The following is a 288,358-nucleotide window of genomic DNA, read 5'->3' on the forward strand; positions in this document are numbered from 1 at the left end:
CTCTAAATTTTTTAGGCTTGACCAATGAGCACCAGTTGCCACAATGCACAGTTCTCACTTCAAGCCACTGACAGTTTGCTTTTTTCCCTCTTTCTCTGCTCCTTGCAGATTTTTATTCTATGATATTCTCTCTTTCTCTCTCTCAATTCAAAATGAATAATTTGATTGTCTTTCAAGGGCAAAAAAAAAAACAGAATAAATACCTTAATGATAAAAATATAGGCAGACCATGAAAATATAAATTTAAGTGACGTTCTAAGCCAGGTCAAAGTCAAGTGGATAAATAATGCTCTAGGTCTAGCTTTCTCCACCTGGAAGTCAATTTAAAATAATGTAGGAAAGATATCGGCCAATAAACCCCTAATAGTATATTAATTGTATAGTGACTGAAATAACAAATGATATGAGGGTGTACCTCCGTAAGGACTAGGCAAAAAGACCCCAAATAGCCAGGTCAAAGATTCTTTTTGCCTGGAATACAAACCTCCAACAGGATACAAAGGATAGGAGAGAGGAAGGTAAGGTATTTGTCTCAAGTTACCCCTCATCTGCCTCCAAAGTGCTGGTTTGAAACAACAGGCAATAGAAACCACCTCTTAGTTCTACTTTTCTGATAAATCTTAACAATTTTGACTGCTCAATATATGATATGTTCTGTATTTACTCCTATTCTTCATGAGAGGAAGAGAGAGCTATTATGAAAAAGGAATTGCATATTGGTCTCTTGTTGGGATGAGATCAATTAAAGAGAATATTCATAGAAAAGTGTAAGAAATCACATTGGAAAACAAAACTCTGCAAAGTGCTCCGTGTCTCTCCACATTGCGACCAGGTGGAGGCAGCTGTCACAGTGCAAGGGGGTCTGTGGGCCTTGGTCCTGACACATGATGGATCTCAGATGAGTATTTGAAAACTCCATGGGGGCCGAGGGGCTCTATGGTCAGAAATACTGAAAGCCTTCTCCTTGAAGGAGTCTGTGTCGGAAAGTACAAGCATAGACCTTCCCTGATCTCTTCCTCGGCACCTACTTAGTGAATTCATTGGAACAGTTAGATTCTATTGGCCAAGGACACCAAGCACGATCACAACCAGTTTTAGAGTTCTTAAAAATGTATACGTGTGCCAGGAGGACCTGGGAAAACACCTTCTTCTTGGATTATAGTCTGCACTGTGGTCAGGAAGCTTCCCTGTCTGTCACAGGAGTTATATGTATAATCAAGTGGACGGTCCTAACTTTAATTTTGGCAGGGTAGGCTTTGAGAGTCTGTAGGGGAAATTTTTCACACTCATTGCAATTATGTACTTTAAAAAATACATATATTTTCTTCACTCATTGGATGTTTATTGAGAGCTTTCTAGTATACTACATGCTACAGATACAAAATTGAGAAAGTGAGGTTTCTCTCGAAAGTCATTTAAACAAGAGGAGAGTCAGAGTGGCAAAGAAGCAGTTATTGTGAGATTTACTAAATCGAAGGATCAACAAAGTTAAGTGGCAGATTAAGATAAAATATTTAAATCTGTCCTGGAAAACTTCCCAGAGGAATAAGAAACATGAATAGGTATTTTCCAGGCAGACAAAAGATTTTAAATTTTGTATGCTGTGAGTCACAAGATGTCAATGATCAACTGTGAGCAAGCGAGTGACATAATCAGACTTTCATGTTTGTATTATGAAAGGGGGATTGGAAACAGGAACTGGAGGCTAGGCAAATGTCAAGGACTGGATTGCAGTAGTTAAAGGATTTGATGGACCTAATCAAGTGGAACTGTGGCCCGATTAGACATGAGAGATCTGCAAGGAGAAGAATATATTGGATATGTTGTTAGGAATGTGAGAAAGGAGTCAAAGGCTTCCAGATTACTGGCTTGGGAAACTGGGCAAAGGATCTAAACATTCACCAATACAAAGAATATAGGAAGGAGAGCGGTAATGTATGCACGTGAGAGCGGAGATGAGTATGTTCAATTCTGCACACCCTCAGTTGGCAGTGCCAGTAGGATATGCAGATGAGACTACTTGGAAAAAAGTGGGAGATTTGGGACTAGAGCTCAGGATGTAGATTCCAGTGTAAAGCATTGGTCAGAATGAGATCTCCAAAAGTGAATCAACTGGAAGGGTGAATCGTCTGTAATTTAAGGAAAGGGCAGAGAAACAGAAACCCATCAAGGCACCAGAGTATGAACAACTGAGGCAGAAAAAAACCAGGAGAGAGAGAGACAAATGTCACAGAAGGCAAAGCCAGAACTCCAAGGATGGGAGAGTGGTCAGCCAGACAACATGTAAGATGAGAACTCATGTGCCTATTCCATTGGGCTAGTACAATAAATGCAGTGGGGCAGTGTTGGTACAGTGATATGGGTAGAGCCTGTTTAATGTGGACCAAAAAGTGAGCAAGTGATATGGAGTCACAGAAGCTAAATCTAGGTTGCACTTTGTAAAAGAGTAGGTATCCAAGAAAGATGTATGAGGATGCTAAAAAAAATAGTCGTTAAATGTGTTTTTGTTTTTTAAAGTGAGACAGATGAACATATTTTTATACTGAAGGGAATAACCAACAGAACATTGAAGGTAAGAAAAGGACATTATTTATGAAGCAAATTTCCTAAGGAGTCAAGGTGGAATAATGTTCATTGCACCAGTGGATGGAGTTACCTTTGATAGAAAAATTGTCTTTTGCTAGAATGAGAGCAAGGAAAGAGTGGGTGCAGAAGCAGGTGGCCTCATGGGCTCGTGGGTGGGAAAATGAAGGAAGCCACTCTTGTTAGCTGCTAAGCTGTGAGTTAGAAACCAAAAGGTCATCTCCAAAAGAGAAGATTGAAAGCTGTGAAGAGTGGTAAAGGTTTGGAATAGCAGCTGAGGGAAATGGGAGAAGCACTTGTAATAGGACTGCCGAATAACACTGAAGGCACAGCTGAGATTAGTTTCACTCCAGATTTATGGTCTCCACTCTATATGGTTGTGATTTTTCTTTTTCCTCCAGCAGAGCAGTGCTCAAGGAATGTTTACTGCTGAGGAGGCTCCATGGAGGATTGCTTGAAGGACACGAAGTCCATCCATCTCTCCAGGTAGTTTAGATTATATCTCAAGATTAAGTCAAGCCATCCACACTAGATACCTGAACCTATTGTTTTGGCTTCTTTTACTTTTACTCACTTTGACTGAATTGCATGTTGGCATTGGGCCTCAGCTTGTATGGAGGGACTCGGTGGAAACACCCGTAGGCATGTCAGCATCGTCCGCATCATGGGGGACGTTGCAAAAGGCACCAGCCTCAGAACCATTCATGCCCCATTCATGAGGGCACAAAGAGCCATTTCCCTTAGACCCGAATGCCAGAAAACAGTTGGCGTTTCATGAGTAATGACAATGTGTTTATGTGTCTACCTGGTGTAAAGGTAAGGATGGCCAGGTATGTGATCTTGAAATTAGAATGCTGGGGTTCAAATCCAGCATTTACCACTTGTAATTATCTGTTGACCATAAGGACCTTAACTTTTTGGGGCTTCAGCGTTTTCATCTGTAATATAATGAAAATAATTGTACCTACATCATAAGTCTGCAGTATAAACTAAGTGAGACAGATAGTGTTAAAATGTTTAGCATCGCATCTGGCAAATCAAGTTTTTAATAAACAAGAGGTCTTATTGTTATTATTATTATCTTACAACTGCTCTGTTTGGGTTTTGTTTGTATGTTTTACCTTCATCTTTAGTGTGGCATGTCACTTACCTCTGGTTTCCACTCATTGTTTGCTTTTGTTCTTTGCCTGTACTTCACTTATTTGTTATCTGATATTTACCTGACATCACTTTAGAATGAGGCAGAATATAAGAAAATGTGCTAAAGGAGTTCTTACACAGATCAATAATTATAAAAATGATCTTGTCTATTTTCGTGCCTGTTTTAGGGAAAGTTTCAAAGATTATGTGAAGGACTTGGTACATTCTTATCCCACATTTGTATCCAGAAATGCAAGTTTCCTTGAAGTTCATTTCACCTGGTACTTTTTCTTACAATCGTCCTTGATCAGCCTCTACAGAGACTTCACCCTTACTCAATCTTTCTCCAATCTTCTTTTTTTCAGTCTTCTCACTGTAAATAAACCACATATTACTTTATTTGCAGGGAGGGATGGATTGTTGCAGCTTGACAAAGTAGTTATCCTTTTGTGATAGGATGGGGGCTGGATTTGGGTCTGGATGCCAGCTCTGTCACTTTCTAGTTACTTGACATTGGAACCCTCTGACCTAGTTCCTTTCATCTGCTAAGTAGGGTTAACAATATTGATCTCACCGTGTGGTTTTGACAAATAAAGAAAGCACTCAGCAAAAAATGGGTTGAATCTGTGTCTAGTATAAGAGATAGCATTCAAATAGCCATTGAAATTTGTACTTGAAATATCGGACCCAATAAGTCAGTCTTAAATATGTTTAAAAGCAACCTGAATGTATTTTCTTTATTGAACTGGATTATTTTAAATAACATATACTAGCCATTTAGTAATATTTAGTGAAAAGTCAAAACCAAAAGTGTTATTTACCTTTTATGAATATTCAAGAAATTTTCATCTTGATCTCAGAGAATATTGACTTGGCCTATAATGTCATCATAAAAACATGAAAATTACCTCAAGTAGTAGTTTTTATTTTCAACTAAAGAAATAATCTGTGACTTCTGATACACAAATAAGTCTTCCTCATCTCCTGGTGAGTAACAGCTTTGTTTTTATTTATGTTTCTTATTGTTATTGTTGCTGCCTAGGCCAGTAAGTACCTGCAGATGAAAGGCAGCTTTTGTTTAACTTTAGTTCAAGGTGTGTGGCTGGGATGGTTTATCCCAGGTGATATCCCTTTATACCAAAAAGATAGCGAAAGGGTTTCGGCCAGTTCTTTAACAAAATACAAGGACTTGTTTCCCTGCCCCCCCTTTTCTCTTTCAGGCCTCAAGTTGAAGCCAGAGGCCATGTGTTGGTGGGCCACTCCCACTGGCACAGAACATCCCAGAGAAATCAGCTCAGACAGCACAGAAAGAGCCCAGCTACAATGGCTGGTCTTCAAAGGGGCTCATTTATTATATTGCTCAGAGCCCCACAGAGTTGCTGCAAGCTCATAACCACCACCAATTTGAAAGAGAGCTCTGAACTTGCATACGCTCTGCAAGGCACGGGCAGGATGAGAAATAGGCTGAGTGGCTTGAAGCCATGTTCAGACATTTTTTTAATGTTCGTGCATGTCTTTGGCACCATCACTTTCACATAGAAACTCACTTACAAAGTGTGAAATAAAGCCGTTTTCAAGCCTGGGTAGAGGATGGTCTAGAAATTGGGCTAAAACTCGCAACTTCATGGAGACTGAAAATAAGATTCAGCTCTCACTACACCACTTCTAAGATCAGGTTATCATGACGCTCTACCCTGTTAAATAGTGTCAGTGGCATGTTTAAAGGCTCATCTCAGTGGCTCCCACAGGAGCCTAGGGTTAAACTGAAGGGCCGAGCTTCAAGGCACCCCAAGAGACGTGCTCTGTGGGGAAGGAGAGAAGCACTGTCTCCATTGGGGCTTCATTGAGACCCAGTTGGCACATTCCTAGGCAACCTCAAGTTGGGGACTGGCATTTCCTGCCACACTTCTCTGCCTCAAGAGGTGCCATAGGTCCCTCCTTGGTCGAGAAGGTTTGTGTGAGACAGCAGAATCCATCAAAGACTTTCTCCTGTGGAAAAAACAGACTCCCGAGTTACCAAGACAAGGAGAAAAAGATCCCTTAGGGACTCAGAAGCCACTTTAAATACTCCACAAACTCTCAATTAGATGATTCTCCAGAGTGCCTTCATGAGCACCTTGCTTGTGAAAAAATGCAAAAAAAAAAAAGGTGTCCTGTTCATATTCATTGTTTAATAAACATGCACTAATCTTGAGCAAGGTATTATATTTAGGAACAGCTTTTGTAGGAAACAGGAAGTTATTTATTTGGGAGAAAAGCAATTAAATAATGAGTCATTAGATGTGATTTCCAGAAATGCAGAGGTGCCATCTAAAAGTTTGAAACTACACACTCTGTTCTTTAAAATTCTCCAAGAAAATGTGGCTAAAATGTATCTACTATAAATTCCCAGTACTTATTTATTTCTTCAGCCAATGCTCACTGAGCACCTGCTATGTGCAGACACAGTGGACAGAAGTCCCCAGCCTCAGTGAGCTTGGGTCTGACTGGCGAAGCCATGTGATAACAAAATAAGGAAGCGAACCCTTGAATGTCTGAGCTGCTGGTGAGAGCTATGGGGAAAAGGAGCAGCAATGAGGACCGGGACTGACAGGGTGGGATGGGGGTGCCCTGTGAGGCGGAGTGGTGCTGTGGTCGTTTGACTAACCAATTTTGGAGGAGCTTTACCTCTAAACACGCCTTTTTAGTTGTTCTTGTCGTTAGTCCGAATATCATTAGAAAGTAACTCAGAATTGCTCTGAAGTCTTTCTAAAACTTAAGTGGTAAAGGCAGCTTGCTGAAACAATGAGAAAGCAAAGCAGCCCTGCTCTAGGGCCCAGGAGGCGAGCTCCCCGGAAATGGGCGTTGCCTTTGGGTGTTCTGTACACAGTGTGTGCTCATTAAATGCTGTTCACTTCTACTTAAGGCCCATGGCCTTACATCAGATCTGAAAGTGTTTTCTGTTTTGTTTTGTTTTTTGTCAAAAAGAACTTGCCCATGTTTTTGCCTCCCTTCCAGGGGCCTGTGAATGGATATAGCCGGGTAGCCATATGAGGCATCACAAGTACTTCCTGGAAATCTATCAAGCTGCATTTATTTCTGTAAACACCTCTGACTAATCCAACTTCACTTAGTGTGAAACACTCAATGCAAAATGCCAGCGGGCTGCCTCCCTTTCATCTCTTACATCTCCTTGTCTCTAAGAGGAGACAGACACCCTGGACCCCTAAAAGAATATATTTCTATACTTCCTCCCTTCCTTCTTTTTTCATCTCTCCTTTTCTTCCTTCAGTGATTATGTTGTGTCAGGCACGTTGCAGTCCCACAGGCCCCATCTTAACTACACTAAAAAAACTAAATGTTAATATAAGCACTGTTAGAAGCACAGAAAAGGACAGTGTAGAAGGGAAAGACATGAAACTCAGTAGCAGCGTTTCTCAGAGAACATTTCTCAGTAGAATATATGAACGCTGCCGCTACTAATAGCACTACTTTATACCTGTCTGAGTTTACAAGTCCTTTTACATGTGTAGTGTCTCATACAACCTTCTAAATTCTCGCTTCTCAAAGTGTAGTCCATGACCAGCAGCACTCACATGGTCTGGAAGTCACTAGAAATGCAGAGTCCCAGGCTCCACCTCAAACCTACTGAACCAGACTCTTCATTTTAACAAGACCTTCAGGGGCTTTGTACAGACATTGGGATTTGAGAAGCTCTAGTCTAAATAGTCCTGTGAGTAAATCAGAAATCCCCTGGACTGTTTTACAGACTAAAAAAGCAGAAAAACTGGGGTTCACAAATGTTTACTTAATTAAGAGGTAACAAGACTTGAAGTAGTCAAAAATTAATATTCTCTCCACTACACTGTGCCTCCTCTTTGGATGCTCTAGGAAGAAACTGTTTCATATCTCTCCTGGGGTCTGACATCACCCAGCCCAATATTTTAATGGAGCATCTGCACAGTAATTATAGCCTGATATTGTCCTCTGGTGGTAGGTAGGCAAATGCTAATCTCCAGCTTGATTATGTATTCCTTATGTAGGATGGCCTTCCTTTCAGCTTCTTGTCTAAAACGTCTAAGGTTAATTACATGAAAGAAGTCTCATGTTTAGAAACTTCTCTAATTTTCTCCAATTCCTTACCAAAGAAGGACATGTTCACTGGCTGACAATTTTTGAAGTTTCTATTGCAAATATTCTTTCCGAAGCGGCTCTATGTATTTCATCTGGCCATCCTGAGGGGAAAGAAAGGCAACCAGCACATGGCGAGTGCTGCTTTGGGCCCGGCGGTCAGTGTTCTGGGTGGTTATCTTGTGATTCCCAGAGAGAACTAAGGATTGGCTTTGTTACTCTGTTTTATTATTTTTTAAAATTTATTGTTGTTCAGTCACAGTTGCCCTGCCTTTTTCCTCCTTGCTTACTCCAGCCCCGCCCCCCACTCCCACAGTCAATCCCCACCCCCCGTCGTCCATGCCCATGAGTCCTCTGTTCGTGTTCTGTTGCTTGCCCCTTCCCCTCTTTTCCTCCGTTATCCCCCTCCCACCACCTGTCTCGTCACTGCCAGTCTGTTCTTTATTTCCATGTCTCTGGTTCTATTTTGCTCACTTGTTTGTTTTGTTGATTAGATTCCACTTATAGGTGAGGTCATATAGTATTTGTTTTTTACCACCTGTCTTATTTCACTTAGCATAATGCTCTCCACTTCTATCCATGCTGTCGTGAGGGTAGAAGTTCCTTCTTTCTTTCTGATGCATAGTATTCCATTGTGTAAATGCCCCACCGTTTTTTGATCCACTCATTTACTGATGGGCATTTAGGATGTTTCCAGCACTTGGCTGTTGTAAATTGTGCTGCTTGCTATGAACATTGGGGTACATAGGTTCTTTTGAATTGGTGGTTCAGGATTCTTAGGGTACAATCCCAGCAGTGGGAGCACGGGGTCAGAGGGCATTCCCATCACTCTATTTTATAGATGTGGAGGCTGAGGTCAAAGGTGATATGTGGCGATGTTGGGCATCAAGTCAGATTCCGTCCTGCCATGCTAGCGTCTTCATCGAGGCAAGTCTTTCCTGAAATAACATGAATGGTGACCTAAGGTAGAAAGGACAGAACATCATTGCCTTCTGTCTTCTATCACCACTGAGGACGCAGAAGGTACCACCCATGGTATTTTCTAAAAGAGAAAAGTGGTTATCAGATTTCTCCAGGTGTTAAGGGTGAAGTTAGGTAAGTGGAGTTAAATCAAAACAGAGAGGAGACAGCTAGAGGGCTACAAGCTAAATATGCAGAACCTCCCAAAAAAGGACTAAAAAAATCTGCATGACAGCATTGCTGGGTAATAAACTTTGAAACATTTATATGAACACCATACAAATTGGCTAAAGTCCAGTCAGATAATCTAAGCAAGGCTCTCTAAACTGGTTAGTTTTAAATTCTTCATGATTAACATGGAGAAGCAGGGAATCTCACCTTAGTATTTTCAAAAGGGGAAGGATGAGTAGATTTCCCAAGCTGGTAAAGCTGAGAAAGGCATCTGCCAAGCTCTCTTGTATGCAGGTTCTCAACACTGCGGCTTTCTCAGCTCAGCCCCAGCTGACACACTCTGACACGTTGGACCGGAAGGTCCTACTGTGTGACTCTCCGGAAATGCATGGGCAGTCCATGTGGAAGTCTCTCTAGCAGTTTTATAGAATTAAATAGAATATTATAACTACTCAGATTTTAATATATGCTACAACTGTTGTGCTGGCTTGGCATTTAAGATGCACACTTTCCAAGCTCTTCTAGAAACATGACACTATAAAAGGGGACTACTGTAATTAGGGATAAAACTCTGCAGTCCTCATTAACCAGAAAAGCACTTTCAAAACCCAGGGAGGCTCCACTTTTATTCCAAGAAAAGCCAGGAAAATGGTGCCGCAAGAGCCCAATAAAGATTTTGGGTCAACCTGTGCTCACTAGAATCGACTGGGTTGATATGCAATGACTTCAAAAGGCAGAGAACAACAAATACTTCTAGCAGAAGAGATCTAAGCAGGGGAAAGGCTGCAGAATCATAATATTTAAAGTTTTGTTATTATTTAAGTCTTGATTGCCCAAATTTATTCAGCTTTAATGCGCAGTGATAGAGCCTGCCCTTATTAGCCAGGGATGTTCTGGTTGCTGGTTGTAGGACCACAGATCTCCTGGTTACAACATGTGACCAGAAGACTGCTTTCTGAATTGACACTGGGAGTGATAAGTCCCTGGTAACTCAAAATAGCTATGCAGTGTTTATAAAATCAGGCACAAACTAGTCTCAAGAGATGATTGTGGGCTTTACTTTAGTTCTTTAATCTCCACATCCATTTCTATCTTGCCAGCCCTGTCTACACTGGGGCCAAACTGTGGCATCAGTCACAGCAAGAGGCGAATTAGCTGTAAGCCTGTGCCTTCTTTGTGCTTGTCTAAGGTGATTTGGTTCCTCAAATCACAAATGGACCATGTTATAAGGGGCCCAACTGTGAGGCAGTCCCACACATAGGAGGAACACGAGAATATTCCAAAGGAATTTGGTTTATTTACGTTTTCTGCATAGATACTTGTGATGTGTCTGCTTCCTGGAAAAGCCACAGCGATAGATTGTAGATCCATAGCGGATAATGGGGTATCTAGCTGTTGTTCTCTCCTTTAGCTGAAATTCTTATCGCCCTTATTTCAGAACCTAATTAAGCTGTGGTGCATTTGTAACAAAAGGATGACAGGCAGGATCTGGGCTCCAGTCTCTGCTTTGCCGCTAACCCACCCTGTGGGTCCAGGCACATCGGCTTTCCATTGTGAGTCCTGTTGCTTTGTCTTATAATAAGAACTGCTGTATTGATCACACACTTTCTGCAAAGTGGGTGTTATGCCAAGCACTTTAACCAGATTACCTCACTGAAACCTCACAAAAGTTCCATGGGTAGGTTCAAGTACAGCTCCATTTTACAGATGAGGGCACTGAGATATGGAAAAGTCTGACACAAAGTGCCACCAGCATAATTTGGATGTGAAAAAGCCAGGATTTGACCAGATTTTCTGAGCCTGAGCTCTAACCTTCTAGGGTACATGTTTCTCTAATTGCCCCACTACAACAGCTGAAGGGTTTCTTGCTCCAGAAATTCTGAGTTGTAATTAGAGATGATTTGGCTTAACTCACACAGAACAGCTCTGCTGCTATGGGTCGTTTGGTTTTTTAATTATTAACTTTTTAAAATTTTTTAATCTTGTTTCCTTGACCAAATAAAATGTCTGAATGAGTCCATGAAGAGACCACTTTCTCTAGGATTATGATTTCCTGCCCTTTATAAATTTTTTCCTTTATAAATGGAGATAATAATGCCTGGCTTATAACATCGTTGTGAAACCCCAAGCAAAATGGCTGTAAGGTGAAAAGCAATGTAGGAACTGAATTTATTATTATTTTAAAATATCAGCTCTTTCAGGGAAGACCTTTTATATGCTGTTCTGTTTACAGCAAGCAGCACTGTGCTCTGAGCACTGCGGGACACCAAAGGGAGTGTGTTGGTCACTACTTTGCCATTTACTTTTTTTTTTTTTTTTGCTGCACAAAGTTTTGTTGTTTCCATGTGGTCCAATACATGGAAGAGGGACCAGGGTTGTTAAAAGGATGCCTCATGGTTTGAGGGAGAGAGGCTCAGGCAGAAGCCAGATACTGGGGCAATGCAGACGGGCACCTCAAAGTCTCTGGGCTCCAAATGCTCCTACTAATGCTTGAGGGTGAGCCTTTCAAGAGACACTCACCCAGCCCAGCTCCCTCCGGCCAGCCTGCGGATGTTAGTTAGTCAGGTGGTCCCTCATCTTCCTGATGAGTTTCACCTCCTCAGCCAGGAAGCAGTTCTTCAGGAAGTCACAACGATGAGAGTCCGTGCGGACAGAGCCCAGGGCATGCAGATCCAAAAGGGCCTGGTTCAGGTTCTGCTCAAAAGACCACAGCAGCTTCCATGGCGTCCTGAGTGTCACCCCACTCACCTGTGGAGGCTTCTGCACATCCGGGACTAGAATGCGGCCACTGGGCTGGTCCTGCAGCTTTAAGAGATGCTTGGCAACCTCCAGCTTCTTCTGGGCCAACTGTCCAAAAAAGTGGCCCACGCTCTCCAGAGCCACATCTTCACAGTCATAATAGCAGCCCAGAAATAGGTAGGTGTAGGAGGCCTGCAGATGCAGGTTGGCCAGGCGGTTGACGGCAGCCTCCACCTCGGTGGGGTAATTCTGAGGAATGTAGGAGCTCGGGGTTAGATGGCAATAGAGAATTAAGGTAAAAAACAAAACAAAAACAGTGCTGGCTGGTCTCGGAGGCTGAGGATAGCTGAGGTAATTCCAAAGGTGGTGACTGGAAAAGAATTTGGAGGGTTGTTGGAGGCTGGAGCGGGAGTCCCTGGGTGTGTTTGGTCCAAACCCTGCTGAAGCAAGAGACAGATCCCAGAACCACCTAGAGCACTGTCATGATTTACAATAAAAAAAATTATTTTTATATTGAGGTATAAGTAACATAACATTATGTTAGTTTCAGGTGTAGTACAGATATTTGTATACACTTCAAAATGATCCTCACAGTAAGTCTAGTTACCATCCATCACCATATACAGCTACAAAATATTTTTTCTCATGATGAGAACTTTTAGGATGTATGCTCTTAGCAACTTCCAAATGTGCAACAGATTATTACTAACTATAGTCACCATGCTGTACATTTCATCCCCATGACATTTATTTTCTAACTGGAAGTTTGTACCTTTTGACCCCTTTCACAGATCTTACCCCTTCCCTGTACCACCAATTCATTCTCTGTGTCTATGAGCACGGTTTGTTTGCTTCAGATTCCACATTTAAGTGAAATCCTTGGATATCTGACTTATTTCACATAGAATAATGTTCTCAAGGAGGCCCATCCATGTTGTCCCCAACAGAAATATTTCATTCTTTTTTATGGCTGAGTAATATTCTTACACACACATACACACATTAATATACACCATATCATCTTTACTTATCCATCCACCAATGGACCCTTAGGTTGTTTCCATATTTTTTATGTATTTTTTTGTTTTTGTTCTTTTGGATAAATATCCAGAAATGAAAATCCTAAATCATATGGTGGTTTTATTTTTTATTTTTTTAATGGATGTCTATCCTGTTTCCCGTAGTTTATACACTATGTAAATTGGTGCAAGTGGCTGCATCAATCCACATTCCCACCAACAGTATATGAGGATTCACTTTTTTCCACGTGTTTGCAACACTTGTTATTGCTTGTCTTTTTGATGATTGCCATTCTAACAGGTGTGAGTTGATCTCATTGTGGTTTGCATTTCCCCAATTAGTGATGTTGAGCATCTTCTCGTGTAGCTGTTGGCCTTCTGTATGTCTTCTTTGGAGAAATGTCTACTTGGGTTGTCTGCTGATTTTTAAGAATTTTTTTGTTGCTGTTGAGTTGCAAGAACTTTTTATATACTTTGGATTATTAGTCCTTTATCAGATATATAACTTGCAAATATTTTCTCCTATTCAGTAGGTTGCCTTTTTGTTTTGTTGGTGGTTTCTTTTGCTGTGTGGAAGCTGTCCAATTTGGTATAAGTCCTACTTTTTACATTTTGTTCCCTTTGTTTCTGGAGTCAGCTGAAAAGTAATTGCCAAGACCTATGTTGAGGATCTTACTGCCTTTTTTTTTTTCTAGAAAGTTTGTGGTTTCAAATCTTACATTTAAGTCTTAACCCATTTTCAGTTAATTTTTGTGTACTGTGTAAGAGTCTAGTGTCATACTTTTGTGTGTGGCTATTCAGTTTTCTCAGCACCATTTATTGAAGAGTCTGTCTTTACCCCATTGTATATTCTTGCCTTCTTTATCATAGGTTAATTGACATATAGGCATGGATTTATTTCTGGGTTCTCTATCCTGTTTCCATTGATCTATGTGTTTGTTTTTATGTCAACATTATACTCTTTTAATTACCGTAACTTTGTAATATAGTCACAAATCAGGGCGTGTGATGTCTCCAACTTTGTTTTTGTTTTTTCCAAGATTGCTTGGGCAATTTAGGGTCTTTTTTGGTTTCATAAAAATTTTTAAATTGTTCTATTTCTGTGAAAAATGCCCTTGAATGTTGGTAAAGATTGTATTGAATCTGTAAAATGCTTTGAACAATGTAGACATTTTAACATTGTTAATTCTTCCAGTCCATGATCATAAACTATGTTTTTATTTACTTGTGTCTTATCAATTTCTTTCATTAACGTCCTATAGTTTTTAATATATACCTTTCATCACCTTGGTTAATTCTATTTTTAGGTGTTTTATTCTTTTTGATGCAATTGTAAATGGGATTGTTTTCTTTATTTCTCTTTATGATAGTTCATTGTTGGTGTGTAAATATGCAACAGATTTTTGTATATTGGTTCTGTGTCCTGCAACTTTTACTAAATTCATTTATTTCTTACAGTTTCTGGTGGAATCTTTAGGATTCCCTTTTTTTTTTTTCCCACAAAATTTTAAAAATATTTAATTTTTTATTTTTAGAGGATGGGAAGAGAAGGAGAAAGAGAGAGACAAAAACATTAATGTCTGGTGATCTCTTGAGTTTCCCCCCTGGGATCCTGGCTCACAAACCAGGAATGTACCCTGACTAGGGAATTGAACTGGCAACCCTTTGATTCACAGGCCCCTGCTCAATCCATTGAGCTACACCAGCTAGGGTACATTTTCTATATATAACATCATTTTAGCTGCAAATAGTGACAGTTTTACTTCTTCCTTGCCTATTTGGATGCTTTTATTTATTTTTATTTTTTCTTGCCTATTGCTCCCATTAGGACTTCTAGTGCTATATTGAATACAAGGGGTGAGAGTAAGCATCCTTGTGTTGTTCCTGATCTCAGAGAAAGGGCTTTCATCTTTTTATTGGTAAGTATGATGTTAGCTGTTAACTTAAAAAATACAATTCTTAAATGCATTTTTATTTAGCCTGGCACAGTATTTTGACATAGCAGGAAGAACATTTTAGTGATAATGGTAAATCAAAGAGAACTAACATTTATTGGGAAACTTAATTTGTCCTAAGTGTTACCTCACTGAATTCTCCCTCTCTCTTAATGAGAAAGACTTAAGAAAACTGAGATACAGAGATGTTAGGTAACTTCAACAAGACTCAAAGCCTTTTATTGAGAGTTAAGATTAAAACAGATGTTTACCTGTGTCCAGAGACCAGGGATTCTACCATGTTATGCTAAAGATAAATTTTCTTTAAGATTTTTGTGCTTAAAAGTCTGTGTGTGGTGAATACCTAAGGCTCTGCCCCTTACAACATAATAGATGCACTGAGACAAAGAAATATGGCCCAAATTAAAGAACAGATCAAAACTCCAGAAAAAGAACTAAGCAAAATGGAGATAACCCACCTATCAGATGCAGAGTTCAAAACACTGGTAATCAGTATGCTCACAGAAATTATTGTGTATGGTCACAAAGTAAAGGCTATAAAAGTGAAATAAAGAAAAATATACAGGAAACCAACAGGGGAGGGAAGGAAACTGAGACTCAAATCAACATTTTGGAACAAAAGGAAGACATTAACATCCAACTGGAATAGAATGAAGAAACAAGAATTCAAAAAAAAAAAATGAAGAGAGGCTTAGGAACCTTTGGGACAACTTTAAACATTCCAACATCCAAATCATAGGGTGCCAAAAGGAGAAGAGGAAGAGAAAGAAATCAAAAACTTATTTTTAAAAACAATAAAGGAAAACTTCCCCATTCTGATAAAAGAAATAGACATGCAAGCTCAGGAAGCTCAAAGAGTCCCAAAGAAGTTGGATCCAAAAAGAAACACACCAAGATACATTATAATTAAGTTATCCAATATTAAAGATAAGGAGATAATCTTCAAAGATTAAGATAGCAAGAGAAAAGGAGAGAGTTACCTAAAAAGGAGTTTCCATAAGACTATCAGCTGATTTCTCAAAAGAAACCTTGCAGGCAAGAAGGGGCTGGAAAGAAGTATTCAAAGTCATGAAAAGCAAGAACCTAAAACCTATATTACTTTGTCCAGCAAAGCTATCATTTAGAATGCAAAGGTACATAAAGTGCTTCTCAGATAAGGTCAAGTTAAAGGAGTTCACCATCACCAAGCCCTTATTATATGAAATGTTAAAGGAACTTACCTAAGGAAAAAAAGAAGATCAAAACTGTGAGCAGTAAAATGACAACAAACTCACAACTATCAACAACTGAACCTAAAAAGCAAAACAAACTAAGCTAACAACTAAAATAGGAACAGAATCACAAAAATGAGGCTCACATGGAGGGTTATTAGTGGGGAGAGGGATGGGGAGAATGGGGGAAAAGGTACAGGGAATAAGAAGCATAATTGGTGGGCACAAAATAGACAGGGGGGAGGTTAAGAATAGTATAGGAAATGGAGAAGCCAAAGAACTTACACGTATAGCTCATTCACATGAACTTGGAGCAGAATGCTGGAGGGAGGGGAGTGCGGGGCAGAGAGGGATAAAGGGGAGGAAAAAAATGGGACAACTATAATAGCATAATCAATAAAATATATTTAAAAATAAAATGACTAAAATTCCAACTTAAAAAAAAGTTTGTATGTATATTGTTTGTGTACTATCTATTACATCAAAATATCTAACTTAATTGTCAACATATTCACAATAAATATTATAGTAGTAGACCATTGTAACATAGAGCAAAGAATCATAAAAGTACACATTGGAAAAGACCTTAAAATCAACAAGTTCCACAACCAATCCATTGCTATTTCAGCTTCTACTTGAACACCTCCTACAATGTGGAACTCACTGTCTCCAGTAGCAAACAATTTCTATCTCTGAGCACTTAGAAAGTATTATTACTAGTTTCTCCCTCAGGCATCTCAAACTTAAGATGCTCAAAACTTAATTCATAAAGTAGTTTCGTAATTTTGTTTATAGTTAATTAGGGATCCGGGCTTGCCAGAGGAGAGTGAACACTAAGGAAAAGAACATTATGCCATCAATAATTAACTACAGATTATGTTTTAAACAGCCATTCACTTTCTTATTACTAAGGCCAAATAAAATGTCATTAAAAATTGTGACCTATCTCCTTGGGATTTCCCAAGATCATGGGAAACTCTTGTCAGAGTTTAGTGCTGCATTTGTGTTAGAGGACAATTAAATCATCAGTCAAGGATCCCGGCAAGAAGCCAATGGTACATTCAAATGGAACTTGAACTTCTGGTCAAGAGAGCAGCATAGGTACATGCAGTACTCAAATGCTGTCTGAACTGTCTGAAATGAATGGAATGGAAGTCCTACAACTAGGGATTTAAAAAAGAAGCCACACTGAGATTGGTAGGAGAAGTGAAGCCTCGGAATGGCCTGGTCCCACACCCACATGTAGCAGATAAAAAAAAAGGAGGGATATCTCAGCTGTGAAGATCCCCCACTGAGGAGAGAGGAGTCTCAACCCCACATTAGGCCTCCCAGCCCAGGGTTTCAGTGCCAGGAAGAAAAGTCCCCATAACTTATTGCTGTAAAAACTGATAGGGCTTGTGGCCGAGTGAGACAGTGAGCTTTTGAAGTCTCAGGAAGTTCCTCTTAAAAGTCCCACACATGAATTTACTTAGACTCACTCCCTCTGAGCTACAGCACATTGGGCTAGTAGCTTGAAAGAAACCAGGGATGTACATGGGGGAATTGAATTGTCTGACATCAGGGTGAGACCTGGGGAAGACAGCTTTATGCCAAACAAAAGTGCCAGAAGAGGCCATTGTTCCTTCACTCAGACATCTTCACCACTCCCACAGAGCTGACAGGCAGGTGCCATATCTGAGTTTTAATCAACCTGGCTCACACTATTTACCCTACCATGGTGGTTCCCTGAGACCCCACCCCAACCAACTTACAGGTCCACCCAAGCTGTTTCCAGTGGCCTTTCCATACAAATAGCCACTCTACCAATCCAGGAGACATAGCAACTCTACATAGAAACAAACATAGGGAAGCAGCCAAAATGTGGAAACAAAGAAACAGATCTCAAATGAAAGAACAGGAGAAATCTTCAGAAAAAGAACTAAATGAAATGTAGGCAAGCAAACTACCAGGTACAGAGTTCAAAACAATAGTTGTAAAGATGCTCAAGGAACTTAGTAAAAATTTCAAGGAACTTTAGTGAGAGTATTAGAAACAGGAAAAGGGACATAGAAACCATAAATAAGAACTAGTCAAAAGTGAATAATACACTAACTGAAATGAAGAATAATTTACAACGAATAAAAAAAAAGAGTAGATGAACACAAGAATCAAATCAGTAATTTGGAAAATAAAAGCAAAAAAATCAGAACAACAAAAAGAAAACAGAATCTAAAAAATGAAGATACTGGAAGGAGCCTCAGGGACAACTTCAAGTGTAACAACATTCACGTCACAGGGGGTGCTGGAAGCAGAAGGGAGAAAGCAAGAAATTGAAAAACTATTTGAAAAAACACCAGAAAACTTCCCTAACCTGGTAAAGGAAATAGACATACACATCCAGATAGCACAGAGAGTGCCAAACAAGATGAACCCAAAGAGGCCCACACTAAGACATAATTAAAATGCAAAAGTTTAAATAAAATCTTTAAAACAGCAAGAAAAACATTTGGTTACTTACAAAGGAACTCCCATAAGACTGTTAGCTGATTTCTTAACAGAAACTTTGCAGGCTGGAAGGGAGTGGCAAGAAATATTTAAAGTGATGAAAAGTAAGGATCTGCAACCAAGATTACTCCACCCAGCAAAGCTATCTTTTAGAATGGAAGGGCAGATAAAGAGCTTCCCAGATAAGGAAAAGTTAAAGGAGTTTATCACCACCAAACTAACATTACATGAAATGTTAAAGGGTCTTCTTTAAGATAAAGAAGAAAAATATAAACAATAAAATGAAAATAAATACATATATATCAACAATTAAATCTATAAAGTGAAACAAATAAATCAGCAGAACAGAAACAGACTCAGAGATACAAAGAACATTTTAATGGTTGCCTGATGGGAGGGGGTTGGGAATGGGTAAAAAAGGTGAAGGAATTAAGAAGTACAAATAGTTGTTTCAGAATAATCATGAGAATGTAAAGTACAACATGGGGAATATGATCAATAATATTCTAATAACTCTATGTTGTCAGATGGGTGTGAGATTTTTTGGGACATTCATTTGTGAGTTATGTAATTCACTGGGGTGTACACCGGAAGCAAATGTAATATTGTATGTCAACTATAACTGAAAAATTTTAAAAAATGATTTTCAGAAATGGAATTTGAGGGATGTTAATGAAGGGACATTTATGAAGGTATGGGTAGGATTCAGGGAAATCTCCAGAGTATAGGTAAGAATCCCAAGGCTGGCAATAGTCGAGAACTATTAGTTCCCATGGACCTTACAGAGTAAGAGAAAGGAGCAGGTCCCAGAACCTAGGAAAGTAGCCATAGAAAATTAACCCCTCCCCAGAGAGGAACTGTAGCCTGAGATTGAGACATGCAACCAATTGGAAGTTCAACCGGGGAATAGGCACCCCGACTTCACTGTTCCCCCACTCCCAGAGCTCCTGCTGATGGGTCAGAGTTCCAGCTGCTAGAGAGAAGAAAACTTGGAAGAGAAGAGGGATTACTAATGCAGTTCAGGAACAAATGTCCACCACCCTTGGGACACAGAGCAAGGCACAGAAAAGTAGAGAGTAGATTGGAGAGGCAGATGGAGAATTCTAGCATTATACTATTCCAGTCAACACTGTGTGTTCCCTGAGCCTTGTTCTTCCTTCTTAATCCTCTCTTGCTGATTTTCCCCACCATTTTCCCCCATTTCTTTCTAGTTTTACTAAATTAGCAATGAGGAAAGTCAGCTAGCTTCAAAGTAGCCTTAGGTCATTGAAGAAAATGATAATCTTATTGTTTTACTAGATTCCACTTATATGTGGAATCTAATGAACAAAGTAAACAAAAAAATAGAAACAGACTCTTAGATACAGAAAACTGACAGCTGTCAGAGAGGAGGAGACTGGGTGAAATAGATGAAAAGATTAAGCAAAAAACAAAAACCTCATGAACACAAACAGCAGTGTGGTGATTATAAGAGGGAGAGGGGGATGGCAGCAAGTAGAGGAGGGTAAATGGGAGTAAATAGTGATGGAAGGATACTAGATACTGGATGGTGAACACACAATGCAGTGTGCAGATGTCGTATTGTAGAATGGTACACCTGAAACGTAGATGATTTTATTGACCAATGTAAGCCCAATAAATTCAATCTTAAAAGGTTAACATTTGTCTCTTAGATTGTACAAATTAATTCTAAATTAAATTGTGTGACCTTTCTTCTATATTTTATGTAATAGACCAATTATTGTATTGTATATATATGTGTGTGTGAGATATATATATATATATATATATATATATATAGAGAGAGAGAGAGAGAGAGAGAGAGAGAGAGACTTAGAGGCTGTTTAGTATTTACATATCAAAGTTTTTCTTTTTCTCTAATTTCTTTCTAAGACTTTATCTAATTGTTCTTTAGCAAAGCCTTTATTAAGCTTTAAACACTGGTAATGTAGGGCCTAAGCTCTGCTACTTTAGAATTACTCGTTTAATTGCTTTCTCCTCATTCCCAATATGTTCAAAGCTTCAATTTTGGGTATTATGTTTTAACTGAAGTTTTATGAGATGAAAGTTTTCTGAGTAAGGGTTCTCAGAACCAGATTTTCCAATGGGATCTGCTATGTCCTTGAATATAAGAGGTCTGATGAATAGAATTCATTTCAGACAAGCCAGATCCTTTGGGAGAAAAAAAGAAAATCTTCATTTTGTTGAGGAACCCCTTGAGAAGGAGTTAACACAATTTGAACAAGTTCAAGGAAATTTTTGCATTCATATTATTTGGCTGCTGTTGTAGTCTTTTCATAGCTGTTTCGAGTCTGAGAGTTTTGTCTGGATGCATGTAAATCACATGCTAGCCTACCCTACCATGCACATACTACATACTTGACAGTGGAACACCCAGTCAGGACCAATACACCTCGGTGATCACCAGGACAGATTTTTATGCACAGGACATATCATAAGGACAACATTTTGTCTAAAAATGTAGTTGAGACATCAGTTAGGTTCACCATGAGGGCTTCAGAATTCCATCATTCTTTGAAGTGTTTGTATTTTCCTCTTAATGTTAGTAGTGTGGCAGATACACTGATAAATAAGCCTTTTAAATTTATGCACTCATTTATTCAAGTATTTATTAAGCCCCTTCTTTGAAACAAGTATGGCAATAGTTTATGTGGGTCACACATCACATTAAAATGAGGGGAACTCTGAAAGCAAAATGCTGTCAGAGACTGTTTCAGTGGCATCTTTGTTTTGCACCACTGCCTTACACTAGGAAGGATCCGTGCTAGTTTTTGAGAGAAGATGTTGGGGTTGTACATGTGCTACAGCTCAACAAATCATGACTACTGCAATTACCAATTGATCCTGTCTCAGAAATAGTCTGACACCCATCCTATTTTGCCAATCTCACAACACAGTGTGGTTCAGGCAGTTCCTAATGCTCATGTTGAGCAGCTGGAAGAGCCTCCTAATCACTTTCCTTGCATCTCACCTTTACTCCCCTTAAATCCAGTCTCTAGTGCTCCTGTAATGACCTTTGCAAAACGTAAATCTGGTAGTCACATTTCTCAGTTTTAATGCTTCCCAGTTTCCATGTCCACCAAGATAAGGTCCAGACTTGCCAATGAATGCCACAATGATCTGATTTCTATAGACTTCTCCAACACCTTCCCCTGCATCTATATCTTTCTATCAGTTCTGCATAGTGACCTACCCTGGTATGCCTCCCCAGTGTCTGCTTCATGTTTTCATACCTTCCTGCCTTTGTGCATGATGTCAGTCTGCCTCAGCTATCTTCTTTCCCTGACTAACTCCACCTTGCTCTATGGGTCCAGCTCTATTTTTCTCCATCTCTCTACTTCAGAAGTTGTCCCTGGATAACTGCAATAACTTTCTAACTAGTCTCCACATTCACTTGTCCCTGTCTCCAATCCATTTTTTTTTCTTCTTTTAAAATTCTCATCAAAGGATAGCTTACTGATCTTTCAGAGAGAGGAAGGGAGAGAGAGAAACATTGATGTGACAAATATTTATCAGTTGCCTCCCATATGGGCCCCAACTGGGGATCAAACCCACAACCCAGATATGTACCTTGACCAGGGATTGAACCAGTAACCTTTTGATTTACATTACAATGCTCCAAACAGCCGAGCCAGGGCTCTAATTCATTCTTGACTGTCAAGATGAAGGTAACCATCTCCTATCCTTTCTCTACCCAGTTATTATTACCCTTAGGGTAAGGAACAAAACCTTTACAAGGGCTAGGCCCTGCTTGTCTCTCCAGCCTCATCTCCCCCTTATGTAGCATGTATCAACCACAATGACCTTTTTCATGTTTTTGAATGTCACATTTCCTCCTGCCATCGGTTTTACACATACTGGTCCCTCTTGTTAGCTTGCTCACCTCTGCTATCCATCGCACAGAGCTCAGTTTAAGAATTACTCTCCGAAGGAATCCTTCCCTGACCTCTGATGTAGGTTAACTTTCTTTATTTTGCATTCTCATAGAAAAGTGTTTATTTCTTCATACCTCAGTCTGCAGGTGGTTATAATTAATGTGGCCTCTGCCCTGAAAGCTAGTTTCATGTGAGATGGATAGCATCTGTTTTTGCCTTTCACTGAATTCCTCACCCAGCACAGTCTCAGATACAAAAAGGGGCACTCAAAAAATTGTAATGAATTAATCAATCAAGACTCTGTTGGAAAGTTCTGCTATCATTGCCATTATCATCACAAGAACTGCTGGTCCCCAGTAGCTTGTGTGTATGTTAGAGCACATACCTTCATTCTGGTATAATTTTATTTGTCAATCCCTTTAGGACCTCAGAGTCCAGAGAGAACAGCAATATCTTAACACTACATCTGCTGTGTGACTACCCCGTGGATAGTGAATAATGCATTCCTCCATAAGTTTTTAATTGAGGTAAAATTGATATAACCTAAAATGCACCATTTTAAAGCATGAGATTAAGTTGTATTTATTATATTCACCATGTTGTACAATAATCATCATTATCACATTTCAGAATATTTTTATTATCCCAAGGGAGACCCATACCTATTATGTAGTCATGCTCCTGGCAACCATTAATCTGCTTTCCATCTCTATAGGTTTTATGATACTGGGCATTTAATATAAATAAAATGAAACAATATGTGGCTTTTTGTGTTTGGCTTCTTTTACTTAGTATAATGTTTTCAAGGTTTACCCATGTGATATATAGACACATACTTCATTTTTATGGCTGGATAATATTCTATTGTATAGATGTATCACATTTTGTTATCTGGTCAACTGTTCATAGCCATTTGGGTTGCCTTCACCTTTTGACCATTGCGAACAGTGCTCTTATGAACTTCCATGTGCCAGTTCTTATTTGAATACCTGCTTTTAATTCTTTTGGGTATATACCATGGAAATTGATGGGTCATATACTAATTATATATAGAGGTGATTGAGAAACCACCAAACTGTTTTCTGCAGATGTTGCTCCATTTTACAATCCCACCAGCAAAGTCTGAGGGTTCCAATTATTTCTTCACACCCTCACCAATACTTTTTACTTTATGTTGTTTTTTAAAATTTATTATTATTATAGCCAACCTCATCAGTGTGAAGTGGTACATCATTGCAGTTTTGATTTACATTTCCCTAATGGCTAATGATATTGAACTTTTTTTGTGTGCTTGTTGGTCATTTCTCTATATTCTTTGGGGAAGTGTTTATTCATTTCCTTTGCCCATTTTTTAATTGGGTTATTTGTCTTTTTGTTGTTGAATTATAAGTGTTCTTTATATATTCTGGGTACTAGACCCTATTGGACATATAATATGCAAATAGTTTCTCCCATTCTGTGGCCTGTCTTTTTACTTTCTTGATAATGTCCTTTACAGTAAAAAGTTCTGAAATTTGATTAAGTTCAATTTATGTATTTGTTTCTTTAGTTGCTTGTACTTCTGCCGCACATTTAAGAAACCACTGAAAAATCCAAGGTCATAAACATGTACCGCCATGTTTTCTTTCTATGTGGCTCTTTTGAGTTTTAAAATTCTACAATTCCAAGTACTTTCAAACATCCCATTAGAGTCAGAGAACTAGAGTTCAAAGAGAAGTGGCCTACTAACAACAGAGATGCTTACCAAACCTAGATGCTCCTATAAGTTGGCTTCAATGTGATAAAAGTGGAGAGAAATACCTTTTAACAAGCATGTAACAGAATTTAAGTAGACTGCAGTCACTGGTCTGGTCCTGGGAACCAAGCCTTGTATCTTACCCCAGAAATAAGAGAAATGGCAACAACCAAAATTCAAGGGAGTTTGAAAACTATGAACATGGCATTGGGTGGTATGTGATTAAAATTCGATATTCTTAGCTTTTTGTTACGTGCTTTTAATGATGATAAGTAATAAAAAATGCAAAACTCAGAAAATAGCAAATGTAGGCTAGTATGTGGGAAAATTGTAATTCTTGTGCACTGTTGGTAGCAACATAAAATGGTACACAAAGGAAAACATATCATTATGGAAAATGGTATGGTTGTTCCCCCAAAATGACAAAATAGGATTACTGTACCTTCCAGCAATTTCACTTATGGGTACATACCCAAAAGAATTGAAAGCAGGGACTGAAACAGATATTTGCACATCCATATTCATAGCAGAATTATTTGCAATAGCCCAAAAGTGGAAGCAATGCAAGTGTCCACCAATGGATAAACAGATGAACATAGTGTAATATGTACATACAATGGAATATTATTCCATTTTAAAAAGGAAGAAAATCACTCAGCAGCACCTGAAGGTGTGGTTTCTACCAGGAACCAAATTGGGGCCCCCAAATAGAAAACTTTCTCCACTGACCCTCATTGTGGCCTGGCACGGACAGATACTTCCAGTCAAGATGGAGGCATAGGTAAAACATGCCTTGCTTCCTTGTGCAGCCACAAGAAGAATTACAACTAAGTCTCAAAACAACTACCACCCAGAACTGTCAGAAATTGAACTGTATGGAAGTTCGACAACCAAGGATTTAAAGAAGCCACAACCATCCAGACAGGTAAGAGAGGCAGAGATGCAGAGACAGAGCAAAGAAGTGAGGAGACTTGGTGTGGTACAGAGAGAAGGTGGCCCAAATGAAAGAACAAAACAAACCCCCAGAAAAAGAAATAAATGAAACAGAGATCGCCAACCTATCAGATGCAGAGTTCAAAACACTGGTGATCAGGATGCTCAAAGAACTCATTAAGTACAGCAAATACATAAAGAAAGAAATGAAGGCTGCACTAAGTGAAATAAGGAAAAATCCACAAGGAACCAAAAATGAAGGGAAGGAAGCCAGGATTCAAATCAACGATTTGGAACATAAGGAAGAAATAAGCATTCGATCAGAACAAAAATGAAGAAACAAGAATTCAAAAAAAAATTAGGAGAGTTTTAAGAAGCCTCTAGGACATCTCCAAAAGGTCCAACATCCAAATTATAGGGATGCCAGAAGGAGAAGAGGGAGAGCAAGAAATGGAAAAGTTGTTTGAAAACATAATGAAAGAAAACTTCCCCAATTTGGCGAAGGAAATAGACACGCAAGTCTAGGAAGTACAAAGAGTCCCAAATAAGATGGACACAAAGAGGACCAAACCAAGACACATCATAATTAAAATTCTAAAGGTTAAAGAGATAATCTTAAAGGCAGCAAGAGAAAAGCAGAGCATTACCTACAAAGTTCCCATAAGACTATCAGTGATTTCTCAAAAGAACCTTTGTAGGCAAGAAGGGACTGGCAAGAAATATTCAAAGTGATAAAAAGCAAGGACCTACAACCAAGATTACTCCACCGAGCAAAGCTGTCATTTTAGAATGGAAGGACAGATAAAGTGCTTCCCAGACAAGGTAAAGCTAAAGGAGTTCATCATCACCAAGCCATTATCAGATGAAATGTAAAAGGGACTTATAAGAAAAAGGAGATCAAAACTATGAATATTAAAAAGCCAACATTCATAACTATCAATAACTGCATCTAAAAAACAAACAAATAAAACTAAGCAAATAACTAGAACAGGAACAGAATCATAGGTATGGAGATCATTTGGAGGGTTATCAGGTGGGAGGGGGGAGGGGGAGAATGGGAGAAAAGGTACAGGGATTAAAAAGCATACTTAGTAGGCACAAAATAGACAGGCGTAGGTTAAGAAGAGTATAGGAAATGGAGAAGCCAAAGAACTTATATGCATGATCTATGGGCATGAACTAAGCAGGGTGGGGATTGCTGGAGGGAAGGTGGAATTAGAGTGAGGCAAAGGGGAAAAACCTGGGACAACTGTAATAGCACAATCAATAACATAGACTTCAAAAATTAAAATCCAAAGACAAGAAGAAAAGAAAAGGAAGGAAATCCTGTTGAATGTTATTACATGGATGAAGCTCGAGGACATTATTTTAAGCAAATAAGCCATTCCCCAAATGACAAATACTGTATGAGTCCACCTATGTGGCACCTAGATTAGTCAAACTTACATAGAGAGGAAGTAGAAGGGTAGATCCCCGGTACCGCGGGAGAGGGAGACATGGTAGGCAAAGGATTGGAAGAGACATCTGTTTTCTCAGTTTCACAGTCTCCCGTGTTGGAAAGGGGGCTCTTCATAATGTGAAGATTGCCCAACAGTTGAAGATGACTTTAGGCATAGCATTCAGAGAAGAAATAACAACAAGAGGAGAGGAACAATGGAGAAAGTGACTGAGAAAGGAATAAAACTCGCCAAAGTAAAATTTAAAACCATTCCCTGGGATGGAAAAGCAAATGCAAATTCAGATGTTATAAAGAGAGGAGCGACAAAATAGATGAACCAGAATGAAGGCATTCTAGAGGAAAACGCTGGGGCCTGGGGCTTCCAGCTGATGAACAGAGCTATTGGCTGGTCAACTGCTGGTTTAAAGGTTGAAACTGGTGTGTTTTCTGGAGGTAGCAAATATTTATTGCCTGAGTGTTAATTCTGATGAAATAGCCAGCAAATTACTATATTCACAAGCAGATACTTTACAAGTGGAAGTCACAGATATATTCATAGAAGTCAAAAAGCAGAAAATCACACTGTTCAGTTATGTATTTTTGGTTTTTTTAAATATAAATTCCTATTTTGTGTCAGGAAGAATATCAGGGAATAAAATTTTGATGGAGTACAATTCATATCTCCCCCATAAATGGACAATAAGTTATTTCATCCAAATAAATTTTCATATTTAGTTGTAAGTACTTAAGCCTTTCTAGATGATTATTCAGAAAAAGTTTTCAGTTGGGATTATCCTTACTTCTTATAACCTCTTTTCTGGTACATTGCTTTTAGCTAGTCCTCTGATTCTTAGAATGCTCCCCCCAAAAAAGATGAATTAAGGAAAAGGAAAGGAAACTTTAAAACCTCAATGGGGATGCTTGGCAGTAGTGAAAATAAAACATGTAATTAGGAAGGGATTGAAATGAACTAAAGTCAAGGAAAGTGCTTCTTCACGGAAGACAAACTAAAATGATATACTAAAACTAGTTAATATTCATCAAACCAAGCATATGCTGTTCCAGTATCAGTTCTAAGTGTTTTGCATGTATTATATTAACTTATTTAATCTTCACAACAACCCTAGAAGGAAGGTATTCTGTAAGAATTTATTATTAAATTGCCAGGAATTTTATGAGCTTGCTGGTAGCTTGAAATTAGCCATTGTGGGAGTATTTACACCATGGAAATTAACATATGCTACAAATCAGGGTTTGGGAGAGGAAAGCCGATTGTTAAACCTTTTCCAAGATATCACCTGAATATATATCCAGGATATATTTCTTGTCCTTCTTTCATAGATTGGGGAAACTTGGACACAGAAAGCTTTGGTAAGTTTTTCATGATCATGCAACTAGTGGTTGGTAGAGTTAAAATTATACGATAGGCAGCACCATGTGAGAGCCCAAACTTTTAACCATCATACCATATTGCTTATGGTATAACTAAAATAATTGACTTGACTTGCAAAGCTTAAGGTTCTCATTTAGACTGTTCTCCTGTCCCCTAAGCTGAGTCTCAAGACATTTTATAATAGAGATGTTACAGTCTAATAATGTTTCACATTTATCTCTGCTATATCATAAATAAGATTAGGTGAAATGCAAAATGATCCATTTTCCTTCCTTCCTTCCTTAATTCCTTCCTCCCTCCCTTCCTTCCTTCCTTCCTTCCTTCCTTCCTTCCTTCCTTCCTTCCTTCCTTCCTTCCTTCCTTCCTTCCTTCCTTCCTTCCTTCCTTCCTTCCTTCCAAACTTTGATTATGCCTTTGTTATTGGAGTAGAATATATGTAAATCTCTTAGGACTTTTGGCAGCATCTGAGGAGGGCTATAGTGAATTTCCCCCCTAATGCTCCTATACCACTATCCTCATTATTATAGAAAGCAGAACACCTGTGCTTCTGACAGTGGGCATCATAATCATCATTAATAAATATTTATTGATCATGCTCTCCTGATGAGCAATGAGGACACAGAGGTACACGATGTGGTACTAGAACTTGTCCAACAGGTGGCTTGGGTAACAAATAGAAATTGTTCAAAAGAGAAAAGAGAGTAATCATAGTGGCTGGGAAAGCTGGGGAAGATTTTCTGGGGAAGGAAATAACTCCTGAGCTAAAGAGTCAAAGAGAAAGTGAGCATTCTAGGGAGGCAGAATGGCTTGAGGGAAGACACTGGGGCTGTTCTCATTTTTGTGCATGAAAAAATAAGTAATACAGTTTGGCCAAAGAAAAGGTTCTTTAACAGGACATAAGACAGGAAAGGATAGACTCCTGTTTGAGGGGGCATTTGGCCTTGACTATGGGGCCTGGGCTTCATTTTTTGAACAATAAGAAATCACCCAAGGTTCTTTAGCACATGAGAGATGTGGAAAGCTGTGATGTGAATAAGATTAAAGTTAGCCAGGTGTGTAGAATGAAGTGGAGGAGAGAGTTACTGGAAATGGAGATAACAGTAAAACAATAATCTATGATGAAAGCTCTTTCAACACGGCAAATTGTTATGGAATAATTAGAATTGTAAGCAAGATACAATTATAATTGCAAACTGTGATCACAATGGCACAAAACATACGCAATGGAAAGACTAGGAAGAGCTATAACTAAATTATTAGTAATTGGGTTGGGCTGGTAGAATCATGGGTGATAGTTTTTGTTCCCATCCTCCCAACCCCACCCCCTTTGGCAACCATCAACTGTATATCTATGGGTCTGTTTCTGTTTTGTCTTGTTTATTTATTGTTTGTTTTGGTTTGGTTACATTTCATGTATCAGTGAAGTCACGTGGCATTTGTCTTTCTCTGTCTGCCTTATTTCCCTTAGGATAATGTCCTCTAGGTCCATCCATGTTGTTGCAAATGGCAGGCTTTCATTTTTTTTTACTGCTGAAGGATATTTTGTTGTATATATAATTTTTTTCTTTAATCAAATTTTCGATAATGTGGTCATAGTTTGTCATCACAAGAAACGTGTGTAAATAAAAAATTATTGACAGGAAAGAGATGCTTGAAGGGGATGCTAACTTTATATACAATAGCAAATTATGCTTTAGCCACAGTAAGATACAAAGAAAGAACTCAACTGTGGATGGCTTTGGGGTAGCTAGAGTTATGGGACTAAAATTTTGGAAAGTGCTGAAGATTTGACACCCTGTTTTATGAGCCATGAAAGTGACCGAGAACTCAGGTAGGGAATTCAAAGCAGGAAGGCCTGAAGCAGAAGACCTGGGCCTTGAGGATTTGTCTGAGAAGGTGCAGAAGGGGAAGAGGAAGGGAAGGGCTGACCCTCATGTACCTAAGAGGAGGAGGAGTGTTAAGACTTGTTAGGACAAAGAGATCAATGCACATTAGCAGTTTATAAAGTAGTTGACGCCTGAAAATGAGGAAAAACTAAAGACTGAGAACAGCCACGAACTGATAGAGCTGAAAAAAGTAATACTATCTTCATTCTTTTTTGGCCATTTTCTCTATATTAGCACCATGATATGTGCATTATATCTATTGTATTTTATAATTCTCATAACAATGCCTTGCTTTGGGTGCCATTATGATATTATCCCCACTTTAAAAATGAGGAAACTGAGACAGCATTTAAGATGGAAGGAAACTTAGAGATTATTGTGCACAAACCTTTCCATTTTATCAGTGAAGTTAAAGGGCTCATAAGTAAAGGGCACATGACTTGTCCAGAACAGAAATGACTCGACAAAAAGGAGCTCACATTGGAGGGAGATTATACAACCAGATTTTCCCTCGATGATGACCAATCCACCTCCTAGTGTTACTGAGCCCTGTAGTGGTATTTCCTCATGCTTACTTTCTACATTTTCTCAATACTATATCAACTGTCTAAATGTACAGATTTTGATGCAAATCTCATTCAGTATTATTTGGCTGCTCCAGGTAGCTTTCCTATTTCATTATCAGCTGCAATTGTATAAGATGTCCTATATGGCAATGCTGTTTAAGTCTCATAATGAGTCTATCACTGAAGTGGGGATTTTCTTCCTCGATTGGGGGTGGGGTGGTTGTTATTCAGGAGAGAGCAAAAGTTGTGATCATTCAGTAGAACACTGATTAAAAGTGTGATTAATGTTATACATTGACAATCCAATGCTACAAAAGGAGTTTAGGTTATAAGCGGCCTAAGTGATCTTTACTTTCAATGTTTATGTTAATAGGTAAAGTATTAAATGGAGAGAGTATCTAGACAGTTTTACCCATCTTTCAAAAATACTCCAAATATGCTAATTAGCAGAGGCCAGACACTGTTCCCCTGTTGGTGGCTAGTGACCAACAAATCCATTGTGAGTCCACTGATACTTTGCACCCTGGAAATGTCACTAACAAATTTTATAGTCTAAACTCTCTCCAAGGTAGGCAATTTTCATAGATTTTGCTGTTAGCATAATATGTGACCTGATATGCAAAAATATAACCATGAACTAAGATTTTTTATTATTAATTTGAATTAGGAAGCTGTGTCTTTTTTACAAAATTTCCAAAAGTCTAAAAGTATGACATGTGCAATTTTAGATCTATTTACACATTAATATATTATTATATCTATTATTAAAAAGATGGTCCAAGTATGGAACCCAAGTAGTGGTATTTCCATTACCCCAATAAACATTTTTATTTTACTAAGATTTATATAATCCATGAACTGCTCATCTTGAGACCCATGTTTCAGTAACCTGACCCGAAAGCAGAACATTTAGGTGAGGGCAAAAGTTCCTGAAGTGTGTGTCTCCTATTGGTCCAAAGAGTGTCGTTTTCCAACTCGCTATGAATTATGAGTCATAGCAGGGTGTGTGCAACATAAAAAAAGAAAAGAAGTAGAATAGGAAATATTAACTAAAGATGGCATTGCACTTAGTAAGAGTTTGAGTTACTGTGTTTGTTGGCCCTCAGATCCACTCCCCCCTCTTCCGCTCAGCCCTGTGAGGCAAGTGGGGGCTGACCCTTCTGGGCTTCCATTCCCAGGCTCTTGTAAATCAGCTGCAGGCAGCCCATGAGAGGCACTGGCAGGAGACAGGACAGCTGAAGGGCAGAAAGGAGGAAGAAAACAAGTTGTTTCACCACTTCTCTCTTTGCCTCTAGGTTCATCTCTAGCAACAGCCGTATGCCCACCTTGGCTCTAACGGTGAGAACCATCATGGCTTCAGATTCACTAGAAGACCTTGGCCTCTAGACTTTCCTAATTCTGCCTCATCCCTTGGTTCCCTCCAGCTCAGAGGTAAGAGCGACTTCTTACTGTTGTTACTCTCAGTTCTTTGTTTGACTTCTCAGCTCTTCCACCACCTGCATGAGCAATTCCCTAAATTAAATTCCTTCTGTTTTCCTGGTTAGACCCTGACTGATAAAATTCACTATGTACCTAAGTATGCGTGTACTGGGTCATGATATAGAATACATTTCATACTGAGAGTAGTTGTTAGAACAGTTTGAAAGCCACAGTCTATAAAAATAAATTTGATAATAAACAACGAATAGTACTGGGCCCATTTCTTTAGCTGGGCATTGATGGATGTAGCTGGAGAACATGAACTTGGAGACATTTTTCTTCCAAGGGACACAGTGTGGTAGAGTAGGTGGTGTACTGTCCCGAAGTAAGGAGACCAAGATTCTAACCTTGGTGGGTGGCAATGGGCAGTCCATTCAGCCAAGTTCATTCCACCATGTGTCCTGGCATATTATGCTTACTTAAGTGCATGGAACCAGAGTTTCTGAGATTGGTGTGTATTTTTTAAACTGGTGACTATTGTAAGAAGTTACAGTGTTACCATTCTGAAGAAGGCATTGATGTAGAGCCTGTGACAGCTCAAACACCAGTGTTATCAGTATTTAAAAGCTATTTGAAAGAATTAGTCACTTAACTAGATCATTAAATTTTACTTTTACTATTTAATTATATTCCTCACTTGATAAGTAGTCATTTATTATATTAGCATTAGAAATAATAGCTCGCCACTCTGGTCTTAAGTTCTTAGAAAATGATAAACATTGATATCGGCCATAGCACTTGCAGAATATCAGGTAATGGTGGTTACAGTCATTAATGTCAGTAAGTTAATCACACTATAAAATTGAGGTGTCATATAAAGACAAGTGCCCCTGATTGGTGGGTATACTTTTAAAGTCGTTCAATAAAATGTAGCTAAAGTGTGAAGTGTAAACCTATTTAAGATTCAGACATACTTCCAAACCCTATGTCCTAAGGATTAAACAAACACACAAACAAAAAAAAATTGTACATTATGATCTTTTACCTTATCAGCAAAACCCCTTATTTTCTCTCATATTTAAGGAAAACCTATTACCAAAAGACCTCAGATAGTCTTTATAAAAGTAAAATTCCAACAGAATCACAATGTCTCTGTTAAGGTACGCAGTTGAGTATGCACCATTCCAGATTTCTCCTTTATGCCCAGTGCTCATTGAAGTCAGTGACTGTTCAGCTAAGTTTGTCTGAAAGGGAGATAAAAGCTGCCTGCCCAGCATTAAACCTTGCACCATGCAGAATCCAGACACTTGAAAACTTCTTATTCTCGTTTTATATATTCATCACTTTCTGTAACGAAACCTAAAGTGAAGCCATATTGTTGTGGAAGGTGTGTAATCCCTACCTGTGGAGAGACTGACGCTCCTTTCCTCTCCAAAAGCAGATTATATATCTCAACTTCTTTAAGGAGTCATCAATGCAATTTTAGTAGTTATTTCTGGTTTTATAAGTTCCTGGCTTATTTTCTACCCTTGTCTTGAATTTGCATAAAATGTCAAGCATAGACAAATGACTAAAATAAGGCAACAGCAGATTGAACTTCTGTGCATTGAACTTGAAATAAGAATCCTGTGGGTGACAAGATGCAAGTCGAGCTGGGGAAAGGGTGGCACACAAATCAAAGACAATAAATAGTAACTGAAAAGATAAGTCCAGTAACAGCTGAGGGTGGTCTAAAACTAAAATGCTGCAATAAAATCCAATAAAACAGCATGAGAGATAGATGCAGTGTATTCTGCCAGTGTGGCATTTAGCTGTGGGACTGAGAGATGAGCTACAGGGTCACTCTGGTACAGAAGCATATTATCCATCTGAGGAGCACAGTGCGAGTCAAAGGGCAGCAGCTACAATGACCTTGCAAACAAAAGTTAAAATATCTGAACAATTTATGACAAAAAATTTTCAGACATCAAATTTATGTGCTGATTCCTAGTGTACAATTGCCCAAAGATGTGTCAAAGCCTCAAAGACATGTTGATGACATTTCTAAAATTCTTTTGTGTCTAGACAACATACGTATAATAGAGTATTATTGATAAGATCTTTCAAAGGAAAATCATCCTCAGAAAGCTGAACTCCAGAGACAAATGAAGGCTTCCTTTGGGCAGTTAGAAAACATTTAAATTATCTAGAAATGTATTGAGTTCTACAGGGTTTTTCTTAAAAGGGTAGACATGTTTGGACATATAAAATATATAGTTAGTTTTATAAAGGCTAAGGAAAGATTTATTTCCTATCAGAAGAGTACCCTGCATCACCTGTGCTCCGGTACCTCTGTATCAAAGATTCTCACCACCTCGGAGAATGATCTCACTGAAAGTCTGGTGAAATGTATGGACTCTGTGTGCAGAAGCACACATTAACACAATCGTGGAATTTCTAACAGTTGCAAGGAATTCTCCAGTGCTCCAAAGATCATTTATATTCCACCCTCCCCTGTCTCATAATGGCTGAAAATCCCTGTATTTGATGACAAATTATTGGGCAATTTTTACATGAGCAGCATAGATCACTCTAAGCCTGGAGATTTATCAAGCTGGGGTAAAAATTCTGACTTCATCATTTAGTCTTCTCCACCTTGATTGATCATATTCCCCTTGCAGTTGAAAAGAAAAAAACAGATATGATATAATTTATATAGTTATTCATTATACATGTATTCAGTATTAATAGTAATGTGAAACATACACAAAATAAGAGCTATGAAAGAATGAGATGAAAATGATAGAGTGAAACATTTTTTCCTAGGTGTTTTATTAAATATTTTAATTTGTATTGAATGTATTGGGGTCACGTTGGTTAATTAAATGATATAGGTTTCAAGTGTACAATTCTATAATATATCACCTGTATATTGTATCGTGTGTTCACCACCCAAAATCGAGTCTCCTTCCATCACCATTTGTCCCCCTTTACCCTCTTCTACCTCCTCTCACCTCCCTTTCCTGTGGTAATCACCATACCGTTGTCTAGGTGTATGGTTTGTGTTTTTCTTTTGCTAGATACTTTCACCTTTTTTCACTCAGCCCCCAACCTTTTTTCCCCTCTGCCTGTTCTCAGTCTGTTCTCTGTATCTATGAGTCTGTGTCTGTGTTGTTAATTTATTTAGTTCATTGGGTTCCACATATAAGTGAAATCCTGTGGTATTTGTCTTTCTCTGACTGGGTTATTTCACTTCACCTGATACTTTTTAGGTCCATCAATGCAGTAGAAAAAGGTAAAATTTCCTTATTTTTTACAGCCGACTAGGATTCCATTGTGTAGATGTACCATAGCTTTTTTATCCACTCATCTACTAATGGACACTTGGGCTGCTTCCAAATCTTGGCTATTGTAAACAATGCTGCAATGAACATAGGGGTATATATATTCTTTCAAATTAGTGTTTCAGGTTTATTCATATTTATTCCCAGAAGTGGAATCACTGGATCATACGGCAGTTCATTTTTAATTCTTTGAGGCCTCTCCACACTGTTTTCTGTAGTGGCCGCACCAGTCTGCATTCCCACCAACAGTGCTCTAGGGTTCCCTTTCTCCACATCCTCACCAGCACCTGTTGTTTGTTGACTTATTGATGATGGGTTCTGACCAGTGTGACATGATACCTCATTATAGTTTTAATTTGCATTATTTTGATGATTAGTGACTTTGAGCATCTTTTTAATCTCTATGTCCTCTGTGAAGAAGTGTCTATTCAAGTCCTTTGCACATGATTTAATTGGATTGTTTGTTTTTTTGATGTTGAGTTACATAAATTCTTTATCAATTTTGGATGTGAATGCCTTATTAGATGTATCATTGGCAAAACGTTCCCCATTCAGTGGGTTGTCTTTTCATTTTGTTGATGGTTTCTTTTGCTGTGCAAAAATTTTCTAGTTTGATATAGTCCTATTTTCTTTCTTGTTTTCCTTGTCTGAAGAGATATATCAGAAAAAAACACTGCCACGGGAAATTTCTGAGATTTTATTACCTGTTTTTTTCTAGAATTTTTATGGTTTCAAGTCATATTTAAGTCTTTAATCTATTTTTAGTTCATTTTTGTATATGGTATAAGTTGGTGGTCTAGTTTCTCTTTTCTTGTATGTATCTGTCTAATATTCTCAACACCATTTATTAAACAGACTGTTTTTACCTCACTGTATATTCTTGTCTCCTTTATCAAATATTAATTGACTACAAAAGTGTGATTTTATTTTTGGGCTGTCTATTCTGTTCCATTGATCTGTATGTCTATTCTTATGCTCATAAAATGTTGCTTTGATTACTGTGGCTTTATAGTATAGTTTGATTTCAGGTAGTGCAATACTTCCAACTTTGTTCTCCTTTCTGAAGATTGCTGAGGCTATTCAAGGTCTTTTGTGGTTCCACATACATTTTTGTAATATTTGCTCTAGTTCAGTGACATATGCCATTGGTATCTTGATTAGAAATTACATTGAATCTATAGATTGCTTTGGGTAATATGGACATTTTAATGATGCTAATTTTTCCTATCCCTGAGCATGATATATTCTTCTACTTATTTATATCTCCTTCAGTTTCTTTCTATAGTATCTTATAATTTTCCAAGTACTGGTCTTTTACATCCTTGGTCAAGGTATTATTCCTTGGTATTATATGTCCGTGTTCCTAGGTATTATATATATTTTTATGCAATTGTAAATGGGATGGTTTTCTTAGTACCCCTGAGAGTTCATTGTTCATGTATATAAATGCAACTGATTTATTGTGCATCTTGCTACTTTACTGAATTACTAGCTTTTTAGTGGACTCTTTGGGGTTCTCTAGCTACACTACCAGGTCATCTTCACACAGGCATGCCTGCCTGTTGAAACCACATGCATGTGATCTCAGAGGTGGGATTCCGGATGGACATGGTTGTTCCACACGTCTCACTCTGCACCCACTTTAGCAGCTACTCAGCTTCCCTCGTCCGTGTGGACCGTGATGAGAGAATCACATCCCTTCTCCATGGACATCTGTGCCTTTTCCAATTCCTGGCTATTTTATCAGTGCTCTGATGGGTAGTTTTGAAAATACATCTTCAAAAAAATGTGCGAGAAGTGCTGTGAGGTTACCCCTAGGATGGGCACTTCCCAGTGCAGGCTTGCACCTGTGGGACTCTGAGGGTCGCGCACACTGTTCTCCAGGGGAGGGGCCTTTGCCCTTTCTTTCCACCAGGACTGCTGGGGCCTCTGCTCCCTCACTTTGTCCGCAGGGCTGGTAGCCACCAGACCAGAAGTGTGCCAGTCTGATGGTGACAGTGCTGTCTCCCCAGTGTTGACAGTGTGTGTCACCATCGGGGAGGTCAGACATGTCTGACATGTAGTGAACATGTACATCACATGTCATTGGAAGTGCATGTATTTGCTCTTTGTTTCATTGGAAAACAATACCTTTTGAGAGTTTGCTATACCACAGGGATGTTAAAATTTTCTCTGGCCTTGGGTTGTGAGGAATGCTTTCCAGCTTGTGGTTTGTCTTTCCAGACAATTTCTGCATTTTTCTCATTTTTGTTTTGGGCACAGGAAGAGCCAGCTGTTGCCTGACCGGCTTCTGGCCCTGTGGTCACACTTATCACAGTGGTCTCTACCCCGAGATGATGTGCACACTTACTAAAAGGGCTGCTTTTTTTCATCTGGTCTCTGATCCATTTGAGATTTCCCTTTTGAATATCAAAAATGCTATTTCAGATAAAAACAAATGAAAATATGTGAGCTGACACACAAAGGCACCAATTTAAGATTTCATTTATTGGAAACATCCAGAAAGGCGAAGGAGCAGAGACAGGAAGCACAGTCTGGCTGCGGGGCTGGGAGGGGGAGTGCCTCTGGGGCAGCGTTTCCTCTCGGGGAGGCAGAGTCTCCTGCTACTAACTACAGGGCTTATGTGCACAGTGTTGTGGACGTACTTCGTATTCAGGAGTGACACAATTCACAGTATAAATAATACTTTCTTACTTAAACTGAATCACACAGTGGAAAAATGAAGGATAAAAAGAGAAAAAAGAAAAGAAGAAAAAATAATACCCCCAAAACTCTCAAATAATAAAAATTAAAAGATGAAATACTGAATCACGCTGTGGAGAAAAGCATAACAATAAAAGAAAAGGAAAAGGTCAAAGGCTGAGGGTAAAACAAATTCTTCTGTTGGAAGACATAGAGCAGGTTCAACCAGCAGCTCAGGAGCTGGCCCTGACGCATCTTCCTGAGGCGGCGGCTCCTCTGTGGCAGGAGCCAGGGCAGGTTCAGGGAAGGCTCCTCAGGCCACGGTGGAGGGGCTCCAGTCAGTCAGGAGAGGCTGCCCTGGCTGCAGAGCTGCAGATGGAGTGGCTGCTGGAGGTGGCACGACTGCTGGAGGGGGACACCGCTCCAGGTCTGGAGCAGCCTCCTGATCTGCCCCTGCGTGAGGCTTCTCAGGATATATGACAGGTGTTGAAGCAGGAGCCAGCTTTGCTTCCTGGGCTCATGCTAGAGTTGTGAGAAGATAAAAGATCACCCACATGCATTTCCACATACCCCCAAAGACAGAACACAGCCAGGGGCTTCCAAAGAGGCTGCAGCCCAGGACCCACCCCAGGACATCCTCCCCATGGCCAGTCTAGTACATGGGTGCTCTGAGGCCAGTCTTTGCTGCTGGCCACCATCTCTGGGTGCTCCCTGTGTGTCTGGCACCAACCCCTTCCCATAAGTTCGTATATACCTCCACCCCCCAACCCACCCCTACCTCCCCTAACTTCTCACCCTTGGGCTCTACCTCCTCGGGCTCCAGGCCCTCCAGCCCAATTCTTTTAACATGAGTACCGTACTCCATGTTGATGTTGGAAATTTTGAGCTGTCTGGGAAGCCTGGGAGGCTTTGGTTTTGGGGGTTATGTCCTTCTCCACCATCCATGGACCCTGGTTTGCCAGATCCCCAAGTGCCCACAGTCACCTCTGGCTGCTCTGGTCCTTGGTGATGTGGCGCACCTGCTCCTTGATGGTGGTGGCAGGGTGGGGGTCTTTGTCAGCCAGCTGCTGTTCCTCCATGACCTGGGGCGAGTTCTGCAATGACAGTGACTGGCAGCCGGTTCGGAGGCCCCAAGTCCTTCCTGGCCTTAGGCACTGCTGTTTCTGCTCACTGGACCTTCTGCTCCTGGGTCAGGCTGAGCCCTGTGTCTACACAGACCTCCACCCAGGGAAAATGAGGTTCATCTCTGGGGCTTGGGGTAAACCTCGGGTAGAGGGTGCCACGCACACTCCACATCCACCCAGCCAGCCTTGACCCGGGGTGTGAACATGAGGAGCCCACCAGGCTCCTGAGCCCCTCTCAGGAACTCCTGTTCCTGCTCATGCAGGCCCTCCCCACATGAACCCCCTTACATACACACACACATACACATACATACACAGGGAGGGGACATGGGGCTGCTCAGGCAGAATCAATGTGGTGGCCTGGCCTGAACAAAGCTGCCCTTTGGGACCTGCTGTGAAAAGGACCACAGGTCTCTGACTGAGGATGGACCCGTGGCGGCCCCTGTGGAACATACTATCACCACTGCCTATTTTGAGGCCATGGCCTTGGGGCCTGGACAGACAGCAGGAGTACATCCTGTCTTTGTCAACATCTTTAGCCAAGTGAGCTGGGTAGAGGAAGTTTTAGAATGTGGCTGCCTGGTTACCAGGGTTCTAAGTTCTGCTGGGCTCTTTGGTCAGGCAGTGAGGTCACTGCTCAGTGTAGTGAGGTCACTGCTCTCGTCGGAGGTGAAGTCACTACTGTTGGCTGAGGAGACACTTGGGGTAGGGGACCCAGGCAGTGAGATGATACCACACTGCCTAGAGCTAATATTTCAAGACTATATGCTAAGGTCAGAATTCATTATTAATGATAGTTAACAGAAATCCAAATTTCAAGTAGCCCTGAATGATTATGAATGGTTTTGACCTGTTTCTTGTCAGGTCTAATTAGACTGTGTGCTTTCACTTCTCAAATTGGCTTGCAAAGAAACCTTAGAGATTAAAACAGCAGACTTGATTTTGGTTTTCACCTGTGTTTTGCATTATTGGATTTATGTCTATCTTCTATTTCTTTGAAGGAATCTTTAAAATCATTTGTTTTCCAAATAAGAGGGTTGATTGTCTAAAACCAGGTAATATAATCTGTGGAAGCAGTAAACTTCAGGCAATGCCTGGACAGTGAAATCTGCAGAGGGGGTGGGGCAGCCACTCTGTGCCGGGAACTTTACTCAGACACATTTTTAGGTACATGGCCAGTCTGTGTGGGACCAAGATAGGTGATAGGATAAATAAGTATAATAAACAGTTCTAAGTGTCTTTTTTTTGGTCATCATTACATTTTTTAATCATTAAAGGAAAAAAAAATAGAATTTGTAACATTCTTCCCGCATCACAATGAGTTATCTTGCCCACTCCACTTTGGAGACCCCTGCCTTAGGGGAATTGCCTCCTGCCCCTTAGCCGCCTCCTCTGTAAAGTGGGGAGAGCATCACATATCTCATAGCACTGAGTTAAATAACATACGTAAAGGTCTCTGCAGGAATGCTGGCAGATGATATAAAAAATAAATAAACAGAAGCTGCTATTATAATTACTGCTCTATTACACAATTGCCATAGAAGCACTCATGTTACTCTGAGACAAATTCAAAATCCAAACAAACAGAACCTCCTCTCAATGCTTTTTATATGACGGCAAGACATGTTACTTCTCACCTCCCACCTTCTCCACGCCCCATCCAAGCAAAACAGAACAAAACCAAACAAAATAAAAACAAAAAACATATCAGCCTTTTCAGCTGGGAAAATAATACAACAACTCAGAACACATCATCTTGTTCATATACGTGATCATTACTAATAGTGAAGACCTGCAGATTTTGTCAGATAGTTTTAATGTATTTCTCTCATCCTTTCAATGTACCAAAGTTGTTTTTCCTTAACAGTATATAGTGGTTCCCCCTTACCCCTGGGGATACATTCCAAGACCCCTAGCAGGTGCCTGAGACCACAGACAGCACTGAATCCTATGCACGTTTTTTCTCTACATACATGCTTTGTCCCTTATAGGAAACTGTTTAAGGCTTCTCTTTGGCATGTTCAAATTGCCAGATTACTATACTTGTGTTTTGGGGCCATCATTAAGTAAAATAAGGGTTATTTGAACACAAGCACTGAATTACAAAGACAGTCCATCTGATAATCTAGAAAGCTACTAAGTGACTATTAAGCAGTGCATACAACATGGAAACAATACACAAAGGGATGATTCATGTCCAGGTGGGACACAGCAGGCCTTTTTGAGGTTTCATTGCACTACTCAGAATGGTGTACAATTTTAAAGTTATGAACTGTTTATTTCTGGAATTTTTTATTTAATATTTTTGGACAGGGGACCACAGATAACTGAAACCACAGGGAGCAAAACCGTGGGTAAGGGGGAAACTGCTGTACAATGTGCTAGGCATCCAGTGAGCTGCTGAGGGTTCAGAGATGAATTGAACTTGCTCTACACCCTCCAGGCACCAACCATCTCGTTGAGGATGCCAAGTAAACACATCAAAGTGATGAGTGCTATAATGGCCATATACACCGGTTGCTATGGGAGCAGAGTAGGATAAGTGGCTTCCTCTGCTTGGGGAGGGCAAAGAGGGCTACTGGAAGGTTGCTGGGCCATGGCTGAGTCTTGGAGGGGGCACTGGGGGCTGGCATTTCAGTCAGGAGAAGGTATGTCCAATATGGCGTCTTTGGAACCAGCATGTGAACCAGGATTTTGGAGCGCAGGCACTTGAAGAATCTCAACAATGCTGGAAGAGAGGTTGGACACCACTGTTAAGGAATGTTAACATTCTCACATAAGGGTTGGGAATAGACAAAGGCTTTTAAGCTAGAGAGTGATAGGATCACAAAGAGAATTGGGGAGGTATTTTGGAAGAATGTGGAGAAACAAAATCTGCTGAGACTGTTGATTGGAAAAAGGAAAGAGAGGAATGTTTATTTCTGCAATAAATTTACTTGCTAATTCTAAACTTTACTGAACTAAATGTCGGCCAATCCAGTTTGTCAAAGTTGAGTTTCCATTACTGCAGATGAAATTACTCATCCCATAAATGGTCTTAGCTGCTCCTGTTTGAGGCTAGGCGGCATCTCAGTCAGCGTTGACTGTTTGCCTGGTGGGACTAGAGGCTTCCTCACTTTGCGCACGGTCATTTTCTTTATGAGGGAGGTGTAACTCAATGTCAGTTTTCAAACCCAGTACCCACTCAGTACAGAACGTCAGCGGTGGCACACCAGTGAACATGGCCATGCAAACATGAAAAGGTGTCTTCTATCCCTTGATGCCAAACTGAAAAAATAAAAGCAAGTTCAGAGAACATATTATGACTCGTCAAAGTCCTAAAGGAAAACCTTCATGCGAGTGCAATATTCTGTGCAGCCTTCCAGAGTACTTTTCGCCCCCGATTACATTTGCTTTTACGTGATTTTCTGCAAAACAAAAGAACCCCATCATTTTTCTCTTTAACATCAATTGTTAAATTTTGCTTTACCTCAGAGATGAAGCTCATGCTACATGTACTACAGTCTTCTTTTTGTACCAAGTGAATGGTGCTGCCTTTTCATTTCTCCTGAGTGTAGGTCTTTTTTTTTTTTTATAAAATTCATACTTGCTGCAGTACAAGCTACAAACAAGACAATTCTTCAGAGGAAAGACCCGAAGTGAGAAGGTGCTGTTTTCTTAGACCAATGTGAAGGGAGAAGGAGATGGAATATCTATATTTAATCTCTGCTCCCAATGATAGATTTTATTTTTCAGTTCCCATAGTTGTGCATATAATGCATGGATACTCATCCCTCCAGGTACTGCATCAAAATTTTATATGAGCTGAAGAAGATATACATGTAACAAAGGGAGTGTGTTCTTTTTTACTTTCCTTCTGACAAAATGCCATAAAAAATGGCCAGTCTCTCCCTCCAGTGTCTTACTAAGATGATTGTTTTCCTTTTGAAATTTGGCATGGCTAGCGGAGTAGAATCTTAAAGGGATAAAGGGCACTTATTCACAAGGAACTAATGGTAAAGTCATCAGTTTCTAAAAAACGACATGCAGGGTTGACATGACAGGGAAACAAATTAGGCCCTCAAATTAAAACCTAACATTACCTGGTGTAATAGGCATTGCCATTATCGTAAAGCCTTTTTATAGACAACTAGGCTATCTGGCCATATTTTTTGTTGAAATTTATTAGGCAGTTAGAAGTTATACTGTAACTACATTGCTAATTCTATTTAAGATTTCTGGCTGTATTTCTCCCAGTTAGCAATTATACTGGCATATCCTCAGGCAGGAAAAAAAGAAGTTCTTACAAAAGAGTCTTCAGGGCATACTGTATTCTCTTTCCCTCAGATGTGTTACCTTTTCTTGTCCTGAGATCCACTTTGGGGCAGACAGAAAGTTATGAAGGCAAAGCAGACAAGCAAGCAAGGGAGCCTTCGGAAAGGACCGGGTGGGTGGCCACCGAAGCTCCCGGCCTCCCTGCGCAGGCTCTGCTTCTGCCAGCAACGGCTCGGTGATGTCAACAAGTCTTGCCATTTAATGACCACATGCAAGGTTTGGTATCCTTTCCATTGTCTGGTGTCTTCAAGGAATCCAGTGCATAGTTATAAGCATCCTAGAGAATTGCATTTCAGACCCGATTGCTCAAATAGAGTCAATTTTACAACAGTGAAATGGTCTTAAAATAGGATTTTACTCTAGGTGGGGGGAAAAAAAAAACCCTCAACCAAGTAGTCACAGTGCACTTTGAATGACTGATTTAAGCCATTATACTGTTACAAAATAAGGGATAAATCATACTTTTCATAACACTATTATATAGGAACAGTCAAGCACCTAAATTAATCTGAGTCTCTAAAATAATAGGCCCCTGATTTAAATATAACATTCTCTTACACTTTATAAAACTAAAAATAAAATTGTCCCAGCAAAAACTGACCTATTCCTCCCACCAAAATACTGTATTGCAAAGGGAATTGGAACACGAGGTCTCTGAACCTCACAGTGCCAGTGGTCTGCTGTGTGCAGCCTTAACTGGTGCTAACTGGGGGGTGGGAGAGAGGATTCTATGGTTCGCAGAGAAAAAGATTTATTCTCCTTCCTAAATCAAAAGCAGATTCCATGCATCAGCTTCCCCCTCACCCGCCCGCCCCACCCCCAACGAGGTAGTTTTTCCAAATTTTTGTGTGTATTCTACTGAAGACGACAGGTGAGGGAAGGTCAAAGTGCTGTGTGTGGGTCAGAAAGTAAACAGAAGAGTTAGGGCGGTTTTATTTATTTATAAGGCATTCATCCTCTCAGCCGCCCCCCCCCCCACTGGCATTTGGAAGCTTGCAGTCTTTCAGAAAAGAGGCAGATTTGGCGAGAATGTTCTTTGTGCCCGCCTCCCGTTTTGCGGGGGAGAAAGGGGACAGATTTATAATTACAGCGTTGGGTGGGGAGCGGTTGCGGGGGGCGGGGGGAACGGAGGATCGGTAAAAAGTTTCAGCCAGCACTACGATGCCTGTTTCTGCCTGCATATTGGTTTGTTTCCACGGCCAACACTGTGCCACAAACGGCGTTGGTGCCCCTCAGAGTCCTTCTCCTGTCCCCTCCCTTTCCCTCTGCCGGCTCGTCCTGGCAGGCGCAGGCACAGTTAAATTCCAGCACCTTCTCTGCAGAACCCCAAACTACTACACGCGATTACTACGGCCGTCCTCCCCTTCGCTCTGCCTCCTCCGCTTCCCCAGCCTCCCGCAGGGGTGCCGGGCAGCGCCGGGGCAAGAGCACTGCCCGGAGGCGTCTCGCGGGCCGGGCCCCATCGAGGCTCCGGGCTTTCCGCGTCCTGCGCAGTTTCTCTGCCCCAGGCACAAACACGGCGGAGAGCCGGCGCCTTGCAGACACACACGGATCCACGCATACAGTAGAGCTGTCTCCGTCCACATTCTTGCACACCTCCCCCTCCTCCCCCCTCGCCCCCCCCCCAGCCCCGGGAGTCGCGGAGCGGGCCGAGTGGCAGGAGCTCCCCGCCAACCCGCGCCGGGGCCGGCAGGGCGGGGCGGCGCGCGGGGCCAACCGCGGAGCTTCTTCCGGCGCCGCGGAGGCAGCGGGGGTGGGACGCGGGGCGGAGCTCGAGTTTAGGAAGAGGAGGGGACGGCTGTCATCAATGAAGTCATATTCATAATCTAGTCCTCTCTCCCTGTGTTTCTGTACTCCGGGTGACTCAGAGGAGGAAGAGATTCAGCCAGCACACTCTTCTCGAGCAAGGTAAATATAACTTACAACTCCTTTCTCCTCCTTCCCCTCCCTCGGGCCTCCCGATCGCAGCCGCAGCACAAACCCCTCCGGCACCGCGCCGCCTTCGCCAGGGATTATTCATTATTATCCTAATTATTATTTATTGTGCATGCACGGAGACCAAAACAAACAGGCGGGCCAACCGCCACAACAACAACAACAAAAAAGCCCGCCTCCTCCCCGTGGGCCTCAGGTGGAATGCTCTAACGACAGAACCCGGGCGGCGGTGGAAGAAACGGGAAAGTTTCAACTGAACCTTGCTGTTCTAATAATAACAGTAATAATTACTATTTAAAGGAGGCAAGGAGGGGAAATCCCAGCAAACCACAGCCCTTGACCCTGGATAGACAGTCATCGGTGCACTGCCAACCGAAGGTTGCAAACGCACACACTTGGCGAGGTTGCAATACCCCCTCCCCATTCCCTTAAAAGCTTGGAGGGGGGTGGAAAAGGGAGGGTGGAGGCTGGAGGATTGGGAAGGAGGATGGAAACACGACAGTTCATCCCGAGCAGCCCTCCCCAGAAGAGTTGGAAGTGGAGCTGGGGAGGAAGGCAAGGAGCCTGGGCTGGCGGCGAGACGCCAAGGAACGCGGCTGCCACTGGCTTCCAGGGGACTGGCTTAAAACGCTTCTGCTGCGGAGAACCCAGCGGATTGCGGCCAGAGAAGCCTGAGCTGGCGCGCCGAGGAGGCGGCTGCCACCGCCTCGGGGCGGGGGTGTGCGGGATCGGAGGTGTTACCTCCACTGTGAGTGTTCCCCAGGGCAAGGATGGAAATGCTGACCCGTGGGCAGGCCTTTAGGGAAAAGGGTTGCTAGGGGTTGTGCCTGGCTCTGGCGGTGTCCCTGCCCCCTGTACCTGGCGACCGCGCGAGATCGGGTGAAGTTAAGGGTGTCTGGCCGGCCCGGGCTGCACTGCTGGGAGGGAGGAAGGAGGCACCGCGGAAGGAGGTCGGAGGTTCAGTTACCCCGCTCTCCCCCTCTCTGGGTTTGTCTCTTTTGCTTTGTATCTTTCCCTAGCCGGAGCCACGGGAACTGTGGGCGTGGGTCACCGTTGGCCGTCTGTGTGCTTGGGGAGCTTTGGGGCAAGGGAGAGCGTTCGTGGCTGCGGGCTGGGAGGCCATGATCCGGATAATCCTCTCTGCCTGTCACAAACAGGACCCGCGCGCACCGGGCAGCAGCGGTAGCGTTTGCTGGAGAAGGAGAAGAGCTGGGAGGGGTGGTGGTGGAGAGGGAATTGGGGGACAGCAAGGGAAGGAGGCGGGGAGGTACGGTGGAAGCCTTCTCCCAACGATAACATGCGCCCCATCTTTCTCGTTCTCTGCTTTCGAGTTGTTTTATTCCCATCCCAACCTGGTTTACTCCTTCTGCCTCTCCCCCTCCATCCGCCCGTGTCCCTCCTCCCGGCTGCGTTACAAAACACGGCCATGCCATCTGCAAAGGTGTCGCGATGCACTTCCCCAAATAACTGGTCCGGCGCGACGGCCCCTCGCCGCCCTCCGGCTGCAGGGCACACTCTGAGTCTGGTGCCCTGGGTGCCCGATACCAGGCCTCTCAGCCTAGGCGCAGTTGCACCATGCCAGGTCGGACACAGTAGTGTGAGGTTGAGGAGACACCCGCGCCCAGGTCTGGGCACTCTGGTCGGTTTCCGGTACACGCGGGAAAATAGCCTCCTGCCAGTGTCTGTGCGCTCGTCCCCGCCCCCGCTGCCTGGATTGCATTATTATTTTTATCCGGGTTGCCGTTTGCGGCCGATCTTAGTGAGCTCCAGGCTGGCCGGACTGCTATGGGGGAAGGGGGGGGGAGGATTGGGGTGGAGGGAAGTTGGACTCGGATCAGGCGAGGAAAAAAAAAAGTTTGGCAGGGCGGCTAAGTAGGGTGGGGGAGAAGAAGAAGGTGGCGAGCTCCGGTGGCTCGCGTCTCTGCACCCTGAGGCCGGTGCAAGTGTGTCTTCGCGTGAGTGTGTGCTGTGCGCACAGGGGCTAGTGCGTCCTCGGGAACAGCGGCGCCGGCAGACGCTCCTGCCAGCACCCTCCCCCCGGGGCTCTGGAAGACGAGCAAGGTTTGGCAGCGGGGGTTGGTTGGGGTGGCTTGCGCGTGTGGCTGTGAGTGTGAGTGTGTGCGCGAGCGCAGAGAATCAGGAAGTCACAGCAGCAGAGCGCACACAGACATGTTTGATCGCAGTGACATGACGCGCGCGAGGGAGGAAGCGGCCGCGGGGGCCGGGCCGCGAGCTCCGGCGCGGGCCTAGGGCTCCAGCGCAGAGACCCGCTCCTGGCCGCACTGCCCCCACAGGCTCGGCCAGGCCAGCCCAGCTCCGCTGTTTGTTCTCTGTTCCCCCAGGTAAGAAAGCTTCGTCCCCTCTGCTGCCCGCTGTTTGTGGATCTTCACAGCACTTTTCCTGCCCACTCCCTTTGGTCTCCCAGCCCGCTTTTCCTGCAAAGTCAGGCAGGCTGGGAGAAATGGGCTCCTTGCCCTCCGATTGATCCTGTGGAAAACTTTCCAGCGGGAGGCATCGTGAAGGGGAAGGAGAAGGCCTCTCTGGCTGTTGTCGATTGTCAGTTCTTTCTGCAGCGGGTCCAGAGAGTAGGAGTCCTGCACCCTGGGGCTTTGCACATTCAAACTTCGGGCCTTAGCGTGCCTCCAACTCTGGTAGGATTTATGACAACAATAAAATAAATATTCAGAGTCGTCCACTGGGTCTTGCCAGGCATTTGGATTTTTAAAAAGAAGGAGACAGGCTCAGGAGTCGAGGGAAGTGGGGGTGTTAGAATCCATTCCTTCGGTCGTGTCTGCATCGGTTGTTACATAATTTTATTAGCACATGGGTGCAAAGCCCAGGGGCTTCTCCCCTTTTTTGTTTATATAACTTTTGGGAGAGTTTTGCGAGGTTGTTGCCTTTTTTCCTTCTTCTCTAACCTGATGGAGGTTGCTGCTTTGCTTGAAAAAGCAAAGCAAGTAGTATTTGATAGAGAGATGTCATCATTGTCATTATTTGGGCCGTATTCCTAAGTATGGGTAATGTCAGAGGATGAAGAAGACCTTAAGGATACTCATTTGTCTACTACATTGACTGATTATTTTTCACACGTAGTTACATTACCGATAGCGGAGTTAAATTTTAGCTTCCATTTCAAAGGACCTATTTACTTACATTTGGTTATACCATGCTTGTAGTAACAGAGAGCTGTGTGAACAGAAAGATTGTTGCTTGCATGTTGAGAAGAGAATTCCTGTTCAAACAGTAAGGCTCAGAAGCCACTGGGAGTTGTACTAAAATAAAAGCCATGCCCAGTGTTGTGTGTGTGTGTGTACTTACATATGCACATTCAGATGTTTTCAGTAATATTTTCTACCAGTGATTTGGGGGACTACCCAAGGCTTGTTTGCCCACACTGGACTTGGTAGGCTTCCAACATACTGCTGGCACTCTGGGAAAGTGTTAAGAGGTGTGTCGGGATTGAATTCCAGTTGGTGTATTGTTATGCAAATTGAGACACACTTTTAGGAATCTAATTGCCCTTTTATTCTGGAATTTTTTTTTAAGCTTGCTGACAACTCAAATGTTTGCTACTGGAAAGAAGGGATTTGCAGAGATACCCACTAGGTACAAATAATACTTATTGAAACAGACTGAGGGAAAAAACTGAGACCTTTAGATAGAGGTCCATCTCTCTTGGTGGAGAGTGTTAAAAGAGATATGCTTTATTGGTAAAGAATATTGTAAAATAAATTAGGAGTTTGGGGTATCAGAACCCTTGAAGAACCGGCAGAGGTGAGAGAGAGTGCTGTCTTCAGTACAGCCTTTCTCTTATGAGTTACATCAGTCACATCCCAGCCCCAGGACGAGCTGCACGGTGGCATTTCACAGAAAATATTCACCGCAAGAGTGTGTTCAAAGCAGCCTTAGATCTTTTCTTTTGTTCGTTTTTAAAGTGGTTTCTGAGCATTTCTCGTCAAGTTTCTTGAAAAGTGCTTTGACCAACACCTGAGGCTTGAAATTGACAAAAAAGTGCCTCTGCTTGCATTATACTGTTAATGTTTGAATTCTTGTTCAAATATTTCTGACAGTGTAACTGGAAGGTAAGACTTTGGCAAATAGCTGTTTAAAACTTTCCTTTAATTAAGTTTAAATGAAGTAAGTCATTTTACTGACCAGTATATGAAAGCACATCCCATTGTTTTCTAGGAGATAATTGGGATATCCCGTTTATTACTGTACTATTTTGACAGTTCATTTTGAAAGCTGATTATGTACTTGAGCAAGACCATAAAAGAGAAAACTTTCATAAATTATAAAATTGGTGCTGTCCTCCAGTGTTTCATGCCTTTTTTGCCTTTAGAAGTCCTCCTTTGTAAACAAGGCCTTTGTTTGTCAAACTCTCCTAGGTCAGCAGCTTTTAGATACTCGAGAGAAATAATAAATCACTAGTTATGACATCTTGACATGGTGCCATGAGAACAACTGAATTATCACAAACATAATGCTTAAAGGGTATTGCTCAGCACTAGCGCATTGAAGGTGTGTATTGGTAGGACCTGATTTAACCACCCGAAGTTTTGATTCTCACTGTTTCTGATCCAGATGATTTTAAGGGAAGTCATGGACAGTTAGTTGCTTAACATGGTTGGTCTTAGAAAGCTCTCTACACATGAGTCACTTTTCTCCGGTTCTTCCAATGAACAAATGAGAAAATTTCCCTTAATGTAAAAAGCCACATTTGGAACCTACTTTTGATTTTTCTTGTCATTTTCTTTTTAATGTAAAAGAATTATCTTCTGAAATTGCTCCATTTTCTTAAATGTGTTCTATAGATTGCATTTGACCAAGAGAAGGTGCCAAATTTTCGGTCATCTTTGCAAGAGTTTGTATTATGGAAATTTAATCTCTAGCCAGTTAGTAAAGTCGTGGATCATTTCACAAGTAGTTGGGAATAGAAAATACAGATAGATGGTAGTTAGTTACTTACTAGAGTATTTAAAAAGGGCTGTGCGCTTGTTTATTATTTTTTTGCATAGAAAATTGTGACTTTATGAGAAACATAGGAGTCTAAGACTTAGTCCTGCCAGTTTCATTATGAAAGATAACATATTTATTTGCCTAAGATATTCATCATCAAGTCGAATGAGACCTCACAGTCTGGGTTTGGAAAACTTTACAACTTTATTACTGCTTCTAATGACTTAACTTTTCTCGTGTTAATATGGCACTTTTCCTTGTATGCGTTCAGGATATATTAGATAGAGCCTGTAAGTAGTACCAGTTTTAAAGATAAGTCAAAGATACTTGAATAATTATAATTTAGCAAAACATGTAATAGAGATGACAAAATTTAGGAGCTAAATATAGCTGGGTCTTTTGAATGTTGCATATAAATAACATTTAATTTTAATTATGAGTTAATTACTCATTAATTCACTCATTTGGAATGATGTTTTACATATGGAAAACAGGATTTTTGAAATGTTGACATAAGTAGTGCCCTTCCAAACATCTGGATTTATAGTACATTATTATATAATTGAAGCCTACTATGAATTACAATGTTTTGTTTTATATATATATATATATATATATATACACATATATATGTATATATATACATATATGTGTGTGTATATATAAAACTTTCAGAACATATGGACAGTTATAATCAGGCCATATGCTTCTATGATTTTTAAATCTCTATGGTAGTTTTCGGTATGTAAGCTCCAACTTAAGCATCAATTGCTTATTGGTATAAGCAACTTATCCCATTATATCATCTACCTCTATGCAAGCACTAATGCTTTCGAAACATTTCAGAAACTAACCTAATTTAAATATGGGCTGACCCTTTTGTAAATTGAAGAATGGAATGCACGGAAGTTGAAAGAAATTTAAATTTGTTAAATATAATTATCACCTACCCCCTTCCTATTTTTTAACTGAACTCAGAATTTTGTAGTTAAAAATACTTAAATAGAAAAAAATCGCTGATCAAAGAGTTGGATATGTTGCTTTATACGTCATCAGACTTGGAAATCGAATGCTCGTGAGGACAGCCCTTCCCCATCTCCCCACTATGCTTTCAACCAGGCACAAAATGATTCTGAATATATTTGCACCTCTTTTGTAGCTTGCTGTTGTGCTGTATTCCTACATGTTCTAAAATGCTATTAAGCAAAGTCCATAATTCTGTAAAAAAGGAATGATTTACAGTTGAAGATTTATGTGTTTTGAAGAATGTACCTAAATCTGTATACATGAAGTGCAAACTGCAAACTGCGCAGCTGTGCGGTGCAGGGCGAGCAGGGCGAGCTCTGGGCCAGGGGTAGGGTGGCTGCTGGAAAGGGGCGGGGGCGTGGGTTGTGATCATCTGTGATCCAAAGGAAGCCCTGATATCACAGGGACGCAGCCTAAAGAGTCTGTGAGAAGACTAATACATGGCTTTTGACCTTGCCCAGGACAAAAGGTTCCAGTTGGGGAGAATTTTCAGAAGATAAAGTTGGAGTTGGTAGGAAGACTTGACTTCTGGGGTGAAGTGGGAATATTTTATCCAGTGCATAGTGGAGGCTTGTCTCCCTTTTGAGCAAGGGAATTTATGAACAAAAAAACATTTTAGGTTAATCTGGCAGGTTGTGGATTCAAGACCAGGGTAGGAATTGAGGCCTTTAAAAGGATCTTAGGGATAATGTACATTTTTATATGATAGTTCAGCAGATGTCATCATATGTCATATTTTATTCAGTTTCTATCAAAATTGAGGTTGTGGTCACTATTGTTATGCTTATTTGTAGATGAGGAACTTGAAACTCAAAGAAGTCAAATGAACTACATGGTGCTTTTCTTAGTGGTATATAAACATCATAAATGACCATTTTTCGTTTTAATTGCAAAGAATTGAAGAGTTTCTTTTTGAATTTTTGTTGCTACTACAAAAGTCAGGGCATCTCAAAGCGCATCTGTCACTTAACCAGGGGTTCATTTAGTATACAATGTTGGAGTTTTAGTCTTACCTCGCAGTGTGCTGTCTCGACCAGAAAAGCTTCAAAGTATGCATTTCAGACTCTTTTATACGCTTAATTTGTAAATAGTATCTTGGCAGGCAGAGAAGGACCTGGCTAGCACTGATTCTTATCAGTGTCCAAAATGAGGTTGCCTCACAAGGGGCCTAGCAGAACATGGGAAGGACAGACCTGGGAAGGACAGACCTGGGAAGGTCGGTGGCCATGTAAATACACAGCACAGTACGTTGCTGGGTGTCATGCTTTGCAACTAGCATTTGTTGGTACAGTTGGTTTGGTTTGGTTTTGACTCACTGCCCAGCAGTTTGGGTTCAAGTGAATTTTAGACACACTAGGTACCTGTGGTGACCTTTGTAACTACCAAAGGAAGTGAGTCCTAGGTTAGAGGGGTGTTTGTAACTACCAATGGAAGTGAGTCCTAGCTGAGGTGCTTTATTGGTGAGGGATTTTCCAGTACTTTGGGTTTTCTTGAGAGCACCCATTTTAAAAGATTTGTTTCCTTTGTGGATACATTGGCTGTCCTCACTGAGGAGGTCATGGAACTGCATCACAGGTAGATTCTTGGGAGAAGGTGTCTCCAGGGTGATAATGTTAACAGCAAAGTTCCTGCGAGGCTGTGCCTGAGAATCGCGGGGCACTAATTAGCCACTGCAGGGTTTGTTGTAATCTTCCGTCTTGCACAGAGCTGCCTCAGAGCCTTCGCCAGGTCTGACTCTGGGCAAGAATGGTCCCAAGGCAGTTTATTTAAAGTGAAGGCAGGAGCTTGCAGCTTAATATGTTCCCTTGATTCAAAGATGAAGAGTTCACAGAAGCCCAACCAACACGGCAAACTTTCAACCTAACCACTTTTTAAAAACACGTTCAGCTTCAAGTGATAAACTTCCAGGAATAATCACAGGAAAAAAAGCCTTGCGTGCTCTTGTAGAGTTTTGGTTCAGCAATGTGTGACGTTGTCTTTAAGGCCAGTGCGGTGTTTATCCGTGTCACAAACCAAATTGTCCTCTGTTTAAAGCTTCGTGTCGCACGCAGACCAGGAAGCACGAGGGCTTTGGTAGTGCTTCCCCACGGATGCCGGCAACCTTGGCCTGAAAAAAGAAACTTCTGGTAGATTTATTTCCTTCATCTTCCTTGCTGTTCTCCTTACCCAACTGTCTGTTCCCCCATTAGGATTACAGAGCCGTGTCCTAGTTCTAGAGATGTTGCTACTTCTTGTCAGGGAATTATCAACTCATTTACAGAGAAAGCTACACAGAAGACAAGAAGCCCTTCAGGTCTGAATCAGCAAACAGGCATAAAAAGGAATTTTTTTTACTCTTATCTTTACTGTCTCCTGAGCCTCACTGTTCTACAGCCAGGAAACTTGAAAAAGACTGAGTTATTCTTAGGGACGTGAACTGGACCTGAGTTTTAATTCTGCGTTGTGATATTCCACCTTTGACCTGTACCCCAAAGTCTTTCTGTAGATCTTGCAGATAAACATCTGCTGGAGATCTGAGATTTTCCATCTTCCTTATTCTGTATGGTGAAAAGAGGTATCGAATATTTAAGAGATTTTGCCTAGTCAAGATGGTGGTGCTTCCTCAAACTCCTTCTGTGACTAGAAAACAAAAGTTTCTAGGAAAGGTTTGTTAATTCTGTGTCTAGGTGGAGTTGAAACGTCGCCTTCTCCACGAAGCCTTGCCTAACTCCCTTTTCCTTCTTCCATACTTCAAGCTGCAGGACACCTCTCCTGCCCTGTGGCTGTGTTAGGACCCTTTCGTTTTACCCCTTCTTGTGTTGCAGGAGATTCCTTTCTTTTTCCCTCTCACTGCTGTTTATGAATAATTCCCATTTCCCCATCAGAATTGCAGAGTCTTGTGGTAAGCGCTCTGGCCATTTTTGTAAGTCCTGCATGCTTTGCACCTAGTGTGGAGTGGTGCAGTTGGGAGTGGGTGAGTCAGAGGGGCCCCGGGTGGTGGGCTCAACACCTCTGACCTCCTCAGTTCTGGACAGTGTCTCCACCTCCCATTCCCTGTGGGGCTTCTCTTTACGTCCTTGTCCCTTTTTTAAATTAATGTGATCACAGCCAAATTCTAATTCTTGCAAACTGCCTCTCCCTTGTTTCCATCTTCGTTTCTCTGTCCTCTGCTCCCCACTCCTGTACTCCGTTGCATGCTCTCCACACTGGTGCGGGGCTGTGCCTGGTGGTGCGGGGCCCGGTGTTAACTGGGAGTGGGGAGATAGAAGGGTCTGCTTACCTGGTCAAGCTACGTGGTCCCTTTTTGCTTTTCTGTCCTCATCATTTTAAGTGGGGATGTGACAGAATGCCTCCTCAACTGAAGTCACCGAAATTATTATGAAGCACATGTGGGTGTGTTTGAAATGTACTACAAGCGTGGGGGTCTTTGGGATTTCCATGCATCGCAGTAAGACAGTAAGGTATACGTCGTATCACGGTGGCCGTGGTTGGACTGGTGACCCTTAAAATTCCACGAAACTGAACTTTTTAAATATGCAAAGGGTATACGGTGGCTTTCAGCCAGGGGAGAGGAAGGAGGTTGGGGCTGAGGAGAGATGTCTGTGATGGTTGGAGTTGTGGGAAGCTCTGGACTTTTATTTCTAAAAACACACTCCCTAGTTGTAAAGGCAGGAACGACAGGACGAAAAAAGACATGGTGGTACTGCTGGGAAATTCTTGGCTAAGAACCCAGCCGCCTGGCCCTCAGGCAGTGCCGGTGGAGGCAGAGAGGAGCATGAGGGTGAGGTTAAAGGACCAGCAATGCCTCCGTGGGGAGGTCACTGTGCCTTACCTTACCCCCAACACACGCATGTTTTCTTCATTGTCTTAACCACATAACTGTGGAACTGGTTGTTCTTTTCTGTGACAATGTAAAACTCCCCCCCCAAACACAAAATAAAAATAAGATTTGAGTATTATCTTGTGGACCGACCTACCACTGCTCTGCCAAGGCTCTCTGAGCCCTCCCCTCGCCCTCACCACCCCATCTGCATCATTTCATCGTGCTCTGAAGAAGAAAGAAAGGGCTTTGGATTCCTAGGGATACCAGCACGGTTGACGAGGGAGAAGCTGAGTTGGCCAGTAATGGGGCTTTGTTTTTATTGAATTTACTGGGGCAACATTAGTTCACAAAACCATACAGGTTTCAAGTGTACAACTCAATGAAATACCATCTGCACACTGCATTGTGCACCCATCGCCCCAAGCAAAGTCTTTTTCTGTCCCCATTTTCTTCCCCCTTGTCCACCTCCACCTCCCCTAACCCTCCTTTCTCTCTGGCTATCACCATACTGTTGTCTGTGTCTATGTGTTTTACATATACACATATGTGTGTGTGCGTGTGTGTGTGTTTGCTTAATCCCTTGACCTTCTTTCATCCAGCCCCAACACCCCTGCCCTCTAACAGCTGTCAGTCTGTTCCACGTGTCCATACTTTTGTTTCTATTCTGTCTGTCAGTTTATTTTGTTCATTAGATTCCACATGAAAGCGAGAGCATACAGTAGTTGTCTTTTTCTGACTGGTTTATTTCACTGTAGCGTAATAATCTCCAGGTCCATCCATGCTGTTGCAAAAGGGCCCCCACCCCCACTTTTAAAAAAATTTATAGTCAGGTAAGTATTCCATTGTGTAAATGTACCACAGCTTTTTTATCCACTCATCTACTGATGGGCACCTGGACTATTTCTAGATCTTGGCGATTGTAAATAGTGCTGCAATGAACATATAAGGCTGTTAGACTTTAAAACTTAATCTTAATAACTTAGTAATCATGTGCACCTCTGCCTGAGACTGGTATCTCGTTGTGACTTGTACCCCCCAGGTGCTGTACTCTGTGGGGAAGTTTAATTAGGCACAGGGGCTGTACTGTCAAGTTGCTGCCAGAAATGACGAGGAAGGAGTAAGAGGCCAGGACTAAGGCTGTGTCTTTGGGAGGTGCTCCTGTTCAGTACAACTGGTGGTGGTAGCAGGAGGCGAATCATGGTTCAGCCCGGATTCTGCCATGGTGCCTCGCCAGTGAACACCGCCACACACAGGACTGGAGGAAGTTTGTGAGATGCTTCTCACTGTGGAGAGGTAGAGAGAGGGAGCCTTGAGATACTCTTACTCCAAGCCCGGAGGAAGCCCAAAACCCTGAGGGAAAAGAAAAGCTTTTTGCCCAGGGCCCCAGAGTTGAGGGTGGCCCTGCAGTGAGAACACAAGAACCCAGGTCTCTGGCCTCCCAGTCAGAAGCCAGAGAGTATCACATTGCAGTTGTGTGTGGTAGTCTCGGCTCCTGCCAGCCATGAGCTATGTTTTTTTGTTTGCCGGACTATGCTATTTCCCTGAGCTCCTGCCTGGTTTGTGTGTCTGCTATTTAATGGACACATTCACTACATTTATGCTTCTGAAGCTTCTCTTATTAGAAAGTTCCCTGTATAATATTAATATCCCACTCGTATGTCCATACTTTTTCATTTCCCTTCTCATGTGTTTTTTACTTTAAGAAGTTTTTAGTAGTTTCCTTTAACAGAAAATGAGGAGCATATTTATGGAACAATATGTAAGTGATTACAGCATTCTACAAGATTCCCAGATGAAGATGAGCCTATTTGCAGAAAGTAATATTATAGGATAATATAAATTAAAATATAAACATGAAAAGTAGGACTACCAGGCAAAGTTTTTGTATTGCCATTGTTCAGATTTGTGGCATATTACTGTAATAGTTATTGAAGCTCATTTCAAGGTAATTTATAACAGGAAGTAAGCAATTTCCTTTCATTCACTAAAAAATAAAGGGGTGCATTACTTTTCTGACATACATAAAAGAACATTATAACTTGGAGTAACCCCCAATTGACGTCAGCTCCCTAAATTTAAAATCCTGAGTGAACGTGTGTGTCTGTTATGTAGGGGGTGGAACGCCAATGTAGTGTTACTTCCGCCTGCTTTGTTAGTCACACAGAATAAATAATAAAATTTGTCCCTCTAAAGAATTCAAGGCCATTAATTCATCCACGAGGCTTCCCTGTTGTTTTAGAAACCACTGGGACGGCATTCTCTTAGTCCCATCTTGTACTGGCAAAACAGTTTGAGAGCTCCTTTCTTATAATCACTCCCAAGTCGCCTTTCGTCGCTTCCCATTTTATCCCTAACTCATCAGAATGGCCTAAATTATTACTTTTTAATTTTCCATTAAAGTATAGGTGGCATATAGTATTGTTTTAGTTTCAGGTGTACAACATGATGATTTGACATTTACATACCTTGTAATGCAATCACCACAATAAGTCTTAATATTTATCATTGTGCGAAGTTATTACGTTAGTGACTTATTCCCTGCGTCGTACACTGCATCTCTGTGGCTTCTTTATTTAACAGCCAGGAAGTTTGTGCCTTTGACTCCCCTTCCCCTTTCTCACCCACCCCCCACACCCTTCCACTCTGGTAAACGCCAGTGTGTTCTCTGCATCTGTGAGTCTGTTGCTCTTGTGTTTTGCTTATTTGTTTTAAGTTCTACATATAAATGAAATCATATGGTGTTAGTCTGACTTCTGCCCTAAGTTCTTGCCTATACTTTTTAAGATTTCTTTTTCTTCAGTTACAATTCACATTCAATACTATCTTCTGTTAGTTTCAGGTGGACAGTATAGTGGTTGGGCAATCATATACTTTACAAACTAGTTCCCGTGAACACACTTCAGACACTGATTACTCTCTAATTTTTACTTATAAAGTAATTGAGTCTATTAATATTTTGCCCTTGAAATTGTGTTTGCGGTTCACTGAGATCTCTTTGTGCAGTTCCTGCGTGCTGCTTGCAGGTGCTGGGGCTGCAGGAGTGAAGAGCCAGACCCTGCCTCCTCAGCCTTTACATTCTAGAGATTCACCAGAGGTGACAGTAGGGAGCTCAGAATGGAACTACTGTGGTTTTTTAAAACCTCTACTTTTACTGGGGAAAGAGCCCTGCTCTGGTTCACTGGGCCCCTATGGTCTAATGCCAGTCCTGCCACTAAGCAATAGGTGATCAAATCTCTCAAGGTGTCTCATTGTGCACTTTGCAAGAGTGACAGCAGAACATTTGCACGTGCACAACTGTGTGCCCCCAGATAACATACTATGGAATAATTACCATCACTAGTAGCATTCAGCTATCTTACTGGGATCTCCATCAGAATTTGGAAAACAGCTTATTCACTCATTTTGGCTCATGTGCAAGATGCAGTTTTACCCACCCCACGAGGCAGCTCCCCAGTGGGGGTGCCAGGAAATTCTGGAGTATGGGCGATGGAATATTGTTTTGCTGAAACCAGAGAACCAGAGTTTGCACATCCAGCCCGTGGTGGGCCCCAGTCCAGTAGTCATGGATGTCTTCTTTTGGAATGTTGGAGCACGGAGAGGCCTAAGACAAGTTCTCAAGTGTCCAAGTGGTCTTCAGTTAATTAGCTGGCAGGAGGACCAAGTGTTGAACTGATTTTTCTGATCATTTCTGGTGTAGTGGAGGTTGTGGGGAAAATAATGCTAAGTAAGACTAGCTGAAGAAGAAAACACTGGTTTGAAAAGATATATGCACCTTTATATCCATTGCAGCATTTATAATAGCTAAGACATGGAAATAACTTAAGTACCCATAATGGAAGATGTGATATTTATACACATACACACACACACACACATACATACAGATACACACACACACACACACCATGGAGCTTACCCAGCCATTAAAAAGGAAGGATATCTTTCTGTTTGTGACAACGTGGATGACCTTGAGGGTAGTATTGTGCTAAGTGAAGTAAGTCAGGCAGAGAGAGACAAATAGCATATGATTTCACTTATATGTGGAATCTCAAAAGACAAACAAACAATAAACAAAGAAAACAACAAAAACAAAATCATCAAGAGAACAGATTGGTGGTTACCAGAAAAGGAGGAAGTTGAGGGGAGTGCAAAATGGGTAGAGGGGATAAAGTGTGTGGTCATGGACGATAGCCAGATTGACAGTGGTGAGCGCTGTGCACCGTGTACACATATGTGTAATGTTGAACACACGAAATACATGTAATCTGTATACCCACTTTAATAATAATAATAATAAGGCTGCTTGTTGTCCCAGGCAAAGAACTACATTTCTCTATGTACCACTGGGTTTCACACTCCACTAGTAACCATATCACACAGGTGCTTGAACCCGAGTTTCTCTCTCACAGCTTCTGCTTCTCCTCTCACTGGGAATTCTCCTCCATTCTCAACCTACGGAATTGTACTTTTTCTCCATTTTTACTTTTGAATGTCCACTTGCTTTTGAAAATGGATCGAGGTTGGATGTTTTTTAAGGGGGTTATGTTTTAATGGCTTTGGGAGGTTAATGACTTGAAGTTGGCGCAGCCAATAAGTAGTGGAGAGCATCTGTTGCCTTCAGTAATAAATTTCAAACTTGCTTAGGATTCTGCTTATGTGTTAAGTTTGAGTTTCTCCAGTGAGTCTTTTTATATCTTACATGATTTATATCTTTTTGGGGAATTATTTAGAGTATTTTTTTTTAAACAAGTGGTCTTCATAAAGACAAGGGCAGATGGATGTATATCACACTCAGACATCTGGATCAGACAGGGCATTTCTGTTTGATGTTTGCTACAGAAATGGCACCATCAAATACTAACAACTGTTTTATTGTGATCTTAACATCATGTTGAAAACATTCCTTTCTTTTTTGTTCTTTTCAACTCAGTATCACTGTGCTGACTGGCGGAGACAGGAGAAGTAGATGTCCACGCCCACAGACCCTGGTGCGATGCCCCACCCAGGGCCTTCGCCAGGGCCCGGACCCTCTCCTGGACCAATTCTCGGGCCTAGTCCAGGACCTGGACCATCCCCAGGTTCTGTCCATAGTATGATGGGGCCAAGTCCCGGCCCTCCCAGTGTCTCACACACGATGCCCACAATGGGGTCCACTGACTTCCCGCAGGAAGGCATGCATCAGATGCATAAGGTAAGACTCCACTCTCCTGTCCAGTCTCATCTTCCACGGGGCACGTAGTGAATACCCCTGACAAGCCCTGTCCCTCTGTTTCTACTATTTTTATGAGAGAAGCTAGGTCTTTGTCTTATCTTGAATATTATTAAAAACATACATTCTGAAGCTTTTTTATTGTTACAGATGTTGCACTAGTCAGGAATATCGGATACTGGCTTTTCAAAAACGTGAGATAGGATATACAGCTCTGATAGTGAAGTTCTGTGATTTATGGGTTGCAGCTATTTTGGCCTGCTGAATTAAGTTTATAAGTGAAGGTATTGATTCTTTTTAACTGTATGTGTTAAGTAACTTACATTATCCACAAATGAACACATTGAAAATTATTCTTTCTTTAAAATGTTGGTATTTATTTTAAAAATTAGATCCCAAAGAGTAAAAGGAAAAAGAGTCCCTCCTTAAAGATTTTAAATAGGTTCTAGGGAATCCCTAAAATGCACTTTGCTGCCTCTCTGTGATGCAGCTTCAGTCTGGGAGAGGGATCTGGTTCCGCAGTGCCCAGGTCCCATTGTTTGTTTCTGGACTGATGCTGCAGTGACCGTCTGTTCAGGGGACTTGGGTATTGCTCCAAGGATGGCCATGTTGGTACAATTTAGGCTGTCCCAGAAGGTGCAAAGAAGAGAGGACAGCCTTTTGAGAAAGTACACAAGAGCCTCAGAGACAATTTGCTTTGAAAGTTAGCAAAAGCCAAAGAGACTGAGTGAGGCCATTGTGTGTTACCTGAAGGTCATGCCTGATGAGACAGGTGGAGGTTTGATATCCCTTTGGGATGACATTACAGGTGGACGGGGTGGTGGGGTGCCTCTCGATGTTAAATAGACAAGCCATGGAAGATACTGGTTTAACAGTGAAATATGACTGCAAAAATAAATACATAAATAAAGCAAGTCTGTCCTCTAATTGTGGAGGATTGTGGGTCAATTTTAAGGTAAGGCCCAGAAGAGAGGATCACTTTTCGACGAATTTGTTATTTGCTGATTTCCATATCAGGAAAGTAATATTGCTTATTTTGGAAAGTGAAACCATACTGAGATAAATAAAGGAAATGGTTAATCCTGCATCCACCCCCAGGTAACACATTATTGCATGTGCTTTTCACACCTGACTTTTCTCCATGTTCAATAAAAATCATATACAGATGTGATTTTCTAATAATTTTTCTTTTACCCTAATAGAATCATATTGTTAACTATTAATTGCTCTGCAACTTCCCTGTTTACACCTAAAAATATATTGTGGATGTCCCTATAATGTCCCCAAATTCTCTCACTCCTTCAAAAATTTTTTTTAGCTTGTCATGTATCTGAGGAAATAAAGCTATTTGTTTTTTTTTATATCATACTTTTTAGCAGATGTATTGAACATATAGACATATTGAAGTCATTAAATTGTCTTGTGCTCATATTAAATGAATTTGGGAGCTATATTATAGATCTGCTCCTTGTAAACCTTAGTCCAGGTGGATTAAATAATTTCAGAATGGGTTAAGAATGTTCCACCTACACAACAATAGATAAAAGTTCAAGGAAGTATTTACCTGACCTGTGTTATTATTTAAGTATTTAAATGTTAGCTGTACAAATGAGCATCGGGTCAGAGTTACGTTTTTGCCCAGGGTTGTTTTTATTGGTAGTTATTTCTTCTGGTCCCTTGTGTTTGTTACTTAGCATCTTTGTCACATTTTCTCATATCCTCTGCCCCCATTTATGCTCTTGTTTCATTTTGTTTTGCTCTCATTCTGCAAATTGTGCATTTTTTTGCTATTCTGGTTTTCCTTAGCCCCCAGCCCCTCAGATGATTCCCTGCGTGAGGACATGTTAAGTGCCTCAGTTCACACCTGCCGGCCAGATGCCTTCCCTTTCTTAGATTCTTTTTATGGGCAGCTTTATTCCTTGTCTTTCTCCTCCTCCCTCTGAGCTTCAGCTTTTTGCTTTTTAACATTGCTGGAAATAAATAAACAAGTAGCCTAAATACATCTGCTGTGTTGCTTTGATTTCCTCTCTATTATTACTATTTAACACACTCAGAGACAGTCTTTATACCAAATTCTTCCCATTTTTCTTCTGAACATCCTCTTTATGGTAAATTTTTCTTCTTTTCAAACGCATGCTTTAGACTCTGCAGAAATTAACTTTCCTTTCTCCAAAACTGCAAACATTCATACTTTCTTGCTTGAAGTTATTTGATTTCTATAAACTCCTGGAAATATGCCTTTCAGGCTGTTTCGAAAATTGCTATTCCAGTTTGCGGAGGCATAGACTTTTCCTTTTTCAAACATATGTTCTGTTGCCCAATTCTGGATTGGATTAATGTCAATTCAATAGCTATTTATTGTGTGTCTCTTCTGTACTGGGCCCCAAGTCCTGTTTCCAGACCTCGTGTTCTTAATTTTTTCCCAAACTGTGCCTTTAACCTTTCCAGTCTTCTTCCGCCCGCTGCCCAGCCTCACCCCTGCCCCACAGCTCCCTTCCAGCATTCACGCACCGAGGTGCTGCCCTGTCTGGCTCTCTTTTCCCAGCTGCCGTGGAACTTCCTGGTTTCAACTTTTAAACTTTCCATAGTTCCTTCCCCTCTGATGACAAAAAAAATTACCAAAAAATAGGTTATCACAGACATTTCAAAGAGTCTTCCTTCAGACTTTCTTTGGACTAACTTCAACATACAGCAGGTTTCAGGACTTACTTAAAGTGTATGGAAGAATAGCTTAGATTTGTAGATCTTGTGAGCAGGATTTTATTTTTATTTTCGGGTTCTGACGTGACATAAAAATTCAGCCGACTTACAGAGAATTTTGATGATCCTATTAGTGTAGTCTTTTTTTATTTTTTTTGTCCCCAGCTATAAAATATGTGTAATATATAGTAATGATGTGCGTAATGTAGGTGTAAAAATAGGTGACTATCAAATGGGTAATAGATGATCGAGCTCCGATTTTGAAGACTTTTCAGAGAGGGGTCTTAAAGCTCCAAATAGAAATTTACATAATGTATCTTAAAGAGGCATCTAACCAATGTGCTTTACCTGTTTCAGCCCATGGATGGCATGCACGACAAGGGGATTGTGGAAGATATCCATTGTGGGTCCATGAAGGGCACCGGTATGCGGCCGCCGCCCCCAGGAATGGGCCCTCCCCAGAGCCCAATGGATCAGCACAGCCAAGGTCTGTAATGCCACATACCTGACGTTGGCTTCATAGTGTACTCTTTTGTCTTTTGACTGGTTTTTCGAACTATAACTTCCAAAGAACATATCTAAGGCAAATTGAATCCAGCAGGTTTCTTTTCCCTATAGAAATCCCCCCCAGCCCCACCAACACAACTATATGATTTACATGGTCAGCTTTATCCACAAAATCCTAGTAATCGCATTAGCCTCCACAAGTTAAGGCTCTCGACAAAGTGTTTTATGTACTTTATTCAGAATCTTTATCATGGGCTTATAGGGTAAATAATGTGATCTCAGTTTCATAGATGGGGAAGCTAAAGCTCAGAGAATTTCCTTTGCTTTCCTAAGTTTGCACGACCTGGAGGGTGGTCAGCCCCGAAGGAGAGCGCTGGTCTGCCTCCCAACAACAGTGCAGAGGTGAAGGTGAGCTGAGGCGCTCGGGCCCCTTGAGTTGCACATTCATGCATCGTCTGTAAGGGGGATTAGCTGTCGTTGCTGGTGGGTAGTTGTAGTGGACTTCTAGGGCTGCTGTAAGAAACTGCCACAAACTGGGTGGCTTCAGATAATAGAAAATCATTCTCTCACAGTTCTAGAGGCTAGAAGTCTGAAATCCAGGTACCAGCAGGGCCACATTCTTGGAAGGCTCTAAGGAAGAATTCTTTTGCCTCTCCCTAGCTTCTGGTGATAGCCCGCATCCTTAGAATTCCTTGGCTTGTATATCCGTCATTCCGATCTCTGTCCTCGTCTCCACATGACATTTTTCCAGTGTGTCTGTCTCTGTTTCCAGATTTTTCTCTTCTGTTAAAGATTGGATTGGATTAAGACCTACCTTAAAGCACTATGACCTCATCTTAATTTGATCATATCTGCAAAGATTCTATTTCCAAATAAGGTCCCATGAACAGGTACTAGGAGCTAGAGGTTCAACTTGTCTTTGTAAAGGACACAATTTAACCCATAATAATGGTGAAATCAATATATGGTATATGCATATTTCTCTTCTTGGTGCCTTCTCCCCTCAGTCTTGAAGGCATGTGAAAGATATCTCAAGCTCTTTTGAATATAATGTAACTTGTTTTCAGAAATGAATGTATGGTCATTTCAACATGCAAGGGGTGTGGTTTAGTCTAGCAGTAATTAACCCTAATATGCTGATTTTTAAAAGATTTTATTTATTTATCTTTAGAGGGGAAGGAGAGAGGGAGAGAAACATCAATGTATGGTTGCCTCTCGTGCGTCCCCTCCTGGGAACTGGCCTGCAACCCAGGCATGTGCCCTGACTGGGAATCAAACCGTGATCCTTTGGTGTGCAGGCCAGCACTCAATCCACTGAGCTACACCAGCCAGGGCCCTAATATGTTGATATTTTAATTCTAATTCAAAGTTTATGGTTTACGTGGTGATTTGTATATTCCTCAAATTTAATGTGAGTTTTTTCTCCATCCATGATTAGACAGAAATCTATCCACCTGAGAGAAGATTTTTGAGTATGAAGATGTAGAAAAATGTAGCCAGTTTTTAAAAAAACTGCATATATATATGTTGCAAATATATATGTTACATATATGTATATGCAACTTACAGTGGCATAGAGGTGCATCTTCACTCATATGCAAACAACTTTTTGAAAATCCCAGACTCCAATCTGAATTTTGATGACAAGTAGGCATAACTGTTGTAGATGACTTATAAAATCTTGACCATATCAGAAAAGTAGCTTGAACAAAGTCTTAGGACGTTTTGCAGTCTAAAGAGAAAAAAATTTGACCCATTCAGTTTTAAAATGAATTAAAACAACACTTTCAGGTTTATCACTTAAATTCTAAAGAGCTAGGTGTATTCACAGATTTAATATAGCTCTGATTTTCAATATGTGGAAGGGGTAGAGGGGTTTTGTCAGTGATTCTCCAAGCCAGATGCTTACGCTGTCTGCCCCCGGCTTTGCAGTACTTCTACTAGTGGGGCCACTGGAAAACTCCAAAATGCATGAATTGTAATTGAGCATTTTTACTGTTATGTATCTTCACATTTCTTGCATTGCTTGGTTCCTTTCTTCAACTGAAGAATGAAGATATTTCTTGTACTCTATAGAACTTGGCACCAATATTTAAAACAAAACTGGATAAATAACTTAGCATATTTTATTCAATTAAGTAGAGAAGTGAATCTATGCATTTAAAAGTCAACAATTTTAAATAGCTCTTAATTTTTGTATAATTTCAGCAAATTATAATTACTTGGAAATGCAGAGGTCTACATTAAATAGAATCAGAATTAGCATGTAATATTTTTCTTTAAAATAGCCAAGTGCATTATAAGTTGGGGAATGAGTTAATTAAGAGTATTCGTTACTAAGTAGTATTGGTATAACACAGTCTTATTTAATATGGTGATTTTAAAAGAATGTAGATTCTGTAATAGCATGTATCTTTAAAAACTCTGTTGTAGAAAGCCATTTATAAAACACACAGGTACAGAGAGGTGTGGTATTGATCAGAAAGCTGCCAGCTTTAACTACCTAGCAACCTATTAGGTTATTTTAAGGTATTGGTTGAGAAGCAAAACCACTTCCTTCAATAAATACTGAGTTATGTACCTCATGGTCCCAATGATAACATTGTTTATTTTTAGTCCATTGGGTTGGGGGAAAAAAGCCTCCAAAGGCAAGCATATGATTAGTGTTTGCCTGTATGTGCATGTATGTATGTGTAAAGAGAAAAATAATATACAGTGGTACTTAGAAATTCAAGATTATTAAAAGGAGAGAGGCAATTGCTTCTCTCTGCGGCAAGGTGAAACTGGGGAGATTAAGGCACTTGAAGATGAGGGAAGAAAAACTGCTACTTTTTTTCCTACTTTTGAATGAGCAAATCAAACCAGATTTCAAAAAAAAAAAAAAGCAGATTCTGCATCAATATTGTCATCCTCCAGACAAAAGTACATTCATTCACTCTCAGGCAATTTCTTCATTCTGTTTTCTCAACTAAAGGTAATTACCCAAATCCGTTTCATTGTTTCATCATTTAGATTGTTTTATTGCATGCTAGTCATCTAGAACAAAAAAAAATCTCTCTTTTTAGCTGAAACACTGTCACACTTTTAGTGTCATTCCATTGAGGCAGGAGATGGTCCAGAGGGAGGAACCTGGGGAGGTGCCCCAGGGCTAAGATAAAGGACATCGATACATGACCAAGACCCCATTCTAAGACTGGTGGTTCCCGCTTTCTGGAAAAGCGCTGAATCATGATGAATCATGACTGCACCTGTGCAGAAGATGCTACAGGACCCCTGCTTCATTATAATAGCATTATAATAAATTAACACTGTGGGACACCCCCGTCCCCCATGGCCAATCAAGGAAAATCATCCCACATGCACAGTAGCTTTAAAGTAATATGGCGACTTGCACATGCACAATAAAACCCCACAAAAAACTAGCCAGGAAAGGTCTGCTCTATAAGAATAGAATCCCTCCAGCCCTGAAGTCAAACTCTGCTCAGAGCTGGCCCACCTCCATGTTCTGTGGACTGTACTGTCACTTAATAATCTGCTCTCTTTTTGCTGTAAACTCTCTGTGTGTTCAGTTCGATCTTTGTCCATGATCCCCAAAAACCTGGTTACCTGTGCCCATCTGCAACACTATAATAGAATGAGTCAGTTAACATCCCCTACAAATCCTAGGAAATGATTTTTCCCACCTTCAGTTTCTTCTTACTAAAGTTGAGGTGAAATTCTGTTTATTGATTAATTCTGGAAAATGATTTTTATTTCATTCTCAGTTTATTTTTTAGCAAATTTTTGAAGTAAAATTAATTATTGTGCATAATGTAACTGTCTCATCTTCATATCTTTGCCTTGCCCACTGTTCATAGTTTACGAGAGATTTCATAAACAGAGTTGTATATACAGTGGAGTTTAGAATGGAATGGCTAACATTTTGTTTCATTGCATTAGGCATCCTATGATTTATCATGGGTAAGCTATAATTGATAACCTTAGGAATTAGGAGAGACCAGAAAGCAGGAGACATGTGACCATTTTAACGTCTAGTTGTGTCCCTTCTGCTATGAAAATGTCATTAGCTTTGGTGGGAAGTTTTTCTCCCTGTGATAGCTACAGGATTGGCCAAAAAGGCACCAGGAAGGTGCTTTTGTAATGAGCAAGCTGCCATTTTGCATCAGCATTACAATTAGAGAGTCAATGTAAGCCTCATTAAAAAGGAAGGATGTTAAGGACAAGAGGAAGTTAAGTGTATGTTATTGATACTCTCTAAGTGTTTATTGTTATAAATAACAATATACTGGGATTAAATTTCTGCTAGTCTTGCAGGCTGATTTTGGGACGTTCTCTTGGCTAATTTATAGTAACCCGATAGAACCCTAATCACTACGTGGTTTTTGTGCCCTGTTGTGAAGTAGGGATTTGGGGAACAGAGTAGCTCCTCATGTCTCTGAAAGGAGTTCTACTTGTCACCAGTTGATCACATAAAACTCACTCTTGCTGCAGGGGATCAAGCTAAATTTGTTTCCCTTTCTAAATGGCAATTTGAGATAAAAGGAACAATATCCTTTACTTTCTGTAGTCTTGTGAATGGTGACGGTGAGTCCCCAGTCTGTGGCGGTCACATAGGGTCAGGCCCCTGTGATCCCACATGGGTGCACACGCCATTTCAGCTCCAACTTGACCCAGGTTCAAACACACAGCACAAGTCTAGCAAACGGCTCTGTGATGACCTTTGTGATAATTGTGACACAAGTACATTTATTAAAGGGCAACAACCTTTAATCTAATATTTTATATTATGACTTCATTAATTAGCACTTAGTTTGAATTAAAGGCAACCTTTCAGACTGCAGTTGGCCACTTTCGTCCATTATTGATCTCAGGTCTCCCTCCAGCAACGCACAGCCGTACATTTGTTCAGGAGTTCTCTGGCTGAGAGGCATAGTTCAACTCCTGGGATAAGTTCCTTGCAATTTTTGTTCATTTTGATCCTTAAATTTCCCATTGAGGTCTCTTAAAACCCCTACTGTTCACTCTCAATTTTATGTATTGTAATTGTCTAGAAGATTTTAGAAACTTTTAAGTCTTTAATTTAAAACCAAAATTAATACTAATACTTATATAAAAACCAATGAATATAAGACTATGAAAAGATAATACACATTGGAATCAGACAAACCTTAGTTTGGATCATGGAGCTGCTTGCTGGACCTAATGGGGTGCCCTTGGGTGACTCGATCACTCTCTGAGACTCAGTTTCCTCATTTAAAAAATTATATCTATCTATCTATATATATATATAAAATATATATATGTATATATGTATATCTTCTGAGGTGTTGTGAGGATTAAAGAAATAATATGTGCTCCATTCCTATCCCTTTACTTCTCCTGTTCTTGCCATTTCTGTGCTCCTACCAGCCTGATATCTTGCCCACTGTGTCCACTGTGCCCACACGGAAAAGCCCCTGGGGACCAGTTATCCCCAGACTCATAACCAGTGACATAAACACTGACAGATGATCCTTAGATAATAGATGCTCCAGCTCCTTACCCTTTCCCTGGGATAATTCCGAGACAAGCTATTTATTTCGTATCTCAGAGCTTCTGCGTGAGATAAATCTTCAGGCACCATGGCCGCAGCTGGCTCCACCGCACACCCGTTCTTGGCTGCCCGCGTTCCTTGTATCACCTCCATCCCGTGCCAGTGCCCTCGCACCTAACACGTACATCTCCCGCACGCCGCCTCTCCATCAGGCTCTGTTTCCAGGGTGAACTCAAGTAAGAGAATGCGGACCGAGGGCCTTGCATCATGCCTACAGCAGTAGAGACCCCCATAATCGCAAATTATTCAAGACGTGCGTAATAATAAACAAAGAGACATTAGCTTATTGCCATAAGAGACCCTTCATTTCTCGTTGTGATACAGTGGGCACCTTTAGGTTTTGTTCTTTAGGTTGGAGCTCTCTTTAATATATAATACTACCCTCTGATGCCTCTCCTTTGGTGGACAGCAGCCACCAACAAATCACCTGCTAAGACGTGTGTGGCTCTTGATCATTTCAAATGTGACCAATTCCAATGAGGCGTGCTGTAACTTAGCATGGAAAAAATGTAAAATATCTCTTTAATGGTTTTCATATTCTGAAATGATAATATTTGGGAAATGATAATATTTGTTGATATAAATGAAATATACCATTAACATTAGTTTTGTCTGTTTCTTTTACTTTTTAATGTAACTATGAGAAATTTAAAAATTATATATAGATATATGAACATTTTAAATTATGTGTATTTGATATATCAATTTTAAGCTATCATTGTGTAGTATGTATGTATAAATTATGCATACTTTAATTTTCTATCAATCAGTGCTGTTACGGAGAGTTACCAAAACATTCAGGAATGTCTCCTTCGGGGTCGTCAGGGTCAGCCTGTGATCTCACCTGTGTTTTCTCCTAGGTTACATGTCGCCGCACCCGTCTCCCTTGGGAGCCGCAGAGCACATCTCCAGTCCCCTGTCGTCGGGAGGCGGCCCTACCCCACCCCAGATGGCGCCGACCCAGCCGGGGGCCCTCATTCCTGGTGATCCACAGGCGATGAACCAGCCCAACAGAGGTCCCTCGCCTTTTAGCCCCGTCCAGCTGCATCAGCTGCGAGCTCAGATTTTAGCTTACAAAATGCTGGCCCGAGGCCAGCACCTCCCTGAAACACTGCAGCTTGCAGTCCAGGGGAAAAGGACGTTGCCTGGCATGCAGCAGCCGCAGCAGCCACCCCCGCAGCAGGCACCGCCCCAACCACAGCCTCAGCAGCAGCAGCAGGCCCTTGTTAACTTCAACAGACCATCTGGTAGGTTCATATTGCAACCAAATGAATGATGCGATGGTCCAACTTGAATGAGAAGGACTGCTAATGGCACAGAAGCACTGGGATGGTGGAAGCCCAGGGCTGCCTTAGCCATTTATTGTTCCTAGCCGGCTGGCTCCCTTGTCTTGCATTACTTAGTTGGCCAAGATTTTTGGTCTTTTTTTGCTGTTAGAGTCCTGCAGCAGTGCTTCGTAACCTTTGGGGACTCTGTTGCAAGCTTTAGTCCAGGAACAAAAACACTATCCCCATGGTTTTACATTATCTTTCAAGAGATTCCAGGTTTGCAAGAAGCCCACCCACACACCCCAGGTTAAGAGCCCTGTACCCAGTGTGCAGCATTTGCCCAAACACACCTCTCTAAGCCACTCTCGTTGAGCCATTTTATGTCCATTGAGTTGTTTATTTCTACCCCTTTTTGTTGTGAAAAGCATTTGGGGAGGCTTCCAAGGAACATCCTGCAGTGAACCAATTGTCAAGTAGGAAAATCAGAAACAAAGGGAAACAGAAGTCGAGGTTGGCCCGCAGGCTCCTCAGGAGTTCTCACAGTTACCGCAGCAGCTGAGGTTGAAGATGACTGGAGTTCCCTGCCGGTCAGGGAAGGAGTCGGGGTCAGACCCCTAATTCTCACCATTCGGAAGGAAGTGGCTCACCGGTTCACGGGACACAGACCCCTTGGTAGCCTGAGCGTATAAAGTAGATTTTCCAAGTTGAGTTATTTTTTAAAAATTATTGTTGTTATCATAAGAGGCACTCATGATAGAGGCATCAATGACATTTGTTCAGCATAAATAGAGTAACAGAATCCACATGGCCTACTTCCTACACACCCTGGCATCAAATCCGAGGCTCTGACCTTATGTCGCGGGCACAGATGAGATAGTCCTTGAGTGCCCTTCTGGCGGACTGGCTTCATCCCACTGGTAGAATTCAGAGGAACAGGGGGGTGTAGGCTGACCTTCCATGAATGTCATTTTCTCTGGGAAAGTTAAAGGATGAAGTTCTAGTTGTCTGGATACTTGCACGTAACAGATACTTGACGTGCTAAAAACAACAACAACAACAACAAAAAACCACCATCCTGTGTGTTTTCAGGATCATTTCCAGAAAAAAGGGTTTCATTTTTTTAACCCAGCTTAATGCCTGACTGTTCCCTTCACTAGGCCCCTGTCGTTTGGGGTCTTCGTTTTATCACTCTCTGCATGTGTCTTTTGTATTTCTAGGAGTCAGCCTTCATTAGGAATGAAAATATCTGGGCGGATCGTGTTTTATGCCCGAGTGGGCAGGGAGGCCTGGAGGAAGGAGCAGAGGAGACCCTCTCCCTGACTAGAGCAGACCCACACCTGCCCCTGGGAAGGGGACCGCATCACAGCCCCGCTGGGCCTCTCCCCAAATCTCAGGTTTCCCAAAGATGATAGATGACCTTAATTGACAAAGACGGGGTTTTTTGGATTGGCATTTAGAACAAGTCAAAACAAGGGGAAAAAAATTTAAGTTAATATTGCCTTTTAGTAAGTGTTTTTATTTATCTTTCCCCTCTTTTTTTAAATTAAAAAAAAGGTATAATTGCTTATAAATACCTCTACTAGTATTTCAGAAAAAAATTAAGTATGTCCACTTGTCTGGAGGTAGCTATGATTATATTGTTCTTTTGTCCCGTTTTCTGTTGGCCTGTGAAGAGAATCTCTGTGGCTGTGGTGGTCTGCCTCAAACCTACCCCAAAGCTGTCAGTCACCCAAACTGACATCATCGTAGCAACCGCCGGAGAGTCGCAGTTTGACTGGAGGAGCTGCACCCCGAACAAATGGCTCTTCCTTCCTGCTGTGGGCTCCATGCAAATCAAACCTATCATTTTTCTTTTCATTTTGATTCATTTTTCCTTTTAGAGAGCTAAATTAGAAGAAGAACTGAAAAAGGTTTGGGTTTTGAGGGGAGGCAGAAAGGGCATAGTGGTAAAAAGTAAAAGTTTTATTGCTAGGTTTCTTCAGGGCTTGTCCCCTCCCACTTACCCCACTTTTTTTTAGTTATCTAAAGTTTCTTGGTATGTTCAATTTAAGCACACTTTATTACATTTCTTTTTTAATCCATGGAAACCACTTAAATCCTTATTTAATGCCCAGAATTGTTACTTGCATAAATATCTTTATGTGCCAGAATGCAAATTGGAGACGCTGAATGCACAGAAATTCTGTACATAAGAGACTTAGGTGCTCTAATGAGTTTGTTTCCCTGTTTCTCAAAACCAGGCATGAGGTGCACCCTGTAAAGACCTCTCCCCTCTGTAACTGCACCAGGATGTTTCTCAGGAGTGTTGGGGCCTACCTCTCTACCTCTGGGTGTGGACTGAAGAGAAAGCAGATGCGTTTCATACCTCTGACAATTAAACCTAAATTGTTTACATTCAAGAGAGAGTAGGAGATAAGCTAAAGAATGTGACTTGCCTTCCCTCTGCAGATACCGGGGAGGGGTCTTATCCTTTAGCAGCGATGCTCTCAGTCAACAGCAAATCCAGTCAGGCAACTCAGCTCTCTCAGCTGCCTGAGGGACAGGCATAAAACCTAGTGCAGAGGTAGTGGCAATCTGAGCATTCTGTGCGTGTCTAATTGTGGCAAGCTGCATCCAGTCCCCCAGCCTCTGTAAATAGAAGTTTTTATATAATCTGTTGGACAGAGGAGAAAATAGACCCACACAGTAAATGAACTTGTGATGCTTAGTGAGCAAAGGAGTTTGCTTGTCAGGGACTCTGCTAGCAGATTCCCAGGAAGTACATGGCAAGCCGACTTATCCGAGTATTTGTGATGAGTTGCATTAAACTGTAGAAGCATTCTGAAGTTTGCTGTAGAAAAGAGGACTTCCCAAGTGGCCAGCTAAGACAACACTGAATTTCCTAAAAACCTTCAAGTCAGCCTTCTCTGTCTTTGTGTCCTCAGTGGTGGAGCACATGGCCACATTGCCTCTTGAACCCTCACTACTACCCTCTGAGCCGGGTACTGTTATTATCCTTATTCTACAGATGAGTAAACTGAGGCACAAGGGGTTGAGTGACTTGCTCAGGCTCACACAACCAGCAGGTGATACAGCTGAGGTGACACCGTTCTTTTGGTACAGGGTGCTTTACATGGACCTGCTTCATAGCAAGTTGTAGTACTTTTTAAATTGGAGATTTGGGTACGTGAGTCCATGTTTGGGGCTCTCTTTGCTTCTCAATTTCAAGGATCATTCAACCATATAAGAATATCTCTATATTTATTGATTAAAGAAGGTCTGCTATGTATGTATCAGATTTAGTTCGGAGTCATTGGCTAAAACAGGTAGATTTGGAATCCAGGATGTCAGACATGATCTGGGTGCCTTTTATTATTATTGTTGTTGTTGTTGTTGTTTTGATAAGATGTGGTTTTTAAAAAGAGTGACCTGAGTGTACTTCAAGGAGTCATCATAGGGTTCTGCATAGGTATTTGCAGGCTACAATGCAAAAGAAAAAAATGCCCAGAATAATTGAAACTTGTAACACCATTGCACTGTTACAGCTTTTGTGGATGAATTACTTAAAGTTTCAAAAGCGAAAAAAAACTTTCAGAACTGAATTTAAGGTAATTATTATATTATGTTCTCAGTAAGACTCAAATTTTCTTTTTTTTTAAAGGTGGTAGTTTTATTTTTATTATTTAGTATGCTATACCAAGTCTTCAAATATATTTAATTCTTCCAGTTTCTTGAGCTTATTAAGGAGATTCATAGAACCACAGAGAATTAATGTGGGAAATATTTGTCTCCTCTCTTTGGCTGCATCACACCTAAAGCACTACAAATGAAAAATCTATACTGTTTGTAAAGACCTTTAGGGAAAAAATATTTTAAAACATCATTGTAATGCTTAACAATCCTGAGATTTAATGTTTAGAAATTGATTTTGTATATATGGATGAAAGACACCCTAAGCATAAAATATTATGAAAAGCTATGCATTATGTAAAAGACCTCTTATTCAGAAAAAAAGAGAAAGTACTTAGCTGAAAAGAATCTCCTTACTATGGTAGTACACTAACAATGTCTAAAATAAAAAATAAAAATAAATGTATTTTTTCCCTTCGAATTTTTTATCAACCTCAAGAAATCTTACCTAGCTCTATATCTTTTGGAAAGTTTTACCTGATTTAAAAAGAAGGGAGAAAAAAGAACAACAAGGACACCACGCACACACTCCCCCCGCCCCCGCCCCACACACACTGTGGTTTCCTAAGCAATCTGATCTAATTCTTCACGCTCTCCTTTCACACTGTTTGCTTATGGCTGCCTGTGCGCTGCCATTTCAGTCTGCTTCTGGATAGTGTTTGCTGAACATTGAATAAATGTGTCCGATTTTTCATAATGTATGTCTTTGTATGGTTAATTATCAAGTTGTTTTGAAGTAAATAGATTATTATTTTGTTGGCATTTAATTATTTTAATTTTTCTTGGAAAAGACATAGAAAATACTTGAAAGACCATGTAAGAGAGGTTTTGACATTTGCTTAATGGGGTTTTCTTTTCCTTAATATCCTAAGTTATCTGGTGGCATCACTTATTTTATTTATAATTTTGAATTAAGTAAAAATTCCCTTAGGAGGAGAAATGGGTTACTTCCTATCTTAGGTCCAAACTTACCAATCAACTCAAACTCCTTACGTTTGATGTGGACAGTTGCTTTAAATTAACTTATTAAGTGCATTTTGATAGGGCTGATGAATGCATGTCCCTTTATTCTGATAACATGAGGAAAATGCTCTCTTTAATCTTAATATTTGCTAGTTTTCATTGGGTGGAATGAGCAGATTTTTTTCCCCTTATACTGAATGTTTTCAGAAATATTTCCCAATATGCAGTAAAAAATTGAAATTATGAGATTCACCGACTTAGTAGGAAATATACTTTATAGGTGATCAGGGAAAAGTGTGTGTCCCTCTGAGTTCACATCCGAGCACTGGCAACTCCTGGCTGCCTTTGTGAAGCCTGGTTCTAGTGCAGGGCTCTTCCAGGGGGTCCCTGGGCACCCCCCCCCCCCGCCAAGGGGCTTGCTTGCAGTTTGCAAAATGTGGTCCCAGGACCACACCCAGATCGCATGGGACTGCTAGGTTATTCCCTTACTTTAAAAAAAAAAATTATTTATTTATTTTCAGAGAGAGGGAAATATCAATGTGTGGTTGCCTCTCATGTGTCCCCCACTGGGAACTGGCCTGCAACCCAGGCATGTGCCCTGACTGGGAATCGAACCAGTGACCCTTTGCTTCACAGGCCAGTGCTCAATCCACTGAGCTACACCAGCCAGGGCTCCCTTACTTTTTTGAACTCTGAACGCACCTGTAATTCTTTTTAAAAATCCACTGTAGACGTACATTAAAATCCGGCAGTCCACTCCTTAATCCGTTTATTACTTAAAGAGTCATTTTGGGTGTTGGGGCCATTTTCAGCAATGTTTATTAGTGAATGCCGTTTTCCTATGGAGATAGATGCCAGATCTTTTTATTTCTCTTCCCTCCTTTCACTCTTTCCTCTCTATCCCTTCCTCATTTTTCATTTTTCTTCCCTCCTTTTTTTTTCCTCTTGAGATATTTACTTGCCCCCACCACTGGGCCCCAGGGGACAGTGGGCAGGCCTGCTGTGGCCCTAGGTAAATGACCCGCCTGTGCTGCTTATGTTGCTCTTGTCCTGCAGGCCCCGGGCCGGAGCTGAGCGGCCCCAGCACCCCGCAGAAGCTGCCGGTGCCCGCACCCAGTGGCCGGCCCTCACCCGCGCCCCCCACAGCCGCGCAGCCCCCCACAGCCGCCGTGCCCGGGCCCTCTGTGCCGCAGCCCGCCCCCGGGCAGCCCTCACCCATCCTGCAGCTGCAGCAGAAGCAGAGCCGGATCAGCCCCATTCAGAAGCCTCAAGGCCTGGACCCCGTGGAGATTCTGCAGGAGCGGGAATATAGGTAACGCAGCCCGCCCCTGGACAGGTGAAACTGCTGTGTTCTCACAAGGACCCCAGAGTCTGGGGGTGGGCGCAGGGTCTCCTAGTGTCGTGGTTGTTCCCTTCTCTGGGAGGAGGGAAATTGCAGAGGCCAGCACTCATGCTATGAGAATGATTTCAGTACAAAGTTGCTGATAAGTTTTTTTTTACCCATTGGGATTGTGGGGGTGGTGGGGTGGCAGGGAAGGGTGCGGGGGGAGGAGAATTCTCTGATAGCTCTAGGTGAGCAGGACTGTGATTTCCACTCATTTAATCAGAAAACATCTATCAAATCCTAACGCAGTGCACCAGGCACTGTGTTAGGCACAAGCCCAGCCTGAAGCTCCCAGGAACCCCAGGAAGTGGCCGTCTCACGTGTAGATGATACAGTGCATGCCCTAGTTTGTCAGCTTACCCTTGAACGGTGGCTGTGAGCTGGCTGGATGCTGAGTGTGTTGTGTTGGCCTGACCTTCAGGTTAATGACACACCTAATGATACTGAAGCACACTTTGTAGCTTGATATATTTTTTGTTTAAATTCATGGATTCCTTTGGTCTATGCCTTGATCCAGCTTTAGGAGTAAGTCCTCTGTACGTGTCTTCATATGGGCTCTTTATTTAAATTCTTTCTCCCAAAACTTGATTGTCACCTGAGTTGGCACATTCATCTAAATCAGGGGTTGGCAAACCTTTTCTGTAAAGGGCCAGGTAGTAAATATTTTACGCTTTGCAGGGCCATATGGTCTCTTTCGCAAACTACCCAGCTCTGCCCTTTGAGTGAGAAAGCAGCCATAGACAATAATGGGCTGGCTGTGTTCCGGTAAAATTTTATTTACAACGTGAAACTTGCGCAGCATCTGGCCCACAGGGTGTAGTTAGCAGAACCCTGATGTAAATAGTTAATGTTAACCCAAAGGGGAGCCCAATACGTATCGAGGCAAGATGAAAACAAAGCGGAGACGTGGTTTCTGGAATTAGACAGAAAGCACATTCTGTCACTCACTGGCCACATCACCTTGGTCAGGATACGTCTCTTTTTGAAGACTCAGTTTCCTCATGTGTTAAAAGAGGGTATTAGAGTGTTTCTCGTGAGGGGAGATAAAATGACACAGAGACTTTTCATGCATATTAGCGATTGCTATTATTTTGAAAATATGATTCAACTTAAAAGAAAATTAGAGTTTAAAAATCAAAGATTGTGTTAGTAAACAGTGTGTAGGCTCCTTCCCGAAGAGGGTGGCTAGTCTCACTGTCATTGCCAAGCCGCACTCTGGAGCTTTGATGGCGCTCTTTCCAGCATTTCACGTGTCCCTAGGGAACTAGCTACCCCTCATCAAGATACTTCAATGTTGACAGGCAGGTTTTACTGGGCGAATAACTGCTATGTATTATAAAGTTAAATATTAGCAAATATTTCTTGAGCAGAAACACTGTATTTACATGCAGTCCTTTCTTTATGCTGCTATAAAGAAAGTGTGTTTTTGAAAGACAGTACATGGGATAGAGAGTGTTGTTTAGTCACGCTAAAATTCTGACTTCCTATGAGCAAACATTTATTTTTTCATACCCTGAAGGTACAAAGCTACCAGTACCTTCGTCAAGTCATGTGAATTACTCTCATTACTCTCTGTGCCTAGAGATATGTCTGCATTTTACCCTCCATTCAGCCTGTGTTGTATTTCTGTGTGTGTGCATTTTACTGAGGCTTAAATTTTCTTTAGCATTTCCACCAGAACTTTAACTGCAGGCCTTTCTTGTACTGAGTTCATTGTTCCACCTTTTCTGGAACTGATCTTAGCGGTTGGTCTCCCAAAGTGTACAGAATTGAGTAGCACTATTTGGCCTATTCCAGTGCATGAAAATCTCTTTCTTTTACTCCTGTAGAAAGAAAAACAGTGTCAGTACCTTTTAAACTATAAGCATTGTAAAATGTAGTAGAATGGCTATTTTTCATATCCTTATTTTTACATGGTAAATGCCTCCTTTCGTAAGGCTGCCTGGCTTTGAAATGACTGATCTGACAGCCCTGGGTCCAAACCGCTGGCGGGAGTTTTGGACTGAATTTTCCCGTGGCCGCCTTGAGGAGAAGCACAGGTCTGTGCTGGCTGCATGGCAGGGGCATCTTTTATCTTCTTTATAGAGCCATAGCTGGCCTCTGCCTATGTGAAGATAAATGGTTCACCTGCTGAGGTTAGTTAAATTTATCCCCTAACGAAGGGTGAGATGAGGTCCCTTAGGCACTTGTAAAAACAGCTAAGAAACTTGCCCACTTTCCTCTCTTTGAGAGAATGGCTTGCTTCACCTTCAGCGTTGGTAATGGGATGGGTCTAGTACATCTTTACCTTCTGATCAAGGATTTGAGCAAGGTCTGAAAAAATCTCTTTTACAATTTTATAAACTTAGTTTGAGGATAATTATCTGTCAGAAATTCTTTAACAGATGTTCATTTCTTTGACCATTACAATAATCACTAATATCATTTATCTTATCAATGAAAATTGGAAGGGAATTGTCAGAATATTTTTTTTTTTTTACTTTTTTATCTTCACCCAAGGATATGCTTATTGATTTTAGAGAGAGGGTAAAGGAAGGAAAGAGAGAGGGAGAGACACATCGATGGGTTGCCTCTCATCTGCGCCCTGACCAGTGAATGAACCTGCAACCCAGGCAGGTGCCCTGACTATGAATGGAACCCATGACCCCTCGGTCCATGAGACGATGCTCCAACCAACCAAGCCACACCGGCCAGGGCAGAATCTTCAATTTTTTAGTGTTAAGTCCCTTGTTCATCATAAAACCAGGTTTATGACAAGTTGACCTTCTTTATTTAATGACAGCATGTATATGATTATGTATATAAATATTTTATTGCAGATCTGTATGGTCTCTAGTTAAAACCCTGGTTTCCCATTTAAATTGGATCCTTTCTCTTACGATGGAGCTTTATTGCTTTTCTTTGTAGTAACTGTCAGGGGGATCCTCCCAGTGCTTTTTGTGTGGCTGTGTCTTGCCTTTCTGGCACACTTTCTTCGCCCCATCCGTATTCCTAACTTCAGTTCTTCCATTAGAGTTAGATGTTTGGGCAGAAGTGTTCCAGCATTGTCACGTTAGCGTGTCAGCCAAGTCCACAAGTGTTCATGCTGCCTGCGAGATGCAGTTCACATTTGAAGGAAGAGCTCTCGTTGGTGTGAGCTCAGAATCAGTTTGAAGACAGTAGTGTACCCTCCTTGCTTCAGGAAGCAAACATAGTCTGCGGGTTTTTTTTCCCGTTTTTGTGGGGTTTTTTGTCCTGCCCTCGTATTCATTCCTTCTCAGAAATTACCAAGGGCCACTTTATCGGCAGAGTTACAAAAAGTCAGTCTCCCTCTCTCTCTTTTTTAAAGTGTCACTCAGCTCCTTGAAAGAACAAAATGTACCAGTGTCATTTTCTGTTCAAATGACTCTCCTACAGGAATCATAAACTTCTCCTCTGGACCTGAACAAATATCTGTTGCCTTTAATGGAACTTTTTTTCTTGCCAGAACAGCCACCCCTCTTGATTTACTGCTCAATCTGTATGAAAAACTTGAGTGACCTAATTCCGCTTCAATTTTCTGTGCTCGTGAGGACACTAAATGAGTCTCCTGCAGTCACGCAGTATTACATCTGTTGTTGTTTCGTGAAGTTTAGAATCTTGAATCTCCTTATCGGACTACCTGCTGAATCCCATTGACAGGAAGATGAAATTGTCTGGAGAGAAGCATTATTTAAAATGAAGATTTCTATTAACAACCACCACCACAAAAAGACAAAATTTTCTGTGTTAAAGAAGCCCTGCCTGTACCTTTGTCCCCACCCGCACTCCCCACGTGCTGAACTGAATGCATGTAATTTTAGTATGGAAACTACCCTTTTTCATCTCCTATAGTTTGCACGTTTGTACTTTGTACTTCTTGCCTCCCTTTCATAAAAGAGAGAATCTTTTGTGCTGGGGAATCTGAGATTCCCTGACAGATTACCAACCCCTTGGAGAAGCAGCCATTTCAGGAGGAAGTGCACCCTCCCCGCCTAGCTCCTCACCGACTCCAGTGCCCCAGTCCCCCAAGGCTGCGCCCGCCCCCAGTCCTCACCTCCCTTCTTCCCCTCCACCCTCCCCAGCTCCCACCTGACCAGTGCAGTGTGATTTAATCTCTGTACTGTCAGTCCAGCTCTCCGAAGATTATTTATTTAGTCCTTTAGAAGATTAAGGAAAAAGCAGCTATTACTTTAATTTAGCACCTGACCTACTTTGTCAAAGAAAGTAAACCAGAATACCAAGGTATAGTTTGGGCTCTGGAATTTTCAAATAAAAAAAAGACCGTGACACCTCCAGGACCAAGGAAGCAGAATAACCAGACTGGTGGCCCTCCTCTCGCCCCACTATGATGCTAATTTTCCCTGTGTGATGGCCTCATTCCACAAATAAGATTGTGTCAGATTGTTTCAGTTTAGTTTCTTTCCTTTCAATTGTATACTGGGAAAAAATCCATAATAGGTTTTCTTCTTAATGTCTTAATTGTTAAAATGTACGATCTGTTGCCATATTTGGAGATTTGGAGCTATGTGGCCATTCAAGAAATTGAATGGGATGAATGAAGTAGATGTTTGGTTTGGACATTGAAAAATTTTAAAAAGACATAATAATAATCTTGTATCAGTACTATAAGGATCATAGAAGAAGTTGGGAGAGCTTAAACAATTCGACCAAAAAGAGTAATATGATAGAAGCTTATTATTGTTTGGACTAACAGATTTTTAGTCTGTCACAGGGGTAGACCATCTACTAGTGTGATTGTGTTGATATGTGTAGCTGAAACAGTGACACAGTAACTGAGAGAATACTGTAGTAGCGCATCATGATAATAAATCATTCGGTAAATCAGAATTAATAACTTGTATATCAAATAAAATAGGAATCTGCCATAATATTCTTTGAAGTGAAGTCAATGAAAGACAATGCATTTCCTTTACTATCATTTTTAAAATTTTGAAGAAGAGGACATTTTATTTCTCTGCCAAAGCAAACAACTGTAAGTTTAAAAAAACAACAATCATTTTCATATTTGGGCTGCATGACATCCTAAGACAGGGGTGTCAAACTCATTTTCACTGGGGGCCACATCAGCCTCACGGTTGCCTTCCAAGGGCCGAATGTGATTTAGGATTGTGTAAATGTAACTGCTCCTTAACTAGGGGCAGGGAGCTCAGTGCTGCTGCCAGGTAGACACAAGGTGCCGGTCCAGAATCCACCTGCGGGCCTTGTGTTTGCTGCCTGCTTCTTAAGATATTTTTTAGCATCTAAGTCACAGGTTTTACTGTTTTACATTACTATATGTACTACATCATGGTAAAGGTTGACAAAACCATAATACTAATTTTTAACAAACTCCTTATCAACATTTAAAAAAATTTTTTTTAAATATTTTATTTATTTATTTTTAGACAGAGGGGAAGGGAAGGAGAAAGAGTGGGAGAGAAACATCAATGTGTAGTTGCCTTTCATGTGTCCCTTAGTGGGAACCTGTCCTGTAACCCAGGCATGTGCTCTGACTGGGAATCGAACCGGTGACCCTATGTTTCATAGGCCCGTGCTCAATTCACTGAGCTAAACCAGCCAGGGCTCCTTATCAACATTAATCGTTGAGCTTGAGTAATGTTCTCAGTTAGAAAGTGTATTTTAATTACTCTGCAGTGGTGTTGGTTTCAGGCAAAGGAGGATCAGTCTAGAACCCCTACTTAGCTAGCCCTGTGAAGTTGACGTGTTCATTAATGTTGCCAAACTTCTCTTTTCTCATCATTAACACAGCACCATTATACCTTGTAGGGGTGTGTGTATGAGCGGGAATCAAATAAAACGGTGCAATAAATGTACTTAACTCATCACAGTTAAAGTTAATTTAGTTTCACGTATTGACTTTTTTATTGCTCGTCTGTCTTTGTTGAAATCTCTTCCAAGACAGTTTCGCCCCCGATTTTGGAAAAGATAGCTCTAAGATTTAAATGGCCTGTAATTATTTGTAGGAAAAGGATCCAGGTGAACTCCAAAACCCAGGGTTTAAATGGATAACAGTAATGGTATCCCAAATGCATAAGGAAGGCGGGTGTCTTTTATAGTTTATTATGAGGGACTGCTTGCAGTTATATATTTGATGGTGTCTAAAATGAGAAGCCCCAGCCATCCTCTTCTAGAAACGCCCAGTTTTTAAAAACTGATTACTTCGCTATTTGCTGCTGCCCCCAACCTGATTTTCAAAAATGCCTCCTTTGCCTTTTCTTTTTTTTCCTCTGGCAAGCTGTGCTCAGAGGAAGTGGCTGTAGTTGGCAGGGCACTCTCTCCAAATGTTTTGGGTTGGCTGATTTCTGTGGCCTCAGCACCTAAAACTGCTCTTGTTCACTGAGCCTTAAAGGCCGTTATCATCAGCATCTTGGCCAGGAGGGCAAATGGCCCCGTTGCCTTAGGATGCAACCAGACTTTAGAAAGAAAACTGTTGTTTCAGCCCTGCGCTAGGGCTGGCTGGCTGGGCCTCGGGGAGCAAGTCAAACTGTCCTGCCTCTCTGTTCACAGAGAGCAATGGCACTTGACTTTCCTCTTAACATGGATCCTGAGCCTTCTCTCTAGGGTGTTAGAGAAAGATTATATACAAGACCAGAGTGTTAAGCAACATACAGCACCTGTCTGCATTAATTCAAGGGTAGCTTTTCTTTGTTTAACATCAGAAAAATCTGGTTTGGGTGTCAGAAATCAGCCATGAGTGTCTGGAATAGGTTTCGCCAAGAACTTGAACCTAATGTTACTGTTTATCATTTAAGACTAAACTATAATGTGTATTTCCACCTCTCCTGCCCCCATTTTATCATCTCCTTCAGGCTTCAGGCTCGCATAGCTCACAGGATACAAGAACTGGAGAATCTGCCTGGCTCTTTGCCACCAGATTTACGAACCAAAGCAACCGTGGAACTGAAAGCACTTCGGTTACTCAATTTCCAACGTCAGGTAATACCTTTTCCCCAGCAAACCTGAGATGTAGGAAGTAAATGTAATTGTTTGAGATAAGTGTGTTTCCCCAAGTCTGTTCAATATTGTTATAAAGACATAAACTTAGTAAGATATTTTATCTTTTAGACCAGCAGCATAGAGCTAAAAGGAATGAAGATGAACTGCTTGTTATTCAATTTTGCTCATTTGTGTATCAGAGACATTTTTTTCTTCTGCACTATGGTTTACAAAATTAGAGGAATAGCACCTGCTGCTGAGGGGAAACCTTCAGAACAAGTGAGGTTGCTCATGTTTGCCTTTATGACTCCAAAGAAAGACAATCAGGTGGTAGATAGAGCTTCTTTGTGAACACAAATGTATAGCCCTAGGCATGACCATGAAAATATTTTAACCAAGATGATAGCTACTCATTATTAATTTAGTAAGATTAATAGTTCATCATTTATAGAAACACATAAATCTGTGTTTTGCAACTATTGATCGTTCGTCACAACACAAGTGTGGCCCATTCGATCACGTCAGACCTACGTATTATGTAAATCACTGAGTTATTTCTACTGGACTGGCTAGAAGCCACTTATTAATAAAAGCAAGCAAGCATAATGATCTCTTTTAGAATTGCTAAGGCAATGGGAAACTAGTGGAATGAAGTAGAGCTAATATTCACATTGGTGAGTTTTATCTTATGAACCCAAAAGGTGCACGTCTCCTGGTCCGCGTGCTGCCTCATCCGACCAAATGGGAACAGGAGTGCTTTGTCACCAGTCAGATGGGTTTGTTTGGTTGAGGTCTTGGGCATACAACATGAATTATTAATGAAAGAAAGTAGTGTGGAAGTGTTAAGTTGCATGACTTGATTTGTTGAAGGATGTGATTAAAATCACAAGGCCACCTCACTTGCTATTTGTCATATGAACTTGGGAGTACATTTGCCTTATTGGTTATAATATCATTGGAGGGCATCTGTGTGGCTGGGTACTTACTGGGCCATAGATTTGTGAGATTAGATTAGAGCTTAAATTGAAAGAGAGAGAGAGAAAGAGGAAGGAAGGAAGGGAGGAAGGAAGGAGGGAGGAAAGAAGGGAGAAAGTCTCTGAGTTTCATTTATTTCCTTCTTATAAGTGACTTCATAAAATGTATTGATAAAGTATTTGATAAAACCTTGTTTAAAGAATATTACCCAAGTATGTTTTTAGGAATAAATGATATTCAAATTAACGTCACTAGACCAAACTCTTATTAATCTCTGATTTTTGCTTGATATTATTGAAAAAAATCTCTTATCTATGAAGTTTCCCAATGAAATTAATTGTAATCGATGCTGATTTCAGATTCAATTAAATTATTATTTTAATGTATATTTGCAATTCTCACTTTCTACCATCATATAACCTACAATATGGATAAGTTTTTATTTTTATGATCATCTAAAAGAAGTTCATAGTATAGTACAAACTTTGAATATCCTACAAGAATATCATTGTTAGAAGTGGAAGGAAGCCCAAACTAGTATTTTCTCTTTTTTATCTGAGACTATGAATTAACATTGTTTGAGTAGCTGCTGCCATTGTACACAAACAGGAAGTAATCCTTTTATTCTTTTTGCAGAACATCATTAAAGTTTGTCTTTAAACACAAGGACCATGTTAGTATGGCATTTAAAACAAAACAAAATGCAGCCCTGGCTGGTGTGGCTCAGTGGACTGAGTGCCAGCCTGCGAACCAAAGGGTCACTGGTCCAATTCCCAGTCAGCGCACATGCCTGGGTTGCAAGGCAGGTCCTCAGTGGGTGTGCAAGAGGCAACCACACATTGATGTTTCTCTCCTCTTTCTCCCTCCCTTCCCCTCTCTAAAAAAAATAATAAATCTTTAAAAGAATACAGTAAAGATTAAATTAAAATAATAATAATAAAAATAAAAACAAAAAAGCAAAATGTTTTAAATTTTTATTAATAAATTACTATCATTAAAATAATTAAATGAATGAATGAATTTATTTAAAAGCCAGAACAATATCTACTTTATTTTTTTTACTGTTATAGTGCTATAACTGTTCTTTTCCCCTGAATTATTTGGAAAGAAAAGTTATACCATCTTTGAAAAATACCACCTAAATTTGGTGTGATTTAGTCCCTTCAAAGGCTAAAAGGCAAAAACCGTGGTGGAGAAACCTGTAGAGTCGCAGAGAAGAGAAGGGAGAAGGGTGAGGATCAGGAACCTGGCCCTTGTTCAGGGAGACTTTCTTTTTTTTTTTTTTTTTTTGTTCACATAGCAGATATTTATTTTTTCACAATTCCAACTGCTTTCCTTTTGACAGCTGAGACAGGAGGTGGTGGCTTGCATGCGTCGGGACACAACCCTGGAGACAGCTCTCAACTCCAAAGCCTATAAGCGAAGCAAACGCCAAACTCTAAGAGAGGCCCGCATGACAGAGAAACTAGAAAAGCAGCAGAAAATTGAGCAGGAGAGAAAACGCCGGCAGAAGCATCAGGTACTTGGTCTGGGGCTGTGCATTTCTCATCTTACAGACACGCCCAACTAAGTCACTAGATGGAGTCAGGAAGGCTGGAAAACGTGCTGTAGTGGACGGCGGTGGTATCACAGAGCAGGAAAGGTCCTTGCAGCTTACATAGCCTGACCACACCATTTTGTAGTTGAGGAAACTTAGGCTAAAGCAAGGTAAGTGAGCTTTCTTAGTGCCAGTCAGGTGTCATTTTCATAATCCCAGGAAAGCTGCTGGGTACAGGATTCCTAGAGCAATGTCCTGGGGGACTTGGAAAAGAAAAGAAGAGAGCAAAAAGTTATTTTTAAAACACATACAAATGTAGCATCCAGGGATCTTCAAAGGGCTCATTTTGGGGGTTTTACCAGGGCAAACACTTAAAAATATTCCTTTCTAGGGGGTTGGAAATATTTAGATGGAGGATTTGATTTGGGGTCATAATCTTAGAACTTCTGTTTCTTTTTGTGTTCAGTTTACTGCCTAGCCTAGTTTTATTTGTAAAATTTGGATTTAGTGTAAGTAAGGGTACACTTACCCCTCCTCTATTTAAAATAGTATAAAAATTACATATGGAGATTTCAGTTCCCTATGAAATCTTGGTTCACAATTCTAAGGTACTTAGAGCAGAAGAAATATTACTTTTATAACATAATTCTCACTGGAGATACTTATCTCCCTCAGGTTTATTGGAGAACAATTGGCTTTTAATTTTGTCATTGCCATTTTGCAGGTTTCCCTCCATTCCCGATCTTTCTGTTTTCATATGGTCCCATTCTCAAAGCTCAGAGACTTCTCCCCCAAAGGCTGGCACCAAAATAAACCTGGAAGGGTCATCTTCCCCACCAGCCCCGTAGCCCACACCTCAGTTATGGAGACATACCAGGGCATCTAACCCAGAATAGTCCCCAGCTTGTAGTCTTTCACTGTGGTTAACTACACAGTGAGAGTTTTTCTCGGACAACACTAAAACCTCAAGGGCATTGGGAAGTGAATTTTTAGTATACTTTTCTCCCCTCACCCCCACCCTTGGAATCCTTTAGGAATACCTGAACAGTATTTTACAACACGCAAAAGATTTCAAGGAATATCATCGCTCGGTGGCTGGGAAGATCCAGAAGCTCTCCAAAGCAGTGGCGACGTGGCACGCCAACACTGAGAGGGAGCAGAAGAAGGAGACGGAGCGGATCGAAAAGGAGAGAATGCGCAGACTAATGGTAAGGGGCTCGCCTCCCGGAACCCAGGAAAATGCTCCTCTCACCCCCAGTGTGGAGAGTGTTAAGTGTGCGGTGGTAGAAGGAGAAAGTAAAAGCTGCTTACCAAACGTATGAATGTGTTCCTTTAACTTCACGGAGCTGGAGTCAAACATCCTCACTTTCCTAGACAAGGCATGCTACAGATCTCTGGCTACACCTGGTGAGTGTGGTGCTTTCATTTTCTAGCAGGGCATTGCTGTTCAGATTGTAGCTCCTCACATCAAGGCAGGTACTATATCTCGCCGGAGTTTTCATACCCAGGTCTGGAAGGCTGGAAATGGCAGTTTAAAAAATATCACTTCTCTGAGACTAATGGTGTATGTTGTTTTAAATGAATATCTCATGACGTTGTGTCATGGAATCTAAAGAGGTCTAATTTTTTGAAGCTCTTGTCTTTTCTTCATGCCAGAATTTTTTTTTCTCTAGCAGTGTAAAAAGTGATCTTGAAGTTGATTTTGAAATGTTGCATTTTTGTTAATAGCCGGAGTATTTCCGACGGCAAGTCAGGGATCGTTGATTTTGCACTATTTTTTAGTGGATATGTAACACAGAAGGGATTGGTATGTCATTGGCCTGTGTTTTGTTTGTTTTGTTTTGGGGGGGGGTTTGGAAACTGGACCTCACAGGACACCATAAATTTCACAGAAGTGTGTGTTATCTACAATGATCCGAGACATGCAGATGCTATCTGGGGCACGGTTCCTGAGGAGTGCATGGACAGAAAGTTTCCACAGCCCATAATTATGTCTTGGAAAAATTCCAACTGACAGGTCTTCCTTGCTGGTTTGCATTTTTTCCCCACAATTTTTTTGGGTTTCAGGGAGTCAGCACCACATTTTAAAAGGCTCTGTGTCCAGGCACACCTCAATCTCACCCTCTTCTCCTGCCTTTTTCTCTTTTTCTGTGGGAGGAGGAAGACTGCCCCAGAAATTTGTAACTAGCTCGGGAGACCGTTTTAATAGCAATTTGAGCAGTAAGCATTCAAATTTGCCTGATTTAACTGAAGTGAAACTATATTAGAACTTCAGTAACAGATTGGTCTGACACTAATGATTAGGCATTTGCAAATCATTAATTTTTGCAATTAAATGATGGGATATACAGATAACAGAGAAACTGAAGTTCTTTATCAGTCTTTCTTCGAGTGAGATCAACCATAACGCAAAGCAATTAGAGCTATAATAGCGTTTGAGGCTCCTGTTCATCCACGGGGCAAACAGCAGCCAGACCGAGGGATGGAACTGCTGTCACTGGGGCACGCGCAGGAGTGACACCTCTGAGCTGGAGACGCAGATGCCCCTTAAAGATTTGGCACTGTGTTCCTTTACTCTGTACCACATGATATGTCCTATTGTTGGGCTGTATGAAAAAGTTTTCTCTTGAAATGGCTCAGAGGACATCCGAGTTTTTATTCCATTTAACCTTGTAGTGTTGCTTACTGGTTTCTTGCTCAGTGATATTAGACCTAAGTAGCAAATGACTTGTCTTCAGTCACCCAAGCCCATAGCACAGTGGCAACCTGTGACAGAAATCCTCCAGATTTGACTTTCCCTGTCAACCACAATGTTTGTAATGCTTTTAAGTATAAGGGGTGTTTTGTTTAATGCTCATTTTATTACTTGCCATTAGAAGCACTTATGGGAATATTTTTAAAGGAAAGAATATTACATCTAGAATTTGCTTCAAGACAGTCCATTTGGGGATTGAGGGGAGGAGTTTGAGGAAGAGAGGAGTTTGAGGAAGAGAGAGGGGAGGAGATGAAAGGATTCACCTCGAGTTTATTTTTGTTGCTTGGTGTTGGTTATATGAGAGATTATTCTATTCTCTCTATTTTTTTCTTATACTCGAAAATTTCCAGAATACAAAGTTAAGAATAAACTTCAGATGGTGAATTGTCAAATTTTAGCATTGTTTGTGCAAGAAACACAAAAGAACAGAGTTGACCCAAAGTGCTCGGTCACACCACATAAGGAGTGTGGCTATGCACCCTGACTTTGCTGCGAACCCTGCAATCCCGCAACTAGACACCCCCCGCCCCCATTCCCCCCAGTCCCAGACTGTGTGCGAGAATTCTTGTAGCCAGAAACATTCAATTTCCTGCACTCACCACCAGTCAGAGTTCAGACCATCCAAGGGAGGGATGAGCAGACAAGGTGTCTGCAAACTTCTGTGATGCTCCCATCATGCTCTTCTTTCCTTAACAGGCTGAAGATGAAGAGGGCTACAGAAAACTCATTGATCAAAAGAAAGACAGGCGTTTAGCATACCTTCTACAGCAGACCGATGAGTATGTGGCCAACCTGACCAACCTGGTTTGGGAGCACAAGCAAGCCCAGGCAGCCAAAGAGAAGAAGAAGAGGAGGAGGAGGAAGAAGGTGAGTGCTCTGCTGGCAGCGGCTGAGTCAAAGACCAGTTTAAGGCATGTGTTGCTCTTTAATGAATACTTCTTACCACACTGAAGCAAGAGTTAGATTACTGGATTGGGAAAATCACTCATATCAATGGGTATGACGTGAAAGAGTTGATTGGGCGTACTAGACAACAGATTGGACATGAGGGTGTAATGGATAGGATGTTTTAAACTGAAATAGTGCACTTTATATTCCTGTTGTTTCTTACAACCTTTAAAAATTAAATACAGGTGGTCAAGAAAAAGGGGAAACACAAGCACGATGAACTGTTTTCTTAAGTGTGGTGCAGTGTCGCTCAGTTAAGAAACTGGAGTGAAAATTAAGAACAAAAAGCAAGGTACTGGTTGGAAGAAACCATGGGAAAATGTAAGAGATAGCTTCAGGGCACTTTTGGAACAAATTTCAGCCCGATTATTTGGACAGACGGCGATGCCAAAATTGTTCATTTAGTTCAGCGGCCTTGTGCCGCACTCAGCCAAGTGTCCAGCTCCGGGGTTTAGGTGATCACAGAACACAGAAGTGAAAGGTAAGATAGAATTGCTGCTCTACAGATACTGTGTCCCAGTTCAAGGGCAACATGCTAGTGTAGGCCTGTGAATATAGCTCTTTTTTGAAGCTTAAGTAGTCGGGTAGCTGAGTTCTTGGTTGATACTTTGTTTTCACAGTAAGTGCTAATTGGTTCAGGTACAAACAGGAAGAATTGTGGAGGCTGAGGCTGGGTGGCATTTAATCATTTATTCTCTGAACTGAATAATTGAACAAAAATGTTTTTCTAAAAATAATTAATTTCATGGCTCCTGAATTCTCATACCTGTTTCGTAATTAAAGAGGAGGAATAAATGATTGAGAAGGTGCCCTCTGGCTCCTGATCTCCTTAGTGTAACACAGCTTCCCTTCTTGTGAAGATGAACGAGGAATGACTCAGGATTTAGACACTTGGGTGGCGAGGAATACATTTTCTTGTCAAGGTAGCGTGATAGGCTTTGCAGACTTCATCTCCCAATTTCTGACTTAGAAAGACATTTTCAGAGTTCACGAAGAGCACGTAGGCAAACAGAAACAACTCTGTAACATTCTGTAAATGGATTCCACAAAATGGCAGTTTTAGTTTTCCTGAATCTAGACCTGTATTTCTCAGAGGTTGTCACTAAAAGGTCACTGTTAGTGTTTTTAGAATTTAAGTTCCTATTCTGCATTTCTTTGTGATTAAAAGCTAATGGCCTAGATTGGAACTTCTGGTTTATAAATAATAGATTCCTGCCATGCTGTTTAACCATTATATCATCATAGAAAGAGACATAATTGAGTGATAATGATTATGCCTTTTTTAAAAAATTCGTACAGAGCAGGGACCTGTCACAATATTTTTCATGGTGTTGCCAGCTCTGATGATCTGTAGTTTGGCTCTCTGCTTCCAAACCCTTGCCTTCAGGTTTGCTAGTAGCACTTACTCTGTTTTGTTCATTTGCCCAGTAGACGCTAACCGAACAGTTACTATGAAGGAGGCACTGTGTGCTGGATGGGGGGGGGGGGGGCGGGGAGAGAAAGGAAACAATGGTGAGGCAGAGCACTCTTGCCAGCCCTCTCAATTTAACCAATGACAGAGAAAGAGAAAAAAAAAGAGAGAGAAACAGACAGATGTTAATCAAATATGCATATAAATATATATTTATAAACTGTGACAAATGAATTTTGCGAGGGAATGCTGTGAGTCAAATTGGGGATAGGGCCTGATTTCCTAGCAAATGAATAATAATAGCAAAGCCACTTCCCGCCTGCCTTGTGGATCTCCCCCGGGCACATCCCATTGATGATCTCACGTGGCTGAGGATGCAGAATTATTACTTCGCAATCAGTCCGCTACCTGCCTCTTCCCTGGCACACTCTCAGAATGCCTAGCATCGGGGCCTCCCCTGCTCTTAGCAGGACTAGGGGGGACAGGCCGTGTTTCCCTCCTGGGCCCTCCTGCCGGGAGAAATGATAAAGAAGGTAAAAAAGAAACGGGCCCCTTCCTAGTCCTTTCTGAAAACTGTCTCTTTCACGGGACTTTGAGACCAAGTTCAAAGTGAGTTACCCTATTTCAGGTGCAGCTTTAATTGTGCAAATAAAACAGGTGCTTTCAAAAGTTGATTATTTGGCACTTGGATTCTCAGTGGTTCTTCTTTCCTCCATTAGAGCGAACGATGGACGGTTGCTCATTGCCATTTCTCTGTCGGGGAAAAGCACTGTATACAGAAGCTTCAAAATTCTGTGCCGTCCCTTTCAGCGTTTTCCCATAGAACCGAACACGATCCTGTACCTCACTGCACTGGCTTTAATAAAGAAAGGCATCAGTAAACCTTTGTATTGAGACAACCTTTTTTATCTAGTGAACTAATAGCATTGAGCTGGTGGCAACATTTGTAAGACAACTAAGATACATATTGCTCAAAGAACACTGCTGTTAGAGAGGAGCGTGATTGACTTTGTAATGTAATTGAAAAAGTTATTTTTTTACTTTGTGTTAAACTCCTGTATAATTTTTTAAAAATTGCCCCAGTGTAACAGAAAAGTCTGTTTTTCCCCTTGGGGGGTTTATTGTGTTTACTTGTTGTTAGTGAATAATAGAAAAGGGTCCCTTTGACCTGCTGTGACCTTGTTTAATTTTCTCTTCTCACCATTAGAGCCATTTCTATGAAGTATATATTTATAAATCATTCTAAAACTTCTCCTTCTCAGCCCGGTCTTCCATTAATGCCCTTGAAATGGAAGAAAAAGAGATAAACTGTATGTACCTACTTAGGAGTTAGAGGAGGAATAATTTTAAAGAATTGAAATATCCAATTATGTGAAACCAGTCTCTGCAGTTGGGCAGGATGGATGCAGTATTCTGTGCACTTAGCATGACCTTGAGGCCTCCGTCCTTTGCCATGATTATTCTCTATCATCTACTGGGTGATGACAGGATACTAAAAGGGGGGGGGCGCTAGATGAAGCCACCAGGGGGTATACAAATAGGATTAAACATGCTAGATTAGAAAATTGGACTACTGTCCAAATCATGTTAGCACAGAATCCTTTAAATTCGTAACTACATAAGAAAACATAGCAGATGAATTTGCTTGTATTTCCTTACAGGGTATTTCATTAAAAGATCCATTATCTAGCACTTAAGTCTCTTGCCCTGTCAGAAGGTGATTTGTTAGGATTGAATGGGAAAATTAATCTATCTAAATCATTTAGAATGTTCCATGGCACATAGTAAGTGCTCAGTAAATCTTGGTTATAATCAAGCTATTCTCATATAAATGTAGGGTCACGATTATTAAAATGTGATTGTAGGGTTTTGGGAAATAAAAAATCTTTTCCCCCTCATTGTATATTCTCTGTGATGTTGAGTAAATAGGTAGCTACCAGTTTTCTCTAGTTGAGGATCAACTGAATATCACCTTGTGGGATAATGATAGGTTCTTGGACTGTTGAGGCGTGTGGTAGGAAATGCGGATTTATTAACTTTTGGTGCACTCTGCTCATCCCTCCCTCCTCAGCTCCCTCCTACAAAGAGAATGTGTATTATGGGGCCTCTACTTTACAGTGGTTTCTGGTGATAATAAGGTGTTTCTTACAGGGTTTTAGGGTTTTTCCTTGGGCTGTGGTGGCCAGGAGCCCGTGCTACCCCCGACCCGAACCTGCTGCTTAGAAGTCTAGCCATTTTACGTGTTCAGCTTCCTGAGCTGCTGACTTCGGGCTGAAAATAAATATTTAATTCTGTCCTTCAAAACTTTCAATGGGGTGTATACCAGCAGAACTATGCCCCTGTTATTTATTTGTGACATTTCTCGGAAACTCGTGGCACTGACAGGAATCGTGGAGAACTGTGCCAGATCTTTTTCATCAGGTGTTTCCTTTTCTTTCTGCAACTTCTTTTATTCTCTTTCTCTTTCATCAACCACGATCATAAGTAAATCTCAGGACTGAGACATTTTGGAGGGGGAGCCTTCCCAACAGAATGTCCTGATCAATACATCAATCATGAGAGAAAATGTGTTTTTATCCTTTTTTAGATATCACAAAGTCAGAAAAGCCTCTTGGTATAAATAATGTTTGGTAAAAAGAGCATCGAATGCAAAGTAGTATTGTTGTTTAGGCGTCTGTTTTAAATTCAGGTTTCCAACTCTCCTCAGTTCTTTTATGTGTTATGTTTTCCCTGAAGATGTAGTTCATTGCAGCATTTCTCTACAAGGACATTTCTGTGGGCAAAAGAGAGATTCTTAGGTAATTCTGGACATTTGAGTGTAGCGGCTATTGTAAAGACTGGCGAACACAACCCCACAGTGATGAGATTTACTTGATTAGTTTGGTGTCAGAAGGGAGGAAGCCAGAGTTTGGATCAAAGTCCTGCTTGACTGGATCAACCAGTTATTTGAGTCAAAATGTTAGAACTGGTTTTCTCTGCAAGGTACAACCAAAGTAATGTGCAATTCCCTGTTAATTTGATATTCTTGGGTATTTTTTATTGCCCGATCACCTATCTTAGTGCTCAGAGGTCCACTCAAGTAAAAATAACCCAGTGATTTCTGCAAGCTGGGGTTTCCATTGAAACTGAATGGGTCTTTAAGATGCCAGCACATTTGAATGTTGTTTCAGCTCTCGTAACACCTGCTGGGGGGATAAAATGCATTCACTTTCTAAAATAGATTGTGAAATATTTGGTGTAAAACTGTTCCTCGACAAAATGAGGTTGTTTATGGCCTATGTTGTGGTAAAGTACAATAAATGAAGTGGCCTATTGAAGTCTGTTTTCCTGAGTTCAGCTTAAACGGGATTTTCATATTTAGGGACTCTTTTCCCTTCTTGAGCACTGATTATTTTATATTGCTTCTGCAAGGACGGTGTGTAGCCATGCACACAGCTTTGTTCTGGAACATTCTAAATGGATCATGTGAATTGACATTGGCCTTTGGAATTAGGAGCCCAAGTTGTCCTTAGTTATGAGGAATTTGGTTCATGTCCCCTCCCATGACCAGGTTAATTACGCTCCTCCCTCCCTCCCTGAGCACAATTAGTTCCAGATTTTTTACAGGTAGGAAGAAGGCAACACAAAGTTCCTGCAGTCCTAATGAATGGATGAACTTCAGTGTTTCGTTTTTAATCACTGGAAGTGAAGCTCAGGTCAGTAATATTGATAGGATGTGTTGGTGGTCACATGACACAGATAACTCACTCTGTGTGAACATTCCCGGGGCAGTGGGAGACTTGGCAGGCCCTTCACCTTGTGCTCAGAGACTGTCCAAAGTCAGTTCCAAAGGTAGCATCAATCACAGTCTGTTTGGAGTTATTCCTGTGTCTAAAAAAGGGAAGGATTTTGGTTTTTTTTTTTTAGAGGGGTGAGAAAGTAAAATACCAGTTTGATGCGAGAACATGGATTTATGAAAGAACACCAACCAGAAATGTACAAACTGAAAGAATCCAAAGCACGATGGGAGAACTTGGTAACTCTGGACGCAGAGTAAACTGCTACCTGGCTCCTCCCACACCCCACAACATAGCTGAATGGAGTGGAAGTGCAGGGCGTACCAGGGAGGTCTCACAGAGGGCCAGGTCAATGAGGAATTGTGTGTGCGTTCTTAACTATTTGACTTGCACATATATTGGCACCGAATTACAGTAATAATAATAATAGTAATAATAATAATAATAATATTTCACTGAGTATATGCATTGCTCTTGCATTCACTTATTCAGTCACTCATTTTTTTCATTCACTCACCAAATATTTATTTAGTGCCTTTTGAAAGCCAGGTACTCTGGTAGGTGTGATGGGTGGCGGGGGAAACAGACAGAAATCCCTGGCCCTCTAATCTTGCGACGCAGTTTAGTTTTCAGACAGTGCTGTAGCAGACTTGTACAGACACTCAAGAATAACCCTTGGACTATTGTTGAGTCTTTTACATTGTGGAGCTTGAAGTGTATATTATATGTGACGTTGGGTTGTACATGTCAGAATTGGGATCCAGTCCTGCCACGCCCTGGGTGGTAGTGGGAACTGTTACCACCCCTAATTTACAAAGCAGGGAACCCAAACACGGAAGATCTGCTCAAGGTCACGCAAGTGAACGTCTCTTGCACATAGTGACCCAGCTGGGGTTCAGATGCACATCATTTCTTGAATAATTCCAGAACCAAGTTTCTTAAATCTAATATTACATTGCTTCTCAAATTTGATACCTAGCAGAAAAGTCAGCTTAGAGGATTTTAAGTAATGGAAAAGCCTGATTATGAGGCAGTTTTTACATAATACACTTGCTAGTCTATAGCATATTCATAGAAAAGTATCCTTCAGAATAGCTTTGATTTTATTATTTATGGTCCTTCAAGCTTTTTAAGGAGCTATTCATCGAAATGGTGATCCAGTTCCACAAGCTAGCTATTGGAAATTGGCTTATTCATTGTCTGATTTGATTTTCTTTGTTGGCCAAATTAGCAGCTTATTTCTGATTTGTATGGAAAGAATGGTAGAATTAATTGACTTTCTCCCATTAATTAAAAACAGTTGCTTGCGTATAGTGCCTGAGAAGTACCAAAGCGGAAACTTCAGGGGCTGGCTGCGGGGACCTTCTCCGAACCTCCCTGCCATTGTTCTCTCTGTGTTTCTGGCCTAAACAAAGGGCCTGGTGTTTTTGCTGCTGATCATTTCTTTTGAGCTGGTAAACATTTTCACTTTGGGGTGGCATAAATAGAAACTTAAATTATTGCAAGATCACAACCAGAGGGAGCATTCTGTTCCTATCTGCTCTGCCTTGTGCTTTGGCATACACGCATATATCTATTTTTGTAAGAAAAGTATGAGGACTTCAGAATTTTCAAACACTTATGGAAACTGCATGTCTTCAATATGGACAAAAGGCTGTATTTTGAACATTGCACGTTTTCTATAAAAGCTGTTTTGTCGAGAGACAATTGAGTTATTTTCATAGAAAGCATAAGTGTATGTATAATCAATGCCTTAAGTAAACAGAGTGAAGTTAATATCGATTCTGTATCATTATATATATTTTTAATTAACTAAAGGGCCCAGGGGAGGAAAGCTCATTTTCTTAAATGTCTTGATAAAGCAAATGACTAAAGTTTTTTGTTGTTGTTCTTCTCATTATACTATCCTGAAGTAGTATAACTTTCCAGTAATAACTTTAAAATAAGGATTCTGTAAAGGTGATGTTAAAGATTTCACTTGTCAAAGAAGTTGTTACAAATGTAAGAAACTTTAGACTATTTTGTGTGTATTACAGATGAGACTCACTTTGATATGTACAAAATGTGACATAATCTTAGCTTTCCGTTTAGGCTGTCTTTGAGACTCATGGACGTTAATGGACTAAGATATTGGACTATTTAAGAAATGGTAGATGGTAGAATTTTTCATGAGATCACAGTATCTGCCTCAAATTTCCACAAATACCCACTGTGGAAATACTTTACATTATGAAAGCCCATTAGGTAGAATGAAAAACGTTCAGAGAGCTCACAGAGTTTTATATCATTTTGTATTTTTATGACTGAAGAGCAGTTCAGAGTTTATTCTCAATGGACATTTTTAGCAAACTTGCTACGGGAATAGGGAATAGTGAAGTTTTGCTGACTGCATCAGGATTTGTCTTCTTGGTGCCAAGAGTGAGAACACTGAAGGTTGGACCTCTCCCTGCCGGCGCTGCCAATGTCTTAAGCCCTTTGGATCCTAGAAGACAATCCACAAATCTCTGGTGTGCTGGCCTTGAACTGCAGCTGGCCTTCAAGAACTCTCTGCAAGCTGCTAATAAAATACACACTTTCTCTTAGTGGAAACAAGTTAAAGTAAAAGGCATAAATACTTAAGTTTTGTTGGATGAGGGCGAGTAGTAATGAAATGATGTTACATGCCCCAGAGTTACAATGAAGTCCTTCTGTCCCCACCTGCTTGGTTGAGGCCTAATGTGACGCATTGTCGTTTTACAGAAGGCTGAGGAGAATGCAGAGGGAGGGGAGTCTGCCCTGGGACCAGACGGAGAGGTAAGAGATCTGCATCCGTCCCTCCGGCGTCTGCTCAGTGAGTCCCTACCACACCTTGCCATGTCATTGCTGTGTACCCGAGTGTTGCTTTTACTCAGCTATTCACTGTTAAGTACAAAGAGTAGTACATTAGCGTCATAGAAAAGGGATATACAAAAAGGTAATCTACTTCCTTTTCAGACTCCCAGTCAACTGATAATATGTTTCTTGTGTATCATTCCAGAATTTTCTGTGCACATAGAAGCATATGTTTAGGAATACATAGATTGTGTAAAAATCTTAAGTGATTCTATAATTGCATTTGCCCAGTAAAGGATACAGAAGCATAAACTATGACCCATTTTCCTTAGTTTATTACTAATTTGAAATTATTTGGTTAACTTATTCGGTTAACTTATTTTTGTACACCTTCTGTAGGTTTCTATTTCTATAGAATGTGGCTTCTGTTTGTAAAGAATGTAGCTTCTATTTGTTGACTCATCCACATATTTCTAAATTTTATTTTCTAGTATTTCCAATATTTTCCTGAATCATAAGAATAGTTACTCATTTATTGTTTTTTTTTTTCCTTCTGAAAACTCCAAATTCCCTGCCCGTGGTCCACAGGAGGAGACACACTCCCAGAGCAGGGTGGCAAGGAGCCTGTTTTAAGCTGCCTTCTCCTCTCAGATTCCGCTAAACCCACGTGGAGGCTTCGGGTGGGTGGAGGGTCGCCTCTCCCTGGTCCGGCGTCACTGTGCATGTGAAGTGTGCTGTGAATGCGCACTGCCTGGATCAAGGGGAAAGGCTGGAACCACTAGTCTGTGCAGAAACTCCGTGAACAATACATGTTGCTTAACCACTATAATCCATCACAAGGAAAGAAAGGATCGGGATAAGTGTCTAATGTGTAAGAAACTCTCAGTGGGCTTTTCTGAAGGAAGAATGCTCTATCTTGGAGCACACAGACACACTCTAATTTGTAAAGGCCCGGCCCGACCTAAGCACGCCTCACGTCAGTCCATAATTAACCAGCTCAAGGAAGAGATTTAACATGCTAGTTTGAGGGCGCTTTATCTCTCACCGCTTCTTGGGAGAATTACCTGCTGATTTGGGGCCTGTGACATGCACTTGTTTTTTTTCCTTTAAATCTTAGCACGTGTGTTATTTGCTGAAGTTGGTAGAGTGGACATATTGCTCAGTTTGTTTTGAAACAATTTTCCTATTATAGTACTCTGCTGTGCTCATTCAGAGCTTCGGCCAAAGTTTCATTCCAGCCACAGTGAATCCCAATCTCGTCTGAGGCGTGATGTCTAAAACAGTGAAATAAGCTGTATTACGCTAGTTAAAGATCATGGAGTCTGCTTTTTCTTTGGGAGATGGTAGCGAATGGCACATTTCCTGGTTTACCACTTGATCACAGGCGGCCTTTTGCAGTGATGAGGAAGAGGCATCGTCTTGGTGTGCAAAGGCATGGTGTTCTCACCCACGGCTTGAGCACACCTAAAAGAAAAAAAATGTAGTGTAAAGGGAATCTTTTCTTTTCTCAATGGTTATTTTTGCGGAAAATTGCTAATATATGCTTTCTTATTTTGACAGCACTCTGTTAAGGGCGGAGGGGAAAGAACCAGGTTAGGAGTGTGTTCATTTTCCATTAGCTATAGACAATAACCTACCGTATTCTACTTTTCCTATCATTTTTATGTAACTCCAAATAGGAATAATTTAGGAAAAAATTGGAATTAATCAATAGCCTGAACATTGGATTTTATTACTTCTAAGGAAATAGAGAACTTGGACGACCCACAAGTCAAGCATTTCCAAACAGACATCTTGCTTAGGGGTCTGTTCTTAGAAACGTGGCCGCTGTCTACTCACTGGCACTCACTGGCATAGGGTTACCCCATCTCTAGGCCTTTTAAAACAGTTCGTTCTCTGAAGTAGGTGAAACACAGTCCCTGCAACTTCATTTATTCTCTTAGTTTTCGGAGCAATCCATTTTTCACTGAGAGCCTAATAATGAACTTCAGCTCAGTTGGTCTATTCTCCACATTTGTAAGGGGCGGAGCTTTTGGCTTTATCGTACTCACAGGTACCAACGGTTAGTCCAGTTACCTGGAGGTTTGATTTTGGATAAAGGACACAGGTTCTGCAGAAGCCAAACTGGCCGGTAATGAGATGATGCAAGTTACATACTTTTTGCTTTTCCCATCCTCTCCAAAACCATGAGTTTGCCATAGTTGTTATCTGGGAGATTTTGGGAGGTTGAGGTTCTTAGTTGTGAGTGACAAAAATTGGGTCTTCCTGATTGGAGTAAGAAGGGAATGTATTCATAGGATATTGGGTGAGTCATCAGATCTCCGGGAAGCCTGGAGAGCCGGACTTGAGGCTGCACCTGGCACTGTACATACAACTGATCGGTGAGGGTATGGCTGGCCCTGGCAGCAGGCAGGAGCTTGGCCAGCCAGTACCTCGCTGCACTGGCTCTGCTGATGCTCATCTGCCCTCCCCGTAGTGTGCCTGCTGGGCCCTACCTCCGTGAACCTCTGCAGAGGTCCTAATTCAGAACCTTGTTGAGCGCATTCATTTGGGGGAACTGAGGTCTTGTGCTGGTGAAATTTCCACTCACAGAAAAAGGTTCAGGTGCTGGCAGCCAGCCAGAAGGCTAAGACATGTCCAGCACAGAATTGGGAGAATTTCTTAACACCAAGCGATATGGTTTTTTTTTTTTCTCCTTTCTAGCCCATAGATGAGAGCAGTCAGATGAGTGACCTTCCTGTCAAAGTAACTCACACAGAAACCGGCAAGGTCCTATTTGGACCAGAAGCACCCAAAGCAAGTCAGCTGGATGCCTGGTTGGAAATGAATCCTGGGTATGGCAATAAAGCAGAATTATTGGGGTTCTTGGGGGTTTTAGGTTTTTGTGGTCTTTGTAAAAACCCTTGGACCCAAAACAACATAACCTTTACTGAAGTAATTAAAACTGTTGCCTGCATGTGTCACTTGCATACCGAACATGCTGGTTAAGTCATGCTTGTATATATTATTTTATGATTTAAAGAACTAAGCCCCCTCTCCTTCCCCACTCCCTTTTGTGCAGTTACGAAGTTGCCCCCAGGTCCGACAGTGAAGAGAGTGATTCTGATTATGAGGAGGAGGTATGTATTCATCTCTGTTTGGAGTTTATTGGTTTGAAGTTTATGAGGGAGCACCCATGTCCTTCGGTCACGTCTCCTTCCTGTTTTGGCCTTTGGGTGATGACTGGGGTGGGGGTTTGCCAAAGCTTTGACAGGGCACATGGAGCTGTGCAGTGACCTTCAGGGCTCCTGAGCAACAGACGGAGACTTGGCGAATTCTAAATTTATTTGGAAGCAAGAAAGAGAGGCTGGCATTAAACTGGAAGTGGTGGAAAGGCCTGCTGGGGAGAACTAAGGATGATGACTTCGGGAAGGTCAGTTCCATGCTGCCCAGTGGTTCGCTGTGAGGGCTCGCTGCCTAAACCGTCTGGAAAGTCCAGGACCTTAGACAAAACGGACAACATGGGCTCGGTTTCACGAGTTTATTGTTCCTCTGGGTTTCCCTTTAAATAACCGTGACTCTTGCTTGAATTCCTTGGATATGCTCGTTACGAACAAGAGAAGCACATTTTCCAGTCTCTCGGAAGTGATACTCAATATATCTAGAACCTAAAATGGTAATCTTGTGGGCTTTTAATAGAAATTACGAAATAATAAAAGAATTTTTAGATCAACTATGAAATGCTTAATAATTGCAAATGGAAGGATTCAAAGAATGTTTCTGGCCCCTTTATCTTCGCTGTCAGCATTGCAGTTGGTGAAACTGATTTTGCCTGTGTGGAGGGACCTCGGGGCCAGGGCTGTCCCGGTGCTGTCGGCCAGGCGGCAACCGCACTGGTCACAGCTCACTAGGATTTTAAGACAGTTGTTATTTCCTTCCATTGTGTGCGCCCATGTTTTCTAAATTACTCTACCATGGACACTTTGTGAAAAGGAACAATAAAAGCTACGTTTTTCTAAAAGCATACTAGTAAAAAGCAAATATTTTTAGAGCCATGCTATTTATTTTTCATAGGCTGCTCTTTCTCTGAGATAGTTGAAGCTTACAAAATACATTTTAAAAATGTTTCTCTGCCCTAGATGGTTAGCACAGTTGGTTAGAGGGTCATCCTGATATGCCAAGGTTGCTGGTTCAATCCCTGGTCAGGGCACAGGCAAGAAGCAACCAGTGAATGCATGAATAAATGGAACAATAATCCGTGTTTCTCTCTCTCTGTCTCTATATTCCTCTCTCTCCCCCTTCCTCCTCCCCTTGCCCTCTCTCTTCCTTCCACTCTCTCTAAAATCAATAAGTAATAGATAAAAATAAAAATGATTTTCATTTACTTGGATGAATGGGTCATTGGCAGGAGCTTCTCACTCAGAGAGCCAGGGAGGGACAGAGATAAAACCAAACAGGCTGTTGCACCTGCACTCGCCAGCCCAAGACTGACGGCCGCAGGCAGCTCTAGAAGGGCAGGAACAGAAGGCCCCTGACTGTGGGCCCGGAGACCCAGGACCTCATCTGGGGTCTGCCGCCCACTCATGGCCGGTCCTGCCCCTCTCATTCCTCACCTGGAGAATGAAGGAGCTGTGCCGATTCTTCATTTTACCCCCCGTGTCTCAGTGACCTGTGATCGTAGGCTTGAGTTTGAGCATTAATATCGTGTCACTTCATACTTTTTCACTCAAGAATTATGGAATGGCATTGTATTTTTAAATCTACTTTTAAAGGAAATTCTGTTGGATTATGTGGAGAGATTTAGCCTTCCACATCAGTGGTTAGGAATGATTGTAATGAATATTTAGTGAAGCTTTCAAACACTTCCACAGAACTTAGTACGCAGTGGAGAGGTGGGGAGGCAGTAAATGAATCCTAATGAATGAATCCTTTGCCAGGTTATTGACAGTTTTCATCTAAGCCTTCGGGAACGAGTGGTGTGCAGCACCACTGACAGCCATGTGCCGACAGGCTCCAGTCCTGTACTGCGGACACCCCTCGGGCCCATCAAACCCACTGGCCCTATCAGCAAGGACATTTTTATGAGTAGGACAATACTGAGGTGTCCAGAGACACCTACTCATATGAGGTGTCTCTTTGGAGGGAAGGATATAGAATATTGCTAAGTAAGTGAGAGATTTGTGGTCTACAGGACTCTTTGGTAACCAACCAACTCAAGAGACATGTCCCTCTTTCTGGCATGATTTTTCTGTCTTCTTGGGAGCAAAGATTCCAGAGGATCCTCAGAAGGTCCCTTTCGTTCTCTCATTCAATGATTTAAACAGCAAAGGAATGGTTGTGTATTACCTGGTTTAGGTAGGTGTGAAATCTACTTCCTTAATTTTATTTACTTCATTTGTGAAGCTGAACACCATTTAGTCTCTTTTCGGAAAGTGCTGGTCATAGAGATTTCCTTGTGAAAATGGAATCTTCCCCTGTCTTTGCTCCTTCCCCAGGATGAGGAAGAAGAGTCCAGTCGTCAGGAAACCGAAGAGAAAATACTTCTGGATCCAAACAGTGAAGAAGTTTCTGAGAAGGACGCTAAGCAGATCATTGAGTGTGTATCTCCCGAGAACCTTCTTCCTTGCAGATGCATCTCATGACATAAATTAGGTGTTATGAATTCCCTTTTAGAACATTTTGGGGAAGGAACCTGGCCTCCTTCCCATGCTCCACTTGAAACACTGCTGTCAGAAGTCACCACTGAGCTCCTGGCCACCAGGCCCCAGGGCTTAGGGTTGCTCCTCTCCTGCGCCCTGTCCTCTTCTCCCTTCTGAGCCCCCTTCCCCTGCTCAGGATCACTCCTGGGCTCTTCTCCTGTCACATGCACTCTGTCTCAGACTGAAGCGGTCCCACCTGGCCCTCTAGCTGGCTGCTTCACTGCCTTCCCTCCCTCCCTCCCTCCCTCAGTGGCATCCACACTCACTCAGAAACCCAAGTGAGACACACCGTTCCCTCCTCTGTCTCTGTTGCCAAGCCAGTCTGCCACAACTCCCGCCCAGAATCACTCCAGCATCCTGGGAACCCTCTCCTCCCCCTTCCGTCTGCGCGCCCAGCTGTGTGCTGTGCCCTGTTCATCCTCTGCGTCAGTGGTCTGCACAGCTCTTTGCACATGTGCCTCTGTATCAAAGGGAATTGCAGTGAAACGATATGCAAATGGAACATGATAAAGTGATGAAATTTAAAGAAAAAACCAGATAGACCTTCTAATCATTTCTCCTTTTACTACAGGGCTGTGTGACCCACTTTAAGAGCCTCTGTTTTAGCAGTCGGCCCCCTCCCTGAAAGGTTTAAGAACCCTCAATGACTCCTCATTGCCTCTAGAATGAAATACTGGTTCCTTAACCTGGCCTAGAAAACAGAAGACTGACTACCTTCTGCCTTTCCTGTCTCTCATGTCCACGTCAGCCCTCTCTCACCTGTCCTCCGAGCTTTAGACGGTGTCCTGTGAATAGGATTTATCTTTGCATGCCAAGTGCCTAGCACAGCCTCACAGGCCCAGGGTTAATCTGCAGGTGTGGCCCATGTGCATGTCAGTCATTTGAGGTCAAGTGGGCCTGCGTTCAGATTCTGTCTCCACTACCTTTTATGCGATAGGCAAATTAATCAATCTCTCCGAGCCTGAAGTTGTCCACATGCCTAAACTGGGGATGAAAGTAATGATGTCTGCCTTGCTTAGTCTTTGTGAGGATTACAGACAATGTATTTTAATTGCCAGGCAAATAAGTGGTAGGTGGTAAGTAAACCATACTCACTGCAGCTATGTCAGGCCTTCCATTCACTTGTGTTTTGAATGGGATGAAATAAAAACGCATGCACCAAAATTCCTGTGCTTGATTCTCCGTTTCCTCTGCCTCAGGACAGCTAAGCAGGACGTGGACGATGAGTACAGCATGCAGTGCAGTGCCAGAGGCTCCCAGTCCTACTACACCGTGGCTCACGCCATCTCCGAGAGGGTGGAGAAGCAGTCCGCCCTCCTCATTAACGGGACCCTGAAGCACTATCAGGTAATGGCTGCGGTTCATGTTTCCTTGGCAAGTCCCACTCTTCTACTTGTTTTTGCCTGGAGTATGTCATGCAGGTGCTGATTGCTTAAGAGGTTTAATGATGGTGAGGCAGTTTAGGTTACGGTGCTTAGAGTACTGATGCTGTGCTTACAATTCTGCTTTTAGAGCACTTCTATTTCACCATCTTTGCTAGAGCATATCTGCTTTCTCTTTGAAGATTTTGGGATGAGTTGTGTTTTAAGAAATCCTGGCTTAACATTTGGAACCGTTTCTTTGTGGATTGCTTCCAAATGGAAAACCCAGCCACATTTGATGAGCGTAGGGAACATGTATCTAACCTGGAAGCAAATGAAGTATTTCTTCAGAAACTTCCGTGGTGGCAATAGAGTAGTACTATGGATTCAGCCACCGAGGAGTCGCCATCTACTACATTTATGTCTTTTTAAAAGTGTTGATAAAGTGGTGAGCATCTGTGCTTCAATGAAAACGAGGCTGTAACCATTACAATGGTGTGACCTCTGTGAGTGAGGTCACCTGCTGCGTGCTCTCTCCTCCCACTTTATGGTGGTTCCAAAAGTGTGTTCCCTGGGACATTTGTCCCAAGGGATGTACCTCAAAAAGAAAGGAAAATGGGCCCCATGGTCAAATAGCTATGGGAAATAGGATCAGCTGTAACTCGGATTACCGTATAATTGACTGTTTCAAACTTGGATGTGAACGAGAGTGAGTAGAGGCCTGTTGATAATAGGCCTAACTCGGGACTGTCCAGAGCCAACCAGCCAGCTGGGCGCCCTGACAGTGACCCCCCTCGCTGACCCTGCAGATAGAGGTGTGTGATCCACACCCGCATATCCGTGTCCTGCAACAAGGTAACTTTAATTTTCTACTTCCCAAATTCCTTTACTCAACCTTGTTTTTCTGTATCACCTATTAAGATCTTGTAAATCCAATGCCTTTTAGAATATAGTTTAGGAAGTACATGCTTTAGGCTAATAGTTCTCAAACTTTTTGGACTTAGGTTCTTTACACGCTTAAAACCGGGCACAGTATTTGCTGCCCTGGCCTGAGAGGTGAAGCATATTGGTTTGCCCAAAAAGTCTGTATGGTTTTTTCCATAAAATGAAAGATATACTTTTCATTTTCACCAATAATTTTATTGATTTGAATATTTTGAGTATGTCAGCCATTTCCCACTATTGGCTGCTAAACATCTTCCAGTGCACAAGACAGCCCCACAGCAAAGGATTATTCGGCTACAATATCAACAGTACCGAGAAACTTCGCAAACTACTTTTGACACATTCGATCGGTCACAGTACCTTTTCCATGCACTGCACAAATCTTTTGTGTGTGTGTGTTTCAGTTGCATTTTTACCTTTCTTGAAATAGTAAAACATAATATGTTGAAGTGTTGTGTTCTTTTCATCTTCAATATTAAAATGGCTGCACAAAATTCACCAATTTTTTGGTGAATTTTTTATTTCTGCCATTAAATTGTTTTTAAATGCACACTGATAAGACAGCTGCCACAATACAATCTAACAAAATTGTTTTTGAATGAAGTGAAAGACAACTACGCACTATGGAACAAAACCGTACAAACTTTTTGGCCCACCGGGATCAATGGCTACTACCAGTGCTGCTGTGATTTCGAGCTAAAGAGCCATTTTTGCCCTCTGTTGCTTTTGTATCAGCAGTGCAAGTATCAACCCAATGTAAAAGGTGAATAATGCCCTAAAGTGACTATAGCAATCATGTGACCTTGTGACTCTCCTGAGACAGTCTGGGGACACCCAGGGGCCCTGGGAGAGCCCTTTGACAGCCACCACTCCGGCTGTTGTTGGGTCACGTTTTGTCCAAAGACCATGCTGCTTCCAATGAGGTGCCAGTGGTTACCGTCTGACTTGGTCTACCCAATGTGGATGATAATTCCTGGTATGTTCTAATAAACTTTTCCAAGTCTATGTCTGGGAAGTGCCTTCTCTGGGTTATTCATAAATAACCTAATAGCACAGTGATTCTGCTGTCATCTAGCACCTTTTCAGCACTTTTCATCACTGTCTTCACCACTACCTCCCCTGCTTCCACCTGTGAATCGTATGCCCTTCTGCTCCCCGGGGCTACTGTAGAGCCCAGCAGGGTGCTTTGCTCTGTCCCGCTCTGGGTTTCTGTCTCATGAAAGTTCCTTCTGCCGGGCAGGGTCCTCTCCATTTCTCACAAACCGGATTGAAGCTCCAAGCCTTCCCGGACCACTCTGTCCATAAGAAAGCTTTCTGTCTTCTTGCTCCTTGACAAATTTCTGTATCATTAATAGTTATTTAGCCCTCAGATAGCTGAGGCCTTCCTGCTGCTTCCTGGAAAGCCCCATAAGCCTGGTTTAGTACCCAACCCCTCCAGTTTCACAGTCTCGCAAAGTATAATCCATTTTCCACAATTTTAGTGAATTTCTAGTCCCTTCTGCTGCCAGTTTCTGCTTCTGTTTTATCTGGGATTAACAGAGATGCAAAATTCAGCCCTTTTGCCAATTTTCATTTAAAAAAAGAACTCACCACCACCCACTGTCCAAATGTTCCTGGCATTTAGTTGACTTTCCTAAAGGTCCGGAGGTCTTGGCGGCATGTGGCAGGAAAGCAGCTCCTCCTAACCACCAATTATGGTTCCTAATCGTTTCCTCACTTCCCCTCTCTGTCTTTCACTTATTTTCTCAAAGGCTCTTCCCATTTTTCTTCCATCTCTTGGTGTTGCTGCTGTTCTGCGAAACCCTTTAGGATGAGACATGGAGTCTTGCGTGGCACAAGGCACTGCAGGTGGCACAGGAGAGCATTGCTTCAAACCACCGCAGGCAGTGCTCTCCCTAAGAGAATCTCTGGCCAGTGCAATCTCGTGTGTGTGGCACTGGCACTTCAGCTGTTTCCTGGTGCATGTGCGCATGTGAGTGGCTTATTGTCTCCTCTTCGACTGCAGGCTTCTGAAGGGGGCCGCACCTCCTGCACCTTCCCACACACCTAGGTGTCTGTCTGCCGTAGCTCCTTGCATGGTTCCTTGCACAGAATAATTATTTAATATATTTTAAAATAAGTGAATTTTTTCTTACAAAAAACATATTAAAATGAACACTTCCCTAAGTATAACTTTATTAGCAACCTAAATGGACTAATATATAGTAATAGATGATAGATAGATAGATAGATAGATAGATACTAATATTGATCCTACCTTTTCAGTCCAGCATCTGTGGTATGATAGTAGAAGGGAATTGGTGGTGGGGAGAAGAAGGTTTAACAATTTTACATTTTCACTCGACCTTTCTTGTACGTGATAGACCCGGGGACTCCAAAGCTGCATCTCTGGCCAGGTCTTTTGTACTTTATAAGTATGTGGAGTGTGTTCTAAGCAGTCAGCTGCCAGCAGGCTGCTTTCGGGGAGCGCCCGTGCCGCGGTTTCCACGTGCTGCCTGGGAGGTTTGTCCCCACCAGGAAATGCCCTCCTGTGGGCCCAGCACTGAGCTCCTGGCTCCCTGGTCACCCTGCTTCCTCACTGAGGGGATCCCACCCTGTGGGGAGGCATTCGTTTGCCAGGAAGGTTATTTCTAGTGATCTGTGATCTACAAACCAAACCTGCCTCTGGTCTGTCTTTAATCCTCACATTGGCTTTTTGTTCTTGGAGTGGTTTGGGGTTTTTTCATGTATAATAATTCTAGAATGTCATAGACTGTGCAATGCTAAGCAGGGACGAGCAGCAAAAGCTGCTTAAAATCCCACCAGTGGGCTCCAGCCCATCGTTTCTGAAATCTGATTAACACTCGGCACCTGCCAAGCAGCAGGGATGATTACAGGCTCATATTTTAAATTCTTTTTTGTGTTGCTGCTTCCCTCACTTTCCTACTGTGGGAAACCAGCATATAGCACTGAGGAGTTAAGAAGTCACAGCCTCACTTGAGTTGTATTAGTATTAATTACCTGTGCAGATCTTGGGTAATTGAAGCAATTACTCTTCATTTCAGCTCCAGGGCCTGGAATGGATGGTTTCCCTGTATAATAACAATTTGAACGGGATCTTAGCTGATGAAATGGGGCTGGGAAAGACCATACAGACCATTGCACTCATCACTTATCTGATGGAGCACAAAAGACTCAATGGCCCCTATCTCATCATTGTTCCCCTCTCGTAAGTAAAGTCATTTATCCGGCATTTGTCTTTCTGTGTGTTGTAGAGTGCCCTATTAGGAGCTTGTCCTTGTTTTACATGTAAGGCAGTGTTATAGCATGAGGCGGGGTCCCCGAGAACCTATGATCTGGATTTAGCTTTTTATCTCCCACTCCCACACCCAGCCGCTGCCTCTTTGGCTATATGAGCACAGGACCAGGTGGGCCTTCGGTCTCATAACCCCTTAAGTGGCTCACAGGGGGAAAGATTTTAATTTTTTTTAATTAAAAATTTTCTTTGTTTTTTTCTTGTTCCATTTCCAAAAGATTATAGGAATTTAAAAGACTATGTATTCTGAAATCTTTTCTTATTATATCGTTTAAAACAGAATCTAAATCAAAATTCTAACTGAGAAGTTTACACTAAACTGCCCTTAATATGTGTAATTTACTTTCAGTGATTCTACTTCTTTGTAAGGACAGGTCTTTGTTGTCCCCCATTAAATTCCCAGGGCCCCACCCTCTGTGTGGTTCTATTCAGGGGTATCCAACCTTTGGCATCTCTGGGCCACACTGTAAGAAAACAGTTGTCTTGGGCCACACATTAAACACATCGTGACATGTAATCATAAAAAAATCTTGTAACATTTTAAGTAAATTTACGATGTGTTGGGATGCATTCCTAGCCATCCCAGGCTGCATGTGGCCCGCGGGCCTCGGGTTGGGCACCCTGCTAGGTCTTTGGTGGACACTCCTGAGAGAAGGGAGTGTCACAGCGCCCTCCGTGGGGGAGGTGTCTCTGCCCGTGAGGTTTGGACCTTGAGAAAAAATAACCTGTTTTAGCATTTTCTCCCAATTTTGTCTAAAGGAGGACTATTCGTAGACCTTTTTAATCCATATTATCTGAGTCCATAGTTTTTAGGTATTCATTGAATTTTGTCTACATTTTGAATATTTACAAGCATTTTGCTTTTTATCTGTATTTTACATGTTCTGACTTTTATATTATGGTGACACTTTCATGGATGTTTTTAAAAAGGCACTTAATATTTCTTCCCCTGCTCCCTCTTGACAGATTTATTTAATATTTTCATGTGCTTTTGTAATTTTTTTTCCTGACTCAACTTTTCTATGAACATATGTGGCAGTTTCTAAAGACTCACCAAATCACTTTGACAATTGCTATTTTTCAATACCATATTGAAATTTAGGGTTTTTTTGCCCTCTATAGTTATGCATTCTTTAATTTTTTTTCTTATGATTTCTTTATGAACCCACGACGAACCTGTCATGCTTTGTGGCATCTTATTTATAACTTATCTCTTAATTCCACACCTTTAAAATAAATATATAGTTGAGATATTTTATATTCTTTAGCCTCTTTCAAGGTAAGGCCTAAAAAGAATAAGAACGTGTTTTGTTAACTGCTGACTTTTATACAAATGTCTTTTTTCATTTTCCTTTTTTTTTCTGCTTCATAGGACTTTATCTAACTGGACATACGAATTTGACAAATGGGCGCCTTCTGTGGTGAAAATCTCTTACAAGGTTTGGAACACTGTGTTTATATATAAATGTGGAAAAGCGAAAAATAAACCCTGTTTCCTTCTTTCTATTTGCACATCTGTGCACTGTACTCGGTTGTAAAGTTTTGTCATGTACATCATGTACTAAACAGTGAGAGTTAATCATCCCAAGAAGATTACTGTAATAAACCATAATTACTTTCAGATAGTGAAATGCAGAAGAAAATTGTTAATTATCATATTGCGAGGTTTCTGATGAGAATAATACAAATGACAAAGACCGCACATTCTGTGAGCTGCCGCCTGGCTCCCTGTCAGGCTGCTGCCGGCCCGCTCTTCCCGCAGGAAGTGAGGCAGGGACCAGGTGCCCGGCGCCTGCTGCAGGCTCCGGAGAAATGCAGCCTTTCATCCGAGCAGCGGGTCCTCTGCCACCTTGAGGTCACTGTAATTTCCTTTTCTCTCTTTCCCCTCAGTTTTCAGTGGGAAAGCCTCTCTACCAGGGTTGGAAAAGTGGCCAGACCAGTGCAATTTCGCCCAGCACTTTCTTCATGGATAATGCATCTGTATATGATAATGCATCTATGTGCAATCTTTAGTCACGGGTCTGGGCTCCATTAAGCTCTGAATAGTGAGAAATAACACACGTGTACTTCCATTGGATAATATGTACATATATATTTTTTCTTTCTATTCAGGGCACCCCTGCCATGCGTCGCTCCCTTGTCCCCCAGCTAAGAAGTGGCAAATTCAATGTCCTCTTGACTACTTATGAGTACATTATAAAAGACAAGCACATCCTTGCAAAGGTATGTTTTAAAGAAATTTTTTATCTCTAATTTTGTACCATCACACTGGAGTGTAAAGTATTCCCCAAATTATACTCACTAGTACAATTTGATCATTAAATGGCTTCTCCCTCTCCCTCCCTCTCTCTCTCTCTCTCTCTCTTTTTTTGCTTTTTTTGAGTCAGATATATTTTGGTCCTGGATTTTAACTTTACATATGTGTGTGTGTGTGTGTGTGAAAGAGAGAGAGAGAGAGAGAGAGAGAGATCCTGAGGCCCTTACCTGAGCTCTCATAGTTAAAGAGCTTACATCTCTTTAAAAAATTCACCGGCTTCCTTCTGCAATTCTTTTTCTCTCCAACAGCCCCAAACATGCTTGTGGAGGAAATAATTGTTTTTGTTGCCCTAGGTATTGTCAGTAGCATAACTTCATTCCTCTTGTGCCTTTGTCTCTCCAAAGACAAGTAGGTACCTCTCCATATGGTCTTCTCCGTGTGAACATTTTTTCCTAGCTGTGGCTTTTCTGCTATGCCTGTTTTAGGGTTTTTCCTGATAAAATAATGGACTGTTCTCGTTTGAATGACTCTGGGCTGTTTCTGTAACTCTTTGGAGCCGGGAAAGTGTGGTTTTCCACCTGCAGCCTACATCTCCTAATTTCTACGTCCTAAATTGTCCTTTAGCCGTAAAATATATTTTTTCCATTTATATCATCTTGTCTTCTAATATGTTCATGTACAGTGATTGAGGTAGTTTTTTTATGGAGCACATCTGAAGACAATTTTTTTCTTCAGTAATTTCTTTTGCCCTGTGGTGTTTTGAAAGCACTATAATCTGAAACTAAGTTATAGCCAGAATCGAACAGAACCCCCATTTCTGGGGTGTGCTCTCTCTGTGCTGAACCTCTGCTCTGGGAACAGAGCGTGCCCTTCATGGCATCACAGGAAACGACCTAAAGGAAGCAGGTTCCCAGGGGAGGTTTAATAATTGAGATGGCACTGGCAACAACGCTGTGTTCCGATTCCTCACATTCAGAGACGAATTCAGCAGTGTCAGAAATGATGTGTTTTCAGTATTACTGTACGAATGTGTTTATACATTTGAGATCCTTGAAAACACATTCACATCGTGTCTCCTGCATATGTATTTCAAAATTCACTGGAGATGCTTGTTAACGAGATGTATTGCTTTTATTTGCTACTAGAGAAATGGAGACCTAGAATGGGTCTTGCACTTATTTCCAAGCAGATGACCTAATTAGTAGTAGACCCAATAGCAACCTCCAAAGGCTCTGCTTCCTTGTTTATTATTCCATAAGCCTAATTAGGCAGGGAAGTAGATTTAGAATATTTATTTAACTACAGTTTACCTGCTGGCCTCCTCTCATGCTGGTATTGGTTAGTCTGGGACAGTTGATCACACAACGCTTATTCCTAAGCACTTTTCTGTGAGGTGGTAGGGGAAGAAAGAAATGCCGAAACTCTGGTAGTGTCTTCTACCTGGCCATCCCAGCCTGCCCAGTGATTTTCTGACTTTTCCCCTGACTTTACTGGTGCTTCTAATGAGGAAGGCAGGGGACGGAGAGCGGTGCGCAGTGCGGTGCTTGTCTCCACCTCTCTCCCGAGAAGCTTTGCAGCAGGATCAGGGGACATCTGAGCACCAGATGCATTTTTTGGCCACAGTCACTATTTCGTAGAGAATGGACAGGCTTAGTGGAACATTCCTCATTGTTCTCACTTCAAGAAATGGAAAACAATGACCTCGAAGAGGGCTCAAGGGTAAAATATGAGAGGAAAGGGACTATTTGTAGACTTAGGAAGGAGGATTGTGCTATATGGTCATTTTTTCACTTTTGAAGTGAGAGTTATAGGGGGCAAGTATATTATGTTTAGTTTTGAAGGTTTAGCAGAAATAGAAGAGTGATGTTTTAGCATTGCCCTCTCTGCCAGTGAGAATACCCTTTCATTTTAGATATCTTACAGCGGGGGTCCTGGGGCCTGGCAGGTAAGGGGTGTGTGGGAAGTGACAGAGTGTAGGCTGCCACTTCTTCCAGTTTTTAAAAAGGAACTTGGTTGCCCAGATTTCTATGTAAAATATACCAACTTTTAAATGTTAGCAACTAGTTTAAATGAAAAAAAAAAAAAAAAAAAGAACACAGAGCCAAGTCCTAAAGGTAGTAGTCAGCCAATGTAATAGAAAAGAAGGCACGAAGCCAGAGTATCTCAGCTACAGGTAATGCTGGAAAAAATCAGTCATTAACTTGTGCTCCAAGAGGAGAGCTACATTCTGTACTAACTAGGAGCAGAGGGAGCACGCCATTAAGTCTGGGGTAGCTGTCAGGTTATAGCAGTAACAGAAGGAGTACGGGATGGGCAGGCACAGGGGCTGCTCCTGGCCTGACCATTTCATTCTGGGCCCAAGTTTCCTTCTTTGTTACAGGGTGATTTGGAACTACGCGGCCCCTGAGGAGCAGTGTTGCTTTAACTTCCCATTATTACGTGATGTATTATGTGACCTCTCAGGCGTAGGATATACACTCTTGAGATTCTTTTATCCTGAGGAGAATTCCACCATATCTTGTACCGAGTATGGGTTCTTTGGTTTTCCACGTCACCTTTTGCCTGTTGGAAGTAGTTGTATTTTCCCTTGCTCACCTCATGTTGGTCCTTCTTCTTACGTTACAGATTCGGTGGAAATATATGATTGTGGATGAAGGCCACCGAATGAAGAATCACCACTGCAAGTTGACTCAGGTCTTGAACACTCACTATGTGGCCCCCAGAAGAATCCTTTTGACTGGGACCCCCCTGCAGAATAAGCTCCCGGAACTCTGGGCTCTCCTCAACTTCCTCCTCCCCACAATTTTTAAGAGCTGCAGCACATTCGAACAGTGGTTTAATGCTCCATTTGCCATGACTGGAGAAAGGGTACTGGTCTAACTTTGCTTGTTTGTTCTTTCACTGTTTGACAATGAAATGAAATTGAAGGATGTAGCGCTAAAAACATCGGAGCACAGAAAACCCATAGGGGCATTTACAGTGTCACTTGTATTACGAAGCTAATCAGTGAGCACATATGTTCTCATTCCAGGGTGTGTTCCCCTCTGGAGAAAACTCCTCTGTCTTTTGCCAGTGTGTTACCCAGGCCACCTGGGCACATTCCTGATGGTGGAATGCTTAACTACTGTGGGCCACAGGGAGGATGAACGTAGGGATAGTTATTGACTCAATTTAACCAGATCAACTCGACCAACTGAACATATACCCTAAAACAATATTTCCTTGTTATGAACTTGGGCTTCCCTTTAAACTGCTTCCACATGAAGAGTTTGCATGTGAAACTGAACTCACTTCACTAATTTTCTCACTCACTACACATTTTTTCAAATGTTAGTGGGAGCCTTTGTTTTGTGTGTACATGAATACTCCTCAAATCCGGGAGTAGCCCTTCTCAGATTTCTTACTACCATTTCTTCCACTGTCTGCCTTCTCTTACAGCTCATATATGACAGGAAGACATGACCCATGATAAGAAAACAATCCTTATCCTTGTCCTTTTGATCAGTCATTTCTTAACACTAGGAATGAAAAGCCCCTAACAATGCTTTAGGGAAATTTATGTTGGAACTCTTGGCCCTTTAATTTTAGGTACATTTCCTCTTTGTCAATAATTAATTGCCTTGCCCATTGGTATAGTGAAGTCAATCAATCCTGCCCCCTAGAGTTTAACAGAGGAAAGTGAAAGGGAAAGCAGAGGATTTTATTGTATAAATATGACTATAACTTGAACAAAATCAGGTCAGAAAAAGGGAGGAACAGGGTAGCAGAGCTTCAAACCAACCAACATAAATTGGATCTACTCTTGTTTTTATTTTCATGTGCGAGCCTTCTTCCCTCGGTATGTTTCTGCATCTGAGACCAAGTTAACACTTTCACCTCGAGGAACAACACATTAACTGTCGCCCATGGTCTATCTCACTCGTCAATTAGTCTTTGTTACCAGTTTCATCCCATAAAATTCTAAGCTAACAGTGTGGATATAAAGCTTGTTGCTTATGAGCTCTTTTTCCACAAACTCATCCTTAAGACAAACACCCATTCACAAGGCTGTTTTATTGTCCCTGGTAGGCAGGTGGGAAGAGAATTCTGAGGTGTCCGTGTCCAGGTATAAACGTAGCCTTAATACATATAAAATTTTAAACATATATTGAAATGAGTAATAACTGTAACATAAACATTTTTTAAAAATTAAAGTCGGCTCTGGTTCTCTGGCAGGTGGACTTGAATGAAGAAGAAACTATATTGATCATCAGGCGTCTGCATAAAGTGTTGAGACCATTTTTACTGAGGAGACTGAAGAAAGAAGTTGAATCCCAGCTTCCAGAAAAAGTATGTTGCAAAATGCAAAAGTTGTGGTTTCCTCTCCTGCCAATATGGCTGAAGTACCTGCACCCGAAATTGTGTTTCTGAAACGGCCAGCTTGTGTTTAGTTACAGGTGTCTCAGAAATATCTTCAAGTACTATTTTGTTTGAAGAGGAAAGATAGAGAAGGTACTGTAGAGAGAGAAGGAAAATTTTGGCATTTTCAGCCTGGTGTCCAAAAGCTCTGGGCACGTTTTATAAAACTACCAAACTCACTGTATCTCATTACACTTTAACTTATAGCCACTTAGCTTTACATTAATTGACCTAACATTGCATTTTAGTTTCATTTAATTTTTAAATCAGTTTTTAAAGATTTTATTTATTTTTTAGAGAGGAGGAGAGGGAGAAAAAGGGAGAGAAACATCAGTCATTGCCTCTCACATGCCCCTCACTGGGGTCCTGACCAGCAGCCCAGGCATGTGCCCTAATCAGGAATCGAACCAGTAACCTTTTGGTTTGCAAGGTGGTGCTCAACCTACTGACTCACACCAGCCAGGGCATATTTTAATTTTAGATGTTTTAAAAGTTAACTAACCTCATTTGAGTTTAGTCTTGCAAGTGCCATAAAAATTCTGTTTGTGAGGCAAATAAGGATTGACGTTTGGGATGTTTATCATTATCAGAGGGCACAGTAAACATTTACCAAGTTTGCTGAAAGTTTGTTTACTATTTGATGCTTGTTTTTTTCCTTTTGTGTTGAATTTATTGGAATGACATTGCTGAATAAAACTCTGTAGGTTCCCAGGGTACCATTCCATCACACATCAGCTGTATATTGTACGATGCTTGTGATGTCACCGCTCTGACGGTCAGTGACAGGCAGAGTTGCTGTGTTGACAGACCATCATCTAGTTATTCCTGGGCACGGTTTCTGCCCCGCACCACTGACGTTAAGTCTGGGGACATTTAAGCGAGTATTTTTCAGATTCCTTCTCAGACACTGAGTTTCCAGTGCTTCAGAATGTCTTCTGAGCCCTTGGCCTACAGTTTTTGGTTGGATTTGAATATTAGTTTAACACGTGTCTGATTATATTTTGGAACTGCATTCACTGGAGTTCTAAGTTTTGTTCTCTTAAACATAGACTGTTTGCCATCGTAGACTGTTTTTTGTAGCATGAGATACTTTGATTTGAGTTTTCTCCTTAGATGACCTAATTCTGAAATGTTTTATTTTGCATCTTGTTTTCCTGGGTAACAACTCTATTTTTTGGACAGATTGTTTCATCCTGCACATTTTTAAGTGAGAGTTGGCAAATAGTGTAAGAATTTGATCACTTTGCTGAGAGATAATTTTGTTCTCTATTCATTAACAGTTGAAGAAAGATAATGAACATGGTTCTTATACCACACTTTTCCACCAAAAACCTAAATATTTAAATGTTTTATTGTGCTACTGAATGAATCTTGGGCATTGAAAGCTATTGATATTTCTTTGACTTTCTGTGGTCTTAGCATCTTTGAGTTACCCCCTTTCTGTTTAATATGGAGCTGAGCCATCGAACAGACAAACTGGGGAATGTGTACAGTGGTCACAGGGCTGCCTTGGGCTAAATACTCCCCAGCACACTGTTACGGAGAACCTGCAGGTTATAGTGGTGGAATGGTAAAGATTTTTATTTGTCCTGTGCTTCTTTTTGTTTTTTTAGAAGAGATTATAAAATAAAAGGCAACTAACTAAAGTCCTTTATTCATTCCATAAAACTTCTTAATCTTGTTATTTACAGGACTGGCTAATAGACATAGGTTTTTTTTTTTTAAGATTTTATTTATTTACCTTTAGAGGGGAAGGGAAGGAGAGAGGGGGAGAAACATCAATGTATGGTTGCCTCTCTTGCGCCCCCTGCTGGGGACTGGCCTACAACCCAGGCATGTGCCCTGACTGGGAATTGAACCTCGATTGCCTGGTTCAAAGGCCCGCACTCAATCCACTGAGCTACACCAGCCAGGGCTAGACATAGATTTTTATAAATGTATTACAAATTGAAAGTATACCCTGTTTTAAGAAAATTCATTATATAAAAACCCAAACCTCTGCAAGCATAAAGATTATGGGGTCATCATTTATATCACAAAGGAATTTTCTATTTATCTCATCGTTCTTTCCACAAGAGAACTTCCTGAGCATGAATAAACTTTTTTCAAGAGTATATCTCCTGTATAAATCACACTCATGCTCTTTCATAGCCAGAGCCTTATCCTAGCCACTAGACCACCAGGGAGTCCAGCCAGAGCCTTATATTTGAGGTGTTCAAAAGGTATGTAATCTGAGGTGTGTGAAATACCCTATATGTGATATATGGTCTGTGGGTAAGCTGCCTTCTCCTGGAGGTAACTCGGTGGAGTGGAAATCATGAGTTCTACCCTTGTAGTGGACAAGGGTCCTCACAGCGTTCACTGTCTCTTACTAATTGTGTGAACTTGGGCAAGTGAGTTAACTCAGTAGGTCTCAAGGCTCTCGTCAGTAAACGAGGAAATAAGTGATACCTGCTTCATAGAACTGCTGAGAGGGTTAGGTGGCTGAAGGCACTCATACTGCTGTGCCTGGTACCTGGCGAGCACTCAACTAGTGACAGCTACTGCTGCATATTTTTGATTTTCTACTCATGTTGCTGCTTCCATTATTAATGGAGGGTTCTACTTGCCTATTCATTTCAACTTTTTGCTCACTGTTCCCTCATTCTTGCACTTTCTGTGGTCCTCCCATGTCTCTGTCCCCATAAACCATTCAAGGCCAAGTGAGGGGGACTAATCACCATGCATGGGTACGTCGTGGCCTTATTGATGTCTTGTGGCCAGTGGTCATCCTCTACTTTTTCTTTTTTTTTTAAATTTTTTTATTGATTATGCTGTTACAGTTGTTCTATTTCCCCCTTCATTCCCCTCCACCCTACCCCCCATCCCTACTATTACCCCCCTTTAGTTTATGACCATGTGTCTCAATTCCTTTAGATTCTATATTTCCCATGCTATTCTTGCCCCCCCCATCTATTTTCTATCTACTGTCTATGCTACTTATTTTCTGTACCTTCTCCCCCCTTCTCCTCCTCCCACTCCCCTGTTGCTAACCCTCCTTGAGATCTTCATTTCTATGTTTCCACTCCTGATCTAGCTGTCCTTTTAGTTTACTTTTGTTTTAGGTGTGGTTGTTAATAACTGTGAGTTTGTTGTCCTTTCACGGTTCATGTTTCTTTAACTTCTTTTTCTTAGATAAGTCCCTTTAACATTTCATATAATAAGGGCTTGGTGATGATGAACTCCTTGAATTTGATCTTATCTGAGAAGCACCTTATCTGTCCTTCCATTCTAAATGAAAGTTTTGCTGGATAGAGCAATCTTGGTTGTAGGTCTTTGGATTTCATAACTTGAAATACCTCTTTCCAGCCCCTTCTTGCCTGTAAGGTCTCTTTTGAGAAATCCGCTGACAGTCTGATGGGGACTCCTTTGTAGGTGACTGTCCCCTTAGCTCTTGCTGCTTCTAGGATTCTCTCCTTCATTTTAATTTTGGCTAATGTAATTATGATGTGCCTTGGTGTGTTCCTTCTTGGGTCCAACTTCTTTGGGACTCTCTGAGCTTCCTGGATTTCTTGGAAGTCTATTTCCTTTGCCAGACTGGGGAAGTTCTCCTTTATTATTTGTTCAAATAAGTTTTCCACTGGTGCTGTGCCTTTCCCCCTTCTGGTACCCCTATAATTCGGATGTTGGAGCGTTTAAAGATGTCCTGGAGGTTCCTAAGACTCTCCTCATTTCTTTGAATTCTTGCTTCTTGACTCTTTTCTGTTTGGCCATTATTTGCTTTCTTCTGGTCCACTCCATTGATTTGAGTCCCAGTTTCCTTTTCGTTGCTATTGGTGTCCTGTGCAATTCCATTCATTTCAATTAGTTTCGCCTTCATATATTTGTCTAATTTGTCGGTATAATCAACCAGTTCTGTGAGGATCCTGATGACCAGTGTTTTAAACTGTGCGTCTGAGAGTTTTGCTATTTCTTCATCGCTTAGATCTATGGGCTCTGGGGCTTTGAGCTCTTCTTGTGCCATTTTTGGTCTGTTCTGGTCCTTTAAGTGTGAGAAGCGGGGCCTTGGACTCCCAGGTCGCTGGGTTGTGACGCTGTATGTGGGGGCGTGGCCAGAGCAGGGAACTGGCCACCCCCTCTGCTGTTTCTCACAGCTGGGTGAGGATTAGCGTCTTAGGTGGTTCACCTGGGCCGGGCCACTCAGAGTCGCTGGGTTATGACGCTGTATGTGGAGGTGGGGTCAGAGCGGGGAAATGGCGGCGCCCTCCACTGCCGCTGGCTGCGGGGACCCTCCGGGCCCCGGTCCAACCTCCCACTCCCTCGCCCGTCTGACTGCGCACAAATGCGAGACTACAGTCAACACGCAGCACCGCTCCCCCGCTGTCTCCCCCGTGGTGGCTCGCCTGGTGGCTCGCTCGGTCGCTTACTAGGTCCAACCCTGCGCCTGGATTCCGCGCCTGAGTCCGGCTGACCGAGACCTTCTGTGCAATCCCGCTTCACCAGCCGCTGGTTTCGCCCCTTACCGGTCAGGCTGAAGAATTTGTTGTTAACGGACTTCCGAAAAGTTCAATTTTCCGTGTTCTGGCTGTGTTTTCTATTGCTAATATTTAGTTGTCTCTAAAGTTGGTTGTGTGAGAAGGCACGGCACATCCACCTATGCCTCCATCTTGGCGGAAGTCTCATCCTCTACTTTTTCATAAAAGTCCCTGTGGGGACTTTTTTTTATCAGGGAAAAATTGGTCATGTAAGTGTCATCCTTGGGGGTAAGGAGTTTTCTTCTTCTATCATCTGCTTGTAGCCCCAAACCAGGTGTATGTCTTTCTCAGCCTGTATAAAGAATCCAGGAAGGAATTATGGCTGATGGCAGGACAAAGGTAATGACGAAGACTTCCACAGCAGTAATTCTCAAATGTTCTCCTGAAAAAGCATCAGTTAGGGAAGGGTTTTTTAAGTTTATTTTTTAATTTACATACAGTAAAACATACTATTTTGGGTATATAGTTCTAGAAGTTTTGACAGCTGCACAGTTATATTAAAATACAGAGCAGTTCTATTTTCCAGTCACCACCACTCCCACTGCAAATTCCCTGGTGCTACCACTTCTTAGTAATAGCCTCTCTCCACCTGTAGTTTCAGGCAGCCACTAATCTATTCTCCATCCTATAACTTTGCCTTTTCCAGAGTGTTGTGTGAATGGGCTCGGACAGTGTGTCTCATCAGACCTTTTGTGTCTAGTTCCTTTCAGCACAGCGTATTAGACGTTCGTCTAAGTCGTTATGCATATCAGTAGTTGGTTCATTTGTACTGTTGAAGAGCATTCTATTATATGGATGCACCATACTTTGTTCCTCCATTTAGCTGAGAGAGATGTTTTGGCTGTTGCTAGTTTTTGACAATTATAGATAAATCTGCTGTAAACATTGTGCACAGGTATTTTTGTGAACATAGGTTTTCATTTCCCTTGAGCAAAAACCTAGGGCTGGGACTGCCTGGTCGTGTGTTATACATACGTGTAACTTCATAAAAAGTTTTCGAACAGTGTTCCAAACTGTCTGAACCACTGTGCAGTCCCATCAGCAATATGTGAGCACTGCATTTCCTCCACTTTCTCATCAGTGCTAGTTGGGCACCGTCCGTGGTTTTTAATGTTTTTAGCCATTTCAAAAGGTATGAAATTTTAATTTGCATTCCTCTAGTGTCCAATGATGGTGGGTACCTTTTTGGTGCTTATTTGGCCCCCATATGTCTTCTTTGATAAAGTGGTGCTCGAATCTTTTGTTTGTTTATTTTTATTGGGTTGTGTCTTTTGTTATTGTTAAGTTTTACAATGGAACACGAATTAAAAATACAAAATGTCGACCTGCCCCAGCAATTCTGGTGAAGTGGTACTCAAATCTTTTACCTGGTTTTTTTTTCATTGTTTCTTTTCTTACTGTTGAGTTTTACGATAGAAAAATTCCTGGAAACACAAAACATCAGACCGTCCCAGGGATGGTTTGGCATAGCTGGAGTGGCCTCAGGGTTCTCTGGGTCCTCAGATGAAACCAACGCAGGCAGCTGGGGGCCACAATCCGATGAATGCAGCTTCAGCAAATAGCAAATTTAGTTTTAACAAATATTTAATAAAAATTAGTTTTAATCAAGGGGTAGTTAATAATTTTAGGAGTCTAATGAAACACCTAGCTGCTGGCATAAAATTCATCCTTGATTTTCAGGGAAGAATGGCAATTCATAGGAATGGGATTATATGATTATATAAAACCCAACTTAAGCTAAATAAAATTTGATTTTTGATTTAGCTCTCATTGGAGGTCGCCTCTGCCGACTCTCCCCTTTGTTAATTCATATAATCAAGAACCAACTATACTTGCAAGTGGACGTGTATCTATTGATGTCTAAATATGCTAAAACACATATACAATGTCTGAGATTAACTAGAGGTTGACATATCTAAAATGGGTGATGGTTTTGATATAATCTGTGTAAAACAATCAAAAAGCTTTGTTTAAATGGGCAACTTCTATAATTGTTACATAAAAATTTGGAGTGCTTGATGTAATTAATCATTCCTTTGTTCCTCTTTGACACTGTAGATCCCCGAACATGGGACTTTCATACATTTAATCTTGTTGTTTGGGAATCTCAATTTAGAAAGTGGTGATATGTTACACACAATAGCCTAAGTTCATTGTTCCAATAACACATCCTTTCGGAAGGGAAATTATAAGTGAATAGCTTTTGGGCAGAGACTCTGGCTAATGCTGACAACTTCTACAGGATTGGTTGGGAGGAGATCCTGGGCCAATGTAATCACCTGCTGTGGCTCCTTGTAGGGGCCGGTTTCACCTTTCACTAACGCAAGATTTCCTAGGAGATAATTATCATGTACATGAGGTCTGCACCCCAGTTTTATGTGTAATTTGAGCAAAAATAGCCCTAGCGGCTCTTATAGGCCTGCCTTGTAGGGGGAATCATCCTTAGTACCAGTCACAGATTTTGTTTCCTACAGCACCAGCATTTTTGAGGAACTTTGATGTGTGTGCTCTAGTTAGGGGCCATCCCAGTTTTGGGGGGTAAACTCAGACTCAGCAGAGTTTACGATGTCATGATTATCACAGAACCTTCCCTCGCCTCGTCGCTGTCAATCTGTATGTCTACCTTAGAGCTGTTAGTCTGTCCTGTTCTTAATGCATAGCTCTGACTGCCTGCTCTGTGCACTGTACTGCGCTGGGGCTGGGGTGGCAGGTGACTGCGCTACACTGGAAATAGGCCGCATGCTGTGAGAGGTGGACAGGTATGGTGTGGACACAAGGTCTGCTCGCCCCAGACAGTGGTGTGACAGTGAAAGGTGATGTGGTCCTTCCTAGCCATCAGGATGAGTGATCCAGGCGTTGGAGCACTTTAGGGTGGGGGCTGCAGAGCACACGCTGCAGTTTGTGTGCTTAGGGGTGGAGGCACTTACTAGTAATCCACTGGGGTGCAGAAAGAAGATTGTAGAACTTCCATTTATATCAATTTTCCTCTTACAAATAAGACAAGTTTTATGATATTTAACATTCAGATTGACACTGGGACCCATGTCATGTACCCTCAGGAAATATATTACGTACCTGGGATCGACGGCGTAGGCCATCCCGGGCTGGATGCTGCTGCCTGAGGCACCTGTAGGTTCACTCACCCCCGCACCTGGGTTTATGGGCTTCCTTCCTGTTGTGTGGCACCGTAGGTTTCCCTGAACCCAGATAAAAGGATTTAGAATGATCGGATTTTAACTAAATGCCCTCAGCCCCAGAATGAAGGACTTTTAAAAGATTCTGCAAAGGATTGCAATTTGAAAACAAAAATAGGTGAACTATGAGAAAAAGGCACTCCTGCTTGTTCTTTTCCTAGTGTGGGTTTTTACCAGCCACATCATATGGTAATTGGGCTAGAATTGTCCAAAAAAATACTAGATAGATATCATCAAATTGGCTCCTTGGAATATTAGAAATCAATTACCTTTAACATTAACCCACACCCTAAAAGTAACTTGTATCTTGAGACAACATTACTGCATATGTATAGTTCATAAATAAATGTATGGGCAGCCCTGGCTGGGTGTCTCAGTTGGTTGGAGCATTGTCCCATACACCAAAAGATCATAGGTTCGATTTCCAGCCAGGGCACATTACCAGGTTGCAGGTTCAATCCCTGGTTGGGGCACTTACGGGAGGCGACCAAGGAATGTTTCTCTTTTATATCGATGTTCCTCCCTCTCTCTCTCTCTTTTTCTCTCTCCCTTCCTCCCACCCCCCACATTTCTCTTTCCGTAAAGCCAATAAAAACATATCCTCAGGTGAGGATTTAAAAAATAAGTACGTGAGCATATTGGGTACATGTGCATTAGCATATCATCCTGATAAGGGGAATGTCATCAGAAAAAAATAACCACTTCTTTGAGGGAAGTGAAAGGGAAATTGACTTTGGCTTATAGATATGGTGGGTGATTGTGGAAGATCTTAAAAGAGCCCTCAAGGTAGAGTAGGATTATAGAGGAAGCACTAAGACTAAGGAACCCCAGAGACCTGGAGAAAAGTACAAAATCAAACAACATAGCTTAGTTGTTTGGGGAGGTGCAGGGAGACTTGGAAAATATAGTTGGGAAGCATATGGGAAGCAAGTGATTTTGATCTTGTCTATCAAACCGGCTTCTGGTGGCCCTGAAGGACAGAAGGAGGAAGGTCAGAAGGTCGGGGTTCTCCAGATGGGCCCCCTGTCTGCGGACATGACCCCTGCGGGATGTCTGGGGTCCCTGCTGCACGGTGTGCCCAAGCCTCCTGCTTCCCAAACTGCTCACCTCCAGCACTTAGCAGCAGCTGGCTGATGGGAAGTGGGGTGAGGGTTCTGTCCCGAATTCTGCATGTGTGTGCCCCAATGCACTTCAGAACAAGCCATCTCTCCCAGCAGCGGGGCCCTGGTGAAGGGGAACATCAGGGCAGAACTGAGAAGCCTGAATGCCCACTTGGTATTCCTTAGCCAGAGCTTAATAGAGTGGACTCTGTTTAATATCCTAACTGCACCATTACATAGCTGTATCATTTTGAGTAAGTCTGTTAAACTTTTTGATGCTTGAGTTTTTTTATGTATAAAATGGGGACAGTAAATGCACCTCTTAGAGCTCTCACGTGGTGTAATGAGAGAAGCCACGTGAGGCTCTTGTGCACGGGGCCTGGTCCCTGCAAACAGCTCGAGAATATTAACCCTTGGTGTCATTTTTGTCATTATACTCATCTGAAGTTGTTTAACACTTTTCTGTACTGTGATCAGATTTCATTGAGAGTTAACAGGCCTTGAAGAAATAGAAGTACTTTAAAAATATGACATGGTCAGGCATCTGAAACACAAAGCCTATATTAAATGCATCTTTATTTATTAAACATGGAGAATTTTCCCCCTGCCCTGGCCAAAAAGGTCCTTAAAAACTAAAATACGTTTATGAAGGGTCACTTACTATTCTTAACTTTTCTGCTAGAGAGCCAGCCGTTCCCTGATCTGATTGTAACATGCATCAAAATGAGTGGCAAAGACGATCAATTACGGTCCCGTCAGGCCTCACAGTTTTCCTTCTAAAGCAACAATTGGATGAATATTCAACTTGTTTCATCTGTGACCTCCTCATTCTGGTCCTCAGAGCCGAAAATAACCTGATTGTTTTAATTAGTTTATTAAACATTAGGAAGCTTGCTGATTTACTTTTAATTACATTCTTGCAGATTTCTAGGCATTAATATGCTGTTTTTTTATGAAAATTGCACATTTGTGTTCTGGGGATTTTTTTAATAAAGAAAAACAATAATAGGAAATCAAGGCAGATTTGGGGCATTACGAACATGCTAGGGATATTGCAGGTGTGTGCTAACCCACAGGCACAGGGACTCCCTTTAACGCTTCTAAATCAGATTTTTGCAGTATTTCAAATAGAAACACAAGGGGCCCTGCATTCTTTAGACGGTCATAGAATCCAGCTCTGGGGCAGTTCTCCTGTACCTGTTGTCCTCACTAGATAGTATCCTCTCATCTCTCAAAAGCAGAGTCAATGGCGGTCAACCTAGACTGTTAGAAGTCTCATTGTAGAACCGGTATTAGGAGTAGCCACATATCACCCACTGAAAAAATGTTTTATAGAGAAAACCATAGAATATTATTCAGTCATTGTTCTTCCTAAAGCTGTCCTGTTCATGTGAAAAGGTGGTGTCACTGGGAAGCAGAGGGGAAATAAAAAATATGCTCCATATTGAACATCTTTGAATTTGAATAGTTTGCAAGTCTCTCTCTCTGTCAAATGTGGAACAAGTCAAGAAGTTCCTAAAAGCATGACCCTAGCCTCAATTACATAGAACTTTTGGAAGGTCCCCTCGTCACAACAGTGCCTTTAGCAATGATGACCATGGTCTGTTCCCCACCCAACCCCATCCCCCACTCCAGAAATCCAAGTGGGGGAACAGGCACCTTCATGGATCCTGGAGGGCCGCCAGCAGCTGTGTCTAAAACAGGCACCTCCTCTCTCCTGCTCTTACCCACCTCCTGTTCTTTTTTCTCCAGGTTGAATATGTGATCAAGTGTGACATGTCGGCTCTGCAGAAGATCCTGTATCGCCACATGCAAGCCAAAGGGATCCTCCTCACAGACGGTTCTGAGAAAGATAAGAAGGTTAGTGGCAGAAGACGATGCAACTCACGATGTGTATATCTTCTCAAGACCGTGACGTCCAGTACTCTGGGGGAGCAGCCTGCTAATGCCCATTCGTTAAAGTAAATGACTTGGCCTCTTCTCAAGCTATTGTAGCTGCCAAAAAAAATCTCTTAACCCCTTAACTACAAACTGCATTGGGTCAGGAAGAAAGGAGTTAAGTTCTCATCACCAAAATAGCTCTGCTCATGTCATTTCTGCAGAAAATGTATTCCGCCTAAAAGTGGGGTGGTATTTCAGAAGTTTCATTCCTGGGGCATCTATTCTGTGCTTCTGTCTTCCCAGAATCCTAGGGAATAGACAGTCCTGTCACAAACCCATCAACTTGACAGAATCCTTCTTGGAGGATAAGTTAGTCACAAGAGAGGTATTATGTCTAAACCAGAAACAGCTATATTTTAACAGGAGCTCTGACCCACAGGAGGGGAAGGTCACCAGGAAGACCTGTGGCCCTTTGCCCTTCCTGTAGAAGCCCACTTTTAAAAATTTGGAACTCTCCAATCAGTTAATAATTTGTTCTATTTTGGCTCGTTCCTTTTGTTCGTAGGGGAAAGGAGGTGCTAAGACGCTTATGAACACTATCATGCAGTTGAGGAAAATCTGCAACCACCCCTACATGTTTCAGCACATTGAGGTAAGTCCGTGTTCGGTTTTGATCCTTATCCTGTTGGCGCTCTTCCTACTAATACTACTTTAAAGTTTTGTCAATACAAAAATAGAACACGGTTAACATGTGTATTGAAATTAAAACAACAGTTCTGCCTGTCTGATAGCTTAACAGGCAGAATTAGCAAATGTGAATTTTCTGGTTATGGATATTTCTTGGCACCAAGTGCTTGAGCATCTGGAATTTTATAACCAAGAGTTTAAAGTGGTGAGAAAATGTTATAAGTTATGGCTCATTATGTGGGTTTTGGTAAGTACTGTGAATTACCTTGTTATGGGAGGTTCTGTGAAATTGAAGATAATGGTAAATACACCCAGTTTTCTCAGGGTACTGTGAAAAAAATATTAAAATAATGTATTTGTACCTGTTGAAGAGAAAGATGTTCTTAAAATATTTTGTCTGTAAAAGACACTGTCCTTGGTCTGTTACTTAGATTTGTATTCTTCCTTTCTGGCTTCTATAACGACCATGTAAATTCAGGCTTTAGTCGCTAAGAAGCTATTTTTAAGGGTTAGTTCATTTTCTGCGCTATTCACTGCAGGTGAATAAGTTTTCTAAATTGACAGAGTTTCACCCCAGTAGCAACAATTGGCATGAGCAGGCAGGGAAAGGAGCCACGGCCGTAATCTCCACCTTTCACTGTTGCCGCTGATGCACACGGCCCTGGCGGCGGTTCTCTGCCAGCACACTGCCTGCTTCCCAGGCACAGGAGCGGGGCCTGGGGCAGGTCCCTGTGGGGCTTGGGTGTCTGCACCAGTCTATTAAAATACAAATGCACAGAAGGGCCTGGGAGATTAAGGGTTAATAACCACAGTATAAACACGGGGTTGAACATTCCTGACTCTGGCAATTCTTTTTTTTTTTCTCCCTTATTTTTGTTTCGTGTGCACCCTCTCCCTACACTGGAGCCCTGCCCCACCTGGGCTGGGGAATTGGAAAGACGCCTGATACTGTTCTTGCCTTCAAGGCCCCAGGGCAGAGTATCTACAGACAAATAAGCCCTAGGTCTAGGTAAAATGACAGTAGCAACAACACTAAAGAAAAAAAGAAATCTACCAAAAAGCCACAGGTATTTACACATTTAGACATGTAGTGGGAGGAGAATTCAGTGTGCAGTGAGTCTGTGCCTGAGGCCACTTTGTAACTCAGATCGCTGCCACCGGGTTGGAACTCTCAACTTGGGAAACTTGTTCACATGTACTGACCTGGTGTAAATCACTCGGCCTCTCCCAGCTTTACTGGACTTGACTTGCCATCAACGGTAAGGGCCTGTTAGGAAGTGGGCTGCATGGCAGAAGGTGAGCTTGAAGGTGACCGGCTGAAATCATCCTCAAACCATCCCCCCACCTCCCCAGTCCGAGGAAAAATTGTCTTTCATGAAACCAGTCCCTGGTGCCAAAAGGTTTGGGGACCGCTGGATTATAGAACTGACAAGAGGACAAACTTTTAAAAAAAGTAACATGGGAAGCATCTTGTAAACCGATAACAGGTTGAATGGATGTGAGGCATAATGGATTAGTGGTGGGGCTATGTGTTGGGTTGGGGGAGAGCCCCCCCAAAATGTCTAATGGTGAGAAATGGGGTCATATTAGATGAACCTGTCAGCCACCGGCTCACTTTTCCTGAAAACAATGTGGAGATACTCTGTTATATAGAGGGGTTTGAGGACTCAGATAACGAAAAGTGTCAGCTGACCTCATTTTGGTTGTCACACAAAAACTGACCTTTGAAACACACAAGGCCATGTCAGGAAGGGAGATGGTGCCACCCCCCCCCTTGAGGTGCTGCCTGCGGCCCTGGGAAGGGTGGAGGGAAAGGGCGATCACAGAGGAGGAGCTAAGGCCAAGTGGTGTGCCCTCCACTGCACGTGTATTTACGTTTTAAATGGCTGTCAGCAGAAAGACACTGATTTACGATTTCCTAAACATAAAAAACTTCCAGGAGCACATTCCTAGACACAAGAACCACAGTTCTTGGCTGATGTATTGTGGTTATGGATCAGAGATGGTGCGCGCCTCTGCCTTTGTCTTTATTTTGCTGGCTACACAACCTTTGTTCATGCTGAGTTGTACCAGAAGCCCGATCTCTTCATTGGGCTTGCTGCCTCCCAGGAGCCTTCAAACCAGAGAAACGAAAACAGTATTTTTTAAGTGATGCCACCCCCAGTCTTATCACCGTATGCTGACACGCATCTCTTTGGTTTTTACAGCCCTGCCTAGAGATGGGGTTAGTACCTAACGTCTAGTAAGGAGTGGCTGCCTGTGGAGGGACAAGGCATGGTTCTTGGTGTCGGGTGGGGTTTTTGGCTGCTGTCCATGCAGGGCACCATCCTGGGGGGCTGCCTGCATGGCCAGCACATTCGAGAGGAGAGCCCAAAGGAAAAGATCTGGTCCCCTTAAAGGAAAAGCTGCAGTGACCGTGGAAGGAAGGGAAGCTGAAAAGGGAGACAGCTGGTGGCTAATCTGAAGGTGTGACATCTTCTCCTTCCCCACAGATGGTCTCTCTTTCCTTAAGTAGGAACGGAAAAATCACACGGAGAGCAGTAATGTATTTCTCCCACCAACTCGGGGAGGAGGGAATTAGGCGATCAAGTTCCGCATTTTAAAACTGAAATCTAGATGCCTGAGGGAGCGGTATACTTTAGGGCCTTGTTTGTAATAGAGAAAAGTGCAGTGGGGAAGGGATGTTAGGATTTCATGAAGCTCAGACTTGAAATAAAGTGTGTAACCATTACTTTTACTGTTAAATGTTTCCACAGTGTATTTATGTGCACATTTTAGTCCTCACTTGCTTGAATTAAGCTCTTCCTCTAGTCTAGACTCCAAGCTCCTTGGGGGCAGATATTTCCATTGTTTCTGGGTCCCCAGCACTGGCCCAGCCCAGCCCTGGGCCAGCAGATGTTAAATGACTGTTTGATGAGAGAACTAACCCTGGAATCTCAGCCTGACAGTCCAGAGACTTGCAGAAGCTCACAGGGTACATGTCTGGCAGAACGCAAGTGTGAATTCAAAGACATTGAATTTTTGGTTCATCTTATAACGAGTATGCCTTATTTATTGTTTTGTTTAATTATACTGTAGAAATAGATCAAATGACCTCGCTAAAAGAGTAACCATTAAGTTAATAAATGCCTGTTTTATTTTTTTAATTATTTTCTTTTTCTCTCTCTTTTAAAGGAATCCTTTGCTGAACACCTGGGTTATTCAAACGGGGTCATAAATGGGTAAATCTTACAAGTATTTTTTCTTCCAAAAACTAGTTTATTGGTCCTGCCTCAACTTTTCTTGCTATTCAAATGAGGTCATAAATGGGTAAATCTTAAAATTGTATTTTCTTTCAAAATTGTTTGTTAGTCCTTCCTCAACTTTTATTACACAAATACATCCAGCCAGTGCCCTCGGCCCTCCTCTCGCCTCAGCAAAGTGTACAGAAGTTGTTAACCAAAATGATAGCAACATTCACTTTCACTTCAATGGCATAAATTACTACATGCCTTGAGTAAGTGGCTATTCAAAGGACATAGATCTCATTTAATAGACTTAATAGTACCCTAGTTTTAAAGATGTTGTCGAAGCTTCAGAGGGTTGTTATTTATAACCAGTGGTGTAGCTTAGGCTCAAAGAAGATTTATCATATTAAATTTCAAGTTGATATTTAATATTAACATGCACGAGTAGAAATGTCTTATCTGCTATAAATATGTATGACTTTACAGTATGGTTTGTGTAAGGAACATTTTTATTAGCAGTGGACACTGAAGAGAATCATACCTTGCAACCACAACAAAAATATTAACAGAAAGTCTCTGTTTTTGCTTGCTTTGCAACGGGGACAATGTTTTTATTAGAATATAGGGGTCTTTCTTGGGTCCCAAGGATAGACTGCTGTGTCACTGGGCTGAGGACCAGGAATCAGAACCCATCCAGAACCAGCGCTGCTGGGCTCCCCGGCCTCTCCTGCCTCCATTTTCTCTGGGTCCTGCGGCCCCTCCCAGTTGGCCATTGGATTGGCCAGGGTTGTGAATTAAAATCACGACCACAGTGGGTGTTTGCAGCACAGTTCTCAGAACAGGGGAGGGCTCTTGCAAAGACCTACAACTGAAAATGTGTCTTCTTAGAGATAACACATACTGTGTCATAAAATCAGCTACCAGATGATACGTCATTGATGTAGACTGCACGTGCACTGGCGAGTTTTTCAAACAACATCAATCCTACAATAAAGTTTTAACATGATAACCCATCCTTGTTGAAAGGGAGAAGGGGTTTGTTGTAGAGGAAAAAAAGGTCCTACTTTAGCTTATGGATTCTCCTCTCCATCTGATGGCAGGACATGTTACCATCATATTTTTTACTTGAACGTCTACCTAAACCTTGCCCCTGCCCTGGTCCATTCCAACACAGTGTACATGGGGATCTTACAAAAAGATATGCCAGCTGTTGTCACCCCACGGTTCAAACCCCATCAGTGGCTTTCCATTGCACTTTAACACATGCAGTGCGGTGGGTGGGGCCCTGGGGGGTCTGCCCTGTTCCCACCCACGGCCTCTCCACTTTCCTCTGCAGTGTTTTCTGCTCACTTCTGTGTGAGCCAGTGCCCCCGTTGTCCAGTTCCCCAGACTCACCAGGCTCTTTCTTACTCCCCAGGGCTTCCCACCACCTGGTGTCTCGTCCTTTCCACTTCCAAACCTCCATTCTTCACCTGGCGACTTTTGCTCATTATGTTAGGTTTTAGCTAAACTGTTACCTCTTTCTCTTTTTTTGAATTGAATTTATTGGGGTCACATCTCTTCATTGAGGTCACACCTGACACTCAAAACCAGTGGGTGGCATTTTTTTTTCTGAAGGTCCAGATCTCAAATATTTTCACCTTTGGGGGTAAAAATTTCTGTCACACCTACTCAGCTTTGTCCTTGTAGCATGAAAACAGCCATAGACAAAACAGAAATGAGTGAGCAGGGCTGTGTCCCAGTAAAACTTTATTTACAAAAATAGGCAGCAGGCCAGGGCTGAAGTGGACCAGATCCCCGGTGGGGGCACACCAGAGGCAACCACATGATGTTTCTCTCTCTCTTTTTCTTCCTCCCTTCCTCTCTCTAAATATAAATAAATAAATCTTAAAAAAAAAGAATCTGTTGTATTGAAAGTGTGTAAAAATGATTGCTATAATTTCTATAAGTGACCTGTAAAAAAAAAAAAAAAGCCCTGGCTGGTGTAGCTCAGTGGATTGAGCACAGACTGCAACCCAAAGGGTCACTGGTTCAATTCCCAGTCAGGGCACATGCCTGGGTTATGGGCTAGGTCCCCAGTGAGAGCCATGTGAGAGGCAACCACACATTGATGTTTCTCTCTCTCTCTTTCTCCCTCCCTTCCCCTCTCTAAAAATAAATAAAATATTTTAAAAAACAAACGAACATGGGACTGCATTAAAAAAAAATAAGGTAATAATGTGTTGCTATAAGTTCTCTCATAGCAACTTGCTATTTTTCTTTTTAGTACTTATCACAATTTGTAGTTACCCATTTTGAAGGCAGGGATTCTGTTTTACTCATCACTATACATACGCCTAGCATTGTCCTTGACACATAGTAGGTGCTCAATAAGTATTTGAATAAATCTTAAGGGCTCTAAATTAAAAATTTTATATTCTTCATGATTAGATTTCAATAAATACAACATATGCATGTGTGTGTATGAGAAAATACCAGGAACATGAAAGGGTTTCCATTTCTGTCATCTAACCTGCATACGTGATGCACTCTTTATGAGTTTTGTATAAATATCTTCTATTTTGCTATTAAATGCTCTCCCTGCTTTGGAGTGGATAATCCTTCATTCATTCTGCAGTTATCTATCGTTTACTCTGCACAAGGCATTCTGTGAAAAGCGGGGTTATACTGGATCCTGCCGGAAGACAGCAGTAATACTTCCATCTTGTTCTCCATTTCTGGGTTCAGGGCTGAGCTGTATCGGGCCTCTGGAAAGTTTGAGCTGCTTGACCGCATTCTGCCAAAACTGCGAGCGACTAATCACCGTGTGCTGCTCTTCTGCCAGATGACGTCTCTCATGACCATCATGGAGGATTACTTTGCTTTTCGGAACTTCCTTTACCTGCGCCTTGACGGTGAGTGGTGAGAGATCCGGGTGCTGCCAAGAGTGCCGGGCTGAGGGGCACTTCAATCCAACCTCCGCGGGAAAGGAGGGGTGAAACTGCTGAAGAATCAACCACCAGGGTGAGGGGCAGCTTTTCCAGATAGCGGCTCCTATACCCTAACGCTTAAAATAAGCTGAAATCATTTGCACAGCTGCTCATCCCATACACAAGCTCATGCAAGTGGACTCGAGTCATTTATGAGTATCACAATTACACTCAACTGAAATAAAACATAAAAACCCTCCTTGCTCTTAGGATATCCTATCTATTTCCTATTCACTGTATAGAATACTTTGATAAGACATATTAAGGCATGTTATAAGGGGATAAAGGCTATGTCTCCTTTTTTCAGTGACACTGAAATAGTTCATTTAAAATTATATTTATTTATCACTAAAGCTTCTCTCTTACTAGGCAGAACATATCTACAGGGATTCATTGTTTCCTGGATTTTGCAAACTATGTAAAATAATTTACCTGATGCTAAGAGTGAAATTGAAATACCATGCCCTAAAAAATTAGTAAGAAAATATGAATGGAAGAAAGTATAAATTTAGGGATACTTCCTAAATTACTGTATGAGTTTGATATCAGCCTTAATACTTTAGAGATGAAAGATACTGATTTTTTGATATTCTGGCAGGGGTAACTCGTTCAAAGAGTGGCAAGTGGGAACAGCAGCTAATTTACAGCCAGGGTGGTGTCGGATCCTAGATACGGACGAGTACTTATTACTGATACCAATTTTTACCCAATGTAATGTACGAGTTACTGTTAAATGTTAAAGTTAACTTAGTGTATGTTTCATTGAAAGGTCTTGTTTTGTTTTCAATCCAACATTTTATCCCCATTTTTGCCATGAATTAGGTTTAGCTGGATACACACCAAACCTCAGACTTGTGCTTGGTTTTAGGTGAATTCTCTTTACGATCCACCTCTTAGGCTGTCATCATGCTTTGCATTTATTATTTCTCTGACAGACTTGATTTTCTGAAATCTTTTAACCTCTCTTCTTCATAGTCACTGAAAACAGATGAATGGTTAAGGAAATGTTCATTTTGAGTTCAGGACACAGTTCTGTCATTCCCAGTCCGTCTCCTTTGGCACATGTCCTGTACTGGGCCTTGTCCTCTGGCCTGATCCTTCCCCCTCTCTGTGGGTGAGCTCAGCACTCTTCAGTTCAAATGGGAACCCTCCACCCACTGCTGCCCAGGTGAGGGGCAGCCAGCTCACCCCCTCACCGCTCCTCCGCAGGTATCCCACCTGCCTGTTGTCAACTATTCTGTGGCATTTTGATTTGAATATCAGCTCTTTGAGGATAGTGACCCAGGAATACTCAAGTCTGTGAAATGGACCAGGAGTGATTTCCTTGAAACATGTCTCACGTTTTCTCACCAGTCTCAGACAGAATCTTTAAGTAGTCCGTTCTTTAAGTAGTAGGTTGCTGTTTTTATTGGTACTACTACTAACAGTCATAAAAGCTAACTTTTATGGAATGCCTACTCTGTGCGGGAACCAGGCAAAGCATTCCATGTGCCTTCTCTCAGTCAACAAGCTACTGTTATCCCCTGTTTACCAAGGTACTAACATGGCCCCTGTTTAACAGACGAGAAGACAAAAAGTTTAGGGTGTTGAGGTGACTTGCCAAAGGTTACACATGAGGCAAACAGTGAAACCAGGCTCTGATTAGGATCCCTCCGCCTCCAGATTCACTGCTTTGGCAGCTCCGGTGAGCTGTAGACCATTTCTGAAAGTAACAGTCTGCTTCTCTAGCAACAGCATTTTGAGGATGATTTTGAACTTCATCAAAGAATTTTAATTGATTGATTGAAAATAGGCAGACACCAGGAATACAGAATGAATGAGCCCCTTACTGTTCCTGCCCTTACTTACCAGTAGGTTGGAGAAGACAGGTAAGCAGGTTCCATCAAGGGAGGGGAGAAAGCCAGACAGACTTCAACCCGAAACAGCAGTCATTGTTGCAGGGGTGGAGAGAGTTTTAGGTAAATAGTCGATAAACACACGGACGAATTAGTACACCACTTCCATTCACGGTGCCCCCCAACCCAACTGTTCAAATGACTTCAGATTTTTGTTGCCAAATTTGATGTCTTCAATTTTTGACCTCGGGGTGGGGGGAAAGCTTGATGACAGCTAAGCAGATTTTTCTGCAAAGATTGCAGTTGCATGAATAGATTTAGTTACTATTCTGTGATAGTCTTTGTTTTCACTGGAAATGATTTTTGAGTGGAAGCAAGTGGCAAAGTTACATCCTAGAAGATGAAATTTTCCAAAAGCACTCAACACCAAGTTAAAATTAGTAATCATGAAAGCCTGACAATGTGTTCCTTCTGGCAAATTCTGCAGTTCTCAACACAATTGCCCTCACTATTAATTGTATTCTTGGTGATGTTCTATGTCAGAAGCCAAAAGAACATGGAACAATTCACGTTAAATCCCGTGCCACTGACACGAGCCTTTATTTGCCCCTGGACAAATCCTGACAAGGCAGTCGGAACCGCCCTGAGCAACACGCCGGAGGTGGCTGACGATCTGCCGAGATCTTGACTCGGGGAACGTTTGACTAATGGAAATGGTAATGCAGCAGATTCTGAACCTGGTAATAAAAAAATGCCATAGCTTTTCATAAAAAGTAATTTAATCATATTTCTGCTTGGCTTTATAATTTTACGTTCCCAGCTATTTACATGGTTTACATGCGTACCTGATATGTGGTTGGTCTATTTGCTTGATATATTTGTCACAAGACCTAAAAACTCCTTTGACCAAATAATTTTGATATTGCTTTTGTTCTCTGCTGCTTTATTTTGCATTTAGGGTTATTTCATCCCATGTAGGCATATCCACTGATTAACCTTAATATGTGCGATTATTTTTCAGTGTGTCAAACCTGAACTTCTGCCCAAGGGGTATGGGCACAGAGCTTTTGTCCCCTGCTGTCAGAAAATAGATATTATCTCTGGGAACTTCTTTCTCCATTTTAGAAGCATTTTTGATAGTTGTTGGTTTCTGTGGCTTTTTATTTAGTTTAAGGCAAAGGATAAATATGTGAATCATTACTCCTTATGAGTGATTTTTTTCAAAAAAATTACTGCAACTGGGAAAATAATGGTAGTGAAAAGTTTTCATGAAAGAACAGATCATCCATCAGAATTGTGAACAAATAGTTCCCATGATCTTAGAAAGCCAATTCTGAAAAGAAAAGAAAAGTGACTCCCACATGTTCGGAACGTTGTTCAACAAAGCAGATTTCGTGCTTCTCCCCCAAATTTCAAGTTCTTACAATTCATTATTGCAGGATTTGACCAGGTCACTAAACTTGGAATGCGGTTTAGAGAGTAAAATGAGCCCCAAAGAATGTTGCTTCATTAAATGAGAGGCCTCCCCACCAAAAGTCCCTTTCGCTGCATACAAGGAATTGGTTCTTTTTCCCTCCTCAGGAGGGTACTTATTATTTTTATTAATATGAAAAACAGATCCCCCCATGTTTGGAAACTTGACCCTCATAGTAACTTGATTCCATTAACTGTAGTCACTTAACTGTTTTAATCCGCTGAAATAAATTGCTAGTACATTTTCATCCTTAAAAAAAGAACGCCATGTAGAAATAATATTTGTACAGCAGGCAGCTAGGGACTATCATGTAACATGCCTATATATTTGCCAATAGCCCAAAGCCTTTTCAAAACTCGGCATCCACACTCTTCTGGTGAAATATGTTCAGGCAGAAGATGGCAGGGTTTGTTCCCTTCCACAGTGCGGTTCAGGTGGACACATTACAGATCCATGGGATGTGACTGAGTGACTGGTTCTGGACAGAGTGTGGGGTGCCTGGGCGTGTGAAATCTGAGCGCCGGCGTCTGTGGGCCGGTCCTCCCTGCCCGTCCGCGATGTTGGGGTCTCTCCGGGTGCCGTGGGATGAGCCATCACCAGGTGTATGACATGCTGCATTGTTTGGTTTCAGTTTGGTGTCCTTGGGACCCAACAAAGCAGAGAATGTCAGTGTGACAAACAGAATGAGAGATTCCTTTCTTTTTCTTCTTAATTATTGTGGCCTCAAGTCTTGCTAACAAGGATAAAAATATGCCATCCACATTTTATGTCTGTACCAGCTGGCTCGTGCTCAGTGGCAATCCAAATGGTAAAGTGTGGGAGAGATTGATTTTCCTTTTGTTTTCTTTTTCTTGGCATAAACAAGACCTCACACTAATGCCTATTGGCAGAGTTGCTGTAAGCCATTATAATAATCGGCTTTTGCTGTGTGTGCATGTGCACCCATGTATATTTTTAAGGATATTTGGTGTTTTAAAGCACAGAAACACACCCAGGAAATGTTTTCATTGAGTTTTAGGTTAGGATAACAATGCTATAGAATCTGTGGAGTTGCAGAGGTGCTCGGTCCAAAAGGCTTAAACTCTTTCCGCATTTTGGAACCATAGGTAATAGACACCATGTTCCTTCTTGATGTGAGAAAAGTCTATCCGTCTCATTTTTTTTAAATTGCAAACTGTTCAAAGTTCCTTTCAAACATACAAAACCTCGGGGGAATACCTCACCAGTGCTATGAGGAGTCCGCGTATTTCCCGAGGAAGCAGGCCTTTTCGTCTAGCCCTGTGCCATTTTCGGACAGGACTTAATTGGCAAATTTATTTTTCTGATCCCCTCAGGTACCACAAAGTCTGAAGATCGTGCTGCTCTGCTGAAAAAATTCAACGAACCTGGGTCCCAGTATTTCATTTTCTTGCTGAGCACAAGAGCCGGAGGCCTGGGCTTGAATCTCCAGGCGGCCGACACCGTGGTCATCTTCGACAGCGACTGGAACCCACACCAGGTTTGCACGCCTCCAACTTTGGTGCCCAGCCCTCCCCCCCCCCCCCCCCCCCGCCACCGAGAAGGAACTGAAAGCCCAGCAGTTTTGTCGTTCACATTTGTGGGGCAGAGCACATTTCTAAAAACTGGGCCATCTTTCCAAAGGAAAAATAGCCCAGCACATTAATAATATGTCTGTTTTCTTTTCTCCCTTGGAGCATACTGAGATGTTTTATTCATACCTTTCATGAGCCTTTGAAGAGCTCAAATTTGGGGTAAAAATACTTAATTTCTGCTTAGTTTTAACCTCGTTTCTTGGGATTGCCACTGAGCAAAGTACATTTGGTAGGGGAGAAATCAAAATTATTCCAAAATAAAAAAATAACAATAGAAGTGCACACTGATCGGCCCTTCCTCTGGGCCAGCCTGTCTCTCTGTGCATTGCCTCACTCAGATTTCACAACTGCCCCACGAGCTTGTTACTGTTCCAATTTGCTTCTTTACAGTCAGGGAAAATGAGTCTCGGGAAGCTTAAGCTCATTTCCTCACGGTCAAACAATGACTATATTATAGTTAAACTTAAAGTCTGTGTGTTTTGCTTAAACTCATCATCAAAAATATTCTGTGGACCATCTGTTATGAAGCTCTTTTAGCTGGTAAGTTTAGTTACCCTTTTAAAGGAGTCCTTTGATGACTAATAAAGGACATTAGAATGGGTCCCTTGTGGCCCTGGGTTCTTCATTTAAGCTGGGAGGGTTGTGCACAGGTCTATAAGATATTGGGTGGAATGGTATTCATCAGGGTTGATTCATACTGGAATAAATGTTAACACAAAATAGTAAAAAGGGAAACCGTAGCTCTCATATGCAGAGAGGAATTCCACCCCAGCTTAACCTGGGCTTCTTCCTCCACCTCAGTTTCCTTGATGGTAAATATGCAGAGTGACACTGTCTCACTGGGTCATGGTGCTGATTGGGTGGGAAAGACCATGATTTCAGCAGGAAGGTGGGGTTTGAGGGTACATTAGAATTAGGAGGGAGCTCTTTAAAAGGCATACATGCCCTTTCTCTGCTGCCCCACCTCCATTTTTAAGGTGCTTCCCACCCACATAGACTCTGCAGGCTTTTCTGCAGCTTTAGACACTCCCAGGAGAGTCCAACATAGGTTTTCTCACACAGCGAAGACCACTAGTTTACAGGATAAACCAATGGCCCCGAACCATTGGGTGGCCACTAGCGCTGGACCATGCCAGATTCCCACCTGTCACTCTCTGCAGGTGGCTACAGTAGGGTTACTGTGAAATCTTTCTGACCTTGAAAAGGATTTCGAACCACCAACACAAAGTATATTTGTTCCAAGTCTTCAGGAAGTATTTTAATATATTTTTACATTCCACATTGCATTTCAAAGCACAGGTAGAATTTGTGTTTGCCATTCTCCCTGGGACCACTGTGCGTTCAGTGTCTGTTCCGCAGACATTTACTGAGCGGCCGTGACCAGTCTATAGGCGAATAGAGTTCACTAGACTTTATTTTCCAAAGTAAGCATTTCTGTAGCAGCTCAGTTGTCCACCTCCACTGGCACAGGGCTAATTCTAAGAGCCAAAGGAAATCACCATTTCTAGAAATGCTGATTCACCATGGGAAAGGGTGCTGGGACATATATGCCTCTCTCTCTCACACAAACATACACACACACACACTCAAGTGTGTACACACACAAACTTTTATGAGCAGTAGCTAAAGATGGAACTCTAGAACCAAAGTAAATTGCATGAACAACAAACAGTTTACTTTTAACTGCATATGAATTAAAACTGAGTCAACCAAACACAGGACCCCAAATTTGGGGGGGAGGGGTATAATTTACCACAAATTCCTTAACGAGGCTGTACGTTTCTGGAAGCATTCATATCTGCTGTGGGTAGAGTCATTCCCACCTAGTTAGGTCGAGTAGGCTGACCAGATTTTTCATGTTTGTCACTTAAACACGGCCATTAGTCTGGACAAACTGTTGTTTTCTATTTTTTTTGTTTTTGGAAATCAGGGACCTTGGAGTGATACAGATGAGTGCTGATTTTTCATTTAAAAGGTAAAACTAAATTCCATCAGGCAACAACACTATCGGATACTGTGAGGCACTAGGCATAGCTTAACCTCGGGTAGTACTCAAATATTTGACCCATAAGGAAACCCGACAGTATTAACTTATGCAGGACCACAGTCGCGTTCACACCTGCCTGTCAGGTTTGGGTCTGACTCCGTCCTGCCTCTGGGCTCTCTCCACCCCGCGTCCCCGCAGAAATGTTGCATAGCCCCCAAAATGAAAGATGCGGAGCTTTTTATCTTGTTGGCTTCTGTATACATTGAAAAAATTCTGTAATTATTCTTTATCATGTTGAATCAAAATTAAGATATATTGATGAAATAGGGGGCTTACTTCACGTAAGTAGACTAAAATACTCTTCAAATTGCTATTCAGAGGCCCTCGCTAGAAGCAAAGGCAGAACATGAATGTGGAATCAGCAGTAAAATCCCTGAGGGTTACCAAGACTTTCATTCCCAAACTGGGGGTTAGAACCATGGGTTGGCACTGTCGTTTTTAACCCGTGGACTGGATGGAGACGTGCTTCTGTTACGGAATGGCCGGCCACAGTCACCCGAGAGGCCCCTCCCCAGGCTGTTTTTGTGCTCAGATGTAATCACGCCCAAACCGTTGTGATGACATTTAAGACCACTTAGACCTCAGCAATACTAAATCGTCCATTCAGTGATTACAACACTTATTTCTTTGTCACAATATTCCCCCCCACCGCTAGCATTTTGGGTTAGGGACTCACAGGCATACATTGCATGAACTTCTTCAGCCTAGAAATGTTAATTTTTGCCACTTTCCAAATGGATAGATGGTCTTAAACACACAAACACCACTACCAACCACCACCAAGAAACAAAGCTAAGTGCAACAATGGCCTCAGAATTTAACTTACTACTCTTAATAGTTCACGCTTTGTAGATGTTCCGTACCCTCTGCCTCCTCCCTGTCCTGCTCTGCTGCCCCCGCACCTCACTGTCTTTGCGGTTTATCATCTCCCTCTAGGACAGGGTTCGGGACTACGACCCACAGGCTGAGTCTGGCCTGCCACCCGTGTTTGGACTACTGACAAACAAAGAATGATTTTCTCATTTTTATTTTATTTTTTTACTCATCTGAGGATATGTTCATTGATTTTAGCAAAAGAGGAAGGGAGACAGAGAGAGAGAGAGAGAGAGAGAGAGAGAGAAAGGGAGGGAAGAACATCGATGTGAGAGAGGAACTTTGATTGGTGCCTCCCATAAGCACCCGGACTGGGGGTCCAGCCCACGAACTTTTAGTATGTGGTACGATGCGCCAGCCAACAGAGCAACCCAGCCAGGGCCACATTTTTAAATATAAAAGTAAAATTGGAAAGAAAAATACATCAGCCTTTTGGTGAGAACAGTTAGTTGCCCATTGTTTGCTCTTGGCCCCAGCAGTCTGCAATGTCCTTACCCTTGGGCCTGTCACAGAAATGGTTTCTGACCCCTGTTCTGGGAGACAGTCAAGAAGTCGATGACATAAAACTTGCCATCTTGGCTCCTGCTTAGCTGCTCTGGCAACGATGTGTTGAGGGAGATGACCGAACTAAAGGCTTGAAAATGAAATTTAGGGCTTATTTTTCCCTCCTTGGATTTTAATTATCCACCTCACTTTGTCCTCTTTGGAAAATAACCTAATTTGGATGAGTCCCAGCTGTGTTGTGGTTCAGCTGTCCAATATTTATATCAACTTATTCAAATATCTTCTGAGGAAAACTTTTGCCTAATTAGTCATTTGATTGTAAAGGTCCCTCTCGCCTGGGCAGACTGTGGCCTGTTGCTTCCTGTGCCGTGAGGGCAACAGGAGACTCATCTGCTCAAGAGGACGGGCTCGTAGCTGCAGAGCATCAGCTCTGTGCAAAATCGGTGCTGGGGATGCAGGATGCAGGGATGGGACCTTTGTCCTACACGCGTATATAAGTCTCAGAAGGGCCACAGGGGAACAACTAATTAGCATTGGCCCGGAGACCCTTTCCCGGACCAGAATGAATGAAACTGATACACTAGAAAGTTTTTATTGTGTGGCTTTAATATTAGCTACCTCTGCTTCATGGGTTTTTATTTAAAGATTTCATTAAAACCTTTTTTATATTATAAGAGTAATAGATGTTTAAAACAAAAAATTTGTTAAACTACATGAAAGCGAAATGAAAAATACTTAATAATACCTGTAATCTAATTAACTAGAGATATAAACATGGATTGGGTTGTCGGCGTCTGTCCCTCCTGCCTTTTCTTGGTATAAAGATGCACATATAAGGTCATAATATATACATACTTATATATAACTTGTTTTCATACATAATAAGTTTTCACTTTGGATCATTAAATCTTCTACAATATCATTTTTATGATAATATGTTTGTACTTGCATACAGTTGAAACTAATTTGTTTAATCAATCTGTTAATATTAAATGTTTACTTAATGCTGCTTTTTAAAAAAACATTTTAAATAATATATGAGGTATATCCTTATTTGTAGGACTTTGTTGCATATCCGTGACTATTTTCTTAGGATAAATTTCCAGAAGTGATATTTCTGGGTCAGGAGCAATACCCAGTTTTAACACATTGATACACAGTGCCAAATTTCTATCCCCCCAAAATTTACCAAAAAGTAGTACAAGTTTACTACTCTACTAGCAATCCTTTTTGTCCCCCAAACTAAAGATTGAGTCTTTGACAGAATTCGATTCCAGGAAGTTTGCTACATGAGCGATCACTGTACGTATAATATATGAGGAGGGCCCCCAAAGACCCCAGAATTTGCTTATAAAAAATTGTATATTCTTACATGTTTAAACTTCAGTCACCTCCAAAGTACTCTCCATTTAATGCAATATACTTACCAAGACTTTTTCTACCTTTCAAAACAGTTTTCGAACTTGTCGATTTGGTGCCTTTCAGTGCTTCTGCTGTTTTTTGTTTCACCTCTTCCACATCAGCAAAACATTTCCCTTTGAGGGCTTTTTTTATCTGGTGAAACAGAAAATAGTCTCTCACAACAAGCTTGGCTGAATAAAGAGTATGGGGTATGGGGTTCATGCCAAAACTGCTGAACACTCATTTCGGTGTGGGCAGATGCACTTGCAAATCACCCATCATGAAATGGGCAAATATGTTGAAAGAGTCTTCAAAAAAAAAAAAAAAAAGGTCACTAAAGCCTAATTCAGCCTCTCACAACAACACCAGGTGGTACACTGATATAGATGGGTTGTTAGAACACTCACCTAGCCAGGGAAGCCTGTACTGTAAGGGGCCTGCCCTCCAGAAGACAATTCTGGGTTTTCTTGGGTCCCCCCTCATATGTATGCATATATAATATACATGTGATTCAGCAATGTTTTAAAAATTGTCTCTAACTTGTACCAAAGGAAAGCTGTTTTGTCCAACTTAAGGTTAGTTGTAGGTAATATCAAATTTATCATTGTTTTGTTTTGCTTTAGTTAGGGAGTAATTCTGATGGTGAACCTAGGGACAGATAAAAAATATCCTGAGACCTGGATTTCACAACCTGAGGTGAATTCCAGTTTGGATGGCTAACTTGAACCCAGGTGCTATCAGCTAGGAATGGTAAACTTGAATTTTTCCAAAGAAGAGAGCATGTATATTTTTAAAATGTACACAAAATCTTACATTAGTCAAGGTGGATTTAAACGACCCTCCCATACTTCCCTCCCAGGTAGGGACTCGTTCGCTGGGCTCATCCAGGCACGTGGGCCCTCACGGTGCCCTGTTTCCTCTTGCAGGACCTGCAAGCCCAGGACCGAGCTCACCGCATCGGCCAGCAGAACGAGGTCCGTGTGCTGAGACTCTGCACCGTGAACAGCGTGGAGGAAAAGATCCTGGCAGCTGCAAAGTACAAGCTGAATGTGGATCAGAAGGTGATCCAGGCGGGCATGTTTGATCAGAAGTCTTCGAGCCACGAGCGCAGGGCGTTCCTGCAGGCCATCTTGGAGCATGAAGAGGAAAATGAGGTATTCTAGAAATCCAACTTTATGAAATCAAAAAGTGACCTTTGTCTCAGATTAAGAGGAACCTCTTTGTTCTTTAAAGAACTTCCTAGGCTGGCATTAATTAAAATGAGTAAATTAGCTGCTATCTTACAGCCCCAGTGCAAAAAGCTGCTGAAAGTTTTCCAAGAGTGTCTTAAAAGCAGTTGCTATGGGGACCTCAAGGCTTGGCCAGTAGATGCTTCGCTTCCATCGTTTCCCCGGGAGGTGCAGGCAGCATGCTTTGTTGTACTGTAAATGCTGCTCTCTCTGGGGCAGGTGCAGAGACTGCGAGAGGCCACTTTCAGGGGCGGTCAGCTACATGAGAGGAGACAGAGGAGGGAGGGGCCCTCCTGGCCTGTTCCCTCTGCCATCCCCCAGAGCCCTGTGTCTCTTCCTTTTGATCAGAGATCACAGCATTTCAGTACGTTTGTAGGGCATGACTTCACAGACTTGTGAAGCTAGCACCTGACTTGATGTAGGTAGGATGCAGGGTAGCCTGGAGCTTTGCAACCTTTTGAGGCCTCAGGAAAAAAGTTACTCTTTCCCACCCCTGAGGGGAGCCACCAGGTAGAGCCAGGAGTGGAATCGGATGCCACTTGCCTCTCTGTGAGCAGCCCGCTGGGGCTCCACACCCCTGCCAGGCTATCAGTGTATCAGACACGTGTTACAGCTATCCAGGTGGCTTATGCCTGATGTGAAGACGTTTGGGGATACTGACAGACAGCAGTCAAGGGCTCCGGTCCTGAGTATCTGAGGCAGCCTGGGCTGCCACCTCCGTAGTTGACGGGCCATGAATTACTAGGGCGCAAACAGCCAGGAAGATGTATTGCCCATTTCCCATTGAGTTCGTTCTCCGTGAAGGTCTGGCCCCGGCAGGCAGGCTTCTTGCCAGTTTGCAAGGAAATCTTTTCATCTTGGGCACAGGGAAAGTCCAAGCCCCCATTTATAGGCAATGGAAGGCTAGTGTGGTTCTGAGGAATAGGGCGAGCAAAGCAGGACATCCCTTCACCAGGGGAAACATGGACCAGATTCTGTGGGCTGTGCGGTCTCATCCCTCCCTCGCTCATCTGTGTCTGTGTCAGATAAAATGGAATATTCAGACAGATCGACTTTAATCAATCTAAAAATAAACTAGAATAGATGATTTTTCACAAAATCAGGTTTTTTACTTCATTGAATTGCATTCATTTTAACATCGCGCGTGAAGTGTCATCTGGGGAACCAACAGCCATCTCGAGTAAGCTGTTAGTGCACTCGCACTCTTTCCAAATTGCCTCTTTTTAAGAAATTGGATTTTTAAAGTTCTGGGTTTTCCTCTCTTTTCCCCCTGCTGACACACTGAAATTCCCCATTTGGTTTTTAACAAGCTCACTCAGCATGTGATAAAAATAATTTTGTGCATTTAAGTTCTGGAGGATATGCCTAACTTTCAGAGTCATTGTTCTAAGGGTGTGGGGGTCACAGCATAACATTTCTGAAACTTTGCAAGCTTTTGGTTGCTGACGAATCTGCAGAGAAATAACATTTCTTAGTCTAACATGATATAAAATGAAAGTGATGGTAACCCTTAAGTAATTGCTTTTGCTACTTCCTTGCAATTATTTTAATTAACTGTATATCTTTATATACTTAATTAAAATAGTATATTCATTATAATATATTAATTGTACTTCACATATATATATAGTGTTGTAGGGAGGTTGTTACTGAATTATCACAGTCACAAATCTCGCTGTTAGCATAATAATGCCCACTGAAATACACCGATTAAACTTGTTTTAAAGGCTATATATTTGCCATGGATATGATTTTTATGGTCTTGCTCTGTACCTCTTTGCAAAAGTTTCACTAGCTCATGTTTTTTGTAAGGCTTTGCAAATGAGCATTTACGTTTGGGATGATGTTAATGGAGTCAAAAGAATTCACGTTAGGCACTCTTTCCTGTGGCTTTCCTCATGTAAATCTTACACCTTCTCTGTGATGTAAATGCCAAATGCATTTCACAGATGAGGTCATTGAGGCGGAGATACACTAAGTAATTTGTTTTAAAAGTAAGGGAATCAGGACACCCAAGAGGACCGGTATTTCTCAGAGTCTACTGCGTGTCCTCCCTGAACAGATTTTGCTACAGGAACATGTTCACATAACTTGGTAAATACTAATGGCCACTACTGCACCCAGTGACGCTTCTCTTTTCTTTCTGGCTAAAGAAACGGGACCCCCGGGGCCTGGGGGAGAGATTCCCCTCACCCATTTGTACCTCACTCCTCCAATTATCCAACCTTTCTGCTCAAGCCTGTTAAATCATTCTGTTTCTTACCCCCAGGAAGAAGATGAAGTACCAGACGATGAGACTCTGAACCAAATGATCGCTCGACGAGAAGAAGAATTTGACCTTTTCATGGTAATATTTTAGCAAACCCTGAAAACAAATGACTTACTCCTTTACCCCTTTTGCTGTGCACACGCGCTGTCTGGGGCCTGCAGGCCCTGGCAGAACTGCCTTTTGCGAGCCTTCGCCTCTCCTTCAGTTCAGAGGCTGCACGCTGGCTGGATTTAGCCTGTAGATATGTTTTGTTTGGCCCACTCAGTGCTTTTTAAAATTTTGAACTTGTTGCCAAGACAAAAAAAGTCCTGATTTCTGGCTTCTCTTAAAAAAAAAAAGAAAAGGAGTGGGCATTGTTAGGCCCACATCTTACATGGAAACGGTTGATGGGAACAGAGTAGGAGCTGTATCTCTGGACAGGCGATGTGGACTACAGTTTACCACCCCCACCCCACCCGAAGGTCATTGCTAACCTGGGGGGCCAGCCTCGTTCAGGAAACCTGCCCTCTTCCTAGGGCAGGGTTTATAACTCTTCCCTGGCTGTCTCCTTACTGGACCGAATCAAACTTGCTCCCTGTTGGGGGGGGTGGGGTGCACAGGGGCTAAACCAACAAAGTTGTGCCTCTGACTAGGGAAGAGAGCCTCCTTATGAGAACAGGGACCTTCCAGATGCATGTCAAGGTGGAGCCTTTATTTAAAGATCAAAATTGGCTGGATTTTACTGGTACAAAGTAGATATAAAAAGAATCTTGACATTTGAGGTTTGAACGGCCATGGTTTCAACCTTGACGTTTCATGATACGCAGTCATCTGTAATTTTGCTGATACCCGATTTTGATTTGTGTGTGTGGCCTGCCACAAGATCCGAATGTTCCCCCTTGGCCAGTAAGGGAGGCCCTCAGAAGTTATCTTTTATTGCGTTCTAAGGAATTTTCTATAGCAATTTTATTTGCCTCTGCATCCCCAGTGCTCAAAACAGCACGTGGTAGTTGTTTGATAAATATTTATTGAATAAGTGGTGGCATTTGCAAAATTTCAGGCCTTGGGAAGACGTCAGAATGGATCAGGATGAATCCCTCCAGCACCTTCAATCTTTATAACCTTTAGCCCGAGTGTGGACTGAGTGAATAAATGTGAACTGTAACTGGCGTTTGAGAAGTCCCAAACCCGAATGCCCTCAGTGAAGCAAGTGGACAGGGTGGGTGGATGGTGCTGAACTGGTTCTGCTGTGTCTAAGGGCACAGAGCTGCAAATCCAATGTAGCTAGAAATTCCAAGTTTTCAAGAGAAGCTGGAAATCTGGGCTCTTACATGCAATCTCTGTGTTTCAAAAATGTTTGCAACTAAATTCAATTTTGTGTTATTATATAGCACTGCAGGCCAAACAAAACAGGGCCGTGGGCCAATATGACCCACAGGGTTTGCAGTCCTCGCCTTGTTAGCCTAGACAGTCTGCCAGGGGGACTCCAGCTGCGTGGAGACTCAGGTTGTTCTGTGCTTTGGTGATTTTTGTCTAGGGAACAATGATTATGTCCACACATAATGATTCAAGATAAAAGGCATTTAATTCTTTCTCAGGAAACTTTTAGGTAGCCATGGGAATAACTCCTAAACTGGGGCATATATGTTTTTCCCCTGTCCAAGTGAACCACCCAGGTTAGGACTTTTTGGAAAGAAATGGCACAAAAAGAGATGTTCACAGCTTGGTCACTGTGGGGCGCTCATAAATCCTACATTTGTTAACTGGTATTGCTGGTCACCTCCCTTATAGATGATAGTCCCTGTTTAGGGAGATTAGAGATGCGCACAGGAAACAGACATCCCTCTGCTCCTGGAGGAACTTATTACAACGTAGATTTACTGGGGCCACTGAGGCTAGGGGCTCTCCGCTTCCGTTGGCAATGGCCCAGCACCGCTGTAGCCTCACTTGCTCTTGAGACCCTGGAGAGGGTGCGCAGCCTGCCATTATACAAATTAGACTAGGCCCAGGAGTGGATCTCCATCAGCAGCCCTGAAATAAGGGGAAAAGAGGACTTCCCTTTTCTTACTTTTGTGCTGGGCGTTTGTAGAAATTGAAAACTTTAGGGAATAAACTAAAGGAATGTCTGGCCAAGGCACGACTTTCTTTTCATTTGGGAATATTTTATCGTGCAAAGAACCGGTTTGGAACTGGTGAAGTTGGTTAAGAAACACTTTTTATAGGTATTTTGATTTTGTGAATGTTCTACTTGTTTTTTAAAGGTTGACTTCTCATTTTTGCATTATACATGTTTTTGATTTGGTTTGGTTTGATTTTCTATTCTTTTCATTAAATTTATTGGGATTACATTGGTTAATAATATTCTGTAAGTTTCAGGTGTACGACTTTATAATACAACATCTGTATGTTCCATTGAGTGTTTTCCAAAACCTAATCAGCTGGCTGCCTTTGGCCGCTTCACTGTTCATTAGCACCTCCACCAGGGGGCAGGAAATCAAGTTTGAATCAGTGCCAACGAAACAAGAAAAGAATGTGAGCTAGATTTGGATTTCAATATTTAAACTTTATCTATTATTATGAATTATTTCTCAGTAAAATAAATACAAACTTTTTTGATTTTGTATCACAGACATTATAGTGAAGTAACATATTACGCAGATGGTCTCTTTAAAATAAAACCTTTCTCTTGAACATTTTCTTCTTTTCTTCTAAAAATGTGTCTTCAAAAAAAGTTCTCTCTCATACTGATTGCCTATGAATTCTGCCTAAAAAGATTTTCGACAGGTCAAGATACATATCTGAAACATTTCACTAACATATAAACACTAAGCTTATAGTTGCTATGCTCCCTACAATGGCAAGAAAAATATTTGTACTTAGCATAAGGTTTATAGTTAAGTTTGATGACAAACATGCCTTCTTGCAATATCTCAATGATCAATTAGACTTACTTGAATATCAACTTCAGATTTTATACTGGTATTCTGATGGTAGTAATCTCTGGGAAAAGACAGGATCATCAGAACATTAAGCTGATTAGAAACTGCATCAACCCTTCCTAAAAGAAAAAAAACAAGTGTAATTTTTTCTCTTTGATATCAGCAGAGATTGATTTTCTTGATTGTGGACAAATACAGAGCTTGTCATTTTACAGGTCTTGGTATATAGAAAATAGGAGTAACCTAACCAAAAATTGAAGTGGTACTATTGTGTCATCTCATTGTAGCACATTAACCAAAAAAAGTGTTTTTTTAATTAGCTATCTAATAACTATTAAGAGATGACCTCAGGAGGCCCCTCCTTAGATTGCACTTTAACAGGCATCCTCTGTGTGCTAACGGAGGTTTGGAGGATCCCATCTCTGACAAGACAGTGTTGGCAGGCAGGGTGAGGAAGAGTCTCTCCTGCCGACTGTAGCACCAGAACTGGACGACTGCATTCACCTACCAGTGGGACTCCACCATGCCCGAGCCTCCCCATTTTGGGAATAAAATGATTTCCAAAAATGTGTAAGCATAGTTTAAGGGACTTTGAACGTTAACTTTAAAATAGAGTTCAAATTTGGATTTGAATAGAAATGTTATTTACATTGTGTTACTAGTTTTAGCTCTTAAGGAAAAATTATATTGAAACAAAGGAAGAAAGAGGGAAAAGCTAAGTCATTTCATGGTTAGCGGTCTACTCGGTTGTACAAATGGCATATCAGCTAGTAAGATATCGATATATCAAAATAATGTATGTTGAAATTCAGTGGAAGTTTTATTTGCTTCTTTTAGCTATCAACTTATCAGTTAAAAGTTAAAGTCGTGCACGTGGCACTTAATTTGCGAGTGTACAGAACGTGGGGAAGTAGGATCCTGAAGGCTATGGAAGAATGCGCAAGGGAGCCATTTTACTAATAACATGATCAGTTGAGAGGAGATTACCTCTGAGGTCTGTCTCTCTGCGGTACAGTACTTTAAAAGGTAATGAATTGAGGGACATTCCTCTCATAACCCGTGGTGTACTGAAAATTCAGTACATTCATGGCCGACAGACTGATCCAACCATTTATGTGCCCACGTGTCCGAGTGCAGCTGAGGGTGGTGGCTGCTTGAGTTGCTGATTTATTTCCTGGTTGTTTAGTCAAAGGCATGAATCCTGTAGAGTAAAAAAGGAAATTTTCTTAATAAACTTTTATTTTTATATGCGTGAAGAATACATTTATGCCAGGGCAACAATACATTTTATTGGCAGGACTGATATTTTAAAAATACATCCCCAGTTTGAATTTTCTAACTGTTACTTAAGGGGAAGCTTTGCACACAGATAGACTTGGAAAAATAATTTTTAAAGATTATTTTTAAATACATAAATTTCAGCAATGTATGCAGAGAAAGGGAGGAGACCTGGCTTTGCAGATTCTCTGCCTGGACACTGTTTAGGGATGGCCTAGAACATCCAGAAGACAGAGTCTCCATGGAAGAAGCTGAAAGGGGACCCTGCAGCTATAGGGGGCAACTTGTAAAAGTTTCTTTTTAATTAATTTTTAGGGAAAAAAAGAGAGAGAAACATTAATTTGTCATTCCACTTATTTATGCATTCACTTGTTGATTATTGTATGTGCCTTGACCAGGTATCGAACCCTCAACCTTGGCGTATCAAAACGATGCTTTAACCCACTGAGCTACCCGGTTAGGGCATGGCTTGTGAAAGTTTCATGTGCTATACAGGCTGTACTGTACAGAATATCCTTTCCCATTGGTGAAATTTACGTTCATATCTCCAGCGTATGGACATGGATCGGCGGAGGGAGGATGCCCGGAACCCAAAGCGCAAGCCTCGCTTGATGGAGGAAGATGAGCTGCCCTCCTGGATTATTAAAGATGATGCTGAAGTAGAAAGACTTACATGTGAAGAAGAGGAGGAGAAAATATTTGGTAGAGGGTCTCGCCAGCGCCGGGATGTGGACTACAGTGATGCTCTCACTGAGAAGCAGTGGCTGCGGGTAGGTGTGGCTTTTTTAACTGTCCTTGAGAGGTGGCGTTTCTTGTTGGCTTGGAAAAATCAGGGGCCTAAAGCTGGAATTCTTTGAGGGGCACAAGTTGTCAGTAAAAGGGGAGATGGCTGTTGAACATGCATAAAGTCTTTCTGCCATTGCTGTAGAATCATTCTACATTTCGAGACACTACCTTGAAATAGAATGAAGAATTTTTGCTAAAGCAGAGTTGGCTGTTGGAAGCATAGGATTATTAGAGCTATGAGACCCACTAATGGTTTATGACCAATTTCCTGGTCATGCCTCACTCTCTTGGAGTTAGAATCAAAATGTGGAAGGGGGCCTTAGGGATCTTTTTAAGTGGTCCCTCTTCTTTTGTGGTCTTCAGTCAGAGATTTACTTCTCCGAGGCCTACAGAAATGATTTGGGGACAGACATCTGTCTTCTAAGTGTGTTGTTATTTCATTAGAGCTGGCTGTTGCCTTTGTACTCCCTTGGTTTACAGACAAAGCAGTTGAGGCCCAGAGAGGTTAAGTAACTATGCATGATCACACAGCTGGCTGGACATAACAGTATCAGTGCTTGAAAATAAATAGAAACGGAGTACATTCTGTTGCATTTGAGTGTTCACTTTAATCTGTTCATTTTAATCTGATCTGTGTATCGCCAACACAGACTGTGAGGCCTGGGACTCAGGTCACCGATGCTTAGAAATGTTCTTCTTTGGTATGGGATTTTTTTCCCCTGTTTTGGAAAATGTTGATTTCTTATTCTGACTGAGGAATGAAATCTCGGAAGTTTCCCTGGGGAGCACAGAAATATCAAAAAGCTCCTAGGAGCCACATGTATGAATGCCAAGGCCAGTGTGTATCTTCCATTTGAAGGTTCGGCCCTACTTTCCCTCAGTGGGAGCCAGCTGAGTACCTACACAGACAGAGCAATCTGGGACATGAATTCCAGGCAGGGCCAGTAAATGCAAACAGTTAATGCAGCTGGGTGAAAACCAAACAAAATAGAGGCTGTTATGAGTTGTTCATTTTGTCAAAAGGGAATACATTTTCCAAGGTCTGTAGAGCAAGGATTTTAGGGCCCAGGTCAGAAGTAGGTAGGTGGGCAGAAAGGCGATGGGAAGTGTTTTGAGATTGGATGTCAATAGTAGATCAGTCTTGGCACCGCTTGAGGCGTGAGTTGCTCAGGATGTGGTTACGATGAGAGAGATGTGATCTAAATTTCAAAAAGATTGAAGTCTGGTAATCTGAAAAGAAAGAGACTCAGAAAGCATGGCTTGTGTTTATGATTGAACAATGGCAATGAATTGTAACTTTTGTGTGATTGTTTTACTGTTGTATCTAAATATTCCAGTGGCCTCCAAATAAGGTTTTACAGATTTCTTTGGTCTCGTTATTGTGATGTTGATTCATTCTGTGCTGCGAAGAGATTTGTGTTTGTTTAATAATCATTTCTAAGCTTAGAAAAATCTATTTTCCTTCTCTTTTATTTAAGCAATAATTTAAGTACCTGGAGCACTATTACAGGATATGAGACAATACTCTAGGCCAACATTTTAAGGTTAATCTTTATATATGTATAATCTCCAGATACTACAAGCAAAATGACCTTATTTATTGGGTAAGAATATAGCTGAACTTTTATTTTTATTTTTTAATAATCACTGGGAACCTTGTCCAGGTAGCTCAGTTGGAGCATCATCCCAGGAATACAAAGGTTCCCTGGTTTGATTCCTGGTTAGGATACATGCCCAGGTTGAGGGATGGATCAGTCCACACTCTGGGCAGCCAAGCAATGTTCTTCTCTCACACTGATGTTTCTCTCCCCCTCCCTCTCCTTTCTTCTCCTCTCTCTAACATCAATAGGCATGTCCTCAGGCGAGGATTAAAAAAATCATTGGAAAATGCTCGTAAGGAAAATAACATTATGAATCTTAGAAAGTTTACAGATTTAGAATACCTCATTTTTTTCTGTTTCATTCAGTTTCTATCACTAATGATTAGCACAGTGCTTAGCTGTAGTAGAGACTCGATGAATGTTTGTGAAAATAAATTATAACCTTATAAGAGAAAAGTGGAAAATTACTAATGTATCCATAATGTTATAATGCCACTTCTGTTTCTGCTGTGCTTAGTAGACTTCCTTTTATCAGTAACATACACATCGAAAAATGGAAAACTAGTTCGTTTTACAAAACTACACTGTGAAACTGATGTTCATAATTTTCAACCTAAGATGTACTGCGAGATACCAAGACACCCAAGAAGGACAGGACTGTGACTGTTCTTGCTTTAGTATAATACCGTCTTCTGGAATCCAGGCTTTCGAGAACTGGATGTCCATTTTTGGTATGAGCCAGTGACTTGCTGTTAACCAGGGATGATGCAGAATGCCCATGGCCTAAGTGTTTAAAATAGATGTTTACTGTCATTTGTTTTCTTGTTCACCAGTGGCGATCCTGCTTGATATCAGCCTATTTAGTTTTTCTGATAATAAAATGATATTCAAGGGTCTCTCATGGGCCTGCACGTGAAGAAATGTTCTTGACGTTCCAGGATCGAGCACGCTGAGCGGACCCAGCCAACACAGCCTTGAAAGGAAATCTGGCAAGGGCCGCCATGTAAGAAATGCTGTAACAGGGCTACAATAATTCTTCTCTTTCCTGGCAATGTTGTACAAAGCCCGCTTGGCAGAGGCATCGAAGATACATAGAATCCCAGAGTTGGAAGGCAGCTGAATGGAGCGGCTACCCGCCCTGTGCTGAAATCGCACTGTCTGCAGAGCCCATGCCAGGAGACAGGCCGGCCCGAAGGGAGCAAGCTCTCTGCTTTCGTGTCTGCATCGCCGCCCCTCCAGGTGGTGGTCAGGCCCAGCTGTCAGTTCCTCCTCCCTGTGAACAGAATCCTCTTTCCCAGTAGCTGCCCCTCCCTGGCCTGGATTCTATTTTCTGGGGTGAACAGAGCAATATTTTTTCTTTTTAGTATCACACCCCATTGGATAAAATGCTTGAGCACTCATGTTCAGTCTGGAATGAACTTTCTACCCTCCTCTTTGTTTTGAACTTTGCTCATCTTTCAAGGCCCAGCCCAGTGGGCACCGTGGCTGTGATGCCTTCACAAGTAGATGCTGGCTGCACTTTCCACTGTGTTCGAGTATTTCTTTCCTTTCTTTCTGTCACAGCTCAGATCCATTCTCCTAGTTTTCTTAGTACTTGCTGACATGCCTGGTTTCCTGATTAGTTGATAAGCTGCCTCTTGTTAGAACTTAGATCTTCTGTGTGCAAACCTTGAGTGCCCACTGATTGCCCCATTGAAATTGCACTGATTGATGCCTAAGACTATAGCCTAGGAGGATGTTCACTGCTACAACCGTGAACTTAAACATGTGCTATTCGTGAGCCTATTAAAAAAAAATGGGTAGAATTCTATTTCTCACACAGAAGTCCACAGTAGGCATTCCTGATGGTGGGGGACAACAGTCCTCCATGTGCCCAGCCAAGGATGACAGAGCCTCTGCCAGCTCAGACAGGCCCATCCCAGGGAGCTGGAGGTGGGGAGGACAGCATGGAGTGGTGGGTGTGGAGCTCCAGTGGGCTGGGTCCGGAGGCCCCCCATCACTTCTGCTCACATCCCATTGGCCAGAGCTCAGTCCTGTGGCCGCCCAGCTGTGAGGAACACAGGGAACTGTGGTCTGGCGGTGAGCCCAGCTAAATGAGATTTTGGCGACTAGGTTAGTGGTCTCTGCCTCCGAACACTTAGGTTAAATTTAAGTGATGTGATATGGCCACTTTCTTTAAAGACTTCATTATGGTTTCATCACAGACAGGTTTTATTTTATAATTATAGCGTGCTAAAAATTCCCACAATATCCTTAAGACAATCTGTTTAGTTGAAAGATTTTAACTTTGTTTTATGTGTTTGTAATGTTGTTTTAAATGTGAAGGGTCACAATTTCCAACACAGCTCAGAAAGAAAAGAAGGATTTTAGATTTTAAAGTCCCTGTTTCCATTGAGGAAACTTCAATTTCTCTGGTGTTAGCCATTCTCAAGTTAACTTCATCTTTTTGGGGTAGTCAGTTCAACATTCCTGTTCACTATGGGCTGTTTCTCTCTCCTCCTGGGGACTCCTGTCCCATTGTCCTTACCAAGACCGCTTCTGGATAAAGGTGGAAGCTGGCACGGGATGCACCTGGAGTTGTCTCATTAGCATAACAAAGAGATGGCTCCGGAAATTCCAAGAGTTTTAGGAACTCCATTGCCAGGGACCAGGACAAAGGCCAGATCAGATCCTTTATACCAATGGTTAGCAGTCTTCTCAGGCCTGACCTCCTACCTCTCTCTACACCCTTTCCTTCCCGGGAGGCTCTCCGCCCTGCCTGCTCGGTCTGTAGCATCTTCCCGCATTGTGGTCAGGCCAGAGCGCTCTGCACTGTGGCTTCCAATGGGAGTCTGGGGATCCCAGGCCTTCAGACTCAGCTCTTGATTGGGAAAAGCCTTTGTAACTGAGGAAACTCTCTGTCAACAGGCTTGATCCAGACTGCTGCTGATGTTGGGCACACGCATCCTGCTTTGGAAGTCAGTTGTCTTTTGGTGTTTGCATACTCACTAATCCCCTTCAAGGCTGTGTATTGCTCCGAGGAACAGGGATTGGGCTCTTTTGAAAGGATGGAAAAGAATATTAATGCGGTTTTTAAAATATTACATTTGGTACCATTTTATGGCTTTCCCGTGGTGTACCCAGTGATGGCAATGCTAAATTATGTAAAAGGCATGTCTGTTGTACTTGTGCACACACAAAAATTTCCTCTTGTTCATCATGTCTTCGGAAAATATCTTTGTTTCTTTATGTGCCAGAGCGGGCATTTCATGGTCCTAAATTGGCAGATATCTTATGAGCCCAGCAGGCCAGGGTTTTTTGGTTTAACTTTAACCACATGTGCACAAACTGTGATGTTTCTAGTATTGTAATCATTATTGAAACGGGCTCCTTAACATTAGGGTGACTTCGAAGCCAAAAAGTGGGCTGAGGGCGTATTCTGGAATGCCTGGTTTTTCTGTTCTTCCTGTCCCTTTGGTCCTCCTGCCAACTTCAGAATCCTCCCCTTCCTTAAAACACATAGTGACATCCTGGAATTTATTTAATTCTGAGTGAGTGATTTGTGCCCTCCAGCACTTGAAGATAATTGGAATGCAATCTGAATTGTATGCTCTGTATAATATTTAATTGCCAGCCTGATGGAGGGAGTGAACTTCCTCCAAAGTATGCTTTTGTTTCACAGCCTGGAAGCTGTGGTGTGAAAAGCCCTTCTTTGTTGCTGGTGTCTGTGTGGTCCTTACGGCAGAGTGTGAGGATGCTTCTTTTGGTGGACAGTGTAAGCTCCTGGTGATGTACAGTTGGGCCCCACAGCATGTTATGTAAATAATGGTCATAAAACCCTCTTGGATCTTTAAATCTAGCAATAGATGGGGATTAGAAGCCATAGGGTTTCAAGAGGGACCTCGAGGGAAGGCGACGCAGGAAACCTTCCTTTTCCTCCACCAGTCTGTCACCAGCATTAGTGCTTGAGCATCCCACAATTTATGTGCCAGAATGGGGTCCCCACAGTCACGTCTACTGACCACTAAAAGGATGTTTGAGGTTCCCCTTTCCCAAAACTCAATGTGGAGAAAACAAAATAAGACACTCTTAAACTATAAAATAGTGGGGGGATAATAAGTGACATTTCTCAGTGGAATTTAGTGTGTGCCCTAGAAAGCCACATAATGCCAGGGTGCGAACATAGGAGAAGATGCCTTCATCCGCATTCCATCACAACCAGCCCTTGCCAGACTCCGCTCTGAGAAACGCACGCAGTCACAAAGAACTGGGAACAGCATGCGGAAACTTTAAAGACGTGGGGATTTTGAACAAAATATCTGAAATTCTGTTGAAATACACGAGACATAACATATATAAAAAGGGTTTTTCTCTCTCTAGAAATCCTTGGGACAATGTCCCCCCTGTTTGGGCTGCATTAAATCTGATCCAGCCTGAAATCAAGAGACCAGGGCTGGAATCTCCTGGCTGTGAGCATCAGTGCACCCATGAGATGGGGGAAAACATAATTGATGTAGACATATAATTCGTAAGATATACATAATAAAAATAACAAAGTCTCTCCTACAAATTTAGTTTGAATTCTTTATCTACAGCATAACTTGCACAGTGCCGGGGAGTCTGGTAGTTCTCCTTTGTTTTGTCACTTTAAATAATCTTTCCTTGGTTTTTACATAAGATTTTTAAATTGTTGGGGCTTCTTGTTTGGGGGGTTTCCTTCTTTCTTTCTTTCTTTTGATCTTTTATCAAATGGCATTTTTAGCTTTTAAAATTGGGTCATCGGGTTTGTTGGGGTAACATTGCTATCAAGCTGCATTTCCGTTTTTATACACAAGGGAGAGCTAAGGCCCTAGTAATAGATTTGGGTTTTGCCAAATTCCAGGGTCTTCTGTACTTCAGAAAGGATGTACGGAACTAATTAATCTAGTAAGAATTGTGAATTGTTTGGGGAAATATTTGACAATAGCCAATGAATTTTTACAACTTTCTACGATTTTTATTTAATTCTTAAATTTATTAGCTAGATTGCACTCACAGCAGTTGAACCTTAATGGGTACCCTTATATCAAAATTCAAGACAATAAATTCAGTAGAAGAAATAGTCCTCAGAAGGCCAACTAAAATATGTATTAAAGGTCAAGAAGTAAGGTCTTATTTTCATTGATTTTTTTAAATCTGTGATGCTTTGATAATCTGGTCTCAAATTCTACCCTTTGAAAATAGGGTCCAGCTTTGAAACCTAACTCAGTCATTAATAGTAACCCGGGGATCCCTGAGTGGTATGACGCAGTGGGTTTGGCGTCCTCTTGTAAAGCTGAAGGTCACCAGTTCCAATCCTGGTCAGGGCGCATACCTGGGTTAGGGGTGTGCAAGAGGCAACCAATCTATGTTTCTCTCACACATTGATGTTTCTCTCCCTCTTTCTGCCTTCCTTCTCCTCTCTCTAAAGATAAATAAATAAAACGTTTAAAAATAAACAATAGGGGATAGGAAAAGAAGACAAACGATGTTTCTGTTTTGTGTCTTGAATGCAAGGTTTGGGTTCACAGGGGAGCGATAAAAGGGTAGATAAAGAGGCCCCTGTTCTTGCTCATTAGTGGAACTGAGGGGGGTGAAATGTTCAGTTGCTGAATATGTTATTGGACGCGCCCACAGGTTTTTTCACCTCAAGCCCAGCAAGTGATACTAATCACTGAGCTCTCAACTCCTCTAAGCTGGTTGCGACTTCGAGCTCCATGCCTGCAGAAGACCCCTGGGGCCCCCAGTCAGGAACCTGGCTTGCCTGCAGGGCCTGGCCCAGCTGCCCGCTAAGTGTGTGATCTCAGATGGGTCTCTCACCCTCCTGCACTGAGTTGCATTACCTTTGATTTTCAGGTTCTCCCCCACCTACCTAAAGACAACCTCCAAAATCCCACGAAACAGCCCTTACTTTTACTTTCCACTATGGTTTTAATAACGGTCATCTCCTGCTTTCTTATTAGTGGGTCTATTCTTCCAGGTTGTTTAAAAGCAAATTCAATTCAATGCCCATTTATTGACCATCAGTAGATTGAGCCACACACTGTGCTTGGACTGGAGAAAGTGATGTAATTGTCAAGTTTTTATTCCTTACCATTGTGGCTGGCCCACCTTGTTAGTACAATTAAGAGCCATGTTTGAGAGATGCTATTAGAGGTGATATCACACACTTAGCCGACTGAAGAGCTTGTCAAGAACAGGTCTTCAAGTGTACACAGATGGAAATTAATAGAGATTAAAATAGATTATGAGATGCTCTAACTTGGAGGGCTTTTAACTGTTCAGGAAATCAGCAGAGTTTAAACGTTGTGTTTCCTACTTCATGCTACAGTTTCAGTGGTATGCCTATGGAAGCATTATTTACAGTTTTCCCTCCTTTATACCCATTATTTCCTTGGAGGACGGGAAGGCAGCTGCCTCTTTGGCACACAGTTTGGCCTCCACACATGGAAGGTAGTGGAGTTCGTCTCCTGGCTGCTGCTGGGATGCACAGTCCTCTGTGACAGCCACACCTGTGTTCCTGGGGTTTCTCTACCCATCCTGCTGACCCCCCCTGCCAAAGTGAGGAGAAATACAGCAGCACAGCCTTTGATAAAAGAAAACAAGATTTGAGGATTTAGTTGCCAAAATAATGAGCTAGAGCCAGAGCATGGGACATTTGCGGATTTTTGGCATCTTGGTGGACAGCTTTTTCTCTCTGTTCGCAACAGTTTAATCAGCAACCCAGAGAGGTCAGACTGTACTTTACAAAGCAAATACCAGGTCTGGTCACCCTCAACGCACTACCTCCACTCCCACTCCCCACCCGACCCCCTCAATCCCCATATAAAACCCTCCAGCGGCCTCCCATTGCAAGTGAAATTAAATCCAAAGACTTTAGCACGGCCTGGCAGGCCATGGCCACGTGGCCTCTGGCTGGTGCATGAATCACGTCCTTAGCCACACTGGACTCTTTCTAGTCCTTTGCACTTCCAGGAAGGCTCATTCCCAGATCATCACATGACTGCCTACTTTTCCTAATGGTTTCTCTCCAGAGAGGTCCCTGCTGACCACCGCAACTGAAAGAGACAGGCCCTGCCAGACACTGTCGCACAACCTTTGCCAGTTTTCTTCATGGCCCTTGCGGCCATCTGTCTGAAGATTATCTCATTGTGTCCTTCCACTAGTATTAGCTCCAAGAAAGCCAGGGTCCTTGCCTGTCTAGTCAACTACCTTGTGGCAACACTGAAGTAGCACCTTGCACATAGTAGGCACTCAATAAATATTTGTGAATAAGTGAGTGTACCAGCCAGAAATGAAGGCTAGGAGAGGAGATTCGGTTCCCAAATCCGTAGAATCCAATGGAGTTTTTTTTATCAGTATGGGTGAAGGTAGATAGTGTTGGCATTCTTTCCCATTGGAAGATTCCAAGGACCTGTGTCTTCATGTAAATATATTTTTTAATTTATTGATTCTCATAGGCAGAGAAAAAGAGAGAAACATCAACCTGTTGCTCTCTACTCATCCCTGCATTGGCCCATTGCTTCTTGTATGTACCCTGACCAGAGATCAAACGTGCAACCTTGGCACATCTCAATGAAACTCTAACCAACTGAACTACCCGGCCAGGACAAGATTTCTCAAAGGAATTCTAAAGGCATGCAATTTTGACATTTTGCTCTTGAGCTTTTAAAAAATTTGAAGGCTCCATTCTCATTTCAGACACATCGATAAAGATTGCTTGAAAATGCATAAAAAGTACAACCATTGCTCTAACCCAGCTGTTCCTCAGAAATCCTCGTAGATTTTTGCAACGGCCATCTTGTAGCTCGAACCCACTCCCTCTTCAGTAAAAACTGGGCTAATACATCCAGTCTAACTTGAAATTAAAAGACAAAAAGAATGTGCCAGATTAATTGGGTTTTCACTTCTACTTTTGTACAAGAAAGTCCCCGATAGAGAATGTAGATTTTAAATGTAATGCCATATACCTTTCAGACGGCTTTCTTTCTCATTTTCTAAAGAATGTTGAGTTGTCAGAATCATGAAAAATTGCAGACGGGACCCTGAAGCTTTGCTTCAGGGAAAGCTCAATTCCTGTCCTGCCACTCCGAGTGAAATATAATATGTAAGTTCACCATGCTCACAGTCTATTGCAGAAAGAATATTCCTAATGCACGATGCTCTTTTTAAAAATATTTTTTCCTTGGATCTTGTAGAATATTTTCCACAGACTATTTAAAATGATATCCTCAGAACTTCAGCTTCACCAAGCTTCCCAGTGGCTCTGTTCTTCTCTTCCACTTTGTGGAAGGAATCCGGGCTCAGGCACCAGGATGTCAGGGCTCCGGTGCAGAGCTGTGTGTTGATGCCTTAGAGAAGTCACATCACCTCCCCAGGCCACAGTTACTTTGCTCATATGTCGGAGTCATGAAGTGAGGGGTGAGGCTGAGAGAGAGAGCATGGCCCCGTCTACCTGCCCTGTCTGTCTTTGACTTTGTCTCTGGCAACTCTAGAAAGAACTGTGTCATTTTACTGTGGCCTGGCTCCACCTCTGAGACTCCAGCTCTAAAACGGAGGGACATGGGGGTGAGATATTCTCCTGAAAATGCAGGCTTGACAAGGGGCTCTCCGGCATGTTGGTGGAGTTGGTACCCCATCCAGTGTGCAGCTTTCAGGACTAATTGGTCGTTTGTAGCAGTTAGAGAGTTAAGATGTCCCCTGTGTGCCCACAGGACATAATGGACAGACAGGACTCCCGTGGGGTGAAGCCTGTGACTGACGTGCCCACCTGTCACAGGAGACTCCTTAACTGGGGGTTTCAGCAGTTCTGTACAGACCAAGGCCAAGAATTTTCTCATACTTTGGCATCAGGAAGAAACTACCTACCCCATAATTTTTGTCCCTTGTACACTACCTAGCAGAGTAGCTGCTAAGGGGATCCATCTTGTTTATTGAAACATTAAGTCTACCCTCAAATTATGGACACTGAATCTGTTTGCACTCACTTTAATTTTAAAAATCAGTACACTAAGGGCATGAGATATTATTGGAAGACATGGGGAAGGATGTTATGGAGTCCAAGAGACTACACTGTCCACATTCCAGAGAAACCCCAGACATGAACATTTGTGCTGTAAGAGAATTAATACATCCAGTTGAGGGGTTTTATTTGCCGCCGTTTTATGTTGTTTCCAGAAATCTGTTGATTGACTATTAGTTGTGTCTTTCTGCATTTTTATAATCATTACCTGAAACACTGGAAGCTTCAATATTTTTTTATGTAAAGTTTAAAATAAAGTTTGTTTGGAGGCATTTTGTCCATCATAAGAAAATAATAAGAAATATAGAATCAGAGTGAGGGCAAGAAAATAGAATCACCTGTAATCCCATTGACCTTCATGTATCCAGGTTGGAGAAGGAGCCAAGTAAAATCACCACTGACAGGGGTTATTTTGGTGCCATTACATTCAGAATTATTTTTAACTTGTGATGAGGCTCAGCTCTTTTGTAACAGTTTCACTAAATCCCAACTCGTGAGCCCATCAAGCCCCAGCCTGTTGTTAGTGTTTTCGTGTCCTTCCATTTGTCTTAAGAACGAACTCCCTGTTTTATTGGGTGCCCAAGGCCTGGCTTGTTTTTAAGGGCCGCCGAGGGATGTGTGGGGGCACGCCTTCCCGCACTGGAGTAGGCGCTTTGTGCTTCGTCTCGCAAACGGGGCTTTTCTGCCTCCACTTCAACTTTCCCGAGCTGTTCCCCTTCTGTTTTAAAGACAGCTTTTCACCTCTCTTGCTTTATGTAGTTGGTGCTTTTTCACTGCCATAAACTTGGCTCACTTCATGCTATTCCCCTCCTCAGGACTGAATTCATTTGTTAAAACATTGATTTTAATTGACTTATAACATTGGTAGTTTTAGGAGCCAGGACTGAATTCATAATTCAAATTTATTCCTATTGAATTTTCAGGACTTTTGAGACAAATCAGGCCCTTTCTCTGAGTTCCCGTGCTACGCTGTCCTCACCTCCCCACAGCGCTGGGCTCGGTGTTGTAAACACACATCACATGTTAATCCCCTCAAAGACTTGGAATATGTATTTCTCTATACTACACATGAAGAACTAGTTTGTCTAGGTATTGCTGTTGGATTTAGTATTAGCTCACGAGAGGTATATTTGTTTGATGAAATGTTGAATGTTGAGTTCACTGCCTTTTATATTTTGAAAATGCACATCCATGCAAATCTGCAGGACAGTGGGGGTTTGGTGAAAGACAAATAAATGACACCCTAGTTTACAGCTCCTTTGTCCACTGAGCTGACCTCCTCCTGGCTTGTGAATTCCAGCGGCTTCTTAAAAAGGTGCAGGAGCTCAGAGCTCAGGTCAGATCAGCAGTAGGTGCATTTCTCGATGACCCAGGGAGGACTTACTGCTAGAGGTCTTCACAGCAGCCAACTAGATGGGATGTAAGACATACTCTTGAAGGCTTGATAGCGCCGCTCCTTGCAGGAGATCCTCTGTGGAATTCCCTCTGTTGAGCAGCAGGACTCTGGGGGCTCAGGTCAGTGTGTCCCCCTCCTTGCTTGCCTCGTTTCCAGGGAGGCTAGGGCCCTTCCCTGTCCTCCTGCTTACCTTGTTCAGTGAATTGCAGACACTGCTTTGCCTGGGAGCTAAGTAATAGGTGTTGGTCATCATAACTCCTCCACGTTAGATGGTCCTTTTTGCTGGTAGGGTTGAATATCTAATTTAAGCCATTGAACTCAGAGCTAGAGCAAGGGAGAGAAGATCGTACAGGCAAACCTCTAAGATAGTGTGGGCTCGGTTCCACACCACTGTCCTGAAGTGAGTGTTGCAGTAAAGCAAGCCCTGATCTCTGGTGGGGGCTGTGAGTTCCCTTCGTAAAGTAAAACCGAGACACCTGGGAAGCTCAATAAAGCAAAGAGCAATAAAACGAGATCTGTTTGTGTTACCAGTTAAAATAAAGGCAACTTAAAGAGGTGGGCTGGAGCAGGGCAAACAAAAAACGAACCTCTGCACTTTCCCTCCCTTCTCTGACTTTCTCTCATCCACTGTATCACTGCAGCTCCCTAGAACAGAAATCAGGTACGCCAGGCCTTAGAATGTGCCTCTGTGGTAAGCCCTGTTATTTGGAGGCAGCGGAGGAGTAAATAGGACTTTGTTTTATTTCAACAAGATGTTTGGTTCCCACTGGTGAGTGAGACATCAATCTAAATGCCTTCGAGGCTATTTTGATTAAAACGATGTGGGTTTTTTTTAATTCCAGAAGAGATTTCAGACTGATAGCAGATTCAGACATATTTTAAGACAAAACAAAACTCATACAAAGCAGAATTAAATAAACACTGAATAAAAGTTCCTGTAATATGGTGAAAAAGAGGGATTTGATAGGATATTGTAAAAAATCAGCATTATTGGAATAGGGAAGGGGGATCAGGAGGAGCAGAATTCCAAGCCTAGGGAGCCGCGCTGAGGCACAGAAATGTGTGACTTGCAGGTTTGACCTGTGTGCTGAGAGCCTGCGGTGTTTTTAGGGATGGGAATGAAGAAGAAAAATGAGGTGGAGCCATACCCTGGAGGCCGTGTGTGGCCAAAGAAAATGGGCTTCATTCTATCTTCTAGAAAGAATGTAAACCCTGAACAAGTTTGGAATGGGACAAAGATGTGTCCCTCTTTTTAAGCATGAGGGGTGTAAACATTTGTATTATGAAGATTGCATTAAAAGGGCCCTAGAAAAAGGTGAGGAAAAACCCTTCAGGGGGAGAGGGCCTTATATTTGACCTTGTGAAAGAGGAGGCCTTTCTGAGAGCAAAGAGAAAGAAGGGAAAAGAAAGATTGTTTAAGATGTTTACGTATTTTAGAGGTAAACTACATGGTGACTGGGGCCAGGACTGCTGGAATGTAATAAGGGAAACTGGTGGTTTTAAATGTTTCTAGCCTGGGTAATTGGGGTGCTGGTAGTATGGTAGGAAGTGATGCTGTCCTTGGGTACGATGGAAAGATTCAGGAGAGAAATATTTGTTCGGTTGGAAGAAAAGTGATGACTTTGATTGGGGACATTCGGTAGGATACTAGAAATCTGGATTACTAACTCCAAAGGAAGTCAAGGCTAGGGAGAGAATGTCTGAAGCTGTATACATTGAGGTCACAATCTGAAGCCGGGGCAATTGGATCTCCCCCTGGAAATTTTGCATCCAGAATGGCGTCATGGACTCCTCGTAGGTAGGTACCTGCTGTTAATAGCTAGGGGCTGCCCTGCAGAAGAAGGGCCACAAATGAGCCCCGCCTCTAGGAGTGGGGGTGCTAGCAGCCTCTACTGTCCTTGGGGTAGGGGACCTACCTAGGACAGTGATTTCCAACTGGTGAGCTTCAAGAATTTTTTTTGAATTATAAAATTACATACATTTTATTCTTAGGGGTTTTTTTAACTTGAAATTTTTTTATTTAATTATCTTTCAAGTACAGTTTTCTGTCTTTTACCCCCATCCCAGCCCACCCTACCCCACCCCTGGCAAGAAATTTAAAACATGCAGTACCTGTCTGCTTGGTCAGGGGTACTGACCTCTTTTCCCTTAGATTGTCAAATTTAAAAAATGACAACAAACTGTACAATAATAGCCATCCAGTATGAAGGAATCAAAATTATACCTACTTTTGTCAGATCAACAAAATACATGTTTTTTAGTGTGCTGCAGAATTTTAGTAATTCGTGTATGTGTGCCATGAGATAAAAAAGGCTCAAACTGGCTGCCCCAGGAGAGCGGTGCTCGAGTTCTCCAGCTGAAAATCCTTCCAGGGTCCTCACGAGACACGTCACCTGCTGCTCATCAGGACATCGCAGTTGTTAGTGATGTCTGCTGTGGACTCTGAGGAATCAATTGGCCACACTTATTTGACTGCACGTTTATGACCTATAAGCACAAAAAAATGGCCAAAGAAGAACGTGAGGAATGTGGGGAGGAAAGATAAGGAAATTCAAGACTGCCGCGTTGTAGGAAGGAGATACTCAGTAAGGAGCAGTGGAGGAGAAAGGAAATAAAATAGGTTTTAGGCAAGACTGATACAGGAATTCAGAAGCTTTGGGCAACTTTGAAAAAGGTCCATGTCCTGGGTGCTAAGGTATTTTATTGTACGGTCGGGAAGTAGACTCATCAGTCTTAAGTGACTCTGTAGAGGGTCACAGTAAAGGGAAGGGGAGAATTGGGGTGATCAGTAGGTGATATAGGGAAGGTCCAGAGAGTCTGATGCTAGAATTTCTAATTATGTACTTGATTAGAAATACCTAGAACAACTACACTTGAATTTATTACCTATATACCTATATATACCTCTAGTACTGTAAGTATATACCTAAGAACAGTTTTCCCAGGGTACCCTATCTAAAAGTTGAATTTGTGTTCAACTGTTTTTTGTTTTTTTTTTAAAGCTTTCTTCCCTCAATTGTATTTTTACTACCTTCTGTTCCCCCAGTATTGTGCTAGGTATTAGAAAGGAACAGAGAAAAATAAGGCGTGGTCTAGTGAGATAAGAAAAAAAAACCTAAAGGACCTATTACTGCTGAGCAAGATTCTGAGGGAGGCGGTGGGAGTTGACCATATATAAGCAGGCTGCGCAGGTACAGTGATCGGGAAAGCCTGCAAGATGAGACGGAGAGAGAAATTCCGAGGCAGGACTTGGACTTGTCGTGCTGTGGTGAGTGCCTGGTTCGTGTCCCTGCCACCTGGGGAGTGTTCACAAGTTGGGAAGTGTGGCGAGTCAGACTGGGTGAGACCACACCATGGAGATCTCCGGGTCCAGACAGTGAGACTTGGGGTTGATATACAGATCATAATTTTGGAACTCGGGTAGGCCAGTAAACTGACAAAAGGAGTGATTGAGATCTCATCAATGGGATGTATCTCATAACTCCTAAGAAAAAAATTAAAATGGAGCTGTGGAGAAAAGGACTGCAGGACAAAAACGGAACAAACAAGAAAATAGGACTTTCTTTGTGCCCCCCACCCCATTCCAAAAAGAAAGAACACCAAAAGCCTTCTTAGCCAAAATACCGAGAACCTGTAGAAGGTTGGTCAGTGAAAATACCATTGAAGGTAATGATACACAGGTGAAAATTTTAATGGAAACCATAATGCTTACATTCTTGATGTAGGTTGCTTCTTTGAATCTGCTGGGTAGAATGCTTCAGTCTTTCTTGCAAAAATGATGTCCATTATGTATCATTTAGGATTTCCAGTGTTAGTGTTTTTAGACCGAGAACCTTTTTTCTCTTAATTTCAGCTTCACTAAGGTGTAATTGATGAAATTGTAACCTCTCTGAAGTCCACATGGGGAGACTGGATATACTATACACTGTGAAAGGGTCCCCAGTCTGGTTAGCACACCCAGCACGGGAGTGAGAATCCCGATACTCACAAGCCCACTGCATGCAGACTCTCCCCCGGATTAAGAGATTATAATTCCCTTTATAAGAGGTTATAATTATAATTGCCTTTGGCAAATTTAAGTAGGGTTTTGGTTTTTTTAGGAGTTTTTATGGAGTTTACCATTGTACTCACTGCTTTTAGAAATAAGAACCCTATTTTTTTCATAATTACATTTGATTTTATGTAATACTTAGTTGAACTATGTAGTTCCAATAACAAGTGTAACTGGCATCAAGATGTTGAGGAACATGGCCAACTGTTGGTATGTGAGACTCAGGGAGTGAGCAGAGAGGGTCCATGCTGTGAGCAGATTCTTAAATGGAGGTCAATTGAAGGAGCCTTTTAACTTCCCTCAGATCCAGTGACTATCAGGTGTGCAACTCTTAGGTTTTCTCTACGTCCTCTGTTTGTGGGACACATGCTAGGGGATATCTCCTGTACAGAAAGGCTACTGCCAACAAGAGCCAGTTCCTATGTTTGTCTAACCCGTGCAAATCTCTGGCCACGTTTCAGTTGCCCTGTCTCCTCCTTTGCCACCCCACTCTGCCCATGCTGGTTTCAGCCAGGGATTCCCAGCAAAACTGCTAGGCCTGCCTTAGAATACCAAGAAGCTACAGAAGCATGCTAGCCCAGAATAGTGCTAAGTGTCTTTATTAGTAAAACTTGGTCATTCCTGCCTCTATTCTTGTTTCTTTGTGCTTTAAAATTAGAGCTTTCAGGTTACAGGCCAAGTCCCCACTAGGGGGGCGCACTAGAGGTAACCACATGTTGATGTTTCTCTCCCTCTTTCCCTCTCTAAAATAAACAAACAAATAAAATCTTTTTAAAAATAAAATAAAATTAGATCTTTTAGTCCTGGCTGGTGTGGCTCAGTGGATTGAGTGCCAGCCTGTGAACCAAAGGGTTGCAGGTTCCATTCCCCATGTAGGGCAAGTGCCTGAGTTGAGAGCCAGGTCCCTGGTAGGGGGCACATGGGAGGCAACCACACATTGATGTTTCCCTCTCTCCTTCCCTTCTCTCTAGAAATAAATAAAATCTTTTTAAAAATTAGCGATTTCCATTTAAAATTTATCACATAGCAGATTGTGTTTGTGATATATGTATAGCTCTTAGCTAACCAGGGCTCAAAGTTTTGTCTTGGATTGCCAGTTTTATTGGCTTGGCATTATGTAAAGCAGGACAATCATACTTGACAAAGAGCATTATGTATATTTAGAAGCATCATACAGATATAATTGAGCAAATCCAGATTTGAAGTTACTGTACATTTCCAAGTTGGCTTCTCAACTTTAACTAGAGCCAACATTTCTCTACTGACATTCTAATAATATGTGTGTACATGTATGTATGTATGTGTACATATGTATGCATTTATATATAGCTGAACCAAATACAGGTTTGTCTGTGTATGTCGAATTAAATCCTCCCTAGGGCCAGCTACCCTCTTTCCTCTTCTCACAGTGTACTCTGCATATCTCTAGTTGTCCTCTGTTGATTCATGGCTTCTAGGCATAACATCTCCGGTCTAGGTGCTACCTCATGACTTGCATTCAGATTCAACTCCCACACCAACTGGACATAACCTCTTTCATAACAGAAGTGAACTAACTCAGCCAATCACTCTCATTTCTGTTTATGCAGACTCCCTCATGCCAGGCCCTGTACAAGCCCAGAGATAGGGCACCCTGAGAACAGGGACCATTCTCAGCCCTGCCGGGTGAGACCAGGACAGGGACAAGTTGCCTGACAGATGAGCATGGCTGCCCAGGCAGCAAGTATTGTGGGCAGGGCAGTTTCCCTTGGATTCCAGCAGAGCAGGGAGGATAAAGGCTGCCATCCCTTATTCAGAGGGATGTTTTATACGGGTACAGGCAGACCTCACTTGGCACCTTTCCCGTGTGTACAAATTTCCATTACTGGAAATACAGTACAGTTAACAAACATTAGTGCCCCAATAACAAATTTCAGTTACCCTATGTATTCGTTTGGTAGGGCTGCCATAATAGAGTGCCACAGACTGGGTGGCTTAAACAACGCATTGTTTTCTAACATTTCCGGAAGATGGCAATCTGAGATGAAAGTGTTGGGAGGGCTGGTTTCTTCTGAGGCTTCTCCCCATGGCTTGTAGATGGCCATCTTCTCCCTAGGTCTTCATGAGGTCTTCATTCTGTGCGTGTGTGTGTCCTAATCTCCCCTTCCGATAACAGCAGTCACATTGGATTAGGGCCCACCCTAATTACCTCATTTTCATTTAATTCTTTAAAAAAATTTTTTTTAAAATTTTATTTTAGTTTTAGAGAGGGGAGGGGAAGGAGAAAGCGAGAAAGAGGAACCTCAGTGTGTGGTTGCCTCTCGCACACCCCTCTACTGGGGACCTGGCCTGCAGTCTAACCATGTGCCCATGTGCCAATGTCATTGATCAAACCGGCAACTCTTTGGTTCACAGGCCAGCACTCAATCCACTGAGCCACACCAGCCGGAGCTAATTACTTCTTTAATATCCGTATCTCCAACTGGTCACATTCTAAGGTACTGGGAGTTTGAATCTTGACCTGTGAATTTTGGTGGGACACCATTCAGCTCATAACACAATGATATTGTAACTGCGAGTCATTGCATAAGGTACAGACTTGATCGCTGGCTTTTCAGTCTACAAATTACTATGTAAATATCAGACATACATTATGATTAGTGATCAGGCACATCACTGAGCATGCTATTTCGTCCATGCCCAGACAGTGGAACATGTTGTGATGTCTCCTTATCTCCCAGTGATAAACCCACACAACACTCTACAAAAATAGATAATCAAGAGAGGGAATTGCCCACTAAATGTGAAAGTGCATCAAACAAACAAAGAGGAAGCAAAATTGAATGTGATTAGAAGATTTAAAAATGGCAACATCAAGCAATAACAGGATGAGTCCTACACTTAACTACAATATTGAAAACCATATTGAAAAAGTCTGTTGACTGTAAAAAAAAACAAGATAAAGTTGCATCAGTGTATTTCAATTTAAATCGCACTAAAAACATAAAGGCACTTACAGTTGAATTTGAGCATCTACTTTATATTGAAGACTGTAATAATAAAAAATAATAATACCAATCTATTTGTGTAATGTTCAGGCCAAAGTACTAAAGTACTTACTTGCTGCATTGAAAGAAGCTGGTAGTTAAAAGGAGCCTGAAGAAGAGCCTTCACTACCAGTGAAGGCTGGTGTCATGGTTTTAGAAATGGGCAAGAATCGGTGGCTGTGGAGCAGGCTGTTGGTGCTGTGAAATTAGCACCCAGGTTCCAAGGATAAGTGACAGCAGGTGGCTATGATGCTCATCAAACATTTACTGCTGGTGAGACATCTGCTTTAGAAGACAGCCCTCTCTTCAAGAGCTTCCTTGAAGAAAGATGGGAGTTGGCAAAGTGGCCATAAAAAGAGGCTTGAGACGTTCATCCAGAGGGACTTCGTGTGGGCAAACTTACTGACGTAATTGAGGAAATAGTTGTGATGGAAAAGATGAAGATCTTCCAGAGAAAATGATGTCAGTAAAAACAAAAACAAAACAAAATAATCCCTTCATATTAAAAGAATTCTGAGATCTTTGACTACATTGAAAAGGCAAAAAATAAAATGTTGGAAGTTGATCCTTAGCAATTTGCCAAGGCATGCAAAAAAAAAAATTGTTCATTTCAGATCATGTCATTTAATGCTCAATATTTCTACTATTTTAAATTTGTGTACTAGATAAATATTCATTTTACCAGGGTTTTTATTTCCCTGTAAATGTATAACCGACAATGAGTTTTTAATGTTTTGGGTTAAATTTGTAAAGGTCATGGAACAATCCTAATGTTCTGATTGATGAATAAAATGGCTGCGTATGGTTTCAACTTACAGGGCCCACACTTCCATGCAAAGCAAGGACTGCACATGTGTTCATATGTATCTTTGCTAGAATTCCTTCTAAGACATACCATGTTATCTTTTTACTTGCATTATTCCCCCTGAGCCTAGCAAGCATGATTTAGCCTTTTCCTGATGGTTCAGTCATTACATGTGGTTCAAAGTAGATTAACAGCCTTGTTAAGGGTATAGTTTATGCAGCCAAACTTTCAGAGTTCAAACTCCTGCTGGCTGTGTGACTTGTATGATCTGGAGTGAGATCCTTCATTTCTCTGTGCCTCAGTTTTCTCACTGGTAAAGTGAGGAGAATAATAGTTCCTACCTCGAAGGGCTGTTGATGAGCATTAAATGAGCAAAGGTATGGAAAGCGCTGAGTGCCTTGCCAGGCACTTACTCACATAGTGAACAATGCGAGTAAGCTGCTGCTGCTGTTGGTGGTGATGGTGCAGATTTATTGAAACTGAAGCTATTCCTTTTCTCTATCAGATGGCCTCAAACTATGACAGTCTTTATTTTGGGGGTTGTTTTACTTATGTGTTCTATTCCCTTGTAGTTTGGCTATTAATGGCCTTCTTTGTATCTGCCTCAAGCAAAGCAAGTGTCTTACTCTCAAGCACCCTTTCATTTGATTTTGGTGCTTTTAACTGCAGTGTCTTTATAGACTGGCAAGAGAGAAGTTGTCTGGTAGTACATGTAAGCCTGGGCGGTGGCCCAGTTCCTCATGGACGGCCTGTCGCACGGAAACTCAGAAGAGAACCATCTATTTTTTGGCTCAGGGACCTCCAGCTCACCATCTGATACCATCTCCAAATGAGGTTATACCCGTAATCATTCAGTTGTGTGTTTCAATAGCATCAAATTATTCTTTGCAAGTGCTGAAATATTACCACAATCTGTTTCCTCCTTGGGCCTTGGAACGTCTTCATGTTTCCAATGTACTGATGTTACCGAACAACAGGAGGTGGTCCGAGGGATGGGTAATACAATATTTGGCCCACCTAGGGATGCCCAACACTGCTATACAACAGGGGCCCCTCCCGAAAAACCAAAATACTAAAATCTACTGGGCCCTTCTGTCCGCTGCCAATTGGAAAGACATCTCTTAATGCCAAAGATTTGTGAAAAGGAAACAAAATGTTTATTTAATGCTATTCAGGCCTAATGCCACCACTAAAATATCAAAGTCCTTTAGGGTAAACACCTACACCCACACAGCGCTCCCTTCTCCCACTGTCCCAGCTCCGGGTACCGTAAATCAGGAAAAGAGCACACGTCTGTGTTGCAGGCTGCTGGCACCGTCAGCTGTGTCACTGTGCAGGATCTCGAGTTAATCCAAAGTACTGTGGTACCCTCTCATGGTCCACTGGCAAGAGTCCTTTGTACCCAGTTCCAGTCAAAGTCTCTCTTGCTTTTCAGGCCCCGCAGCCAAAGGGGGCACCCCCAAGCCGCGTGGGCCTCTTCTACCAAAGCTGCAGGAGTCCGCACTCCACCAAAAGCATGTGGCTTTCTTCTTCACCTGGCTGCAGGGATCTCCATTCCGGCAAAGCTGCGTGGTTTTCCCCTTTCACCTGGGAAAGAGGGGGTCCGCACCCTGCCAAAACCACATGGCTCCCTCTTTCACCTCACCTAGAAGGGGTCCTCACTCTGCTGAAACCGCGTGGCTCTCTCTCCATCTGGCCAAGCGGGGACCCTTCATGTCTCGGAGCCAGTCTTTTCCAAGCTTTCACCTAGGCGCTCTCACTCAGGAGCACAGCCCCTAGTTACATTCTGAGTCCAAGCCCTTCTCCCTCAGGAGAGCAGCCCCTAGTTCCCATCTTGAGTCCCTGCTAGTTCCATCCTCAGTCCCTGCTAGTTCCATCTTGAGTCCCCCAAGTTCTATCCTCAGTCCCTGCTAGTTCCATCTTGAGTCCCCATCCACTACCTTCTCATTCAGGAGTCCAGCCCCTAGTTTCTTTCTCCTGAGACCCAGTCTTTCTCCCTAGTTACATCCTCAGTCCCTTCTGCTTCCTTCTTCCTGGCTCCCAACTTGGCCACTGCTATTTAACATATCTATGAAACCAGTTAAAGGTTATAGATATGTTAAATAACCATTCCTCCAGAGGTTACCTCCAAAACTGTTGCTATGCAAAATAGCTCTCAATGGTCCTGGCTCTATTCATCCCTTCCCCCTGGGGGGGGGGGCGGTGAGGACATCTTATATGTCTCTCCAATATTTCTATACACTTTGAATTTTCTAAATCTTTTGGGGGGCCCCCCTGGCTGCACCCTGTATCACTGAGAACCCCAAAATATCCAGGTGGCCCAGACTGATCTGAGAAGCCCTGCTCAAGTCCAGCGGGTAGAGTTCTGGCCATGCTATGAGCTGATAGGAACTGGATAAATGGTGTCAGGATCAGAAGGCAGAACTGCCTTTCTTTTAATTCTCCATGGTTTCTCTAAGCCTCTGTCAGGCTCACAGATTCTCTCAGGTCCTTTGACTGATTTCACCCAAGGGAGCTGCAGCATGGTGTTTGCCTCAACCTGTAACGACAGGTGTCATTCCACTGTGTTTGTATCCATTGTGTTTGTAATGTGGTCAGGTCTACGGGATGGGTGTTACGGGTAGCCACTCTCTGCTAAATCTAAAAGTCATTCTCTGAATACAGTATTAGCTTAATACTGGCCCAAAAGTCACCCTATGGGTATTTAGTTTATCTTATTACTGAAGCAATTTCTGTTCTTTCTATACTGTTTTTCTTCTTCCAACCACAAATTGCTTTTACCTGATATGGTGCACCAATTTGCCTCAACCCAGTTGAATAAGCTGTGGCTCCCCTTTCCCTTTTCTCCTCTGAGTTTCCTTATGTAGCTTCTCTTTGCCATTGGGCACAGAGAGAGGGCTGGTCCATTTTTATGAAAGTGATTTTTAAAGTAGTTGAACAAGAAACCAAAAAGCCCACTCACTGCACCAGGAGTTGAGTTACACTGAGGCTCCACTCCCGTCCCCTTTATGGTCCTGGTTGTATATTTCAGTCTCCCACTCAGGCGGGGCTGGAAGTGCAGTCAGCATCCAAGTTTCCTGGCAAATGAGTGAAGAAATGAGAGTCTATTGAATCAATATGTCATCAGTTGTAATTGTACCACCATGAAAAAGACAAAATATATACTAAAAAAATCTTTAGTCTGCAGGTTGACTTGTCTCTTTTCTTGAATATTTGTTATTCAAATTGTTAACAAAATTATAAAAATAAAGTCTGACTGGGTATGCTCTATATACAGGTATTTTGTTACATTGTGGCTATCTCGATAACATTTGAATGAATAAGGATTTTGAAAGGCTTCTAGACACTGGCCAGGGCGAGACTGAACATGCTACCTTTTGAAATTCCATAAGGTTCAAGTTTGGAAGGAAAGCTAGCAAGATTTCACTAGTATTGTGTGCTGTGTGTTGAGGTGGTAGGAACATGTATGAACCTGCAGTTGTTGGAGTTTTTCTTCCCTAATATTTAGCAAATTTAATTTTTTCCAGGGCAGTTTTTTATTATTGCAGTAAAATATCCATAAAACTCACTATTTGAAGCATTCTAAGTGTACGTTTCAGTACATCGTTGTACAACCATCACCTCTGACCATTCCAGGACTTTTTCGTCATTCCACACTGACATTCTGAGCTCATTAATCACTAGTAGCACCAATCCCCACTCCATTTGACCCCTGGTAACCACTGTTCTTTTTTCTCACTTAAGAGCAGTCAGACAATATTTGTCCTTTTGTGTCCAGCTTATTTCACCACCTTAGAGAATTCGATGCATTCTTTTCTAACTAGTTGCTTTGGGGGATGATAATGATCCAAATTCATACTTGTGCAAAGTTGTGAGTCTGAAATCCTTTATCCCAAAGTGCTGCAGTCTAAACCAAGTGCCTAAAACAATATGTCATTTTGAATTAGAATTCCATGTTCAGGGTTTTTTTTTTTGTTTTGTTTTGTTTTTTGCTGTTGTTAAATATTTCTATTATAAGAAAGTTTCTCATACGTGAAATCTTGAATTCTAAAGTTCCTTTTTTGTTGTTGCTATGGTTGTTTTGGGGGGGAGGGGGGTCATTACCTATACTGTTGGCTTCCAGGGCCCCATATGAGCTTGAGCGAAGTTTAAGCTTCCCAAATAATGGACTCAAGTTTAGTGATATATGAGTAGCCCCCAGGAAGTGGTGATAATACTGACATGACCCAATTCTTTAATGCTTAGCCCTCAACTCTGTAACCCCACTGCCACCCCCCAGTAGCATCCTAGGTTCTTCTGGAATCCTGAGGGGGGGGACCACCCCCAGAGAATGTGTCAGTGGGCAGAAATGTGATATTTAAACATTGGAGCCAAGTATAACAACACTCAATTCCCCATTTCACATCCAAGGAATTTCCCGTGCATTGTCTAGATGTCTTCCCAATTGCTCCTTTCGGTTTTCCCTAAGAGGGCCCGTTCCACTGTCAGGGCTGTGCCACAGCTGCGTGGTGGACTTGGGAGATGCCGAGGAGGAAGAGGCAACCCCAGCGAAACCACGTGCCTGAACTGGCTTGTGGCTATTGTTTGCTTTTCCCGGGTTATCCATTCATAGTCTTGGATCCATTCTGCGGTGCGTATTGTGAAGTCATGTATAATAACACCTCATTACACAGTGGACAAGAACAGGGGTGATACCGACTCTCTGGACTGCCCGACTTTCACTAAAAGACTAGTGTGTGTCAGGATGACAGGGGCACAGCCGGACCCACGCGTGGCTGATTCCCGGTCTGCCATGTGCTCTGCTAGCCGCAGAACGGCTCCTCTAAAACAGCTCTTTCTGCGTGAACTCTCCTGCGTTTTATCAGAACCCACAGCTGCTTTCTTAGGAACTAACTGAGAAAGGAGTCAGTCTGTATCTCATCCTTGCCCGTCCTGTGTCAGGAAAATGTATTCTTTTAAAAAAAAAAAAATTGAAAGGAAGAAAGAGAAAGAAGGGAGGGGAAAAAAGGTTGCCATCCAGTGGAGAAAGGAGTAATTCCCAGCTTCATTCAGTAAAACGCAGGCTGAAATATGCTTCCCTGTTTTAACTTGGCTGGGGATTTTTTTTTTTTTTTTATCACCAGAAGGGTTTTTTGTTGTTTTTTTTTTTAAGTGACATCCGGAGCCAAAAGGGTGCAGTGTGCCTTTAAGGAAAGAAGCGCCTCACCAAACTTCGCTGTAGTTGTAGCTCACCGTTTGCATAGGGAAGGAAAGTGTTAATTTCTTATTTGTACACTTTTTTTCCCCCGACTTCCTTCCTATTCACTTCATTAAATCTAGAGGCAGTTCAGCATGGGAGCCGTCTGTATGTTGAATTAGGGCTCGCACTCTTGCGCAACACGTCACCAGTCGGAAACTGGGGGTTTGCTTCTGTGATTTATTTCATTATTGTGCTGGTAAAAGGTTTGGAAGGGAATTCTTTTTGGGGTAGTACTTTAGCATTGTGTAGCAAGTTTTTGTTTTTTTTTTGCGCCCCCCCCCCTCCTAGCACTGAGTTCAGTCAGTTGAGTCAGTTGAGCAAGTTTAAGTAATTTAAAAAAATTAAAGAACAGTTTTAAATGTCCAAGAATAATTTTACTTACATGCAGGAGTAATCTTACTCTACTCTTTAAGTGCGAAAAGCACCGGGAAAGATTTAGTGGATTGATTTCCATTAGAACAAGACCCTTAGAAATCCTTGAACACGAAGCACTGCAAATGGATGTTTGGGGTCTTGGGGGAGGAGGGAGGATGTTTTGTAGCTCTCTGCATTCCTGCATAAAACCTTAATTTAAGGGGAATAATGGTCTGTACTTTGTGTGTTTCCGTGTGATTCCAAAACCTAAATTTGATAAGAATCTGCATGTATTAGCAATTGTAATAAAAATTGTTTTACTAGTTCTTTTTGCAGTTTAATTTGTTTTTGCTTTTTAGCTACTTAGATTTAGAGATGTAAAAGTCCAAGTATCACAGGCTTATGCTTTGTTCCCTTTTTTTTTTTTTTTTTTGCAAAGTTAAGGGGGGGGGTGAAACTAGAAATATCCTTTACAACTTCCCCCTCCCTCTTCATTTATCCCACTGAAAAAGAAAAACAGTGAAAAATTTTACAGCATGAAACTGAAAGTGAAGTGTCAGAGTTGTTTGGGATTTTCTGTAAAGACCAGAATAACATATTTTATGAAAATACTTGAACTTGAGAACATGCACATTGCTTTTACTGACATGCATTTAATGAAAAAGAAATTCTTTTATTAAAAAAAAAATCATCTTAGACTGCTCCCAAACCATGCATCTTGTTTTATTAAAAAGCACTAAAATGAGGTTTAAAATACCAAAAAAAGCATACCTTGTTTTAATTTTTGAAAATACATTTGAATATTAATTTGTTTTCTTATTGGCTTAATTGTTAAAATGCAAGTAAGAATCAGAAACCGCCTGAGCTAAAAATCTCTAATTCTGCCGCCTGGAATAATAAGAGGGGAAAAAAAATATGATAAGTAGTTGTCAATATTAAAACAGGCTGAAGGAGGAAGGCTTCGGGCCTTGTAGTAGGTAGAATGAAACAGCAGATTTGAGTATCCACAATCCTTTCAGTATTAAATTTTCAGTGAAATAAAATTACTTGTATATGAAAACATAGCCTTTCCCCAGCTCTCTTTTTTTTCCTGATCAGCTGATGAAGAGACTAGCAGCTCGCTGCTTTGCTGGCTTGTTAATTTTATCCCCACTAACTGTGATTTCCGATAGCCGGCCTGCTGATAGTGGTAAGGTAAATATCCTTTTTCGTTGCCGTCTTGAAGATTCAGTAGAACTACATCCCAGGCATGTGTAGGTGTGTAACACATCAAAAGCCGGTGTTCTCCGTATTTCTGTGTGCAACTGGGTGCTTGAGGAGAGCAGGACCATTAACTGTTGACAGCCTTGCATGCTGTATTTATTATTAGCATGTTCAGCCTCCAAGATTTGCGGGACAATTTCCTTTTCTTAATCTTCGCTTAGCTGCAGTGTGTTTAGCTGTATAGTGGGTGTCCTGCTTTTAGGCAAATGAATATTAATGAATAATGTGGAGCTTTTTTTTTCCTCCTTTTTCCTCTTTTCTCATAATTCATCAGATCTCGCCTCCTTCATAGTGCTTATCTGAACATTGTAGGATCGTGATGGAAATTGTCTTTTGATTATTAAGGCCTAGGCTCAGACTGTCCCCTTAGGATTCTGTCTGTGTGCATGTTGCTTCTATGGGTTTGCACATTGGAAGATGCATAGAAAACATATTTTTTAATCCCACTGGCATTTTTAACATGCCAGGTTGTTTTGTGTTCTGCACCAGGTTTTCTTCACAAAACCTTTCTTTTTCAGGAGGCATTGTACACAAGTGAAAGAAATTATGTCTGAGCTGTAATCACTCTTTATATTGATTGTTATACTCACATGATCATAAATATTAGCCATGTTTGGTGCTGTGGAGAAATGAAGGTAATTGCCTTATGATTAGAGCTCTTTCAGCTGCGAGAAAGGATTGATTAGCATTTGCATACTGGAGGCAATATTGAGAGGCAGGAGGAACAAATAACAACATCAGTTATTTTTTGTAAGAAGGCAATCTGGAAATATAATTTAAAGATTTAAAAAATATTTTTTTTCATGATCAAATATTCTTTTATCTGTTGTGGGGGGTTTTGTCTTTTGCAGTATTTTTTCTCCCTCTATTTTTTCTTAAGTTTTGAGATGTACCAGAAAAAAAAAGTTGAAACTTCTGGGTCTGTCACATGGATCTTTTAGCCATTTATGAGCAGGTTTCTTTTATACCTGGTTGTTTTTATAGCTATTTTATTATCTCTCTGCATTAGTGCTGCTGGCTCTGGTTTAAAGCAAGCGTTTGCAGGTAATTGGAAAAAAAAAGTGTTTGTTGTTTGTGAGTGTGTGTGTTCTTCATCGGATGATTTAAGTGCGTTTACAAAGGAATGTAGCTTTGCTCTTCTCCGTTTTCTTATTTACTAATTGCTCTGTTAGAACAAAATCTGGATACAGTCTTGATTTATGTTGTGACTCATGAATAAATTGATGTGAAATCATATGAAAGAAATGGTTAATGCTTATGATTGTAAGGATGTATTCTCAGGGAAATTTTTTTCTTCACTCATCCCTTTTATTTGTAGTTGTATCTTTTCTCCCCTAACAGTAATGAGACATGTAAGGTCTTATTCTTCTTTCGAGCCAAAATTTTAGTTGGATTCAGTTAACTTCAAACATGTAAATGTATAGATCTTGTCACATTTGTCATAGTCTTTACTATTAGTGTTTCAGGCCTTCAACGTATTTTGCTCATAAAACAGACTTGGGTTAAAGATGCATTTATTCAATATGGTGGTCTCCCCTTTTTCTTCCTACTCCACTGACTGCTGTTAACTTTTATTTATTTTTCGTTTCATTTTATTCTAATTATTCAAATTGTATGTGTGTATATGCGTATTTCTTATTTTCTTGTCTTGAATTTTTCTCCTTTGTGCCATATTAACAGGCCATTGAAGACGGGAATTTGGAAGAAATGGAAGAAGAAGTACGGCTTAAGAAGCGAAAAAGACGAAGAAATGTGGATAAAGATCCTGCAAAAGAAGATGTGGAAAAAGCTAAGAAGAGAAGAGGCCGCCCTCCTGCGGAGAAACTATCACCAAACCCCCCTAAACTGACAAAGCAGATGAACGCTATCATCGATACTGTGATAAACTACAAAGACAGGTGAGTGTTTTTCTCCTCCCTCTTGAATGGTCTTCACCAAGGGCATGAGTAAGGCTTCCTCCGAGCCAGAGTTATGAAGGTGTGCACTGGGTTTTTTATGTTCTTTCCACTTTGTGTTTTATGGCTCTCACACCAAAGGTATCAGTCACCTTCTGCCGTGTTCAAAATGGCCACTGCTAGTGTCTTGTATGATGTTTTACGGAGTAGTGTTTAAGATATCTGGAAACAGGAGTTGAGATTACAAAACTAACCAAAGCAAGCCGAACTGGAAAAGGATTCTTAAGGACCTATGAAATGTCATCATTGATGTGGAAGGATTGGAATGATAGAATATAAAATTATACTTTTGCATTGAGTTGTTAGAGAAAGTATAGTCCTAGTATATTTAAGGTAAATATTTCATGCGAAGACTCTGTTCACAACCAAATAGATGCTTTATCAGAATAACTGTTCCTTCTTTCCTTTCAATGCACTTGAATTTCTGAGCACTCCTTTGAGCTACCTTCTTCTTCCTAATAATACTGCGCAGACAGGATGACACTTCAGAAAGTTTCCCTCTTTTTCATGGAACTTTTGAATGTGGACTTTGAGAAATCTCTACTGAACACTATCCCCAGACTATTTTAGACAATGAGCAGTTATTTGAAAACCAAAGCAGAGGTCTTTTAGAGTCTTGGTCAGCCCTCTGCAGTAGATTAACTAGTTAGGCTACATTTTGGTTAGTTGATTTGTTTTCCACCGGATAATCATCTAACGCAGTTGTAATTAAGAAGATCATATCTCACTGCAGTTGAAAAATTGATAGGAAACAAAGCATTTAAACATTTTATTTCTCTAAATTACATAATGGTATTTTTTTTAGTTACCAATTTTTTTTACATTAACTAGTTTTGCTCTGCATACCTGGAAGTGTTTAAAAATAAATAACTTGTGATTTTAGTTTTTCATTGTGACTCTGGTAAATGTGTTATACCAGAGGAAAAAACTTCATTATAAAGACTAAATAGTAAAGAAAAAAAAAGCAAGAAACTTTCAACCATGAGGTTTTACTCTTGCATTTTCTTGTGTTATCTGTGAGGACTTTTTAGAAATGGTGGTGAGTGGGGGGAGGAGATGCTTGTGAAAGGGTCAGAGTAGTTTGCCCGTCTTTACCTACCAGGCCTCTTAAGTCTCCTGCTTATGTTTTTTTACTTTCTTTTTCTTTCTTTCTTTCTTTTTTTTTTTTTGAGAAGTGGATCCCATTTGAAAATTCTGAAGTAAACACAAAGGGTAGCCCCGTCATATTGGGTTTGAGTGAGCTGTTCCTTGACACAGGGGATCGACAGCAATCCAGGAAGGAAAATTTGGCCAGGAGTCCATTTTTTGATTAGAGTGAACAGCAAACTTCCTTGTAAACCAAGAATCAGTGACTCCCTCTGTTGAGTTTCTGTTTACCCTCAGCTCGACCAGTGGATCTGCCGCAGGCAGGAACCGTCCACATCCAGGAGGCCAACTGGGACAATGACACCTCATTTTATCAGCCCTCGTGGAAAGGAAGGAATAAGCTGAGTGTATCACTCTGCATATGCCTCTAGCTTTTTTGCCTTTTTCTCAGGAGAGCAAAATGTCTGTTTTGGGGACCCAGTGTGCCTTGATCTGTGACAGGCATTTTGTTCATTGCCTGCTGGGTGAGTGTAGGATTGCTGTAGCCCCAAGGACAGCCAACAGAGGTCTTGCAGGTTGAGAAGCTGGGCCTGTTGTACCAAGTGATGACTGTCTTCACCTTTAATGGCGTAAGAGAGGTCACCAGCCAGTGAACCACAGACTGCCAACAGATTGTTTTATTTCATGTTTCACATAGTTGTGTTTTTTTTAAATTAAAAAGCACATTAAACTAGAAAAATCTTCTTATAAAACTTCAGATATTTTTTACTCCCCTCCTCCTTTTGAAAAAACCTAAAAATATGTCTCTACCCAACTTCCCCTCAGATAGCAGCTGGGTCAGAGTGAAGACAAGGCCACCCCCTGTCTGTGGGCTGGCCTGTCGGGTCTGCCGCAGTCTCCCTCACCCTAATGATGCCTCAGGTATGGGATGCCACTTCCCCTCCGTCGTCATGCTTCCCACACCGGCCCCGGGCACTCACATCTCCTGGCTCAAATCACGTAGCCTTTAGAGTCTGTGATTTACTGATACACGTGGCTATGGACTGCCATCTTTCCTAGAAACCACCCAAAATATAGAGTAGTCTAGTGTTAGGTCCCTCAACATAGGCTAAGCATAGTCCGGTAGATTAGAGCACAAGTTTTTTCTTGCTTTAACCACCTGTGTCTGAATCCTAACTCTACTCTAGCATTTCCTAGTGGGGCAGGGAGTGAGCAATTTTAAATCCTCACCTGGAGATTTGCTCATTGATGAGAGGGAGCCGGGGGAGAGAGAGACATGTTGATGTGAGCAGGAAATATCATTGGTTGCCTCTCTTATGTACCTGGACCAGGGATTGAACTTGCAGCCTAGGTGTGTGCCCTGACCTGGGATCAAACACACAACCTTTTGGTGTACAGGACAATGCTCCAATCAACTGAGCCACCTGGCATGGGTGGGAGTGAGCAATTTACTTAACCTCAGTTTTCTTGCCTAAAAAATGGAATAATTACTGACCTGCCTCTAGAGGCGTTATGAAGATTTGATGAGTTAATAAAACCCAAGCTTTCTGAACAGTTTAATTATTAATAATCAGCCTTTCTGACTATTTATAACTAATCTCATGGGTGAACGGGGCTCTGAGCACTGTAAAGTAAGTGTCCTTTCTGATGGGCTTTGCATCTTTGTATTTCTGAAAAACAAAACACATCTTCTGTGGGACTGATCATTGAGCACATCTTTAGTTGTACTATAGTGAAAGGATACTTAAATATTTCAGCATGCAGACATTAAGTAGTTTCTCCCCCTGACTTCTCCGGTTTTATGTATTTATTTTACCTTTCCCTTGAAAAGCACCCTCATAAGGCCCATCCTATTAGCTACCACATTTAGGTGTATGCACAAAATTTCCCACCGCTGCATCTTTCGTATATGTTTCATGTTAGTAATCCTTGAGAAAAAGCACTTACTCTATTTATATATTTTTATTTCTCTTACCAAACTTGGTGCTCAAGTAGGAGGCACTCAAATTAGGAGGGCTGTAATTAGATATGTTGTCATATTTTTGGTTGGTTTTAGAAAATGCTGCTGGGCAATGTGCCTCTCCATGTGTTCAGAATTTTGCACCATTAAAGTCAGTTACTAATATAGTAACTCAACCTGCCCGTGAAGGAAATACCACCTGTACTAACTTCCCTCCCCTCACCTCAGTCAAATGTTTGAGCTCTGTCAGTGGTGCGAGATTAGCAGTATATTAAATAATACCTGCCATCTATATTTAACTGATATATAAGAATTAATTAGCTCTTGTGAGACAGTTCTTTTTTTTTTTTTTCTTCAAAGTTCTTCCATGATTCTGGGACAGATGTATCTTTATCTTTTACAAAGGACTAGGATAACATAAGCATCTATTTATTGTCTTTGTTTTCAGCACCAGGCCTCATTTTTTAAAAGGAGGATCATTTTTAAAATGTCACCCAAAACTCTGCGATTCATAAATGTAAGAGCTGTCTGCAGTTTGCAGTTGGAAGGAGCACCAGTCTGCTGTTCCTCGTCCCCACCATTTTATTTCCCCAAACAGAAAGCTTTATGTCGGGTAGAATTAGAAGGCTTTGTTTGGACTTGTTAAGCATGCTTTGTTTCCTGTTTATGTAGAAGGCTTTTAAAAGCATATTCTCAGTTGATGTGACATTTAACTTACCACTATGTCTTTGTAAAGGAATTCAGTGTAATCTGCATCTGTACTCCTCAACATTGTCCCTGGGACAAGACGGTAGAATAAGAGGGTGAAGAGTAGAGTCTGGTGGAGCTGTTCCAAGTCTAGAGACATGGCTTATAGTTACCTCACTGAAGAGAAAGATTCCTAGAGCCATCCTTAGTGCTGGAAGGGATTTTGGATCTACTTGGCCTGACTTCCCACAACCCACATGTGTCCCCTGACCTCCGGCAGACTCGTCCAGCCTTAGAGTGGCATTCCCAGCATGCAGTTCATGACCCCAAAGGACACCTCTGAACACAACAGCCGTTTCCCACATGAAGATGGACTCAGCCCTCTGACTTCTGTTTGTTCTACTTAGACTTTCAGGGAGTAAGTCTGTTCTCAATCCAAGAAATATCCTCTAAAACATTCGTAAACACATTCACTCACCTCAGGACATTCCCTTTCAGGCTGAAACACCTCACTCTGCTATCCAGTGGCACCTAGAGTTCTACCACCCTGGTCCGCCTCCTTTGGCACACACTGCCTTCTTAGTGCCCCATTTAAAACGTGGCACCCAGACCTCACAGGTATCCCGTGGGCTAGCTGAAGGATGGATAGGTTGCTTATTCCGAACACCAGAGTTTGTTAACATAAGTCAAGAGCGTGTTAACCTCCTCCAGCATCTCTGACACAGAGTTAACTCAGCTTGAACACGTGACATGTCGGACAAACTCCCACTTCCCCGAACATGCAGATAGCTCTTCTCTCACTGACGTGCTGCCAAGGGTAGTCTTCAACCAATCATTTCTTTCTTTTTAAAAAAGTTTTTAACCAATATGTACTGGTTTTATTCTTATCCCTACATAGTTTCATTTAATTATTTTTTGTTTTATCACTCTATTGATACAACTCTGAATTTGTGTGCCTTTTCAAAAGATCACGTTTACTTATCTACCTAAGTGTGTTACTTTTGGGGGAATTGGAATTTATCTTTTGTTTGTTTGGGGGGGTTGCTTGTTTTTGCCATCTGAAGATTTGCCATATGCTATTGTTGATAAACTGCTAAAGGGCAAAGGACAGGTCTCTGTATTATGGCCTGTAAAATCACTCCAGGTTGACATGAAGTTATTAACCAGGAATCCTGAAAGTTGATGAGCCACCTGTGAACTCACCTGACCATGCCATCCTGTCACCCACATTTATCTATCCTTCCTCAAGGTTATCAGGAAAGGCTAAAACCAAGCTATACTATATTTATGGCCTCTCCAATCTATCAGCCTCGAATTCCTGCTGAAAGAATGAAATGAGGTTAGCTTATCCTGGCTTTTTCTAAGAGACCCCCTACTGGTCCTTAATGATGTTATTTATCTTTTCTAAATAGCCCCATGGCATCTGAATAATTTCTTCTAAATTTTACCCAGGGTCCACGTCAAGCAGAGCAGTCTCAAGTTTTCTTTCTCCTTTTGAAATTGGGACATTTGCTTATCTCTAGTCTTCTGATTCCATTTCTAGTCTCTGTAATTTCTTAACCAATATTAGAAGGAGCAATCCACACACTCTTTCAGGATGTAATTAGTTTGCAACTGGACACTTGAACTCATTTGAAGTGTGTTGATACGCTTCCTATCTACTCTGCTATCAGTAGCTTTTGTTCAACCTTGATTAGCCTTGCCTTTCAAATCTGAGCATTGTTCTCATTCCTGAAGAATCTGGAGTCGGAGTGCGGGCTTATTGTCACCTCCTCCCTCTCCACCGATTGCGTGAAGACAACAGCAGGAGTATTTCCTGAGGACTGACCCTGTGGTCTGTGAAGGGTTTATAGACTTCGTGTCCACCAGCTTTGAGAATGGACATGGGTGGGGAAGCAGTGGTGGAGGCAGTGGGGTGGGTGGCAGGGGTGACAACCACATGGCTCCTTTCTCCCAGAGGCTTGTAAGGCTCTGCTCGTCCCTGAGCTGGGACTGTCTTCTTGCCCCTCATTTAAGGAGGCCCTGATGCTGTCTGTAGGGACGGCGGAAAGCCTTAGCTGGGCCTGAATCTTAGCTCTTTTCACATTGCAGAAAGTCATTTCTTCATTTATTGCATTCTCCCCCTTATTTCCAGCCCTGTACTGCTGAAGAGGACTAGAGGTACTTGACCCCATGCAGTGGAGAATCTAGCCCTCCTACCCGATGTTACTGCACAGGCAGTGGCCTGGGGAATTCAGGAAAAGGGGGGGTCATGTGAGCCCATTATATCAGGGGACAATGGCATTATCTCATGATTATGGTCACTTTTAGGGGGAATACACATACACATAAATGTTTTTAAAGATTATTTATTTGGGAGGTGGGCTGGGATGGGGGTAAAAGGTAGAAAACTTTACTTAAACAACAGTTTAGAAAAAAGATTTTATTTATTTATCCTGAAGAGAGGGGAAGCTGGCCTGCAACCCAGGCATGTGCCCTGACTGGGAACTGAACTGGCAACCTTTTAGTTCACAGGCTGGCACTCGATCAATCTACTGAGCCACACCAGCCAGGGCCGTGTGTGTGTGTGTGTGTGTGTGTGTGTAATTATAATGACCTGTACCAGGGTAATAAGAGACAACATTTCATTCCATTCCATTATAGTGCCTTTCCAAGGATTTGGTACTTTGCAACCCAAAGATGAAATGTACTTGTTTAATTTCTATACATGCTGAAGAGGCATCCGTAGCATTTCCCTCATTTTGAGTAAAGCTGAGTCGAGCTACTGTTTGCAAGGCTCATATGTAGTCAACTCATCCTCCAGAAGGGATGGACTCTTATTAAGAAATCATTGCATTGTTCCAAGATTTTGTCTACAACGTGCTTTCCCCGAAGGGCATTTAGGTGTCTCCTGTGTCAAAGGCTTTCCCATCGGTCGTCACCCTGAGGTAGACTGTTCATACCACCGTGCATGTTACCTTTCTAAAATAGATTTGTAGTCACATGCATTTGTAAAGCTGAATCCACATCATTATTTAATATTCTTTTTGTTATTTGGGGTTTTTTGGTTCTGTTTGTTTGTACTGTTTTCCCCAAGCCAGACTGCTGCCGGACTGTAGGTCTGTCCCCACCTGCTCCTTGTCAGCACCATTTAAAATTATTCTGCCGGACTTTCCTTTGTTCAGAGCCTCGTGTCCTCAGCAACTGGTCATTTCCATTACTCTAAATCATAGAACCACGCCCATCTTTTTTTCAAATCACTCGCAGGGATTGTCACCTCTTATATTTCAGACATTCCAACTAATTCTCCTACTTTGAACAGAGCCAGGACTTTCCCCCTGTGGTGCTGCGTTTGTGCTTTGCCCCCTCTGCAAAGCGTCCTGCTCTCCTAAGGCAGCACGGGCACTGGGTCTGAGGAGGGCTCTCTGAGTGGCCACACGCGATCAGTGTGTGCCAGGCGGTGCCTGGTGTAAGACCTTGTTGGGACCGAGGGTTTTCTCCAGATTTGTCACACCTGTCAGCCACTTCTCTGCCACCACACAAAGGGACACCAGAAAGGACTAAAGACCTCAGGTGCTCATTGCTTGTCATTTCCAAGTGAAAGTCATTAGCTCAGTGATTCTTTTGGAATAGAATAGAGTTCTGAGAAGCAGAGTCCACTACCTAGATGGTGTTTAGAAACTGAGTCTGGCCATCGCTTGGTGCACCCTCTGTGCTGGCCACTGTGACCAAGGAGGGCACCCTATTTAATGTTCACAACAATCTGAGGTGAGTATTATCCCCATTTGACAAAGGAGGAGCTGGACTTGGATGAGCTCACTTCCCTGAGGTCGCACACACCCCTGGCAATGCTGTCTGGTTTTCATGGCTTCCAGAGCAGTGGATGGGATGTGTGCTCTAACGGCCCCACAGAGCAGGTGCAAAGGGGGCCGGGGTCAGCGTAGCAAGCATTTAAATGTTTGAGAGAAGCCAGAACGTCCCAAAGAGGTTAGGAAATCATTTTTTCCTCCATTTGTGGAAAAGCATATATATTTTTCAAACGAGGTTCCAAACATACACCCTTGTGACTTTCCCAACCATCCGTGCAGTAGGCACAGCAGGTAGGTGTGGAGACCGAGGTTTGGAGAGTGAAATGAGTGACCAAGGTTACCCAACCTAGGAGGCAGGAGCCATGCCGGGACGGGTACCCAGGTCTTCTGACTGTAGTGTTCTTTCTACTCTACCGCAGGTGTAACGTGGAGAAGGTGCCCAGTAATTCTCAGTTGGAAATAGAAGGAAACAGGTCAGGATCTGTCTTGTATTCCCGTGTCTCTAAATACAGGTGTCCAAACAGACTGGTTCCTGAGGAGTCAGAAACAAATTTCTCCAGTCGCCTCCTGATGACCCCCACCTGGAGTGTGGGCTGGAGGTGCAGATATTCCAAAATACCTGCTGTGGCTTTGGGGTTGTTCGGGCGGTGTTTCGCTTTGGTGTCCATTCTGTAAATGCACTTCTGAAAAGGCATCACCGGCCTGCCTGCCCCTCCCTGCCGCACCTCGGGCGCGGGTTTCTGTGGCTCCCCCCTCCTTTCCACGCAGCTTTCCTCTGACACCCTGCAGGCCTCTTCATTTTGTGGGTCTTGCTTTAGAAGCTCAGTGACCAGCGCCCTGGCACTGGGTTGCCTGCAGTGCATGGTGTCTGACGTTCCAGAGTTAACTCATGGCACGCCGAGCATTCAATGCTATGGGCTGAGTTCAGGGCGTGGCTCCTGGGCCTGCCTGTCACATATAGTCCTGAGTGTCCAAAGCCGATCTGTTTAACATTTGCGTGCCTGTGCTTCTGTCAGGTGGAAAGTAGACATGCTTTTCTCCTCGAGATCTTGTGAGAATAAGATGATGCCAGTTGAGAGGGAGAGAGGGGTTTGCCTGATTTACCAGGGCTGGGGTTTGTTAGTAACGTGTTGAGAATGTACAGTTAGCCTGACACTTTAAAAAGTGTCAGTATAACACTTTACCATCCGAAGTCCACAGTTGTTAGTCGACCCAGTCATGTCCTTCATGGCATTTCCCCACTAGAATAGGATCCGAAGTAGGGCAAGGAGGAAAAAGAGTGGAAACTGTCCCGTTTCAGAATGAATACTGGTCACCAGCTGTGGCATCCTCCTTGGTAGAAGGTGGCTGTAAGTGGGGTGATGTGTACCCGCCCACATCTGTGTGGAGATGAAACTGTTGAACAAGATTGCCTTTTCAAAAACTATTTTCTGTCGGTGTTCAATGAACAGTTGTCCATCCTGGAAGCCAGACACACCGTCCATGCAGTGTCCTGAGAGACATCAAGAATTGTGAAGAATTGTGTTCTGGTTTTGCCACTATGAGAAAGAACTCAGTTCGGATTTGAATTTCAGGACTGTGACATTAAATACTCGACATAGTTAGTGCGGGAAGTTTAGATAATGAACCAACTTGGGATAACACTTCCACCCGCCACAACACAGAAAGGAGGCGTTGGGGTCTAAATGGTATGATACAGAGGCTAAACATCTAGCCCAGCGAACAAGGACACACATAAGCTCTTTTCCCCTTCTTCCATCAAAATGGTCATGTGACCATGGAAAGTGGATTAATAACAACTTTAAAGGTTATTGTGAGCCTCCGATGTCAAGCCCAGGCTTTTTGAGGAAACGGTATAACTGTGGGTAGTTGGCACCTAGATAAATCCATTTTTACTGGAGACATGTTTGAACTGGAATTTCCAGGGCCATAGCACGGGGCGGAGGCTTGCTTCCGCAGAGCTAGGAAGGCTGTTTCATCCCTCACTCTCTCATGTGCTTCCTTTCCCCAGAAGCCTGAGTTTAGCACATGTTCAGAAGTTGCATTATGATATAAACTTAAAAAAATTTTTTTTTAATTCTTCCTCCATAGGTTCAAAAGCAATGGCCATTTTCTGTGTTTCAGTCTCTGTGCAAGTGTTGATAATGGGAGATAGATGAGTAAAATGGAATGCCTTAAAGCATAGTTAGAATGAGCTCTCTAAAGTAGTTACGGATGCAGTGTATGTACAAAGTTAATGGATGGGGTGGGAGGGGAGAAACAGAGCTGGAATGGGGAAAGCTTTGAGTGGGCTGTGGGCAGAGTGGGGATTCCCCAAGTAGACTGGCAGGGGCAGGGAGGAGGGGGCAGCGGCGCTCCACTCATGTGCGTGGGCTGCCATGGAGGTATGAAAAAGCGGTATTCCCTTAGAGACCACACCAATTTCAGGGTGACTGGGCAATCGGGTACAAAGGAAGAGGGACATGGCATGGGACATAGCAATGGATAGGAAGACAAGAGAATCCATACTTAGAAGTGTGACTGCCAAGACTTAGGGGCAGACTGGATGTGAGGAGGAAGATAACCCTTGGATCTCTCTCCTGAGTGGTAAGTGAAGGTGGTGTCATTTACAGAAATGTGGGTGAAATGAAAACACGGTGCGTGCCTGTGTGCGTGTGTGGGTGCAGCTACCCAGCCCCACATGCTCCATCCCAGGAAATCTAAATTCTCTCCATAGCTATTAACAGCCTTTGATGTTGTGATTATTTTGTTGGTATTGACTCTCCCTTCAGGACCAGCCAAGAAGCTCTTTTAGACAGAATTTATTTTTAGCAATGTCGACAGCAGGCGTTCCATATTTCTTTAAATGCGGTAGAGGGGCTGTGACTGTGGATCTCAGGCCCAAGCACCTTCGCACTTAATAGCCCTAATTAGATTATAGAGAAATTGCTGTGAAAAGACAGTAACATGACCAAGCAAATACACTTTGAGAAAATCTTAGTTCTAGCTGAAGAGCCTTTCTCCGTTTACTGTGTCAGATACTCTGGGCTCTGCCTGAAGCCGACAGTTGGCCTTGTGTGGCTGTAGCCCAGTGAGGTCATAGCCTTATGCACTAGATGCTTCCCAGAGTGTGGTCCTCACTCTCAAGTCCTGTAGCTCCTTGGAGAACTTCCAGCTCAGTTAGAGGCTCTGAGAAGTTTTCCTGTAAAGCAACCTGCTGAACTTGGTTTAATCTAGAGCTTCTCAAACTCATTTGACAAACATGCCCTGCCTTGACCTTCCAAGGAACACTGTTAACAGTGCATTAAGCTTGTGTTCCATGGATCACACTTTGGGAAATGTTGGCTCTGAGCTCAGAAGGTGCACTTACTCCAGAGAGAATCTACTTAGAGATATCTGGATTCCAGCCCTTTAGTTTGCCCTCATTAAAAATATTGATACTTGCAGATGTTTACTGGAATAGGCTGCTTTGACTTCTGGTGACTTGACACTTGTGTTGCTCAGCCAGTCATACCCACGTACAGCAGGTGGGCAGGCCGCAAATACACTTGGTTTGTTTGCTTTCCCAGGCACAAAGGGCCTCCCCAAGGCTTCCGGCATGAGACTGGCCCAGAAGCCCAGTGTCTCTGCCTCTCGAAGCTCCAGGCCATTTCCAGCACAAATGGCCTCTCTCTGAGGGAGGGAAAGGAGTCCCAGCTGGAAACCACTAAATTCATTTTCTAACTGTCTTATAAACAATCCTCAAAACAACTCGGAGTGTTTTGATCAAAAATAGATTGTGCTGAAATACAGCAGTTATTACAGTTTGTATGGAAAATAATAGAATTAGTAATAATACAGAATGAACCCCATTTCATGTACTCACAACTATAAACCTACTTTTGCCCACCCCCTCTGTTCTTGTATATTCCCGGGGAAAAAATCTGCCTCGCTCCCTTAGAACTGTGCCTCATATGTCTTCCTTAAGAATTTACCAAAAGGGCCATTATAGGAGAAAGCGGGGCTCCGGAGCCTGCTGTGACCTACCCCTTTAAGAGTGACGCTTGGGATTTGTGGCTCAGGTGGAGAGAGAGGCATTTGATTTTGCCTGCTGAAGCTTTATGCTTTTGAGTTGGGTCATAATTCAACAAAAATCTTTGGAGCATTTTTTTTTACCTTAATGAAGTCAAGGCACAGGGAAAGATCAAAAGACAAAACAGGAGAAGGGAAGGAGGGTCCTCACCTTCCAGAAGGAAGGTGTCCTGAGTGACGTCCAGGTGTACGAGACGAGGTGGGGAGGGCTGGCCAGGTAGCTGACCGAGGAAGCCACCAGCCCTTCAGCCGCCACGTGTAGACACGTGGACAGTTAGGATCCTCTACCTGCATCTGCTGTTATGAAATGCTGAGTGAGAAAGAAGCATCTACATGTCCTGAGTTACTATTTCTAAAAAGTCAAGTGATAAATGACATAGCATCTCAAATATCTCCTCAAAATACATGCTTAAACAAACAAAAAACTTCTGAACCCCATGTCCTGCTGAGCACCCCGATTCATAGTAATAAATTCAATGAGAGAATTCTGATGAAATAGAAACTTTATATAGTAGATTCTGACCATTGCAATACATTAAGCTTTTATAGAATTATGTTTTATCATCCTGTTTGTTTGGCTTTACATGTTAGAGTTAAGTTAAAAGGTGTCCATTGGTGACATGAGATACCCATGGTGGTACAGATAAAGGAGAGGCCGTGCCCCCCCCCCCCAGATGTCGTTTCTCTGGGTTATCAGATTAGACTTTTGACTTACAGCGTGTTTTCGAAGCAGGTAACCCAGTAAAACGGTTTGAGACCTACTTTATTTATGGATGATAATACGGTTCCAAATTACAGTGGATTGTAAATCTTCCTTTTGTTGAATGAGTGCGTTGTTATTAATGTTTGTTTATGTGCTGGCATGTCATTCTGGTTCTTAGTTAATGCCTTTTTAAAAACACTGCTGAAGCTGTCAGGCATTTAAAATGTGATGGCCTGTGTTCTTTTTTTCAGTGAATGTCACAACAAACAAGCGTTTCACCATTCTTTAAGGCGCGTAATTCTAAAATGCATAACTTTAGACTCTGTAGCATAAGCATATAAAATTATATATGTATACATACACATATACATACACACACAAATGTGTATGCATGCACATGCGTATATAAATAGGTACACACACAAATGTACACGTGTGTATACATAATATGTGTCTATGTTTTAGCTTAGTGTAGATTGCCAAAAGTAAAACTGTGCTTCAGAGCAACTGTATTTCAGACTCTCGATAAAGCCTTGGTGCTGTTCTCACTGAGCTGAGCAAGCCCTTTGTAGTCTGCACACACCAGGGCATTCATCTGGCGTTCACCTGATATAGCCTTGTTTTTGTTGATTTACTCAGGCACATTATCTACCTATATTCTTAACGTAATCCTTGGTGATTTTTGCCAGCTACCGATTCCACTACCAAAAGCCAACCTGCCCCACCCCATTCTGTGTTGCTGTTGTCTCATATATGCTCCAAGGGTCTGGGAAGTCAGATTTCTAAGCTGGTTAGGAATTACCATCAGTCATCACCCCATAAGTTTCAGGTGAGAGATCTCAGTAGTGAACACGGAGAGCAGGTGTTTGTGACACCTAGTTTGTGGCCGGTCAGGTGTCTGGGGTCTTTCTGGGTAAGTGGGTGCCACTTCTATCTAAAAGCATTTTCAGGTGCCGTGTACTCAAGAAATCACACAGGAGTCTGACCCTGAAAAGCCGCCTCTTGCTTTCACCTACTGCCCTCCAACGCTGACCCAGTTTCAGAGTTTTTTTCCCACATGATTTTCTGCATTTGGTCCTTTAGGATTGTAATAACTTGTCTGTAGAATTCTTCTGACTCCAAGTGGTATTCTAAACTATGACATCATTTTCTTACAGAGGCAAGATAGCCACATGTTCACATTGATTAACTTAAACAAAACTGACTTCGACTTTAGTTAAAATCTTTCTCACAAATAATTATTAGAAATGCTTGTTAACAGATTAGGTTGGGCAGATTTTTTAAAATTGTGAAGCAGCAAAAAAAAAAAAATGAAGAAGAAAGAAAAGACCTTCACCTAACATCGTATCTTCTTAGATTGGGGCGTGTTGGAAATGGCAAAAGCCAGTATTTTAAGGGAGTGGGTTTCCTACCTGGCATTTCCATCTGCCATACTTTTCCAACTACACCCAAACTGTAGTCAAACATGGAGCTGATGTAATGTTTCTGGGATCTGCTGTCCTCATTTGGGAATCACAGTAGTACAGATATGCAATCATTGCCTTTGGGTTTCTGGAGGTTATGGGAGAAACTATTGGTTCCCAGATGAAACACAGCAGAGTAAACCTCAGTTTGGTGTGTGTGTCTTTGTGAGTAAGCTGTACATGCAGGGTTTCAAACTGCCATTTACAGTGGCTCGTAGGGCTTTTGTGTGTCACAGCATGACATCAGGGCCACAGGTCCCTGTGCCCACTGGCCTCTGGAGAAAAACTGTGCTCGCCCACCAGCGTCATTAAACTCTATTAAGCGCAGTGGGTTCCTTTACATTTTTATTTCAGGTTACACTCCTCCCCCACCCATCTCTTGCCTTATCAGGGTCAAGTTTCTTATTCTGTGATAAATCATTGTCTGAAGTAGACCTGAAATTACAGAGCATCAGTGGAATCCTTTTTTGGAGGAGGGGAGCAGGTATTATTTTTGTGTTGGGGAGCTTACTTCTAGGTAACAATTTATACTTAGGCCTTAAATTGTGTAAAATGACATAATGGAAAATACCTTGAGGGCAGGGTAAGCGTTTCAACAGAAACAGAACACCTTCCGCAAACTACTGTACAATTAGTCCATTGTTCTGTACTTAAAAAAAAAAAAAAGAACTTTCCAGCACTGAAAAAAAAAGCACTTGAAAAGGTATACTTAAAAGGCTTAAGTTTGAGAAATGCCAAGAATTCAGAACTATCAGGCTGCTTCACTCCCACTTTCTTCTTATTGTTTTTTAACCTTTAATTTAGGAAAAACTAAGTTACTGTTGCAATTCATTAGCAAGGGGTCATACTGACCCTACATTCTATAGGTTGTGGAAAAGCCGGATGTCCCCCAGGAATGCCCAGCATTTCCTCCTGAGCAGCCATCAGGCACCCTCTCTGATAGGGACGGGGAGAGGCTGGACTGCAAGTAAAAGTTTCCCGCCTGTGTGGGGGAAAGCAAAGGGAGCACACATGGAGGAATTAAGTTCTGAGCAGTGAGGGACAGAATTCGTTAACATCGAGTACTATCCCCTCCATTTTTGTGGAGGGGCTCTTGATTCTGGGTGGGTAATGAAGTCTTTAAATGGAAGAAAAGGATAGACACCCTTCCAGCCATGGAGTGATAGAAGGGTCAGCACTGGAGACTTGGAATACTTTGGGGGGCGGGGGCATTGACCATGGTACTTGGGGGAACACAGGAGAGAAGGTGTCCTGGCTGGAAGAGTCAGGTCAACAGTACAAACCAGGTTTGCAGAGGAGGAGCAGAGGAGGGCTTCGAAAGCCAGACTGAGATGTTTGAATGGTGGTGGAGCCAGCATAGCCACAGGAAGCCTGTCTTGGACAGCATCCAGGTCCTCCTTTTGCCCACATCCTCTGTTGTGAGGAGGGAAAAAAGGGAAGTGGGATAGGAATATTTTTAAACTGAATAAATTTGTCTCATTTTACAGTATTGGCCCCAGGTCTCAGAACATTCAGTTTCCTCCTCTATGAGCCAGTAAAACATATAACTCTGAACTTGTCTTCTTAGAGGGTCTAGAATTTCTATGACCTGACTCAGGACAGAGACCCAAACCAACATTGTTTTAGCCATTTTGGCCCGGTCAGAAAGAGCTTTATCACACTCATTTCTCACCGCACCAGTGGCACAGTTGAAGTTAAGGGTGTGTCCATCACGGGGGTACAAAGCAAAGACGTGCTCATAGTCCGTCAATAGAAAAATGACACCATCTGTTGGCAATGTAGAAAATGACACTGTGAAGATGTCATTGAGGGTCAGGTATTAAATCCAAGATCTCAAAGAGTCTCGACTTTCTGATTATTGCTAGATTATAAAGAATGCTAATTATAAATATCACTAGTAGAAAAATTAGTGTCTATAAATTATATTTCAGATATTCCTTTTCAAATAGGTACAATGTTTGTATATATAAATCTCAGAATGGTAGAAAAAGAATAGACCAGAAATTGTGGCCATATGTTGAAGGTGATAGTAAATAAAGTAGGTTTTGTCATATACTATGTGGTATAATTTATGGAGGTACAAATGCATTTCTCATCCTGAGAAGATGGGAGGAATATGAGTGGCTATGAGTGGGAGAAAAAAAACACCTTGATCCTTGCCACAATAATCTAAGAATCCAATTCCCTATTAAACTACAGTCTTCTTAAACCTCTTTGTTCGCTCCTGATTTTAGTATTCATGAAGCCCTTATATGCATTGAAAAAATAAAACAGTGACCCAGTAAAACAGAAAAACTCGCCCATCCCTTTGACAGAGGATTTTCGGTTAATTTATGCAGGCCCCTTTGCACTTCAGCATTTTCCCCACTGGTTGCTAGGCAACCATTTGAGTTACTGCGCATGCCTTTTTTATGATAACTGTCATTATGATTATTTTTTAATTATACAACTGAGACTATGGATTAAAACAGCATATTGTCACTCATTCTTTGCTCCTGCGTCTAGCATTCTGGCATACTCCTAAAATCACCTTCTGAAATTTACATGGCAGTGATTTATGGTTATTTTTTGATATTTCTGGCTTCACAAAGGAAATAGAGATGGCATCATAAGAGAAGCAAGATTTTTGTGAAAAAATGACTATGCCCTATATCCCTCCAGCTGTTATTGATATAGATAGGCCAAGTCAGATACTAGGCTTGTGAATCTAAATTATGTATGTTTTGTTCTTTTAACCATGTCTGCTTCTAATGTTAAATGACATTAAAAGCTTATATTGCTTTATATCCTGCTTTTCAAAATTACCAAATGCTAAGCATTTGTTGCTGTTAAATGTGCTGTCAGATAAAGCCACCATGCATTTGGGGGAGGGGACAGCACCAATCCAGAAACACCAGGCATCCATACTCGCCGAATATATTTGTTCTTTTCTGCCCAGACTGCTCCATGCACACAAAAGAGCAGGTAGGTGAGATGACGAGCTATAATAATAATAAAGGTACACCGTGTAAAATGCTCGAAAAGGAACATGACCGAAATGATAGGCAATCACTAGGTATGTACAAAAGCATTTCATTTGAGATTCCAGAGTATATTCTAATACATTTTCTAAATATAAAGTGAATTTGAAGACAAAGGATTATGGAAATAGCCCTTTTTTTTTTTTTTTTTACCAACTCAGTTAGTAGTCATTAAAAATTGAATTTTGGTTGAATGGGATATTGTAAATGTTTCTATCAAAATGAGAAGATATAATGACTCTGAAAGAAATCCACAGTGCACTTCTCAGATGTGTGGCAGAAGTGAGGACCTACGGTATTTTCATGTGATTTTGAAGTTCGCAGAAGAGGCGTTAACCTCCAGTAGAGTTGTAAATTTTCCTTGGCATAAAGAGCCCCACGCCGATGTGCATGGGATGCCAGTTCGCTTTTCTGACGTTCTCTGAAATGAAACGCAACACAACCTCTCCTCGGGGGTGTGATCTGTCACGTGTCTGTCTGTTTCCCTCCCCCCACAGTTCCGGGCGGCAGCTCAGTGAAGTCTTCATCCAGTTACCTTCGAGGAAAGAATTACCAGAATACTATGAACTGATTAGGAAACCAGTGGATTTCAAAAAAATAAAGGTAGATTTTTTGTTCTTACAAACTTAAATAATAAAGGCGTGTAAATTCATTGAAATGATAGTTAGGAGGTGGCGGTGGCATGTCGTCACCAGAAAGGTTGGGATGTCTTATGCCTTTGTATGATACGTGTGATGTAATGGTTGAGCTGAGAGAGCTCCTACTTTATTATATTGTATTAAAGTTAAGAAGTTTCAGCCCATTGCTCTTTCTGTTTCCCATCATGTGCTCCTCCTTCCCCCTTGTTAGAAGGAACACGAGTGCGAGGCTGGGCTCTGAATGGCGCCCCCCGGAGCTGTGCAGACCCACATCCCTGGCAGGGTCGTATGCTGAGAAGACAAAGGGAAAATCAGGCTTTGTGAACCAAGACATGATTGTGCTATTTTTCTCTCCCTCTTCTTTCTTCTGTTTTATCCAACACTTTCATTAGGAAAGAATTCGTAATCATAAGTACCGGAGCCTGGGCGACCTGGAGAAAGATGTCATGCTTCTCTGTCATAATGCTCAGACGTTCAACTTGGAGGGATCGCAGGTCTGTCTTCAGTTGTCTAAAAGGTTTTTAACCTTAAACGTCTTTTAAGTAAAACATTTCATTTTTTACCTTTGAACCATTGCTCCTACCCTGGCAGAAGAAAAATGAAAATTAAAAGCCTATATTTTCTGTGCTACCTGTGTAAGTAAATTGAAGCTTTGGTATTTTCAAATTCAATGCTGGTTCTTCTGTACCACAGCTACACTAACTCCCACTCACACTTCCCTTAAAGGCTTCGCTTTTAATTAGAGGAGGAATTCAAGTAAATCACTCAATGTAATGCTCAAAGGCAGGAGGTCCAATTTTGGCTTTTATAGAGATTGTATATTTGATTACATTTACCTTCATTTTTCTGATCATGACCATGCATCAGGAGTTGAAACTACTATGATTTAATTATATATATATATATATATATAAATATATATATATTAATTATATATATATATAATTAAAGGCAATGTGTGTGTGTGTATATATATATATAAACATTGCCTTAATTGCTTACAAAAGAATGCTTTCCATCAGGTCAACTGCAGTTCTTTTTATCCCCCATCCCCACAGTAAGCACACGTAAGGGTATATAGTGACACCGAATTCATTAAACACACAGTGGAACCTCAGTTTGCAAACTTAATTCATCCTAGAAAGTTGTCTGAGAAGTGATTTGTTTGAAAAATGAATTTCCTTTGTTTTCTGAGAGACTGGCCACACAGGTATCAGCCTGAAAGGGTTGTCCTGTAGAGAATGGAGACTCGAAGTCATGTTGGACCACTGAGACATTTCTCCTGTGAACAACTTGGTCAAGAACCAAGGTTTGACTGTAACTAGCGGAGGACACTTTCACTTTAATTACACCTCAGTTTCACTCACCTTTTTCTGGAACTCCCGTTTTCCTGTCTGTTTTTCTGGACTAATGCTCTCATACCATGAATTAAAAGAACAAGGAGGGAGGTCAGTATGTCTGCCAACCAGTGCAGTGTCAGCACCATCAACTCCCTCGGGCCTCTGGCCCCACCATGCATCTGGACCTTCGTGGCAATTCCAGTCACCAAACTGGGCAAGAGGGGATCTTTAGAATGTGTCTTGAACAGATTGTACATTTTTCTAGGTTAATTACAATTAACAGTATTTTGACCATAATGGGTCTTAAAAGCAAACCTTGCATTTTCAAGAAACTCTTCAAAGAGAGAGAAGATGAAAACCAGGACACAGTAAATACATGAGTCGACAAGGAAATCTTCATGTGAATGACCATGTACACTCTCTGGGTAGATTTTGGGGTTCTTTATGATGCTATGGCAACATCGTGACAAGTACCCTGTCCCTTTCCAGTCCCGCAGCCTCCCTCCCTGCCCAGACTCACTGTCTCACACCTGAAGTGGCCTCTCCCCTGGCTTCCCTCGCGGTCCATCCTGGAGGGCGGTTTATCTTTCTCTGACCACCATCTTACCTTGCCCATCTAGTGCCCACCAAGCTTGGCAGTTCCCCATCAAAGGGGAAGTTTATTCTAGAATTATCAAGTTCTAGAATAAACTTCATCTCCATAGGCTGTTTTCTAAAGCCGTGCATTACCCTAACTCTTTAGCCTCATTTCCTGCTGCTCCTCAAACTAAACAGTTTATGGTCTAGTCAGACTGGTCCCTTCGACACCTGCTTCCCCAGATATGCCTGCAGTTGTGAGAAATACTGTGCAGAGAGAGCCCATGTATCCTTTATACCATCACAAGATAGTAGTGTGTAACATAGTCTAATATTGTAACCCGAAAGTCGGCATTGGTGCCACCCCAGGAACTTCCTCTTTATTCTTGCCTCTTCACCTTTTTCACTTGTTCTCCTTTCCTTAAAAGCCCCCTCTCCTTTCTCACCCCTGATGGAACCCCCCTCACCTTTAAGGTCCAGCTCATCTCTGATGTCTCTAGCTAGTTCCTGTGTCCTCCTACTAGACTATGTTGTTTGGGGGTCCCTGCAAGTCACCAGTGTGTGGCTTATCTTTACAATAAGAGAATATGTTCTTAGCAGAAATCACTTTTAACTTGTTCTTTATTTTTTGCTTAACTGTGGTAAAACACAGTGAAGCAAAACAAAATTTATCATAACCATTTCTAAGTGTGTAGGTCAGTTGTGTTAAGTATATCCTCACTGTCTCGTAGCAGATCTTCAGAACTCTTCCATCTTGTAAAACTGAAGCTCTGTCCCCATTAAAAAACTCTGCCTTCCCCTCCCCAGCACCTCTCTTTCTGTTTCTATGAATTTGACTGCTTTACATACCTCAGGTAAGTGGAATTGTTAGGGTTCGTCTTTTTGTAATTGACTTATTACTTTACTGAGTTAATGTCCTCAAGGTTTATCCATGTTGTAGCACGTGGCAGGATTTTCTTCTTTTTAAGGCTGCTATTCCACGGTATGTAATGCCACATTTTGTTATCTGTTCATCCGTCAATGGACATTTGGTTCGGTTTCACCTCTTGGCTATTGTAAATAATGCTGCTGTAAGAGGTGTGTGAATACCTCTTCAAGTCTGCTTTCAGTCTTAGATATGTGCCTAGAAGTGGAATAGCTGGATATGTGGTACTTCTATTTTATTTAAACTTTTTAAAAAGAACTTTCCTGAACTTGACATTTCTTTCAGCAGCTACATAGGGCTGTGCTCAGGTATGAGTATGCACTAAAAGTATTGATTGGGATAGTGTTGGTTGGTACTGATAAACTCAATAAAGAATAGTCTCCATTTTGTTAGGGAAATTGCATCTTTTAAAAAAGGTTGCTTTGCCGCACTATTTGATAGATCAATTCAAATAAGAAATGTAATTTTTAAAATACTTTCTGTTATCAAAGAAGTCCACCCTTCTTTCCCAAGGTTCACAAATGTACACACACAGAAACACACAGTGAAATTATTTCAACTGCATATGGGCTTTTTTATATAAGAATATGTGTGTTATCAGACTAGGGTGTTCTCCTACAGGCATAAAAGCTAACACTGATGTTTCTACTAAAATCTATGTAAAATAAAGCTGGTGTGTTGCGTATGGAAGAGAAGTGCATGCTGTACAGTTGTGAATCTGGGGTCCTCAGCTTGCAGTTTTTAACAGGTGCCACTTCACCCCTTTAGATCTATGAAGACTCCATCGTCTTGCAGTCGGTGTTTAAGAGCGCACGGCAGAAAATTGCCAAAGAGGAGGAAAGTGAGGAAGAAAGCAATGAAGAGGAGGAGGAAGATGAAGAAGAGGAGTCAGAGTCTGAAGGTCAGCTCGGGCTTCTGGTTCCTCTCCTGCTTTGCCCCTTACCACCTGCATCCATGTTCACACAGATGCTAAAAGTCAGATGTTAGAGACAGATCTGGACTGCAGTCTTCGTTCTCCAGTGTCCTTGCTGGGCAGCCTCGGGCAGTGCACTTAACCTTGTTCAAGCTCAGTTTGCTCCTCTGGGAAACCAAGATAATAAGTATGCCCCCAAAGCTTAGCGCGTGGGTAGGCTCAGAGCAAATGCTCCCTGAAGGTGGCCTTCGAAAATCAGTGTAATGTATATTTCCTATCCATATTGCCGGTAATACGTCCTACCTGTTCCTTAGCACAGTGGTTTTGATAGCTGGCCTCTACCCAGGTTTTGGATTGGTGCCGTGAGGTGGGGTCTGAGAGTCCGCATTTCTAACAGTTCCCTGGGCATTCTGCTGCTGCTTGGCCCACAACCACACCCTCAGAAACACTGCTTTGGAAAATGATCGCCCTGTTGAGTTGGAACTGGGGGCTCTCTGGTGCATCGTGGATCAGATATTGATCCTGTCTTTATTGGGAATGTTAATGTTTTGTTCACCTTGTATTTTAGGCATTGATTTTTTTGAGTTTTTTTTTTTTTAAACATTGCATTACAATGTTCATTTCGATTACTCGGTTTAAATGCCCTTTTAAAGTCTCGTCTTAACATAGTCCCAACCTCGGTTGATAACCTTAGTCTTCAAAGTCCTAAAATGTTCTCTTACCTAATTACGATTTCACCCCACATCTCCTCTCAAAGTAGTAAATCCCAGTAGTTTATGGTCTGCTATGTAACACAGTACAGATATGCTTTAAAAACTTTTATAAGATGTGTTCCTAATTACATACTTATTGAAGACAACTTGGAAAAAATACTTTTTAAGAAAGGAAAATCTGTGTAATTTTATTACCCAATATACATTTAACATTTTAAGTTTCCTTCTAGCTTTTTCTATACACAAGGATTTTGTCTATATAGTTTTATAGCATGGTCTGTTTATTGTGAACATTTTCCCATAGTAACTAGTGTTTGTCTACAGCAGTTTATATTACCATCATTAATGTACCAAACCATATTAATGTCACTGTAAATAATGCTGTCCTACACAGTCTTACCCAGAAATCATTGCGGACATTTTAAAAATATCTGATGCACACGTCCTGCCGTGCGGCCGGAGTGACGTCCTTTGCAGTCTGTGTGCCCATACCCAGGCTCATTTTTTTTTTTTTAGCGATAACCTTTTATTTATTTAACCATTTTCAATTTTATGTGGTTATTACCTAGTCCTAATATCCTAACATTTGATGAATAAGCCTACATTATCTTAGCTAGTATTTCCTTTTTTTGAGCCAGATTTCTAATCCGTTTTCAAATAGCTGCCCTCCCATCCCATCTGTCAGTTTAGCCTCTTGTATCTCTCTTGAGGCTTGGCGTATTAACTTCCTGCTGCTGCTCTAACGAATTGCCGCAAACTTTGTGGCTTAATAAGACAAAAATTTAGGATCTCCTAGTTCTGTGAGTCAGAATTTTGATATGGGTGTCTCTGGGCCAAAATCGGGGAGTCAGCAGCCTGCGTTCCTTTCACTGGGGGCCCTGGAGGAGAATTCATTTGCCTGTGCATCTCTTTGACACTTTCTTGAGCCTCCTCCTCCTAAACTTTTTCTCTCGAGGTGTAATTGACTTGTAACATCATATTCCTTTCAGGTGTACAACATCATGATGTTATTTGTATGTATTGTGAAATGATCACCATTAGTCTAATTAACTTCCATCACTATACATAATTAGAAAATTGATTTTTGGGGGGATGAGAACTTTTAAGATTCAGCAAACTTTTAATAACTTAGCAAATTTCAAAATGTAAAATACAGTGTTATGAACTGTACTCATTATGCTGTACCTTAACCCCATGACTTATTTATTTTATAAATTGGACTTTGTACCTTTTGACACCCTTCACCCATTTTGACACCTTGCAACCTTCCCCTTTGACCTCTGGCAACCACCAAATCTATTCACTGTATTTATAAACTTCTTTGTTGTTTTTGAGTTTCCCCGTATAAATGAGATCATATGGTATTTGTCTTTTTCTGACTTACTTCACTTAGCATGGTGCCCTCTAGGTCCATCCATGTTGTTGCACAAGGCAAGGTTTTATTCTTTTATGGCTGAGTTGTATTTTGTTTTATATATATATATATATATAATCACATTTTATTTATATGTATAAATATATATAAAAAATATATATACATATATATAAAACATCTCACATTTTCTTTATTCATCTGTTGCTGACACTCAGTAATGTTGCATTGAACATGGGGATGGATGTACCTTTGAGTTGGTGTTTTATTTTCTTCTGATAAATACCCGAAAGAGGTAGTTCTTCTTATTCTCACCTGAGGATGTGTCTTTTTATTGATTTAGAGAGGAAGGGGGAGAAAGAGAGACACATCCATGTGAGAGAGAAACATTGATGGGTCACTTCCGGTGCATGCCCCGACCAGGCATCAAACCCACAACCATTTTGGTGTATGGGTTGATGCTCCATCCAACCAAGCCACCTGGCCAGGGCTGCAAGTTCTATTTTTAATTTTGGGAAGTTCCTTCACAATGTTTTTCATAGTGGCTACACCAGTTTACATTCTCGACAACAAAACACTAGGTTTCCTTTCATAACATCCTCACCAACACTTGTTATTTCTTATACTTTCGATGACAGCCATTCTAACAGGTGTGAGGTTATATATCTCATTGTGGTTCCCATTTGTATTTCCTTAATTAGTGATGTTGAACACCTTGTATTGTATTTGTTGGTCAAATGCCCATTCAGATCTTTGCCTATTTTATATCAGGTTATTAGGTTTTTGGTTAGTAAGTTGTATGAGTTTTTTATATAGTGACTAATTTCCTTATCTAATATATAAGTGACAAATATTTTCTCATATTGAGATTAACTTTTCATTTTATCAATGGTTTCCTCTGTGCAAGAAGTTTTTTAGCTACGTAGTCCCAGTTGTTTATTTTTGCTTTCATAGCTTTTTAGTGTCAAATTTGATCACTTCCAAGGTTGATGTCAAAGAGCTTACTGCCTATGTTTTCTTCTAGAAATTTATGATTTCAAGTCTTATGTTCATGTCTTTGATTCCTTTTGAGTTAATTTTAATGTAAGGTGTTAAACAGTAACCTAGTTTCAATCTCCTGCGTGTGGCTTCCACCAATACTACCAATTTGGCTCACTGGAAACAATTAAACTTTAAATTGGGGAAAAAATTCCAAAAAAAACCCCCCCCCAGGGGTGCTGCTAAACATCTTCTAATGAATAAGCCAGCCCCCACAGCAAAGGAATATTTGGCCAGTAGTACCAAGAAACTTCACAAATCACTTTTGACACATTTGATCAGTCATAGCACCTTCTCCATACACTGCACAAATCTTTTTTGCATTTCAGTTGTGTTTTTACCTTTCTTGAAATAAAGCACAATATGCCAAAAATGTTGCGTATTTTTCTTCCATCATCAATATTAAAATGGCTGCACAGTTCACCAATTTTGATAAGTTTCTTTTTAAAAACATGCTGATATGACAGCTGTCACACTATAACAAAATTATTTCAAGTGAAGTTAAAGACAACTAGGCCCTTAGTGGAGCCATTGTACAGAGAAAAGGAAACAGGCTTTTGGCCAGCCCGGTAGTTCGACCTCAGGGAGCACGGTGCCTCCAACTGTGTTCTTCTCTCTCCAGATCACTTCGGCTATTCAGGATCTTTTGTGTTTCTATATAAATTTTAGGGTTACTTGTTTTATTTCTGTGAAAAATTCCACTGGAATTGTTATAGCGATCACACAGAATCTGTAGATTGCATTGGGTAGTTCATCTTTTCGATTCATGAGCATGAACTATAATATGTTTCTCTTTATTGGTGTTTTCAGTCTTTTTCATCAATGTCTTGTCATTTCCAGTGTCCAGGTCTCTCTCCTTCTTGGTTAAATTTATTCCTAGGAATTTTATTCTTCTCGAAACCAACCAAACATGATATTCTAGCAAAACTAGTTTGAACAAGAGACCCACATTCTCAGTGATTTCATCATCAAATCCTAAAAATGAGATTCTATGGACTCGTGTCCCAGAACAGTGCTATGGAACAGATTTTCCTTATACTTTGGGATACACACCTGTATTTATGTTACAGCACTTTGGATGCTTCCAAGCACTTCTATTTCCATCCTCATTGTAGCCTGGTGACAGTGCAGTGAGTGCTGTCTCTCGGGGCTGATTTAGCAGAACGCTGGTAGCGGCTTACCACATGGACGTGTGCACCAGACCTCCCCCAGATTCTGCTAAGACAGGCCAACAAACAGCTTTAAGGCACTTTGTCTTAGAGGTGAAAAGCTGGGAACTTTAGCACCTGTTACCAGGGACTGGTAAAAAACATAGTGTACACATGAGGTGGAAAATTTTCAGGTTGATACATAGAATTGTCCCACATGTCTGGAATATGGGCGTATAAAGATCCCTTTGGGTAAGTATATAAAGCACATGTGTGTGTGCACTTGAATTCTTCATAGTCTTTATAGAATTAGAGAATTGTATACACACAGGATTTATTTGTATGGGTGGATATATACTTGTTTCCTGGAAATCACCACCAGAGAGAAAACTGGTAGAGTAGAGACTGGAGATGGGAAAGGAAGCTTTCATATTCATTTGAGTGTTTCATTTTTATTTTCCATTTTAAACCATTCTACACTGTTAAACGTATTATTCAACTATTTGATACTCAACTATTTGAATTTTCTTTTTAAGTCAGCTGCAGTTATCTAGAGAGTAAAATTATTGGCCTTTTTTTTTTACCCTTTAATTTATATTTTTTAATGTCAAAGGTCCATTAAATAAATGCCCATACGCCCCCACAAAGCAGAAAGGGCAGCCCTCATTATGCTGTGTAGCAAGATTCCTGTTCGGCCATTAGCAAACAGGGAAAGGACCCAGCTGCCCTCCGTGGGACCTCGGTCCCTCTTGCTGCCTGTTTAAGGTAACGGTGTAAGTTATTATCCCAACTGAGACATGTTTACAAGTGAAAGGAGGGGGCGCCCACTAGACAGGATGGCGGGAAACAGATACAAATCAAGAATGGTCTGTACTTTCCTGGACATGCGGCCCGCCATCTTCCTGTGAACAGATTTCCCTGTGACTCCTCATTGCTGTCTATTTTGTTTTTGCTATAGCAAAATCTGTTAAGGTGAAAATCAAGCTTAATAAAAAGGATGAGAAGGGTCGGGACAAAGGAAAAGGCAAGAAAAGGCCAAATCGAGGAAAAGCCAAACCCGTCATAAGCGATTTTGACAGTGACGAAGAGCAGGATGACAACGTAAGTGCAGCTGCCATCAGCTGCAGCTGGGAATCCCTCCACCTCTGCTTCCCTCACACGTTGCCGTGTATTTTCCAAGCCCTTCACTTTATTACCTAGAAGTGAACATGTAAAGATTTGGCGAGACTTCATTTTTGATGGATGTGACTGAGCTGTGTGCTGTATAACAAAGAATTTGGGTCTTTGTTTACTGCTTTTCTAATAGTCCTCAAAAAATGAAAACACTAAATCAAGGTTGCTTCTCCCCTTTCCTGTCTTCCCACTGCTTACTCACAGATGCAGTTTTCTCCATGGCTAGTTAATATTTTATATCCATAACAGCCAGCATAGTGCCTGGTCTATAGCAACATTTAGATGAAGGATTAAATGAGAGAATAAGAAAAAGTGTTAGGATGTCAGAGTGCTGGGTCTGAGCTGATGATTTTTAAAACACTATACCAAAAAAAAAAAAAAGAATTTTTAAGTACCTAGAAGCATTATTTTTAATTATGCAAAAATTCAGGCAACATTTATGGAGCCAGGCCCCGAAATGAGTACCTTTCTGTACGATACTATATTTAATGCTTCTGTTAGCATCATGAGCTACATGTCGCTCTCAACATACTACATAAATCAATGCTTAGATTATATGTGTTTTGCTCCAGCTCATGTAAGTAGACAGCAGAGGCTGAATTCAGGTCCAAATAGCCTAACTCAGTCCAGTGCACTGTCCCTGCCTGTGTGGGCAACGAGGGAGCGGAAACTTCCGATACGTTGCCGTCTGGAGTGCCCTCCATTTCCTTCACTGTTCAGAGGACCTCCCACCCTCCCCCTCCTTTCTTCTTTCTGGAACGTTAATTTTCCATTTTTGTGTATATGCGAGTTTGATTTCCCTTCAGCCCTTTGCCATTTGGAGCTGATGAAAAAGCTACAGAATTCACATCCCACCCCACCCAGCCTTAACCCACCACATAAGCATTTTCAAATACATTTAAAATACTGTGTTTTCTTTAACAGACTTACCAGGGAGTAGACAGCAAATACTTGGCACTTTTTCTAAAAATATAACGTTGAAAATTGAAATTATTAGCTATCACCTATATGGTTTAATTACCAATGTCACCACAATAAATTCAATAATAAATAAAACCTGTAGCCACGCTTGAAATTAAAGTAGGTGAGCTGTGGAAAAACGAAAAAGAAAGAAAGAAATGAGTTATAAACCTTCCATGCCAAAGTGAGAGAGATGAAAAGGCCGGCAGAGAGGTGGGTGTCGCTCTGCTTTCCAGCTGGGCGGCTCCTTTCGGCCGAGGGGGCGTGGATGCCTCCGTGGTGGCTTCTCATCCTCTCACAGATGCAGCAGCTCAGAGGGTTAACCGGTTCCAAAATGTCATTTGTTTTCTACATGGCTTCTTGAAGGCCTAGATCTTCTTTTTCTTGTAACTTCATTCCATTGTATCTTCGTTTTTACTTTTAGGAACAGTCAGAAGCAAGTGGGACTGATGATGAGTGATGGACGCGGACCTTTTTCCTCGGTAGAGCTGAATTCCTTCCTCCCCTCTCCCATTTCTGCCCAGTGAGTTCATTTGTCGTAAGGGCCCTGGGTTGTTTCTATGTCACCTTCATCTATAAACTAGCTTTAGGGTAGTGCCAGACAAACATATGATATCATGGTGTAAAAAAACACACACACATACACAAATATTTGTAACATATTGTGACCAAATGGGCCTCAAAGATTCAAAGATTAAAACAAAATAAAGCTTTTGATGGAAAATATGTGAGTGGATAGTATATTTCTATGGGTGGGTCGAATTTGGTGATGGTTTGATTGTGCCTGGTTTTATCACCCGATCAGATGAGAAGATTTTTGTCTTTTTGTAGCACTGATAACCAGGAGAAGCCATTAAAAGTCACTGGTTATTTTATTTTTCATCAGGCAGTTTTCAACATTTTTATTTGTTCGGTATTGATTTTTTTTTTTACACTGTGGTACATATAAGCAACTTTAATAGGTGATTAATGTACAGTAGTTAGACTTCACCTGCATAGACATTTTTCCATTTTATGCTCTATGATCTAAAAACAATGCTTTTTGAACTGTATAAGATTTACGTCTACTGTAAACATGGCTTACTTTCTTTTGCAGCTGGTTAAAAAAGGTTTTGTTGAACATGCTATTGAATATTGCAGTCTATATAGTGCATTGGATGGCTTTCTTTGTCAACCTGTTCTCCTATGTTACCAATGTGGATCGTCTCCTTCTCCCGAAAGTGTACTTAATCTTTGCTTTCTTTGCACAATGTCTTTGGTTGCAAGTCATAAGCCTGAGGCAAATAAAATTCCAGTAATTTCCAAGAATGTGGTGTTGGTGCTTTCCTAATAAAGAGATAATTTAGCTCACCAAATGTTTCTTCTTGTTTTTGAGTTCCTAGAGGATTGAAACCCTAGTGTCTGAGTGATCGTTTCTTGCAAAGGGCTGGACAGGCTCTTGCTACAGAACATTTGGTCGGGGGGGAAAGAAGAGGCTGAGAGAGAGCCAGGCTGCTGAAATGAACCAGGTGTGTGCTGGGAGAGGAGTCTACTCTGGGGGCTTTAAACCTGAACAGCAGCAGAGATACTGCCATAACCTAAGCCACACCCAGCACCTCACACCCTCAACCTTTTCTAATGGTTTAAATTGTTAACTACCCAGAAAAATCTTATTTTATTCCAAGTCAACAGAAATTAAACACATTTTAAATATTTTTCTAAGAACACAATTGTTGTCATAATGAAATAAATAAATGTACATTATAGAAAAGGCAGACGGTAAGAAAAAGTATAAAGAAAAAAATTAAAATATTGCCACGCAGAGAAAGGCACTTGAGATTTCCAGTTTCTGATCTGGCATGGAGAAAAGCTGATCAAACTGAAGACATATCCAGGCAGACCTAGGTAGCAGAAGACTAGCAAAATATAATCTAATTAATGAATTGCTGGAAACTCAGTGTGGACAAGTTTGAAAGAGAATCTGTGGGCCCCAGTCTTAGGAGGCCCCCACTCTTCCACGAGCCTCACTCACCTCCAGGAGCCCTAGCAGGTTCTCACCATAGAAGGAAAAACTCATGTTTTCAGTAGAGGGAGGGAGAGAAAGTAGCCATTTTTAAATATGCCCAGTATATTTTGTTCTTTGTTTAAAGATTTTATTTTTATAGAGGGGAAGGGAGTGGGAAAGAGAGGGAGAGAAACATCAATGTGCTGTTGCCTCTTATGTACTCCCAACTGGGGAAAACCCAGGCATGTGCCATCGATTGGGAATCAAACCAGCAACCCTTTGGTTCAGCTGGCACTCCGTCCACTGAGCCACACCAGCCAGGGCTATTTTGTTCTCCTGAACAAGGCTTCCCTCAACAGAGGCCGTTTTACCAGAGCCTAACTGACCTGGAAGCAGGGAAATAAATAACCTAACTCCAGTGTCCTCTAACCTCATCTCTTCTAAGGGGGAATAACCAAAAAACTGAGATGTACTTGTAAAGGTCAAAGGCCACGGTCACAGGCTCACTAAAAGACAGATTTATCTATAGGAACTTCCCAAACAAATCTAAAGAGAAAAAATAATGAAAAAGGCAAAACATCCAAAATAACCGTAAAAGGTATAACATGTACATAATGGGAATAGCAGAAAGAGGAGAACAAAAGTACAGAAGAAACATTTGATGCAATAATGACAAATTCCCAAAATGAATGAGAGATGACAAGCCACACAGCCAAGTTGCTCAGAGAGCAACCCAACAGGATAAATACCAAAGATGTACACTTAGGCATATTATATCCAAACAAAAAAATACTGAAAAAAGCCAGAGAGGAAAATACCTGTCAAGGTGCAAGGGTAAGAATTACATCTGACTTCAGAACTGTGCAGCAAGATGAGAATGGATCATTTAAGGTGTTAAGAGAAAAACACCACCAACCTAGAGCTCTGTACCCTACGATATTCTTGAAAAGTACAAGAGAATTGCTCAGACAACCCAAAATTAAGGGAGTAGATCTGCCTTGCAAGAAAAGTTAAAGAAGTTCTTCAGAGGAAAGGAAAATGATAACGGTCTAAAAAGTAGATCTTCTTAAAGACAGGAAGAATGTTAGAAAAGGAATAAAGGGAAAACAAAAACTTTTGTTACTTAATCAAACAGGTAAGAGTTTGTTTAAAAAATAAGGTATTCCATGATTATAGCTTTTGGGTAGTTCAATGGAATGGCACCCTATTATGAGGGATAGGAGGGGGAATTGGGAATACTGTATTATAAGATACTTGTACTTCCTGTTTAATGGTATAGTGTTATGAAAGTGGACTTACACTAATTGTAAATGTATACTGCTAACTGAAGGGCAGACACTTAAAAAGATATAATTTTTAAATGCACAATTGAAGTTCTAATGGAAAAAATGGAATCACAAAATACAGTCTGAGGAAAGAGGGAAAAAATGAATGGAAGATTAAAAAGCAAAGAACAGGGACAGAAAAAAGAATATAGTATCAATTATGGTAGTTATCCATCCAACTATATCAATAATCACAAAACACCAATGGTTTAAATACACCAAACAAAAGGTATTGTCAGAGTGGATCAAAAAACAACCCATTTTGTGGGAATGGGTTTTAGAAAACTTTAAATTTTTTACAAGAAGCACATTTAGTTGCATATGGAAAGGGCTTTATGAAGAAGCAAAAGGACTCTTGTCCCTGTCATTCAGCTCCAAAATGGTGAGGGCTTCTCTGGGTCCTCTGAGGAGGCAAAATTTGGGAACTGCAGGGCCCTAGGGCTTAGTTGTCTGCTGCCCCATTGAGCCAGCAGGACTCCCAGAACAAAATTATTCACCTCTGGGCTCCTAAGGAAAATTTTCGGTAGCTATTGGGGAAGCTGACCCATCAAGGTGACACTGGCTTTAAATTGCCTTTCTGTGGCAAGGCTCTAAGTTTGTTGTTTGCTAAGGTTTAATGGACACCACATTTGTTTTTGTTTGTTTATTTGTTTTTGAATAGGTTTGGTATGTTGAATACTTGGAGGAGTGTGGCCACCAGGGTAAAGTCTCCCAGAGAGGGCCCAGCCTGATAGTAGTGATTCACGGTTAAGTGATACCAGGGAATTCATAATCACTCCTGTGTTTTTGAAGCTTGGTTGATTTGGAGAAATGACAGTAATCCATTTCTGAGCTTTTGATATTATACAGATTCAAGCATTAGACCCCATATAAAATTACTGTACTATTTCCAAAAAATGACCAGGCTAATAGAGCCTCATGAGGCACAGTGTGGTCTCTGTCCTGTAGCAGTGTGAGCGAGGGATTGTACTGCATTTGCAGGGCGCAGTGTAATCAAGAATCTACTGATACTACTTTCCCTCATCTTGAATCAGACCATATTACCTTACAGAATTTCTTTGGATCCCCTAGAATCATTTCTTGACAATCCACACCCCTAATAAACAACCTAAATAGGGAGAGTGTCCCTACCATTGAATACCAGTTCCACTTCTTTCCAAATGTAGTCCCAGTTTCTGCCTGGAACTCTCCTTGAGACTTCCTTCACAAAGTGGACTGAGGGTATCCCATGCCGGGTCCCATGCTCAGCAGTGGGGAAAATATCAAGGAGAGCAGGCTCCAGTACCTGCTCACGTCTCCCTCACAACCAGGAACCCTCACTGGCCCCTCTGCCACCCTGACTCCCTCCTCCGCGGCCAAAGATCTTGACCAGTTTAACACTCCTGCAGCGGGAGCCCGTCCCCAACAGAACGCCCATCTCTGGCCTGCCTTATAAGGCTGAACAAATGCAAACCACAGCATCTCTTCCTGGTCCCCAGGATGGATGGGAATCACAATGTAGACTTGGTTCTAAGTTGTTTCGCTTCTGTTTACACCCAAACCAGAAATCAAGCAGTGTAAAGCACGTACACCGGATAGGGAGACTAATAAATCAACACCCCATGTGAACTCATCACTCTTGGCCTCTTCCAGTGGCTCCCAGAGCCTGTCCAAGGTTCTGTGGTCTCAGCCACTGTGGTCTGTGGGACCATACAGTGAGGAGCCTGCGCAGTTGGGCAGCTGCAGCCCCCAGTGGCCCCAAAGATGCGATAATGATATATAAACCATGCAGATAAGAGCAAATATTAATATGCCATATTTGATCAGTTCTAAGAATTACATCTCTTGTCCTGAACAGGTGGATCAGTTAGTTGGAGCCTTGTTCTGTACACCAAAATGTGGGTTCAATTCATGGTCATGATACATACCTGTGTTGGAGGTGTGGTCCCCAGTCAGGGCATGTATGGGAGGCAACTGATCGGTGTTGTTTGCTCACCTTGATGCTTCTCTCTCTCAAATCAATAAACATACCTGGTAAGGAATGAATGAAAAATAAATCAGTAAATAAACAAGTCTTACATATCTTTACATCTTTAAAAAACACATTCATGTCTTTTATTAAATCATAATTTTGATTAGCAGCAACTTTTCTGTCTTTGTGATGAATAAAATAATCATGCTTTTACAACTGATGGTGTCTTAGAGTCCAGAAAATATTGTGCTTTCCTCCCCTTAACATACCATGTATGTAGCAAAGTTATGTACATTCTTCTGCATCTTACTTTTCCACTAATTTATCTCCGAGGGCATTCCTATCAGTGCCTAAAGGGCTGCCTCATCCTTCCTAACCTCTGCGTGTATTCCATTATGTTATCATAACTTATGTAAACCAGTCCCACACTGACGGCGCATTCTGGTGGTTTCCAGTCCATGTTTACTTCCCACTGCCAAACATGACGAACGCTGGAAGAGTGAGAGCCAAGTGCTGAGGAGGGAACTTGAAGATTCTGTGGAAGATGTGAAATTAGATTTAAGACTGATGGAAGGGGGAATATGAGACAGATCAAACTGCTCTTCAACGTCTGGTCTGGGTAGGCCATGAGAACGCCACACATCGTCTTCCATTGGAAGCATGCGCTTAGTGCAGATTTTAAACAATTCACAAGAAAGGTTTGCCTGGAGCTTCTTTTACTGGCCCAAAGCCCATCCAGTGATCACGGAGGATTAATGCCCATCACACTGCCGAAAGGGCATTGGAAGTAGCCATCACAAACTTTCTCCCTCGGGCGGACCCCATGGCTCAGGGAAATAGCCCTGCAGGAGGATATAATAAAGGACTATTGGATGCTGTTGAGGATTCAGGGAAGACTGGGAAACTTGCAGTGGGGTCCCAGGGAGAAGTGAAAAAGCATGAAAGCTAAAGAATTCGGACCAGAGTCAAAGAAACTAACAAAATTAGGAATGTGAAATCAAAGAAGCCCCAGGCTTAAGAAACTTCATCCATTCTGTATTTGGCCTTAGGAATACCAGGATTTTAAAACAGTACCATAACACCAGTATTTCAGTTTACAGTGGAGGTTGGCTAATTCCTGGGCAGTGATAATAGCCACAATATTGTTTATCATGTACACTGTTCTAAGTACTTTATAGACAGGATGAATACATGGGTAGATACAAAAGTAAGGCTATATATATATATATAGGCTCATTTAAATCTCTGCAACAAGCTCATGAGGCAGGCACTATAATTATTCCTGTTTTACAGATGAGACAACAGAGGCTTAAAGACATGACTTGACCAGGGTCACTTAGCTAGTTAAGTGGGAAGTTGGGATCCACTCTCCAGGCAGACCATCTCCAAAGTCCTTGTTCTTAACTAGAACTCCAGCCTGCCTCTCAGTGTCTCCTTCTGTACTAGGCTGTGCACTCCTTCGGGGACAAAGATTATGTTATTCATTTTGGAGTGAGCCCTCCTCCCCTACCCAGCAAAGTAACGTGCACTGAATACACATTGAATAGAACTGGAGGCGACCTAAGTTTTGCTACCCCAATATGTGCTCTTTAGGATATGATTGTCAGCTGGTTATTAAAAACAAAAGAGTCAGAATATTTGACCCTCTCCCTTTCCTGCCTAGAGATTCAGTTAGAAAAACCTGCTTCATGAAGGGAATCTCAGCATGTTCACTCCACGGTTTTCACCTTAGCCTAATTTGAATAAAGCATGGTAAACAGGAAGGGTTCACGCAAAAACCTGTCCTCTGGATCCTCCCCTCCGGTCCATTGTGTATAGGTTGCCTAGCACGAATTTGTTCCAGGTTACCTGTGAATTGCCCATTTCTCCTTCAAAATCCCAGACCCCTCCCCACTACCTTCTCCTTTGTCCAGAATGGCATATAAACCTCAAATGTCCAAAGTCTTTTGGGGTCATATTCTATGAGCCCACAAATGTACATTCATATAATAAACTTTGGACATTTTCTCCTGTTCATCAGCTTCTGTTAAAATTCATTGTTAGCCCAGCTAGAAGAGCTTAGAGGGTGGGAGGGAAATTTTGTCTTACTCAGCCCCCACAGAACGCACACAATGTCGAACCCAGCCCAGGACCGCCCTGCTGGACGACTCATCTGGCTTCCGTGCGTGTGTGGATCCGGCGTTCCTCCTTGGCATGAGCCGCTCCCCAGACAGTGTTCATCCAGCACCAGTCTCATCAGCCCTCTCATCAGCACGGCTGACCCCCAGGCCTCCTGCTGGCCTTAGAGGTGAAGCATCTACCTTTCAGTTGGCCTCCACTGCTCCGTAAGGCTGTCTCTGTGGAACTGCTTCAGCCTCCCTCACCCAGACTCCCTGCCTCACCAACTATAGACTCGCACTGAGCAATGGGCACATGGCACATGCATCACTTTAAATTTTCTAGTAGCCGCGTTTTACAATGTGGAAAAGATACTAGGGAGGTTAATTTTAATGACTTATTTAACCCAATATGTTCTGAAGTGTTATTTTAACACATAACCAACATATAAAAATTGATACATTTTTCTTTTTTGTACATAGTCTTTGAAAGCCAGTTACTTTTGTACACATGGAGCACATATCACTGTGCCCTAGCCACAGGGGGCCATCCCATTGGACATTGCTGCTCTATTCCTATGGTTCTCAATCTTTAGCTGCATTAGAATCACATGGACGGACACAGAGAGGCAGGTTGCTGGCTCCCCCACAGAGTTTTGAGTCATTAAAGTCTGGGGTGGGCCCAAGAATTTGCATTTCTGAAAAGTTCAAAGGTAAACATTAGAACAGGGTGCAGGGCAAGGGCCACCCCAAATTCCCCACAGCCCATGGTTGGGGGTTGGGAGAAAAGGGAAGTGGATGATGGGCTTCAGATACTTCATATATCAAGCTGGTGGCTACCTAATAGCTGTGGTACCACCCTGGGGCAAAAGGTCGAGTGACCTTAAGGGTGTATCCTGACTCCTGACGTAGGCAGGGAGGCTGTTCCCCTGGTGTCACTGAGTCACACTTGCCCTGACTAGAGATGGCAGCCCAGAGAAGGTCGATGGTACAGGAAGCTGGCAAATGTAGCTTATTATGGAAGGAAATGCAGGGTCACATAGGAAGCTCCGGGTCAGGATTTAAACTAAGGGTGGTCTGATAGAGAGAGAGACTCAGCCATGCTGCAGGTAGTGAGGTAGGAACCATGCAGGTGTAGTGAGTGTAGAGAAGGAGCCATGATGTAGCAGCTGGGCAGTTTGTAGTCAGGATTGGGCCGTGCGGCCTGGTGCGGTAAGGGACAGAACGGCATGCTGCTGCTCTGATCCTGCCCACCCCAGCTGACTCTGCAGCCACCAAGGACTTGGCCTGGCAAGACCTGCTGCCTCGCAGACACAGACTCTGTCTGGGCTCTTGGGACACATGGAGATGCCACTGTCATGGGACTTGTGCCTTCCTGGACTCCACCATGATCCGGTGCAACACGGCACATGCTTTCCTGGACTAGCACACGGAGGCTGAGGACAACACGCCCCGGATCCTGACGGAGAGAGCTGCCGCGAGAAGATGGCGACTTTGAAGCCCACAAGGAAGGGTATGTTCCAGAGGGACCAGAGAACTGTTTGTGCAGGCAGCTTCAGATAAGGAGCTGGGGGACTGCTGGGGTTGTTTCTGGCTGACACCCTGCTGGGGAGCAAGGGAAGTGCTGGGTCTTGGGGAAGAATAGAGCTCCAAGCATAAGTGCTCTCAGTGCCCCCACAAAAATAAAAACCTGTTTCTATCAACACCAATTGTTTGGTAACACACCAAGGCACCACATAATGGGCCCCTGTTCGCTCGGTTACAACACTGACAGGGTCCCTGGACCACACTGAGAACCATTGTTCTAGATCAGAAATTATCAACTGGTAGCTATAGGTTAGATCCAGCTGGCAGACCATTTTATTTGAATCACACTGGGTTTTAAATTTTTTTGAATAGCAACATTTGAGAATAAGTAGATTTCCCATAAAACTCTGGACTCCACAAGTTTCTGTTAAAAATTGTATAAATATAATTATATAGGGCTATATTTCTCTCTGGCAATAAACAGCAGAAGCCAAATTGTAAGTAGCCTCTCTTGAGAGGTCAGGAAGGCCCCTGAGGTGGTAAAGTTGGCACCCCCAAACCCAGCCCTCCTGGATTTCCCAGTAGCTAAACACATCAAGCTCTCTCTTGCCCCTGTGACTTGGTACATGTGGTTCCCTCTGTCTGGAACATTGCTGCCAATACCACCACACCAACCTGGCTAACTCCCACTCACCCTTCAGGCCTCGCTCAGATGCCACTCTCTCTAGAAAGCCTGCTCTGCTCTCCCTGTGACTGCGTATACCATATTTTTGGACCATAAGACACACCTAGGTTTCAGAGGAGGAAAAGAGGAAAAAAAATTTGAAGCAAAACATGTGGTAAAATATTTCATAACATAAATAACATGATATTTCACCAATGTAAATGTAAACAGAACTCAACAGCAGCATTAACAACCATTATTCTTCCCAAAAGTTTTTTTGGAGGGACGGGCATCTTATAGTCCGAAAAATATGTAAGTGCCTCTTCTCTGTGCTCTCACAGAAGCTATAACACATCACTGTCATTTCACACTAGCGGACTTGTCTTTCCTGCCATTGTGTGAATTTCCTGAGGGAAGGGGACCACTTCTTCCTTATTCACCACTGTACCCCAGTGTCTAGCCCAGGACCAGACTGGCACTTGGCTGGTGTTCAATAAATATTTGTTAACCCTATGAATGAATGAAGACATAAAACAGCTAGAAGAGATCTTTAAAATAATATTACCCAACTTGGACTTTCCCCTAAGGGCTGAAATAGTATCTTACCAAATTCCAGAGGTGACGAAAACAAAAAGGCAACTAGTAAATTTTAATTAAATTATTTAAAAAACTGTGTGCAAAAAGAAAAACTAAACTTTTGAATTATTTGAAATAACCCACTGGCCTGAGCTTCATTTCACCCTGCTCAATTTACTGAAAGCCATAAATAATGAAATAAGCACAATCCTATCACAGGATCAAGTTTCAGGCTCCTGTTCTGTTTACTTCGTATCCTGTATATGATCTGCACTCTACCACCGGTTTACTGGTTTAAGACAAGCAGGAAATGCTTTCCTCAGATTAAGAGAGTCAATATCATTTTAGAGATTTCTTGGAATTTAGTACTAAAAGTTTATAAAAGAGGAGACAGATTCCATTTCCACACCAGCCAGTCTACTGGGCACTTGAGAAATCACAAAAACTTATAAAGTTATGGCAGAAATGTTCTTAAGAGCCTTGTCATCAGTAAAAAAAAAAGGAAGTCATGGACACAAAATTGGAAGAGGCCAATGTCATGTGACAAGTAAAGAATGGTATATGAGAACTCAGAGGGCAGAAAATTCTTCTGGCTTGGGGCGAGATCTGGCATGGTGAAGGCGGCATTTGACTGGATCTTGTAATATGATTCAGAAAGATCACCATGTCTGGTGTGGTTCAGGGAGTTGGGCATCATCCAAGAAACCAAAAGGTCGCCAGTTTGATTCCCAGTTAGGGCACATGCCTGGGTTGTGGGCCACGTCCCTGGTTGGGTGTGGGCAAGTGGCAACTGATCAATATTTCTCTCATGCATCAATTGTTTCTCTCCCTCACTTTCTCCCTCCCTTTCCCTCTCTCTAGGAACAAGTGAAATATTTTTAAGAAAGATTCAGAAAATCTATGTCCTTCAAGAAATCACATTTCTTCTCAAGTACATTGAAAAATATATTTTCACTCTTTTTCAAAACACATAATATGTGGAAAAAGTAGGTTAGTTCAATAGAAAAAAGTTTGAAGTCCCTGGGAAACAGATTTTTAGACTCAGCTTTGCCAAAAGCTAGCATGTGACCTTCAGAAGTTTCTTAGTATTTCTGGATCTGAGTGTTCTCATCTGTAAGCTGAGCTGATAATAAATTATCTCTAAAGTCCTTTCTGGCAATAGCATTCAATGAGTGTCTATATTCTAATTTTTTATGCTGATTAGACTTTGGTGGCTAAATGCAATTAGTTTTGCTATGTGCTTCACAATAAATTTAGACTTTGCAATACTTCATTATGCACAGAGGCAGTCATATCATTGCTTAGGAGACAAATGAATTGTCAACTTTATACGAACACAATGATTAGAGATTATATGTCTGGAGGGGAAGAGCAACTCTTACATTCAGAAGTGAAATAATAACTTCAGAAGGTCTTGAAAAGACTGTTGAAATGTTCTTCGAAGTCAGATAATTTAGAAAGGGAGACTGTAGGACTAGTTCCCAGACTCTGTGGAAGGAGGGGATGCGTGTCAGTAATTGGCATTTCATTATCCCGACCAGGTAGAGGGGAAGAGGGAGGAAGAACACGCTGATGTAGTTTGTCCAGTTTCTTAAATCCTCAGCAAGGGCATTCAATCAGTTTTAAGAAAAGCCTTTGCTAATGAGCATGACCATAATTTGCATACTTTCTCATTTACTTAATACCTGTTTGTCACTAGTGAGGGTACTTGCTTTGAAGCAATGTTCAAACAAATGAAATTAAATAGCCCAAGAGGAAGTAGGTGGTAAAATCAACTGGAAAGCCCCTGTGTAACTTGGGCTAGTGATCTTTCACTTACCCTGGCTCTATCCCAGCTGGTGTCCAGTGACACTTAGGGACAAAGATGGTATCACTGTCAGACACATCAAAGCAACTACCCAAGAAGCAAGACTGTGAAATTAAGAAACCACAAATTCATTTGTTATTCTTAACAGTCAGTTGCTTAACTGAAATTTGAGAAGACAGGAAAGATTCCCAAACAGTGAGATGCCTAATGTAGCACTGATATTTCTGTGTCTTTTCTTTGGAGCTACAGTAAAAATAGTCTTCTCTCTGATCCATGGAATGAAAACACGTCAAAGGCAAGAGGAAATATATGGTTTAGGCAACAGACACCCAGGGCCTTGGCTCCCTGCTCATCCAAGTTTGGGCACTAGTTTAGCTGCCTCACAGTGGGTTTGGCAGTTAAAGCAGCAGGAGCCAAGAGGGTAGAGCCCTCGCAGCAAACGTGCTCTGGAAATTTGGAAAAACAGAACCAGGACACCGAAAGGCTTGAGTTCTTTGTAGCGGATCTCAGGTGAGTTTGCCCACAAAGAAAATAAAGAAAGCTAACCTAGGCCCTGGCTGGGTAGTTCAGTTGTTTAGAGCATTGTCCCATGCACCAAAATGTTGTGGGTTCGATTCCTGGTCAGGGCACATGTCTAGGTTGTAGGTTCCACCCCAAGTCGGGGCCAAATGGGAGGCAACCATTTGGTTATTTCTCCCTTATATTGATGTTTCTCTCCCTCCCTTCCTGTCTTTCTAAAATCAACAAATCCTTGGGTAAGTATTAAAAAAGAAAAAGAAGAAAGAACGCTAAGCAGGAAAACAGGAGGAGACAGAAAATCAGAAATCACCTGAGGTCATAGAACCAGGGAGTGACCGAAGTAAATTCAAACCCTTTGTCCAGCTTCTCACTTAGTTCACCGGACAGAGATGGGCAGGGACTTTATTTTACTTGGAAGGAGGAGTGGAATGGTGAGGTGTGGAGCCACACGGATCTGGGCTGAATCCCGGGGACTCTGTGGGGAAATGCAGTAATGAACGTGAAGGGCCCGGCGTGTGCACGACACCCGGCGAGTGCTGGGCTTCTCCTCCCACCTGCCCCCCACTCTCTCTCCAATGGCAAACCTTCCTGACAAACTGTTTCCATTTCACTGCAGGGTTCAAGAATAATCTTAACAAGATGCAAGCACATGAAAAGACAACCTATATTGTGATATATTATTTTTAAAGCTTCTCACCCACTTCTACTAAATAAAGATAATACTTGCTATCTTTATTGTGGCTTAGTATGTGCGTAACACAGGTCCGAGTGCTGTTCTAGATATAATCCTCAGAATGATTATATAAGCAGAGATGGTCGTGATTGCTATTTTACAAGTGAGGACTGTAACCAGGGAGGGTTAAACAACTTGTCCAAGGTCACTCAGTAAGTGGCGGAGCCGGGATTCAAGCAGACAGTGTGGGCCAGAGCCCCGCCCCATTTTTAATCCCTCTGCAAGGCTGCCTTCTAACCTGCACATGTTACTGTCTACTCTTCATTAAGGTGCATGTGAGTATAGTGTGCATGTAAGACATGATTAATCAGAGCAGAATCAACAGAAACACAAAAACATCTAAGCTATTTTATTATCAACTTTAGAGACAGATTAAGATTTATTCAGGGGAAAGAGTGTTTGGGAGTGACTATAATCTTCAACAATACAATAATTAATTGGCCTGTAGCCGTCAATGTCTCCTTTTCCCCCCAGCTGCTTATGTTTCCACAACCGAGTCTCAAAAAAGCCCCAATTCAGTGCATCACATATTATCCTACGTATTATCATTCAATCAGAAAATGTGATTTAGGTCCTAACATGAGCAGATTATTGTGTAAGGCAACACGATACAAGTAGGGAATGAAAACAAATAGAAAGTATGACTAAGATATTGAGAATATACTAAGAAACTGTGAACATTATTATAGTCAACATGAGAAATAAAGTAAAATTAAATATCACTAACTCACTATTATTTTTGGTTCATTTCAGAACAGCAAGCATTTACCTATAAAGATATTGAGGGGAAAGTTTTTTTATTTAAGAAAACAACTTTCAAGCAGCCTCAAGCACCCTAGTGATAGATATTCTGGTTATTAATAGATATTTAATATTAATATTACAGTTGCTATAATTGGGAGGCCTTGCCAGCCCATCTCCCCTTATTGGGAACTCCCCTTCCACCCAAAACGCCCAGTAGGGAGTGGGGGGGTGAGCCCATGTGGCCCTCTCTCCTGTTGAGTCAACACATAGGCTTAGTAGCCCGTCAAATTTTCCTTTTTGTGGGAACTTGAAGTAAAGACATGAAGAGCACATTTAGGTGTTACTCAAGTTGGGTCAATGGCAGTACCAAAAGAAAAGGATAAAACAGAGAATTTAAAGTAAGAGAGAATAGCAGACACTCACAGAGGTTTGGGGACAAGGGATCAGGCAGACTCTGGGAAGGTTCACAAATTAATTCCTGACTTCAGTTGCTATGCGACCTGTCTGAAGAAATAAAGACCGCAGACTCATAATTTTTAAAATAACACTTGGTTAGTTGTATGAACTGCCTTGCCCAGAGAAAGCAGGGAACAGATGAGTTTGTGGTCAGTGGGGACAGAGTCCGTACAGGTTCTCGGGTAGAGAAGAGAACGTATGTCACTCTGCCTGAGTGGGGAAGGCAGGCCTTGAGGACAGAGGCTGGCACATTTTTCAAAGACTGAGAGAAAAGACTGCAGTGCTTGTCATTAAAATACTACAGACCAGTTGTTGTGTTAAGAATTTTAGTTTTTCCACAAATGTGGAGGGCAGACTTTTATGGATGGGTTGGTGTTTTCATCTACCTGGCTGTTCTTAGTTCCTAGTCCTATGTGTTCACTAAGGTCATCCCTTGCCCTGGCCAGTGTGGCTCAGTTGGTTGGGCATTGTCCCTCAGGGTGAAGTGTCACTGGTTCAGTTCCTGGTCAGGGTGCATGTGGGAGAAAACTCATACCAATCCTGCTCTCCCTTCCTCTCTCCCTCCCTTTCCCTCTCTCTAAAAAATAATAAAATAAAAAATAAATAAACATCATCTCTCTTACTGCCTTTCGTTACTTTCGTTACAGTCTTCTTAGGTTGGGTTCACCCAGAAGGAGACCAAGACAAAGATTTGAGCGCAGGTTGTTTGGGAGGTGACCCCAAGAAGCACTGGCAGGGGAGTGGGGAGTGGAACAGCAGAAGGGAAGGGCATTGCGATGTGTGTGGCGATGGTTAAAGCTGTGGGTCAGTGGGGTGCAGTCCCACCGGGGACCTCTAGGAGACCTTGTAGAGCATGTCGCTCCACCTGAGAGGTGAGGGGCTGAGGTATTTCCCCACCGACCCCTCCCCCCCACCATTGTCAGAGGCTCCTCTGCAGAGGAAGTTTGCTTCCCAGCGCTCTGGCCCTTCTGGCGGGTGCCTCAGAGAGCCCTGCTGCCGGAGACAGGCTTTTGGTGGACTTGCAGTAAAAAACTATGGCATGTAAGGGTCAGTGTCTCTTTTCTTAAGCTTGAGTGAGCCCTCTTCTTTGCAACCATGGGATCTCTTAATAGGACAGTTCCACTAGAAGATCCTTTGGTAGCGGCATTTAAGGTGTTTCTTCAAAAAAGTAAATCTTCTCTTCACTTTCATTCATTCTAACCGACCTCCCCTCTCAAGCATCCACTGCCTGAATTAGAGTTATTTTATTGCGTTACTAAAAGTTGATTCTACATTATAAAAATTTCAATAAAATTTACAGGAAGGGAACTGAAATTAGACCTAAATCTAACGGGTCTGACAGTTTCCTTCACAAGAAGGTCTCCTTTTATGAATTATTTATCAGCTGGCAGCGGCACTACGTCATGAATTAGGATAGCTGCACAGGCCGTCCATCTCCCACACTGAGAATTAATGACACCACAAGACCAGACAGAAATGACTCGACACATGAAACACAAAGTCTTTTTAAATGGTCACTATTGAAAAAATAATAGCAAGAGGGAAGGAAGTCCATGAGAAAAAAAAGTTTTGTTTCCCTGTATTGAAAAGTGGAACTGACTCAAGTTCCAGTTGAGCCAAGGCTGGACTATGGATGATTTCTAGTCCTGCCGCTGCATCACTCTCGCACCTAGAATGCGAGTCATCACTGATCACGGCCGTGTGTTATTTAAAAAGGATGTTAACCCAACTATTGTACCAAGGGATAGATTTTATAAGCAATAAAGTGATGACATAATTCTAGACCATACAGGGGGGAGGCAGGGGTGACCGGGGTGTGGGGCCCACTATTTGGGACCGATGGCCTGATGACGTGTTTGCTGACTGACTGGGTGAATGAGTCACATGGGCTCGCTTTCCAGTCTAGGGAATTTCAGTTATGGCAAAAGTAAACAATCCTAAAAATGTATCTTCTATAACATCTTTTAAAAACCTTTTATGGTTATGTGGCACTATTTGAATTCACTTATTTACTTATTTAGAATCCTCAAGGACCTGATGATTAAAAAGGACCTCCTACTACAGTGGCGTACAGTGGGTAAAGTGCTAGACAGAAATTTAGGACTCGGAACAAACTCTGTCTCTAGTTACAGGGGTGATCTTCAACATGCCGCTTCCTTTCTCTGAGGCACTAATTACGCTGTATTGATGCCTCCAGTTTTGTTATGCTGAGCTGTATGTCATCAGTTCAAGCCTTTACATCTTCTATATTGGAAGAGTCAGAGATCATACATTACAGTGATCCTCAAGATACAGAAGGCCCTAGAGCTGGAAAGTTTAGCGTTGACAACTCGGCTATTGAGATGAAGGAGGTTGCCTCTGGTTGCTGCTTTATTCTGTGGTAGGCATTACAGCCCACTGCATTCTGTGCCCTGGGGAATTTAGACATGAGCCTGTATCCGGGCTTGGGAAAAGGGCACTGTTTATGGCCAAGCACCCGAGCACTGCTCGACTTCAGGCAGGGGGTGCAATTCCCATCCACTATATGTGAACAGCAGCCCTTGAACTTGCATAATATGAACTTGGAGCAGCAGTCCTGAAAGAAGTCACAGCCTTAGGCAACAGGCAACCAGAACAGATATATGGCTTCTGGATGCAATGTCAGAAAGTTACAGAAATACTTTAAATTTAAAATCTAGGGGAAAAAATAACTGGAATTTTAGAGGTAAAGTGGAATAAATCCTCAGACTCATGCCATTTGGGCATTACGGGAAAGGAAATGTGACCTCTAAGGGCTGGAGAAGTTGGGGACATCTAGCTTACACCTGCCCACTATCCTCAGCCACGCCCCTCCCTACCTTTCCCCTGACCACACTCCCTGCAGGCTGTGACCCCCACTCTGGTTCCGTCCCCTCAGACCAGCTCTGCAGGACACTGAGTTCTCCTAGTGCCGTCCTAGAAAAATTCTCACCCAGCTTCTTTTTCTCATTCTGAGAAGCCCATCAGCCACAAGCTATTTTGTTTTTAATTTATTGCAAAGTGGGAACTAAGAGTGCCAAACTGAAAAGAAATAAAATTCAGGGGTGTGGTCTCACTTTGCAGCTTTATATTCTAACTTAATATGGGCTTAGTCTTTGCTGAAAACACTATTCTTAAAAAATATTTTATTTATTTATTTTTAGAGGGGAAGGGAGGGAGAAAGAGAGGGAGAGAAACATCAGTGTGTGGGTGTCTCTCACACCCCCTACTGGGGACCTGGCCCACAACCCAGGCATGTGCCCTGACTGGGAATCAAACTGGTGACGCTTTGGTTCACAGGCCAGCACTCAATCCACTGAGCCACACCAGCCAGGGCTGAGAACCCTATTTTTAATCTATGTGGTAGGATTCCAGAGTGAAAGCAATATCAGATTTCCCAAAGGAGATCTTTTTGGATGAAGTGATGAGCTGATGAATACATTCAAGAGCTACCCTCCCAGCTCCATAGCATCATATGGGATGGCAGCAGAGCAGGCCAGGGGCACCTACACAACAGGTGGCCGTATTTCAACCACAGGTGGCCCACATTTATTGCGTGCCATCTCTGTGCCAGCACTGTCACATCACTGGGAATGATCCTTGATAGCTGTCTCCCTTACCTCTCAATTCATGCTCTGTCAGTAAGTCCCAATGACATCACAGTTGGGTACCACCTGAGTCATTTTACTTGAATTTGTTTCATTTTCTCATCCACAACCAACACCTTGGTTTCCTACAGGTATACCTCAGAGATATTGTGGGTTCGGTTTCAGATCACCACAATAAAGCAATCATTACAAAAAGGGGGTCATAATTTCTTTGCTGGTGGAGGGTCTTGCTTTTGGTTTGTAATAAACACAACAACGTGAAATGCAATAAAACAAGGTATTCCTGGACACTTTAGCCTCTTAACAGTTCATTCCCACCCACACTTGCCCCCTCTAATCTATCCTTCTGACAGTAGCCAGAAACATCATTTTGAAATATAAGCCTAATCATGGCTCCTCCTAAAAGCACTTCAGTGGCTAACCAGTCCCTAAGACCAACATCAGAATTCTTAACACAGAAAACAGCCCTGCGTGATCTGCCCCACCCATTTCTCCAGTCCCCTTCTCATCATTATCTCTGCTATTTTCTACGTTTCTGTCAACCAGCACAATCACAATTCCTCTTTTGCAGACCATTCCCTTCTGCCAAAGGGCATCTGCATATACTGTTCTCTCTTTTTGGAACGGTTTCCCCCAGCCCCCCATTCATGAAGAACCTCCTGCTCATCTTTGAGGCCTCACTTCAAACTTCATATAGTCAGAAAGCTTTTCCAGACCCCCTACTGCTGACTCGGTGCCTGCTCATTGCACTGCCCTCCTTCTATGTAGCGTTTCACATGCTGGCGGTTTTTAAATATTTATTTATTCATATCAAAGCACATTCCAAAGAGGAGGAGACACCAGTTTGTGTGGTTGGCATTAGAACAGATCAGGAAATGGGGACCCTCCGGGCATGGCTTTGGCTCGTAGCCTTTTGGGGAACAAGGGAAGTGCCGGGTCTCATGGGAGAGGAGGGCTCCGAGCAGGACTGCGCGCAGCCCTCCAGGGTTGGAGCCCTGTTCGTAAAAACCTGTTACCTTCGATGCTCATTGTAGGGTCGTGTGTCAAGGCATCATGTGGCCAAAACCTGGGTTGCTTAGTTACATCAGGAGACATAGGTTCAAGCCTTAACACTTCTACTTTCTGGCCAACCCTAGTCAAATCACTATCAGTCTGGGACTAAGGTTCCATATCTGTCAAAGGAGGGGGTTGGACTGATAAAAATCCTAGTGCTCCTTTTCTAATAGTCTATGATTTTTAAGATGGAATGTACCTGTACCAAAGAGTAGACAGCTCACCTTTCTACAGATGACCCTAAGTCTCAGGGATGATTTAATTCCTGCAAGGGAGGCTTACCACTTCTGAAGCACTGTTTGGTTTCTTCATTACCCTAGTCAGTCTCATCCCAGCCCTCCAATGCAATAAGATGCTCTGCAAATAGTAATAGCTGAAGGTAGGCAAACAGCTCTTCAGGCAGTTTGACATGGATGATCAATAATATCCTTGTGAAAATGCCAGCAAGTTTAGGTATTTTCCTTTAAAAACCTCTTTCTTTAAAAAAGTGTCTTTTGAAACAGGATGACCTGATTTTCAGGGACAGATTCATTACAAAGCCTGGGGTTTCTTGCCAAGGCAGAATGTGTTTGACTCCCACTTGATGATTAAAGTCTAAGAGAAAAGCAAAACAGTTAGAGCCTTACATCCTTGTCTGATGGAATCAGGCTGGACGGAGATCCCTGGAAACAAAACCTGCTGTCTGGAGACTAGGCTAGCCAATCAGCATACACTGGGGATCAAGAGACCGTGGGGGTCCCGATTTCATACTCAAGCTGCTAGACACCTGACAACTCAAGCCCCACCCCCTTCTCCCCCCTTTTCTGAGGGATGCCAATGTGCCTGGGGCTGTTTCACACCCTGAGATGCAGGCCATTTGAAGCTCATCACTGACTAATATAAGTCTAACAGAAGCATTCAAATCAGATATCTGGGGCCCTATTTTCCCAGGTCAGGAAACTTAGAGTCATCCAACTCACAAGACTAGGGCAGAGCAGAATTAGGTGTTCACTCATGTCTTAGAACTCTAAAGCTCCCAACGTTACTGACACTGAGGGGAGCCCCAGGGGGCTGCCACCACTCCTTCCCCTGGCCCCTGACTAAAAGAACGACAGTCCAGGGCATATAACAAAGCCTTGTCCTTTAGCCTGGGCAGAGTGACTGCCAGCTTCATCCTCCCCTCAGGGCCCTTTCTCCATCCCTGAGCGGGAATGGGGCTGATTGGGTGCCCCTTGGGGGCGCCAAACCACCAGGCTCTTGTGGGCTTTGCCTGAGGCAAGAAAGACCTAGAAAAAGCAGTTTGTTTCTCTGATCCCTTTTCAAAACAAAGGAAGTGGTGGAGTTGGAAAGACCTGGCTTTGAGTGAAGGTGAGCATGAAGAGGTGTGGCATTATTTTGGTCCTGAGTCTAGCACGAAGCAAGTTCATAGTAGGGAGTGTGGGATACACCAATCAATCAATATGCAGATGAATGAACCAATTTCATGGGGAGAAGCCCCTTGAAGGACACCATTGATTTTCCCTCATCCTCCGTGTGGCCCTGTCATCTACTCACATGCTCAGACATCCTTTATCCTCAAACGCTCAAAGTCATCTCACATCACTGTAGTCACCTTGAGCTACCTTTCTTTTTACCACCGAGCTTCTGCAAAAGAATAGTTTGCAACCACAACCTCCAGTTTCTCCTTCCTCCTCCTCATCCTTACTCTTAAAGTGTGACACGCTCTGTTAGGACTGGACTGAGTCATATTCTTTTATTCTCAGCACCTGGCACATATTGGATGACAGGGAGGGTCCCTGCTTTTAGGAGAGTGCCTGCATTCTCTATATGTGTCCCCCCCACCCCACACAGGAACTAGATACCCTACTCTGCAAGCTCCTCTCCATTGATCCTTCTGGTTGTCAAATTAAAGCTCTAGATACAGGATACATCTAGAAAGACTATTCTGTACCATGAACCAAGCAATCTTGCCACTACAGGCTCCTACATGAACTAACTTGTTTGAGCCCGAACTCAGCAGACTATGTAAGACCAAGCTATGTTCAAGCCAGACAATGGTGTATGAGGTAGCCTGGAACTAAAAGTTCTGCCCATATGGGAACCAGGTGCCCTGGTTGAAATTCTCTCTTTCATGAATTTGAATTGAAATTTATGGAAAGAACCCGGTAAGAACCGAAGCAGAATCTGAAAGGTCATGAGAGAGAGTGGGAATCAGCAACAAGCTAATGTTTTAAATAAGCCAATGTTTTGAGGAATGAGAAACATTAATAAGCAGAAGTTCTAATGGAGATAGAAGAAGAAAGTGTGATCAGAGCAGAAGAATTGAGAAGTCACAGTAAGAAAATGAGAGGTAACTGGGGTACATTTCTGTTAGAACACTATTGTGAAGATCGATGAACTCCTGAGCCATCGAGACCTGAGCATAAGTGGACGTGATCTAGAACGGATGGTTGCCAACCACAGCTTTAGGGGATAGCCACAGAGTGGTCTCTCCTATTGGTGACCAGGAAAATCGAAGTTGCTCGTTCGGCCAGTCCTTCCAAAGTAAACCCCTTTTAGCTGGAACTCTCTGAGGAGACTCTGTTAATTGCAAGCACACAAACCAAATGCAAATAAGTTATGCAGACATAAATGAAGATTTAGTCCCCTCTGAAGGAAAAATTAATACCCCAGAGTGCTCAAAATGTGGTTACTGTTCCTTCCAATCTCTCCACGAGACACAGGGCAAGTTAAATTCCTGCTTTATAGAAACCTGGGAGAGGAACTCACCTGCACTCAAAAGACCCTGTGACAGCAAGTGTCACGACTCCTCGGCCCCATGTCCTCTTTGCTAAACCCGTCATCCGCACACTTTATCGACCTCAGTGATAGCTGCCATTTCCCGCTCAGTTCTCCCCTTTCCCATCATTTATGGGAAAGCTCAGTTCTGGAGGTGAGTGAGGTCAAGGAGTCCTAACACCATATGTACTAGGAAAATGCCAGCAAGGAGAACGGGGGGTGTGCGAAGGACTGAGGTCATGACCAGTATTACTTTGAGCCTATAGGGTGTAATGAAGATGAGGTGGTAATGGAAGGGGACTTCACTTGGGAGTGGTGAACACACAACACAATATACAGATGATGTGTTATGGAATTGTACCCTTAAAATCTATACAATTTGTTAAACAAGGTCACCCCAATAAACCCAACTTTTTAAAAAGATGATGACTTTTTAAAAGTTTGCTTTTTAAAAAGGCAAACACACCTGCCTCACATTCTCCTCCCCTCTGCAGTTCACGTGGAAGGTGTTCAGCTTAGTGAATCAAATTCAGAGCAATAGTCAATCGTTTGTTAAGTGACTGCTTCTTCTAGAAAATTCTATTTTCTCTCAGACTTAGCAAGGCAAAGTCAGTATGACCTTCATAAGAGAGAAACTTGAGATTCCACTCCAAAAAAAACAAAAAAAACTAGCTGATCAAATGAAGCCCCAAAATCTTATTACAAATGGTAAATGCCTTTGGCCAAATGATTTGGATTCAAGGCCAAAGTCCAGCCACCTCCTTTGTCATGCCAGCCTCTGCTGGGCTTATCTGGAGGAGATGACTTCCAAACTTTAGGAAGAATAAACTCCCTCAACATCGGACTAGATCCAAAGTAGGTTTTCCAAGAGCAGGAATTTTTTCCCTTCCCACATCTTCAAAACAATGGTTTACACCTGAAGACAGATAAGGGTTAGCTTCTGGGAGATGGTGCTAGAATCGTTTCTCTTAAGCCTCATTTTCCTGGTGAGGGTTTTAACCCAGAGTGTATTTCATTTACTAACTGGGACGAGACACAAGAAGGAGGTCGATCGTTTGCCTCACCTCCTGCCACTTTTGTTCGCCTGCACTGGCGCCTCAGAGAGAGGACGGCAAAGAGGTGAGTGAACAATCTGTCAGGTGGCCAGGGGTCAGAGTTTCTCCCTGCTGATCACTAATTACGTGCCCCTTGTGAGAGGATGGAAGAATAAAACAAGTTAATGTGTGACGAGTGCCGAAAACAGTGCCTGGTGAGTAGTGAGTGCCTATTCACCGGGGTGCGAGCTCACATGGCAGGTCCCTCAGAAAGCTCGTCCTGGGGCTGTGAGATGGCACCTGCCGCAGGCTTCCGACAGGACCTGCACCCTGTGATCAAACAGACGTGCTTTCCCCGTTTTACAAGGAGGGTGACAGAACGGCTTTCTTCGGTCCAGACCCTTTACTGACCGGGGAGGAAATCGTAGTGAAGGTTTTTATTTCAAAGGAAAGACATTTTGATATTTGGAAGTACTTTTGTAATGGAAGCAATATTGGATATAGAATATTAGCAGAAAAGCCTTCAACTACTGCTTCCTTTCTAGACTGAGTTTTAGGGAATTCCGCAGCAATAGCTGTCAACCATACTTCTAGGTACCAGTCCAGACCAGAACTATCATTGTGGCCACAGTGGTTAAAAGTTAGGACTACTTCCTTGGTGGGAAGGATCGGAAGAGTCCCATCAGGGCCCACATTTTGGCTGTTAGCACTGACCCGTCATCATATTTAGGGAACTCCACGTAAGTCTCCAGCCAGAGTGAGGAGTCACGTTACCAACAAGCCTGCCACCATAAAATACTAAGTGAACCATCTCCCCCAAGGGCTGTTTCAGTAGGCACCTGGACTAGCTAGGGTCCAGCTGACAGCTGAAATCCAGGTTGTGGAGCTCTGAGTAGGGCCAGTGGGCCCGGGAGCTGCTTCCCCAGGAGACTGCTCTCTGGGTGAACTTCATGGCACAAAGGTCGCTCACCTCATCCTCACACGGATCAGTCTCAGTACACATCCCCTTCCTCAGATCCCAATAAATCCCTACAACCTCGTCTCACCCACCTGGTGTGAGTCCTGTGCCCATTCCCGAACTCTACGTCTGGGGGCAGGTTGGCGTTGGAGTGGAGACCAATTACTCAGCTCTACCAGATTGGGTGGTGCCCACCCTGACCTCTGGGAGCATGATGCCAGCCCCCTCCAAACCACAGGAACAGAAAGGGAACGAGGGAGGATGCCCCAAGGAAAATCTGCGTACTGTTATCAGAATAAAGAGCTATGGATGTCGTGTAGGTAAAAACCAATAGTAATCCACTCCATCTGGAGCTCCTACCACGTGCTCTGTAGGGCTTTGGTAAATCACGTGACCTCTCTACTCTAGGACACAGTTTTCTCATCTATAAAATGAGAGATCTGGGCTAGAGTGTAAGACTCCTCTGAAGGACTGATGAAAACAGTTTTGGGGCCCCATCCCCAGAGAGTCTGATCCAATAGGTCTGTAGTTATGTCAAGCACGCAGGTGATGCTGCTGATCTGGGACCACACGGAGAGTAACCTGAAGCTAGACGGTGGTGGCTCAGTTGCCCGCACACGATAATGCTGGGAGTGGCTGACCATCTTCCTGCCGAGGCTCACAGCTAGGCATTCTGCTCCTGCCCACACTGCAGGAAGGGCGGGCCCGAAACCTCAACTCGGTCCCCATTATTGGAGATACTGACCAAGTCCAGTGTGTCACCTCAGTAGTCACTCATTTCAAGTAGATCACAATGGTGAGGTCCGGTGGAGTGAGAGCAGGAAAGACTTCTGCCTTCTCAGTTCCAGGCCTCCCCAGGCACACGTTCTCTCTGTCTGATCCACACTGGTCCTTATTCAAATCTTTGCAAGGCAGCCCAAGAATCGAAGTCTCCACAGGGAAGCAGCAGAGCTTTCGGGTTAGGGACACCTGCAGCCCTGAACTCATTACAGACTGTGTGACCTTGGGCAAGTTACTTAATCTCTCTGTTCCTTAGTTATAAAACTGTGTGTGGTAGGACCTCACACAGTTGTTGTGAGGATTAAAACAAATGAGAATATGCTGAAGTAAAGGATTTAGCGTTGCGGCTGGCATATGAAAACTCAACAGATGCTGGCTATAAACTCTTTTTTAAAATTTTCATTTATTTATTTTTAGAGAGAGAGAAAAGGAGGGAAAAAGAGAGAGAGAAATAGCAATGTGCGGTTGCCTCTTGTGCACCGCCTACTGGGGACTTGGCCCGAAACCCAGGCATGTGCCCTGACTCAGAATCAAACCAGCAATTCTTTGATTGGCAGGTCAGCACTAAATTCACTGAGCCAAACCAGCTTATGTTCAGGTCCAGGATGCCCCAAACACTTCATGATCATCCCGTAACAAAGTGTACTCACATCCATCCCCAATTATTAACATCTTCTTAGTTGAAACATCTGATTCCTCTACCCCTACAGTTGTATTTTCTCAGGGTATTTGAGTAAAAGGGGTTCTGGGGTCAATGTGGAAAATGCTGAGTAAAGGAATATTTTTTACTATGGGGCTTCTCAGAGCCTTTACTATGGTAATTTGCACCAAGAATCTCCAAGAGGGACATTTGGTATTCAGTGGCTCTCAAACCTATTTGACCATGCAACCCTTTATTATAAGGAGCTCCTATTAATGAATGCATATTAACATTTTCTGACACTGCAGAATGCAGGCTGGAAAACTCGGCTCTGGAGCTAAGCCGCCCCCCTCCCACAAAGGCTCTGTACCCTGACGTACAGGAGAGTTTGGAGAAACCCTAGAGTCCCTATGAATGGACACTGGCAGTGTCAGGCTGAGCACTGTGTCACAACAGCTCGGTAGTTTCCATACTGTTCAGAACTGAAGATCAAGGTTATATTTGGGCCACAATTTAGATAATCGTTTTTTGAGCAGAGGAAGGAAACATTTCAAAACTAAGGAGCTAACCTTCCAGACCCTGCTCTGTTGTGCTGTGAGGCGGTGGTGTGAATGTCCCAGCTCTTTGTGGGGGCGGGGGTGGGGGATGGGTGGAAGGCGGTTCTGAGAATGTGGAAGGGAGTAAGTGGGAGCAGGCGATACTCGGCATAAGAGGGAAGCGGTGGCACTGCCTCAGACCAGCTTCGGCAGCAGCTATCCTGTATTTCTCATACTAGTCTTAAGCACTTGCAACACCACTAGGAGGTTTTTATCTCCTAAAAAATTATTAGCCAACCTTAAGTGCAATAAAGGTTCCATTTCTCTAAGTCATGAAAATATGGTACTGATGATTAAATCAGGAGAAGTGGTTTCTCCTTGTAGAACAGCATCTACTGGTGGAGAGAAATGCTCTGTGAAGGTATTGAACAGTTAGTGAGGCAGAGGGGTGTCTGCAGACCCAGTGTCTGCACCTGGGATCTCTGAAACACAAAACCTGGAGGATGCTAGGGCCCGTTACTCTAGTGTGAGGGTCCCTGAGCTCAGTGCAACTGCTGTGTCAGCACACTTTCCCAGGGTTGGCTGGGATTTGCTGAACTTTCTCAAAAACCTAAAGTAAATGAAAACAGGGGTGGCAATATCACCATATGCTTCTTATTCTCTACTGTTGAGACATGGGCCTGGCTATCTCACCCCCTTAGGGCCAACTGTACTTTGAGGAGGCCCCGGGGAACACAGCACAAGCTGCTTGGGTCAAATGCTCATCATTAAACATGCTCATGGCAGCAAGGCTGTGGTTCCCTGCCTCTCCCCATTGCTCAGGGCTCCAACTCCAGCCAGCTGGCCTGCGTCATCTCTCCATTACTGTGGGGTTTGAAAAGTACCTCCACAAATGGACTTAAGGTTGGGGGACCTGTCGCTTACAGTTTCTGGAATGCAGTGATTTCAGTTTTGAGAGTATAGGACACAAATATGTTGCAAACAGTGGAGAATGTCTTTGAGGCGGCAGGCCTGCCAAAGGAGCTCCCCACAGCAAGCTCATCCCCCCCCAGGGCTGAGGTGACTTCTGTGCCTCTTCATTAAGCCACTCCTTCAGGAGCTGCCCCCATCCTGTCTCTGGCTTTCTTTCCTCAGGTCCCAGATGGCCTCTAAAGACTAAGTGCTGAGCTCAGCCTGGGCACTAATTGGCGCATCTCCTCTCTGTACTCAGGATTGCTGGGAAATGGACAGGTGAGGCAGACTGTCCCAAGCAGCTGGGAAATCTTCAGCGTTCTTGGGTCCCATGTGTTCTGACAGCAGGTTCAACGTAATGTACTCTCAGTTCTTTTTAGTGTGTCACTAAATAGGAATCCTAAAAGCCAGTGCCATGGAGTTTGTGAGAAAAGAAGAACGGAGTGAGGGTAGGAAAGCAAAGAAACATCTGGATGTTAGAACTAAAAGGGTCCACTCAGCTCCTCTGGATTACGGTGGGATTTGCTGGAGACCAGCCAGAGGGAAACTGGGACTGGACATCTCAGGAGAGGGCTGAAGATAGTACAGTTCTTCGAGAATGACATTGGTATTAATAAGACACTAGGTGTGCTGATCCCTCTGCCTCACTAACTGTTCAATACCCCCACAGAGCATTTCTCTCCACCAGCAGCATGTACTTGGGAGCTGACATCTAGGGACTCTGGGATCCACTAAGGAGCCCAGAGGTGCCTGCGCTTGATGGGCTTACATTCTAATAAAGAACCCAGTACTGACCAACCTGGTGCCAGTGGACAAATGAAGAGTCCGGTGGTTACAAGACAGAGGGAATGAGGCTGCTGTGTGATCATATACAGGGTGGGCCAAAAATAGGTTTACAGATATGAGGATACGAAACACGGAATTTATTCTTGTGTTATGATTTCTTAATTATTGTATTATTTTCCATATGAACAACTGTTTTGCCCCATCCTACATTGTAGCACAAAGAATGAACCCATGATTTGAGAACCAAATAGACAGTCTAAAGTGAAATCCCTCAGCCCTTGTACAATGTTGATGGGATTGCAAACTGCTGCAGCCACTATGAAAAACAGTATGGAGGTTGCTCAAAAAAATTAAAAATAGAACTACTATATGACCCAGCAATTCCACTTATGGGTATTTATCTTTATCCAAAGACACCCAAAACACTAACTCAGAAAGATATTTGCACCCCTATGTTCATTGCAGCATAATTTATAATACCAATATATGGAAGCAAGCTAGTGTTCATCAACAGTTGAGTGGATAAAAAAAGCTGTGGTACATATACATAATAGAATATTACGAAGCCATAAAAAAATTAAATCTTACCATTTGCAAGATTTAGCAATGGATGAACCTAGAGGTTATTATGCTAAGTGAAATAAATCAGACAGAGAAAGAAAATACCATATGGTTTTCCTAATATGCAGAATCTAAAAAAATAAATTAATTATCAAACAAAACAGAAACCAATAAATACAGAGAAAAAACTGATAGTTTTTAGGTGAGAGGTAGATTGAGGGGACTGGGTGAAAAAAGGAAGGGATTAAGGAGCACATGTTGGCTGTTATAAAAACACACATGGATGTAATGTACGGCACAGGGAATATAGTCAACAATATGGTAATAACCATGTGTGGTGCCAGATGGGTACTAGAATTATCAGGGTGATAATCACTTTGTAAGACATATAAATGTCTGATCACTATGTTGTACACCTGGTACTAATATAACATGGCATGTCAACCAGAACTGAAAAATTAAAATAATTAAAAATAAATAAACTGCAATCCCTCGATTAGGTCTAACAGTGTGCCTGGATGTTTCTTACTGGTTGTCATCAGTGGATTGCCCACATCCTCTCTTTCTGGGGGACGAAAATCCACATGGAATGAAAACCAGCAGTAAGACTTGAGGGCAGGAAGGCTGTCGGTGGGAGCTCTTTGAGGGCAGAGTCAGTATAACTTAGTCTGGGCTGCAGAAGTGAAGTTTAGTGATGAGAACGTAGGTGACTAATAAATACTTGCTGAATGACATTAGGTCATTACTACCTTTCATTGTGTTGAGACTTTCTACTTTTACAAAACACCTTTATGTATTTATTCTTCTTGGAAGCCTGCGTGGTACGGCAAATGTTTCTTCAATTCTTTGAGGGCACAGAAGGGTTAAATGAGTTGCCTGAAGTGACAAGGTGAGTGTCAGGGTGACACTGGAGACAGGTGCCAAAGTGGGGGAGGTGGACATTTAAGAAAATGGAGACTAATGAGATGTGCAGGGTCTTACAAATGTGTCCATTAAATTTTATAAGGTTTTAGCCCTGGCTGGTATGGTTGGAATGTCATCCAATAACTGAAGGGTTGTAGGTTCAATTCCCAGTCAGGGCACTTATCTAGGTTGTGGGTTGGACCCCCAGGTGCATAAGGGAGGCAACCAATCGCTGCTTCTCTCTTGCATTGATGTTTTCTCTCTCCCTTCCTCTCCAAACGCAATGAGCAAATATCCTTGGGTGAGAAGTAAAAATTTATTTATAAGGTTTTAAATTTGTGTTTCTCGAAGCATTTTAGGAAATACTAAGTTTTTTTCCAGTTCTAGAGGTAAAAGTACATAGTGATAAAGACCACCCTAGGTTATAGAAGAATAAATACCCTCCTCTGGGTTAAAGCTCTAAGACTTTTATTAAGCTGGTGAATGACAGGAAAGTGATCAGACATTTACCATAAGGCACCAAACATCAGAAACAAACACTATCAGTCCTGTTAGTAACAGAAAATAGGACCCATCGCCATGTCATTAGAAACTATTTACCTTAGACATGGGTTCTTTTGCTGGGAAAGTAAACATTTCCAACGTGAATAGTAACTTATTTAGCAGCAGGGGATTATCAGGTTCCTGGTTCAATTAACATTATCCCTTAATTATTCCTGAAAACTATGAAAGACACAGCCAAGTCCATCGGTGGCCACAAACAATGCATCATTTTGTATCTCTGCTCTCACGCTAATGGTGCCATTTTGCTTTTACAGAGTAAATTATTATCATGCCCGAATTGCAAATGGTACCAAGTCATATTTGTCTCACTATAAACAATTCTCTAAAAGCTAATTCCTCGATTTTAGTTCATGCATTCTCAACCGAAAATGAAAATCACTGCCAAGGGTGACAAAAATCTCACCTTTTTTTCCTATATCAAGTACAGGCATATCTATAGTATACAAACACATATACAGCATACCTGTGGTATTACAATTTCCTGGGAGGAGGACAGTTAGGGAAAAATGTATATCTGGAGGAGGGCATAATAAAAAATAGGTTGAGAAATACTGCTCTTGGTATATGTTCTCTAACCTGGCCACGCACCAGCATCTGCTTGGGAGTTTTAAAAATACTGAAGCCTGAGCCGGTCCTGAGTTTCTGATGTAACTGCTCTGGGATGAGGCTCAGGCTTGAGCACTTGCAAGCTCCCCAGATGAGTCTAAAGGGCAGCCAAGCTTCAGAACCACTGCTCTGAAGTGCATGCGACACAAGTGCTGCCACCTTCCATGCCACCTTGGCAGATACGACTAAACCATCATAGCATTCTTCACCACAGAGCCCAGGTGTGACTTTGGAATTCTTTCCAAATATTACTGCAGCCGATTGGAGTTGACTTGTGAAAGGAAACCCATTTGCCTTCCCTGTTTGCATGGTCCCTTGGGCTAGAACAGAATCTAAAACCATACCCTGGTATTTTAGTGCTCACAAGTGTCTTATTGCCATTATGTCTTACATTCTCCATCATCATTTTATTGATCAGGAGGAAGGAGGGCAAAGAACAACACTTGGTGGGGAGTGAGGGGAGAGAAAGAAGTTTGTTGAATATCTAACCAGAGTTGAGCAAAGATTATATTTTGGTTTTACCTACAAAGTGTGGGTTGATATTATATTTTCTTTATAATATACAAGGTGTAAATTTTCTGTTTTAGAGGCAACAAGACATATCCACCAGGGTGAGAAACAATGGCAACAGGTTTTATTTAATTTCAGGCCTCTTTGCGGGAAGAGTGGTATGGTTTAATGCCAGCCGCTGCAGTTAACAGGAATAGCATTCAGGAGGCGTGGAGTGAAGGTCAGTACCAAGAGCAGGGATTACTATCAGGTTTCAGGGAAGTTAGATCTTCAAGTGGAAAGTCGAATGAAACAACTTCAAGAAAGACAGTTTCTGATTAGCTCCTCAAATTTAAAAAAAGTTGTCTGTTAAGTTAAATGTAAATTAAACAACAAATGTGTTCTGTAAAAAATTTGAACACCAGGAAAAAAGACAGTTTTCCTTGAATTTGATGGTTGAATGAGAACATAAAACTTGATATTTTTTGATCACTTAAAGGAACCTGAACTAACCCTACACACACACACACACACACACACACACACACACACCTACATATGCATATGTGCCCACATATATGAAATAGTTTTTGGAAACAAGATGGCCAATGTTTGGAAAGGTGCATACCTCATCAGCCACCAGGGAATCATAAACAAAACCACCTCATGGGCAAAAGATTTAAAAAGCTGAAAATAAAAAGTCCAAAGGGGATGCAGGATAATAGGATCTCTCATCTACCGCTGGTGGGGATTCAAAATTGGTTCAATGACTTCATAAAAAATAGTGTAACATTATCTAGTGAAGGTGAAGAGATACATACCTGGCGCCCCAGCAATTTCACTCTTAGGGATTTCCACTAAAGAAGGATGCTCACATGTTATTAGGAGACATAAACAAGGATGCTCAGAGCAGTGCTGTCTGCAGTAGCCCCAGTGGAGACAATGCATATGTTCATCGGGGATAGAATGGATCAGTAAGCAGGGGATGTTCACAAAGGTATGGCCACCCAGCAATAAAACTGATAAACTGTTTGTACATGTAATAACATGAATGACTCTCACCAACATAATGGTAAGCGAGACAAGACATTGTCTTTCACATACATTTCAAAAACAGATGAAGTGAAACAACAGAGTAGGGATGCCTATGTAAGTGATACAACTGATGCAAAGCAAGGGAGTGATTATCAAGACTATCAGCGTAGCCCTGGTGGGGTGGCTCAGTAGGTTGGAACGTTGTCTCATACACCAGAGGTGGTAGGTTTAATTACCCATCAGGGCACATATCTAGGTTGTAGGTTTGCTCTCTGGTTGGGGCATGTACCAGAGGCAACCAATCAACCTCTGTCTTTCTCTCTCTCAAGTCAAACATATCCTTGAGTAAGGATTAAAAAAAGAATGGAAGAATATCAGCATAGTGGTTTGGAAAGGGAAAGGTGATTGTCACCAGCAAGGAGGGGCACCAGTGGGAAAGGCGAGGGCTCCCAGGCATATGGCAATATTCTATCTAGTGCCTGACTCAGGTGATAATGACATGCATGGACGCTCACTCTGTGATTGCTTGTATTACCTTTTTATATACTTTTCATGATGTATGTTATATGCCACAATGAAAAAATAATTGGTTTTTAAATTTGCTATTTTCCATATGACTTGGGTATGGTGTATGTAAGTTAAGCAATAAAAAAAATTTTTGAGGGGGAAATGGAAGAGACCCAGAATGGAGAAGAGCTAGTGGGTATTGGAAGGTACCAGCAACATGACGGCTTGAGATATCAGATACTTTAACCAATTTCCTAGTCCTGGGTTTGCACCTGAAAGTCCCAGTTCCTGGATGACAGAATAGAATTGGTTTGGTCACATGCCCAGTGGTCCTGTGACCTGTCCCACCAAGCCACTTGAAGTCCAGGAGACAGAGGGGAAGGAGACTATGCAGAAAATATCTCCTGTGCCCACCATCAGCTGGACACCCAGATCCAAACGCTCAGATAAGAATCCCAGACAAAGACAAGACAGATTCATTTCTTTGTCGGTAATCAAATTGTTCTCGAAGAATTTGTCCCACAAAGGGAAAGCAGTTAATTTGGTTCATTCTATTGACCGTTGGACTCTGAGACTGGAGAGCAGTGCTCAGAGGTAAGACCTTCCCCAGTGACAAGGCCCTAACTCAACACGTCCCTTCTCTCTGAGAAATGTGTGGGGATCAAAGCGGTCACTCCGATCACCCCTCCTTTTTAGAAAACCCAGCCACAACCATCCGATCTATGGTTTCCTCTCCAGGGAGCTCCATGGCGGTCAGAGTAACCAGAAAGAGGCAATGCTAAGAATCAGTGCTCCTGTTTGCTGGGACCTGAAGTGACTCATCTGTCATTTGCAGGTCTTCAGGTCCTTCAGTGGCTTCATTTCACAGAGTGGTGGGGGAGGCTTGTACATTGGAGAACTGATGGAGGGAGGGAGGTGGGAATATTACCGCGCTGGTAGGAATCCTGACCATCTATTTTACTTATTCTGTATCAAAACCATGATAATTTTTTTTAAAAACACCAACTTATATGTTAACATATCCTTTCTACCGTCCTGCGTGAACACTTGAAAGGCTCTCGATCAAATGGTGAGAAACTGCTTGGATAAGCTGTGCCTGGGTGAGGCATAACGAGTCGCTGCAGCTATAGAGGCCACTTTGGTTTAATTAAGCATCGATGTCTTTATCCATGAGTTTGGATTCCTGAGAGTAAGGGTGTGGATGCCTATATTTCTATTTTTTAAGCAGTCTCATTAATTACAAAACACTCAAATACATATTTGGTCTGCAGTTACTACTCATTCTTCTGGAGCCTAGAGTACTTTATAGTCATTACATCATTAGCATTAATTAAAAAGGATCTTATCACATCATGCTCCAGAGTTACCACTAAGTCAATTCTAAAGGCCAACGACCTGCCTTGCTTTGAGCAAAAGTCTCCTTTATTGATGGCTTCTGTGGCTACAGCTGACACCTCCCCTCCTCCATCCTATCTCATTATTTCTGGTGCATTCATTCTGGTGGGCTTCCATCTGGGTCCCCTCGGTCCTAGGTCCTCCTGCCAGGTAAGCAGAGTTGTTTCATTGCTTCCCTTCTGGGAATGGCGTTTTGCCTGGGCTTGGCTTGATTTTGTGTTCAAGGACCAAAGCCTAGGCCCCCCAGGGAGGATCTAAAGGTTTTGGAGCCTCTCATCCGTGACCTCCTCCTGCCGGGCCATTTCTCTTGAGAGCTTCTCTGGGGGCCTGAAAAGGACTCTCCAAGCGGGGCAGGAGAGCTTGGCAGACAAGCCCCCAGATTGTTGTTGGAGACCCCAGGTCGCTCTGGGGCTGAGCGGGCCTTTCAGGAATCCGGGAGGCTGGGACCTGAATTCCGATGAGAGGGTTAACGTGCTGGGGAGAAAGCAGGCCTTGATGTATGCCCGCTGGACAAAAGCTGCCAGTGTCAGCTTGATTTGCAAGATCAACATTCATGAGTTAGACGGCATAGAAAGGGGGATTATCTGCAAACCAGGGTCTGAATAGAAGCCATAAATAAGTGATTTCACACTACCAAGCAGGAAGAATATTTCCCCTCCTAAATTATTCTGAACAGCATGTTCGGCCCCTCCCAGGTTCCCACCGCGGGCCCTGGAGGGTGTGCTCCAATGGTGGAGCTCTGGGATCCTGAGGCTGACGGCGAGTTTCTGTAATGGGACCCGGTGCAGAGCTCCTGAGTGGTGCGTACTTTGCTTCCTAAAATCTACTCCGGGTTTTCCTTGGTGCTGCTGTGGCAGCCTATTCCAAGCCCTCTGAGTTCCAGACAAGGTTTTCAGTCTCGCCCAGCAGCTGCGCTGCTCACCGCTGGGGTTCCCCAGCAGAACTCGCCACAGATGCACATTTTAAAATGTGCTCCGGTGTGCACCCCCCATCAGAGGCGTTGGAAGGGTTTTTCATCAGCTGCCTGAGGAGGAACAGCCTCCCAGCTACACTAATTTGTAGCTGGGTTTACTCTGAAATGTAAATGTACCCCCTGATGCAAAAAGAAAGGGTTAGAAGCTTTTTTTTTTTCCCAGTTGGTGCACAGGGTTTCTCATTTTGCCTCACCCTCATCCACCCTTTGTGTAAGCCTGGCTGCGTTAACCCTATGAGGAACCCCTTGCGCCAGTTTTTCTTTCTCCCTTGTGGTCGTCACTCCCTTTGTAGACTGACTGACTTCTTCTAGCCTCCCCCCCCCCCCCACCCTCCTCGCAGTCCTGCTTCCCCAGTTCCTGGAGGTAGTTGTAGCAGAACAGACACAGGTGGACAGATACAGATGCTGTCATCCTGGGAGCTCGGGGGTGGGGCAAAGGCACAAGCTGGGGAAGCTTCCTGAATAGGGAAGAGCCCAAGTCCTTGTGGTTCTTGGGTGAAGCCTCAGGACCTCCTCTTAAACCGTGAGCTCCAGCTGCTGAGCCCAGGGGCTTCCCCCCTCAGGGGCTGCGGTAGGAAAAGGAGAATAGAAAGAAGTGGCTTCAGAGTCATCCTCTTACTCAGTGATGCTCCTGTGTTTAATGCTGATGAATTATAGGTGGGAAATGACTCCAACCCTTGCCCAGGGAGCCTCCCACTGTTTAGGAAAAGTTGACCTTTTCAAAGGCAGGGAATGGGGTGTGTGTGTGTGTGTGTGTGTGTGTGTGTGTAAGAGAGAGACTGAGAAAGGGATGGGGGGAGGGAGAGACAGTGAACTGAGGTAAACTGAAAGGGGAGGAGGAGGGAAGGAGTTTAGCTCTGTTTCTGGAGGACTGGTTTTGTGTCAGAATCAGCTAACAGAAACACTGGGCAGCACGTCTGTACTGGACAGAGGTGAGGGCCTGCAATGGGTCATGCAGTGCCTTGGCAGAGTAGGGTCTGCCCGCCCAAACCATGGGGGACAATAAGGCACAGGAAGGAACATGATGCCAGGAACCTGCTGGCCTTGGGCTTGGCTGGGTGCAAGCATACCTGAAGACGGTCTATAGCCTGGCTCGCTGTAGACACAGGGCTCACTGATCAGCATGTGCTCTCGGCAAGAAGACACAAATTTTGTAGACTCCTGATTTTGGAAACTTGTCTATATGCATGGCGATGTGTGTGTTGATGTGTGTGATTTATATATATGTATGATTATGTACGCAACTCTGTTCACTGTAAAAAAATACTCCTTAGCAGTGAGCACAACTAACACCACGATCTTAGTTCTAATTCAGTTTTCTGACTAAAAGGAACCACACATCCTCAAAGAAATTCATACAACGTAAAATTAACTGTTTTACAGTGTACATTTCTGTGGCATTTAGTGCCTTCATAAAACTGAGCAACCACTGTGTCCATTTAAAGGGGACCTGAAACATTCTCTGCTGGGAAGTAAGGCAGATACGGACCGGGGCGTGGTGTAAAGAACAGAGAGCTAGCCTGAAGGGGCTTCCACTGCGCAAGTCTGGGACAACGTAACACTGAAATGAGGGTTTTATTGAATTATAGACCATAAAGAAAATGGAATCCATACTCTAACAAGCAGAGATATAAATAAATACATGATGAGAGACAGATCTTTTTACAGTGGGATATCGCTTATACAGCGAATTATGTCCCCTGCAATTCGTATGTTGACGCCCTAACTCCCAATGTGACTATACATGGAGACAGGGCTTTTCAGGAAGTAAATAAGATTAGAAAAGGTCACAGGGGGAGGGGGCTAATTCAATAGGACTACTGTTATTTTTTTTAAAAAAGAGAGGGGGACACGGGCACATGCACACATTTAGAAAGCTACAGGAGGACACAGCAAGAAGGTGACTGTCAGCCAGTCAAAACTAGTAGCCTCAGGAGAAAGCTAGCTACCCTGCCAGCACATTGATCTTGGACTTCCAGTCTCTGAAACCATGAGAAAATACACTTCTGTTGTTAAATCGGAACAACAGAAATTTCTGTGGTATCTTCTCATGGTAGGCCAAGAGACTAATAAAAACACAGGGCGCCAGTTGGTAGATGTGGAAGGCACCTGGAACTGGGGGAAAATCTTTACTACCATTGTAGTAAAGACTATTTAAGAATCATCCAGATGCTAAATCTAGAAGAAATTTTTGGTGGGGAGCAAGTTCTTTGCATGGTCTTAACGTGTCTTCTCAAAGATTGCCTGTTAGTTGCAAGGGGCAACATTGTAATTAGTGAGTGAAGAAATCAGATAGCACCTTGACCAGGGATCAAAGTTTACATCAACAATTAGGGGTAGGTGCACATCATGTCTCTGGATGATACCCACATGCTATAGACTGAAAGCTTGTGTCCACCCACAATTCATATGCTGAAATCTCATCCCCAAATTGGTAGTACTAGGCAGTGGGGAGATTGGGTCATGAGATCAGAACCCTGATAAATGGGAGCAGTGTCCTCATAAAAGGGACCCCAGAGAGTTCCAGAGTCCCTCTGCCATGTAAAGAGACAGCAAGAAGACAGCTATTGGCTACCTATGAAGCAGAAAGGTGCTCCTCACCAAATACTGTATCTGCCAGTGATTTAATCTTAGACTCCTTAGCCTTGAGAACAGTAAGAAAGAAATTCCTGTTGTTTATAAGCTACCTGGTCTTTAGTATTCCTTAATAGTAACCCGAACTAAGACAATACTCTGAAGAGGAGACATTACTCATGTAATATTCAGCTGGTAATGCATAGCCTAAATCTAATAATAAGAGAATAATCACTCTAACCCCAAATGAGGAACATTCTACTTTAAAAAGGGCAACAGTGTTTTAAAAAATGTCAGTGTTATTTTAAAAAAGACTAAAGAAATATGTCAATAAAATGCAATATATGATTCTAGACTGGATTCTGTACTAGAAGTATTACTAGGTGTGGTAGGCAGCCTCCGAGATGATCCCCAATAATTCTACCTCCTGGTATTTGAACCGCTGTGTAATCAGCTCTCCTAAATGTGGACTGGAATGTATTGACTTGCCTCTAATGAACAGAAAATGGCAGAAGTAATGAAATGTCCCTTCAAAGACTGTCACAAAAAATGACGGAGCATTCCATTTTGGGGACTTGTTTTCTTGCTGTCTCGCCCTGAGGCAGGTCAGCTGCAATGTTGGGAGCTGCTCTATGGAGAGGCCCAAATGCAGAGAACTGAGAAAGTCCCCTGACCGTCGGTAGTGAGGCCCTGAATGCTGCCGACAACGACAAGAGTGAGTGTGAAAGTGGATCCTCCCCCACTAAATCTTCAAGTGAGACCACAGTTGTAGCCTGGCTGGAGACCCTGAATCAGAGGACCCAGCTAAGCTACTTTAGGCACCTAACCTACAGAAAATGCGGAATCATAAATATTTGGGTTTTTTAAACCACTAAGGTTTGGGGTAATTTGTTATACAACTGTACTGGTTCACAAAATTGGAATGTAGACAGTAGGTTATATAAAAATATCACAAGTATATCTGGGGAAAGGACAGTTTCTTCAGTAAGTGGTGTTGGGAAAACTGGACGTCCACTCGTGAAAGAATGAAACTGGACCACTATCTTACACCATACACAAAAATATACTCAACATATATTAAAAGACTTGAATCAAAGACCCAAACCCATAAAACTTCTAGAAGGAAACATATGGTCCTTGTAGGAGTTTGGGTCAGTCTTGGTGAAGATTTTTAAAATTTGAGATTCCAAAAGCAAAGGTGAAAAAAAAAGAAAAAATAAACAAGTAGGACTATATCAAATTAAAAGGCTCTGTATAACAAATAAAACCATCAACAAAATGAAAATGCAACTGATGGAATGGAAGAAAATATTTGCAAAGAATGCCTAGTAAGGATTAGTTGCGGATATTTGTTCACTGCAGTCTGGATACCTTCAACATTCTCAAGTGTTCTGCTTGTCGCAGGCCTTCCAGAATGTGGATCACTGTCAACAGATTCTTGACCACCATTGAGTGTTTGTACCACACTATTATTTGCACCACACTTATTGCATTATTCCCAAAAGCCTTCGGAGTCATCTGAGTTGTTTTTATGGAGGAATGTTCAGTCTTAATGCAAAATCGGATGCAGATTCATTCTCTGCTCAGTCATTTTGAATGCAACAGCCACACAGTACTTATGCTCACTCGGTGGCATGTACCACCCCCAATGACTAGGACAGTGAAGTCTTCATTGCTCACACATGCACATTCCAGTCCACTCTCCTAGGCTTCCAGGTTACATTATCCAGCAATGCCACTTTTTGGTATTTGTTAGAAGGGAACAAAATCACTACCTTGACAACATTTCTGCAACCTCCATGTTCATTGCAGCATTACTTACAATAGCCAACACATGCAAATACCCCAATTGTTGACTGATGGATGAACAGATAAACTGTGCTGTATTCACATAATGGAATGTTATTCAGCCATAAAAAGGAGAATATCCTGCCATTTCTGACAAATGGGTGGACTTTGAGGGCATTAGGCTAAGTGAAGAAAGTTAGACAGAAAAAAAATACTGTGTGACCTCACTTATATGTGAATACATATTTTTAAAAAACAGAACTTTCAGATACTTAAACCAGACTGGCAACCCAGAGGAGGGTGGTGGTGAGTGGGCAAAATGGGTTAAGGGAGTCAAAAGGCACAAACTTCCAGTTATAAAATGAGCCCTGGGGTGTAATGTACAGCATGGTGACTGTAGTTAACAATACTGTATTGTGTACTTGGAAATTGCTGAGAGTAGATCTTAAAAATTCTCATTACAAGAAAAATGTTAAGTATGTATGGTGATACATGTTAACTAAACTTATTGTGGTAATCATTACTCAAGAAATATATATATCAAATCATTTTATTGCACACCTAAAGCTGATACAATGTTACATGTGAATTATATCTCAAAACAAAAAGGAAGTGGAAAGTCCCCTTCTATTCCTTACTAGCTATGCGATACTAGGTAAGTGAATTTACCTTTCTGATCTTTTTTCTCTTCTATAAATGTGGAAAATAAAAATGATATCCTCAGAGAAGACTTCTGGTAAAGATGGCAAAGTAGGGAAAGTGTGAAGTCAGCTCCTCCCACAATCATATCAAAATTACAATTAATTTATGGAACAATCATCATGGAGAACTGGCTGAAGAGTAAATGGACAGAATTCCTATAACTAAGGGTATAAAAAATGAATATAAAGAGAAATTAAGAAAACAGTCTCATTTACAATGATATAAAAAAGAATAAAATACCTAGGAATAAATTTAACCAAGGGGGTAAAATACTTGCACTCAGAAAACTATAAGACATTGAAGGAAAAAAGTGAAGAAGTCACAAATAAATAGAAGGCTGCACTGTGTTCATGGACAGGAAGAACTAACATCTTTAAAATGTCCACACTACCCAAAGCAATCCACAGATCCAATTCGATTGCTGTCAGAATACCATGGGACTTTTCACAGAAGTGGAACATATAATTCTATAATTTATATGGAGCCACAAAAGACTTCAAGTAGCCAAAGCAATCTTGAGGGAAAAAAAGTTCAGGTATTACACTCTGATATATCAAACTGCCCCACAAGTCTATAGTACTCAAAATAGTACGGTCCTGGCATAAAAACAGAAACATAGATCAATGGAACAGAATAGGGAGCCCAGAAATAAACCCACATCTATATGGTCAATCAATCTGTGACAAAAGGAGCAAGAATATACAATGGGGTATATATAATGGTGTTGGGAAAACTAGACAGATACATGCAAAAAATTAAATTAGACTTTCTTATACCATATATAAAGTAAACTGAAAATGGATTAGAGACTTAAATGTAAGACCTGAAACCATAAAACCATAATATAACATAGGCAATAAATTCTTTGACATCAGTCTAAAAAATATATTCTTTTGTATATGTCTACTAGGGCAAACAACAAAAGCAAGAATAAATAAATGGGACTATATCAAAATAAAAAGCTTTTGTACCAAAAATAAAATCTCGACAAAAAGGCAACCTGTGAATGGAAGAAAATATTTGCAAAAGATAAATCCAAAAAAGGGTTAATATCCAAAATATATAAAGGCATTTATACAGCTAAGCATTAAAAATATGATTAAAAATGGGCAGAGGACACAAATAGACATATTTCCAGAAAGGACATACAGATGACCAACAGGCACATGAAAAGATGCTCAGTATTACTAATTATCGAAGAAATGAAAATCAAAACCATAATGAGATATCAACTCCCACCTGTCAGAATGGCTGTTACTAAGACTTAACAAATAAGTGCTGGCCAGGATGGAGAGAAAAGGGGACACTTACACTAATTTGGAAAGATAGAAGCACCTTTATGGTCACTGCAGCATTATTTACAATAACCGTCATAAGGAAGTAACGTAAGTGGTTGTCAATAGACAAACGAATAAAGAAGATGTGGTACATAGATACAATGGAATACTACTCAGCCATAAAAAGAATATACTCTTGCCATTTGAGACAACATGAATGGTCCCAGAGGATATTATGCTAAGTGAAATAAGTCAGACAGAGAAAGACAAATGCCATATGATTTTACTTATATGTAGAAACACAAAGCAAAATAAATGAACAACAAAAGAAACAAACATAGATACAGGGAACAAATTGATAATTACCTAATAGAAAGATGGGCAAAAAGGTGAAAGGGATTAAGATGTACTAATTGCCAGTTATAAAAAATAGTCACAAGGATGTAAAGTACTGCACAAGGAATATAATCAATAGTACTGTAAAATGATGTATGGTGTCAGACAGGAACTAGATTTATCAGGGCAATCATGTTATAAGTTATATAAATGTCTATTCACTATGTTGTGCACCCGAAAGTAACATAATAGTGTATGTTAGCTGTAATTGAAAACTAAGTTTTATTTTTCAAATACACGGGAAGAACCAAAAAGTGGAGTTGGGGACCAGCATCCCCTCCTGGCCTCGGGATGGGCCCCACCCTACCCTCTTCCTTCCAGTTGAGATGAGCTCAGCCAAGGATGCACCAGGCACTCCAGTGCAGCCTCCCCACATAGCACACAACTGGCTCAAATGGTGGACCCACATTCACCCAGTGCTGGCATCATGAGCATTTCCACCAGGAGGAGAGCTATCCATAGGCAAACCTAGCAGCAGGGGAGCCACTGCTGGCGGGTCCTATCGGGGGATGGGGGGGTCTCAGGTACTGGCTATCCTGCTCTTGGCATTACATGGACACCCATGAAGACCAAGAGTGGAGAGCCCCCAAGCCCACTTGTCAAATAGCCAAGTGAAGTATTTGAGACTGAAGCCTCCGAATCAAATTTATCCCTCAGAGCCTGTTCTGCTGCTAGAAGCACCGTCATCTTCTGAGCTGGAATTGCCCCTGGGCACCCAGTTTTCCCTTGAGGACAAGATGCCATGTGGCAGGCAGACTGAGCTCCCTTCCAAGCAGGTGTTTTCTGAGGAAGAAACAGACAGCCCTCAGAAATGCTTGTGACCAGCCAGAGCTCAGATGAGCCCATGAGACCCTGAGATGCCCAGATCTTCAGATTCTAAGTGCAACTGACGGAAACCAAATAGCAAGGTAGTAGGGGATCTCCCCTCACTACCCTGCAGGATGACACCTCCCCTGGGACTCTGACACCCAGTGAGTGGTTTTCTCCCCTGAGTGAAAATGTTAAGGAACTAAAGGAAGGGACCATCCTGGGAACTGTAAGACTTCTGAGAACTGGAGGACCAGTGTGAGAGCAAGGCCAGGACCATGACAAGGAAAATCAGCACTTTGCCTTTGTAGAGACCTAAGCCATGTGTGGTCCCAGCTTTGGGTTCACCAGGAGTCCAGTGATATTCCAAGTCTCCTCACCCCTTTTTTCCTGGGAGTCTGAAAAGGCTCATGTTCTTTGACTGCACCTAAACTACCAACTCTGGAACTGAGAGCTTTCTGGTGCTTTCTTTGTGTATTATGTGTTTTTTGTATGTTAAAGGAAGTGATTTAAAAAATACATGGAAAAGCACAAATAAACATTTAAGATCCTACACAAATGCTAATATGATAATTACTGGTCAATTATATAAAATCCCAATTCTTCTTTTCACCCTTTGTCCCAGTCCTTTATTGTGCTTGTCCCTGGGAGATAAGAGTATATTTTCCTACCTCTAGACTGTGGGTCTGTCCATGTGACTTGCTTTGGCCATTGGGAACTCATTGGCCAAAGTAAGTCATGTGCTTGGTGTGACAGAGATGCTTGAAAGTACTTGTGCAACTTGTTTTTTCCTTTTTTTTCTCCACTATTGCTATGAGAAGAATATGGCCAAGCTACCAAAGAAGAGCCACCCCAGCTGAGCCCAGCTTCGGTCAGCTGATTCCCATGCACCTGCAAACTAGTATAATAAACACGGTTGTGTGCCACCAAGATTGTATGATGGTTCTGCTATGGCATTGACCAAGTGGTACAATCATGCTTTCCCTGGAAAGCAATAAGAAAATAGTGAAAAATTTCAAAAATAGTAAAAATTTTTAAGTTTTCTTTTTTCCAGAAAGGAATTAAGATGGCTAAAAGTTTTTTTTTCATTTTTCAGTGATTTTGATACACTACTTGTTATAAATTTCATATAGCCAATCAATTCTTAAAGAATGCTTTTGTTGTGTTTTGCCAAACTCTTACATCTATAACCAACCTGTGGTTAAAAACTGATCACAATTTGACAAAAATCAGTATATGAATAAATGCTTGATTATTATCTGATTTAGCAAAGAAATTGCTTATGCTGTTCATCAACAAGGGTAGTTCTGACCTGAATATCATTGTCATTTTCTTTTACATTTAAGACCAATGTGAAACAACAAAAATACGTTGGAACTTCACTTGTTTGTCAATGACATCAGTGACTTCTTTGACAGTTTCCAATACTACAAGAAAATATCTTTTCTGTTTTTTGTGGTATTTACAATGTATAGCTATAGACATAATACACTTGTAACTCCATTTCTTCATCACCTAAATGTAGAAAATCAACAAAACAATAATGCAAGCCCTAATTTGTAGTGTTTGCCAATTTCCATGGTGTAAATGCTCCCACAATGGACAATTTCAAGCTACCTACATGGTAGCTTGTAGGTAACTACATGGTAACTGAACAGAAAGTTGGGAAGAGAGCTGTACGGTGGCCTAGTATTTCCAAAGTGCAAATTCAATAGCCACTCACTTTAAGAACACAGATAAAATAAAGTGTTGCAGCAACATTAAATTTACTGAAGTTGGTAACTATACTGTGGGTATAAAGGTAATATCTTTATTTTTAAGTATAGTATACACTGCATACTAATATATTAGCCAAAAGGCCATGGCATTTCCAAATATGTATGTGTGAGAGAGAAGGGTGGGCAAGAGGACAAAGATGATGAAAAAAGAAGAGTGTACAAACTTAAAGGATGAAGCAATGGGGCGGGATATTAACAGCAAGGTATCTGAGTAGAGTTAAAGCATATCTATGGGTGTACTACTGTACTACTGTACTATTCTGTGCATTTAAAATTATTTCTAGTGATTTAAAGAAATAACATTTGTCTAACATCTTTAACAATATATGCAAATAATGATTCCATGACTTTGTTATCAATGTAAAGTGACATATAACACCCTGCTTTTTTTCTTACTTGAGACATTTTATAGGATTTTTCTTTCTTTTCTTAAAAAAAAATTCCCCACAAGAGGGGCAAAGCTCTAGACAGAATCTTATTTTTGTGAATCTCCAATGTTGTGTCCATGGTTTTTCTTCATTTCTAAGATGGATGTTCCACAATTTCACTCTTAGGAGCCAGCCTTCTTAGCAGCTTTGGGAGAGTTATTCTTCCCAGGTTTTTCTTTTTCTTTTTTTTTAACAACAGCTTTATTAAGATACAATTCACTGACTCCAAAGCTCACCTTTTTAAAGGGAATAATTTAGTGCTTTGGGGTACATTCACCGAGTTGTGCAACCATCACTGCTGTCTAATTACTTTCATCCCTCCCAAAAGGAGCCTCATTTGTACCTGGGAAGCAGCCACTCCCCACTCCCAGCTTCCTCCAGATCCCAGAGACCACCAACCTGCTATCTGTTTCTCTGCATTTGCCTATTCTGTATATTTTATGTAAATAGAATTATACGATGCACAACATTTTGTGTATGTCTTCTTTCATTTAGCATAATGTTTTCAGGGTTCATCCATCTTACAGCATGTATCAGTAGTTAAATCCTTTTTATTGAATAATATTCCATTGCATGGATAAAACACAATTTCTTTATCCATCCTTTAGTTGATGGACATCTAGGTGGCTTCCTCTTCTTGGCTATGATAAGTAATGCATCTATGAACATTTTGTACAGGTTTTTGTGTAGACATGTTTTCAATCCGGTGGGGTGTAAACCTAGGAATGGAATTTCTGGGTCATGTGGCAACTTTATGTTCAACATTTTGAGATTGTTTCCAGGCTTTAATGTGCTTTTCAGCTGTTATCTTTTCCAGAAGTGCCTGCTGTTCTTTGTATATTTGTTTGCCTGAATTTCCCTGTATGGACTTCCTCGTGAGTTAAAATAGTTTATGGGTAAAGGCCCCAAAGTTACAAATCTTTCCTCACCAGTGGATTCTACTCCCAGCGATCTCTGGTTTTTCCCTTGAATGCACAACTATTAGACTCTCTGTGAACCACTCTGGCACTCGGCTTTCCCTGCCCTAGGATTACATTTCAAATATTTCAAGTGCTTACTTTGTTCTTCCCATGAAGCTATGAGCTCCTAGAAAGCAAGGTTCATCCATTATCTTTCTTTCATGTCTTTCACCAAGTATGTGAATTGATTAAATGCTAAATGCTAAGCAGAAACTGTATTTTGTCCTTCTCCTATGTCCTTCACAACACTTTGTTGAGTGTTGGGCTTATAGAAGGTATTTATTTAATGCTAAATAAATTGATTTCAGTTCCTGAGACTTTGCCCTAAAATTATTGATAAATCTTAACGTGACTCTCACTTGACAAATATAGCTATGGCTGCCAGGGTGTTTATTCCCTTTGATACTCCAGAGAGATTTCCATTTCTCTCCAAAGATGGTGTCAACACATTCAATAGCAGTCTTTTGCGTTTGATGGGGAAGAGAGAGAGAAATGGGCAAGGCATTGCTCTCCTTTCTCCTGTTCTATTGCAACTTCTCTAAACTAAATCAGCCTTTTTGTTTCACCTTGTCCTCATGGTATCGCTTCTTATCCATATCTTCATCACTTTATTCAGCAATTAAGGAAAAGGAGAACAAAAATATTTAGTAAAGATGGTATTCTGGAGACTTTGGACTTCAGCTCTAAAACACATTATCTGGACAGGCTCTTATATAATCATTTTCTCTCCTTTTCCAAACCAAAGCAACTTGTTTTTAAGCCTAGAAATATGAGTAGTGCAAAAAAGCTTTTCTGAGCAGTATTTTATTCTGTAATGTACTTAGGGTATTGTATATTCTGTAGGTATATTCTGGTTAATGATTACTAGTCGAGCCGCACTACATGCACAATACCTGGAGGGCCATTTTTAAAGAACTGAAATACACTAATACGCTGAGCACCAAGCTGCCCTGACATATAATTTAATCCTATTTTGATGATTCAAATGCTTTTTAGGATTTTTGTGACATTTAATTATACTTCTACAGGTGTGCAAGAACATCAGAGAATAGAGCACTGTGAAGGGTGACATTTTAGATTGTGGAAGGATTACCATATTCAAACGAGATGGCCTTAGGCACTCCTTGCTCACTGATGAGGTGGCAGAGCAATGACAGGGGCCAGGAGAAATCAGAAGAGTGGAAATGGGACCACTCTTAAAATCACTATCTTTAAAAATCGTATCTTTATTCATTCTAAGTGCCCATCTGTAATAAGAATGCAATTTGTAATTTTTTAAAATTCCTCTACTGTGGATTAAGTACAAGCACCTGAGGTGGTTGACGGGGGTGGTGGGGCAGTATTGCTGTGTTCAGTCTCCTTTGGGTATGCAGCTTCATTGTGATGGGTGTGGTATGGGCGGGGTTGTTCACCGAGGCTGTGCATTGTCTGCTAGAGGACTGAGTGATTCACTTCTCCTGTATTTGGGTCCTTAAGTTTTTTGGTAATCACAAGCCCTTCCACATGCTGTAAAAATTGCTTTAAGCATAAGATACCAGAGACAAGGATGCAGTACCAGCTGCAGGAGGTTTGGGTCTGTCAGGAATATGACTTGGATAATAGATTCCAATGGGGGAGTTCCTTGCGTAGATCTTGAATGGGTGAAGGACACATCCATCTGTAGCTTGTGCACCTTTGCTTGGAGCAGCTGGAATTTGGCATCAATAAGCTTGACCAGATTACTCATTGTAACTCGTAGGGTGCCAGTCTTTTCTGCTAGTTGCTCCGGGGATGTCTTTGAATCAAAATGATGGTCATTTGCCTCCTCACTTGACTAACACGACATTCAATACTTTTTTCCATTTTGTTCTTGGTACTTGCATAGTCAATTTTTCTGTGGAAACATTTTTTTTTACTTGTGCTTCTGTTCTTAGAACAGCCAAGGATGCTGCTTCGTTCATTGGCCCCTATACTGGTTTTAGCAGTAGTGCTGTAGGCCTCACGTATCCCAGGGCTGCTGGTGTATCTGCATGATGTGGGCCTGCTGGTCAGGGAGACCTTTAGGAATTGCTTGTTTGGGCTGTTGATGAAGATCAGTTTGGACATCTTGTGTTGTGCCTGTTGATTCAGTTTTTCAGTCATCTTCGTGAAGCTGGAGGTGACTAAAGTGTAGCCATAACCATATGCTATGTAATTCTGCAGGAGTTAAGAATTGCCCATTGTTCATCAGTAAAGGTTGACTGGCCTTTCCTTTTGAGCTTTTGATGGAACGCATCAACCAACTTGGTCTCTGGTATGCTTCCAGGGATTGGATGCCCTTGCCTATAATTCTTCATAATGGTGCTTGTTTCGGTTGTGTGACAGAGAGCATCAGATGCAAGTGTGGGGAAGGCAGATGGGGTGACTTTGGCAGCTTCCTGATGGCGTATCGCCTTTGCATATGGAAACAACTTGGCACCAATTTGCTGCTCCGAGTGCCTCCATGCTTCGCGGAATTTTGGAATCTCATCAATTACTCCAGGTATCAAAATGAGGACAGAGTTGAACTCCTTAAGAAATGCATTGATGGTAATGAGAGCAGTCATGTGTGCTTCCTTAGCAATCATATGCACTTAAACCATCGAGGGTTGGGCTAATACTCCAACCTGTGTAGAAAGTATATCAGCACTTGATGTGCCCAATTATACACAGCAATTTTTGCCACATAAACTGATATCTCAAGTTGAGAATAAGTTGCATGCATTATGTTTAATCCTGCAGCTGCCTTAAATGCATTAAATAAATATTCCACAGCCCATAAGCAAATTGTCTTGTGAATCTCAATATAGTGCCACCAGGATGTTCACAGTGGCAAGGTAATGTCCATGCTGGTGAGATGCATTGTCAGGAACTGCAGCAACTAGACTAGAATCAGTTTCATAACCAACAGGTAACCATGCCAAGTCCATCCCACCTGGCTTTCTTATGTAGTTTTTTACTTTGGAGAACTCATAGAATGCAGGAACACCACCACACAATACGGTGGTACACACTGTGGGAAGAGTGTACCTCTTCTGAGGAGCATCACTGTAAAGAATGCATGATGCGGAAGTGTGTCCTTTGGAAGCAGGCAGTGCCACATGCTGGAGTTGTAGGTCAGTAATGGGGAGACTGTCTGAAATAGCTCTGGACTCCCCGTGCTGATTCATGCCTGTGGGTCAGTTAGGCAAGCTGTTCAATGCAACGAGTACAATGAAAGGCCCTTTTCTTGTTCACATCCTATAATTTCTCTTTTTTATCCTCACCCGAGGACATTTTTTCATTGCTTTTTTTTTTCTTTTTTAGAGAGTGGAAGGGAGAGAGGGAGGGAGACAGAGAAACACCAAATGCAAGAGAGAAGTATCAATCAGTTGTCTTCTCTATATGCCAAGACCAGGGATCATAAGCACCTAGGCCAGGGGCTGAACCCACAACCTAGGTATGTGCCCCAAATAGGAGTTGAACCCACAGCCATTTGGCTATGGGATGACATCCCAACCAGCTAAGTCACACTGGCCAGGGCACATCCTGTGATTTTTTAATTTAAGTATATGAACCTTAGCTTATTCATTAAAACTAAATACAATGAAAAAATACAAGAAACATTTCCCTGAATCTTACAACTTAATTTATAGAGTTATTCTTCACATTATATTTGGTCAGATTCTTTTATTTGAATCTCTCAGTCCTTCTTAGAACTGTGTGACATCTTGTCAAGCTAATTGCACATTCTACAGTCTAACAAGAGATGTTATCAGAAAGAGAGTTGTTCTAAGGAGTCTTCCCCAGTGGGACGATTAGACAGAAGCTGTTCTCTTGGTGTCCCCTCAAGAAATTTAGAGCATGAAGACTATTAAGAAGTGAAACTTTGTCTTCGCTCAGCTATGACGTTCAGTCAGCTAGGACCAAAACTTTTGCTCATCTAAACTGTTTATGTGTAATTGTTTTATCTTCAAAGTGACCATTAGGATGTATATGTGTGCCATGATTGGATAGAAATTCCTATTGTTACTGGTAGACAGTGTGTCTGGAGTGCCAGAGAGTCTCCCCCATTGGCCACAGTGGTGGCAGGGGGACGTTCTTACCACCGAGCCTGTGGAAAGCTAGAAATATCAATGGATAGGAACATAGTGCGCAAAGAGCTAGCAAGATAATTGGACAGAAAACAAAAAATGCCCCCCTACCAGACTGGGGGTGGGACCAGGGGAAGGCAGGCATATGCACCATAATAGTCAAAATGCCACAGGGGGAGCTTCTGGACAAAGGAGGTCTGTCAGTCTATCCTGGGAAAGAAGAGATTAGTTGGAAGATGGACCCAAGCAACATGTACAAAAGTTCGGGAAACTGATTGGTCTTTCTGAGAAACACGTGGCCCATCCCACACCCAAGCTAATATAATACCAGGGGAATGAAAAGGCTGGTGAGCTTGTGATTTGCTGTTGCTCGTGACCTGAACTCGTGGTGCACTGGCTTGTTCTCTCCACGGGCCATGTGGCCTTAGCAGCCACAGGGCTCACGGCCTGCAGGAGGGAGCCTCTCACTCTCTCTTACCCTCCTGGTGACGCACCTGCCAGTGCATTCACACGCTGTGTCACCTGGGAGCGCACCACGGCCGTGCAGACTCCACTGGGTCCAGGAGGGAGCCTGAAAAGAACGATCACTGGGAACGAACTAAGCTAGCTGGATGGGGACTAACACCACTTATGAGCAGGCTCCAAAGGTCTGTACTTTAAAATGGAGCAGGACTCTGGACACTGGCTTTTGTGTTGGTCTTGCTGAGGAGGGTTGGGCTTTTTCGGTGGCAGAAAGAGATGGGTTTTGAGACAGGAGTCTACCATTCTCCCAGATCATACAGCACCTGAATAAAAACAATTTCCTTTTGTACAAGCATCTGCCTCATGAGTTTGGCTTTTGTGGAGACAGGCAGCCTAATCTCCATTTTTTTGTTCAGTTACACTAACTCAATTACAAATTTTTTTTAAATCACTCACCACTCAGAAATCAGACAACTGTGTTTTATAGCCAGTTTGGCCAATAAAGTCATTAGGCAACTGAGACATTTAAACCAACTTTGCAAGCCTCTCTGCATGGCTCACTCCCTTGCTTCATTCAAGTCTCTGCTGAAATATCGCTCCTCTAAGAGCCTTTCCTTGACAGCTCTATCTAAGCTGGTTATCCCCATCACACCCTATTCTCTCATCCTGCTTGATTTTTCTTTCTATCACTTCTCACTATCTACAATAATACAGGGTCCAACACAAATAATGCCCCTGTTTTTTATTACAAAATCATAAGCATGTCATTCTGTAATGTAATAATACCACACTCAAGCATGCCACATGACATTTTAGGTGAAATGCTCAAATTAAAACTATAAATTATTACACCCATATTATTATACTATCAACTGCCCTCAAACAGGTGTTACTTCTGCTGGACCCTGTATAATATATAGATGATGATTTCCTCTCTTTATACACCAGAATGGAAGCTCCCTGAAAGCAGGGACTCACTTCACTGCTTGCTGATAAGACCTAGAGCCTAGCACATTGTACAATAGAGGTTCAATAAATATTTGTTGTGAGTGAATAATTATTTTAGCCTCATTAATAATGTAAAGGTAACATAAATGTCAGAAATTGCTAATTGATATTAGAGGCAGCAGAATTTTTGCTGGACACCACCATGTTTGGTTTAAAAACAATGTACCGGCTACTAGAAGTAGGAAGGGGGTGGAAAGCAGGCTGATTCCTGAAGACACTGGTACAGGACGTGAGAGGTTCACATGACCAACAGCAAACCCAGGAAGCATTTTCTAAGTAACATAAGAGAGTTACAGGTGAGTCCAACAAGCTCTTAAAATTCAGAGGAAGAAATTTTTCTTGAAAATTGGGGTGGCCCCGAAAGACTTCCTAAAGGCAGGTTTGAATTGCAACAAACCATAACTGTGAGTATAAAATAGCTTTCCCCACTAAAGTTAGGGGCAGGCTCCACACAGAACTGCCCTCACTTTTGACACCAATTTCAAGTTCAGGTGGTACTCCAAACCACCCTCTGTTTTGTCAGGTCACTAGAGGGCTGCAGAACCCACTGAAAGCTATTATATACTCACTGTCATGGTTTACTACAGGGAAAGGATACAGATTAAAATCAGCCAAGGGAAGAAGCACTTAGGGCAGAGTCAAGAAAAAGTACAAATGCAGAGCTTCCAGTTATCCTCTTCACATGAAGGAAGGAAAGTGTTATTTCCCTGGCATTGGTGTATGACAATACACACTGAGTATTGCCAGCCAGGGAAGCTCACTTGAACCTTGCTGTCCAGAGTCTTTACTGGAAGCTCCATCATCTAGGCTGAGGGAACTGCTCATTGGGCTGATCTCAGTTGCCTGTCCCTCAGGAATTCAAGTTGACACCGCCTATCTAAAGTCCCCACGCTAAGTCAAACCCCCCAACTCTAAATCATATTGTTACTCTCTGGCTGACTCAAGGCCCTCGAGCAAACAAAAACACTCCATCAGGCATGACACTCCAAGGGCATAGAGATCACCTTCCATAAGGTGAGGGTACAAACCAGACCTCTTTGGGCAAGGTTAAATTCTTTGCTCCACAGAAGGGAAGAATTTAGATAAGCCAATGATCAGAACAACAGTCAATTACCCAATAATCAGTGATCAATAAGCCTATGACTATATTATTTCAGAAAAAGTAGGAATTTGTCCATTTTGCTGATAATTTTTACAAAGATATCTGCTTTTGAGAAATGGACTTATATATTCACAGTAAGCATGTGTGAGAAGTGAGATCATTCAGTATGAATAATCCAGATTGCTCATATTTTCTTTTATTTTTTAAATAATTCTTACCTGGACATACTGGGGACTTCCGCCAAGGTTGAGGCATAGGTGGAAGCACTGTACCTCCTCGCACAACCAAGTTTAAAAACAACAAAGTTTTAGCAACAAAAACACAGTCAAACCACAGAAAATTGAAATATATGAAAGTCTGACAACAACGAACCCTTCAGCCAAACTGGTAAGAGGGGCAGAGACAGCAGCAGAGTGTGATCAGGCAGGAAAGAGCCACTGGACCAACCCAGGCACGCAACCCAGGCATGCTGGCAGCTGTAGGCGGATCCCAGGTGTTGAGTAGCAGGTGGACCCACTGAGGGCACAAGGTGGTGGACTCCCTGAGGGCTGACCACGGTCACACATTCGCGCACAGATAAACCAGTGAAGGAGTGAGCAGTGAGACAGACCATGCAGGCCCCAGTGGCGGGAAGTGGCAGAGGGGATCGCTGTTGTCCTTCTCTGACCCCGCCCCCACCTACAGCATCACAAACCAGCGACCTGGGTGGCCTCTCTCTGACCTGCCCCCATGTCCAGTGTCACAAACCAGTGACCTGGGTGACCCCGCCCTGGTGAACAACTAAGGCTCCATTCCTTATATGGAACAGGCAGGAACAGATCAAAACATGGCTCAAGATCAACTCAGAGCCCCAGAGCCAATAAATCTAAGCGATGAAGAAATAACCAAACTTTCAGATGCATAGTTCAAAACACTGGTGATCAGGATGCTCAAAGAACTGGTTGATTTTAGTCACAAATTAGAGGAACATATGAAGGCTAAACTAATTGAAATGAATGGAAATGCATAGGAAACCAATAGTAATGGTAAGGAAACTGGGACTCAAATCAAAGGAGTGGACCAGAAAGAGGAAAAAAATGACCAAACAGAAAAGGATGAAGAAACAAGAATTCAAAAAAAAAATTAAGAGAGGCTTAGGAACCTTCAGGACATCTTTAAACATTCCAACATCCCAATTATAGGGGTACCAGAAGGGGAAGAAGAACAGCAACAAGTGGAAAACTTATTTGAACAAATAATAAAGGAGAATTTCCCCAATCTGGCAAAGGAAATAGACTTCCAGGAAAACCAGGAAGCTCAGAGAGTCCCAAAGAAGTTGGACCCAAGAAGGAACACACCAAGGCACATCAGAATTACATTAGCCAAGATTAAAATCAAGGAGATAATTCTAGAAGCAGCAAGAGATAAGGGGACAGTCACCTGCAAAGGAGTTCCCATCAGACTGTCAGTGGATTTCTCAAAATAGACCTTACAGGCAAGAAGGGGCTAGAAAGAAGTATTCCAAGTCATGAAATCCAAAGACCTACATCCAAGATTGATCTATCCAGCAAAGCTTTCATTTAGAATGGAAGGACAGATAAAGTGCTTCTCAGATAAGGTCAAGTTAAAGGAGTTCATCATCACCAAGCCCTTATTATATGAAATGTTAAAGGGACTTACCTAAGAAAAAGAAGATAAAAAAGATGAACAGTGAAAGGACAGCAAACTCACAGTTATTCACACCCACACCTAAAACAAAAGCAAACTAAGAGGACAGCTAGATCAGGAGCAGAACCATAGAAATGAAGATCACATGGAGGGTTAGCAATGGGGGAGTGGGAGAAGGAGAAGGGGGGAGAAGGTACAGAAAATAAGTAGCATAGATGGTAGGTAGAAAATAGATAGGGGCGAGGGCAAGAATAGTAGGGGAAATATAGAATCTAAAGAACTTGAGACACGTGGTCATAAACTGAAGGGGGGGAATGGTGGGGGAGGGGTGTGCAGGGTGGAGGGGAATGAAGGGGGGAAATAGAACAACTATAATGGCATAATCAATAAAATATATTTAAAAAATCCTTACCTGAGGATATGTTTATTGATATTAGAGAGAGGAAAGGGGGGCAGAGAGAGAGAGAGAGGCAGAGAAAGAAACATGTATGTAAGAGAAAAACATCAATCAGTTTCTTTCCATAAGTGCCCTCACCAGGGATCCCATATGCAACCTAGGTAAGCGTCACAACTGGGGACCAAACCTGCAACGTGTTGTGTACTGGATGGCACACTCTGACCAACTTAGCCACCTGGCCAGAGCCACGTTTTCTAAATAATTTCTTCAACTTTCTTAATATTGTCCATAAGATTCAATCAGTGTGAATATGTAATTCAGTGATTGCATATTTTCTGTAATTGATTGTGATTTTCTTGATCTCGGATAAATCAAGCACTAAACCGGAAATGAATTCTGTGGCTGGTAACTGTTACTGTGTCATAAATCACCCCATATCTAATGACCTAAAACAACCAGCCATCATATTTGCTCCTGATGCTGTAGGTCTGCCATTTGGACTGGGCTCAGGGTGGAAGTTCTTGCCATTTTAGCCTGGGGTCACTGGTACAGCGGCAGTTGCCTGGTGGTCAGCAGGGTTGGCTGGTCTAAGATGACCTCTCTCATATAGCTGGGGACTGGCAGACTATCGGCTAGTGTGCCTGAGTTCTCCATGGGGCCTCTTTAGCAGACCAGCTCAGACTTGTTTACATGGAGGCAGCAAGCCACAGGATTAGTGCGGAGGCAAAGGTGTCTCGAGGTCAAGACAAAGACGTCTCACACCCTCCTTTCTGCTGCTTTCTGTTGGTCAGGGCAACCCTCCGGCCCAGCCCAGACTCAAGAGGACAGGAAAGATGCCACCTCTTGATAGGAACAGCTGCAAAGAGTTTGTAGCCACCTAAAAAATATCACAGATCCTAACCACGATTTCTTTTTTCCTTCTTAAATCTCTACTACAGCTTTCTAAATAGATGGGTAGGCCTCTGCTTCCCAGAGAAAGAAGAGTTTTATGCTGCATAAATAGAAAACAACATTGCTTTAAGTTTTCTAGCATGCCATTTAAAAGCATTTTCAAAAGCATCTGAATGATCAGCGTGTGATGGTACTTTCTGAGTCATTAATAATTGGTAGAGAAATTTTTTTGTACTTTACTCAGTTAGTCAGAGTCTTTTTATACTGGAGAAACTCTTAGTCTATACAATGACTCGCCGGAAATACCTGCTTTCAGGCCCGGCTCACGGGGCTGCCCGGTGAAAGCCGAACCGGTGCAGCGCGGAGTGGGATGGAGGCCTTCCCGGGAGAGCAGGCTGGGAAACTAATGCCCTGCCTGGCGGGGGAGGCTTCCCGAAACAACTTGAGCCACTCTATAAAGGAAAATGTTTAATCGATATTGCAGCTGGGCTGTCAGACGGGTTTACTTCCGAAGGATGGAGCATTGATTTTGAGGATGAAACGCACGCAGGGCCCCGAAGGCAGGCGGGCAACGAGTTAAACTGGGTGGTGAGCTGTGCCGAGGGCTTTACCAAAGCCTTGTGCCCTGCGGTTTTCCTGGCACCCTGGGACTTGAATTTCCAGGGAAGTTAAAATGAATCACTCAGGGACCAGAACTAAAATTTGAAATAGTAAAAGTTGTCCTCAGTGATCTTCATTAGAGCGCACTGTGTCTTATTCTAAATCCCCCCTTGGTATTAACATCTCTCAGTGACAGGTCCCGTTTCTGGCTCCTCTGAGGAATGAGCTGTATTTGCCAGAGGGTGGTGAGTGGTCAGCTAGCTGAGTGGAAATCTGATTTCTAGCTACTCAGATTTCTTTCCTGCCACCCTGCCTGAAAGTGGGGCTCAGGTTTGCAGCAATCTGCCCTAGTGCCCATGAAATGATTAGGAGCAGAGAGGAATCACCCCACACATATCAATAGTGAAATATTTTCAAGGAATTGACCTTGGAGTTCTGCCAGTTGGAAACCATGGCAACCACTGCTTGCCCCTGGACAATTATTTTCCTTACAGCATCCCTGTCAATCAGTGCAGGCTTCTTCCCACCTCCCAAGCTGCCGCTGTTAGAATGTGGCAGCCAAATTCTGTTGTCCTAACACAGGGATGACTGGGTGTTTGGGGACTCAGGGAGATGTCAGCTTTTTGTGCTCCAACCTGGAGCCCCCAGGAAAGCAGCAACAGCTAGTATTTTTACAGGGCACTTAATATCTACCAGGAACTTTTCAAAGCATTTTGCATATATCATATTGACTCATTTAATGCTTGCAACAACCCTGTAAGAAAGTTTCTGTTATCTTTATCTTACATGTGAGAAAACAGACACACAGAGATCAGGAAACTTGCACGGGATCATGGAGGCAGGCTTTGGAGCCCAGGCAGCCTGGTCTGGAACCTGGTCAAAACACTGCAGTGTTCTGCCCCTCATTGACGAGGGAACAGTCTTCTGGCTCAAGGGGAGATTGTCACCCTTTGCCTGCAAGCTTCCTTTCCCCTTAGGCTATGTCTCCCCTTGCCATCTCATTGTCTGCCTGTATTCACCTGGGTCTAACCAGAAAAATAGAAAACACTTCAAATATTTACAAAAGAAGGAATTTACTGAGCGCACTGGTTGCTGGGAGCCAGAGGTGGGATGGCAAGGTAACTCAACACTGGCAACAGGAGGCTGGAGAGCCAGCGGAAGGGGTTGTGGTGCAGGAGCCCAGTGACTGAAGTCACCTAACAAAACCAGGAACCACAGCAGTGCTGGCTGCTGGCAGCTCGAGTCAGAGCGACTGCCACTTGTCTCTTAAATCTCTCTTCTATCCAGGTCATTCTCCATGCAACTGCCAGGGTGATCTTTGTAAACAGACAGAATCCTGTCGTGTCCTAATAATTGTCGTAGTTTACAAACCTGTGGTGCTTCCCCTGCCCCCTCCTCTAGGATGCCCTTTATATTGCAGTATCTCTGAGCTACACTACTCCTTCCAAGGATGTAATAGTTTATCATTCCTTCTGTCTGCTTGGTGTGCAACTCAGCCTGGAATGCTGCACCTGGAATGCAGCGTCCCAGCCAGGAAGAGACTGTGTACTCAAGCTGATGTGTAAGGGGGCTGATGTACAAAGGGAAGGTTGGCCAGGAAGGGGGAGTGCCAGGGAAGAGAACCTCTAGGGCCAATGCATTAACGTAGGGTCAGGCACAGTGGAGCTATGCCATCCTATACTGGTGTTTATGCAAAAGGAGACGGTCCTGTAGGAGTCACCTTGAGAGGAGCAGTGACCTTTGGTTTAATTTTAGACTGAGAAACAACTTCTCAGGAATGAAACCAGGCAAATAAAATACGCTGCCACGCTCCTCTCCCTGCAAACTCTGGCAGGGGCTACCTATTGACTGGTCGGTCAAACTTAAGGCCAAAGGACAGAGAGCCTGTTGATGTGGTTTACCCAGGTCAGCTGGTTCTGTCGCCCAGCCGAGGGCAGAGGTGAGAAGGATGACAAAATATCCAGCACACACACCCTCTTCTGACATCTCTGCTGTTAATTTCTACATCCGTTCTTGAGGACAAAGCCCACTTCTCAGTGATACCCCCAAGTCTCCCAAGCCGGGACAGTTACTTGTGGTCTCCACAGTCTTTCCATCCCTAGGGTCTGCATGGTAGACGGCACATTGCCAATGCCTGTTAGTATCCCTACTAGACAGCGAGTTTCTGGAGCACATGGACTATCTCTATTCATATTTACAATATGTGCACCTAATTAATTCTAGACTTGTGGTAGAAGAAGTGAATGAATGAACCATCTAAGGTAACTTCTGTTCTCCACAGATGACATTTTCAATTAGCTCTGAAACAGCATCTCCTTTCATAGAGTTGTTGCCTCTTTATACAGGTTTTTATGCTCTTAATATAAAAAATTGTTGCTTAAGAATGAGCCAACTAAAATCTTTTCTGCATAAAAACAGCCCAACTTGATTAACCACGAACATTATCCACCACAACTGGTTCCTATATTTCCAAAAGAAAGGCTCCAATGAAACCTCCTATTAATACCCTCCATCTGTCTACAGAGATGCTGATGTTCCATGGAAGGCAAGATTTCCTCTGCTTTTCTCCTACCAGTCTTAGTAATGGGGGATGTGGATGAGTTTATACATTATTTTTCACTCACAATCAAGGGTGTTTGTAAACAGCTGCTGGCTGTCAGTTCTACTGTGGCTATCTACCCTGAAACAGCTCACATATTGTTCATGGGATTTAAAATTAAGTATCAGTAGGCCAGCAAATGAGGAGCAAGGGAATTTGGGGCACAGAGCAAACTGAAAATCTTTTCTGAGGAAGGGAATACAGATCAAGAAAGAATCTGGGTTTTCCTAATGCCTACACCTCAAATAAAAGCTCTAATTCTCTCCTTTTCTCTGGGGCTGCTTAGAATTGCTAATGAGGCAAAATTATGAGTTTACTCCTGATGTGAGGCAGGTGGCTTTGTGTTTGTAGATCTGAAATATTGGAGCCAGAAAGGGTCTTACAAGTCATCTAATTCAATTCTTCCATTTTACAAATTGAAAAAAATCCCAAAAGTCAGAGAGGTTAAATGACTAGCTCCTTGTCATAATTATGTCTATGAACTGCTTTTAACCCCAGATCATGGCACATACCATCTCTTTTAGAGACAAAAAAATCTCAAAGCTCATTCTACACTATACTGGTGTGCCTCCGATGGTTCATTTTTGTGAGAAGGATGGCACGTGACTTTGGAGTAAGAGTTTGAGAACCCCCGTGCACCAGGAAGCTGTGCTGAAGCTACACCGCGGGCACATCAATTTCCCTGGGGCTCTTTCATCTTGGATCTTCAGGAGGTCTGCTAATAAAGTGGCTCTCTGACCCCACACATTGCTTTCCTTTAATGCATTGAAAGGACAATTATGAATGGCAACAAAGAAATATGTGATGCCACAGCTGTTTTCTCTGAGGATGCAATGGACTGAAAAGCGTTCCGCCATCAGCAAGCCTCTTCCATTGGGAGACTTGCTGACAAACCCCAGGAGCAGCTGTCTGTTGGTGGATGCCAACATCCACGAATGATGCCCTGTGCTTGTTTGAACTGATCAGGGACAGGACTACCTCTTTACGCATCACTCATTCTACCCAAATTCATTTTCTCAAGATCATTTGAACAAGAGAAGAGAGAAGAGAGAGGATCTGTACGGTGGATCATAACGGATGTTGAAAACTGGATATTTAACTGTCCTGGCTTTGTCAGCTCTGTAACTTGGTGCATTTCTTTGAGCCTTTACGTTTATTTCTCTATATAATGGGACAGGCTGACTAGGTAAACATGAAAACTTCTCTCAATATTTACATTTAAAAGAATAGAGAAGTAGCAGCAATAAGCTGACAATCTAGGGAAAAATGGGGCAAAAGTAGATATACAGTTGTCCATATGAGAAATAAGATAATACTTAATAAATAATAATACAAGAATAAACTGTGTCATGGACTCACAACTGTAAGCCTACTTTTGCCCCACTCTGCGTAGGAGGAAAACAAACCTGAGTCTCCTTCCCATTTCTGTGGCACAAACCACAGCTATACTGCAAAGCCTCCTCTGCCTCTTTCAGATAAACACTCTGTCCATCCAATGACTCAGTTCTGTTACTCTGTCAGAGGGTGATTCAATCTTTATAGGAGAGTGATGACTGGGCCAAAAATAGAGGCTTACCAGGTGACAGACAAAAAACGAGGGGTGACCTGCAGAAAGAATCAAACCCAAGCCCCGAGACTCCAATGTCTGCAAAACACTGCCCAAAATAAAGCACCATGTTTGGGGCTGCCTTGCCATATACATCATCCAGCTCATCATGCAGTCTTTAGCAATTGAAATTAGTTGGTCTTTTTTGTGAAATACCTCCATTCCATATCTGTTATCTTGGCAGGCCTGAAGTACTTCTGGCAAGTAGAGCGAGTTATCTTCTTCCCCCATAACTATTTGTATCCACTCATATCCATGGAGACTTCTGGTCTTTGAGTAGTCATTTACTATGTTAAGCCATTAAGATTTGGAAGTTGTTTGTTACTATAGTGTACATTAGATACTAAGCTATTATAGCTAGAAGCTGGGCATGTAAATTGAAGACCCTCTTATCTTTGGAATAGAAGCCCTGTCTCAGAAAGCCATCAGGTTCCACCAATTCTGCCTCTGCCGGGGGTCTGTTCCCATCCTGCTATGTTCTACTGAGTACCCAGTATAACAATGCCCTAACCATTCTCCAGTCTTTCCCTACCTCTGAGTCGTTCTTTATTCCACAAGTGGAATCCTCTTTGTAAAACATTTCCTGTCATAGAAAACACAAGCTTATTAGACATTTACACTCACCTAGAAGGAGCCCAAGAACCAGGCCAGCAAGTGGTTTGAACAGGGTGCCGCCCCCATCCTGCCAGGGCGTGCATCACTGCCATCCCTGTGTGTGCCCACCATGGCCCAGCCCTCTCAGTGAAGCGACTTTTCTTGACCCCCCACCAGAAGTAACCCTTCCCTGAATTCACAAATAGGGAGTTCAAGTTCCAATGAATTAATCGAGACCATCTTTAACTCAATGAACATATTTTTAAAATATTTTCAATTTCCTGCCTCTTCTTTATGAGAATTTGTTTACCTGAGGCAAATTACTCTTGCATGTGGTATTCATACTTTTTTTAAAAGGTGTTTTTAAGTACTAAATTTTAGTTTTTAATACATGATCAAGGGTATGCATTTGAGTAAGTTCAATCAGTATGTAGATGGAACAGGCAACAGATAGGTTGATTTTTTAAAAAAAATAGATGTATATGTATATTTATATGTAGATGTGTACATATTAAATGTATAAATAGGTACTTTTGGTCATTGCTTAACATACCGATGTCACGTTTTGTGCCATCCTCTCTCACCTAACTAGGATCCAGCTTGCTGGGTGCAAAGAACGTCTTGCTCCTCTTTGTATAACCTAATGTCCTACTGCAGGGCTTGTGCTATGAAGGACAGTATTTAGTTAGCATTGTTTAGTAGATGACTCAGATCCTTCACTCTGGTCCTTCTTGTACTGCCAGTGTGTGGCCTGCCTTTGTTGTGTGCCCCTCACTGGGGCTTATGGGCCATGTCAGTGTTTGTGGGTCTGCCTTTTTGTTCCCTACAGCTTCTGATGCTTTTGCCCAAAGATGGCTGAAGGCCAGCTAAGCCAGTCCACTGTTTTCCCTTCTCAGCTCTGTGTAGCCACAGCTACTTGTCATGTTGCTCAGTGTTCTACTTCAGTGCATCCTCGGAGCATGCATTAACCCCCTCTGGCTTGGCAGTAACTGGCCGTGTTTCATCAATTAAATGCAGCAGGGCTTTACCCAGCTCTTTACCTACTCTGAGTCACCCTGCATGAACAGAAAGAGATGGATCAGAGGTGGCAGCACAGTTCAAGGCAGAAATTCACTGGCATAGAACAAAGGGACCATGCCAGACTTTAAGGAGGGCTCTCTTGAGCCTGGTGACTTTCCCCTTAGGGACAGGCGGTTTCTTGTTTCTGTGTCTGTGACAGTTATTTCTGTTGAAATAGAAGTGTTCTATTCAGTCCCTGGTGACATGAAATCAATGCATCCCAAGATTTGGGGCAGGCTCTGGGGCCTGCCACCTCAGAGGAAAACACTGACAACACATTAATGTGATCGGGGAACACCCAAGCCCTGACAGTGGCATTGACCCAGTGCCAGTGCGTGGCTGGGTTAACCCAGCAGCATTCTGGGATCCACTGAGAGCCAGGGCTCTTTGATTCCTAACCTTTGAACAGAGGGTGAAGAAAGACTTGCTGGAAACTCTTGATTCATGCTGTGGTGGTGGTAGTAAGTTCAAGATCAAATGGCCACTTCATCTTCAAAGACTCCTGAGGCCCTGCTACACTGGAGGAGACTCGGGTAGGGAGTGTGATTTTAATAGTCATTTGATCAAGGGCTCAAGTAACTTTTTCTAAGTGTCTTATGTTAAGTGAATAGCGACCTTGCTTTCTTTGCATAGACTCCCCAAAACTGCCCTTTTTGAGAAACTCCAGTTTATCAAGACTTGCCTTTGGACTCTGAAGGGACAATGTTTGTAGAGACCCTGAGTAGCATATGTTCACAGATCTGTCACGTACACCAAAGATGTGTGCTCACATAACCAGGGTCTTTATTTCTTCCTCCAGGTGGTCTTGAGATGGTGCCAGGCACATTGAAATTCCACGTTTTTCTCTGACTTCTGAGCAGCTTCGAGTGCACCATAGAAGTTTTGGAAATGGTCCTGTAGAGGTGACAGGTCACCCTTTTATTCTGAAGACGTATGCCAGGGTCTTCTTCAGAAGATGATTTTAATTGACATAATCTTCAAGTAAGTTGCCATATTCTTTATAGAATTCTCCTAGTGATTTTGTAATTTTTGATATAATCAGGAAGAAAACATTAGATATGTGCTTATAACATCTCTCTTTGACCACCTTTTAATCTGCTTGATGTCTTTGTAAATCAAAAACAAGAATATTGTAAACATCGGGATCTGGTAATCCTGACTCATGCACCAGGGTTGTCTCCATGCAGATTTTTTCTTTTTAAGATTTTATGTATTTATTTTTAGACAAAGGGGAAAGGACGAAGAGAAGGAGAGAAACATCAATGTGTGGTTGCCTCTCAAGTGCCCCCTACTGGGGACCTGGCCAGCAGCCCAGGCATGTGCCGTGACTGGGAATTGAACCGGCAATGCTTTTGTTCGCAAGCCCACACTCAACCCACTGAGTTACACCAGCCAGGGCTCCGTGCAGATTTTCAAATATGTTTGGAAGATCTTCATTCCCTCTCTTTTTCTAATTTTATTACTTTGGGAAAGTAACTTTACTTCTCTGGCTTTTATTCAGTTTTCTCATCTGAAAAATAAGTGGGTTAGGCCAAAAGGTCCCTAAGTATCCTTCCAGTTCTAAACACTTAGACTTTTTTATGCATTACTCATCAGCTGTCACAGTTTGCAATTTTTACAATGTTCTTAAGGCAAACAAAATTTAGATTTTTCTCAGGACTCTTCTGTTTAAAAAGCATATTTATACATATTATTTTATTTAATCTCCCCCGCCACACCAAATCATGTAAAGTAGGTTAGGCAGGAATGACTATCTTTCTCACTGACAGATGGAGAAACTGAGGCTCAGAGAGGTTAAGTGACTACTCCATGATCAGCCTCTGTGAAGCCCAGTAAGGACTGATGTCAAGCTACATGACTGCAAAGCTCAGGCTCTTCCTTCTCTGCCCAGCAACCTACTTGATTGTTCCGCACATTGATTCCAACTTGATCATGGAGAGTCTGGGAAGTTAAGAGGGTTGCTGAAACATCAGGTATCACCGAGTCACTATACAGCCTGTAAGTCAAGCCCACATTCCACAGTGCATGCCAGCTCTTTTTGGTTTTGTTAGAAGAGAAGAGGAAGTTGGTGAGAAAGCTGAAGCTTTCACCTATTCCCTCTCCCTTGGGCAACTCCTTGCAGCCTCTAGGGCTCTCCCTTTAAAAACAAAACCATCCACAAGGCAGAGGCAGTCTGTCGTCATAAGACCTTTGGAATAAAGACTTGGAGAATGAACCCTGACGGCTTCATAGACACCTGCCTCCTAGATCAGGCTACTGCACTCTTCCACACCAAGGCCCCAGTGGTGGGAGGAAAAGCGGGTCTGAGCCAATATAAACAACTGTGACCCAAACCCAGGCCTCAGGGGTCACTCTAGTTTCTCAATGCTTTGCCACTTAGAGAACGATATTTAGGGAAGAGGATGGAAAAGACTCAGAGTAGAATTGGGCTCCTGACAGGAGAGCGGTTAGGCCTTATAATGGGATGTCAAATCTTTCGCAGTCACACATGTTGAGTAGAACAAGACTAAAGTGTCACCAGTCTTGAAGGGGACAAGTGCAAAGCTAGACTCTGAAGTCAGCACCGAAAGAGTGCCGGCCTACGAGAGAGATCTGGGTGCTGGGCACAGCTCTGGCAGTACATTTATTTCTCTGGTCTTCCTTATTTTCCTTCAACTATAAAAGAAGGGTTTTTGAGTAGCATCCAACCAATACTGTGCCAACTGTATGCCCTCCCTTGTGCCAGGCAGTGCTGATACAGAGATGGAAAAGGTGAGATGAAGGCATCTGTTAATTTGTAAAACTGTTGCCCTGTGCTTTGGTTCTGTATGTTCATTAAACCCTAACACCATTATTGTTGTTTTGCACAGTCTATATTAATATAAAATTATCCACAAAGTTTTCTCTTCTCACTGATTTTCATTCCAGCCTGAAATTCTGTCATGGCTTTTGAGCTCATCTTTCCTCTTCCTAAGGAGACGTCCCTCCCTCCTTCCCCTCCTTTCTCCCTTTTATGAGTACAGCTCTGCAAATGATAAAGTTCTATCAGTTTTTGTTTGACTGACAAAGCCTTTATTTTACTTTCATTTTTGAAGGCTAGTTTTCCTGATTATAAATTCCAGAGTGGCAGAATTTCTCTCTCCAAACATTAAAGATGTCATTCTTTTGTCTTTTAGCTTCTATTGCTTCTTTGGGGAAGTTTTCTGAATCTTTGCTTCTGTGAAAGTCCTTCTTCTGATATGACGGCTTTTAAGATTTCCCTTTGCGTTAGAGTTTGGTGGTCGAATTATGATATGTCTAGGAGGGGTTTTCTCTGTATTTGACCCACTCATATTTAGTTTACAGAATGTCTTGAATCTATGGCTTGATGCCTTTCAAAAGTTTTGGAACAGTGTCAGACATTTTCAAATACTGCTTCTTTCTCCCTCTCTCACCTTCTCCTGGGATACCAATTATAGTCATGTGAGAACTTTCCTCTGTGTTTTATTTGGCTCATGCCCTTTTCTACATTCTATGTTTCTTTGTCAGTCTGTGATTTAGCTTTGATATTTTCTGCTGATTGAACTTTCAGTTAACTAACCTTTAGTTGGTCAATACGCTGTTAAATCTTCACACCAGTTACAGAATTTGAATTTGATCATTTTAAAAATAGATTCCAGCTCTTGGTAAAATGATCTTGTTATCTACTATCCTGAACTTGGTCAAGACAGTGTATCACAGATAATCCCATTATCTGATTTACCTATGGATCCATTTCTCTTTTCTGCTTCCATCTCTTTTTCCTTTTCTGTCTCCTTAACTAATTGTTGCTTGCTAGACACACTGTCTATGAACAATGGAAGGGACTCCACATGCTGTTATCTTCTTCCGAAAGAATTTACCCTGCCCTCTGCAGGCAGCCAGATTAGGGGCAGTTCACCTTAACCCGGTGAGGGACTAAGTGAGCCTCAGCTGACTTCTGATTTTCCCGTGGTCCTTGGGTGCAGTCCTTGAGGGTTCCAGGTGAGATCCTGGGGTATTTAATATTACCTCTCCTGAACTTTCTTTTTGTCTCCCTTAGGACTAAGAGACTGCAACAAACTCTACCCTGATTTTTAGATTGCATTAACTTGGATTTTAGTTCTTTTATCCAATCATTAGATACCTTGAAAAGAGAAAGCTGTAGGTGTTGGGTTCCCTTCTCTGATTCTCCTTCCCTTTGGAGCTCTGGACCACACGAGTCCTAGATGCACTGGCAGGTCCAACACTGAATTTCTTCTCCCTAGTTCCGGAGATTGCCAACGCTTCTGTCTCTCACACGTCACCCTTTGTGTGGCTTCTCAGGCACTCAAATTATGCCAGAAAATTGGCATATTTCCTGAGGAGAAATGCACAGTATAGAACTCTGGGGTCATAGTAATGAGCTCCCCTTCCTTCTGGGATCTTGGCCTCTCAAATCCCAATTTTCTTAGTTGCTCTCTGATGTCTTGAAGCAGACAAAAATTTTTTAAAGATTTTATTTATTTTTAGAAAGAGGGAAAGGGATGGAGAAAGAAAGGGTGAGAAACATCAGTGTGTGGTTGCCTGTTATGTGGCCCCCACTGGAGATCTGGCCCACAACCCAGGCATGTGCCCTGACTGGGTATCGAACCAGCAACTTTTTGATACACAGTCCACATTCAACCCACTGAGCTATACCAGCCAGGGGCCAGATAAACTTTTTAATACAACTTTTCCTGACTCGTTGGTCTTCTACAAGTTACTTTGTAATAGGAAAATACCTGAAAAGTAAAACAGTACACAGAAGCTTCCAACATAAGTAACCAAGAGTGTATGAATATGCAAGTGTGTGTGTGTGTGTGTGTGTGTGTGTGTGTGTGTGTAAAATAAGTATTTCAATACATTTTTTTCTGGAAAAGAAACTTTAAGCTGGATTTTAAACAAAAGGATATAATTAAAAGTCATAGAAATCATAAATAAAGGTATATACATGCCTATAAATAAACCTCTATCATTCATTCATTCGTTCTTGCAAGGTGTACTTATTGCCACCACGCTGTATGCCATCCAGTGTGATATGCTACTGATGAGACTGCAGGCAGGATAGACAGCAAATCAAGGCAGGGAGGAGGAAGACACGCCACCCACTAACTCAGCAGTCCTGAGCCCGGTCCAGCAAGATAGCCAGGCGTTCCAAACATCACGAGCAAAGCCATGATAGTGCAGGAGGAGGGAAGATTTTGAAAGTCTCTGTGTATCATTTACACTAGCTGGGAAAGAAAGCACGAGCAATAATTTTCCTAGCTGAAAAAGAAAGCCTTTGAGACTGTGTATTAGTCCCAAGGTCTGGAAGGAAGAGGAAGAAGGGTAACTAGAAACTGGATAGAGTGTATTACCCCTGAACCCCAAGAACTGAGGCACTCAGATTAGCTGGGTACCTGCTTGCAGCTTCAGGCTCAAGTGCATAGAAAAACTTACTAACAACTTTATTTCTTCTATACATGGGACATTCAGACTAGCTGGTGCCTGCCTATAGTTTTGTGCTCAAGTGTATTTCATAAATAAACTTATTTCATTTATACTATACTTGTCCTCTCTTACCTCAATTCTTCTCTTGAGAGCAAGGCAAGAACTGAAGAAAGGGAGCCCCTGATTGGGTCTCCCCAGTAACAAAGCAGTAAATCTCTTAGAGCCTATAGGCTATTAGGAATGCAGAAATAAGTAGGAAATTAAAATATACAAGGTGCACAAAAGTAAGTTTACAGTTGTGAGTACATGAAACCGTTTATTTTTGTGTTATTATTGATTAATTATTATATTATTTTATACACAAACAACTGTAAACCTACTCTTGCCCACCCTTGTATTATATTCAAGTACATGAGACAAGGAGCTAGTTGATTGGAGCAAAAAATGAGGGAAAAGGTTGACAAGGTGTTAGAGAGAAAGACATAGCAAGAAATGATGTAGGATGTTAGAAACAAATGATGGAAGAGTGTGCTCGGGGAAGCAAGGGACTTCACTCCATGCAGATCTGGGCATTGTCATAGTATCATCATGTGTAAGAAAGACTGTTGTAGTAATAGAATATGCAGATGGGCTGGGAACCAAGCCAGAAAACCACAGGGATGGAGACCTCGGGATGAACAGAACATAGCAAATACATACCACTATCAGGACTTCCCCTAACTAGATTTGTATGAGTCTAATACCCTGGGTCAAATTCTATTTTCAAATGATGCTAAAAGACCCAGAAGCAATTAGGCCTCTCGACACACTTAGCCACACTGTGGCCTTCTGAGTCCTTTCCCCTTTTTATTCTATTTCTTTCCCTTTTCCATCTGTCCTCGCCTTGTTTCCTCTTTCTTCCTCATGTCTCCTCCATTTTCCCTTTTTTCTTGCTTCAGGGCTTTTATCAGAAGCATTGTCATTCAAGCAGTGTGGAACCCTCCACAGAGGCAGATTCTGGGAAACCTCACGTCGTCCCTAGGTCTTCTTCACAGACCAACCCAGCTGTGTTATCTGCAGCCCTCAAGATTTTACTGCCTTTTGCACTGCACTGTGGTGCTTGGCTAAAGAATAATTTTTTGTGTATGCTGCGTGTTTCCCAGGGTTTTCTTATTTTGTGTCCCTAAAGAGACACAGAAAGTTGGAGAATCGAGGCCATGCCACGATCCTCTCCAAGGACTGTTACTGGAGCTGGCTTCTGAGAAGGCGTCCTCCTGGCTCAGCGTCAGCAGCTCAGCGGGCTCTGCAGAGAGGGCCTGCCGGGGTCACCGTCCGCATTAGCCCCAGCAATGCCCTCACTCCCTCTCCCACCAGCTGTTCCTTTACCATACAAAGCACCCAGAGTTCAGATAATTAAGCACCTGTCAGGCATTTTACATTTTCACGAATCAATCAGCAGTGAATTATTTTTGAATGTGCACATGCAATACACTTCAAGTTTCTTACCCACACTTTGCAAATAGGTCAGGGTGGATTTATCATGAAGTACATGAGGCTGGAACTGGCTTCTGACTTGTGGGAGCCCTGGCAATTTTGTATCTGTAGTTTATTTTTTCATTTTTGATAGATTTTTTAAAAGGTTTTATTTATTTATTTTAGAGAGAAGGGAAGAGAGGGAGAAAGAGGAGAGAAACATCAATCTGTTGCCTCTCACATGCGTCCCAACAAGATGTGAAACCTGCAACCCAGGCATCTGCCCTGACCGGGAGTAAAATGGAGACTTTTGGTTTTGCCAATGAGACCAAACCGACTGAGCCACATGGTCGGTCAGGGCTATTCTTTTTTTAAATGAGTCTTCCCAGGCTCAACACCCAATTTTATAAGCTTGAGATTCCACAATAACTGAATCTATCTCCTGGAGGAACTAAAATATTCTAATCTGGAGATGTGTAAAATAAGAAGTAGAAAGATGCATTTTCTTGTTACCAGGCTGCATCTCTGGCCATTTGCATCAGCTCCTGTCCTACTTTCATCCCTCCTTTCAGATGCATAACTTTGAGTTTCTAGGCAATTTCTTCCCCACATCTAGACGAGGGCACTTTTTATAAAGGTCTGTTTCGAGTGTGGTGGTCGTGAGACTGTACCTTGCAGAATCCAAGTACAGAGAGCTTAGCTGGCGTGGGGCCGGCCGCTGAGCTCTGAAACTCAGTGCAACTGTGCACCAAGACCAGGCTTCCAGGGGCTGCTCCCAGCCGGTAACTGGTGACGAAGGGATACTTGAGGACAGCTAGTCCTGGGGGACTCGGCACTTTTCTGATGCACTTGAACATGAGACCTCCTTGCCGGTATTGCTGATCCTTCGTTAGACTTCACAGCAGTTGATGTTTTTTATCCAACTTTTCTTTCCTTTCACCTTCACTTGGGGTCAGATTTGAATAGGGTCTGATGGATGTCCCGGCTTTCCCTGGCTTATCCCCATCTACTGTCACTTGGGCATTTCCCTTAAAAACTCTTCTACATTGGATCCTGTTTTATCAATAGTATCTGCTTCAGAGGATGCAAACACAGACTTAACTGGAAAAATAGAATTGGCTATTAGAACCATTAATTCAAGTCCCACCAATTTTTCAAGGATCTGAATAAGTTGAATTTTGAAAATAGAAACTCAGTGGCACCTTCCTGTCTTTAAGTTTCACCCACACTTGAAATATCCTTTTTTTCTCCTCTATCTCAAACCTGTTTATCACTTGAAGCTCTGTTCCCCTGCACCTCTTTCACGAGCCTTCTTGGTTCTCCCTCTTCTGAATATTTATGATCCTGGTTCTATGAACTTACACATCATGGTAACCCCCTACCCACTGTGGTGACCCACCAGCCACTCTCTAGCCCCCAGAGGCCTGCCTAACCACCTTACACGCACTTCTCCTGCGAAGCTTGTAGACGAGTGTTTCCCAAATGATGTTTCAGCAACAGCAGGAGCTGATGTACAGTTCAGGAGAGGAAGCTTCCATGGTCAAATAAGTGTGGGGGAAATATCCCCTATGTATTGTGGCTCTCAGATATTTAAATGCACAGCAGTATATTGGAGGCTTAGCGATAACCTATGGGAACAGCTTTGATTAACTCTATATTCCCTCAACCTTTTTGACTAGGGAAGCATTTTCCCGTAACATTTCTAGCAGCCACAAGATTTTTTTTTTTTTGCAGCACAAGTTGAGAATTGTGGTTGAAGATATCTCTTTCAAGGATGCATTTATATCAAGCCATCCTTTGAATATGTTTAATAGGAATGGGGAGGCAGCAAATTAGTCGGTAACTGGCAGGCGGGAGCCTCTGGACCTCGGCCATGAGATCAAAGGGAAAGGGGGTCAGGAGCAGAGTAAGGCAGAGTGATCGAGGCAGGGCTTGGGCCGGCAGGTCCAGGATGGCAGTGCACTGCTGTTCCTTCTGCTCAGAAAGCACATGGTCACCACTTCAAAGAAAATCCCCGAGGTCTGAGGCCCTGCTGCTTTGCAGGCTTTCTGAGCAGTCATACCCTCTGATTTCCAGCTAGATGGTGAAGCTAGGTCGGGGAAAATATCTTATTCTTAATTTGCCTCAGCTTTTATCATCCTTCTATTCACTCATTTGAATACAAATTTATTATTCTCCTACCGTGCACCAGGTGATATTCCTGGTGCTGGAGGAGCAACAGCGAACCAAACCCAACAAGGTTCCTGTTCTCATGGCGCTTACATTCTGATTGGGCAGACAGATGATAAACCAAATAAGTGAACTGCTGTATAACAATATTAATAGCAAATGCCATGAAGAAAATGAAGCAGGATGAAGAATTAGAGAGTATACCGGGCGGAGCAGACCTGTAATAAATATTAACTGATTGAGTGTGGCCCTGTGATCGCGTCAGTGACTCTGCTGCCTGGCTTGCACAGGTGTGGTCACTTTCTAAAACAGAACAACACCTCGGAGTGGGCAAGGCTTTGAGATCCTGTATAACCCTGTTCCTGCTACTCATTGGCCGGTGAAGATTCAGTGTGGCACCTCAGCTGTCAGAGCTACACACAGAGTATTTAGCACCGTTCCTTTTGGTGTGAGCATCCTGAAAACGCAGCCACCTTCCTCACCTCCTCCTTTTACCCATCACCCCCTTGTAATTACTGCAATGATTTCAGATTAAGATGTTAAAGTCAAAAATGTTCGTGAAAAAAATTGGCAAGCTGTCACTTCTGAATACCCAGCTGAATTGCCGAATGAATAATAATGCAAAAAGGCTTACTGAAGAAGAATAAATAAATGCTCATTGTTGTGCAATAAATCCTTTGCTGTGAAACACCGCTAAGGAATGGCTCTGGGTTTATCGCATTTCCCTCCAAGTATTCCAGCCATTTTATTTAACTCTCTCCCGCGCTTTATTCTTTCCCAGGAGCTGGTATATGGTCTTACCCTATTGTTCCTCATGACATATTAACACTGCGGGAATATATGAGGAGAAATACCAGCTACAAGGCCGTGGAGAGAAGCAGCCAGTGACTAGAATAAGTGATTAGTTCAGAAAGTGGCATCCAAAGGGACATGTGACAGTGGGCAGAGTGTCATTTTATTCATTAGTCAAAAGAGAGGACTTTTTATTTATTTTAAACCTAAAGACCTAGCTGTAAGGGTCTCCATCTTGCCCATAGTAGGCATCTCTGCTTATGTAAATGGGGACAGTTATGAAAGGTGATCTCTTTACCACACAATTCACTCAGAATGTATTCAGATCTCTCTGGAGGGCTCCGCCTGGGCCTTTATGCTTGGAGATCTTGGGCTACACTGTAAACCAGGGGTCCTGGTCACATCTGAAGCATAGCAAGGCATGTCAGATAATTAGTCAATAACTACCATTACGCAGATTCTACTTTGTTTACACATATTGGGAGATATATATATATATATATGTGTGTATGTGTGTAATGTGAAATCTATTTGATTTCCCCAAATAATTCTAGGAAGTAAAATTATTTTGCCTTTTTTTGAATCCTCACCCAAGGATATGTTTATTGATTTTTAGAGAAGAGGAAGGAGAAAGTAGGGAGGGAGAGAAAAAAAAACATCATTGAGGGAGAAACACCACATCAACTGGTTACACAGTGGGACCTAGGTATGTGCCTCACCAGGGATTGAACCCACAACCTTTTGGTATATGGGACAACACTCCAACCAATGGAGCCACCTGGCCAGGGCTATATTGCCTATTTTTAAAATGTATTTGTATTCAGAGAAATTAAGTTGTTTGCCCAAGGTCACACACCCAGCAAGGGGCAAATTTAGCATTCACATCTAGGTCTCCCTGATTCTGTCAGTTTGGGCTTTAGTTACCCCATTATACCATCTCCTCTTCTTACCCAGACTTGGAGAAGGAGCAATAGGCTTTATACATCTTCCTCCTCACTGCACAACCCCAACTAATGACTCATTACTATTTATTATTTGAAACTTCCCAATGACACTTTCATTTTTCAAAAGTGAATCTTGATAAATCAAAGAAGTGCCTCCCAACAGTGGGGATTACAGAAGTTTTTTGAGAGCGTGGGGGTGGGCCAAAAACAATAGTGTGAATGGTGGTCCCTGAGCTGGCTTGTTCATTCAGATTCAGATTTGGATCTTATTAATGAAGCCTTCAATAAGGGCCAGACCCCAGGCTGTTCATCACCTTCCCCCACCATGATCAAGATCCAGGGGATAAAGTTAGCCATTTGAAAGGGCAAAAATGCTTAGTTCATATTACTTTTAACAAGCTCCCATTAGGAAAAAAATTTTATAATCTGTTCAGTGATTTCTACAGTGCTGGGAATTGGATCATCCCACAATTTTTAAGTCCTCAGCTTCTCTGTTTGCTAATCAAGCATCTTTAAAGCAAGGAAATTAACTCATTTGCTTACGACCACCAACGTTCTTTCGATACATCCAGAAAAAGCATTAAATCCAAAACTGAGATTGTAATTTCAACCTAATGCAAACTCTTGCTTGCCTTTGGGATTGAAATCAGCGTGTATCAGGTGTGCTGATATCAACCACATGGATGGCAAATAGTAATAATGACAGCTATGACAAAAAGGTGACCGTTATGCCGAAACCTTATATTACAACTTCTTAGGTTTTCCTATCATTCCAACGCCCACCAAAATTTGTCAGAATTTTTAGAAATCTTTCATTGAATGCTCTGAAGCAGTATAATTTCTGATCAAACAGTACTTCTGCTGAGGTGTGCATGCATTGTTCACTGGGCAAGACAAAGGAGAAAAAAGAAATTAATAAATATATATTAGGACCTAATAAAGAAATTAGACAAGACTCATTATAATTGCTAAAAAAACTGGAAAGCCTTTCATTTGATGCACATCCGTGTTCAAATCTATTAACTGTATTTGTTACCTCCCTTTTTCCTTTTGCCTATTCCTTCTATTGTTCTATTGTTATTATTTTGGGGCTCTTATTTTTCACTCTTTTTTCAGCAAGCAAAACAGGACAAGAAACAGCCTCCTAGAAAATGAATTGTGTTATTAATTTGATTGGTTTTCAGGAATTCTAGTTCTGACGGAATATGTTAAATGACGTTCCAGGATTTAATCAAGGAATGGAGCCTGTCAGGATAAAGAAAATCAACTCTGCAGGTGAGTAAGCTGGAAATAATTGGCACTTGGAGCTGTGCGTTAGTGATGTTTGGTCCGAGCTCTTTTATGAGGGAATAAAATGAAAATGATGTGCTTGGTTAGTTCAAAAGTCAGATCCTTATAATCACAGAGATAGTAGGAAGCTTTTTAAAATTTATTCTGTTAGCCCATCAATATCTGGAGTCATCTGCACTCATAGACTTTTGGGAGAAGCTTAATTGACTAAATGAGGCTGCAGTTATTGTCCAGGCAGCACTGTGCCTCCTCCTGAAATGGCCTGTCCTGACCTGGGCTCTTCATCTTGCCCCCTGTGACTCTGGCTTTTCCGAGAAAGGATGGATCTACTGCCACAGGTCAAATGGTGCCAGGATGAAAAGCTCTATCAATTCCTGAACCTGAGTACCTCCTGCTAGGAGATTTGAATGTGGGCACCTTGGCCAGCATCTCACAAGCTCATGTGGGAGATCTTGCCTATAATTCAAAGCAAACAGAAGAAAAAATACATTCCTACTGTGCTGTAAAAATTGAAATGAAAAAAGAACTGTTGATTCTAATTCCTCAACCCAGGATTTCAGATGCTGATAATGGTCACCAGGAATAAACACCCACTGAGCACATCCCAGAAACTTAATTGTTCTCCTGTTACTTCATATTTACAATCCTTAGTGTGTTCCGGAGCTGCTGGGCTCATTTAAAGAGCCTTGTCCTCAATGCACTGAAAGTGATGAAAGGTTAGGAAATCCACATGCGCTAATATAGAGAGTGAATTGGTTTTTCTCTTCCTTCCTTTCTGTGCTGCCCTAGAAAGAGGTAAGGCCTCCTGGTCTTCAAGGTAAAGGGCACTGGTTCCTATTCTTTGGGATTTCATATGCATTGGTCCATCGACATGTACCGTGAAAAGAGGAGGGATCTGGAAGATGGGGTAAGAAGGAGGAGAGAGATATTCAAAGGAGGAGGTGTGTGGGAACCAGAGATTTCCTTCAAAAGTGGGCAGACGGGTGGGGCCTCACTGGGCTTCTTGGAGGGGAAATGCTGGCACCTCAGACACTGCCTGGGTGCTTAATCACTGCTCTCTCCACTTCACTTTTGCAAGAATGAATACATACACATTCTCCCCAGTGTCTATGCCCAGGAACTAGGTAACAAAAGACCTCATTTCATTAACATCCTGGATCACACCTGAGATTTCATAGCAGTGCTGACCGTGCTGTGCCTGGAACTTATGCTGGCCCCCCTGCTAACCTATTCCCATGGCTATATCCACCCTCCCACACCCTGTGTATAAAACCAAGAAAAGGAGAGAGGTCCTAAGTATCAGAGGTCTGCGTGTGTATGGGTGAGCTGGGGGTAGAGAGAACTAATTCACCTCTACTTGGGGGCTGCCAGATGCTCATCACACTCACAGAGAAGGGTCAGTATAGTCCGTGTTATTCTGATAAAACAACAAGGACAATGACAAAACAAACCCTAGATTGTCAGCCCATGACTTGCTCTACCTGACCATTCTATTCATGAGGGATTTAATTCTGCTTGAATTAAAGCAAGTGACAGTCACACAATCTGCCATGTTCCATGACCCCTTGGTCAGCTCACTGCCTCCTATGGATTCAGCAGTCACTCTCCCTCAGTCCCCTTCAATCCTCTTGGCAGGAGGTCAGACCTGAGGAATCAGGGTGGGGGAGTGGTATGGGGGCCCGAGCAAAATGTGTGCTTTTGGGCAGACTCAGCTGGTTGAGATCCCTAGGCAGCTTATAGTATCTTAGAAGGTTCTAGGACTAATGATTTGTTTCTTCAGGTTAATTTGAAAGTGGGGGATGACTCTATAAAGAAATCAGTGAAATGCTTTCATTCAGCAAGATTTGCCTATCATTTTTAGGTTTTGGTTTGTAAGACTAGTGTTCATGAGATTTTTAAAAAACTTCCTCCTACATACTCTGCTTTTAAACACTACCTGTGTAATAGGGTACAGCCAAGAGGGGGCCCCAGGAAAGGATTTGGGATGGGGTCCAGAGCTCAGGGTGTCCAGAAAATATTAAGATGTCCTCACCCCCACCCCCAGGTGTCAGTTGGGGGAAGAAACAAATGGAGCAGGGCTATTGAGCGTTGTTTTGCATAGCAACAGTTTTGCAGCTAACCTCTGGAATGGTCATTTAACATATCTATAACTTGAACTGGCTTCATAGATATGTTAAATAGCTGTGGCCATGCTCTGAGCCAGGGGGATAGAAGTGACTTCCACCCAAGATGTACCTGGAGGGGCAGGTCCCCTGAGTTACAGCGCCTGCGTGAGAGCTTGGAGTTGATTGGCTCCACACCATGGGGCCACACCTGCCCAGACTCAGGATGGCAGCTCAGTAAGCTTGTAATAATACAGGAGTCCTGCCAGGTGTAACCAATTGTGGGAGGAGTTGAAAATGGGGCTGCAAAGGAGGATTGGCATGAGGATTTAAACCCAGACATGGCAGCCACTGGTGAGAGATACGAGGTTTTGTCGAAGTGCAGACCTCCTCTTGGTGAGGTGAAAGAGAGACCCATGCGGTTTGGGAAGAGTGCAGACCCCTGCAGCCAGGTGAGAGAGCCATGTGGTTTGGGGCAGAGTGAGGACCCCCTCTTGCCCAGGTGAAAGAGTACCACTCCGCTTTGCCAGAATGGGGACCTCTGCAGCCAGGAGGGGAGAAAGCCATGCACTTTTGGTGGAGTACGGACCCCTACAGCTCTGGTAGAAGAGGCCCACGTGGTTTTGGGATGCTCCCTTTGGCTGCGTGGCCTGGGAAGCAGGGTAGACTTTGCCTGGAAGAAGGGTGAAAGAACTCTTTGCCAGTAAATCATGAGAAGGTGCCACATCACTTTGGATTAATTGGAGATCCTGCCTGGAGGTGATACAGCTGATGGTGCCAGTGACCTAGAAACACAGATGTGTGCTTCTTTTCCTGAGATATGGTACCCTGAATTAGGGCAGGGGGGAAGGAAGCGTTGTGGGCATCTGTGGTTATCCTAAAGTACTTCGATATTTTAATGGGGACATTGGTTCACTACTTTTAAGTCTGTATAGCTTTAAATAAACCTTTCCTTTCCTTTTCGCAAATTTCTGGCATTGAGAGATGTCTTTCCAATTGGCAGCAGATAGACGAGCCCAGTAGGTATTAGTATACTGTCCTTGGGAGGGGCCCCGGTTTTCTGTAGCAGTTTTTGGCATCCCTCGGTGGGCCAAATATTGCCCCTCCCCTTGGACCTCTGTTTGGTAGCATCTGGGATACATCCGCCTCTGCAGATGCAGCCTTCCCCTGCATGTAGCCTGAGACAAAATGAATTTCTAATGCCTGATGTTACTGCACTACTTTCAGCCCTCAGCCTACAGGTGGGATTCAGCAATTATCCGCAGTCAATTGCCCTGGAGCTAATGTACCTTCTGTGATGGAGACAGGCAAAGCAGGGTCTGCCTTCTTTCTGCACGTAAACCGTAAGCATCGCTAGGCAACTGACAATGTGTGGGTGAGGGATAAATGTTCTGACCCTTCTAATTATATCAACCAGAGCAGGAGTTAAGGATGCATGGCAACAGCCAATCATAAGCATCTGTTACCATATTTGTGACTTAGTCATGCCTTTTCTTAATCTTTGATAAAAATGTATTTCAAAGAGCAAGCATACCAAGTTCTCAGAGTTTTAACCAAGAGTCTTCAAAAAGAGTATAATTATCCAAAGAAACTTTCATTGCAGGAACTTAAACACAGCATGGTTTTCCTGCCTTAATCAGACAGACAGGGTGACACCTGGTACGTGCTCATTGCCTTGTTATTTTTCGCTTATGAATAAGAGGCAGAAGTCACACTGTTGATCCCAACCGCTTCCATTGGGAGAGTGAAATTCTACACGGGGTGTCAGGGGTATAGGACTTTGGACTTCCTGTCACTTCCATCCTGAGGACAGTTCACTTGCTGTGAGTGGAACCCTTTGTATTGCCACCTCTGTTTGCAGGGTTCAAGGTGCACAATCTCTTATAGAATAATCATACTGATTCACAGATAGTCTTAACTCACGCAGGTGAATTTAATGTAAGGATTCAAGGCTTTCATCATCAGAGTTCAGGTTAAAGTCATGTTCTGTTCACTTGGAGGAAAAAAAGAAAATGAAACCCTGGAATTTTTGAAAAAGTAGGAGGAAGGAAATATCTGATATGGCCTGAGGCCTTGGTATTAAATACAAGTAGGTCCAGCTGCATACAGTAGACAACCTAGCAGGACAAAGGAATTCTTTTCTCTCAGGAAAAAAAATGCTGGGCAGGTAGGAGGGTTCTAAGTTCAAGGGTTCAGTATCCCATTTTACCATGAGAGGGGGCTGCTTTCTCCCCACACCAACATTCAGCTCAGTTCCAACACTGCCTACCTGGACTTAGCATCAGACCCCACAGGATAAAGACGGTCCCCCGCCCCTTGTTTCGGATGCCACTCACAAGTCCGGGCTGTCACCTGTGCTTCTGGCCTACTGGCTATCGACTGGAGGTTCCACCTGTCCCTTCCTAGGGTTCACTTAACTTGCTAGAGAGGCTCACAAGGCTCAGAGAAACATTTTATTCACTAGATCACCAGTGTCTTGCAAAGGATAGTAAAGAATACAACTCAATAGCCAGATGAAGGGATGCAAAAGGCAGGAATAGGAAAAGGGCATGGAGCTCCAAGCCCTGCCAGGATCTTATTGTGTTCACCAACCCAAACGCTCTCAGAAACCCTTTCGGTTTTTAACAGAGACATCATTACACAGGTGTGATTCATTCAGTCGTGGGTCATTGACTACTGACTCAACCGCCAGCCTTCTCCCCTCCCCAAAGTTTCAGGCATTAGACTGACAATTCCAACCCTCTAATTACCTGATCCGTTCCCCTGGCAACCAGCCCCACCTTTAGGTGCCCTGGGGCATTCGCAATCACCTCATTAACATAAAAAAAGACACCTTTATCTCTCCCAATTTATGTTGCACCAGAGCAAATATTTCTTAATATAAATCAGAATATCACGAAATTAATTTCAGAAACCCAGACTCCTTCTACCTTTATGTTGCACAAACCCTCAGGGCTTGCATTCTATCCTCAAGGTCACGTTTTGTTCACAAAAAAGATATTGCTATTGCAGCTGCAGTTTGAGTTTCTCAAAAACTCAATCTCTATCCCTGGCTCCTGTGGTTCAGTGTATTGAGTGCCTGTTTTGGGCAGGCAAACCAAGAGGTTGCCCATTTGGATCCCAGTCAGAGCACGTGCCTAGGCTATGGGCCAGTCAACTGGTGGATGTAACTCTCACACATCAATGTTTCTCTTTCTCTAAAAATAAATAAAATATTGTTTAAATGCGCTCTCTAGAGGAACAGCTTTAGCATCCCCTATGAGCTCATTGGAAAAGCAAATCCTCAGGCCCACCTCTGAGCAGCTGAATCAGAAACTCTGACTCTGAGGGCGGGGTTCAGCTATTGGCGTTTCAACGAGCCCTCCAGGTGATCCTGATACACCCTCCAGTTTGAGACCAACAGATCCAAGAAGCGAGAAGAAAGGCGGGGGTGGTGGTGGTCACAAGGGTGCCCACTAGCCGGGCCAAGTCCTAATCATGTTTCCCAGAAGCCCCACCAAATGACCTCTGGCTTCCCCCCACACCCCTGTGGAAAAAAAAGGGGGACCATGGATTTAAACCTGGCAAGCTCAGGGGAGGCCTTCCTGGCAGCCTTACAAACTCAGAGATCTAAAGTAACCACATAGAATGGTCTGAAATTAAAACTCTCTAAAATAGGTTCAAGGCATGTAGTCATGTCCTAGGCCAGTATTTTTTCCTTATAAAGGTCAATGTTTCCATTAACTGAGCCTGTCATCTGTTTTTTGCATCCACAGTAACATGCCTGATAACAGGAACTTTGGAATATCAAAATAATATACTCTCTCCCCACCTTAAATGCACAACCACAGCACCAGAGCAGAGACTGCGAATCTCCTCATTGTCATTATCCTGTTGGTTGACTGTTAACTGCCCTATGCCGGACAATGTAAAAGTATGTATTAGTTTTACTTTTTATCCAATCCCAGGGGCTCCCTTCACTCTTTGCTTTCTCTTGCCTCCCTAATCTATTATCAGTGGGTTTCACATAAACCCCTTACATCTTCCCCTCTGATTGTAATGTGCAAAATTAATGGTAAAACCGATGTTTTCTCAATCCACTGATATTCTGCTTCCTGGCAATTGTCATCAGTTTGGCTCAAAGAAACGCATAAAAAATTCTGACAGGTTTAGATGTATCTCATGTTGATACCTCATAACCTAACCCCCCTCCTTCCTTCCCACACTGAAACAGCAAGGGAGCCTGGGAAATGTGGGTTTTAACCGGCTACATTGCCACCCCCAACTGCAGGGAAATTCCATTAGAAAGGGGCCATGGATACCAGTTCTGTAACCAGGGTGAGCGTAGTGTCAGTAAAACTTGGGGCCAGGCACATTGTGTTATTGTTTTGAGCCAGGTATGATATTGGTCAAGTAATTGTTTGGGGTGGGGGTGGGGGGGGAATGATGATCTGCCTTCCATCTGTAATTCCGTACTGCAGGAATATCAAACACCTGTGCAGATTATCTGCGCAAACATTCAGCCCAGCTGAGTGCATAGGCTCACGAGACTATTCACAAATTATTTTTAAAGTTTTACAGCATTTTCTCTATTTTAAGCCCTTTTAGATTTTTCAAAATGGAAAAAGTGGGTAGCCAACCTGACAGAAACATCCAGAAGTTGCTTTTAGATAACTAGTCACACAATTAAACATTTTTCATATACCTTCGTATCCTTTATTACAATTGACCGTCTCATAAGAAAAAAAGATAACCAAAATAGATTAAAAACCAGATTCCAACTCACAGAACACTCTCCACCTTCTCCCTCTTTCTTATCAGCATTGCACCTCCAGAGAAAAGAGCCCAATGGCAAAAAGGGCCAACTTAATCAGGAATCTAATTAGAAAAAACTTAACTCACAGTATGTCAACTGGCCAGAGTACATTTGCTGTCATCTTTTCCTCCTCCACCTGTGTACAGGTCTGTATAATGCAGTTCGCTGTTCAGAATCATCTTCAGTTGAGTTCCCAGTGGAGACTCACAGATGCTGAGGTTTGTGTGCCAGACATTTACTGGGTAATGTTCTCAGGATCAACACCTGTGTGGTGGTATGGGGCATTGGAATGCACAGAGATGTTAGACAGCAGTAAAGTCCTGGCAAAGGACCAGCCGAACCACTAGCTATCTGAAGCTAGTCTGGCACTTTCATGTATCCCAGTTGAGGTGAGGGGGCGGAGCCTCTGTTCTCCCGTGCTGGCCAGTCATTGGTGGCCACTGACCAGGGAATTATAAGCTTGGGCGAGGCAGCTCCCTTAAACGGGCAATTCCCTAACAGGGACTTGGCCTAAGACTTCCGCTGCCAACACTTCCCATAACTGGAGGAATGAGCACATAGATCCTGAAGTGACATCAGGGTGTCTGGGTGGTTTAGCATAAATATAATCAGAATATTTAGATTCCAGTGTCAGAAAATAGTTCCAATCATCAGAGACACAAGTGAAATCCAAGTCCTCACCATAAGCTGCCTCACATATGGCACCATTTTTTGGCCTCTCCACCCAAATTCTCACGTCTTCCACCCCCCACTTTCTGTTCATTAAGCCTGTCCGGCACCTCAGGACCTTTGAACTTGCTGTTCCTCCTGTCTGGAACAAGTTTCTCTGCAGATAACTGTGCAACATGTTGCTCCATTTTAATGATAGGTCTGCTCAAATGTCACTTC

The 288,358-nt window shown here is 42.2% G+C and overlaps 1 protein-coding gene and 2 pseudogenes across 6 annotated transcripts; 2 read left to right on the plus strand and 1 right to left on the minus strand.

The window, feature by feature from the left end:
- Positions 1-11,480: 11,480 nt before the first annotated feature.
- On the minus strand, positions 11,481-13,565 carry LOC119046650 (ferritin light chain-like; annotated as a pseudogene).
- A 31,297-nt stretch (positions 13,566-44,862) lies between these two features.
- SMARCA2 (SWI/SNF related, matrix associated, actin dependent regulator of chromatin, subfamily a, member 2) lies at positions 44,863-208,595 on the plus strand. Of its 6 annotated transcripts, none has more exons than XM_037141776.2 (34): positions 44,863-44,989; positions 59,734-59,994; positions 63,070-63,199; positions 69,673-70,059; positions 75,769-76,024; positions 82,927-83,053; positions 85,374-85,547; positions 86,600-86,773; positions 89,017-89,187; positions 97,195-97,248; positions 99,970-100,100; positions 100,328-100,385; positions 102,741-102,841; positions 104,144-104,291; positions 108,295-108,458; positions 109,918-109,984; positions 110,658-110,768; positions 113,428-113,670; positions 115,018-115,131; positions 125,761-125,868; positions 126,455-126,541; positions 129,751-129,797; positions 132,531-132,697; positions 137,416-137,579; positions 143,425-143,652; positions 145,997-146,074; positions 150,744-150,962; positions 179,413-179,630; positions 187,628-187,681; positions 196,942-197,047; positions 197,475-197,576; positions 200,692-200,824; positions 206,066-206,208; positions 207,665-208,595. In XM_037141776.2, exons 2-34 carry the CDS (start codon positions 59,770-59,772, stop codon positions 207,698-207,700), a joined length of 4,725 nt encoding a protein of 1,574 aa, XP_036997671.2. In that variant the 5' UTR covers positions 44,863-44,989; positions 59,734-59,769; the 3' UTR covers positions 207,701-208,595. The 6 variants fall into 6 exon arrangements, with proteins under 6 accessions (XP_036997671.2, XP_036997676.2, XP_036997675.2 ...); XM_037141780.2 differs by lacking the exon at positions 44,863-44,989 and adding an exon at positions 45,683-45,764; XM_037141779.2 differs by lacking the exon at positions 44,863-44,989 and adding an exon at positions 45,929-46,003.
- Positions 208,596-248,818: 40,223 nt separating this feature from the next.
- Positions 248,819-249,618, plus strand: LOC119046646 (cell division cycle-associated protein 3-like; annotated as a pseudogene).
- The last annotated feature ends 38,740 nt before the right edge of the window (positions 249,619-288,358 follow it).

The sequence above is a fragment of the Artibeus jamaicensis genome, unplaced genomic scaffold (assembly GCF_021234435.1).
Source record: "Artibeus jamaicensis isolate MK-2021 breed Jamaican fruit bat unplaced genomic scaffold, CSHL_Jam_final scaffold_1964, whole genome shotgun sequence".
In the NCBI taxonomy this organism is placed as follows: domain Eukaryota; kingdom Metazoa; phylum Chordata; class Mammalia; order Chiroptera; family Phyllostomidae; genus Artibeus; species Artibeus jamaicensis.

What these genes read in the sequence shown, in the direction of transcription:
- SMARCA2 (XM_037141776.2), top strand. Translation starts at nt 59,770, where the DNA reads ATGTCCACGCCCACAGACCCTGGTGCGATGCCCCACCCAGGGCCTTCG. An exon ending in CCCTGGGACCAGACGGAGAG is followed by an intron (nt 97,249 to 99,969) that starts GTAAGAGATCTG and finishes TCTCCTTTCTAG; the next exon opens with CCCATAGATGAGAGCAGTCA. An exon ending in CTCATCATTGTTCCCCTCTC is followed by an intron (nt 108,459 to 109,917) that starts GTAAGTAAAGTC and finishes TCTGCTTCATAG; the next exon opens with GACTTTATCTAACTGGACAT.